This window comes from Balaenoptera borealis, assembly GCF_965194805.1.
Source record: "Balaenoptera borealis genome assembly, chromosome: 4".
NCBI lineage: Eukaryota > Metazoa > Chordata > Mammalia > Artiodactyla > Balaenopteridae > Balaenoptera > Balaenoptera borealis.
Window position 1 is genome coordinate 18,920,375 of NC_138861.1, and position 288,358 is coordinate 19,208,732.

Below are 288,358 nucleotides of genomic sequence, written 5' to 3' on the forward strand. Positions count from 1 at the left end.
GCTGTTTTATTTATAAGACTTTAATCACTCACACAAGTTGCATGTAAGATGGTTTACTTCAAAGAAATACATACTGCAGTGTGACCATTTTTTTAAGTTTTATACATTTTATTTGTTCAGTGCCAAGTTGTTTTTTTAACATCTTTATTGGAGTATAATTGCTTTACAGTGTTGTGTTAGTTTCTGCTGTATAACAAAGTGAATCAGCTATATGCATACGTATATCCCCATAACCCCTTCCTCTTGTGTCTCCCTCCCATCCTCCCTATCCCATCCCTCTAGGTGGTCGCAAAGCACCGAGCTGATCTCCCTGTGCTATGCAGCTGCTTCCCACTAGCTATCTATTTTACATTTGGTAGTGTATATATGTCAGTGCTACTCTCTCACTTCGTCTCAGCTTACCCTTCCCCCTTCCCGTGTCCTCAAGTCCATTCTCTACGTCTGTGTCTTTATTCCTGTCCTGCCCCTAGGTTCATCAGAACCTTTTATTTTTTAGATTCCATATATATGTGTTAGCATACACTATTTGTTTTTCTCTTTCTGACTTCCTTCACTCTGTATGACAGACTCTGGGTCCTCACTACAAATAACTCAGTTTCGTTTCGTTTTATCGCTGAGTGATATTCCATTGTATATACGTGCCATATCTTCTTCATCCATTCATCTGTCGATGGACATTTAGGTTGCTTCCATGTCCTGGCTACTGTAAATAGAGCTGCAATGAACACTGTGGAACATGACTCTTTTTGAATTATGGTTTTCTCAGGGTATATGCCCAGTAGTGGGATTGCTGGGTCATATGGTAGTTCTATTTTTAGTTTTCTAAGGAACCTCCATACTGTTCTCCATAGTGGATGTATCAATTTACAATCACACCAACGGTGCAAGAGGGTTCCCTTTTCTCCACACCGTCTCCAGCATTTATTGTTGATAGATTTTTTGATGATGGCCATTCTGACTGGTGTGAGGTGGTACCTCATTGTAGTTTTGATTTGAATTTCTCTAATGATTAGTGATGTTGAGCATCTTTTCATGTGTTTGTTGGCAATCTGTATATCTTCTTTGGAGAAATGTCTATTTAGGTCTTCTGCCCATTTTTAGATTGGGTTGTTTTTTTGATATTGAGCTACATGAGCTGCTTGTATATTTTGGAGATTAATCCTTTGTCAGTTGCTTCATTTGCAAATATTTTTTCCAATTTGGAGGGTTGTCTTTTCGTCTTGTTTATGGTTTCCTTTGCTGTGCAAAAGCTTTTAAGTTTCATTAGATCCCATTTGTTTATTTTTCTTTTTATTTCCATTTCTCTAGGAGGTGGGTCAAAAACGATCTTGCTGTGATTTATGTCATAGAGTGTTCTGCCTATGTTTTCCTCTAAGAGTTTCATGGTGTCTGGCCTTACATTTAGGTTTTTAATCCATTTTGAGTTTATTTTTGTGTATGGTGTTAGGGGGTGTTCTAATTTCATTCTTTTACATGTAGCTGTCCAGTTTTCCCAGCACCACTTATTGAAGAGACTGTGTTTTCCCCATTGTATACTCTTACCTCCTTTATCAAAGATAAGGTGACCATATGTGTGTGGGTTTATCTCTGGGCTTTCTATCCTGTTCCATTGATCTATATTTCTGTTTTTGTGCCAGTACCATACTGTCTTGATTACTATAGCTTTGTCATATAATCTGAAGTCCAGGAGCCTGATTCCTCCATCTCTGTTTTCCTTTCCCAAGATTGCTTTGGCTATTTGGGGTCTTTTGTGTTTCCATACAAATTGTGAAATTTTTTGCTCTAGTCCTGTGAAAAATGCCATTGGTAGTTTGATAGGGATTGCACTGAATCTGTAGATTGCTTTCTGTAGTATAGTCATTTTCACAATGTTGATTCTTCCAATGCAAGAACATAATATATCTCTCCATCTGTTTGTATCATCTTTAATTTCTTTCATCAGTGTCTTATAGTTTTCTGCATACAGGTCTTTTGTCTCCTTAGGTAGGTTTATTCCTAGGTATTTTATTCTTTTTGTTGCAATCGTAAATGGGAGTGTTTCCTTAATTTCTCTTTCAGATTTTTCATCATTAGTGTATAGGAATGCAAGAGATTTCTGTGCATTAATTTTGTATCCTGCTACTCTACCAAATTCATTGATTAGCTCTAGTAGTTTTCTGGTAGCATGTTTAGGATTCTCTATGTATAGTATCATGTCATCTGCAAAGAGTGACAGTTTTACTTCTTCTTTTCTGATTTGGATTCCTTTAATTCTTTTTCTTCTCTGATTGGCGTGGCTAAAAGTTCCAAAACTATATTGAATAACAGTGGTGAGAGTGGGCAACCTTGTCTTGTTCCTGATCTTCGAGGAAATGCTTTCAGTTTTTCACCATTGAGAATGAAGTTGTCTGTGGGTTTGTCCTATATGGCCTTTATTATGTTCAGGTAGGTTCCCTCTATGCCTACTTTCTGGAGAGTTTTTATCATAAATGGGTGTTGAATTTTGTCAAAAGCTTTTCCTGCATCTACTGAGATGATCATATGGTTTTTATTCTTCAATTTGTTAATATGGTGTATCACATTGATTTGCGTATATTGAAGAATGCTTGCATTCCTGGGATAAACCCCACTTGATCATGGTGTATGATCCTTTTAATGTGCTGTTGGATTCTGTTTGCTAGTATTTTGTTGAGGAGTTTTGCATCTATGTTCATCAGTGATATTGGCCTGTAGTTTTCTTTTTTTGTGACATCTTTGTCTGGTTTTGGTATCAGGGTGATGGGAGCCTTGTAGAATGAGTTTGGGAGTGGTCCTCCCTCTGCTATATTTTGGAAGAGTTTGAGAAGGACAGGTGTTAGCTCTTCTCTAAATGTTTGATAGAATTCACCTGTGAAGCCATCTGGTCCTGGGCTTTTGTTTGTTGGAAGATTTTTAATCACAGTTTCAATTTCAGTGCTTGTGATTGGTCTGTTTATATTTTCTATTTCTTCCTGGTTCAGTCTCAGAAGGTTGTGCTTTTCTAAGAATTTGTCCATTTCCTCCAGGTTGTCCATTTTATTGGCATAGAGTTGTTTGTAGTAATCTCTCATGATCCTTTGTATTTCTGCAGTATCAGTTGTTACTTCTCCTTTTTCATTTCTAATTCTGTTGATTTGAGTCTTCTCTCTTTTTTTGCTTGATGAGTCTGGCTAATGGTTTATCAATATTGTTCATCTTCTCAAAGAACCAGCTTTTAGTATTATTGATCTTTGCTACTGTTTCTCTCATTTCTTTTTCATTTATTTCTGATCTGATCTTTATGATTTCTTTCCTTCTGCTAACTTTGGGTTTTTTTGTTGTTCTTCTTCTTTCTCTAATTGCTTTAGGTGTAAGGTTAAGTTGCTTATTTGAGATGTTTCTTGTTTCTTGAGGTAGGATTGTATTGCTATAAACTTCCGTCTTAGAACTCCTTTTGCTGCATCCCATAGGTTTTGGGTCATCGTGTTTTCATTGTCCTTTGTTTCTAGGTATTTTTTGATTTCCTCTTTGATTTCTTCAGTGGTCTCTTGGTTATTTAATAGCGTATTGTTTAGCCTCCATCTGTTTGTATTTTATAGATTTTTTCCTGTAATTGATATCCAGTCTCATAGCATTGTGGTCAGAAAAGATACTTGATACAATTTCAATTTTCTTAAATCTATGAAGGCTTGATTTGTGACCCAAGATATGATCTATCCTGGAGAGTGTTCCATGAGCACTTGAGAAGAATGTGTATTCTGTTGTTTTTGGATGGAATGTCCTAGAAATATCAATTAAGTCCATCTTGTTTAATGTGTCATTTAAAGCTTCTGTTTCCTTATTTATTTTCATTTTGGATGATCTGTCCATTGGTGAAAGTGGGGTGTTAAAGTCCCCTATGATTGTGTTACTGTCGATTTCCCCTTTTATGGCTGTTAGCATTTGCCTTATGTATTGAGGTCCTCCTGTGTTGGGTGCATAAATATTTACAATTGTTATATCTTCTTCTTGGATTGATCCCTTGATCATTATGTAGTGTCCTTCTTTGTCTCTTGTAGTAGTCTTTATTTTAAAGTCTATTTTGTCTGATATGAGAATTGCTACTCCAGGTTTCTTTTGATTTCCATTTGCATGGAATATCTTTTTCCATCCCCTCACTTTCAGTCTGTATGTGTCCTTAGGTCTGAAGTGGGTCTCTTGTAGACAGCATATATACAGGTCTTAATTTTTTATCCATTCAGCCAGTCCATGCCTTTTGGTTGGAGCATTTAATCTATTTACATTTAAGGTAATTATCGATAGGTATGTTCCTTTTACCATTTTCTTAATTGTTTTGGGTTTGTTTTTGTAGGTCTTTTCCTTTTCTTGTGTTTCCTGCCTAAAGAAGTTCCTTTAGCATTTGTTGTAAAGCTGGTTGGGTGGTGCTGAATTCTCTTAACTTTTGCTTATCTGTAAAGGTTTTAATTTCTCTATCAAATCTGAATGAGATCCTTGCTGGGTAGAGTAATCTTGGTTGTAGTTTTTTCCCTTTCATCAGTTTAAATATGTCCTGCCATTCCCTCCTGGCTTGCAGAGTTTCTGCTGAAAAATCAGCTGTTAATCTTATGGGGATTCCCTTGTATGTTGCTTGTTGTTTTTCCTTTGCAGCTTTTAATATTTTTTCTTTGTATTTAATTTTTGATAGTTTGATTAATATGTGTCTTGGCATGTTTCTCTTTGGGTTTATCCTGTATGGGACTCTCTGTGCTTCCTGGACTTGATTGACTATTTCCTTTCCCATGTTAGGGAAGTTTTCTACTATAATCTTTTCAAATATTTTCTCAGACCCTTTCTTTTTCTCTTCTTCTGGGACCCCTATAATTCGAATGTTGGTGTGTTTAATGTTGTGCCAGAGTTCTCTGAGACTGTCCTCTATATTTTTCCTTCTTTTTTCTTTATTCTGCTCCCTGGCAGTTATTTCCAGCATTTTTTCTTCCAGCTCACTTATTTGTTCTTCTGCCTCAGTTATTGTTATTGATTCCTTCTAGAGTATTTTTATTTTCAGTAATTGTGTTGTTCATCACTGTTTGTTTGCCCTTTTGTTCTTCTAGATCTTTGTTAAATGTTTCTTGTATTTTCTCCATTCTGTTTCTGAGATTTTGATCATCTTTACTATCATTACTCTGAATTCTTTTTCAGGTAGGTTGCCTATTTCCTCTTCATTTATTTGGTCTTGTAGGTTTTTACCTTGCTCCTTCATCTGTAACATATTTTTTTGTTGTTTCAATTTTTTTTTTGATGGGTGGGGCTGTGTTCCTGTCTTACTGGTTGTTTGGTCTGAGACATCCAGCACTGAAGTTTGCAGGCAGTTGGATAGAGCCAGGTGTTGGTTCTGAGATGAGGACGTCCAGGAGGCCTCACTCGACTGATATTCCCTGGGGTCTGAGGTTGTCTGTTAGTCCAGCAGTTTGGACTCGGACCTCTCCCCACAGGAGCTTGGGCCCGACATCCGGCCTGGGAACGAAGATACCGCAAGCTTTGTGGCATGCTAAATTTCAAAAAAAAAAAAAAAAAAAGGAAGAAAGAAAGAAAAAAAGGAGCAGTACAATATCAAAGAATAAAAAACAAAATACAATTAGAAAAATTTAAAATATATTAGGAACAATAAAACTATAATTGAAACAACTGCAACAAGGTAAAATAAAACCACAACAGAAAAGAGAAACTAAAAAGGGTGGGGGGACAAGCCAAAAGGAGAGAACAATAACGAATTATAAAGAATAAAATAAAATTAGAAAAATAAAAGATTTGTTACGAAAAATAAAAATGTACAAGAATCAAAACAATGAATCAACAAGGTAAAACAGAACCCCAATCTAAAAGAGGAAAAAAGAAAAAAAAAAAGCTTTGGCTATGGGGGCGGAGTTTAGGCTGGGGGGTGGAACTTAGGCAGGGGTGGGGTTTGGGTGGGGTGGGGTCTAGGTGGGGTGATGTTCAAGCGTGGGGCAGGGCCTCTGCTTAGGACCTCTGGCAGGGGAGAGGCAGCACATGGAAAGGAGGGCCTCTGGAGCGTGGAGTTCCGGAGTTTGGAGGTGGGGCCCTGAGTGAGGGTGTGTGGGTGGGGCTTAGGCCCAGCGCCTTGGAGGGGGTCTCAGAGGGGGTCTCCGAGTGTAGAGGTGGGGCCCTGGGCGGGGGTGTAGGGGCGGGGCTTGGGGTCTGCGTGCAGGAGGGAGGCTCCGCGGGCAGAGGATTAGGCCCAGGAGCCAAACAGGCTCCCCGGTGCCTAAGTGGACAGGTAAAGCCCTGGCCACGTTCCCTTCTGTTCCTTCGTGTCCCTCCCCCACTGTCTCCCACAGGGTCTCCCCTGTCCCCAGTGCACCCCTAACAGTGGGTGGGTCCCGCTGGGTGTAGGAACCCCTCCCCTCGCCCAGCCGCCCCTCAGAGGTGCCACTCCCATCCCACCTCCACTTCTCCTCCCCCTTCACTCCCCCCACGCCCCACATCCTACCCGGTAGCTGGGGGTTCCTCCTGTCCCCTTAGGTGTCCGTGGTCCCCCACTGGTGCCTGGTAGGTGCCCTCGTTGTGAGGACACGCAAATTCTGCATCCTCCTAGTACGCCGTCTTGACTCCACCCCAGTGTGACCGTTTTTAATCAACATGTAATAAAGCATCCCTTGTTTTAAATGCCCCACAAAACGTATCAAGGCTGTTTTCAAAGAGCTGAAAAGCAGATACAGAGAGCAAGTCCTTAGCCATGTTCGGGGGCATCCATTCAAATAATAAGAGCCACATACACATTCTACCAGCTAAAAGCAGCACATGGTCCTACCATTTCCAGCCTGAAAACCAGCAATAGGTGCTCAAACTCTATTAGGTTCCTAGTGCTATTAAAACAAAATACCACAGTGTAGATGGCTTAAGGCACAGAAATTTATTGTTTCATAATTCTGGAGGCTAAAAGTCCAAAATCAAGGTGTTGGCAGGGTTGGCTCCTTCTGGAGGCTCTGGGGGAGGGTCGATTCCATGCCTCTCTCCTGGCTTCTGGTGACTCGTTCACAGTCTTTGGCATTCCTTGCCTTACAGATGCATCACCTGATCTCTGCCTTCATGTTCACATGGCTTTCTCCCTGTGTGCATGTCTGTGTCCAAGTTTCCCCTTTTTATAAGGACAATAATCTACTGGAGTAGGAACCCACCCAGTATGACCTCATCTTAATTACATCTGCAACAACACTATTTCCAAATAAGGTCACATTCTGAGGTCCTGGAGGTTAGGAGTTCACATGAACTTTTGGAAGATGCAATTCAACCTATGACAAACTCCTAAAACACAAGTTACAGTCAGGAATACTCTACCAGTCTTCACAGCCTTTAAAATCAAGGTTGCAAATTCTCAGTTCAAAGCAAACTCCACAGGGGTGCTTTTAGAGGGAATACAAGGAATGTCTAATCTTTGTTTCAGGAGACTTGCTTGTCTTGAAGAGGAATACAGACGCAGATCAGGACACTGGGGCTTTGGGTCACAGAAGCCTCCAGAGTGCCAGTGGAGAGTAGGGGTGAGCTGGGAGGGAAAGTGTAAAAGCTCAGTGCACCTCCCCTCCTCGTTGGGCATTTTGACGGAGGCAGTGCCTCTTGCCTGGCAGATTAGCAGTTTCAGACTGTCGCCACCCCTTCTAGAAACTTCGTCTGAGCCTAGGCAGGAAGGCAGGGCCCAGCTTCAACCTGTACACATTGCTACAGTGCCCTGGAAAGTCCCAGCCATAAGATTGGGACTTAGATGGTGAAGGGAGCTTAACACCTGCTCCCTAACTTTCCAAAACAAACTCTGTCATTTTTCAGGAGTGTCAAAGGAATAAAACATCTACCTACCCTAAGCAAGCAACATACAGCTGTACACCCTCAAGTTTCTCCAAAGAGCAAGGGCCTCTGAGTAGACTGTAGTGACTCTTCCAACTTAAGTCAGGAGTGGTTCTACAAGGTCGCCACTAGAGGGCAGGCTGTTAAAACGTTCCTTTCAAACCAGTCGTTCTGCAAAAGCAAAAGCTAATACAAGCTGACAAGCTCCAGGTTTAAAAGGCGGCTTTCTAGCTGGCCCTCTGCTACGTGTACTGCAGCTACACATTCAATGAAGAGCAAGAGCATGCGAAGCACTACCTTGTTTGCATGCTACCATTTTCTTTTCAGAGTAAATCTACAGCGTAAAGCCCAGGCACTAACCTGCTCTTCCTTCAGCTTTTCTTCTGTTGGGGGTTCCTGGAAGTGAAGGAATTACTGGCCGGGGCAGGTCCTGAGGAGTTTGGTTTAGGTTAAAGGATACCAGGATGAACTCACTCAGGCACCCATCCTCTCCTTGGTGCCAAGCTTACAAGAGAAATACTCAGCATGAACACCCCCCAAAAGACACTGTATTTAATTCCTCAAATAAGTCTTAAAAACCGTAATTTTATAAACTCTTCTGTCGCAAACTCTTCCAAAAAAAGAAATGCTCAAGTCTACAGATGGCTTCGGTCCCGTGCAGAATTTGGCTTCCCTTCTCTGTCCCCTACCCGCACCTAGATACGTCTGTCTTGTTTGTTGTCACGTATAGACTTTATCATGTCACCATGATAAGGCCAAAACTAAAGTATTTCCAAACACTGCCTTTTCCCTTCTCATTCAAAGACTAGGCCTCCTACTCCTGAAAGGGCATCACTTAGAAACAGCCCCCCGGCCTCCCTGGAGAGAGCTGGCCACCAACCTCATTGGCCAGTGTTTATGGAGAGCTTCCCAGTTCTTCCTTGGAGGTCTCAACAGGATTTCCCTAGAGGAGGAGGGCTTCGTGGAATAAATGACAAAGAGCTGGGGAAGGCCTGCCAGGTCGCTGGGCTCAGGCTCCTCATTGTTCAGCCCACCGGCTTCCCAGGGCTCTGGTCCAAGCCCGCAGAACCAGGAAACTGCAGAATTAGTGCGTCCACCCGCCCCTACACACACACACACACACACACACACACACACACAAGGGGCACGGAGGAGGAAACAGTCTGCATAATAAGAACAAGCCAAGACACACTTTTCAGCATCCCCTTGAGAGAAGGATGACTGGGACCTGGGGCAGGAAGAAAGCTGCAAGAGAAGTAGAGGTTTATTCTTTGGGAGAAGAAAAAGGAGGAAGAACAAGGAAAGGCACTTCTTTTTCAAGTACTTCATGACACGAAATTCTGCTTTTGAATTCCTGCATTCATTTAAAAAAAAAAAACAAACTATCAGCTATTTTTAAATCATAGAAACAAATGATGTTTGTGGGAACTGGTCAAACAATAGAGATAGAGAAATGTAATAATCATCCTCCAAAGTCTACCTTCTAAATATGGAAGAAACTTCCTGTAAGTTCTGAGTTTTGTAGACAAAGCACCTTTTGACTTCTGAGCTGTAACATTTCTCCTTTGTTGGCCCAGAGTTTGCTCTGAACAAGGAGGGCCAATTACCTCACGTGCACAGATAATCTCTATAGCACAGCTAAGAAAACTCAAGAAATCGGGATTAGTTATCTCCAGTTACCCCTGATAAATTTCCTTATAGTCAAAATAACATTTTTGTCTTAAATATCCAGGGAAGTGAGGCACATTGTTTCTCAAACAAGTATCGAGACATAGTGTCAGGGTCTGAGAATACTATGTGAACCATAAAATTTTGTTTTCTTTTGATCTTTGAAAATAGTCTTTAATAGTTTGAAGGAGCCTTCTGCAGTGATAATTCACAATGAAAGGACATTTACATTGGCATTTTCATCTTAAAAACGTAGATTTTTAAGATTCCTGCTCTGAGACTGCTAGAAATTATTTTCTCATAAAAGGCTTGTGAATATTATTAAGATTTACCTAGGTCCATGGGTCCTAAATCTCACTGTGCATTAAATTTTCATGGGAGCTTCTTAAAAATACAGGCTCTGGCTCTCCCACCCCAGAATTGCTCGGGGCAAGACCTGATCTGTATTCTACGTGGTGCCCAGGTGATTGTGACCAGCAGACAATGATTTCAGAGACAGAGATTTTCCTCCATCCCCAGCTCTGCCCCTGTCTCTCATCAGTCCGTGTCCAGCAGCACAAAGGGACCTTCCCCTCCCCAGCCACAAAATGTCCCCTATCCTTTTCCCCTCTGAGAGAACCTGATCAGAACGGTGCCTTTCCAAGTGTCCTTCCCGGACAAGGAACAACAGTATCACCTGGAAACGTGTCAGAAATGCACATTCTTGGGCTTCCCTGGTGGCGCAGTGGTTGAGAATCTGCCTGCCAATGCAGGGGACACGGGTTCGAGCCCTGGTCTGGGAAGATCCCACATGCCGCGGAGCAACTGGGCCCGTGAGCCACAATTACTGAGCCTGCGCGTCTGGAGCCTGTGCTCCGCAACAGGAGAGGCCGCGATAGTGAGAGGCCCGCGCACCACGATGAAGAGTGGCCCCCGCTCGCCGCAACTAGAGAAAAAGCCCTCGCACAGAAACGAGGACCCAACACAGCCAAAAATAAATAAATAAATAAATTAATTAATTAAAAAAAAAAAAAAAGAAATGCACATTCTCAAGCTCCACCCAAGACCTACTAAATTAGAAATTCTGGGGATGGGCAAACCCAGTAACCTGTGTTTTAACAAACTTTCCAGGTGATTCCAATGCACACTTAAGTTTGATCACCATTGGATTGGAGAATTTCACAACTGCAAGAGAGAATGAAGACAGGCATAACTCCACATAAGGTAGAACCAAGTTTATTAATGACAACCTTTATTACAACCACTCTCAAGTGTAAAAAATAAAGGGTGATTAATTAAAATTTAGAACTCACTTGGACTTGCTGTTTGGCCTTTCACTGGATGTGCCAAAGGGTGGGAGGCTCGCCTGATTCTGAATCAACTGGTCAGGTGGAGTTCACTGGAGACTGAGGTAACAAACAAGACAAGAGTGCCAGCTGGAGAGCTCAAGTCTTCTCCATGTTGGAATGACAATATGGAATGACAACAGTGGTGGGGGCAGAGATGAAACAAAATAATCTTACAGCCAGAATATGGAACGAACATCTCTAACTACACAGAGACGCAGAAACACACACATGCAGAGTCATACACACCTTAACTCTGGAGACTAGATTTGCAAAGAATTTTTGTCCTTTCTCTGGGCAGACGGACACATTCATCAGCCACAGCGATGCAACATGGGGCTGAAATGGAAAACCTTGCTAAGTTTCCACCAACTGTGCTAGCTGGCTGCCCAGTTCTGTGTTGGTAAGTGTGTCATCACCAGAAAATACACCTGTGGTCTTCCCAGTGTTCCACAGACTAACATCTACTCCCCAGGCGGGCGACATCCTGGTGGACCTGGATGATTAAAATCTGGGGGCAAAACTCGTCCCTCCCACCTGGAATGGGGGCAGGTGGCAGGATCTGGAAGTGTTTCCCACCTTGTGTCACAGAACACTTGCCCCATCAATGCTCTCCCCTCCAAAGTGTTTGTGCTTTGTCACCATCCTGATGGTGAGTCTGTACAAGAAAAGAAGGAGCTCTGGCCATGCACTCTGGGTTTTTTTGTTTTTGTTTTTGTTTGTTTTTAATAAAAACGAACTAAAACCAGAAGAAAGAAACCATCAGAAGCTTTGATTGTGTCCACATCATTTCAGAATTGGGTTGGATTCCCTTCAAAGAGAAAGACGGGGAGGCTGCAGAAGAGGCCACGATGATCAACCGACACGGTTCAGAGAGTGTTGAGTCCACAGAAGCATTTGCGATGGCCCAGACGGTCCCTTCGCAGACACGGAGGACACATCTCTTAAGGCTGTGAACCCACGAAATGAATGCTGACCGAATAACGTTTTTAAAGGTTTGTAGAAAAGATGGCAGGAAAAGGAGTTGGTGGATTGATTCACAGGTCATGCAGGGAGATCATATAAAAAATTAATATTCGAGCTGAGTAAAAAAAAATCTTTAAAATTTAAGAAACTGTATCATAGCTTTCACTTTTGGAAGAAGAAAAAAACAAAAACAAAAAAACACCCACAACAAAACGAAACCCATAGTATTCCAGAGTTTCCAAAGAATCCAACGACTAATTTGGTAGGTTGCAGTATTTACTACCTCTTCATTAACCTCATTTTCTCCTTGGATTTCATTGATAAATAAAGCTCAGGCCTACTTAGAAAAGAGATCTGTCCTGCTAAAATTCAGCATCATGAAGTATTCCAAAGCCCCTGCTCAGCACACAAGGAATATACAGCTTCTCTTATGAGGAGAAACTCCAGGAGAGACCAGACGTGCCCACCCAAGTTCCTTGTTGAATGCGGTCACAAAATCTGAACCCAAAGGCAAGCTGTTTTCTTCTTGGGACCATGGTTGTAGCAGTTCCTTGAAACGTACAGTGAAGGAATGCCGAGAAACCACAGCCCTCCCAGGTAAGGGGCTGGGTTTTGGAAAAGACGCACTTCCTCAGGCCATGGCACAGAAGGCAGCCCCCAATTACCGAAGCAGAGAACAAGGCTTTTCCACAAATTCAGTACATCTGGGTCCCCCACCCTCCCTTCTTTTCTCATTTGGTAAGTATCCAACCACCCAGAAATTCATGGCTACAATAGAGATTCACGGCGCAACGACTTTCATACTGGTTAATTTTTTTTTTTTTTAATTCTGTCAGTGAGCAGCATTTCCCAGTTCTACCCCCCAGAAACTAAGTTCTGATGGCAGCTCCATCAGGTGGGATCGCAGGATGCCTCTGTGATTAGGGTCCGTGCAGCATGGGTATCAGTTGGGCGCATGGAGGGTCAGGAAGGCGGGGTCTGTCCAGTGTCTGGAGGCAGCTGTTGCAGGCGCTCTACCAGCTAGCCCTGACAGCTTCAATATCACTCACCAGGTTCTGGGCCAGGCAGATCCCAAATATCTGAGCAAGGAAGGAAAAGACAGTCAAACAGTAGAACTTTTCACTTTAGATTAGGCTTTTCTTTGGCTACTGAATTCCATTTTTTAAAAATCTTTGATTTTCTAAAATTGAGATAGAGTTCACATCCCACAAATTTCATCCTTTTAAAGTGTATAATTTATAGTGATTTTCGGTATATTCGCGAGGATGTGCAACTATCACCGCTATCTAAATCCAGAACATTTTTGTTACCCCAAAAAGAAACTCTGTACCCATGAGCAGTCTTCCCCACCCCACCCCCATCCTGACAGGCCTGGCAACCACTATGCCACATTCTATCACTATGGATTGGCCTATTCTGGACATTTAATATAAATAGAATCATATAATATATGGCCTTTTGTGTTGGTCTGCTTTCATGTAGCAAAATGTTTTCAAGGTTCGTCCATGTTGCAACAGTAGTTCAATCTTTTTGATGGCTGAATAATATTCCATTATATGGATACACCACATTTTGTTTATCCATTCATCAGATGATGGACATTAGATGGTTTTCACTTTTTGGCTATTGCAAATAATGCTGCTTTGAACATCTGTGTACAACTTTTTGGGTAAACATGTTTTCAGTACTTTTGGGCACATACCTAGGAGTAGAATTGCTGGGTCATATGGTAACTGTTTAATTTTCTCATGAACTGACAAATTGTTTTCCAAAGAGACTGCATCATTTTCATTCCCTTCAGCAATGTATGAGGGTTCCAATTTCTCCACATCCTAACCAGCTCTTGTTATTGGTTTGTCTTTTTTATCATAGCCATCTTGATATGTTTGAAGTGGTATGTCATTGTGGTTTTGATTTGAATTTCCTTCACAATGAACGATGTCATTACAAATAGCTAATGTGTATTTTCTTTGGAGAAATGTCTATTCAAATCCTTTGCCCACCTTTAAATTGGGTTTGTCTTCTTTTATTGTTGAGTTGTTCTTCATATGTTCTATTTACAGGATCCTTAACAGATGCACGGATATGCAAATATTTCCTCCCATTTTGTGGGTTGTCTTTTCACTTTCTTGATAGTATCATTTTCAGCACAGAAGTTTTTAATTTTGAAGAAGCCCAATTTATCCACTCTTCCTTTGGTTGCTTGTGCTTTTGGTATCATATCTAAGAAAACACTGCCTAATTCAAGGTCACAAAGATTTACACCTATACTTTCTTCTAAAACCTTTATAGCTTTACCTTTTACATTTAGGTCTTTGATCTGTTTTGAGTTAAGTTTTATTTTTATTTTTTTGCCAAACCATGTGGCTAGCAGGATCTTAGCCGCCCCCGACCAGGGACCGAACCCAAGCCCCCTGCAGTGGAAGTGCAGAGTCCTAATCACTGGACCGCCAGGGAATTTTGAGTTAATTTTTATATGTGATGTGAGTTACGGGTCCAAATACGATCTTTTGCATATAGATATCCAGTTGGTCCAGCACTGTTTGTTGAAAAGACTATTCTTTCTCCATTGAATGGTCTTGGTTTCCTGGTCAAAATATCAGCTGACCATAGATATAGAGGCTCTTTTGAACTTTCAATTCCATTCCACTAATCTGTAGGTCCAACCTGACGCCAGTACACTCTATCTTGATTACGGTAGCTTTGTAGTAAGTTTTGAACTGGGAAGTGTGGATTCTCCAACTTTGTGCTTTTTAAAGTTTGTTTTGCTATTCTGGGTCCCTTGAATTTCCATATGAATTGTAGGATCAGCTTGTCCATTTTTGCAAAAAAGGCAGTTGTAATTTTGGTAGGGGTTGCACTGAATCCGTAGATCAATTTCGGGAGTACTGTCACCTTAACAATATTAAGTCTTCCAATCCGTGAATGCGAAATGGCTTTCCATTTATTTAGGTCTTCTTTAATTTCTTTCAACCATGGAGCCTCATTTGTGACCCTCTAAGTTAAAGGTATCACATCACCATAAGACGCAAAGCCTAGCTCTTGGGACTTCCCAGGAGGAAAAGTAGGTGCTCCCTTCCCTCACTAGCACTTTGGCAAGGTGGCCCAGAGAGAGAAAGGAGCAGAGCGTAGCTGTGAAACTCCAAAAAGCCTTAGCCTTGCCACTGGGCAAGGCTCTACATCTGACCATTCCCGTCTGACCAGCTGTCACAATGCCGCATTACTGAGCCCATGGCAATGTTGGAACGCCAGCAGGCAAATACTGACCCAGTCAATTTCTCTTACTTGAAAAGGAAAAAAAAAAAAGGTTTCCTAAAGTCTTTCAGGACAGTAGCATCTAAAATCAGAGCTTTAATAAAATACAAACCAAATATAGTTGAGGTCTGTTCCCCAGCCCTCCAATGTGTCTTAAAAACTGTGAAATGATGGTGAATAAGCAAAGCTCCTGTCCTGGTGAGGGCTCTCCCAGGGCATCATTTCCCTGCGACATCCGTCTTACCTGTAGCAATGCAATGCCTATGAAAATACCAGCCACAATGGTTAAGTTGTCCTGCAACCACTTCTCAAACTGGGGCACACAGCCTTTCGTGTAGATTACAATCTGCTGATCGACTTCCTTCAGAGGGAAGAGGAGAGCACAGCATCACTAGGCAAGTTCAAAAGCTCCTCCAACACCCTTCGTGCTAAGCGACAAGATGAGTTTCCACTTACTGGTTTTTGCCTGGCATCATAGCCACACTGAGTGTTGATGACATCTTCCTGGGGGAGAAAAGAAACAGAAGAGTGAAATTCACTCTTGTCAGAGAGAAAGCCCACCTAGGGGTCAGCAGAAGACCCCTGTTAAGTGCTGGTCAGAAAATGTTTATTTGGGCACACAGACGTCCCAGGCACCATGTTAAACACCTTTACACGTAATTCCATGGAATTATTATAACAATCCTTAGAAGTAGGTATTAAATATCCCTTCCTTTCCAAATGAGGAAAACTGAGACTCAGGAAATATCAGAAAGACTAGTAATTCCATTATGTGGAAGGCTCTAGATTCAAAGTTGATAATCTCAAGAAGCTTATGGGTTTAGGAAACTGGAGACAGGTAAAAACCACAGTTAAAGGTTTCTTATAATTACTTTCATAATGACTATCTTCATTTATGATCTTTTGGGGGGAATTCTACTTTTGAATCTATATACTTACTTGTATGGGATTTAAATGATTTTTCAATGAGAATGAATTATTTTGATAATTAAAAACGATACCCTGACCACACAGCACATGGACAGATGCCCTGAAATCTTATAGGCCTGATCAGAAACGTGGGTTCCGCTGCTTTAGGTTTGTTTATGTTACCCTCTGGAGGGTATGGGGTGGATTTTATTAGCTTAGCGTTTATGGAATGAGATATCTCTACCCAGAGGATCTGTCGTTGAGAGGGGGGCACAGCACCTGAGAATCTTCAGAATTCTTCTGATGGAACGGTTACTCAGGGCAGGGGCTGGAGACGAGAGAGCAGGGCTTGCATCTACTGCCTGGGTGGGCGCCCTGGGCTCTGTGCTGGGCGCTCTCTTGCCTCCCAGCCTCCTCAGAGGAAAGGAGGAGTGAGCTAGTGGGAAAGGCTGGCGCTGCCGCTGAGGGCTCAGAGCGGGGCAGGACAGTCCTCGCCGACTCTGTCTCCTTCAGACCACCTCTGGTGGGCAGCCTACGAGAAGCTGTGCTTTGCTACCTCAGACCACTGTCCCCTCTTCTCTCTCTCTCTTTTTTTTTTTCATTTTTAAAATCGAAGTGTAGTAGATTTGCAATATTATATTAGCTTCAGGGGTACAGCATAATGATTCAGCATCTTTACAGACGAACCACGCCCCCTTTTAAAGAGCCCCCCCCCCCCACCTTGCAGGGGAAAATCGGCCATGAACTCATCAGCGCCCACTCGGCTCTGCTCCTTGTGGGGAAGGGCGGGTCTGGGAGAGGACACCTGGGGACTGACCAGCCAGAGAGAGGCTGAAGAGGGCGGAAGGGCCAGGGGCACCTTCTCCCTCACATTTATTGTTCTAACCCTCAATTCTGGCTTTTAACTTACAGCAGGGGTGCTGCATTTTAAGCTGTTCTATATACCAGGCACATGATTTGACTCAAAATACAATCAAACCTGTGGTGAAGAGGGTGGCTTGTGAACAGGTTTTATGTTTTTGTTTTTGTTTTTTTTAAAAAAAGAATGACTGTGGTCATTCTGGCCAAGAGTCTGGGCAGCTGCAGTCTTCCTGCAAGTGGTCTTGTCCTATCTTGTCTCAAACTCTTCTGCTATTCCTAGTATTCCTTGGGAGCTAAGTCAGCAAGAAAAGGCTTACTAACCCCAAGCAATGCAGAGAGCTTCCACACAAGCCCATCCTTCTCGCAAGGAAGGAATCACAGGCAATACAGGCAGCTTGCCTGAGTCTAAGCTCAGCTCCATCACTTGCCAGCAATGTGAGCTTGGGAAAGTTACTTAAACTCCACGGGCCTTGATTTCACCTGAAAAGGGAAGATAATGGTGGTATCTGCCAGTAGGGATGTTCCAAACTTAAGCCAACACACAAAAAGGCTCAGAATAGGAACCAGCATGTACCGCTAAATTATAGTCAGGGACGATTACGCCTACTGGGAAGATCTGAGCACTAACCCCCCTACAGGGGCTACAGTTAGGAATAAGCGGGTAAGGAGCGGTTTCCAGAAAACACCACTCTGCTCATCCCACACACGCTCTCGGTGTGATGCGCGGAGCGGGCCCACGGCTTGCTGGCAGTCACTTACCGCGGGGTCTTTAGTGCAGCAGGAGAAGGGCACGCCGCATCGCTCTCGACTTGCATTGGAATCTGTGCAATTGAAGTAAATATTTAGGTTCCAATCATCAGCTCCAAAAGCCCCACAGCACTGCCACTAGAGCAAACAGGAGAGAATTAGAACATCTCGACTTGGAGGCGACCAGGTGCCTGCACTCGCACCCGCCAGGACGACCCACACCCAGCTTCCGCCAGCTCTAACCTTCTCTCTATCTCAGAATTTATTTTTAAACCAACTGAACCTAAAGGGCCCCTGTAAAAGCTTCCAAGGTAAGGCTGAAGGTTTGTAAGGATGTGTTGGCGTGAGACTTAAAAAAACAATTGATGAGACCCGTGGTGTTAGGTGGAAGACGGGCAGAGCAGGAGTTGTACAGCAGGGCCCAGTCAGAGCAAGATCTGTTTGGCTCGAGTACGTGTAGGAGCATTCTAGAAGGATAAGCAAGACAGAAAACAGTGGTAGTGTCTGAAGGAGGCAACTGGGGTTGTGGGTAGGAGATCTAGAGGCTTACTTTTTTTAAAATTTCCATCTCTCCACCTGAACGGTTTTTTAAAAAATCCATTTTATTGAGGTGTAATTGACATACAACAAACTGCACATATTTAAAGTATACAATTTTATAAGTTTTGACACACTTATACATTGTAAAACCATCACCACAAGCAAGATAGTGAAAATACTCATTACCTTCCCCCAAGTTTTAGAGGCTTACTTTTCATTCTATATCTGTTTCTACTCTGAATTTTTATAAACAAGAGCATGCATTTACATTTTCAACCTAAAAAAAATTCAATCATCTAATTAAAATATAATCAAACAAGCTGTTAAATTCAGTGGGTCTTAAACGAGGCCTGATTCAAGGGCGGCTCCATCATAAGCCCCTTTGACACTCCCCACGCTGGACTAGCCCTGCTCCTCCAAGTTAAATAAACATCAAGCCTTGACCATTTTAAGAGTTTCAAAACCAATAGCTACTTCAAAGTATTAAAGGCCATGAGAGAAAAGTGAAATCACATGAAATAACAGAATCTCCATATAAAGCAGACACAGCCTCTCAAGAGAACGTGTATCCGCCTGTTCTTCCAACTCATCGGGTCCTCCGGGGGCTTGGGTTGTGCATCTCCACTTTGCCTACAATGCTCCATCAGATTTGTCACGCAAACTAGTCAGCAATAATACTTGGCAAGGTGTGAGCTTGCATCCATTATGACCCAACAAAACAGTGAAGCCTGCCGAGGAGATGAAACAGGGCTTAATTTCACACCTGAGGGACAGCGGGCTCCGGGACAGTCGTTGCTGCCACCGAACAAAAGCGACACGATTCAGCTCACTTCCGAGCACCTAAGGAGGGCCGGGGACCTCCCTCACGGCGAGCGCCGACGCAGCCCTCTCCTCCCTTTATCAAAGGGACCCCAGCTCACTCTGGAAAACTGTCCAACCAGGAGACAGCCACTGGTCCGCTGAGTTTCATGTCTGCCCTCCAGTTCTGCCATATACGTGAACGTCAGGGACACGGCTCTCCAGGTCTGCTCACCTTATCCAGTTTCTCCGTGCATGCAACTAAAGGCCTGTCAGATCGTAGGACAATAACACCTGAAGCCTGATGTAAAACCGTGTACGTCTTATGAGAGTGTCACGTGATCCCCGTGAGTTAGGCAGTTGCTACTATGATTCCCATTTTACTCTTGAGGAAATAGCTCAAGGTCCTACTAGCCCAAGGTCACTTAGCTAATCAGATTCTGGCACGAGCTGTGTCTTCCGAACCCTTGTTTACACCATTCTGCGCTGTGAGTGCAACAGGGCACCCGCTCCTTCGTCTGCATCGCAGAGGCTGTCACGTAGTGATGCTGAGAAACCTGAGTCGGGTGGCTCTCCTCCACAGGTTCTTCACTTGTGAGGAGCTACCAAGGCTTGACTTTCAGTTTTAGCTGCAGGTGCTATAATAATATTTGGATAGGCACAATTCTAGGAACTTTGTGGAAAACATTCTATTGACTGAGTATATTATTATGAGCTATGAAGTGCGGAGAGTGATCAAAAAGGGGGCCAAGAATAGGAAAGAACCCACATCGAACACCAAAGAACAGGGCTAAACCTATAGCAAAACAATAGTCTTCAAATGTCGATAGGAATGGGCACCTTTGACTCTAACCTCTTTGCCTAAGAGTTTTCTTCCTTGTTCTTAGCAGAAATTGAGGTAAGTGAAAATAAGACATTTCCCATTAGGGTACATATCGTGTATGCCCTAGAACAAGTCAGAAAATTATAAATACACAAGCAAACAGACAAAAACCCATGCAGAAAAGTCAGAGGTAGGTTCCAGCTGGCAGATGCAGAAGCCAGGAGGAGTTTTCATTGGGGTCATCCTTCCGAGAAGGCTTTCAACTTGAAAATAAACCAAATTTAAACTTACATATTCCTGGGTGAAGTCTATGAGGTTTTGCAAATCAATGTCATCCCTGTACGCTCTGATGTTGTTGTTTATAAAGAAATACAGCTGGTCTTTGATCCAGTCTTTGAAAACAAATGCCAGAACCCCGGCAGTGAGCTCCAGGAAGAAAATAATTCCCAGGAATACAGAAAACTAAAACAAAAGACACATATACAGAGAACAGTTATAAGGGCTATTTTGATCCTATATAGTCAAATGCTTCCTTCTAAAAAGGTTTATAATACCATTGGGTTGTTACCCATGTCCAAAGCAGATAACCTTCAGTTTCTTAAGATTCATTAATAGAATATTACACTCCAAGAAAGGATTTTTAAAAATCACTTCATAATCACATTTTAGGGGCTCTGGTGTTCCAGTTGGTAATTAACCAACAAAGCAGACATGGATAATAGGAATTCCTCATTAGACCCACATTAAGGCCTAATGAATTTCTCCTGATTAATGCATTTGTCAGACGCTTGAACAACGACCTGCTCCTACCTCTAGTAAGCTTTTGTAACGTTGAAAGATAAATTAGCCCAGTATTTTAAGATCGCCTGTCATTTGTTACTGTGGCCTTGATTCTGTATGCAATATTTTCCTTTTCCGGATTCAGATACTGTGTTACTTCCCCTTTGCACCTGCTACATGGGGTAAACCAGCAGATGGGTTCATTTTAGGTGAAGAGGTCAAAAAGGAACTGGGTGGGGAGGAGGGGGCAGCTGTGACATGAAAGTAATTTCCCATGATGAAAACAAAATGAAACCACTGGGTTGAGGGCTTTCTTGGGACAGCAAGCTGTGCCAGCTTTCCTTTGTGAAGCACCAGGCTCAGAATATTTTAAATAGCATCAACGCGCAGCCAGAGGAAGACTTCCGGTTGACTCAGACAACAAGAATTTAAAAGGAATGCTGGAGACCATGGGTTACAAGGTAATTGCCCATAAATCTGGAGAAATTTCCCTTTCATCTACAAGACCCAGAAGTGTCTCATCTTAGTCATATCAACGTCCCGCTCACACCCATGGTTCTTTCCACTTCCTCCCACCCCCATGTTCTCACCCTTTTCAAACTATTTTGCTCAAGCCATTTACGAGAAATGAGGGTGTGAAGGACCAGAGGGTAAACTGCGGGCAAACTCCTGTGGACAAGGGCAGAAAGGGTGGCACTGGGGCCACCTGCTCAGCCGAGCTCCTGAGGGCTCCTGCCACACAGGGAGAGGCTGAGGAGGTACAGGGGCTACTGTCTGCTGTGCCTACATTCAGCGAGCAGACAGCAAGCAGCCAACCAAGAGGAAAATACATTGGCGACGGGTGCAAAGGAAGTTACAGCTACTTATGAAAATAAAAGACAAAAAAGGTTTATTCACTCAGCAAACACCTACTGAATGGCCCACAAGAGATCAGGCTCGGGCCTAGGTGGCCTTTGCAGAAGCAAGGATAAGTAGGACCACAGCTCTGCCTCCAAAGAGCCCACAGTCTTATGTGAGGGTAGGAAAGGACCGTGGGGTCAGCTCTTTCCACATTAGATATCAGTATATCTGGCAGTGTTTATCCAGGGTGCCAAGTGCCATTCTGGGAGGATGGGCATGAGGGGAGGGGTGGAAGGAAGAAAGAAGTGCCTGCCAAAGTCTAGGACCCCAAGGTCTAGGTCCCAATTCTAGATGCTCCAGCTCAGCCCCTCAGGTTCCATAGAGCTTCTGGTCATCTGTCCTTGATGAGTTCACTTTAGAAATAGAATCTAAACAGTTCTTAACAATCATCAGCAGTACCCATAATTTCAAAGTGAGCTTTCCTCAATCTAGAAAAAAGGAAAGAAAAAAAATCCTATCACTTTCACACAATGCCTACCCCACCACATAAAACGACTCCCTCCTTTATCAGGTACCACTCTACACATGTAAATACGACAGTTATCAGACTATAGAAATGAGAGAATCATAGCTAGTTCAAAGGCGCACACACGCCAAATAGCAAAACAGAGGTCATGCAAAGGTTTTAATTAGATTTTTGTTCTCACCTCTATCAAGGTGAGGCCCAGTCACCCTGGTAAGTTTTCTCATAATGTTACATAATATATGTATCAGAAATTGAGTCTAAATTAAATTCTTATCAAATATTTGGCAGAAATCAGCATCCTTCGGGTCCTATGAGCTAATTTCCGCCATTTCTAAAGGTGCAGAGACTGACTCACAGGCTTCATCCAAGGGCCTCAGTCAGTCAGGAAGCTCCATTTTCTCAGCTCCTGGATTTTCCCCTCAGCAGTTCTCTTAGCCTTATGACATCAGATGTTTGAAGCTGTTTGGAGCCACGTTGACATTTACTTCCTACTTTTTTCATAGCTCCTGCTCAAAGCATATTCTAGGCCAGTTTTGATCGTTTGTACTAAATGGAGAGAGAGGGCATTTAAAATATTCTCCAACACTTAAAAAAGCCAAGAAACAACACAGTTCTCTTCATTTCCAATGCGGGACTTTATAAATTAAGATGCCAATCTAGAGAAATGTATGTATTTCTGCCTGTTCAGTTAACTCTGGTATCTTCAACTACAAAAATCATCAACTATATTAAACAGGCTACCCTTATAAACTGAACTATATGCAAGTAAGTCACATTAAAGGGGAGCAAGGAGACTAACACTGATAAAATAGTGGCCAGTAGTAAGTATGATCTGTGGCCCAATGAGGCTACAGAAAAGCTGAGTGAGGTGAGCTCAAGCATTTAGAAGTATCTCACACCAAGAAGACTGGCAGGTTGGTAGGTCACAATCAGGGACAAAGCTCTCCCGAGGGCTCCAGAGGTCAAGACTAGGTGAGGAATGAAGTAATTGGTGTGTGTGTGTGTGTGTGTGTGTGTGTGTGTGTGTAAGACAAATGGAGTCTTGGAAGACTATTCTCAACACAGACCTATGTATAAAGAACAGAGAACCAACTGCTCATTAAATTGTACACAGGACCAAGCATCCCTTGGTTTTCCCTGTTAGCATGAGTCATATGAACTTTCAGAACAGCCTCCAGAACCTTGTCTGAGGCAGAGCCGCCCAAATGCAAAATGAGCTAGCCCAGGGGGACAGCGAGGGGACAGCAAGTCTGCTCTTCTTAGGGCAATTCAAGAAAAGATGCCGGAGGAGATGTGGCAGAAGTGCGGGGGAAGGGAATCACATAGGGCATGGCTGTTGGGACTAGCTCTGGTCAATGCTCTTGTTTTAAATGAAAATGTCGTTAGATGATGATGTGTCAGCCGAGGTAGAGAATGACCCTAGGAACAGGGGATATAACGCTAAAGCTGTTCTTCCAAAGTCCCACCATCTTCCCTCACCACAGGATGGTGGGGTTTTGAAAAATCATTTTTCTGTTCTTGGAGAGGGGAGCGGAGGCTGTCGTACACTGGCTGTGAGACAGACGCTCACCAGAATGCCAGGCTCGAGATAGACAGGCACACTCAGCTGAAGCTGACCACTGGCTACACCTACCAAACTGATTTCAAACATGCACAGGTAAACACACGCCATTTTGATCTCCTGAGGAAGGAATCTCCAAAGGAAAAGGCTTTTACTTTCCATTCTCGACTTTTAATACTTATCTACCCCCTGGTTAAACTCCTCCTCCAAAAATATTCATGCTAACAATGATCACACTAAATACCCCGCAAGGGATCTAAAAATTATGCTGGTCACACAAAGGAGGCCTTTGCGCTGGCAGAGAACACAGGAGATATGCATTTACTGTTTCTCTTTATTCACCAGAACCTACTGCTTAACAGACTTAATCTGGACGTGTCAGAGACACTGTGCTTAGGTCTGGTTTCTCTAAACCAACTACCTAAACAGCTTTCTATTGACTATGTGCTTAAAAGAGGGGGCAAAAAATCATTCAAAAGAAGAAAACTAGGTACCTAGATAGACCTACCTTAGTCCTAAAGCGATTTTAGGGATTGGAACGCAACCTCATGATATCCATGTACAAAACCTCCATGGATGGCATGGGGAGGGGCCGCTGCTGATATTATTAAGGAGGTAGGGGCAGAGGAGGATGGAGGGTGGGTATCTAGAGAGCTCTCCTAAAAGAAAAGCATTACCCAGGCCACATTCTTGCCAGTGCCTTCGGTACGGCTCACTCTTGCTGGTAGGCAGGGTGTCCTTTCGATGTGAGATGAGAGTTTGGCTCTCAACCTGAGAGCAGAGTGCGGTACTTACAAACTTGAGAAGGAAAGTGTTTTCCCGTAGAGCTCCAATGCACCCAGCAAATCCCAGAATGAACATCACTCCTCCTACCACGAGGAAGAGCCAAACTGGGTCAAAGCCGCCAAGATCGGTGATGGAAGAGATGTTGGACAGAACTCCCTGGAAGCGGAAAAGAACACACAACAGGGTGCCAGGAGGCGGGGTCAGTTTTCCATCATGAACAGATGATTGCCACTGTCTTTCCCCACCCCACCCCAAGAAAAACTTGAGAGGTATCTGACTGTCACGTCACATCAAGAAACACCACAAGACAGAAAGATAGATAGATAGATAGGTAGATAGATAAAACAATAGAAAAGAAAAACTACTTTCCAAGGTCTAGATGGGTTCATATTTTTGGTAAAACTACATAAAGCAAAGACATGACCCCTAGAAACCATGAGCAGACCCTGTATGGAGAAGACGTGGGTGTTACTTTGCTTTCTATGTCTCCAAATATAAGTGGTCTGAGTGAAAATCAGGTGTGTAAGAAAGACACCTCTCAACACCCAAGAGGTGCCATCCTTACATCCCCAGGGCATGCAGATGCCAGACAAGGGCCAGCTTCAAACCACTGGCACTTCTCAGGAAATAGGGTAAAGCTGGAATCTTAAAGCTAACAGGGCAGCCAGTCCCAGCCACAAGCCCCTAAACGTTTTCCAGGGAAAAACTCACCTCAGGTCCACCCCTGAGCTCCCTGGGAGACCCTACCAGGCTCAGATCCCCAAAGCCCGCTTGGGTGGTTTGTGCTGATGGCTGTCCCACATTGAGTTATTAGGGTATTTCCTTAGCCTCATTTAAATGACTTATAAATCAAAGGTTACTCCCTGGCTTGCAACCCGTTTGTTCTCCTGCCAAAAGAACCCAGAGTAATTTCATTTCTCCACAAACAATGCCATTTCTTTACTGAAATTTTTTCTCCCTTAAGTGTGATACCACATCAAATACCACCCAGAACCTAAGTTAGAAATTTTATGAGATTTTTTCCTCTACGATGGAAGGTATATATTTACTATTCATTCTTACAAAGGCCAGCTACTGCTATTTTGAAACTGTGGAGGTATGTGAGTCTTAAATACCCGATATCATCAGTATTTTATTTTCTTATCTTATTAAATTTGTTTTGAGCTCTCAAAATACCCCCAGAGTACCACGGTATAGTTTGCTGTAAAGTCTTAATATTAAACAATTTGTTTTCAAAGCATTCCCAACAACCTGGAAAAACAGGAATACTCATCTCATTTTATCCTTGAGGAAAATGGAGCCCAGAGAAGTTTGGTGATTTGCTGAAGGTCACACAGCTATTGATTTTTTAGAATCAGAACAGAATGTCTACTTCAATAATCTTTCTCTACCAAGTGGAAGCTATGTACTTGCTTCCCAGCACTTTTCAGTCAGCACTAATCAACACCTGAGTTTAGGGTTTCTATGTTTTAACCCATTTTAAGGTTTTAGGGGGCATTTCTCGCGGGGGCGGGCGCAGGGTGGGCAGGAATCACTTTAAAGACAATAATAGGATACTAATAATAGAACACGTATGAGGCGCAAAGGACTCCTAAAATGCACAACTTTAACCTTATGGAAAAGGCCGGAGTTAAATAAAGTCAGAGATGAAGGAAGGGCTGAGAGATTATTAAACACTTAGGAATGTAGGGTGTATTCACTAATGTCTGGGGTGACATCATACGAGGCAAACACACCCTTCGTGAAACTGCACAGATCAATGGTTTGATCTAACCTTGTGTTTCTTAGATTTCCAAGCTCTGAACTATGAATACTCCAGGGGGAAAAAGGAAAACCCAGAAATACTGTAACCAATTCTCCACCTACCCAAATGATGCTGAGACAAAGAAAAATTGCCAGAAGTCAAACAAAATCTACGCGACAGTGGTGAGGGTCCAGAATTGGAAGGAAATCAACTTCTCCCCTCAGAATGCCTTTAAACATAGGTGGTAATATTTAAGGTCTTAATGTTTTGGACCTGCTCGGCCAGCGGGAGGAGAGGACTTTGAGGGTATGTGATAACATTCTTAAACTTAAAAAAGTCAACATAATTATGGAAGAAGAAGTAGACTCAATTTACTTGGCACCAAAAAGAGGCAGCAGAGCTGGAAGGGACAGAAGGAGATGTCAGTTCTAGCATAAAGAGGCCTTTCTAATACCAGCAGGTCTCCAGCAATGGGGCAGAGAAGGCGGCCTGAGAAACATGGGCTTCCCCTGGCGGGAGCCGAAGCACTGAACCTCCCTCAGCAGTGCTCCAGGAGGGATTCTCAAAGTGGAGGGGAATTTGGCACTTACTGTCCTTTAGGTTCCTTCCAGTTTTTTAAGACCATTCTATGATTTCATCCATTTTTAATGGCCTTTTTATTTGTGATTCACACCAAAGTCTGAGCAAAAATCAGATTGTTCCCAAACACTCTTCCATGATCCATGGCTGTACACAAAGAGCTCCATGGATAACAGGACAGTTATCTGAGGAATTCAGCAAAGCAAGCCAACCAACACACACCTGTGCCTGAAATACCGAGACCCTCCCTCCCCAAAAGGCAAAAGAAGTATGGTCCCAACTGTCAGTGGATTCCTGGAGCACTGTCCTCTCTGGGTTTAATTTGGAGGATGAGAATTCGGCTTCTCAAACTCATTTTCATACTTTTAGCCTCCCCAGCCTGCAGGGGCAGTTTTAATTGAGAGGCCTTCAACTGCTTCCATGGAAACGACAATCATCTGGGGGCTGAGCTGGACTGCAGATTCTACTCATTTAATCCCACATTCTGGCAAAAGACAGGGCTGGAGACAGATACTGAGAGCTTGTAGGAAATAATATTCTGCAGAGGACAGAAAAGACAACCAAAAACTTTATTTTTAATGGATTCCAGGTAGTTATCAGTCGGAAACTAACTGGAATCTTAAAACACAAAGGACGGCAGTCAAGGCCCAGTTTCCTTTTCCTGAGGATTAGGATGGCTAACCTGGATGGGGATGGAAAAAAGACCTACTCTTTCACCTGTGCAACGTCTCCAAATACTCACTGAAGAGTAGTCTTACTGTTTCTAACTACACAGAGAAACCAGAGAGGAGCTGAACATAATCCTGGCAACAATGACTGGGGACAAAAATGACAGGCAGTTGACAGTTCAGCCTTCTGTTGTCTCAAAGATGCAGTCTTTCACTGGACGTTTTAACTGTGTTAAGCTCAATTTGACAAATGAGTAAGAAGCGCTAGGACATGCCAACTGAAGAATAATTATAATTAAAGCTTGTAGTTGACAAGAAGCCGGAAGAAAAAAAAAATCCAAGATTACAGTTAAGTCTGCCAAGTGATTTAAAATAGACATTCAGATTCGTGGTAAATCCTCAGGAATGTGCAAGCACACCAGCAGCAGACACCTTGTCTGCTGGGCACCTGTGGGCACCACCCTCTCCTTCGGGGAAGAGCACGTCCCTCTTCTCGTAAGGATTCCTTCTCCCCCAACCCACTCCATGAGCTCCCCAGCGCTGTCAGTTCTCACATGACCCCACCGCCCTGGTAGGAGTCGGAAAGCCAGAAATTCCCTGACTCAGACACCAGGATTTGGAATAAGCATCTGTCTCTAGTGGCTGAAGCTGTAAAAGGCCCAACTCTGGAGCCACGTGCAGTGTGTTTTTCACCTTGTGGAGAAAGTCAGTCTGTAGCGAGAAACAAAGAACAAGGGTAGGGAAAGAAAATCCTGACAGTATTATAATCTCTGGCCTGACCATGAGTTCTGCGAGTCACTCAGGATCCTTAGACCCCTCGATCGCATAAAGTGGTTGTATCTGGATCTGAATTTGCACCTGAGGAGTCCCACACAACACGACAGCTTCGAATAAACTGTGCTTTAGTGTTGCATGTATGTGTGTGCGAGCACACACACGACCAAAACTAAAGCTCACAGTCTACACTGGAGAAAAGTATTGGGTCGGGGGTGGGAAGCAGACGGGGCGGAGTGGGGAGTATAGAGGGAAGTGTTGGATTTAATGATACCTTTACTCAGATGGCTGATATTTCCAGTCAACACAGCAACTGAGCCAGTGTAAATAATCTCCTTCACGTTGACTCACTATCAATTCAGCATCATTAATGAAACAATCAGTTCTGGAAGGAACTTTTAGGTTTTGTCTATGTCACCGACAATACGTACATGATTTCAGCTCCAGGTCTCCACGTTGACTTGAATGGTAAGTCCTTGGGTTTAAATAACAACTTTTTAGAACTCAAACTTATTGAAAAAAATAAACCAATACAAAACGTTATCTGGCTACTCTCCTTTGTACCCAGAGCTGCTGCTGATGTGAGAAGAGCACACACAGAGCCTGAATTTGCACCCCAGTAATAAGTCCTCCTGCCTGGATCCTGCAGCAACGCTCTGGGAGTTAAAGACGTCAAGGGTACTGGCCTTTGTGTGTAAGGTCAGAAAATAGCATCCTATGAAGCTGAATCTAACCGGAACAAGGATAAATGGATGAGGAACGGAACAGCTGTCCACATGGACTTATTCCTTTAGCCATTTGTTATGGTTGACGTGAAGGTGGAATTCTGAACAGGAGCAGCAAAGACAGAAAAGGAATGAGTCAGAATAAGAGAGAGAGAGCCAGAGACCAAGATTGCAGGGCACAAGAAGAATATATTCGAATACTATAGAGTCAAGAATATAAGGAGGATTTCTCATACACATATCCTTTGTTAATACATTAAGATTACATTAAGAAAAACTAGTATAAATGAATACCCATAAGAATTCTTCATGTTCATACTGTATACACCTGTACCTGTACTCTTGTGACCCTCACTCATCTCCTCCAAGTCTACAGCTGTTGCTGCAGCAGAGGCAAAACCAAATTGACCGTAACCAAGTGCTGCTATAAAGACAAAATGAAGAGCAGTCAATTTAAAAAGTTAAAACAAATATTTTCAGCAAATTAGCCATTCCACAAATTGGCTGTTAGACAACTAGCTTTTGGCGTATCAATCTGGAGCCTTTAAGAGATGACTGCCAAGGAAAATAGGAGATTTCCATTAACCCCTAGGTACTAGACAGTATCTCTCAGAACTTAGCAAGCAGACCAAGATGTGTCTAAGAAGAACTAAGACACGTTAATGGAACACGGCTGAGGCAATATCATTATAACAGAAGTTTAGAAAGCCAACAAACAAAAAATGTACTGATGTGTATCTGTCACCATACAAGGGAGACTCTGAAATTCCAGCTACTTAGACAAGTCTGCACTAGGGTGTGGCAGAGAGCAGTCCAGGGTCGGCCTCCTCCTGGCACAAGTCATCCTGTACTCAAGCCACCTGGCTCACCTGCGATTTCCCCTGGAATCCAGAAAAAGGGCAGCCTGGACAAGGGCTAGATGTAGGGCAGACAGACAGACGGGACATCGCAAGACAGACTACCTTGTGTTGAATCTCAGTTCCACTACCTATTACCTGTGTGATCTTGGTTAAGCTACCAAACCTGCCTAAGCCTCAATTTCCACATCTATGAAATGGTAGCCTACATCATAAGGTTACCATGAGGATGTAGGAAATAATGTAAGTTAAATCCAAACACTATGCTAAGTCTTCGGCACATAACGAGAATTCAGTCAAAGTTTATCAGCATTGCCATTATCATCACTACTACACTGGACCAAGAGGAAGACATCAGATGCTATAGAAGCACACTGGAGGGGCTTCTAACCCAACGGCTTTGGAGGGGAATCTATTTTGCTTTGGCACTTGCCCTGCCTGACCCCCTTCTAAGAAACTCCGTGGCCACACTGGATGATCATGTCTAAAGGAGGTGGCAGGAACCGACGTGCCAATCAATCTTCTTTCTTGAGAACTTGGAAGTCACCTAAAAGGCATTCAGAGTAAAGGCAGAAGGGAGAGGCCACGAGTAAGCAAACGCCAGGAGGAGGCAGAGGCCATGAGGGGGTGGAAGCGGAGAGTACGCGGAAGCGGTGCAGTGGAGAAGAGAGCAGTGAGAAGCCAGCCAGCAGCGGGCAGCACATCCAGCAGTCGACAGCCACGTGGCCGGGGTGCTGCACACTGAACCCGGCCAGGGGTCCCACTGCTGCCAAGAAGCCGACTGGGTGCTCTGGTCGCTGAAGATTCATGGCTCCTGAATGACATTCCAGTTACTAAACCATGTCCCATTCCCTTCGAGATCTCGTCCTTCCATGGTCTGATGAACATGGTCAGTCTCCGTAAGGATACGACTCCACCCTCCATCCTCCATCTCCTCATCAGCACCCCTCGTTCATTCAGCAATCTCTGGAATTTAAGCAGCCCCTCCCCAGGGTTCGGCGATAAAGGACTATATTCTGAGTGTCACTATTTCTTCTTGGAAGAGGTTTTTACACACATGCAGAAATGAAAACGCAAGCAAAACTCCAGAAGGGTTTCAAACCAATAAACCTCAGGAGTGTCTGTGGTTTTCCCCACCAGCACAGAGCAGCCTCTGTGTGCCACCTGGCAAGCTTCAGTCTCTTCTCTCTCAACTCAGCAAAGAAATGCAAAAATAGCATTAATAAGCCCCTAAGGTCTGGGACTCTTCTGCTTTGGCATATACAGGCGCATTCCTTCCAACTGCTGGATAAGAAACAGAGAGACAGGCAAATGGAATGTGCACCCAAAGCCAGGCCAGATGGACCCTTTGGAGATTTATGAGCCTGGGCCCTGATTCACCCACCCTCCCTAAACTACCACTGGGTGAAACTGGCAACACTCCTAGAGTAAGAGGGGGAGAAGCATTTCTCTACCTGAGAAAGGATGACAAGATAGGACATTTTCAAGAAAATGAGCTACTCAGAGAGGGTGGCCCTGGAGAGCTGGCGATGGGTTTTGAAACAATGTCCACAGGAAGTCCAAGCTGGGACACAGGGGCACAGGGAAACGTGCCCCTTAACAATTCATCGGAGATCCTCAAGGAATGTTACAGGGCAAAGCCACACTGCAAACTCCAAAACACCCATGTATCTAAGGAATTCCTGCAGGATCCAGAGAGAGGACGCGGAGGAACGGGAGCTCGCTGGGACCTGAGAAGTTCAGGGAGATGTGAGGGCATAGGGGCAGCATAACTCGTGGCCTGGAGAAGAGATGTAAGGTTAAAGAAAGACCGGACGCTTTCAAGATGTGTGGTTTTCCATTTTTTCCTTGTCAGAAAAGGTCATCGGTGAGATTCAAGTAATCCCTTCTTGCAGATAAAAAACAGCCGTGACCTGCTTTTGTGGTGAGGAAGAAGAGGAGGGGTAGTCATATCTCAGGGCTCCATAAACTCCTGCGATCAAGCAGCCACTGGGGAGGACAGCTGCACCAAGCCCCCTTGCTGGTACCACTCTCAGGCCGGGAAACCACCATCACCACCGTGGTGGGAGCGACTGCCTCTCTGAACAAGGAAACAGCCACTTGCAAAAGTGTCGCTTTTCAGAAATCCAGCATGTTCCTAGCCACTCTCCAGATATTTCATTTGCACATTCAGAAGATGAGAGACACACCCAGGAGTATTCCTGAGTAAAAAGTTTAAACGGAAATATGTAATAGAGGCTCTGATCACGGTGGCCCTGCAACTAAAGCAAAAAAACAAAAAAAAATCAAGTCTAGCCTAGTGGCAGGTGATCACTGTATTCTAGGGCTTCAGAGATACACAACTCATTCAGTTCCTGAGCAAACAGGAATCACCTGAGAGGTGCCAGGTGCTGTGCTGGTCATGGGTATTCAGAGTAAACGTATGGTGACACCATCAGGAGTTAGTCAAGAGGGAAGACAAGTTAGCAGGAGTGCGCTGGGCAGAGGTATTAGCAGTGTGTGTTATGGGGGTGTAGACAGGAGGGGCAGAAGGTCATGTCAGCAAGTAGAGGGACAAAGCTGCAGGACCGGGCCCACCGAGAGGTCTACCCGTGAGTATGACAAGTGGTGAGAGGAGACAGAGGTTGGTGGAGCGCGGCAGGGTTTGAATCTGAAGACCTTTTGCGCAGAGGAGGGTGATTTATGCATTTAGAAAGCTTACTCCTTGGGCAGCAGGTAGGTGCTAAGGAAACTTACACCTGCTACAGCTGCTAGCAGCTAAGGAGCCGCTAGGTTCCTTGGTGACGTAGGCGAGAGATGCTGAACGCTGGGACAAAAGCCACGTTAAGAGCTCCCCTACTGAGCACGGACTCTGCCAGGCACGGGGCTACCTGGATTATTTCCCCCTCACAGTAAACCTTCCAGGTACGGCTACTAACCACGGCAGGACACAGACCCAGAGATGGAGTAACTTGCCAGGTGACCCAGGTGAGAAAGTGGCAGAGCAGGGGCTTTGAGCCCTGCCACCCGACCCCAGAGCGGTGTTTTAACCACGATGCTCTACTGTCTGAAGAGAGCGACCAGCAGTGGGCAGGCCGATTCTTGTTTCCAATGTAACATCATACACTTGTTTCTAAAATGTTAGGAAAAATATGAAATGCGATGTCTGAATGTAGTCATACCTCAGACTTTACTGATAACAATCTGAAAACCAACGTGAGTAGGAGACGACCTCCCCCTACACACACACACACACACACACACACACACAGAGGCAAAGACTTCCTTCTCTTGCACATCTCAGTGAAACCAAGTGGATAAAAAGTGGGTGAGGGAATTGAGATTTCTCTGGAGAAAGCAGTTGCTGTGCTGTGCGACTCTCCTTCCTGGGTAGGCGAGCAGGTTTCTTTTTATCCAAAACCTAGTAAGGAAGTTTCAAGGGGACCCCTGAGGAAGCTCTGAGACGCCACAATCAGGGCCTGAGTCTGCCCAGGAAGGAGGCTGTGGCTTGAGGTCTGACCCCTGCCCTGGAAATCTGGGGGTGAGGAGAGCTCCAGGGCAGACAAGGGCTGTCCCGCTGGGACTGGCCTCACCCCCAGACGAGCGTGCCCAGGAGAAAACATGAGGGCAGCACAGGACAGGCAGTTTGGGGTGAGAAGAGACCCGAGAAGGCAGAGTGGAGAGGCGCAGGTGGACGGCGCGTCTGGGCAGGGGTACAAGGCGGCCACAGAGAACAGGGATGTCCAGGAAGCCGAGGGGGACCGCCAGGCAGGGGGACTCGCAGGGACGCTTCCAAAGGACCAAGGCGGCATCCCCTTCCCCAGCTGTCAGGCCCAGAGGGCAAAGTCCCCCCCACCACTTGTGCCCTGACAGGAAGTGGGTAGAGGAACCTCAGGGGGGCCGGGGGAGGGGTGGCAGGAGGAAGCAGGGGGCGGTGAAGGCCTCAGGCCTTCCCCTCTTCAGGGGCGCAGGGCTAACAGCGCTGGGCAAGGGAGGACATTTTAACGCAATGTTAGGTTTGGGGTTCCGATTTATTATCCAGCCCTGTCTAATAACTGGGCCTGGACTTGTGCCTAAAATGAGCGCAGAACTCTGGTATCTGAGGGTAAACAACAAAGACACTCACTTTTTGACCCACCTGAATTTTCATTCCTGAGAAATCCCTCTGCAAAGTTTACCGGGACATACGAAAAGTGAACAATTAAGGTTTTTTTCCAACGTTATTTCATGTGTCTGCTGACCATACTGGTTACAGCACCTCAGATCATAGGCTGACTTTCCAGGTACTGAACGATAGCTGTGGTTTTCAGATTTTTAGCTGCAACAGAGAACTTGAGGGGATTACATGGACAATTGAGAAAGAGATGCAAACTTCCTACATTGCAGGTAATAAACTGAAATCTTCAAAGGTATTTTCAGCATCTCAGAAATGTCTCCTTGAAGTAGTATCTCAGGCGAGGCATGCCTTTTTCTGTTTAAGTGACCTGGTAGCCACTTCCACCTACCACCTCCCTCTGGCTACCTTGACCGCTACTGCTAAGAACTGCCTGAATCACGGAATCTCCTTGTCTAACTTCTCCTTCCTGGGAAAACAGGGAAAGAATTTCCAAGGCGAGTCTACTGTACGATCATGACAGCAAGCAACTGGAGGGTTCTGAAGTGAGACTGACAATTACAGGCAGTGGTCAGGGCGAAAAGCCTCCAGGAAAAAGACTCATCCTTGTCCCCAGGACAGCCAGGGAGAAAAGCGATAGAAGCTAGAGCTCTTCTCATCGCCATTCTGCCTCCTGGGGCAGGACTGTGCACCGACTCTCTCCTTCCAGCTGCTGCCGACAGAGCCCGGCCAGGCGAGGGGGATGGAGGAACAGAGAGGGGACTCAGGGAGGGAGACCCTGTGGGGGGCTTCCACAATGTATACGGCGCTCCGGCATATTCTCATTCACTCAGTCACTAGCATCAGGGCATCCGCAGTACAGGAGGCACGGTGCTAGACCTGAGCATAAAGCGGTGAAGGGGACGGGCTCCTGCCCTCAAGGAGTCTTCAGGTCAGACAAGCCAGGCCGGGCACCCCCTCTGCCCAGGGGGCTGGTGCTGTGGAAGCGGTGGCAGGACGCCCAGCGGGAACCAGGAGCTCACACCGAGGACCAGGGAAGCGCGCTCTTCCCACTCGGAAAAGCCGAGTCTCCCCTTAGCCCTCAACAGCTCTGCTGGCCTCGCTGGTGACCGTCAGTGATCTGTCACTCGGCCTCTGGCCCCGACCCAAGAATTAAGTAAAAAGCGTAAACACGGGAATTCCCTGGTGGTCCAGTGGTTAGGGCTCCAAGCTCTCCTTGCCGAGGGTCCGGGTTCCATCTATGGTCAGGGAACTAAGATCCCACAAGCCACGCGAAGGTGGGTGGGGGAAGGCATAAACATTGGGCAAAACGGAAGAGGAAAGGTACCCCTAATTTTTCCACGAATCAAGATAATCATATATAGAGTCCCACTTTTATGCCAGAAATAAAATTTTTCCCTGATATCCAGAATTAATGGATGTAAGAAATTTGCTATTTCTAACACTGAACCCCTATCATATCAGACATCAGAAACCACATGTAATTTTACTTCCTTTTAGGCTTTAAGAACTGATAATATGCTTACTAGAGATCTGAGGTGACTACTGACTTCTATACTGCGTGATAGAGCCAGGGTTTAAAAGAATGCTTTCATCTTCCCTTTTTTGCTCATTCATTCACATAATGTCTATTATGTGCCAGTTAATGTTCCAAGTACTAGAGTGTAGCAGTAAACAAAAGTCCCTCTTTAGGGAAAAAAAAAAAATCCTTGTTAGCAAAGAAGTGACAAGTCCTATGAAAACACAGATGGGGGAAAACACAGGGAAGAGGGGAAAAGGGCTGGAATTGGGGTGAGAGTGGCTGCTTCAAACAGGCCAGGGAGGCCTACAGACAAAGGTGGCATTTGAGCAGAGACCAGGAAGTAAAGGAAAGCACCCATGTGGACCTCTGGGGGAGAGCATACCAGGCAGGGGAAGAGCAGTGCAAAGGCCCTGGGGTGGTGGGTCCATTTGAGATGTCAGAGGAACAGCAAGATGATGAATGGGGGCTAGAGTGCATCAGGGGAGGGCACAGTGTGGGAAATAAGGTCTCAGAAGTAATGGGGCACCACACATAGCTTTGAGTGAGACAGTAAGTGCATTGGAGGGTTTGGAGTAGAGAAATGTCAGCATCTGTCTTATATTTAAAAGAATCACTCTGGCCTGGGGTGGGAGTAGGGGCACAAGAGCAGAGGCAGGGGAACAACAGAGGCTTCTGCACTAACACAGGCAAAAAGTGGCAGCTTGGACCACGGTATAGCAGTGCAGGTGGTGCAAAGACATCAGATTCTCAATGTAGTTTCAAGGTACAGCAGATGGTGTTTGCTGATAGACTGAACACAGTATGAGAAGAAAAGATAGAAGGGTGTCATGAACACCCAAGTGGGTGAAAGGACAGAGCTGTCATTTCCTATAATTGGGAAGAGGCAGGTTTGAGGGGAGAAATCAGGAGCATTGCTTTGGATTATTAGGCTTCAGAAGCCCGGTGGGCATTTAAGCAGAGATGCTGGGTAGGCTTGTGGATATGACGAGTCTGGGATTCAGATGAGGCCGGGATCAAATACCTAAATTTGGAAGTCATCAGTGACAGATGGTACCTAATGCTCCAAGCCTGGATGAGAGCTCCCAGAGCATGAGTGAAGGGAGAGAGGGCTTTCTCCAAAATTCAGAGGTCTGAGAGGCGAGCTGGACCTTGCAAAGGAGTGTGAGAAGGCAGTGCTTATGAGGTAGGAGACCCAGAAGTGCGTGATCTCTTGGAAGTCAAGTGAGGAAAGTGTTCCTAGAAGGGAGGAATGATAAAACATGCCTTAGTCCTTGCTTTACTGGTAAGACTTTTGGGGTACCTGGGTGAGAAAATGATGTGCTTCAGGACCCATATGGTTTCAATAAGAAAGTGCCAGGTTCAAATAAGTCCTAGGCTGGTTATTCAGAGAAAAAGACAAGATGCGGAAAGACAGTCTGATGTAATGACAAGTAGATGGATTAGAAATTCCTTGACTAATGACACCCAGGGGCACACATAAGTGAATGAGTGTCAACCCCAAAGGAAAGTCCTAGTGACATGTCACTGGCTTCTGCCCTTGGCCTGCTCAACATATCAGTGACTTCTATCAGTGATAACTACACTTGACCGCAATCAGAACAATATAAGAGGCTTGCTAAAATTGAGCCTCCCGGTGTCCACCCCAGACCTACTGAACCTGAATTTGCCAGGTGGCACTGGGACAGAGAGCTAAAGGAAGGCCTGAGTTAAAAGAAGGAATTGAGGGAGGAGGTTGATTGAAAGTACAGCTAAAACCCAGCTAAATGGAATGGGGAATGTGCTGGATGACGGCTTTGGGCTCCAAAGCAATCTTAGCAGGTAGACACGCAGGTAGAATATAGCTGGGTCAGTTTGGAATCTTGCATTTGCCTCTGGAAATCAGCCAGATGTGAGATGGATGGAGGAAACCTAGCTGGATCTGAGACCAATTTGGGACTCTCGGTGATGAACTGTGTGATCTCAAGCTGCACTGACAGGAGAGAAGGGACATGATCCAGCCATGCCCTCTTTGGCCCCTAAAGCACCCTCTCCCTGGTGCAGAGGACACCCCAGAGGGAGGTCAGAGGTGCAAGACCAAGATCATGAAAGGGCTCCACCCAGAGAGAAGCAAATGTTCAGCCTGGAAACTCAGAAGGAACCAAGGACTAATATGGAGAAGGACTTACTGTGGGATCCAACAGGGTAGACCCACATTCAATGAAGGAAAACTAGTAGGCTAGTAGGACATGATCCTAATGGGGTGGGAGGAAGGTCTTTCTAACAGTAAGAGAAACCCAGAGAGAGAGAAGTCGTGAGCACTTTGCCAAAGGAATTGTTAAACTTCTATACACTCCAAATTAGCATTGTTGCAATGTACTGTTTTATTTCTACATGTATATGTTTTATGGATATATGCATGCCTTTCCTAGACCATAAATTCCCTGAGGAGTTACTTGCCCAGAGTCCAGCGCAAGCCCTGCCCCATGCCGTGTGCTCGGCAAATGTTCTTTGAATGAATGAGTTGATTATGGCTGGACGTTGCCAAGCCTGCTGTAGAGGTGATTCATGCTACGTGACTGTTAATGTTCCTTCTAAAAGAGCAGATCCTATGATTTCTGAAAAACTGCACCCAAACCAGTTCCCTCTGGAGACACATTCATTCTTTGCATCTTGACAGTCTATTTGGAAGTTAGATAATATAAATTATTTAATTATTATGTCTAATATTCAACTGTAATATTAGTCCTAGGTTTAAAGCTCAGCCTGGTATTAAGTAAGTATGAGGGGTAATAACTTTTGCCTCCAATGTTTCTGTACTCCACACAGAAAAGTGCAAAACCCCATCTGTTAAGGAAATCTGATCCTTCCAGCTGTGACCCAGTTTGGGGATTTACCCTCCAGGCCTCTTTTCAAGTAGATGTCACCGCATCTCCCCTGGGGGGATTTACTGGCTCGTGGGCTGGTGTGATCTGCCCTGCAGGTGCCTGCGGCCGCCTCCCTTGGCCAGCTGTGGCTCACCTCAGAACGTCATGCCATCAGAGGCCTGGTCTAGCTGAGAAGTTAACCCAAAGGGCTTCGGTAGAGTAGCCTCTACAGTTACCAAGTCAATCAATGCACATCACGTCCTCCTTAAGACACCCCAAAACAAAGCCAATTCTCGGGTCCATGGATCAGAGCCTGGAGCTCTCCTAAAATCTGAGGCAGCTTTCAAAGCCACCGCTCTGCTCTCTTCCCCAGGGAGGAGTGGACATACTGTAGTAATGCATCCAGGGGAGGGAACCACGTGTCCAGAGAGCATTTACCTCCTACCGGACACTGTGCTGGGAGCCATCTCATTTCACCCTCACAGCAATCCTATGAGGTGACATTAGTGGCCCCTGCATAAACAGGGCAAGGGTATCTCAGATAAGTTAGCGCAGCTGCCCGAAGTCACACCGACGGAAGTGGAGGGGTCAGTATCTGAACTCTGGTCCGCTCAGCCTAGAGCTGTGCTTCTTTTTTCCTCACGGCAACCAGAGCGATCTTAAAACAAAAGCCAGATTAGGACACTCCCTTACCAAAATGCCCCAGTGACTGCCTCTCACCCAACTTCTGCAGGACGCTGCCTGCTCCGGGCCCTGCCTGCCTCTCTTTCCACATCCTCTACTTCTTCTCGCTCTGGCTCTCTCCCTTCCAGTCCTACCGGCCTTCTTCCTGTTCCTTGGAATCGCTGAGTCCCTGAGACTCAGGGCCATCATACTTGCTGTTCCCTCTGCCTGGAAAGCTGTTCCCCTAGTGCTATGCAGATCCCTCTGACTTCATCTAGGTCTCTGCTCCAGTGCCCCCTCCTCAGGGAGGCTCTTCCCAACTACTCTACCTGAAAGACACCCCTTTCCCCACCACTCTCTAACTAGCCCTTACGCTACACCTGACGTTTCTCAGCAGCACTCACCATACCTGCGCGCGGATTCCTGGCGAGTAGACTGCCTGCTGCCGGTGCCCCCACTAGAACGCAAGCCCCACGGGGCAGGGACTCTGCATCATTCGCTGCTGCAGCCTCAGCCCCAGGCTCAGGGCCCAGACGCGTAGCCAGCGCACACCAAGTTGGGCTGTTGCGCACCTTTTACCCTCTGCTACCTCCGCTTGGTCCCAGCTCACAGAGCCCTGCTACACATTAGCTGGCTAACCTTGGCCAAGGTACCTCAGCTCTCCAGAGAAACCTTCCATTTGCTGATACCACTGGCCCTGACAAAAGAGGGGACTGCTATTTCACCCCTCCCTGGAGACCGCATCGTTCCCTTGCTCTGATATTTGTATGACACTGCCAGTTTTAGAATTTTGTGATTTTATCAGAGAAGAGACATCTGGGGCAACTGATGAAACAAAAGGATAATTATATTTCACAAAGAGAAAAAAAAAACCTTCAAAACAATGAATTTTCTATGTATTGCTAGAATAGACAATTAGCTCATATAATGCCTTCCAGCATCATTTCAAAGCTGATAGAAATGGAATGATTAAAGGAGAGTTATAAAGAGCTGTATGATCTGTCACTGAACCAAACAGAGGGCTTCTAAAAGTGGAATTTCTGAGATTCCACCCATACAAATCTCCAAGCTTACAAGGGGATTGAGGCAGAAGCTGATCATAATCCAGAAGAAGGCCAGTATTCAACAGAACAGTTTCTAGAGATAAAATTATCTCTGTTTTCGGAACGTAATTTGTCTCCCTTGATGTATAATCCCCGCCCTTCCTCATAAGGTGGCCGGAAGGTGGTTCATTTTCCATAAAACATTTCACACTCTGTAGAAATATTACGTAAATAAACAGAGGGTGGTTCAATTTCAAAACTCTGGATTTATTTTGAATTTATTGGATGCAGTCTATCTAAACATTGTTTTACTTGTGGAAATTCCTTCCTGCGTCTGAAGGGCTTTTGTTTGCTGGACTTTCGTAGTTTTTCTCTTCTTTCTTAGTACATGTAATACTTCAAAGGAACTCCTGACTTTGGGCCTTGGTCAAGCTCAGAGGGTGAAATACCAAAGTGATAAGAGAATGGTCTTCTGGGAAAATTTCAGCCAATGTCTTAGTTTACAACTTTTAAACAATCCATCCACTCACTCACTCTCACAGGTGGGAGATAATAAAGCTTCACTGTGTAGCCAAATACCAGAACAGATAAAATGCTGCCAGTGATCGCACATCCAAAGAAGGAAGAAAAAAGGAGTTTGTGTTTATTTTTGAATTCCACTGCTTGGCTTCAGCAGAAGTTGCAGAGAAAAAATTAAAAGGTATGGATGGGAAGTGAAGTGGAGGAATGGACACAGGGCAGTGGTGTCCTGAGTGTGTTGTTTACAGAATAAACCACCCAGAACATTGTATCTTCATGCAGACTTCTCCTGCCAGATTTAACCCTTTCTGTGCTGTATTTGATAACAAAGTTTGAATATTCCTTAACACTTTCAATCAGCAGACAAGTGTTCACATTCTTTAGCAACAGTGATAAGTTTATCTGATATTCAAACATGAATTATATCTAGCTTCCTTCATACATACCGCATGCTAACACTCAGCACCTAATGCTCACACTAAAATACCCTTTTTATGGCTTGAATAATCTTCCAAAGGGTTTTTTAAAAAGTAAAAGAGAAAAAAGGCTACAGGTGCTTGAAGTATTATTTATAAGCATTACTGAAATTCTTGTAGAGTGACCAGTTTAGGCTCCATTCTTAAAGAGTCTTTGAACTGTGACATTATCTTCCAAGAGTACTTTTTCATTAAAGAGCCATGTTTCCATATACTTGGCAGTTGTCAAAGAGGAAAAAGAGACAGCATATAATGTGCAGCTTCTTACAACCAAAATGTGTGCATTTTAATGTTTAACTTACTTTTTCATTCCACGCCCACAGTCCAATTCCAAGAAATGCTATTCCCAAAAACTGAAAAAAAGGGAGAAAGTGGTGTAAGTATGAAGGTAAATGCCATGTTTTTACGAGTACAAACAAAGTTTTCAATCAATTTTTTGGTTACTTTACCTGCTGAGAAATAGTTTTCTCTAAAACCTGACTAACAGTCTTTAACAGGAAAAGAAATACCATCATCCCCTTGATTAAAGTTATTACAGTATTAAGAAGGGCACCTGCTTACTGTTAATGTTAAGCTTAATGCTTAACAGATCATGAAGAATAATAATTAGGTAGAATCTTGAGTAAAATTAAAGGCATCAATAATGTTTAACGCTGCCTTTTGGATAGGAGAGGAAACAGTGAGTAAATCTGAGCATGATGTTCACTAGAAAATGGATAACTAGGGGCATGGATTTAGAAGAGCTGGAGATTCTCTCCTCGCCATCATGCCACCATGAATGGGCTGGGGCACGGAGGGCATGTCGAAGTCCCCAGTGTCCCTCCACAAGCTCTTTATCACTCCTTCAAAAGGGAACATGAGGGACCTCTCTGGTGGCACAGTGGATAAGACTCTGCGCTCCCCATGCAGGGGGGGCCCGGGTTGGATCCCTGGTCAGGGAACTAGATCCCACACGCATGCCACAACTAAAGAGCCCGCCTGCCACAACTAAGACCCGGTGCAACTAAATAAATAAATAAATAAAAGGGACCGTGAACCTTATCAAGTCCAGGGTGACCCAAAGAAAACACCTGGATTCTTCTGTTTGTCAGAAACTTAAAATACTTATATTGCAGTTGAGAGGGCGTCCATGACTCGGCCTGGTCTCAAGTCAGTGCTGTAACTTCATGCATAACACAGAGTACACAAATGACACCTGAGATTGAGTTGAAAAACACACAGACTCCCTCAGCCTTCCATCAGCTGCACGGAGTATGGGGCTGGGGAGGGGACCAGTCAGTACCCAGGGGGACGGTCCATTTTAATTAGTTCTCACTGTATTCCAACTCAAAGCTTTAAGATACACATTTTCCCACCACATTTTAACATCTCTGAAATTGGGATGTGTCTTAAAATCGATGATGGCTCATAGTTTGCTTTTTTTCCCCTTGATTGTACCTAAAATAATGGTGTGTCATATAATCAGAGTTTCACAGGTTTGGTGACATGTTGCACAGGGCTGTCCACCCACTAAGAGCTCAGCATCAGGACTGGGTGTAACTGGCCACGAAGAAAGACACATCTTAGTTCTCATCTTTATTATCCATAGCAGCTCTGAGTTTCCTGTCCAAACAGTGAAGTGAAAAGACGGTGGGCAGGTTGACAAGCAGTTTCAGTCTCACGGCAGCTGTTTATTTTACTAACATCTTGATCAAGTTAAATGTCAGGGAAGCTGTCCACTGAGAGGGGGGCGTGGAGAAAACAAGAGTGAGGGTGGTTACTCTCTCCAGTTTCAGGGAAATCTGAGAAGGGTCCACCTGGCGAGGTCTTAGCCATTCGCAGCGGGGAGTTACTGACACTTTGTAGGCAACGGCTAATAAATCCGAAAGGGCTGGGAAAACAGCAGGAGCAGGGGGAAAAGAGGGGACTGAAAAAAACACAAAGGAACGACTGCTCTGAAAAGGTGGTGGTGTTTTTAAAAGCAGAACCTTCCAAATCCCCGGACGATTATCTGACACTGTAGTGAGATAGCATTCAATGCCTTCTGAGTCCCTACACAGAAAAGCTCAGCAATGTGTCCTTGATTTAGCAAAAACCGAGGACCCCTTTTTTCCTACCCTTGCTCACAGAGGTTTGAAAAGTGTTCAGAAAAATTTGTCTTCAACATCCCAACAAAAAAACCCACTACACTCGGCCCCTCTACTGCCCAGGCCAGAATGCTATTTTGCTTTACAGTTCTGATATGAAGCCACAAATGCACCAGTCCCCCAAATGACTCAAAAGGTTTTGGGGACTCTGTAGTACACAAATAAAGCAATTCAGCACGTTACTCTCATATTCACAGGTCCTAGGCACAGTAGGGTAACAAGGGGCAAGTGCACACACAGGAGCCCTTCAGACCTTAGAAGACACGGAGCGCTTGACTTCATCCACATTGACATCAAACACAGCCCAGTGAAATGCAAGACTTTCTCATGCTAAAGCTCTTTGTGGACAAAGGTTCGGTCACTTCCCTGATGCAGTATTTAATCACAGTGTCACCTCAAGCAATGGGTGAGATGTTGTGGCAGAGGACATAGTGGTCCATTGTCCCTCTTGCTGTCGAAGAGGGTGGACGTATCATTGCTGAGGGCCCCTGCCTCATCGCTAACATTAAACTTCTCTTTATTACTTTCCAGGCACTCTGCTTAGTGCTTTGTACGCCGTGTCTCTCTTAAGCGTCACAATAATTTTGTTCTGAAATAGGCACTATTATTAACCCCATTTTAAGAATGAGAAACATGAGGCTGAGACAGTTTAACCCTCTCAAAGGCACACAGCTTCCGAGTGGAAAAGCAGAGATTTGAACCAAGATGAGTCTAAACATCAACATGCGTGTTCTTACCAGTTTTGACACATCCCCCTTTTCTCCTATGGGACAGAAAGTGGAGGCATTCAGGTTAGAATTATATGGGATGTGACATGGGCATCATATAGTCCCTCCCCAGGAAACAAAGGGAAGTTGAGGAGGTAAAAAGAGATGAAAACCTTGCCTTCACATTAAGAACTGGTCGTAGAACAGACGTTCCCCGTGCTGGTGTCATCAATGGAGTAAAGCGGAAAACAGAAAACGTCAGTGGTGGGTCAACTTTCTCCTCTTTGTATGGAGTTCTCCTCTCTCTTCCTGGCACTTTGGAAAACCTTTTTCTTTCCCACATCATATATAAACAGATTGGAAACCAAGTTTTCATCAAAGAAGAGAAAAAAATCAGGACCTAAAGAAGACTCACAATTTCCTTTGTAATCTTGCTCCAATATTTCCTGCCTTAAGTGTGACTTTCCAAACAAGGTTTGAGAATTTGGAGAAAGAACACTGAATTTGAAGTCCAGGAAAGCCGTCAATAGCTAAGTGAGTGCCGCAGGGCCAGGGCCTAAACCCGTACATACCTTTGCTGCTCCATCACCAGTAAACGTCCTCCCAATTACTCTCAGCCCATATGTTTTGCTTTAAAATCAAGTTGATCCAGCTCCAAATAATTAAACAGAGAAGAGCCAAAAAAACAGAGACAGGCACGCAGCCCCTTGAAGCACACTGAGTTTCCCCTTTCCCACCTCCCAAAGAAAAGGCAACCATAAACCCCCAGACTGACCTCATTCTGAAACCCAGAGGCCACCTTACAGGGAACAACCAAGAACATTAAAGTCAGCTCTTTATTCCTTTGAAACAGAAATAACCAGATCTGAGGCATCTTCCCATGCAGCAGGATATGCGAACACACAGTCAAATGTTAGTCTACCCAATTTTTGATGATTTAAAATGAATATTAATTTTGCCAACATTTGTTGAACGCTAAGTATGAACTAAGCACCGTGCTAAGTATTGTGTTTTATAAGAGCACTGCCTAGTACAGTAGGCCCCAGCTACTGGGCATCTGAAAGGTGGTTAATTAAAACCGAGATGTGCTAGTAGGTGTAAAATATACACTGGATTTAAAACACTTAATAGGAATAAAAAGAATGTAAAAGATCTCATTAACAACTGTTCATTTATTGATTTTTAATTGAAGTGTAGTTGATTTACAATCTTGTGTTAGTTTCAAGTGGACGGCAAAGTGAATCAGTTATACATATACATATATCCACTCTTTTTCAGATTCTTTTCCCACATAGGTCATTACAGGGTATTGAGTAGAATTCCCTGGGCTATACAGTAGGTCCTCGTTGTTTATTTTATATACAGTAGTGTATATCTGTTAATCCCAAACTCCTAATTTATCCCTCCCCCCGCTTTCCAGTTTGGTAACTATAAGTTTGTTTTCTACTTCTGTGAGTCTATTTCTGTTTTGCAAATAAGTTCATTTGTATCACTTGTTTAGATTCCACATATAAAGTATATGAGTGATATCATGTGATATTTGTCTTTCTCTGACTTATTTCACTTAGGATGAAAATCTCTAGGTCCGTCCATGTTGCTGCAAATGGCATTATTTCATTCTTTTTTATGGCTGAGTAATATTACAGTTGTTTTATTTTTGAGTACATGTTGAAATGATAATACTTTGGATATATTGGGTTAAATATATTAAAATTAATTTCACTTATTTCATTTTACTTTTTTATTGAAGTATAGTTGACTTAAAATATTATATTATTTTCAGGTGTACAACATAGTGATTCAATATTTTTATAGATTATACTCCATTTAAAGTTACAAAATAGTGGCTACATTTCCGTGTGCTGTGTAATATACCCTTGAAGCATATTTATTTTATACATAATTTTTAAACTACAGCCACTGGAACATTTAAATTATATATGTGGCCTGCACTATATTATTATTGGAAAACACTGTTCTAAAGTGTCCCACAATAATCCCATGCAGTAGTAGTAGTATTATCCCCATTCTATAGAAAAGAAAACTCAGACTTAGAAACATTGAGTAAGTCTCCCAAGATTACTTAGGCACCTGAGCTGGTTGCTCAGGAAACCTGACTTCTCAGTCCAAGCTAAAAACCATTATAGTACTTTGCTAATGTGCATAAAATCTTTGTCCAGCCAAATAAGGGATGGAGAATTATACTGCAACTCATGTCCTAAGACTCAAAATCGCTTCTTTAATTTCTAGGTGTTCAAGGCAAAGGTATGTTTTCCTGACTGGGAGCAAGGACGGCACTAGGTAGAAACAGAGAGTGGCGTGCTGATGGAAGCCTGCCGGGCTGGGCAGGACAAGAGCCCGCAGAGCTGATCCTTAGGAAAAGCTGGAGAGGAAAATGGCCCTAGGATGTGACCAGGGTGCCGGGGCTTCTCTGCCAAGGAGGGTCACGTCTGCCCCCTTTTCTCCGAGGCCTACAAATAGAAAATCTCTTCCTCAATCTGTTGTTTTCACCCTTGCTGAGCCTCCAACAGATTAGAAATGGACCAGTGCTCCATTCTAACTGGTACAAAAATGGGTACTTCAAGAAGCCATTTATCCATCTATCTACAACCTTCAACAAATATTCTCGAGTTCCTACTTTGTGCTAGGCACTGCTTTTGTCTTGGGATAAATGGAGGTAAGAAAACAGATTTCTCGGGGGAAGGAAGCGGGGGTGTTACTAGTTGCCTCCAGCAAAGAGAACTGGGGCAGGGGGCGGGGGGTGGGAGAAGAGGAAGGCTCTTCCTAAGAACCCTTTTGGGTCTTCTGAAGTTTGAACCATTTTAATGTATCGCCTATTCAAAATACAAGTTTTTGAATGTTTACAAAAAAAAAAAGATAGATTTTTATCAAATAAAGTGTAAAAGGCAAAACCACCCTTGATGGTGCTCTATAGGAGAAAAAAATAAGGCCAATACAAACTGTAAGAGGGAGATCTGACCTAGAGAGCGGTCCAGGAAGGCTTCCCTAAGTAAGGGATGTAGGAACTGGGGTCTGCAAGATGAGATGATGTTAACTGGCAAAGAAAGGAAGGAAGTTTCAGGCAGAGAGAAGAGAATGTACAAAGGCCCTGTGGTGGGAGAAGCACAGCAAGTAAAGGGGTCTAAAAGGTGACCGGTATGGCTGGTGCACAGAGAATGGGGGAAGGGGGGAAGGTATGGCAGGTTTGCAATGAGAGATGCAAGCAGGACCAGCCCATGCAGGGCCTCCTAAGCCACATTAAGGAATTCAGTCATCTCCCTAAGAGTGACGGGAAGGCATTCAGGGCCGTATGTATGTAGTCGGCTGAGGTGGGGTGAGAAGGCAGGTCTTTATCAGATGTGGGCTTTGGAAAAATGATCTGAGTTGCAGAAAAGGTTGGAAGAGAGTTCAGAGTAGATGCACGGCAGCTAGAAGGAGGGCACTTTGGTCATGCAGACAAGACCCGATTGTGTCCTGGACTGAAATATGCTGGAGAAGCACACGGAATTGAGAGTATTTAGAAGTAAAACTGACGTTTTCAGTGATGCCTGGATATGGCGAAGGGGTGGGGGTAAGGGTGAAGGAGAGGGAGGTATAAGGATAATGCCTGTGTTTCTGGCATCTTCTACATGGAGACTCTGGCTCTTCTAAATCCATCTTATGTCCTCTGACAGAAATAACTCTCGGGTGTCAATTTCATAACTAGCTTGAGATCTAGCAGCATTTCTGAAGGACAGTTTTCTTTCATGGGTATTTTGGCTGCTATCTGAATTCTCTTGGAAACAAGTTTCAGCTTGTATACTTTTAAAAAATAAATGATTTAAAATCCATATACATGTCTATGACCTCCTACGACTTTTATTCATAAAAGGAAGCAGTTACGTATAGATGTACGTTAAAGTTCACAGGCAGTTCTTAAACAGACATCTTCAATCCTTTTTGCTTAAAAAATAGTAATTACGTCAATGGCATCTGCCCAGCACCCTGTGAACAGACTCAAAATAACAATGCAGCAAGGTAAACACAATAGAGGAAGATGAAAATCAGGTCAATCTTCTCACCTAATTGGAATCTCGAAAATATTATCCTAAATAACAATGGAAAGAACTGTTATTCTTTAATCATCCTGATGACATTGTTTTTAAAAGTTTTAAGCTCTGCCTGAATAAACAGGAGAGATGCATTTAAAACATTTGACACAGAAGAGAGGAAAGAGGAAGAATGCCATTAGGAAAGATGTATTTTCCTGAGCCTGCCACACATGGACGTTTCATTAAGATGTTTTTCTGACACTTGAGTGTGACCAACACTCCAGGTCTGGTGGGGTAGGTGAGGTGGAATAGTCCACACAAGTGTGCTAAATTCCTCTGTTAACCAAATCCATGTTCTCTCTATCAAGCGGGGGCTGACTGCAGGAACAAAATGTCTCTGGCATAATTCTTGCCATGTCCGAGGAGTAAATATGGGCTGGTGGAAAATTCAATGCACAGAAAGGCAATCCCAATTCTGCCACTGGGTCTCCACATCCCAGTTTGTACATTCAAACTGTCTGGAATCCTCATGATAAGATGGCGTGGCAGACAAAGTTCGAACTTGTAAACAGGACGTTCCCCATCCGAGCCAGGGTCAACCTCTCACTTCACTTCACCCACACGGCCTCCTCCAAGCGGCCTGAACACACACAGCTTGCAGAAGCCCAGCTCTGGAACTCTGTGGCTCTGTAATCTCAGGAAAGGTTCTTCATTCATTCAACACATATTTATTGAGCATCTACCGTGAGCCAGGCAGCCCTCTAGGGGCCCTGGATAAATTGGGAAGCAAAACAGACAAATGTGCCTCCTCTTGGGGCTGACATTCTAGTTGGGGCGAGGGGGGAAGGAAAGACAATAAAGAGAAACATATATGAGCTAGATAACAGGCAATTTTAGAAGCACTGCAGGAAAAGAGAACAGCATAAGGGGAATGAAATATGGTCCAGGGTGGAGGGAGGTGTGACATTGAAATAGAGCGGACAGAGCAAGTCTCCACTAAGAAAGCTACATGAGCAAACACATGACGGACATGAAGGAGTTGACTGATGGATGTCGGGGAACTGTGTTCCAGGCAAAACAGCAGCCCGGCTGAGGCGCTACGGCTGAGGCGTACAGGCTCGTGGGAGGCACAGCCACCCAAGGGCCGATGCGAAGGACAGAGAGTAACAGGAGCCACGCTGGTTGGGCTTTGAAGCCATGGCAGGTGGTGACTGTGATTTCTCCCAGAGACAGAAGGAACCACTGGAGGGTCTCCTGACTTCCTAGAGCCCCCTGGTCCTCATCTGTCCAATGGAGATACTAAGGGCACCTGAGGAAATGCACAAAACAACTACAGGAGTCAACGTGACAACGAGCGACCGGGTGAGATTCAAAACTCGAATCACATGCCCAGAATAGTTGGTACTTCCTACGCCTTAGCTCCCTCCCCGTCCTCAGGCCTTTCTCAGCCTCCTCCTCCCCGCCTCCCTGGACCTACCACGGGTCAGTGTGGCACCCTGCTTCCACTCCTGCCTACTCCGAGGATGAGAAAGCATCCTCGTTCACAGTGACCAGAGGGCCCTCTCTTCGCAACTTGCGCACCTCTCGCTGCATGTACCCTTAATTTGACATTTACACGCACGGGATTGTATAGGAGTGATGTGGCCTGAGGTCAGACTCCAGGAGCGCTGGGGGCTGTGTTAACCAGAGAGCATGTGCCTGTTTAAGGGACAGCAGCACCTGCCCTCCAATTAATCATCCCCTTCCCCTGACGCAGGCTGGAGGCTCCTTCCAGGAACAGTGTACACAATATCCCTGTGCATTTAGAAGAAACAGACTCTAGCCAGAATACCAAGATCAGGTTTAACCGCAAATCTTTTCTCTTTCTTATCCTAGCAATCTGGTTCATGAATTCTCGGTGTAATTGGCCCCAGAACTTGAAAACCTACTAATTCTGAAATCCCACATTACAATAAGTTTCTCCCCATCAGGGCTTCTTGATGCATCGTCCCTCTCCCTAATCTTATCACTCCTCGTTTTTATTTTATATCCTCTGTGATGTGTTTTGGTTTCATTATATCCAGTTTTAAAAACAGAATCTTTTTGGAAGAATGTGGGATATAAATTATCAGCAATATTGATGGGGACAACTTCTCCATCGACACGCCCCTTTTTCTGAAAACTGTCCCCTACCCTCAAGGGTGAGACCCTGCAGGCACGCCTGCCAAGGAGGGCCCACTCCCTCCCAGCCCTCTCTCTAGACTGAGGAGCAGGCTAGGGTGGGCTGTGCCTCAGGAAAAGTCACTTATTAAATATGAAGCTGAGCCAGAGGCTCTCTTCCCCAGAAATCGGGTGTTGGACGCAGTGATTTTTGTCAGCTTCAGTCTCCCTTATGCTAGAACAGACTGGGGTGCTGTGGATAGAGCATGGACACGTAGAAGCAGAAAAGAGACCAAGGAAAACCTCTGTTCCTGTCAGCTCTCTGCTCCTTATCCCCAGGACCCCTGGCCGCACTTCCTGATCCTGGGGTCCACGTAATGCCCCTGGGTTCCTATTGTACGTCTCCCCCTCCCATCTTGGCTCAAGCTACTTTGGGGGCTTCCTGTTACTTGCAACCAAGAGGGTCCTAAGACGCAAATAAGAAACCAGATTAAGTTCCCTCATATTTAGTCCTGTGACAAGATCACTGTAAACAGTTAAATGTGTGGAACAGGCATGAGCGTGATGGGGCTCGAGAGACTAATGATCTGGTGGAAAGTGCTGTTCCTTTCCAAACAGCTGAGTCGAGACTCCAGTGGTTCTGAACTACCGGGTAAGCTGTTGTGACTTGGTGAACATGAAGTTCAACAAGAAGTTAGACATGATTCAGCCACACTCTACCTGACGGAAAGGGCTGCCCTCTGCTTGCTTGTTGAATTTTGGAAGCAGCCAGAACCCAGGAAATGGTTCCCAAAGCAGAGCAGTTGTTCCCAAGCATGATGGACCCGTGTTTCCTCCTCCTGTTTTCCCAGAGAGGATGGAAAGGCTCTCTCCGCCTTTGAGCTTGCTCTGCACCAGCAGGTCAGAGCACCTCTTGAAGAAATGTCTACAATCCAGGGACAATCTTGTTCAGAAATTCCTGTGTTAGAATTTGGAGCTTAACATTTTGGCAAGAACTAGTCATCTGAGATGGGAGGGGAAAGAAAGCGGGAGGGCTATACAGGCAATAAAACCCATATTCCTCTTGGAAATTACTCAGGCAACGCAGGCACACAGAAAGGAACGTGGGGGATTATGTAATTTTGGATGGAAACATGGAGGCTGCAAATTTACAGCCCACTGATCTTTGTCTCAGTAAAAGCCAGGCTTACACCACCTGCGCTATTCCATCTGTAATTCTCTGATTCGATTAGACCAAGGCTAAGAAGAGACCAGAGAGATGTTCTAAAGGCTGAGGAGGACTGAGGGATAACTCAAGTATTTCAAACCACAGGTACGACAAGTAAGTTGTCTGTAGACAAACATCAGCCTTTGTGGGAATAAGCTCCTGCTGTTTGCATTAAACAACCAAGCAGTGCAGCAGCTTTGAAAGTTTAATACTTTCAGATGTATACTGCTTTTGTGTTGAAACACCTTAAAGTTTTAAAGAAACATCTTAGGCAAGACTTAAAGGTTAATGCAAAGAAAACTTAAAATAGGATTACTCTTTTTTAAAGCACAAGTAGGATTATACCTTTCAACTCATTTAGTAAGTACATACCTTCAATGTACACTGGGCACTATGCTAGGTGCCAGGGACAGAAAGGACATAACAGATGATCTCTTTTCTTAAGGAGCTAACTGTCGAGGGTCAGTGAGGGGAACAGATAAGTAAAACCAAGGCTCAAGCACAGGGGACGGAATGACGCCTTCCCAGAGACACGTTGCCATAGAAACACAGAGGCGAGGCTCTGGGATCGCTGTGCAGAGTCAGAGGAAGCTTCCTAGGAAGTGACACTTGAACTGAGATTTAAAGGGAAGGAGAGAGGAAGACCATCTCCTGCAGAGGAAGCAGCTTGTGCAAAAGGATCAAAGCCTGAAACAGCATGTCCCTCAGGAATCCGTAAATGCTCCCAGGGCTGGAGCAGAGACAACAGGCCAGGCCCCCGCCAAGCAGTGCTTCTCACAGCGTGGGTCCTGTTCCAGGGACTTGTTAGACATGCACATTCTCAGGTGGCCCCAGATCTACCTCCTCAGCAACTCTGGGGATGGGGCCCAGCAAGCCCCTCTTAAGAAGCCCTCCAGCTAATTGTGATACACAGTGAAGTCTGAGAACCACTGGGCTGGAGGTTGCTAAGCAGGGACCTTATCATGGCAGGCTGTCTGTGTCCTGGGGACCAAGGTACCACCAAGTTACCTGAAGCCAACCAAGGATTTTTAGCAAAACAGTGACAGGATCAGACTGCATTTTAGAAAAATCATTCCAGTACAGCATAGAGAATAAATTGAAGGGAGGTGAGACTGCAGGCCATGAGACAAGTTGGGAGACTCCTGCAGTCATCCTGGTGACACTGACACCAGCCCTGAAAGGCAGAGGCAGAGGCACTGGCAGTAGATGAAGACAGAAAAGAAGATTAAGGAGGAGACGCTACAGGACTTGGTGACAGGAAGCACAGGGTATAAGGTCAAAACCATGGTTTTCTAAACCACAATGCCTGGGTTTGAATCCTAAATATGTGACCTTGGGCAAGTCACTTAATCTCCCTATGCCTCAGTTTCCAAATCCATAAAATGGGGATATTAATTTCCATGAAAACAAGCTCCATGGGAGCAGAGATTCTTGTCTGTTTAGTTCATTCTGTACCCACCAAACTTAGAACAATGTGTGCATCACAGTAGGTCTTAAATAAATATCTGTCGAATAAATCAGTGAATTAGTTGTGGGAGATGAGGAAGAGAGAAGAATCTAAGAAAATTCCCAGGATTTTAACTTGATAGGCTACGGTGTCCTTTTCAAAGTTAGGGATACGGGTCAGTGAGAAGATTTTAGGAGAAAGATCAATTTTAGAATTCAGTCTTAGACACATTACAAACTCAGATGAATGTCAGACATGCACGTAAAAGTGTCCTGGCACAATTGTATGAGGGCCAGGAGGCCAGACAGCAGACTCGGGGTTAGAAATCCAGCTCCATCACTTACTAACTGTGTGACCTCAGACAAACAGTTTACTCTCTCAGTTCTCTATTTCTTCCTCTATAAAACGTGGAGATAGCAGTATCCATCTCATAGGGTCACTGGGGTAGATTGAATGAGATGATGCATATAATGTGCTTTGCAAAGGGCCTGGCACACGGGACACGCTCAGTGAATAATTGTTCCTGTGGTTATCGTTAAGGCCACATAAAGACTTTGTAGAGAACAGGACCAAGCCATCATCCCAGAGAACAGTAAGATTCATGGTGAAGTGCACAGAGGGAACTTGAGAGGAAACTGCAAAGAAGCAGACACAGGGGCAGCGGGAAACCAAGACAGACAGGTGCCCCCAAAAGCACAGATGGAGAGTCTGACACCTGTAATTATACATTAAGTCCAGGAGAGCCAGGGGCTGCTCTACTATGCAAAGGAGCTGAAACAGTGGAGACTGCTTGTGTTCAATTAAACTGAAAATAAAGTGTAGAGCAACGAGGAAACATTCAACACAATCGCTTCCCTTATTTCAAACTCCTTCCTGACCCCGGACACCACTGGCATCACCACCAGGCAATCCCCCCAGGACGTCTGGGCAACACCCAAGGTTAATTGAGAGGGATGGCAACTACCAAGAAGGAACTTGGGACTGGCCTTGGGTCACCTCTAGAATGGCTGGTAATGTCCTTTGCCTTGTGTAAGAGACAAAATGGGAACAGAGTTAGGCAACATGTTTCAAAGACTAACAGACTGGGTATCAGGAAACCCCAGGTTTAGTGCCAACCAGGACATTAACTAGCGTGTGAATTTGGTCAAGTCACTCTGGACAACAGCCTCCTCAAGTGTAAATGCAGAATAACAACTCCTGCCCCAGCTACGCAGGACTGTGGTGACCAACACAAGGGGAGGGAAGACATTTTGAAAAGGATGTGTGACACAGATACTGAATGTAATTAAAATATCACATTTTATCTACCTGATAAAATAACAGTGAGATACATGCTGTCGCTACTGGCTACATCATCGGAACATATGCAGCCCTAAAAATCAGTGCACAGTAGCTGTTCACGGAATCTGTGCTTATCTGGGTCTGTTTCCAGAGTATTTTATGTTAGAAGATAATTTTCTCGAGTTTCTGCACTTCCTATGAAGCGCTTGGAATTACAAATGAGTCATTTGTGACAGACTATCTTTTCAAGGAGATGTGTATAGCAGACAGCCTTGGAAGACAGAGATAGTGTTTATGGAGATCCTACAAAGGATCCAGCAGGCTTGCTGCCCATTATAAAAGTTTGGGTTCCCTAAACACAGGGTTCCCCTCCTATAACACAACTCCCTACGTATACAGGTGTTGACTGGCCCTCTCTGCATCACCCTACGGAAACTGGGGCTCAGGAAAAGAGTGAAAAATATTGACACACTGGCTACTAGTATTGCTGTGATTAACAAAGTCCTGTATCTCTGACCCAGGAGTCTGGTATCTCTGCCAGCATCCACGACACTGTGGTAGAGTAACTTGTTAGCTGGCAGGTAGGGCAAAATCTCAGATCCCTCACAGCTCTTGACATTTAGTGTTATTGTTTTACAGAAGAAGGGTGGGTGTTTCCCTCCCACCCAGCAGGTTGTTCTCTGGCACCCACAGCTTGCCCTGGTCTGCCCTGTTGGAAGTCAGCTCAGTCAGAGATGAGGGGGCAGAGGAGCAGTTAAGTCAGAGCTATTTCTAGTACTCTATTTTTTTTTTAACCTAATGCAAATACTCTCTGTGCCTATGTATCTGTGTGTTTTAAAATTTTGTTATGCCTTTTAAAAAAATGTGTTTCTTTATCCAAATATATATATATATATCTCCTTTCTTTTCAAAGAAATATAGAGACATTTACACATTTTCTGGGGGAAAAGGTGAGTCTCTTACTAAACAAATGTCTTTGCTATAGTCAATGTATAATGCTTTCATTTAAAAATGTTCTCATTTAACTGTAAATATTAAAAATTCTTCTAAGAAATAACTGCATGTTTCAGGTGAATTTTAGTAATCACATGCCTTACTTAGAAATAGTTGTTAAAGAACGCCAGGGGGATGTAACTCCAATTTTTCAGGCATTATACAGAGTGAGTGGAATGGTGGTGCCTACCCTCTCCACCCCCATCGCCCACTCATCACCCACTTGCATACCCTCCTCCCACCCCACTTAGGCAAAACCACTACAGGAAACCACATTCAGAGTGCACTGACTTCTTGTTAGAATTCAGAATGTGTAAAACGAAATCTTATTGATAACATTAGTAACAAAGGTATCTAAGAAATCATCTTGGAGAACCACAAGTTCATATTAAAACAGGAACCGAATTTTCTCCCAGTGGGCCTTTTGAAATGCTAAGTTCTAAGAGAAACATGCTACACCCTAGTAATGCCATATAGCCGTCTTAATAGCTATCACAGACGGTGTAATCCAGTTAACCATGCACAAAAAGACTAGCAGTAGGTACCTTCATTTCAAGCTCATTTTTCACATTTCCACACTCATGTTTAAAATCCCCTTAATGTTTTTACTGGATTGACGTCATCTTTCTGATGCTTTATATTCAATCACAACCTAAAACATCTTGAGAGATGAATGCAGGATACATGGAGCATATCTAGGAGGTCCAAATCCGTTGGTTATCACCTGAAAGGAGGCCTAGAGGCAACCAGCCCTTTGCTGTGGACGACAACTAAAGCTCCACATAACACGTTCTATACACCGAGGCGTCTTTGATAGGTCTTACTGGCTCAATGACTCACAAAGGAAGGGGCGGGAGAACGTCTGAAAACAAAAGGGCCCACTGCCGGCACCATTTAGTTATTCATTCTGTATGTTCAGCTCAGTTTTTCCTCTTTCCAACTTTTCATGACCCTATAAAAAGAAATGGAATGGATTCTTTTCAATCAAGAACATCAGCACTGCATACTAAGGAGGAAAGTGTTGGCTTAAGACAGGACCCATATAAACCACTGAATATCAACCTGTTCTCTCTAGTTAGGTATTTTTAACAGGGGAACTGGGTTGTGACAAAACACTCTTTTGTATGTTCTTTCATAGAAGAGTTTATTACACACGCTCTTAGAAATTAATTTACATATAGGACAAGCTGTAGCCGAACCATTCACAGCTTCAGGATGGAAGGCTGCTTTCTCAATAGGCACTGCCTTGGAAACTGTCCGTGTACGTGCACTCTGGAATTTCCCTTTTCTATTGGAATTGTTTGGAAGCGTCTCAAGAAGGACAGCAGCGTGAGTGATATGTGAATAAGCTGTACCTATTTCCTCTGGTTTAAAGATGCCCACAACTTTTTGCTCTCTGAACAAAAGCTGCATGACATTAAAGTGATTTGAAGACATAAAACAATGTGCTAGAGATCAACATGCTTGTAAAATGATTTACTAATCCAGATGAATGTAAAAAATGAATATGGAAACAGGAATATTTTTAAACACTAAGACCATTCATATTTTCCTGAAGTTAAAAGGAATAGTACAAAGGGACCAGATGAGACATGAACAGTAACACAATCAAATGAGCATGGTCTTTGGTGACAAACCATGGTTCAAATCTGGGCCCCAGCATTTACTAGATGTGACCCTGGACAAGTTGACAGACTCACAATTTTCTCACCCATAAATGGTGGCAATAATAGCATCCTCATAGGACTGATGTGAGAATATACGAGTTAAGATATGTGTTTGCATATAGTATGCGCTCAATGAACAGATTATTATTGCAGTTAAAAAATATCATGGAAAAAGTCTCTTCCTTAAGCATTATATAGGCTCACTTTTCAGATAACAAAAGGCAATCATCATGTCATCTGTGCGTTAGATTTTTTACTGGAGCCAAAATAGTATACACACTGTGGGAAAAAAGATTACAAAGAGGATTTTAAATCTTCCTTTTTTTCCCCCCCTTTTGCAAGAAACCTTTCACTCTCAATATAAGATTTCATTTAAAGCTGTTTAACCAGAGAGGGTCACCATGGGAAAGTAAACCGCTGACAGTATATATTAGGTTCACATTAATTTATAGAGGTAGCATAATGCCTATGGAAAATAAGCTGGCTGGATGCTTATGGTTTGCCCTTGAGTCTCAGCCAGGAGGGAAGTTTCATGCAATGTGATTAGTGAATGAGGAGACCCTGGGTAATTAATTAGTGCTCCATGTCAGTCCTATCAGATGGGCTTTCAGCCAGTAATGAAAAATAAGCCACCTGATTTTAACTTCCTCATCTCCATACTGACTTCCGTGTGAACATGACTTTGTCAAGCGCTTTAAATATTGAAGGAAGATTTTCTCCAAATCTCTTTTAAGACAAATCTCGCTTCCTTCGACACACATTTTAACTCTGGTAAATGGCACACTGGATGGGGAAGAATCAAAATAAGGAAGCTTGTGCGCAAATTCTCTGAGTGCCGAATTTAACTAAACTCACTTCATAAGTCCCTACAAGTGTGTGATGCTCAAAAGAGAAAAATGCGCCTATGGATGAACAGATTTACCATAAAAACCTAAGGGTCCACCAGCCTCTTAAAAAAGAAAGTCATTATAAAAACTGTGCATCAGTAACTTCTACTAGATATTATGATGCAGTTATCAGTGGGTTATTTATCTTTTTACTGTTTGCTTCATTAGCTGTTAAGTAATTTGTTTTTAATCCACAATTCCCTAGATATTTCTGCTATGTATTTTGTCCCCGTATGTCACCGTGGAGAGATGTCACCATGCCCAGATCTGCTGGTTTACATTGCTGCACAGGCAGTTCTCTGCTATCTATTACTATTTCAGTCAAGCTTCTTAAATTAGATTTAAAAGAGAAAAATAACTTTCCTAAATTAAATCAGTGCCTTTAAATGAGGTTGACCTTTGGGTAGATAATTTGCGTAAACATAAAATGAGTCCTGCACTCCCCTAAATCTCATCATTAGTCAGGCTCTCAAAACTGGGCTCCCAACATGAGGTAAGTGTGCATAGTTAAGATATAAACATTCTATTCTGGTTTATATAATATTTTTTCATTGTAGATGAAAGGCTCTACATCATTAATACTGTGTATAAATACCCACACATATAGGATCGAGAGAACAGTATATCCACACATGGAAACATATCTAAAAACGTCTTATGTTATAAAATGCGAGTCTCACAGGCTAAAATCATTATCTGTTCCATGCTGCAAAGGCCTGAGGTTTAAAGATACCAGGCTGTGCTTAATCAGAGAGGACGCTGTTACTGATCTTTGCTCACACACTGCTGGGGCTGAAAGGAGCCTCAGGTCTAGCAAAGTCATGTCAGAAAACCGGAAATTGAGAATCTCCATTTAGAAGCTGGAACCCCAATGGCAACCCATATCATTCTTTTCCAGATACACAGGAATCCAACGCAGCCCGACAGATGAAGACCTCTGATCTAGGCAGTAGTCATGGCAAGAAGCTCCTGCGTCCACACGCGAACTTGATTTTATGGCTTTCAAACGTCAGCACAAAGGCAGCGAAGCAGTCAAGACACCACGCAATTTAACAAACACCTCGGAGTCTGGACCTCAGAGCAATGGGCAGGACTCCTGCTACACGCACAGGTTAATAAATGACCACAGGGACCAAGCCCTGACCGCACTTGCCATCTAGTCACAGAGATGGTGTAAGTCAACAATTAACATAAAAGCCAATTTGCAGCAAATTCCATAAATGAGATTGAGAAAAAATGGTAAGTTCAGAGAAGGCCACCAGCTGCCAAGATGAGGGAAGATTTCATGATGGGGGCACGGGTCTCAAGGGAGGGTGAGAATTTCAAGAAATGGAGATGAAGAGTCTTCTAGATCAGGGGGTTTTCAACCAGCAAGTTTGAAAACCTGCTGATATCAGCTTAATGGTCAGACCAGCATTTTCTATGTAGAACAGAATGTATTTCACGTGGCAAGGTGAGGTACTGCTTCGTGAAACTTTTGTTTCATGTGTAAAATGTGTTTCTTATTGAGGGTCTTGGTCAAAAAGTTTGAAAGTTTTCTGGAAAATGAAGAGTGAAGTTGTCTATCTGGCTGGAAAATAACAACTTGGCTATGAGGTCACTGTAGGCCAGACTATGCGGAGGTCTAGAACATGGCATCAAAGAATCTGGATTTTATATTGTAAAGACAGAGAGGTTCTTATAGGTTTTTAGCTTTCCACCTTTTTTACTTTTAAGTTTTATTGACACCTACTGTGTTTAGTATCTCACACACACGATCTCACTTAATTGCCATAACCGTCCTTTGAAGTGGGTATTATTATCTCCATTTTAGAGAAAGAAAGTGAGAATCAGACAGATTATATAACCAGCCCATAAAATGAAGCCAGGTCTTTTGACTTCAAAGCTCATAATGTTTAAAAAGAAACAAAACGAAATTATGAAATGATCAGAGCTAGGCTTTAGGCATGTTAATCTTGCACCTTCAAACAGCTAAACTGAATAGGTTTTAGACAACTGTATTATTAAAGGGGTTTGTTTTGATCATTTAGCTTCAGAATTTAAGATCAATTTAAATACACTCCAAATCCTAGGGGGAAAAAAAAAAATCAAACCAAAATCAACAGTTAAAACTGCGCTTTCTTAATGACCCTAAAAAGATTTGAGTGAAGGTTCGTATTTCTCAATAGCTACATTAGTATCCCTTTTATTTCATTCTGCAGCAATGAAGTTAACGACTGTTATCACTTGAAAAATTCTTTGTAGAAAACATGAAAATAGGTACAAATGCAGAAGTCTGCCTAAAGCTGAAACGCTGACATAAAAGTAACCCACTGCTTTCCTCAGACTCAATTCACTCCGGCCCTCTGTTCACACACCCAGATGCTCTGTCTCATACTACGTACCTCTGGGGACAACCGTGAGGACTAATGGTGTCATCTGTGAAGAGTACAGAGCTACCAGGGAAAGAAAGGCTGGAGAAAGCCTGGATATTATCACTGGGCGGGGCAGCGGGGGGCGGGCACTGAGAACTTGCCAACAGTCAACTTCCTAATATAAAAATGTGAAAAAGAAATAAGTCGATAGAACAATGGTGTGTCTCATTTCATGGTGAAAAAATAAGACTTTGGAAGTGGCTGTATCCGATCAACAGAATATGGAAGGTAGGAATACTGAGTGGTAAAAGAGAGAAAATATGCTTCCCCCTTGCTGCTAAAAGCACACAACAAGAATAGAAGAAGCTCTCCACACAGTCAGAATAACCCGGTCACCCAATGCTCAGAGAAACCAGGATGGTAAAAGTGCTCCCCTGTCCAATGTGTGAGCTGGACAGAGAAATGTCTACCAAGTATCCAGCAAATCAGAAAAATCAGCTGATTACACACTCTGCACACTCTGAATGATCTAGCCAATGTTTCTTGACTGAAGTACGGACCCTCCTTAAAAGAAAAAAAAAATGACTTTCAATGTTGGACTTCATTTACTTTTATTAAAATATTCCTTAAATGTGCAGAAACAGAAAACTGGTATAAAATCCCCAGTATATTTATTTTTTTAAAAAATAAATTTATTTATTTATTTATTTTTGGCTGTGTTGGGTCTTTGTTGCTGTGTTGGGTCTTTGTTACTGCGTGCGGGCTTTCTCTAGTTGGCGGTGAGCGGGGGCTACTCTTCATTGCGGTGCACGGGCTTCTCATTGCAGTGGCTTCTGTTGTTGTGAAGCATGGACTCTAGGCACACGGGCTTCAGTAGTTGTGGCTCAGAGGCTTAGCTGCTCCGCGGCATGTGGGATCTTCCTGGACCAGGGCTTGAACCTGTGTCCGCTGCATTGGCAGGCAGATTCTTAACCACTGCACCACCAGGGAAGCCCTATCCCCAGTATATTTAGAAATCAACTCCAAACTCTACCAAACCAACAGAACTCAAACTAGACACAATAATTAAATGTAACAGATGATGTTTTTTTGCTGCCACTAAAACACTGATGTAGCATCCGGCCTGGTTCTAGCTTTCATCTGTTTTGGTATTTTGACTTTCACAGATGTTTACCTAGAGAACACTTGTTTATGAAAGTATGTTGAATAAAACAGCAAAAAACCTCGAGGCCAGATTGGGATGATCAGACCTCATACTTAACCCAAAGTCAGCCAATTATTATAATGAGGAGTCATGAAAACTCTGCAAAGCTCTCTTATTCACTTCAGAGGTAGCACTGCAGCATTATTGAAATTTGCATTTTTGCAGCTTTACTGAGGTATAACTGTACACTTTAAATAGAATTTTTACTCGTCAACGTGATGTTTTTTTAAAATTATTTATTTACTTTTGGCTGCGTTGGGTCTTCATTGCTGTGTGCAGGCTTTCTCTAGTTGAGGCGAGCGGGGGCTACTCTTCGTTGCAGTGTGCGGTCTTCTCATTGCGGTGGCTTCTCTTGTTACGGAGCACGGGCTCTAGAGCACAGGCTCAGTAGTTGTGGTGCATGGGCTTAGTTGCTCCGCGGTATGTGGGATCTTCCCGGACCAGGGCTTGAACCCGTGTCCCCTGCACTGGCAGGCGGATTCTTAACCACTGTGCCGCCAGGGAAGTCCCCAACGTGATGTTTTGATATACGTTGTGAAACGATTACTGCAATCAAGCTCATTAACACAGCCATTGCTTCAAAGGGTTACGTGTGTGTGTGTGTGTGTGTGTGTGTGTGTGTGTGTGTGTGTGTGTGTGTGTGTGTGTTGAGAATACTTAAAATCTACTCTCTTAGCAAATTTCATCCATACTATAGAGTATCATTAACTACAATCACATTGCTGTACATTAGATCTCCAGGACTTATTCATCCTGCATAACTGAAACACTGTACCCTTTACCAACATCCCCCCATTTCCTCCACTCCCTTAGCCCCTGCCGACCACCATTCTACTCTCTGATTTCGAGTTTGACTTTTTCAGATTCCACGTATAAGTGAGATCATGTATTAAATGGATATCTAATCCAATCACTGCTAAAGTGAGAAACAGACATTTTTTTCATTGCATATCTACCAGCGACGCTACCAATGAACTACAGTGCAAGGTGCACATGCGAGGGCTGGTCCTGCCCATTCTCCTGCAGGGAATGGGAGTATGGTCTGACTGCCCCCAGTTCAGCATGACCTTAGTGCAAACTGCTTCTCATTGATCTTATTCAGTCTTTGCACTTACCCTAGGGGAAAATGTACTTTATCCACATTTAACAGATGAGGAAACAGTTGAATTAAGTGACTCACCCATGGTCACCATGGTCAGATTGACAGTGGTGAAGCCAGGATGTAAAACCAGGAAGGCTTACTCCAGACCCCAAGCTCTAAACCACAAATGCTTCTTGACCACTGCAATTGCCACGTGGTCCACATCCATACACTGAGAACACCCACACAGAGGCTGGCAATGCCCTTACATCCAAGCATTATCTTATAATGTGGTTGAGCACATGATCCAGAAGATGCTAATATCTTTATCCGCCCACTAGATATCTCCATCTGGTTGTTCTGCATTCAACCAAGACAGATGCCCTCAAAGATCAGAGACTTTTCCTGCAAACTGCTAGGGTCTAATTCAGGATTCGAAAATCATTACTTCTAAAGAATAAAAAACTGCCAGATGCAGGCAACAAGTTTAAAAATGATATGCCCATCATAAATAAAAACAAGAGCTAACATTTATTCGAGTCCTTGAAATGGACCTGGTACAGATAAGCACTTTATCTGTATTATCCCACTGACGTTTCGCAACAACCTTCCGAGGTGAACGCCATTACCACCTTCACTCTGCAAGGGTAGAAGATATAAGTGACGTGAACTACAGCAGGCAGCCAGGCATCTGACTCCAGAACCTGAACCCCCTCTACATGACAGCTGGAGAAGAACCTGGGACCTCTGCAACCAGCTTCACCTGTAACCTGCCTGTCCTATTTGGTTGGTCAAGAGACATTACTCTGTCAGAAGAGCACAGATCTGCGATAATTCTGAACATTTTGGCTCTGAGACCAAAAACTAGTGTGACCCTAAGAAGAACTGCAATTAAAGATGAAGAGTTTGAGGGAATTCCCTGGCGGTCCAGTGGTTAGGACTCCGCACTTTCACTGCCAAGGGTCCAGGTTCGATCCCTGGTTGGGGAACTAAGATCCCGCAAAACCGCATGGCGCGATCAAACCAAAACAAAAAAAAAAGATGAAGAGTCTGAGAATGTTCAAGTGAAGAGACCCACAATGGCCTGGAGGCACAAACCTCAGCTTTGGTCAGAAAGCTAGATCACCGTTAGTTCCTCCACCTGGGCATCAGCTCCTGCACGTATTACCTGGCAGGCAAAGGACTGCTGGAGACTCCCGTGAGCCTCGGGCATGGCCCACTCTGCTCTGCTTAACCCAGCCATCTCCTCACTCTTTAGGCGGACATGATGGATGTGTCCTGCCAGAGGCTGACGAGGACGCTGGGACCAGGGCAAAGGAAAGTTCCGAGGCAGACAGGGCTCATGAGCACACCCTGTGAAATGGCCCGAGACGCCCAGGGATGAAAGGTCTCTTGACTGAGACACGGTGATAACAGCTACCTCGAATTGGTCATCAGTGTATGCCAGGCACTACAGGTGCCTTCCATATAGTAAGAATGCTCATCTCCCCACGAAGTAGACAATGCTATTCCCCCCCTCTCCCCACCGCCTCACACAAATGAGGAGACTGAGGCTCAGAAGCAAGGCAGCTCTAGGAAGCAGCTTGAGGCCAGAGCCCCCTAAACTCACAGCCGTTTCCACTTTCCCGGCTGCATGCTCCTCCCCACCCGAGCTCCTGCTACCGCTCCGAGCAAGGCGATTCGGCGGCGGCTGGACTTGGGGAGAAAGAAACGGGAGCTAATCTGAGGAAGAGCTATTTAGACCCAACAAAGAGTCTAGTCTCTCCATTTACAGTAAACTAGAGAGGTTATTAGATTCACACAGGATTACACAGCTTTTTAAATTTTTAACTAGGATTATTAAACCCTTACTATGTACCAGAAACGATCCTTTTGTCTTTAAATACATTATCTAATTCAATCCTCACCACGACCCCATCAGGCAGGTGCCCCATTTTACAGATGAGGAAGCTAAGGTGTAAAGGAGGTTACGTAATTGATTTTAGATCTTTCTGCTGCCAAATCCTGTGCTCCCCACAAAGCCCTCATCCCCCTCCCAGTGTGCTCATCAACGAGCCAACGTTCAGGCCTCCAGTGCCGCCTCTCCCTGCCGGGAGGTGGTAAGGAGCCCACAGGCGGCAAGCCTAGCTGTGGCTTCCGTCCGCAGACACATCCCTCTGCACCCCGTCACCGGGCTCTTGCGCCGTTTTCCCGGTGGCGCTGTTATTTATGCCCAGCACTGCTCCCCGCGGAGAGATGTCAGGGTTTACCTTCTCCCGTGCTCCGGGCTGGGCTGGCTGGATCCCAGCTGACTGCAGGACAAAGGGGGCTGTGCAGTCACCTGTAAGGGGCTCAGCTTGATGCCTGGCAGAGAATTTTCTAAAGTATGAGCAGTAACAGGAGAAAACCCGCTCACGCGAAGGCTCGGGTTCCTCACACTCTCACGGGGGGACCACATCTGGATCCAACATAGGATGCAGACTGTTCCAAGGCCACAGAGCTCAAGGCCTGAAACAGAGGACGTGGAAAGGGCTTCAGAGCCAACCGCTGGTTATGAAGTTGCTCCCTTTTCAAGACGACGACTCCGAGCACCTCAGCTCTCTCAGGGTCCAGCCGAAGAGCAGGAGTAGCTACTTCGTGGCTGTCCTGCCCGCTATGCACCTGCGGCCGCCAGTAGGTCTGGCCCGGGATGGAGAAACCCACAGGTCGCCTCTGGCTGAGGGAGGCCGCGCAGGGAGCCCACACCAATTTGCTGTGTTCGTGCCCTGTCTGCCAGAGGGTCCCCAGATGGGCGGAGCGGGGGCCACGGAGGCTTCCCCCCGCCCTGACATCTAGGATCCACAGCGCTATGATGACTGCAACCTGCAGCTCAAAGCAGCACACACACAGTCATAAACTCTAGACTCAAGCCACCCTGGGAAAACGGATTCAGTTTCCCCTCTGTTGCTTTGTACGCGCACACTGCCATTCAGTGAAATATTAGCTTCTGTTGAATGCATGACATAGGAATCCCTTCAAAATTAATATTTTGTTATACCTGTATCAGTTAATGTTGAAATATTTATCAACATGTCCTGTGACTGCCTATGCAGGTATTTATTCAAATTTATTCCATTGTGTTGTTTGTTTCGTGCCAATTTTTGCAGATAAATTTCCTCTGACTATAAAAGAATTCATTCAAATTTACTTGATATTAACGTTTGCTGCTGCATTACCATTAGTCACCAAAATACTATACAGGTATGTGCTATTTTTTTTTAAAGCTCTGCATGTATGCTTTTAAAATGTCACATATCTGTAAGTGTGTACTACCTACTGTGTACCCATGTGTTTCCTATATTATCTGTATGACTTAATAGTTGGGAGAAGGGATTATAGAACATTATTGTTTATCCAGATGTTATGATTTCGTATTAGATCTTGGTATACTGTTTTTGCATAAACAAAATTCTTTCCGCCACAAAACACTTTTAAGTCACTATCTATACATTTATGATTTAAGTACTTGCACCTTTTTTTTCAAATAATTATTTGTAAAAGTTGGAATATTTCTTACAAACCTCTGCTTCTTATACTGCATCCAAAACAGCAGAGTGAAGGGGTCCAGGAGCCAAGAGCCTCTCCATGTTTCAGCTTGGACAGAATCCTAAATTCCTTATCCCATCCCAGAGGCAGTAGGACCTCTGGTTCCCCAAAACACAAACGACCTCAGGATCAAGGCACATCCAGACCCTTCCATTCACGCTACTCCCATTACACCCCTCCAGCCCAAACCACACACATCTCAATACGGCCGACTTGGAATAAAATCAGCAAGTGTCTCCAGGATGGGAGAGCAATAAACAGTTTATTGGTGCATTCATCCCTCAACATTGTGTTCTCTTCAGATTTTTTTTTCCTGATGATCTTTTGTATTTTGTAATACTCTTGGGGGAATAAAAACAGTGAGTAAAAACGTATGTAATTTATTCTAACAAAATTTTAATTGACAAACAGTGGTAGGCAGCCTCACGATGGCCTCCAATGATCTCCACTTCCTGGTATTCACAGCCTTGGGTAGTCCCTCTGACAATGTTATACCTGGGTTGGTTATGTGGCCAACAGAATTCAACAGAAGTGATGGAATGTCATTTCTAAGATGAGCTTAGAAAAGATTCTGGCTTCTATCTTGGTCACTCTCTAATGCAAATTGACTCTCTCTCAGATCCACATGCTGGGGAGGGAAACCGTACCGTGAGCAGCCCTATGGAGACGCCAGTATGGCAAGAGCAGAAGCCTCCTGCCAGCACACACGTGACTGGGTCTGAAAGCAGACCCGCCAGCCCCAGTCAAACTTCTAGATTTCTGTAGCCTCAACTCACAGCTAGACTGCAACTCCATGAGAGAACTAAGCCATTAAGCCAGCTAAGCCACTCTCAGATTCCTGACTCTCAAATCATATGAAATAATAAAAGTTTGTCGCTTTAAGCTGCTAAGCTTTGGGGTAATTTGTTACACAGCAATAGATAACTAATACGCATAGTTTTTCATATTCTTCCTTGAGCTTTCTTCAGTTATCCAAGTTTCCATGCTAAACATGAACTACTTTTATAAACATAAGAGAAATCTAAAGTAATGTTTTAAAAAGCTTCATCCTGTAAAAGACTATATGTGAGTGTGACTTCCTGGCCAAAGATGGAATTGGCTGTCTAAGGTGGTGAGGTCCCTCTGTCTTATGTCTCTTAATTACTGGGCTGAAAACCACCCAGCACAGGCTTGTTGGAGACGCTACACAGCAGATGTGAGCATGGGTAATGGTGATGTGAAAGAGATTCCTTCAACCTTAAAATTCTACTAGTACCCAAACACCCCTAATCAGTCTTCTTTTCCCCCCTCAAGTAGGCTCAAAAATATCCAAGATGCAATTTCACTCACAAAATGTCATCAAAACTATAATGAGAGATCACCTCACACCCATCAGAACGGCTACTATCAAAAAGACAACAAATAACAAGTATTGACAAGGGTGTGGAGGAAAGGGAACCCTCATGCACTCTTGGTGGGAATGTACATTGGTGCAGCCACTGTGGAGAACAGTATGGAGCTTCCTCAAAAAACTAAAAATGGAACTACCATATGACCCAGCAATTCCACTTCTGGGTATTTTTCTGAACAAAAACACTTATTCAAAAAGATATATGCACCCCTATGTTCACTGCAGCATTATTTTCAACAGCCAAAATATAGAAGCAACCTAAGTGCCCATCAATAGATGTAGTTAAAGAATATGTGGTATATACACATATAATGTATTATTACTCAGCCATAATAAAGAATGAAATCTTGCCATTTGTGACAACATAGATGGATCTCAAGGGTATTATGCTAAGTGAAATAAGTCAAGCAGAAAGACAAATACCATATGATTTCACTTATATGTGGAATCTAAAAACAAAACAAATGAACAAACATAACAAAACAGAAACAGAGTCATAGATACAGAGAAAAAACAGGTGGTTGCCAGAGGGAAGGGGGTGGGGGATGAGTGAAATAGGTGAGGGAGATTAAGAGGTACAAACTTCCAGTTACAAATAAATGAGTCACGGGGATGAAATGTACAGCATGGGGAATAAGTCAGCAATACTGTAATAACTTTGTACGGTGACAGACGATAACTAGACTTATGGTGGTGATCATTGTGTAACGTACAGAAATACGAATCACTATGATGTGCACCAGGAACTAAGTGTTAAAAGTCGATTATATTTCAATTTTTAAAAGTTCAATAACAGAAAAAAAAGCCTTAAAAACACTTCACAACGTATGCATATATTGAATCATCACATTGTACACCCTAAGTGTATACAATTGTTATTTGTCAATTATATCCCAATTAAAATATATATATAAAGATTATTACCCAAAACACTATGACCAATTGCTTTCATTGTTGACTGAGGGCTGCAGAAGGATACAGATTTAAATTAAAGAGATATTTAGGATTAGCTTTTGGAAGAACTTCTTGCCAAGAAAACCCGTTGTCACACAACTGTACCAGATGAACAATTGCCCTGCCCCCTGGGTGGCATCACGAGGCAGCACAAAGACCATGGGCCTCGGCTTCAGCAAGAGGAGATTCACATCCAGCTTCCATTTCCTTCTGGCTATGTGATTCTGGATAATCACTTTACCTCTCTGAGTCTCAGCTTCCTCACCTGTAAAGTAGTGATAGTATCATGTGCCTTGGAGGGGCTCAGCCGGCCTCATTCCTTCCTTTTCTAGACAGGACAGATAAAACCACACTACTAGACCCTTTCCAGCCCTAAGAATCTCTGGTACAAGCTTTACACTGGCTTGAGATAGACAGGTGTGGATTCGATTAACATTAAGGTGTTCATATCTACCAATCCACCAATCTTCCTTCTCTCTTGGCAGACTCTGACTCATTTCCTGAATGTTTCTCTCAGGAAGGCACGCCTCCCTTTCTCCTGGAAGAAAATGTGGATTAAGCCAGGAAGTTTAATCTCACGAAGAACCTGCCACTAACTAGTTGGGTCCCTGTAAAGCAAATCATCTCACCCCTTTGGGCCTTGGTTATCCTGTCAGGATATGTGGGAGATAGGATAAGTGATTATGTAGGTCATTCCTACCTCTAAAAGCCTAGATTCTAATTTTAGGGCACTATAGAGAATGTTTCAGAAGGCTTTCTGTGTTATGAAGGGGGTTTTTGTTTAAGGGATAAATATCTCTACACAGTTTCGCTCTCACTCGCTCTCCCTGATCTTAATTTACCTGCATGTAAAATGCTCTCATTCCCTTTGCAAAACAGAATGACCGAGGCAGGTTGAATGCTGACAGCTAGCAGGCTACTCTTAGGCAAATCTCTCAACCTCTCTGGGCATCACTCTCCTCATCTGGGAAAAGGAAATAACAGTGCCTTACCCGATGGGGGTACTGGGAAGATTAAATGAGTCAACGCATGCGAAGAGCTTAGAAGACACAGCAACTCCCAGTCAGTCACCTATGAGTGTCAGTCACCAGTGGTCAAAGCGCCAACACACTTACTCGCATTTGCTCCCACCAATAGAGCCGCGTGTTCATGCCAGGTGGGCTGGGTTGCCTTTCTGTGCCAATTGTATTTGCTTTGCATTTATACTCTCCAAGCACCATGTAAAAGCAATTAACTATGAATGTCAAAAAGGAGTCATTTCTCTAAAAACTAAGTCAAATACCTTGTAAAGGCTCAGTGAAGGCAAATCATGAAAAAGTCTGCTGGTGAATTAGGTGTGCGAGAGACAACTCTAAAAGACTGGAAAGAGTCTGGAAGGATCCTGAACGTAGATGAACTTTGCAAGGATTGCTAAATTCTAGGTCCGCCTTAAAGAAATATAAATGGAAATTGTAGGCGATAGATTATGGCTGAGTTTATGTAAGAGAGACACCGCAGTCAGAGGAGCCTTCCTCAAGGAAAAGGCTTTGGGCCAACATCAGAACATTTTTTGGTACTCCAAATTTTACAGCAAGTGACAGAGCACTAGGAGGAAAATATCAGGGTCTCTATGTGTACACTACTAGCCGGGAAAAATCAAAATGCTGATCAACATGTGGCTTAGAAATTATGTTTTCATTTAAAATAAAATGTTTAAAGTATGTGTCAATTTTCATGTGTCCTCATCATTTTAATGGACTCTCCAGCTTAACCAGTGACCAGTCCTACTGAGTTTGACAACGGGGCTGCAACTCTGTGTGTGAATGTGTTTTCACACAAGTGGACGTGCTTGGAGTTACAAAGCTCCCAGCAGATAACATATGCAAATCACATCTGTTTCTTGCCTGGTATTTAATATACTTATGTTTTACATACACACACGTATAAATTTACACATAAAAACTTTGTGACTTTAAAAAGAGTTTTTAAATGTCTTTGGGGAATGTCCTAATTTTGTCCCCAAAGTAATACTTTGGGAATAACTGAATTCGTATCTTTGTGTATATGTGGACTTCACAACATTTGGTATCTATTCTACACAGTCATAAAGTATTACAGCACAATACTGGGCTTTAAAAATAAAGGAGTGCAAATAATTGCAAAAGGAGTTGAATACACATTTCTCCAAAGAAGATGTACAGATGGCCAATAAGCACATGGAAAGATGCTCAACATCACTAATCATTAGGGAAATGTAAATCAAAACTACAATGAGGTACCACCTCACACCCAACGGGGTGGCTACTATCCAAAAACCAGAAAACAGCAGGTGTTGACAAGGATGTGGAGAAATTGGAACCCTTTTGCGTAGTCGGTAGGAATGCAAAATGGTCCAGCTGCTGCAGAAAACAGGATGGAGGTTCCTCAAAAAATTAAACATAGGATTACCATATGACCCAGCAATTCCATTTCCGGGTATATACCCCAAAGGACTGAAAGCAGGGTCTCGAAGAGATATTTGTACAGTCATAGTCATCGCAACATTATTCACAACAGCTAAAACATAGGAACAACCCCAGCGTCCATCGGTGGATGAACGGATAAGCAAAACGTTAGTATATGCATACAATGAGCACCATGCAGCCTGAAAAAGGAAGGAAGTTCCGTAATATGCTGCGACACGGATGGACATTTTACTAAGTGAAGCAAGCCAGTCAAAAAAGACAAATACTGCATGATTCCACTTACATGAGGTACTTAGAAAAGTCAAAATGATCAAGACACAAAGTACAATGGTGGTTGTCAGGGGCTGGAGAGAGGGGAGAATGGAAAGTTACTGTTTAACAGGCACATAGCTTCAGTTTCACAAGATGCAAAGCATGAAGGGAATGGATGGTGGTGATGTCTCCACAACAATGTGAATGTATTCAGTACCGCCGAACTGCGCACTTCAACGGTTAAGATGGTAAATTTTATGTGTATTTTAACACAATAAAAAGTAAAGGAGTGCTTATCTTATTTCTAATTTAATTAGTGGGTTACATATATCTTGCCCACAGCAGATGAAAGGCTTTGGGGGTGTGTCCTCAACTTTGCTGGCCCCAGAGGCACAATTCTGTTAAACAACCTGGCTGACACAATTCACCATCTGGAGTCCCCACTGAAACCACAGTGCCCAATGTCTCTGGCCCCATCTGTGCCTGTGTGCGTGAATGAGTGTGTGTGTGTGTGTGTGTGTGTGTGTGTGTGTGTGTGTGTGTGTGTGTGTGTGTGTGTGTGTGTGTGTGTGTGTGTGTGTGGTGTTGTGCATGCAGGCACAGGGAGAGTCAGGGGCGGTCCACCAACTCAGAGACCCAGCCTCACAGATTCTGGCAAACAGGTGATCCTCATTCACAGCCAATGGATGAAAAAGTTGCTGCAAACACAGTCTGACCCTCAGACCGGCCACACCACAAAATGAAAGGGAGTGACCACTGAGGAGGTGAGGTGTCACATTTCTGTATTTGGTTGTTTATAAGGAGAGTAACAAGTGCTAAAAGCTTGGGAAAGCGGATTAGAGAGGGAGGCATAAAACAAGACAGGGGGAAATGATAACTTTTAAGTTGTAACAAAAAGATGGGGTGGCTGGAATGAACTTTTTTTTTTTTTTTTTAGCAGTGATCAGAAAAGAAGGGATGGCACATCTTCCAACACGGCTGTACTATACGAGTGGAAATGAAATGTAGTTTGGAATGAGAAGTACCTAAGTGTCAACACTACTCTCAGTTGGATTATTCAAAGACAATACCTTATGCAGAAAGTCCTACATTCCAAGAAGGAATGGTGGAGGTGCAGCGTGGACACCTGCTGTGATTTCCCCACGCAGCAGCCCTGCCCTGTTATTCCTGTGTGGTTTGAGTGGGGCAGGCAGGTATAGGACCCAGGGTAGGTACCACTGCCCCCCTTGACTCAGTGACTGAGGTGGCAGAGGTCAGGAGGGGTGACCTGAGTCCATCGGAGTCAATGCCCATCAGATGTAGCACTAAATTGAAACCACTAAAAAAAGAGGCTCTCTCTTTCCGCTAGTCGGATATAAAACTAGAGCAGCTGGTGGCTGTTTCTGCCACTGCTTGGGGCAAGCTTGCCTGAAAATGAAGCCAACAGGGAAAGGCAGAGCAAGAAAGGAAGAGAAAGACATTTCTGACACTGTCAGAGCAGCTGGATGTGGCCAATGCCGAGAGCAATACCCCTAGACTTTTCCGTTATGTGAATCGATAATTTCCTGTTCTCACTTAAGCCAGTTTGATTGGGGTTTCTGTTACTTGTAATTGAAATCAGCCCTGACTAATTCAAGGTGTAAATGGCTGCAATATATTGTTTCCATTTAACCACACTGCTTACAATCTATGCTTTGGAACACAGGGTTTATCCCTACACATAAGCCACATACTCTAAATGGGCTCAATATAAATTATTCCAAAGGGCAGAGGGAAAATGCAATCCAGTTGGGGACCCATGTTAAATATTAAGTTATACTGACAACATTCATAGCAAACATTTGTTAAATGTTACTATGTGCTTATGCTAAATGCTTTCTATAACTCAACTCATACAATGTTTTAAAGGAAGTATTCTTATCATCTCTATTCTAAATATGCAGAAACTAACTCAGGTTAAGAAACTTGCCCAGCACCAGAGACAAAGGGTGATATCACAAAGCCAGGCAGGAACGGGGCACGCTAACTAGAACATCCACGCTTAACCACTATGTGCTACAGCCTCCAGATGATCACAAGTGCTACGGACAACACACAACTCGGTTCTGCCACATAAAGAGACTCAGCCGCTCCGTGTGCCCTGAGCCCCCTTCACCACGGTCATACAAAAGTCAATATGCCCTAGCATCTCCCTGGGAGAGGTGGCTTTCCAACTACAGGTAGCAAACCATTAGCGGGTCATGAAACTGATTTAATGAGTAGAGACCAGCAGTATTTCCCCCACGGAATAGAAAATATAGCATCAGAACACAGTGCATAAGAGTAAATATTGTTGGGCTTCCCTGGTGGCACAGTGGTTGAGAATCCGCCTGCCAAAGCAGGGGACACGGGTTCGAGCCCTGGTCTGGGAAGATCCCACATGCCGCGGAGCAACTAGGCCCATGAGCCACAGCTACTGAGCCTCCGCGTCTGGAGCCTGTGCTCCGCAACAAGAGAGGCCGCGATAGTTGAGAGGCCCACACACCGCGATGAAGACAGGCCCCCACTTGCCACAACTAGAGAAAGCCCTTGCACAGAAACGAAGACCCAACACAGCCATAAATAAATAAATAAATAAAATTTAAAGTAATAAGGAGGTACCACTTTAAAAAAAAAAAAGAGTAAATATTGTTTTTAGTTATATCTACATATACATTTATACAGGTATATACTGGGTCATGATGTAAAATATATCTTCTTATACTATAGTTCATTGTCAAAAGAGTTTGAAGCCATTAGTAAGCAAACGGCTCTGTGCAGGCTGGGTGTGAAATAACCTACACCAGGACCCACAGGGTCGGGGTGGGGAGAGAGGGAGACATTAAAGTCACATGGCCTCAAGAGTTGAGGAAAGTTTAAGCTGACTAACACGGCACTACATTTTCATGGGGAAACCCACGAATCCATTGGACGCCCTGGGAGAACTCTTTTTCCTTCACTAAATAGGAGAGACTACATGAATCCTTTCACAGAACCCTCAGTATCTGATGTTTATGTAGTAATTCAAAACTGAAAAGACTGATGCCAGTGATAGTAACACAGAACGCCCTGTGCATAAACCAGGGAGGTTCACACCGCGGGCAGTGATGGGCCCGGCTTCAGGCAGCCCTGCAGGCGTTGAGGCTGAAGCTTAGACTCACTGGGCCAACCTGAGTTTGGGGGGGAAAAAACATCAAAACGGACAAGCATACCAGCAGCCCTGACTGGGCGAAAAGCAACATCAGGCTCACTCCCCCTCCCTCTTTCCCACAAAGAGATGCAGGGGATGGGGGGGGGAAGGGCGGGGGGAAGTTCACATCTGACACTAAACTCCCAGCCAGGCTTCCCAGCGCCCCTCCTCACTCCGGGAAAGGATACTTCTTACGCTTTTATTAAACGATTGTCATAAATTGCTTATGAGAGCAGAGTAATGTGTTTTATCACTTCCCCTATACTGCCAAATGGCGAGAGGTGGGCCTGTGCCTGCTTCAGAGCCTGAGCCAAAATCAGCTGGCAGCACAGCTACAATCATTAACCATCGAACGGGCAGCGCCGAGGAAGCCCATTTTATTACAGGCTCTTCCAGAATATATTTCGTTTGAACCTTGTACAGACTGAACTTGTTAACATAAGTTAACAGTGCATCCTAAAGCCTAAACTCCTTTGTGTCTCCCCAAAGTTGCTTTACTCCTTTAACTCCCCTCACTCACACTAAATTGTTTAACCTCATAAAGTCAGGAACTATTGGTCAGTGTAAGATAGTTTCATTCCGCGGCTCTGAACCTTTTATGGGTTACGGGTCCCCCTTTGAGGATCTAATGAAAGCTATGGACCCTCTCTCAAGAAAACTGCACACAGGTGTAGAGATGTGCACACACATACAAATTTGCTAGGATTTTAGGGGGTTCACCAACACCCAGAAAGCTCTCCATGGTCCCTCAGAAAGCATATGAACCCCAGGGTTAATATTCTCAGTCCTCATCTGTCACCTTTACAGTATTAAATATATTGGTAGCAAAAAATCTTCCCACATCCTTGTAGCAAAAAAAAATCTGCCCACTTATGGAGTTAAGCGATGTCTCTCAAACACATACCAAAAAACGAAACAAACAAAACAATGATCTCAACATTTCCTACTTAACTCTATTATACTTCAGAAATTGATAATCAGTTAAGTATTTAGGGTCAGTTATTCAGGACCATTCTTAGTGCTGAAAGGGTAAAACAATAGAAGTTTCCATCCTTCATCTTAACAAAACCAGTGAGATGAAGCAATGGTGGAAAAAGAAGTCCACACACAGTTATACACTAAATCATATGGCACCAGCAAAAGGTTTAATGGGAATTAGACTTCACTATTGATCATTCTAGCAGACAGCCAGGGGCTTTTCTGCCTGCTTAGCGTCTCCTTCTTCTCTTCTAGTTACATCATCCTGATCTTTGTTAGGGCAACACCCTGGTGCCCTAGGGTGAGATGGGAGGTATGTGACCCAACACTGGTAATCATAGCATTCCACCTACCTTACCACAATGATTGGTTTAAAAATAGCAAGTGATCAAAGCTAGTTTAATGAGACTCAGTATTGGGACTTCTACTTAAGTATTTGGCAAGAGAAACTCTCATTTGCTAGGGTTTTTAAACTGGTAGGAAAGATGCCAGGAGCTGCTGGTAGCCATCTTGAAACCATATGGGGGTACCCTGACCGAGAATGAAGTCAACCCAGGAGAAAGTAGAGCCAAGAAATGGATGGATCCCTTATGACGTGGTTTGATTATTGGATACAGCTGTGGCTGAAGCTCTTTTCAAGTGTATAAGCTAATAAACTCCAACCTCATGGAGTGCATCGATCTCCAAAGTAAGTTCAGGTTCTGTACTTCTCCATCCTTTCCCTATAACTAGTTTACCTCTCAAGGACTACCTGGAATTTACTGTTTGTCATGTAACATGAAAGATTTAAAAAAATGAATGACCCATTTATTGTTACTTTACTTGATGCCACTACAAGGCTAGTCAACAACACAATGGTCTTTAATTACAGGCATGTATTTTCAACAATTTAATATGTATTTATATTTAAAACTTTTTTGTGAGCTAACATCTTAAAATGTAACAGTAAGCAAAATACATTGCTAGATAACATTATTAGTATAAAATTATCTGATTTGTTGTCCAAAAGTAATAGAGTGAATTAAATAAAAGCTGAAACAGTATGATAGTATTTTAGGACCAACCAAAATCTCCAAGAGGAAAAAAAAAATTAAAGTCCAAGGTTAAAACGTTAAAATGCATCTTAAAGGAAGTGAAAACAATACACTAAGTACTAGGCAGTTTGAAAACTGTTATCCCTAGGTGGTGGTACTACAGAAAAGTAGAACAAAAAGAATCTTGTGTCTCTCCCAAACTGTCCATCCAAATCATATTGTCTTGATACGGGGTAAGAAATTGAGCTTTTAAAAATAAAAGACAAGATAATGATACAGAGTGAAAATAATAATACGCTTCTTCTTCAAAATGTCATAAGAATGGATTCACTTCATAAAAATATTATTCATATGCTTTTACTGAAAGAACCTTTAAATGGTGAAATAGGCATTTGTGCATTTTCAAGTGTCTCCAGAAAGCTTCTCAGGATCACCAGATCGGGGCGGGGGGGGGGTCAAAATGACTAACCGACTAACCACCAGTTTGAACAAGACCACACCAAACCAAATTTCAGACTTCAGCTAGCTCTTCTCCAAAAGTCTCCCAAAGAAAATGCCAAAAGCATTTTCAGTGATGTGTTAAATAACAGGGTCTTGCAATCAACAAGTTTTTCTCAAAGTGTAATAACTTCAATTCCATTTTATGCTTGATCCCTTCAAAAGTAAAATTTTCTTTGCATTATAAAAAGAAACATCTTGTCCCAAATCCCCAAAAGGATATAAAATATCTGGTTATGTAACTGCCTTTTTAACTTTTTAGCTGTGTTTTTAAAAATTTGAAACTCATCTCGATTTGAAACATGAGCCTACTGATTCTAAAAACCCTGCTATGATTTAGTGAAGTTCAGTGTCTCATACTTTGTGTGTTCACAGCATGAACCATTACAGAGAAAGCTTATTAAGAGTTCTCATTCCACATTACAAATCCATAATCTAACACACTAATTATATTCATTTGGTGACTGAATATCCACAAATGCCATTGTACACAGTAATCATTAAAATTCACATTGGAATCACCACTTTAAAATCTTCATCTTGAACATAAAACTATTTGAAATTACTATATTATCCTTAATTTACTTCTAGCTTAAATTTGGCCTGATGCCCCTGTGGGCTTTTTATATAAAATTATAAATATAATGAGGCAACAAACCCTAAAATATTCCATTACCACAGAAAATATAAACTCTGTTAACATACAGAAATTCCAAATGAAAAGTTTCAGCTTGGCCCTAAAGGACAAATCTACAAATACTTTGAGAACGAATCCTCTGAAAGAACAATGCTTGCTTTCTAAAGAAAAGACTTCGGGAAAACATATGTGTATCCTAGTTACCAAATAATTCCATGTCCATGTTCATGGTGAAGGCTGGGGGGAAGATGTGGCATTATGATGAAATCCCATAGAAAAATACCCTATGTGCTGCTAGAAGCACTTAGGCATTGGGTAGTTATAAAAGAAACAGCCTGAGAAAACTACAAGTTTCCTCAAACCAAGCCCCTGACACCTGATTGGATCACACACACAAGTAACAACACGGGGTGAGCTATAACCCCAAACAATGCTTCCCAATGGTCCCAATGGAGATGGTTAGTTTTTCCATCTGAGTGCTGGTTACACAGTTATGTTCAATTTGTGAAAACCCATCACTATGAGCACTTTTCTGTAGGCCCATCATACTTCATGACCCATGAAGGTCTCCATGTTCTCCTTCCTACCACCTCTCCAACTTCACTTCTCACCATTCAATCCAGTAATACAGGTCTACTTTCAACTCCTTGACCACACACCACAAAATTTCCCGTCTCAACCCCAGGGCTAATTAAATCTCTTCCTTCTCGTTTTATAAAGATGTGGTATTCCATCCCCCAGAGGCTCATTTCGGATGACACCTCCTCAGAGAAGTCTGTTTTTGCCCACCCTTGCTAGTCTTGACTACATCACCTGTTTATTCCCCCCTTCACCTCCCTTACCACATCCTGAAGTTATCTCTTTTGTTTTTGTAGCTGCTTTTCAGCTGTTTCCCCTACTAGAATGTATGCTTCATGAGGATGGAGACCATACATATCATTTCCACTTGTGTTTCCCCACACAGCGCCTGGCACATTGGTATTCAAAATCGAGTTGGCTGAATGAATAAATGGTACCTCACATCAAAATTTTTCCAGTTATTATGCTAAAAGGTAGATTTAAAAAATAAATAAGTAATTAAAAATTAAGAATTAGTTTGAAATGAGGTAGAATAAAAACTATGTAAAGGCTGCTTTCACGTACCTTGCTTTACTCACCACCACCACCATCAGCATCATCGCAATGCTAATGACAAAACAATAAGCTAACAACTTCTCAGTAGTTTAATCCACCCTTTTAAATTAAAAAGACCTACCACGCTGTTAGGGTGTTATTAGGGGGAAAAAAAGCAATCCTATAAATTCATTATTTTCCTTCCTATAAAAAGACTGGAAAAACACTTCAGGCATTTGCGTGCACACACCTCTGTCGGGAATGGCTCTCCAGCACTGGACTGGTATCTTCACCTACAACCCAATCCACTGGAGACTTCATAATCCTTACACACGGCCTTGGCCTGAGATACAGAAATTTTATGCCAAATCTGTGGGTGGGAAAGCCAATTCTCTCCTTCCTGCAGAAGGATATACAGGCAATTATTACACAACTTTGGGATGACCCGTGCCTTCCTGTCTCAGGAAGCTCCCAGAGGCTCCCTAATTACCTCTTACTCATCAGTGCAGTGGGTCTCAGACTTCTCAGATGATGGAGCACCTAGCAGGAATGCTGCCCATTGAGGAAAAGCATGCAATACTGAAATACTTTGCTCCTTCTTATGAACCAGGAACAATTTTTTTGGCAGAAGAGGCAGCATATGAATGCCATGTAAAACCACAGCCTAAACCCATGGGTTCGCAACAAAATTAATAGAGTTATTGAACTCATTGGCTGTCTGAGTTTTTCTGCTAATATTCTTTCGCAGCTTATTTATTCACGTCCACTAATATTCAATAGGTATGTGGTAGCTGATACCAAAGGCTTAAGTTGACAAGAGAAAAACTTGAAACTGAAAAAATTATTTTTATTAACCCATTTTTCTTCTTCTGTGGATAGGGATAGGTCATTAGTCATTTTTAGCAATAAAATTGCTGGGTTGGAGGAGTATCCATGAATCACTGCCTTAAGATACAGCTTCTCTTAAAGTCCAATTATTGTCATTTTTTGCTAAAGAAAATATATATATTCATCTTTATATATAATACATGTATATTCATATTAATATTTTAAAATCTTATCTTTTTAATCTTTAATATCTATATAAAGAGAATAAATATACATAGAAGAAAATATATATATACACTTTTTTGGGGGGCCACACCACGCGGCATGCAGGATCTTAGTTCCCCGACCAGGAATCGAACCTACGCCCCCTGCAGTGGAAGTGCAGAGTCTTAAACACTGGATCACCAGGGAAGTCCCTATATACACTTCTATGGTGGGAAGAAATTTCCAATCCTCACCAAGTTTATACTTATCAAAAAGTGAAATGGCTATTCTAAAATAAATTTGTTAAAAATGATACCAATATTTTGAAAGAACCAAGAAGCAAAACGATCCCTACAACTACATTGTATTAAAATGTGCACAAATATTAAATATGAACTAATTTGAAAGTTGATTACACAGAAAATCTCAAATTATATACTCTTACTGGGGGTGACTAAAGCCAAGCAATTAATAGACATGAAAAAATGTCTTTGATGGGAATGCCTGCCCTTAAAATATATAAAGATGTTAAAATAGTAAGTTTTGTCATAATAGCTCTTTTCTAAACAAGGTCCACACTGGACAGTAACATACAGCACAAACAGGTCTGTGGGCTCCAAAAATGACACCAACACAACTGAAGCAGAAGAAAATGCACAAACAGGATTAAATCTTGACACAGAAAAAAAGAGAGGGCAGCATCTGGAACTTCTGGCATGCTACTAAGAACAAACACTGGCAGTGACACAAATTCTCCAGTCTCTGATCAAGGCTGGGTGGCTTCAATTTGGGAAGCCTATTTTTCTCTCTTAGTTAGAATAAAGTGTTTATCAGAACAAGTTTGTAGGTAACTATATAACGAATTCAACATTAACTGTTCTACCATCCAAGTAGTTTTTAAAGTCACACACTTCGAAATATATTTAACAATTCCAAGTAATATATGTAGATACTCTCTCCCCAGTGGGAGGGGAACCATAACTCCCTATTCCTTAAGTATGGGTTTTGTATAGTGACTTCCAGTGAGAACAGTGGGGATGTTGGGGGTGAGGAGGAACTTTACAGTGGAGACACACGGCAGACCCTCCATCAGCCAGGTCCCAAGGCCAACATCAACAGTGATAAGTCACGCTGATGCTAGTAGGTACCCATGATACGACAATAGCACTTTACCGCTGTAGTCTCCCCGCAAAACCGTTAACTCCAGTCAAATCATGAGAAAAACATCAGACAAATTCTACAAAACACCTGAACAGTTTTGAGACCTTCCTCAAGACTGTCAAGGTCATCAAAAACAAAGTCTAAGAAACTGTCACAGACAAGAGGAGCCAAAGAAATCATGACGATTACATGTAATGTGGTATCCTCGATGAGATCCTGGCATAGCAAAGGACATTAGGTAAAAACTTAAAAACTAAGGAAATCTGAATAAAGTGTGCACTTCAGTTAATAATAACGTATCAATATTGGTTCATTAATTGTAACCAATATACCATATTTGCACATAAAATGTTAATAATGGGAAACTGGGTGTGGGGTAAAAGGGAACTCTGTACTATCTCTGCAACTTTTTTTATAAATCTAAAACTCTTCCAAAAAATAAAGTTTATTATAAAAACTATGATTGAGTTTGATGTTTCAGTTTCCTTTTACCCACAGACAAGATAGAAATATGATGCTGAAAGTTCTTTAAACCTTTAAAATGTTTCTATGGTTATTCAGAAGGTGGTTGTTCTAGTGAATGAGAACAAAAGAGATTCTAATAAAATCATCCAAAAACGGAAGACTAAGATGAGCTCGTTCTTACTACTCCCCTCTTAGGGAGCAGTGGTGTCTCTTACACTATTAAATTTGACAGGCATCTCCCTAGTTCCTGTCCAAAGTAGATGCAGGACTGCCAGTTCCACAGAGCCATTACGGAGAAGGGTCAAATGTGCGTGTGTGTTGCACAAGTTCTTACCACGATCTCTTGGCAAGCTCAGTAATGTCAAGGTAAAATAAGTTCCTCTGTGGGTGAACATCTTAGGGTTTCTAATTCCAACGTGCAGAGTGAAAAAGATGATATTTCGCATCATTTTCCAAACTTCTTCAACCAGAAAACTTTTACGGGCTGAAGGGGGGGGCATCCCCAGAGACTAGGTGTCATGGTACAATTTTGGAAAACATAATTCTTAATGCAGTGTTACCACAGCTCCTGTAACAACCTGGCAAGCCGCCCTGCCCCGTGGCACCCAGGACTCGAAGGAGCCTTAGCTTCCTGACACTGTGAATCTACCCACCCCACAGTGTTCACCACTAGGTGTTATTTTTAGTTATTGAAGCAGATGGATTTCTATCTTACTTCTCCACCTTTCTATCTAAGCTTACAATTTAAAAGTTGGGGGTGGCAGGGTATAACATGTGCTTTCATCTGGAGAAAAAGAAGCTTACAAAGTATATTTTCTCACTGCTGTGTACCCCACAGATATGATTACTGACTTTAATTTGGAAGGAAGAGCTATAGTACTCTGGGAAAACTTCTTCATAAATTGTGGATCAGTCACTGCAGATAAGAACAGAAACTTTCTCAGCCCGGAATCAGGGCCTGCAGTTCCCTTCTAAGCTGATCCTCTGAGGACTTAAGAACAGCTGAAGAGGTGTGACCTCTTCATGGTGAAAAACTAGCATTTTTCTACTCAAATTTATTCATTCTTCTTTACTTAATTTCTTCACTAAACAGAATGATTTTATTTTTTAAAAAATCAAGTAAGTTTATAGATAGAAGGTTTGCATGGCACTCCAAAATATTAACTAGATTTAATTTAATGAATGTTGAAAGGAATCATCTCCCTTCCTAGCAGTTCTAGCCATAGTTATAACGTAACTTACATAGTTAACTGTAATATGTCTGTCATCATCAAACGTGGCTGATGAAGGGTTTTATTTACCCAAACTTTTCAGCTGGCTAAGTCCCTGAGCAGGACACAGGAACCTGCCTTAGAATCCTCTTTGGGCTTGGGCTTTTGTATTGATCACTCAAATACCAGTTTTAAAACATAGCCATTTGAAAAAAAAAAAAAAAAGACTAACAAAAATAAAAGATGTTTTTCTCAGAGAGCTGAGCACAATAAACTTAAAAGGAAAAATAGTTTTCTCTGAAATTTCAGATACTAGAATACTATAATATTTTAAAAGTCCTTTCAACATTAAAAGCATTTCAAATTTTCCTGGAGTGTCAGATTAGAAAACTAAAAAGCTCAAAAGAAAAAAAAGCTTGAAAAAGTCATTTTTGATAAAACTAACAATTAAACTCTATGTTTTGCATTGCCCTGGGACCTCAATCTCCTAGCTGACGAAGTCAGTCCAGGCAATGCACAACTGAGATGATTAAGCAGAAAGTTTTAAAAGTTGCAGAGAAAGGGCTTGTGCAGCGCTGCCAGCTAACGTGCACAGTCCCCACGGGGGATTTTAATGGGGGTCGACTTGAGAGATCTCTGCCAGATCAGCTTTGAGGCTCCTGATTAGCATATGTAGAGTATTTCAAAGTGCCTTTCAAGCCCCCGCAACAACCCTGCCATCATCTGAACACTCCAGAAGGCAGTGTTTGAATTCTGAAATTTAGTTTCAGCTTTTTCTAGCTTCTACCTTAGCCTTCCATGTTTATGATCACCGGTACACAGGCACTCAGCCATGTGGGCAAGCTGATCTGATTGGAATGGGCCAAAGTCTAACTGAGAGACCGCAAGATTTGTCAGAACGTCATTTAGACAACAAATGGAAAAGTTTCATTCCTTTTCTTTAGCAGCAGGACATAAGCAGGGACAAGAGTTCCTGCCTACCCTGTGCTGGGCCTCGGTATGTTTTCTTGTTCAATCTCCCAGGACCCTATGGAGTAGGTCCTGTAAACATCCCCACCTTAGTGACAATGACACAGAATCAGCAGTGAAAAGAAACTCCCTCTAGGAATGGCAGAGCAGAATTCTAACCCACGCCTCTTTGCCCCAAACCCGTATTCTTGCCGGCTCACATGTTCCCTTCTTTGAATATAATGCAGCAGCACACAGATGGAAACAGCCCTTCAAGAACTGGAACAGCATCAGTAAAGACAGGAAGACAGTGTGTCTCTTATGCTCTCTATAGCAAAAGGGCATCCCTGTTTGGTAAAATGTCTAACAGCCCAGAATCTCCCTTCCAAGTCTCTCAAATTTGGGAATCATCGTGTCTAACAGCCTAGAATCTCCCTTCCAAGTCTCTCAAATTTGGGAACCATCAAGAATAATTTTAAATATAATACAAATGGCTAAACATGACCAGATGTTAAAATGTGTTGCTGGCATTAACAGTCTAATGTGACGCTACAATGAAGAGGGGGAGTGGAATTTACATCTATCCTTATTTATTCCTGTCCTTATCCAGAAAGGAAGGAGAATTTATAAATGTGAATTAAAATAGGATAATATAGAAATTGATGATTAGGAGTTCACAAGAGACTTTAAGGCTTCATATATGCTAAGTTATACACACACTATTTTCTTGAACACTTTTAAAGCAGCTTTTTACTATCATTAGATACTGATTTTGCTTGAATTACTTTCATAACGACTAGTTGGAAATACTTCATAACATGATAAGTAGGCTGCAAAAGCTCTTCTACATTTGCTGAAATCTAACCACACATAAGCCATAGCTATATTCCTTAGCCCCTGTGTCTTAGTACAGAACCGGAACATTCAGCCACTCTTCAAATTAAGGCTGAATTTTCACAATTGGTAGGAAGTAAAAATTTGAGTCGACCAACTGTTACAGCTTACAGAAAACCAACAAGCACTTTCAGTTATTTTTTTCTTCAAAGTAAAATGAACTGACTGACTGTATTGAACTGTTTCTGTGTTTCCCCCTCCTGAGATGTCACTTCCCTGAAGAATTTCCATCAACATACAACCATCCTTTCAAAGACCGGCATTCCCTTAAAAATTAATTTTAATCTTTTTCGAATCCAAAACATTTGAGGTGGAAAAAAAGCAATTTTTCTAAGCAGAAACGTATTTCTGTTTGTCCCCAGGTAGATTCTAAATTCTAATCAGATTCAGTCCAAATGCCACTTAATGACTTACGTGTTCCACCCAGATAACAAGACATGCTGCTAACTTACCATTTGGTGACAAATGCCTCTTTATTCAAGTGTCCCCCCACTGGTGGTATTATTAGCAATGAAGAGAGTGACTTAGAGGCAGATTTTTTCAAAGGCTAGAGCAGAGCACAGTAGATTTTCACCCAAGTTTTTTTCTCATGACCTGCATAGTAGTTCACTTAGATTATCATGATTTCCTAAAACTAAATAAGATATTTACTACAGGGAGATTTTTTTTTCTAAGTATGCTGTGAATGAGTTTTTTCACTCCACAAACATATTTAAACACTTCTAAATGCTTAGCACAAGAGAAAGGTGAAAAAGATATGGAATAAACTATACGCTCTAGGAGGGCAGGGGCTTAAATACCTTGTTCAGCATGTGTCTCCAAGATCTGCCCAGAACAAGGCAGTATCACCAAGTACTGTTCTAGGCTCTGCAGATACAGCAGTGAGCCAAAGAAAACTTGTGCCCTCAAGGCCCTTATATTTTAGTTAGGGGTGGGGTGAAAGGTGAGATATTAAAACTACATATAATAATAATAAATTATATAGAAATGTAAACTATAAATTATAATAGATTATGTATAATAAAAATATACATAATTTATATAATCTAGTGTGAGTGACAGAGGCTCTAAAGAGAAAAAAAGAATCAGTGTAAGAGGCTGGGGAGTTTTCTAGACTGGTGGCCTTATACTTGGAAGATCTTTCAGATGAGATTGAGATTTAAATGAAGTGAGGGAGCAAGTCTTGCAAATTTGGGGGTTAAAGTGTTCTAGACAGAGAGAACTAACTCATATGCAGGCAACTCATGATGACACAATTTGCAACCAGCATCATGAGCGGTGTGACTGTATTTGCTAGTTGTCTACCAAAACCCCATCTCTTCTTCCAGGGCACCCAGTGAGACCACAGGTCTCAGCTGCCCTTGCCGTTTGGGGCAACCTTGTGACTTGTCTTTGCCAGCGGAATGTGAGAGAAGCGGTGTGTGTCACTTCCGAGGCAAGGCTTTCAGAGGCAGGCATGTCTACTCCATGCTCTCTTTTGCATTCCATGAAGTAGAGCACGGTGAGGTCAGCAGAGCCACATGGAAGGGCCATTCTCTAGGAGGCCCATTCTAGAAGGCCCATTCTCTAGGAGGCCTATTCTCAAGTCCATTCTCTAGGAGGTCTGTGTCTTTATTCTTGTCTTGCCACTAGGTTCTTCATGACCTTTTTTTTTTTTTTCCCCCTTAGATTCCATATATATGTTAGCATACGGTATTTGTTTTTCTCTTTCTGACTTACTTCACTCTGTATGACAGACTCTAACTCCATCCACCTCACTAAAGAAGATGTGGCACATCTATACAATGGAGTATTACTCAGCCATAAAAAGAAACGAAATGGAGTTATTTGTAGTCAGTAAACAATTTTTAAGCAACTACTACATGCCAGGCACTATAGAAGACACTAGAGGCACGAAGCCTGGTGAGGCTAGGCCCTGCTCGAGGGGAATCTTGAAGTACAGGATGCAAAGAGGACATAAAAAGGAGTGGGACACTGCAGTGAGGACTGTGATACCGTAGCTGATCCTGAAATTGCAGCGGATACCCTCTGGGCAGATGAGTTGTGGGAGGCACTCCAGAGGAAGGGAGGAAGCAGAGGCTTATGCAGCTAGAGAGAGTTCCTGGAACTGCAGATAGCCCAGCCCCTGAGAAAGGAAGCTCCAGGAGGGCAAGGACTTGGTTTTCTTCACTGCTGAATCCCCAGTGCCTGGAACAGGACCTGCACTTCGCAGATCGGGAATGCCGGAAGATTTGGGGAAAGAGGGTAAGTTTAGAAACAAGGCTGGAGAGGAGGTGGGGACTGGATAAGAGAAGGAATCAGAGAGCCCCGATGGGGACAAGATCAGATTTGCATTTTACAAAAACACTCTGGTTGAAAGGTGGGTGAAGGGGTGTGACACCAGAGGAGTTCCTCAGGAGATGACTGCAATGGCCTGGGCCCCAGGTGAGAGGAAATGAAAATTGAAATAAGGGGGCTGGTGGGGTGGGGGGTGTAGAATGAAAATCACAGGATTCAGGGACTATTTGGGTTGGCCAAAAAGTTCGTTCGGGTGTTACCATATGATGTTCTGGAAAAAACCTGAACGAACTTTTTGGCCAATCCAATACATGGGGGGGGAGCGGGACTCAGAGGGCTTGTGATGGTTTTATATATAAAGGAAGAAGGGGAGTCTAAGATGACTCTTATATTTAAGGAAAAGCAAGCTGGGAGAAAAAACAGTAATCCAATTTTGCATATGTTACATTTGGGGTGCTTGAGGGTTTTCTGAGAGGAAATGTCCAAAAGGCAGCTGGGCATGCAGGTGTGATGCTCCAGGACGAGGTCTGGTCTGGGCTCAGAAGTGGAAGAACAGCATCCAGGTGACCGCTAATGTCATGGGAATGAAAGAAACTGCCCAAACGTGGCGAGCATGTACTGCTGCACAAGTTGCACACTGCACAACTCCTGACGTGCCAGTTACCCCAGGTCACTGCAGTTTTGTACCCTTATCATGGCGCTTCTCTGGTAGATAACTGTCATACATTATCTGGAGAGAAGGGCATCGTTCTCTAATTCATCAGAGTTATTGTGTGGATGAGCAAAAGGTTTGCCAAAAAAGAGCTGCTCCTGAACAAGCAGAGGCGGGAGGAAGGAAAGAGAACAAAAAGAAAGAAGGCAGGTGGGGTGAGAAAAGGGATAAAGTAAATCCATTTTGTTTCGGTTCCATTTCAAAACTGATCTCTAAAAATCTTCTATATGCTCTACATTGAAGATTGCAACAATTTTATTAACCTCTAAACTTTCATGGTCTCACTGGGTTCTGTTACTATAGGGAATACCAGGAGTTTACTAAAAACAATCATGGCCCTGCTTGCTCATGAGATCTCATTTGGGTCTTCCTTCAGCTCACGGGTTCCAGGGCTGCATTTTCCATGTAAAATGATGATGATGATGATAAAGAAAACACGCCTACACATATACACTCGCCTACACACGATTAACAATTCTTCTCTGGCCTAGAATAAAAAATCACTTCAGGGTATTTCCAAATGGCTTTTCCAAAATTAGAAATAAACATAAGTAATTGAAAACCTGTAATGGCATGGAATGTTGCTGAGTTTCTACAGCAAGATGCTCTGAGTCAAACCAGTGGTTCTGCAGTGGGGGTGATTTTGCTTCTCCCCCAAGGGACATTTAACCATATTGAGACATTTTTTGGTTGTCACAACGGGGAAATGGGGTGGGGGGAGTTCTACTGGCCCCTGGTGGGTAGAGGCCAGGGATGCTGTTAAACATCCTACGATGCTCGGCTCAGCCCCCACCACAAAGAATCAGCTGACCCAAGATGTCAGTGGTGTCCAGGTTGAGAAAAATTCTGTTAAACTATAAGCTTCTTGAGGTCTAGGACCACTAAGTACTTCTGATGCCCAAAAGTGTTTGATAAAACAAAATTAAATGGAAGACAGTTATTACACTATATTGCAGAAAGGGGCAACAAATTCATTTATTTTTCTCTCCTGCTATGACTGCCTTCCGTTTAGGCTCCCAATTCAGATTACAGAAAAAGCCAATAAGAAGTGTTAGAAAGCTAAGTGATATACACAGTTTAAGTGCTTTCTGATAAAGCAAAGTCTATAATTTCTGCCAAATTCTTATAGAATATATTAAATTTCTGCCCCAAATAAAATCATTAAGAGCAAATAAATCTTCCTATGTAAAATTCCATTATTATTTTTCAAAGAGTCACATAAGTAATAAGAATAATAATGGTCCACTATAAAATACAAACAAACACTTCTTCATCATTGTTCTACATATTGAGAAATGCAATTCTGGCAGTTAGTTTAGATTGACTAAAAAACCAAAGAGTGAAATAAAAGTGGAAGCTAACTATAGATGATCTAAGTTAATCTATTCGGAGTCCTTTTACCCCATTACGAATTACTGCTTCCCACGCCTAACCTCAACAGCCATTCATTTGTTTCCCCAAAATTTAAATGAAAGTAAACAACATTCACACGTTTTGTAATGAGACAGCTGATTTAACTTCCACCATTTGCTTGGGTCCTGACACTAAAACTGACTGTGTTCCTAATTTTTAAGGTTCTATTTTAATTTCCACTGTAACTAAATGAGAACGAACAAAAGCTTTTTTCTTTTAAAAACCCTAGACAATCATGCTCCTGCCCTTGTGGAAAAGGAGACAGGATATCACTACCCCAAACCAGCACCCTTTGGTAACTGAAGGCTTTTTGTCCCTCCAATGTCAACACAATGGCTCCCTTAAGCATCAGATGCCCTGAGCGTGTTACAACTGCTGAATGGATTTTCATGGAACATAAATCACTTTCCCACTACCTGCCACTTACAAACCTGCTTCTCATGAACCTTGGACCCTGCACAATATGGCTAATCGTGTCCTTTGTGACAGCTAGGAACAAGGGAACTGTTTGCATGAGTAGATAAAGGGTATTTCTTCCTTTTGACACTTAGTTTTTTTTTTCCCCTTGTGCAGTGAAATTTTTTAAATTAAAATCACAGGAACATCTAATTCCCCCATGCCAATTAAATTTTAAAATATCTAAGTACTTGCATGGTTCATATAACTGTTGAGCATTTTAATAGGATTTTAGAAACATATTTATCTGATCATTTCCTAATATATCTCCATGTGGATCAGATCTCCTGCTCTCGTGAGTTTGCGTGAGAACTTTTGAGCAACTTTTCATCCCCTTTTGGGGGTCTTTAAGGATTGAGGAGGATACAGACACACAGCAGACCTCACATTTACTGGCTGAGAAATTTTTCCCCATATGAATTTCCAAAATTCACTTAATCCTCTTGAAACAGAATTGTTGAGAATAACAATTAAAGATACCATCGTTGATGTGACATCATTCGTATACATCTAATTCCATCGCTCTGCATGAAATTCAGCCTGCTTTAAAGTAGGAAAGTTACATACTTCCCAGAGGGACGGAAGTTGCCTGCTTTTTTGTAGCCCTTATCGCAAGCAGCTGAGGACCCCAGGGGCTGTTTGAAAGTCACCTAAGCAACATCTCTGCTGAGTAGGTCACAGCTGCCAGCAGTCAGTTTGGATGCCTGGGGTCTCTCTTTTTCCACTGGCCCGGAGCACACATACCTCACCTGCACGCCCAGCTCAGACATAAGCAGATGCCTCTGCAGTGAAGTGGTCCAAACGCAAAAAAACAGCACTTCTCTGAGCCAGGTTACGCCAAAGGCTCTCCGGGCACGAAATCACGAAGCAATTTAATACAAGCTTGGATACAAAGCTAAGTGAGCAACTTAGAAGCCGAAAGGAAACACAGGGGGAAGTTCTTTGGCTTTAGTGAGAAGAGAAGAAAAAAGAGGCAGAGAGCATCTTGGATGCATTTGGATGGGAAATGAGAGGAGAGGTGGGGCAACAGCTGTCTGCTCGGTCTGTCTGGGGCAAATGGCTTAAAACAGTTTTCCTTACTCTGGCTCCTGAGATTCTGAGTGCTTAGGATCCTAAACCTGTAATTCGAAACTCTTTCTAGGGTCAGAAGCAAGTGACATTTAATGGAACTGAAGAAGAACAAGAGTTATGTACGCTGGTTGTGCTAAAACCAAAGTGAAGCCAAAGCAGTTTTCTGAAGGTGGTTGCAAATCAGTCTTCGACTTGGCGTGGAAAATCCTTGCGGGGCTAGGGCAGGGGTGGGGGACCCTCAGCCTCAGCTAGGGCAGGGGTGGGGGGCCCTCAGCCTCAACAGGTCTCGAAGGGAAAAGCGTCTGTCAATGAAAATACCTTTGCATCAGAGAAAGACGGCCGTAGGGATGTATGCCGACAGCTCTGAGAACAATACCAGCGGCTGGAGCCAGAACATGTGATTCCAAAGTCAGGCCAGAGCCCAGCTGCAGCAGCCAGGGAAAGAAAGATTGCATACAGAGGAGAAGCCGGGGGCCGGCGCCGAGTGAAGTGGGTGACAGATTGGTGCAGGGGCACCACAAGCGGCAGCCTTGTTTTCTCCGGCCCGAGGATGTAAGCTTGTGAGAGGCTTTCACCCTGGAAGCCTGGATGCTGGGAGACCAGCAGGCGGCATGGACACAGCTGAGCCTCGCTGAGGCTGAGGGAGGCTGTCCCCGCCAGCCCAGCAGGGACGACACGATGCAAGCAGAGATGCTAGCCTCGGAGAGGGTGGGTGTGGGACCCTGAGCAGAGGCAGAGCCTGCAGGACGGGAGATCCGAAATCCAGCACAGCACATCCCCCCAGGCCAACGAACGTGCCTGGGCCGGGATAGGAGGAATCAAACACTATAGTCGGCTGTCGCAGAAACAGCTGTGCTGCGGCCTAGGCGGCCAAGTGGGGGGGGCGCCGGCACGATGTCTTCAAGAGGGTGCAGGCTCCTGAGTGGAGCAGAAACAAAGCTGCCCCAGCATCTTGTTGGCCGAGGCTGGCAAAGGGGCACTCGATAAATGATCGCATCATTGGCTCAGGTCTCCTCCTCCCTCCCGCCTCAGATGAAAACCCATCAACCAGACCCGGCTGAGGTTCTCATAGCCTGTTAGGCCTGTGAGAATACAGATTGACGAAATACTCTCTCTGCCCTCAAAGGGCTTATTGTCATCTGGGCCGGATGGTTTTTTCCAAACTGTGGGTGGCCTTCCCTAGTGGGTAGTCCAAGTCAATTAAATGGGTCAAAATCAGCATTGTTTTTCACACACACACATACAAGAATTAAAGAGAAAACTCTTGTGGAACTTTTGATTCAAATGTGTGTATTCACCACCACCAAGTCCTAGTGTTAAAATATACTCCTTCCTGTAGGTCAAAATAAAAATACGTTTGAAAGTAGCTGATCTAGTGAGGAAGACGGGAACAGCTAGCCATTTACAAAGAGCTTTCACACGTAGTCCTATGAAATCATCCAGAAACACCATAAGGAAACTGCCCATTTTTTCAGTGACTCAGAGATGTTAACCAACTTGTTCAAAGTGGCACAGCAGAGCCTGGATGTAATCCCAGATGGTCTGACTCTAGTACATCCTCAAGTACCACAGGAGTTCAGGGGTAATGGTGAGCAAAGAGGGCTGGAGAGGAAAGGAAGGCAGTGAGAGAAGGTACAATCTGAAAGAGACTTGGAAAAGTGACTAGGTCTTGGCTGGGATGGAAAGGCAGAGATGCAGAAATAGGCTGGGTTGGTTCGGGGGTGAGTGGAGAGTCCGGCCTGATGTAGCAGACAATACGGAAAGTTCAGAGTGGATTAAAGGAGTTGGACAGATTTTGGCAGCCCCTATCAGTCCTGAGACTTTGAGCTTTACCTTCCTCGTCTGTAAAATGGGGATTATAATAGTACCTACTAAGTGAAACTGTGTATATAAAGTGCTTGTGCTCAACATATGATAGCTTAAAAAAAGAAGTCGCCTCACCCATGCAGAATCCTGCACCGATAAATCAATGATCAGACATTATTTTATTTGGCCATGACAGCACTTCTGTGAAACAGACAAGACAGTTTTAGAGCTCAAGAAACTTCAGCAGAGACACAGAAGGATGTGCTCTGGGGCTTCTGCTCTGGGCCCTTATTCAACAGGGAGAAGAGCAGATAATGGTGCAACAGAGGCTGAAGGACTTGGAAGGCGAAGCACAGAAATTCAGAGAGAGAGGGAGGGAGGGAGGGAGGGAGGCTCTGGAGGGAGGGGATATGGGGACATACGTATACATGTAGCTGATTCACTTTGTTGTACAGCAGAAACAATCACAACATTGTAAAGCAATTATACTCCAATAAAGATATATTTAAAAAAGAGAAATTCGGACTTCCACCAACAAGAGGCAGGGAGCTTACAAGGTTTCTGAGGAAAAGAGCTATGGGGTGGGGGGGTTAGATAACAGTAAGGCTTTGAAATTAGGGAAATAGTGCTGTTCTCAGAGCTAAACTTTGAAAGTCAAGATCCACAAAGACATCCTAGAGAAACAGCTCCAAAGCCAACAAACTTGAAAGCATTAAATCCAGGGCCAAGAAGGTCAATCAGATGGGGCCTGGTCAGACCTGAAAGGGGAGATTTAAAGAGACTCACAATGGCCTTGCCACTCCAAGCACTAGACAGAGAGAGCCACAGGCAACCTCCTTAGTCCCTGGAGGGTTCAGGACCTACTGGCAAAGTCAGCCTCACTGCGGAGCAGGACGCGGGCAGCTGAAGCCAGCTCCCTCTGGGTATTCCCGCTGGCAAGCCTTCTGACCGTGAAATGGACGCCTCGGACTTAACCTGATGCCATTTGACACTTAACTTCTCTTTGTTTTTATTCCATACTGGCCAGCGAAGCATCTGATTATGATTTGGCTTCCCACACAGGCCTGGCCACAGGAAGAGAATATGTACCAGTTGTTCCCACACTGGAATCCCAGGCCATGAAATGGAAATAGCAACAGTTCTCTTCTCATTTTAAGTCAGTAAAGCTGGCAATCTGGTTTTATATATCCACTTCCTGAACCGGGTTAACAAGATGCAGAGATGAACCCTTGTTACGCTCCTCAAATCCGTTTCGGAGCCTTCAGAGCTGAGGGTCATCAAGGGAACAAGGGTGCCTATTGGGAGAGGCTGCTTTGCACAACTTCCTGGGAAAACCCACTTTGACCATCTCCAGGGGCGACCTCAGAGAGGGATATCAGAGGCAGCCAGTCGGCCTGTGGTGGGGTGAGCAAGGGAGACTTGTGTCAGCAAAGCTAGCCTGCAAGCCACAGAAGTTAGGTGACCAAAAGTGTAAACTAGAGTAGAGGCAATAGGAATGGGATGGAGAGCGGGGAAGGAAAATACAAGAGAAAATTAAGGGGACGAAAGAAATGCAAAGATGACTCTAAGATTTTCAACTCAGAGGAACTCAGAGTAGGGCCCCTGCTTCTAAAACACAGGGCGAAGGTTTATTGAACTGGATTTGGCTTGAGATGTTCCTTTGAGATGACACGATAGTAGCTATGTTCAATCCAATGACTGGCTGGGACCATAAAGGTATTTATTACGTTGCTGGTCACTCTGCATTCCACAAAGGTTTACTGACTGTCTACAATACGCCAGGTATTACTCCATCAGTCACCAGGGATTCCTGCCTTCAAAAAGCTTACAGTCTAGTGGTGTTGACTGGTTAATTTACTATTTTAGTAAATGTTAAGTGCTATGATGGGGGTACGCACAGATTATGATGGGAATGTCTAAAATAATGAACACCGTGGGGGAGGAACACCAAACTTTTTCAGCCAAAAGAGATAAATCATTTTTCAAAGAAAAGAATCAATGTTGTTTTTTCACCTTCTTGTATTTCTGAATCCCCTGAAATGTTGAATTTTAAATCAGACATCAAATCACATCTAATTTTACTTCCTTTCATCTTATAAGTGGTGAAAAAGAAATAGCAAGAGGATTGAAAAATATGACCTTAGCTGAGAGATTGCAGCAACATGTGTAGAAAACTCCCAATAATAAAAGAAAGGTAGATGCCAGATCTATGACAGTGCATGAAAAGGCAAACATCCAGTATTCAGGCCAAAAACCAAACCTGTAAGACACTGCCTACGTAAAGACCACACACCCATCCAGTTTCATCATCTGGTACAAAATTCCCAAATGCAATTCATATTAACAATTTAATCTTCCAGGATATTATTATCTTGCAACCCAATGGACTTTTCCAAAAAAGTAACGATGTCCAGTGTATAAACCAAAGAAAATATTCCAGGGTCACCAAAAACCGGAAATTTTGGAAAGACATAGGATCTTCCTCAATCACCATGATAGAGTTGACAGAGGTACATAGGAAAATACACAGCTAAGAGCACTGAATGACAGACATAAAAAAATGCGGAGACAGATGTCAAAAAGCAGAAATAAAGACAGTCTTGGTTAGAGCTCATATCTCCTGCCTACATTTTTCCCCTATCCCCACACTCCACCAGTCTTAGTATAAAATATAAATATATACTTATATTAGTATAAAGTACTAATTACTGTGTATAACGTACTGTTTGCAGAAGGATGAAACTGGAAGATCTGGGAACAAATATTTCCATTACACAATCTATAGAACACACCTTCCAAACTACTTTGTCCCTGGTGGACTGCTCTTATTGAGATGCATTTTTTTGGTTGTCCCAATGGCCAACACTGAGGGATATTATAGGAGGCTGCTCTAAAAATTCCTTATTGTGTATACTGCAGGGATTTTGCTAAAGCTGTTTTCCACTTTATCACAAAGTATCCATTCTACCAGGCCCTGTGACTTCTCTAAGCAGTATCACATTATTTTGTAACATGAGGCTGACATGTTTCCCTTTTTGCACTGGCTAATAGGAAGCTCAGAAAACATTTGCAGCACACTTGCAGCAAGTTCAGTCACCTGCCAGTGTAAAAGTATTACCTTTATCCCTGATTCTCCCTTCACACATATTCTCCTAATTAAAAACAATAAACAAAAGCAAAAAAAAGTGTAAGAGTTAATAGCAAATATTTATGGAGTGCTTATTATTAGACATTCTAATATCCACACATCCCTTATGTTATGACTTCTTAAACCATGTAAGTATTTTTAATAGATATTAAATTTCATATATTTAAATACATTAAAATTTGTTTCTGGAAAAGTCAAGGTGCGAAGAGATGGCAGGTGGATGAATGAACTGAAAGGTGGAGAAATAGATCAGTATTTCACATCTGTGGTGGCTTTTCAACCAAATCATGGAGAAAGGGCACTAACGCTGGCAAACGGCTAGATACACCAGGTAGGACTTGGTACATCCTGGGCTGCAGAGCGGAGACTCCCACATTAATGGCAGTCTTAGCTTTGGTCTGTGAGGAAGAACAAAGCAAAACAAAAACTACCACTCCCCTGTAGGAGAAAGGCTACAATGCGCGGCAGCGCCTTATTTGTAACCCTAACTTGCCTTGTTTATAGGGCATATATAAATCCTGACTGCAAATTTCAGCCCTCTGCAAGGTGAGAGGAAAAAAGCGTGTATCTGAAAAGCCACAAGACAGCATCTGCACTGCTGAGAGCCAGGGTAGCTTAGGCGGAGGGAGAGGGGTTTGAGGCGGCATTGACATGAAGCCGACTTGCCCAGGGCCGTGCGCTTTCATCTCACCGCTCCTTTCTCCCTCTCTTCTCTTTCTACCCATCTCCCTTAGGTGCAGAGCCCACTTCGCACAGAACCGAGCAGAACTGGCTGGTGTGCGGTGAGTGCCCGCGCGACCCCTGGCAGCAGGGACCCTGAAAGGGCGCAAGATCCGGGCCTCTCAGGGCTGAAGCCAGACTCGACATAACAAATCCCATGTCGCACGGGTCCCTGCAGCTCCCTCAGAGCCCACCTGCCTGTTTTCCTCATTCTCACAAGTTCCAGCAGGCTTGACTACCTGCCTTTCAAACCAGAGGCTTATGACAGAGCAGCAAATCAGGAGTGAGAAAAGGGGCCGGCCACGAGCTATACTGACAAAAGGAAACCCGACAGTCGAGGAGACACCACATCCTGAAAGGCGGTGCACAGACTAAGCTGGCCCGGAAGTCTGTGGCCGCTCATGGAGGGGAGGTCGCACAGGGGGTGCAGAGGTGGCTGCGAGGTGGGCCCCGAGCTGTCAGGCAGACACAGAGTTACTGCAAGAAGCTGGCGGACTTCAGGCAGCACCAAGCATCGTCACATATGAGAAGGCTTCCCACGTAGTAGGCCGTCTACTTTCCAAATTTAGGTTAGTGTAACTCATAAAACTATTATGTAAAAGCACTACTGATCTTATAGCATTGCTATATTTTTTACTTATCTGATCGAAAAACTGTATCTACTATAATGATGGACACATGTCATTATATGTTTGTTCAAACCCATAGAATGTGCAACACCAAGAGTGAACCTGAAGGTAAACCACGGACTCTGGGTGCTATGGTAGGGTAAGTTCATCCTTGGTTAAAAATGTACCACTCTGAAAAAGAAAAAGAAAAAAAAAGACCCGTAATGAAGGGACCTAACACACACACACACACACACACACACACACACACACACACACACGTACCACTCTGGTGAGTGACGCTGATAACAGAGGAGGTTATCAAAAGGCATGTTGGGAAGCAGGAGGTATATGGGGAATCTCTGTCCCATCCTCTCAATTTTATTATAAACCTAAAACTGCCCTAAAAAAATAAAAGTATTTTAAAATAATAATAAATAAATTAAAATTAAGACAAAGTACATCTGCCATCATGTGTGAGGTTTCAGAAATTTGACAACGAAAAGAGAATCCTTGTGCTTGAAAAGGCTGGGAATTACCAACATATTCAAAGATGGGCCCTGAAGTCAGACAAATCTGGATTCAAATCATGGCTGCTTCTCTCAGTTGAGCATCTGTGAAATGGGCATGAAACCACCTACTGCATAGGGTTTTGTGAAGGAAAGAGCCCAGGGTAGTGACTATTTCCCTTGGTGAATTAGTTTATTCATATAGTCAATAAACAAGTACCAGTACCACCGGGCATTGTGAACACAATGGTGAACCTCTACAATTTCCACTGTCAAGGATGAAATAGTCCAACGAGGGAGACAGACCAGAAAAGGCATTAACAATACAGTAAGCCGAACATGAGAACCGTTAAGCACAGAAGCACTGCATGAGAGGGTCATCTGACCAGAGCACAGACAAGAGAGAACAAGGCCTACTGTGCGGCACCGTGGTGAAGATTAACAGGATTTTAATCAATCGATTAATTTTTTCAGCAAATATGTAAAAGCTGCTATGTGCCAGCACCGTTCCAGGGCTCGAGGTCACAGCAGAGAGCAGTCCAAGACCCCCTGTCCTCATGAAGCTTAAATTTGGGGAAAGAGCTGTAAAATTCACACACGTTTAAGTAAAAATATATACATATATATATATAATCTATCAGATGACTGAAAAGTGTGGTGAAGGAAACTGAAGTCAGGGAGAGGGAGAGCCGGAAGTGGGTGCATCTTAGAGCGGCGATGGGCCCAAGGGAACCGTGACCCTCGGGAGCACAGCTCACTCCAGGGGGCGGGGCGCTCATCTCAGAACTGACTTCTGCTCCCAGTGGTATGTTTTCAGAGCTCAGCAAAGCCTTCAAAAAGGGCTCCATTCAAAGCGATGATAAGACAAATGTTGGGCTTCCCTCGTGGCGCAGTGGTTGAGAATCTGCCTGCCAATGCAGGGGACACGGGTTCGAGCCCTGGTCTGGGAGGATCCCACGTGCCGCGGAGCAACTAGGCCCGTGAGCCACAGCTACTGAGCCTGCGCATCTGGAGCCTGTGCTCTGCAACAAGAGAGGCCGCGATAATGAGAGGCCCGCGCACCGCTATGAAGAGTGGCCCCCGCTTGCCACAACTAGAGAAAGCCCTCGCACAGAAACGAAGACCCAACACAGCCATAAATAAATAAATAAATAAAAGAAAAGACAAATGTTGATGTTTAACGAGGAAAACACTAAGCTCTCCAGAGTCAGCTGTGCAAAATAGTGCAATGGTAGCATAAGCTGAGGTTTTGTTTTAACTGCTTCTCTTAACCTCTTCTCTGCTTTTTTCCCTTTAGCCACTAAAATGAATATGAAGATGAAAACAAGTTACAAATATACTCCCCTCTTGTAGCACCTTTTCCCCATTCACCTGGAACATGTTTACCTAGTGTGACAATAAACAGTCCAGATTGTCTAACTCCTGAGAAAGAGCCATGTCACAATCACGGTGATTTGTTTAAAGAATCTTGCCCACTGCATAATTAGCCCATAGGTCACCATCTGTCTCTAAGTCGTCATAAAACTAACCATATGTTGTTTTCATCAACAGGCTGAACCAGGGCAACATACACCCCTCCCCAAGAAAAATGCTACAGACCCATTTTTCCTCTAGTGCAGGGGGTTTTGGGGGGACACTTACTCCACCTTTACCACGTTTTTTTTTTAATTTAAAAAATTGTTATTTTGTTCTGTTTATGCTTTGTCCATGGCTACCAACCCAAACAACCCCAACAATTTCTAGGAATTTCTGTAAAGGCTCTTCTAGGAGACACGGGGTGAACAGGCTTAGAGCCCCAGAATTTTGGTTCTCTTCTGCGGTTTGACCTGGTCATGTGAAGAGAAACACACACAGGCAGATGCATCTTACAAACAATCCTTCATATCTATTGTCTGCTGCATTGTAGAACTCCAAGTCACCAAATATCAACTTTTCCATCAGAGTAACTCCACTCTAAAGTAGGTAACGACTATAAATGATTTTAAATCATCATCTGAAGCAGTACAAAATCTGTCATCCAACAGTCTTGATTTATGAGAGAATTCTCAAACTGTTGAATACTGTTCTCTTCATATCCCCCACCAATGACTAAACAATCTTAATAAGAAGCAGCCGTAAAAAATGTTCTGGATTTTAGTTTGGTTTAGTTTATTTTTTAAGCAAAATATGAATAAGATTTATCCCCAAAATGTGCCTATGATTTAAAATTATATGGCAGGGAACACTAAAGCATTTAGATAACGGAAGAACGTCAGAATCTCATGGTAGAAATGGGTCATTAACGCTGCCGGTAAGACGCAGAGAAGCCAGTTCTCCATCAACCAGCTTCCCCTAGGGCATCACAAAATTCATCTGATCCATGATCTACAGAGTCAAGCATAAATTATATTTACAAAACTGGCCACACTTTCATCATTTAAAAAAAGGCCAAGACCTTCCTACAAGGCTAATGATTCCATTTGGCCTAGGAAAGTATCTGTTGAACTGAAGTGAATGGTGCAAAGATATTTTCACTTTGTAGCTCTCTTGACTCATTAATCCTTAAGTTAACCCTTGTCACCAAAACAATCAACCTATTCAACCTTTAAAGGTTAGTACATCACATTTCATGGACTTACTGAACTGGAGGTGCATTTCTTTATTTTTTTAAATGTACCAACTGTTAACGAGGGGTAGGGTTTCTCCTCAGAGAGCAGAGATTTTGTTAAAGGCTATTTTCCCTTCTGTACCAAGATCATTTACCCTACACACAAGTAGCATAAGACTAATTCTTAGATTTTTAACAGTTATCCCTCAGAGATCTTCAACATTCTCCCAGAGACCTCCTTAACTTAAGGTATTTCAGGACTAGATATTTTAACAAACACCATTTCCACTCCAACAGAGCCTTGTTAATGGTTAGCACAGCTGTGGTGGTTCATCAAGTCCCCTATCAAGATTTCTCCCACTCTGCTGAGGGCCATGTCCTAGTGAGTCATAATTAAAAGAAATAATAGGATCAAATGACAAAGAGACAGAGGTGGCTTCTAGTCCTGGCTCTGCCTTATACCTTACTTTCAGCCTTAGTTTCATCTTTTCTAAAATAAGAAGGCCACCTCCCAGCCAGGGTAACTATGAACATAATGTGAAAGCATGAAGGCTGCTTAGCAAGGGGCCTGACCACCCCCCAAAGGGACACACAATAAATGATAACATTATTGAAGAGGTTAGAGATTGTTCTACCCAAAGAAGCCTACTTTTTGTCATCCAGTGAAAATGATCTTTACACACTTTCCCAACGCATTAAAATCCATCTAAATTAAAAAAAAAATACCATGAAGATTAAAAGCAGAGAATGTGAGGAACCAAGATGGCAGAGTAGAAGGACGTGCTCTCACTCCCTCTTGTGAGAACACCAGAATTACAACTAGCTGCTGGACAACCATTGACAGGAAGACACTGGAACTCACCAAAAAAGATACCCCACATCCAAAGACAAAGGAGAAGCCACAAGGAGATGGTAGGAGGGGCAAAATCACAGTAAAATCAAATCCCATAACTGCTGGGTGGGTGACTCACAGACTGGAGAACACTTATACCACAGAAGTCCACCCACTGGAGTGAAGGTTCTGAGCCCCACGTCAGGCTTCCCAACCTGGGGATCCGGCAACGGGAGGAGGAATTCCTAGAGAATCAGACTTTGAAGCCTAGTGGGATTTGATTGCAGGACTTTGACAGGACTGGGGGAAACAGAGACTCCACTCCTGGAGGGCACACACAAACTAGTGTGCACATCGGAACCCAGGGGAAGGAGCAGTGTCCCCAGGGGAGGTGGAACCAGACCTACCTGCTAGTGTTGGAGGGTCTCCTGCAGAGACAGGGGGTGGCTGTGGCTCACCGTGGGGACAAGGACACTGGCAGCAGAAGTTCTGGGAAGTACTCCTTGGCGTGAGCCCTCCCAGAGTCTGTCATTAGCCCCACCAAAGAGCCCAAGTAGGCTCCAGTGTTGGGTTGCCTCAGGCCAAACAACCAACAGGGAGGGAACCCAGCCCCACCTATCAACAGTCAAGTGGATTAAAGTTTTAATGAGCTCTGCCCACCAGAGCAACAGTCAGCTTTACCCACCACCAGTCCCTCCCAACAGGAAACTTGCACAAGCCTCTTAGATAGTCTCATCCACCAGAGGGCAGAGAGCAGAAGCAAAAGGAAGTACAATCCTGCAGCCTGTGGAACAAAAACCACATTCAGAGAAAGACAAACAAGATGAAAAGGCAGAGGGCTATGTACCAGATGAAGGAAGAAAATAAAAGCCCAGAAAAACAACTAAATGAAGTGGAGATAGGAAACCTTCCAGAAAAAGAATTCAGAAAAATGATATTGAAGATGATCAAGGACCTCAGAAAAAGAATAGAGGCAAATATCGAGAAGATGCAAGAAATGTTTAACAAAGACTTAGAAGAATTAAAGAACAAACAGAGATGAACAATACAATAACTGAAATGAAAACTACACGAGAAGGAATCAATAGCACAATAACTGAGGCAGAAGAATGGATAAGTGACTGGAAGACAGAATGGTGGAATTCACTGCTGCAGAACACAATAAAGAAAAAAGAATGAAAAGAAATGAAGACACCCTAAGAGACCTCTGGGACAACATTAAACACAACAACATTCGCATTATAGGAGTCTCAGAAGGAGAAGAGAGAGAGAAAGGACCAGAGGAAATATTTGAAGAGATTAAAGTCGAAAACTTCCCTAACATGGGAAAGGAAATAACCACCCAAGTCCAGGAAGCACAGCAAGTGCCATACAGGATAAACCCAAGGAGAAACATGCCGAGACACACAGTAATCAAATTGACAAAAATTAAAGACAAAGAAAAATTATTGAAAGCAGCAAGGGAAAAATGACAAATAACATACAAGGGAACTCCCATAAGGATAACAGCTGATTTCTCAGCAAAAACTCTACAAGACAGAAGGGAGTGGCATGATATACTTAAAATGATGAAAGGGAAGAACCTACAACCAAGATTACTCTACCCGGCAAGGATCTCATTCAGATTTGATGGAGAAATCAAAAGCTTTACAGACAAGCCAAAGCTAAGAGAATTCAGCACCACCAAACCAGCTCTACAACAAATGCTAAAGGAACTTCTCTAAGTGGGAAACACAAGAGAAGAAAAGGACCTACAAAAACAAACCCAAAACAATAAAGAAAATGGTCATAGGAACATACATATCAATAATTACCTTAAACGTGAATGGATTAAATGCTCCAACCAAAAGACACAGGCTTGCTGAATGGATACAAAAACAAGACCCATATATATGCTGTCTACAAGAGACCCACTTCAGACCTAGGGGCACATACAGACTGAAAGTGAGGGGATGGAAAAAGATATTCCATGCAAATGGAAATCAAAAGAAAGGTGGAGTAGCAATTCTCCTATCAGATAAAACAGACTTTAAAATAAAGAATGTTACAAGAGACAAGGAAGGACACTACATAATGATCAAGGGATCAATCCAAGAAGAAGATGTAACAATTATAAATATATATGCACCCAACAAAGGACCACCTCAGTGCATAAGGCAACTGCTAACAGCTATAAAAGAGGAAATCGACAGTAACACAATAATAGTGGGGGACTTTAACACCTCACTTACACCAATGGACAGATCATCCAAATAGAAAATGAATAAGGAAGCACAAGTTTTAAATGACACAATAGACCAGATAGATTTAATTGATATTTATAGGACATTCCATCCAAAAACAGCAGATTACACTTTCTTCTCAAGTGCACACGGAACGTTCTCCAGGATAGATCACATCTTGGGTCACAAATCAATCCTCAGTAAATTTAAGAAAATTGAAATCATATCAAGCATCTTTTCTGACCACAATGCTATGAGATTAGAAATGAATTACAGGGAAAAAAACGTAAAAAACACAAACACATGGAGGCTAAACAGTACGTTACTAAATAACCAAGAGATCACTGAAGAAATCAAAGAGGAAATCAAAAAATACCTAGAGACAAATGACAATGAAAACACGACGACCCAAAACCTATGGGATGCAGCAAAAGCAGTACTAAGAGGGAATTTTACAGCTATACAAGTCTACCTCAAGAAACAAGAAAAATCTCAAGTAAACAATCTAACCTTACACCTAAAGGAACTAGAGAAAGAAGAACAAACAAAACCCAAAGTTAGCAGAAGGAAAGAAATCATAAAGATCAGAGCAGAAATAAATGAAATAGAAACAAAGAAAACAATAGCAAAGATCAATAAAACTAAAAGCTGGTTCTTTGAGAAGATAAACAAAATTGATAAACCATTAGCCAGACTCATCAAGAAAAAGAGGGAGAGGACTCAAATCAATAAAATTAGAAATGAAACAGGAGAAGTTACAACAGACACCGCAGAAATACAAAGCATGCTAAGAGACTACTACAAGCAACTCTATGCCAATAAAATGGACAACCTGGAAGAAATGGACAAATTCTTAGAAAGGTATAACCTTCCAACACTGAACAAGGAAGAAATAGAAAATATGAACAGACCAATCACAAGGAATGAAATTGAAACTGTGATTAAAAATCTTCCAAGAAACTAAAGTCCAGGACCAGATGGCTTCACAGGTGAATTCTATCAAACATTTAGAGAAGAGCTAACACCCATCCTTCTCAAACTCTTCCAAAATTTGCAGAGGAAGGAACACTCCCAAACTCATTCTATGAGGCCACGATCGCCCTGATAACAAAACCAGACAAAGATACCTCAAAAAAAGAAAATTACAGACCAATATCAATGATGAATACAGATGCAAAAATTCTCAACAAAATACTAGCAAACAGAATCCAACACCACACTAAAAGGATCATACACCATGATCAAGTGGGATTTATCCCAGGGATGCAAGGATTCTTCAATATACGCAAATCAATCAATGTGACACACCATATTAACAAACTGAAGAATAAAAACCATATGATCATCTCAGTAGATGCAGAAAAAGCTTTTGATAAAATTCAACATGTATTTATTAGAAAAACTCTCCAGAAAGTGGGCATAGAGGGAACCTACCTCAACACAATAAAGGCCATATATGACAAACTCACAGCAAACATCATTCAAAATGGTGAAAAACTGAAAGCATTTCCTCTAAGATAAGGAACAAGACAAGGATGTCCACTCTCACCACCATTATTCAACATAGTTTTGGAAGTCCTAGCCATGGCAATCAGAGAAGAAAAAGAAATAGAAGGAATACAAATTGGAAAAGAAGAAGTAAAACTGTCACTGTTTGCAGATGACATGATACTATACATAGAGAATCCTAAAAATGCCACCAGAAAACTACTAGAGCTAATCAATGAATTTGGTAAAGTTGCAGGATACAAAATTAATGCACAGAAATCTCTTGCATTCCTACACACTAATGATGAAAAATCTTAAGGAGAAATTAAGGAAACACTCCCATTTACCACTGCAACAAAAAGAATAAAATACCTAGGAATAAACCTACCTAGGGAGACCAAAGACCTGTATGCAGAAAACTATAAGACATTGCTGAAAGAAATTAATGATACCAACAGACAGAGAGAAATACAATGTTCTTGGATTGGAAGAATCAATATTGTGAAAATGACTATATTACCCAAAGCAATCTACAGATTCAATGCAATCCCTATCAAATTACCAGTGGCATCTTTTATGGAACTAGAACAAATCACCTTAAAATTTGTATGGAGACACAAAAGACCCTGAAGAGCCAAAGCAGTCTTGAGGGAAAAAAACGGAGCTGGAGGAATCAGACTCCCTGACTTCAGACTATACTACAAAGCTACAGTAATCAAGACAATATGGTACCAGCACAAAAACAGAAACACAGATCAATGGAACAAGATAGAAAGCCCAGAGATAAACCCACGCACCTATGGTCAACTAATATATGACAAAGGAGGCAAAGGTATACAATGGAGAAAAGACAGTCTCTTCAATAAGTGGTGCTGGGAAAACTGGACAGCTACATGTAAAAGAATGAAATTAGAACACTTCCTAACACCATACACAAAATTAACTCAAAATGGATTCGAGACCTAAATGTAAGACTGAACACTATAAAACTCTTAGAGGAAAACATAGGAAGAACACTCTTTGACATAAATCACAGCAAGATCTTTTTTGATCCACCTCCTAGAGTAATGGAAATAAAAACAAAAATAAACAAATGGGACCTAATGAAACTTCAAAGCTTTTGCACAGCAAAGGAAACCATAAACAAGATGAAAAGACAACCCTCAGAATGGGAGAAAATATTTGCAAACGAATCAATGGACAAAGGATTAATCTCCAAAATATATAAACAGCTCATGCAGCTCAATATTAAAGAAACAAACAACCCAATCCAAAAATGGGCAGAAGACCTAAATAGACATTTCTCCAAAGAAGATATACAAATTGCCAACAAACACATGAATGGATGCTCAACATCAGTAATCATTAGAGAAATGCAAATGAAAACTACAATGAGGTATCACCTCACACCAGTCAGAATGGCCATCATCAAAAAATCTACAAACAATAAATGCTAGAGAGGGTGTGGAGAAAAGGGAACCCTCTTGCACTGTTGGTGGGATGTAAATTGATACAGCTACTTTGGAGAACTGTATGGAGGTTCCTTAAGAAACTAAAAATAGAATTACCATATGATCCAGCAATCCCACTACTGGGCATATACCCAGAGAAAACCATAATTCAAAAAGACACATGCACCCCAATGTTGACTGCAACACTATTTTACAATAGCCAGTTCATGGAAGCAACCTAAATGCCCATTGACAGACGAATGGATAAAGAAATTGTGGTACATATATACAATGGAATATTACTCAGCCATAAAAAGGAACGAAATTGAGTCATTTGTTGAGACATGGATGGATCTAGAGACTGTCATACATAGTGAAGTAAGTCAGAAAGAGAAGAACAAATATCATATATTAACGCATGTATGTGGAACCTAGAAAATGGTACAGATGAACCGGTTTGCAGGGCAGAAGTTGAGACACAGATGTAGAGAAGAAACGTATGGACACCAAGGGGGAAAACCGTGGTGGGGTGGGGATGGTGGTGCGATGAATTGGATGATTGGTATTGACATGTATACACTGATGTGTATAAAATTGATGACTAATAAGAACCTGCAGTATAAAAAAACAAACAAACAAAAAAAGCAACTAATACTAAACTTTCTTTGGGTTATTTGTATGGAAATATGTTAATATAAATGTTTCAGACATTAAAAAAAAAAAAGCAGAGAATGCAGGAGCTGAGAGCAGAGGAGACGCTGGAACACTGAGTACCGAGTGGAGATGGACAAATCAGGGCTCACCAAACTCACACAACTGCAAAGCTTACAAATCGCTTCTTCAAAGAATATCTAGTGACACAGGGGAAAAGCTCACTTCATCCTGGTACAGTGAAAAAAATAAAGCACAAACTAAATATAAAAAGGTGTGGATGGATACATGTATACAAATATTTGAAAAACAAACAATATGGAAAAGTGTTTAAAAATATAGATCAGCAGGGACAACCACTACACACACACACACACACACACACACACACACACACACACTCTCTCTCTCTCTCTCTCTCTCTCTCTCTCTGTCATATTTATATACAAGTTTGAAGTTTTCCGGAATGATTTGAACACAGAGTATTATCTATAATGGCGGTGGGGGGTGAGTTTGTTTTGAAAGAAGAAAGAGCCCACGCTGTCATTCCCCTTCCCAATGAGACAAGAGAAATGCTAATCTTTGAGATCTAAACTCTTCAATACACGTATGACCTGAGTCTGCGAGCCCTCAGGGCATGCTGTTCCCTTGCTCCTTCTACTTATTTCTTCTCTTCCTACTTACAAAGGTGTCTGTCATTACTTACTGAGTGATTTGGCCAGTCAGAGCCATCGGGGTTTATCCCTGGGTTTCTTCAGATTGCAAAGGAGGGTCAGGAATAATACCTAAACTCTTTTACATACCCTAACTAATGAAAAAAAAATCTCCTTAGCATTTAAATTTTTTTCTAAATAATCAGCACTTAAAACAATATTTACACAATATTCTGGGAACTTCTTCTCTTTCATCCAAAACTACAATACCCTGAATATTGTATCCAATGCCATCCCCTTGAAAGAAAAAAAAATGTCATTTTGTTTCTGAAGGTGATCAGGTGATCTTCTCACCTTCTGGATATTCACATTATTTACAAGAGGATTGTTTTAAAAACCAAACAGTATTATTTTTTTCTTTTCCCCTGAATTTAAGTGCACATATCCACTTTCCCAATGTTATTAAAACTTCAAACTGTTCAATTAACTCAAAATCAACCTGTAATGCTAGAAAAGTTATCTAAAGTTGTACTGCCAGGACTTCCCTGATAGCGCAGTGGTTAAGAATCCACCTGCCAATGTAGGGGAGACGGGTTCGAGCCCTGGTCCAGGAAGATCCCACATGCTCCGGAGCAACTAAGCCTGTGCACCACAACTACTGAGCCTGAGCTCTAGAGGCCCCGAGCCACAACTACTGAAGCCAGCGTGCCTAGAGCCCGTGCTCCGCAACAAGAGAAGCCACCGCAATGAGAAGCCTGCGCACCACAACGAAGAGTAGCCCCCGCTCGCCGCAACTAGAGAAAGCCCGCACGCAGCAACGAAGACCCAACGCAGACAAAAATAAAAAATAAATAAATAAAATAAAAAAATAAAGTACTGCCAAGTCCAAAACATGCACAAAATTTGCCTTTTATAAAAAAAGGAAAATAGGTCGTACATCAAATTAGATTATCTGAATACACTGATTATCTTTGATTATCTAGACACTTTGATCCAAAAAATGTCATGACTAATGATTTTTTGTTCTAGCATAAACTTAGTTACTGCTTTTTATTAAGTCTTTTATCCTGGTATTCAACTGTTTTATATTCTGCTTTACCAAAATCTAAAACTCAATTTTAAAAAAATTCAACTTCTGTCATTTTCATATTTCTGTTAACACAGAAGAGAGAATTGGTGTCATCCCCCCTTACCAACCACAATGCTCACACATTAAACTTAAGTGTTGTGAAGTACCTGGAACACCTCATTCAAAAGTTACTGATGTACTGAATGTAAAATGTTTACTACTCTTAAATTTTCCAAGAGACTTGCCAACCAGAATCCTTAATCTTTTCCCCCTTGAAACCCCAAGTCCCCTCATCATGTGGCTTCTCCCAGCCGAAATGTCTCTGCAGGTGTAAATCACACACCTTTTCCTCACAGTATTGCCCCAAAACTGGCCTCCAGCGCACTACGTGCTCATGACCTACCTTTATACAATTGATGTGATTTGCCAAAATCTTTCTTAAACTGTGTTATGGCCTCGGGGGTCTGTTAATGTAGGACCTGTGCCATACCCACTTAAATGCTATTTATCACATCTGACAGGAGTATCAGAATGACAGAAGCTATGAGGAAGCTCTAAGCAAAACAGAAATGCCCAGGAGAAAGAAGCTATGTCGCCTGGCCTTTAGGAGCCCGACGGTTTCAACTCAAATCCAGTTCTACTATTTACTGGCCGTGTCAACTTGGAGTGACTTCGTCACTTTGAGAGTCTGTTCTCACAGCTAGAAATGGAGATACTCATGGTGCTAATTCTTAGAGTGTCTGAGATGATTTTAAAAAAGATAATCAAAGGAGGTAATTAGGTGAAGCCCTCAGGACAATGCCTGGCCCATGGTAAACAATAAATACTAGCTTTTTCAGAGACCTGTTTACCAACTCAGGAACTAAGAATGCCCCGAGATTCAAGATCATTAATTACACCTTTTCGAGGAGCTGGGGTGTATCACATCAGATCACAAGATTCAACACACATCCTGGTTTTTGGCACTTATTAATTCCAGATAGTCCATTAGAAAATGAAATTTATTTTAGGAAAGAAACGCAAACAGCTCTGCAGTGTTAATCAATTATGCAAAGCTGTGTGGTCAGAGGAGGAAGCCCTCAGTCTCACTGAACCTCTCCCTGAGACATGAACTTGGAACATGAACTGAAAACCCCACCCCCTTTATCCCTGCGGAGCCAACCCACCTGCAAAGGAAGTTCATCCCAGTCCCCCAAACGCTTAAAGAGAAAATAACCCTGAAATTATATTCAGTTTATCTACTCAAAACTGAATTCCTCTCTTAGCTCTTTCCCAAATTATAACCCCTAGACTTTTTTCCTTCTTTCCACCAGTATTTATTAGCACTCATTATATGTCAAACCCTGTGCTGGGCTTTGGGGATAGGATGCAAACAAAACAGCCACAGTCCCTTCCCTTTTTTGAAAGCTGAGAAGAATTTTCCCCTTTAGAAAACCCATACCCACTAGATTTAAGTTTTTAAAAATTCACTTCAGAGTAATGTGAAGTTATGTGGAATAGATAGGACTGCTGGGCTATTGGGTGAAACAAGCATTGACAAAAGGGTCCTCATGGCATACAAAACTATACATCCCAAACTATACGTCCACACATACCTGAACATTCGTCCCCAATCTTCCCTTTGAGGAAGGGAATGTTCCCTTTGTTAGGGACCCACCCGACCATGGAAGATATCTGTTTCTGCTACCATTTTCTCAGGTGGACAGTGCCACCTCTTTCCTTCCAGATCTGTTGCAAGCTCTCACCTCCTCCCCCAGTCCTCCTCAGGAATCCTTTCCTCTCATCCAAATATAGCACTTCCTTAAGGCACACCTCCCCCGACACACACCAGCTGAAAGCTTCGAAGGGGTAAGGATGTCTATTTTTTCACCTTTGTATGCCGCATAACACGGACCCCACTGTCCTGTATTCTTTCATACATAAATATATATCCCCGATATGGTATGAATGTCAAGACAATGAGGGGATGTGCTGAGGTGGGGGGCAGCTCTCCTTCTCATAAAGTGGCTGAAGCAGAACAGCTGCCTCCCCAGGTCCCCAGAAAGGGCACCATCAACTGCCACAGGACATCTACAATGGTACTGCTTTCCCAGGGAGCCGAAGCTGGCTCTGGTCCCTCCATGCTCCTGGCTTCATCTTGACATTCTCCAGCATCCTCTTCCCATGTCAGAACCTCCATAAACCCAACTGGAAGGTGGGTAGGGGGAGTGATAAATTGGGAGATTGGGATTGACATATACACACTACTATATACAAACTAGATAACTAATAAGAACCTACTGTATAGCCCAGGGGACTCTTCTCAATACTCTGTAATGACCTATATGGGAAAAGAATCTAAAAAAGAGTGGATATATGTATATGTATAACTGATTCACTTTGCTGTACAGCAGAAACTAACTCAACATTTTAAATCAACTATACTCCAATAAAAATTTTTAAAAAAACAAAAAACAATTGGAGGAAGAAAATAAATTCTCAACCCGACAAACCTATACCAAGTGCAGCATTTCACACATGAACCAGGAGCAAGTTAAATCTCTGGAGTCCCAAACCAAAGCGCAACCTGAGAAAGAGTTAACACCAATCTATGCAACTGTGCACAAAAACGATCCATGGTTCCGTCTTTTAAAGAGAGGGAGAGAGAGAGAGAGAGAAGTAAATGAATGTTTAACCAAAGGCTAGAGCTCCATTTTCTGTTAAATTTGATTATTTTTTAACCACATCTTTGAAATAACATTGTTGGTAGTTTTCCCACTAAAATTGTAGGATAACAAGGAGGACAAGAAAAATGCATTACAAGAACATACTTCAACATTAAGGCTTTCACACACAGCTATCGCTCCCCATTACCAATCTTGCTTTTCAAGAGTTCTTCTAATCCTAGCTATTTCATGCAGCAGCAAAAGCTCCCAAGATTGTGTTTGTTCAAGTCAGATCTTCATAAACAATGTGAAAGGCAAGACGTTTAAAAAAAAAAAAAAAAAAGCAAATAATTTAGTTGCAATTATTATGTGAAATTTTATGTGAGAATGTATGTAAAATTGTTCATACGTTTGTATTTAGGTGCCAGGTTAAGATATTTTTTAAAACACTATAAATCCAAAGGGATGATTAAATCATCCTTTAAAAGAATTTATATGTATATATGATAACTGGCTAGGATATCTGCTTTGTGACATTTTAACAGTACACAACAGCATTTTTTTCCATTAGTGATTCCCTCCAGGTTTTTGTCTAGGAAAAAAAAAATTCATACCTATTTTCCCAGAGGAAAATAGGAAACAATTGGAAAAAAAAATTGGAAACAAATTTTCATTTTCCTTTTTAAGAAAAATAAGCTCTTGTCCATCACAATTGTAAACATACATGTCTAGATGTAGGTTTTACATGCAGAAGTCTCTGAAAAATATTATAGGTAGTGACCACCCACTATGACCAGGCTAGTGCAGATGGGGGCTGAGGAGGCTGGCTAGACAGACAAGCCCATCTGACCCAACAAAACAGTCCACGGAAGTATCACCTGGCTGAACTGCTTGGGTCCAGTGAGGGTGAGCTGTCCAGCGGACCTCCTTGACTCTGATGCCAACTGTGGAAAGATTTTTGAGGGTAAAATTACTCTGGGCTCAGACTTCCAGGGTAGGCGGGAAGGCCCTGAACCTGTACCTGCTCCAACCTTCCTGCACGGAGCAGTGGGGGACAGCAAAACAACAACCAACGTGGAGAAGGCTGCTTGCAGCAGTGCCAAGGAGAGGAGGAGTGCAGACACCTGAACATCAAGACGATCGCCAAAAAGGCCGAGATGAACAACACGGCGGGGAGGAAGGGTAAAAAATTAACAGAAAGCTAAAACTAATGTCTAATTCATCTGCGAACAAGTTATTTGATTTTAAAGCCAAACCACAGAATTTTTAATAATTTAATACGAAAGCCTATTTTTCAATTCAAAAATGAGAATCCTGCCACTAAAGAATATTTACCATGCTTTGCTGTATACCTGAAACTAACACAACATGGTAAACCAATTATACTTCAATTAAAAAAATAATAATCTATTTAAAAAACCCACTCTTTTACTCAACATTGCTAATTATTAGAGAAATGCAAATCAAAACTACAATGCAGTATCACCTCACATTAATCAGAACAGCCATCTTCAAAAAGTCTACAAATAATATGGGACGTCCCTGGCGGTCCAGTGGTTAAGACTCCAAGCTTCCACTGTAGGGGGCATGGGTTCGATCCCTGGTTGGGGAACTAAGATCCCTCATGCCGTGCAGCGTGGCCAAAAAAAAAAAAAGTCCACAAATAATAAATTCTGGAGAGGGTGTGGAGAAAAAGAAACTCTCCTACACTGTTGGTGAGAATGCAAACTGGTACAGCCATCACAGAGAACAGTATGAAGGTTCCTTAGAAAACTAAAAACAGAGTTACCACATGATCCTGCAATCCCACTCCTGGGCATAGATCTGGAGAAAACTATAATTTGAAAAAATACATACACTTCAATGTTCATTGCAGCACTATTTACAATAGCCAAGACATGGAAGCAACCCAAGTGTCCACGGACAGATGAATGGATAAAGAAGACATGAGATATATAAAGAGATAGATAGATAGATACACACATACATATATACATACAGATACAATGGAATATTACTCAGCCATAAAAAAATGAAATAATGCCATTTTCAGCAACATGGATGGACCTAGAGATTATCATACTAAGTGAAGTAAGTCAGACAAAGACAGATACATGATATCGCTTATCTGCGGAATCTAAAAAAAAAAATGATACAAACGAACTTATGTACAAAACGGAAATAGACCCACAGACATAGAAAACAAACTTACGGTTACCAAAGGGGAAAGGAGGGGGCAGGGAGGGATAAATTAGGAGTTTGGGATTAACATATACACACTACTATATAAAACAGATAACCAACAAGGACCTACTGTATAACACAGGGAACTATACTCAATATTTTGTAATAACCTATAAGGAAAAAGAATCTGAAAAAGAATATACACTCATTTTTTATACACACACATACATCTATGTGTGTATAACTGAATAACTTTGCTGTATACCTGAAACTAACACAACATTGTAAATCAACTATACTTCAATTTCTAAAAATATTTTAAAAAGATATTTACCATGTCAGCCAGGTGGAGACAGGTATAGAAAGAACTTTCCCTCTGCTGCCTGCACAGGGGCTGGGAGGGAAGGGCAAGGCTCACCTAAACTGGTTCCTAGAGTTTTTTCCAACTGCACTTATTTCTGTGGAAAACAAGAAATTCCAGCTAGATCTCCACCTTCTCCTCTCTACTGCTGCTGCTTCTTCTCAAATACCTTTCGTTTGGGTCCAAGTTAATGATTTCAGTGTGACGCACAGGCTGACCACGAGAAACTCCAGAGCCAATAAAAGGGGCAAGAAAAATTAACTGGAACAATTTGTTGGCCCTGAGAGGCCCACCACGCCCTGATAGAAAACCGAGGGACCGAGTACTCGTTTAGGGGAACTCCTCCTGATTTTCTAAGATTTGTGTAGAGGAGATAATGACCCCAAAGATATTTTAATAATAAAATAACAAAAACATGTAATGAGAAAACCTTTGAGACAATAGCAGAGGCCCAGCTGAGGGCCGGTGGCCTGGCTGGAACATCATTCTTGCTGATGCATCCCAGGACGCCATCATTTCTAATACGTTTTACCTGTCTAGCCCAGCTGATTATCACTAGCAGACAGGAAAATGTATACGGTAATTAGAGTCAGGAAAGCCTAAAATCACCCTCAGGAAATTCCATGTCTCAGCACTTTCTAAACTCCCCCGTCTTCTAGACAGCTCAGTCCTTCTTGTCTCCTTGTTCTTTTATCTCAATCTTTACCGCTAATCCCTCTGTAGGGTATTAATTACTCTGTCACAATTACATTACTCCACAAACAAGGACAACACAAGAAAGTCCAAAATGGATTAACACTGTATTTATTGTATTAACTTAATATACTGTAATTGTATCATTAGTGCATATTTTGTTGGACATTGAAAAGAAAAATATAATTCTTTCCCTTTGCCTTCAGCTCCACTGGCTTTCTGATTTTTTTAAAGCACTAAAAATGTTTCAAAGTAACCTGCACAGCCAGTAAATTTGCCTATACATGTGATTTTTGCCTAAGAGACCTGCTGTGTGAAACCAAATTATACTATTTTTCACAAGACTGGTTAGCAGTTGAGGTCACTTAGGGGCCCAGTAGGGAAAAACTCAAATGCTGATCAGGATGACTCAGATGCCTTGAATGATTACCACTAAAATCTGGTTCAAATTGTGGCGCCATCTAGGACCAAGTTCGTGCAAACCAGCAAGGAGAATAAATGCACACTACATATGCACTAACACAGGAAATGAGATGGAAAAGGGTGCAGAAGAGACGGGTTTGCAGTTCTGATAGTAAGTGTAGGAAGGCATCCACCACACAGACCTGAAGAGAAGCCTCACTGACAAAGAAATCTCACCATGATCAACCCTAAATCACAACTGAAAATCACAAGGCTTAGGGCAAACGAGTCTGCAGAACAATTTTTTTTTTAGGAGTTCCTCAAGCTCCTTGTAAAATGAAGTCCAAAATACCTTTCCACTAGCTTGTTTTCCACATCACTAAAGTTTAAATATGAATTCACACTATGTTTATCGGTGCCTCAACACTAATCCCACTACATTGTAATCACACATCCCCTACAAACTCTCTAAAGACAGGGATTATGTTGGCTTTACTGTATCAAAGCATGAGTCCCTAGAATGAAGAAAAGTGTGCATGGTAGCAGGGTACCCACTGAAGAGGTAAAAATAACTACCGTTAATTATGAACTCCCTACGTGAGAAGAAAGCAAAACACAGTCCTTGGGACCATACAAAAAGAGGGGGCGGACCTACTTCCATCTAGAACACAGAAAGTTGTATTTATCCAGAACTCACCAGCTCCCTGTTGACTGAAATAACTTCAGGCAAAGTGGGTTGGAAGTCAAAGCTATGGATGTGATTCCTTTCACGTCTACTTCATTTTACCAGTTTGGTCTTAGATTTTCACTTCTATTCTTGACACTGCAGTGTCATTTTCCTTCAGTCTGTTTCCCCTTGAGGGTCCACAGAGATCCCATTTCAATGATTAAAAGGAGGGAAAAAATTAGCCCCACCCATGGTCCTGACCAACTTCCAACTTATTAAGAGAGTTGGGAGTGTTGTATGAAGGCAAGAGCTAGTGGGCTCGGACAGCAGAGAGCCCCGGGTTAAACACCTGCTCCGCCACGTAGCCACAGGACCCCGTCCATGTTGTTGGTCCTCACAGCACCGGCGTCCTCACCAGCAATACAGGAATGCGCAACCAGCTCACCCGCACAGGGTTGTTAAGAGAAAGAAGTGGGAGAATATATATATAAAGCGCCTAAGCATGGAGCCTGGATCATGGCAGGTGTCACAGTAAATGGCACTGGACGTTGCCTCTATGCATTGCTTCCCCGCCCCTGTTCCCACCTCTGTGGCATTTACACTCGTACATCCTCGGGAACTCTGCCATACTTGGCCCTTGCTCCTCATACCCCTACCTTCCAACCTCAAATAACCTCCTCAGCCAAAGGCCATGGGACCCCGTATACCCTGTGGCACCAGATCTTGTTTTGAGGAAAATGAGCGGTGAGACCTTACAAAGAAAGACCTTCTGAATAATTCTCGGTATCATAAAGATGCGTGAACCACTCCCATCTTTTAAAAAGTTACTCAGTCCCTCCCATTAAATGTGAGCAGTCAAAACGCTCATCTCTTTTTAAACTTGTCCAGTTACTGAACAAGCATATGCCTCCGTATTATTGAAGCCAGAGACTGTGTATAATACTCAACTCTGCTTCCCAAGCACCTTCATGGTATGTAGCACTTCACATCAATACAAACTGAATACCTGTTGAATGAATAAATAACCAGCAGGTAAGAAAACATTTACAAATGAGGAACGAATATACGAAAGGTATTATACACGGTTCCTACTCTTACCTGCAGACTTCCCGGTTCACAGTCAAAGACCAGAATCCTGTGTCCTACTGAAAAAAACCATTTCCTAGCTAAAAGTCTCTTTTTAAAGATTCTGTGATTGCCTCGGGCTAACTTGTCCATATTCAACTTTTCAAGAGAAAAAGCCTAAGGGACATCTTGTCTCCTCAAACTACGGCCATGGCAAAGCGTGGTCAACGGGACTTCAGGGAAGGCAGAGTTACCAAGAGAACCAAATGTGCCTTGAATGGCAAGGCACACTTTTGACAATTCATCCTCACAGCACCCATGGTTCCAGACTCAATCTAATTCTGTCTATTAACAACAAATACCAACAGGAAGAGATTTAAAATTTGAGGACACAGTGCCTCCTCCTTCCCAAGTTTCCCAAGTTGACTGGTGGCCGGCTTCCTTCTCACACTTCCTTCACACAACTTTACCTCGGACAGAACTCAGAGCAAGTGATTTAATAGGTCAGGACTGACGCTGAAAGAGCCCTACACGTGGAGTCAAGAAGTCTGATGTATAATCCAGACTCTGCCCAGAGGTGTGCCATAGGTGATCTCCTCACCTGGGTGCTGAGACCGCAGAAGATTGTGAAGCCTCCCTGCTGCACCGTGACATGCGGCCTACATATTCAGCTGGGAAAATGGGCCAGTTTTGCTCTCTGGCGCTGACTGAATCCTATTTTTAAATCTTGCTTCTCAGTCTCCTGAAAAAGTTGGCCCGAGAAAATAAGACGCCATGAAACAATATGGAAGAACAGCGCTATTAAACAAAGCAGTGAGAGGCGAGACTCCCTCATGGTAGGTTTGGAATCCAGTGTCAACTGGTAGCTGATCTTCCTATGCCAGTGCTGCCAAAGGCACTGGAAGGTTCTTCTTTAAAAGCAGTCTCTCGTGATCAGAGGCCATAATCTGACTTTCTTTTGAAATCTAGGTAAACTGCCTACAATTAATTTAAAAGTAGTATTCTGGAAATATTACCAGAAGAATAAACCTCTCTCACTTCTTCTCCTTCCTCTCTCTTCTCTATTAACCACTGAAGACACTCTGGAAAAATCCAACCTTTCCCCATTAACTGCCTTCTCAGCACGCAGAAGCCATACGGAAGGTCTGCAGCATGCCTCACACAATTCCTGAGCCAGGGCACTGTCTCCAAGGTAACAAGTAAGGGAAAAAAAAAACAGAGATAGGTCTAGCACATTTAATATGCAGATGAACTAGGTCCCTCAGTAGTATTTCACTAACAGGCAAGACGATAGATTAAAGCCTTCTATTCTGTCTTCTCCATTTATAGGAGGAAGAATTTATTTGAGGCATTTACCACAGACACAGTGATTCTTCTCTGGCAACGTTGTTTCCAAAACACAAAACTCCAAAGAGAGTTTGTTACAGTTAATCAAGTGAAAAGGAGCTTCTGTTGAGAAAGTCTAAATGGTAAAAGGAACGGGGGTCCCGGAGCAATGGATCTAATCCCAGACACTTGTTTCTGCAGTTTGTTTACAGATAACAAACAACGGCACAGCACATGCATCCTCACCGACTCTCCACACAGCAGGCGGCCAGAATCCTGTTCTTCCCACCAAGCCAGCGGCATTCACAAGAGACTCACAGTTCCCGAGCCGGAGGAGTGACTCTGGCTTCCACATGGGAAAGGGGAGCCAAGGAGGTGGCGCTGTGTCCTGCGCCTGCACAAAGGCAGGGAGCTGAATGCGCTGGCAGTTGGGAGGCAGAGGGGGGCCCCCAAAGCCAAGGGTGAGGGGCCGAGGGGGCGCAGCTTTTCCTCTGATGGATATCCTCCGATGGCCAGCCTGCAGCGCTGCCGTCACACACACCAACGGCTGCTTCCCAGCCCTCCTTCCAGAAGAATGAAAGGAGCCACAGAAAGTAAGGGGGGCGTTGGGCGCGATGGGTCAATTCGCAATACTGCAGCAACAAAAACAAATAGCTGCTCTGGAGAGACGCGGGCAGAGATGATGAAGAATCGTGTGTGTGTACCAATTAGAGGGCCCTGCTTCGCACAGGCAGGGCCGGGCCCCCCCGCCGCGACAGGACCCCCGAAGCACTGGGACACCATGATTTCTCGTGTTCTCAGTTGAAAACAAAGACCCGTTGTGTTTTCCCGGGCAACCATGATGCCAATTTGTCTCACACCTTCCAAAGAGGCCTAATTATTAGTCTCTTCCTCCGCTGTCTGCCTTTTTTCTCAGCTTCGTGAAGAGTAAGCATATTTCACTACTCTAAAGGCGGCGGGCAGGGGTCGGGGAGACACGGTCAAGTCCGGAAGAGGAACGCCTTCCGTCCAGACCTCAGGGAAGCAAGGCGCTCACGCCATCTCCACAGAGACCAGGGCGCTTGGACCCTGGTCCCCGCGGCCCAGCCATTTCCAACTTTTCTAACAATAATCAGCCCCGTTGGCATTTCCCTGAAGGCATTCCCTACACTTTCCGCCCTGTCCTTTTACTTGGAGTTCTTAAGTGAAACCCATGGCCGGCCGGCCGTCCTCTGGCCGAGCGCAGGCCTGTACTGTCTATTCTGCAAACTGGATATTCTGTGTCTCACTTTTGAAAGTCCTTTCAATTTCCTGTTTTGTAAAAAAGTGGTCGAACGTTGGAAAGGAATTAGCTTCACCATATCCTGCAGGACGAAAAAATAAAATAGAGAGTCATTAGGCTTCCAAGACATCACTGAGTCTTTTAAATGAGCCAACTGTGCCAGTAGTCACATGAATGCGGTGACCGGTAACGGAGCCCGCAGAGGATCACAAAATTTGTTTCTACCATATGTCTCACTAAGTAAAGAAAGGGCAGTGCTGGGTGTTGACTTAAAAAAAAAATTTTTTTTTTTAATCAACTCTGTTCCTGAGTCTGTCACTTCTGAAAAAATAAATTTTTTAATTACCATTGCCCATTTTAAAAAAATCTCTTTTCTCTTCCCAGAGGTCTTTCAACTTATTCTTCACTATTTGTAAAAATCTTCCAGTTTTCCCATTATTCCCAATGCTTGGAAATAAAGGACACAGATAATAGGATTAAACAACAGAAAAAGAAAGCCAAAGAAAATTCAGTTATGATATTCACAGAGATGAGTTTGCCCTACAGCATATCGATCTGTCCTAAAAGAGCCTCACCAAAGGGAAATTTAAACTTCACAATTATTTGTGTGCTCTCAGAAGTCTTCAAATATTGTTTCTCCAATGTGAGCATTGAAATAAGGTCATTGAATTTACATTTAATAACATCTTACATTTGTAGAGTGCTTTGATTTTTAAGGTGTCTTCATTTATAATGTATCATTATAAATGTCACATTTATTTTTTGATAAAAAGCCTAGAAGGTTGGCAGGAAAGTAAGCTACTACTATCACCTTCTACAGATGAGAAAAGTGAGGCCCAGAACAGGTAAGAGGCCTGGAAAATGATACACAGCTAGAAGGTGACTCAACTTCACACCCTTGACCCCTAATCCAGAGCTCGTTCTGCAACAACTCCTCCACCACCACCAGCAATGCTCTCTAGGTGGGGAGAAATCACCCTGGACTGGTCCATGCTGGAAACAAGACGCACCTCACTTTTAACACCGGCCAATTGTAGGCCACCACACTGTGAATTCCTGCACACTGATCGGAAAATTAGGGTGGGCATATATTTGCATTATAATATTTCTTAAGGGTCAACTAATCCCCTAGAACTAAAACCAATCCTGGCCTGGAAGCACCACTGAAGCCCCCGGCCCCATCCCCATCCAAGTGTGTGTTTCACAGCCTGATCGCTGGCCTGACTTAGAGAAGAGACCGGAAATACTCCCAGGGCTTTCGCTTGAGGCCTCTGATGATGGCGCTAACAGACAAAGGAAGAGAGCAGGCGATTATCAAAGAATTTAATTCTCTAGAAACACGAATTACGAGTAATTGATGAGAGGGTGAGGGGCGCCTTTCTTTCCTCCGTAGCAGGATTTCTTTATGGATAATCTGGATAATTGCTTCCGTTCTCCAATTGCCTAGACCCACAACTAGGGACTGGCACGCCATCCACATGCGGACTACCAGAATTAGAATGGAAACACCCATGATGGATTTAATAATTAACTTTTTTACAAATACTTTGCCCTGGCACAAAAATATTCATTACCTTGTGTTAAGTGTGTTTTCTCTGACCAAATTGTAAAATGTTGGAGCAAAATACACTGAATCTCTATCTGGTGTTGCAGTGTCAGTAGAAGCACATCAAGAAAATGTTGCCATGGAAGGTGAGGTTCTCCTCCCTCTTTTTCTTTTAAGAATCTGAGTTATTTCATTAGCACATCAAGCTCCATTTACACAGTCGCACCTCCTCTCTCCCGCACTGCAGTCACAAGTAACGAGCCTCCAATGATCGGATTTATTCTCCGCATCCCAGCCTGCTGTCCGCAATTCCAGTCACATCGCTGCATATCGTGAGGGTGAAGTACACAACACAGGCCAGGAAATGAAGGTGCACCACCTCCATTTCCAAAGGTACTACGTATTAACAAACATTTAGCACGTGGTCTAAAACTCTTCTCACTTCATTCTTATCATTCAAGCATTTTATAAAATGAATATGGTGCTACTGGACATAGTTGTATAGTTGTACGTATGTTACAGGGACCAGAGTCAGAAAGAGCTACTCAACAAAGAAAGGAAACAGACTCAGGTTTACCAACTGCCTATTGTGTGCCAGGCACACCACCAAGCACTGTCTCTTCTTGCATCTCATTTTCCAGAAAACTCTGTGAAGTTGATATCCCCGTTTTACAGATGAGGAAACTGAGGCTCAAAAGATGAATTAATTTGTCCAAAGTTACAGTGCTGGCCAGTGTCATGATTTGAACATGGGTCAAACTCCAGGTCTAGTGCAATTTCTACTCATTTCCTAAACCAGGGTGAAGTGGTTTAACCTAGCGACCAGCATGAAGAAAGACTGGAGTTGATCTTGAAGAAGCTGAGAACTGCCTGTGATCTAATCTGCTTCTATGAGGGTAGGATAACTCTGGGCCATAAACAGTCTGGCAATACAGTTGGACTTGGTCTTGGACGCCAAATATTATCTAAATCAACAGACCTCATCCCCTTGAAAATTCAACAACCCGTCCCAATCCACCTCAACTCATGTTTTCCATGCCAAACATACAACATACTGATTTCTTCCGACATTTCCCTTTAATTTGGGGTTCATCAAATTTAGGTTTACCTTGACAAGATAACAGCTATGAAATTTTGAGGTCTTCAAATAACTGACTCTCCAAATAACCAGCCATCGATGCAGGAAACGGAGAAGGCAAGAAGGGACACACATTTTGGGAAATTCAGTAAACCTCAAATATCTGTGTGTGGATCAGGTAGGAAATCAACTTCCCTTGTTTTTTGCCGTCAGTGATAGCTCATTAGAAACCGGCATCTCTGCCCTGCCAAGCTTCTCCTGTATTTTGTGTTTTCTCTTAATTTCAGGGGTATGAGAGATGGCCTGTTTTTCTGAGTTCAAAGGCAGGAGCAACAGGAACTGAAGAGTTACTTAACAGAAAAGAATCAGGACAAGAGGAAGATGTGCCAGCAAATGATTCTGTCCTGTTGTTATTTATACTCCTTAAACAATAGAAGTGTAACATTTGCCAAAGACCTACAGGAAAATCCTGTTAAAACATACACTTTAAAAAGTCTCCAAAAGCTTTCTGAAAATAGCACATAATCCAGAAGGCTATTTAAAAAGAATCAAAATGGACCAATAATATAAAGTGCAGACAATCCCCAATTTCATACAGATTATAATCTAAAAAGTCATTTTTAAATTGACTTTTTGACTTGGAAAGTAATATGTCTATAGAGCAAGGTAATAAGGAGTAGTAATATTTACAAAAAAAAAAAAAAACCCATGAATGTCTTCACTTTTTAACAGAAACTTTTAAAAAAGCAACTCTGAGGTATATTTATTTAGAATACACTCATTCAGGATGCACAGTAAAGGGTGTTTTGACAATTATATACACCATGTAGTCATTCCACATCAAGATATAGAACATTTCCACCACCCAAAAAAATTCCTTTGTTAATTCTGCCATGCCAAGCCCCAGGCAACAATTGATGTGCTTTCTATAAATACAGGCTGCTTTTGCCTATTCCAGAACTTCATATAAATGGATTCATGTAGTATGTATTCATTTATGCCTCACCGCTTTGACTAGGCACACAACATTTCTGAGACTCAGGCATGTCACTGTCTATACCCATAGTTCAGTCCTTTTTTTTTTTTTTTTTTTGCTGAGCAGGATTCTGTTGTATGGATATATCACAATTAGTTTCACTGGGTGATGATACTTGGGTTGTTTCCAGTTTTGAGCCATTATGAATAATGCTGCTGTGAATATTCACACACAAGTCTTTTTGTGGACATATGTTTTAATTACTTTGGAAACTCTAAATGGTTTTCCAACATGACTGTACCATTTTACATTGCAATTAATGGTAAAGTTTAAAAGCTGACCCGCAAATGTCTTTTCAATCTGCTCTGTGCCTGATATTATCCTAGTTTAAAAAAAAAAAAAAAAGGTCTGCAGTATAAGAGAGTTGTTGAGAAGAAATTCCTCCCTATTTTTCTATTGGCAAAACTCTTTTGGCAAAACTAGAAGCACTTCGCCCATTTCAAAAAAAATTTTTTTTTGACAAAGCGCCATTTATGCACTTCTCCCTCACTCCTTCTCCATAGATGCCTTAGTGCTCACAGCCCTTATACTAACCTTACTCTAAATCCCTGATGAAGCTACAGAACTGGCCCAGCTCACTTCCAAAGTGTTCCATTTTCCAAAGCTACATTCTTCCCCTTGCCTTCCTCTCCCATTACAAATCAAAACTTCTGCTCCTCTGTTTAACTGCTCGCGTTTAGGAATTAGGAAGGCAATCTCATTCAACAGACCTTTGCATGAAGGACTGCTTAAATGAAGATGTTCAAAAAAAGATCAGAGGGCTTCCCTGGTGGCGCAGTGGTTGAGAATCTGCCTGCTAATGCAGGGGACACGGGTTCGAGCCCTGGTCTGGGAAGATCCCACATGCCGCGGAGCAACTGGGCCCGTGAGCCACAACTACTGAGCCTGCGCGTCTGGAGCCTGTGCTCCGCAACAAGAGAGGCCGCGATAGTGAGACGCCCGCGCACTGCGAAGAAGAGTGGCCCCCGCTTGCCACAACTAGAGAAAGCCCTTGCACAGAAACGAAGACCCAACACAGCCATAAAAATAAATAAATAGGCAAAAAAAAAAAAAAAAGATTAGAGATGGCTGTCTATAATTCTACAATATTGTTCTTATTCCAAATGAGTCCCTAACAGCAATAAAGTAGAGTAAAATAACAAAAGGTGGGTGTACAAGTTAAGGCAGGAGAAGATATTTTATCATTTTAGGATAGAAAGTTCACTGTGTTTATAAACTAGACCTGCCTAGTGATATTCTGTCCCCCAAAATTATTTCTGGTTTTCACCATTTCTTCCCTTCCTCTGTACCTCTGAACTCACAAATTCTCAAGAAGTCTCAGATTCTTTTTACGCTAAACCTGTAGTAACAGCAAGCATGATGGTGGCAAGGGGATGTCATTTGTAAGCTGGATGCTGCCATCTATACTAGAATAAGATCTTGAACAATCACTTTACCTACTAGTTCCTTTAGCCTTCATCCTACCAGGTACTTTGCTATATGGCATTCTTGCAACAAATACACACATACCTTGTTGAAGAATCCCCCAGCCACGTCATTAACATCACATGTTTTCATGATGTTCTGAAAGGACATTTGCCATGGGCCTATTGTAAAGGATCAGATTTCAGAAACTCAAGCCTGAAAGCAGTTTTACTATCAAAACAAGTCTGTTATCAATAGATGGCAAGCCTGAAACCATTCCTAGGTAGCCAGCTCGGCACTAGGGCACGGAAGAAAAACCCAATGCCTTTCATACACCCATGCCACTGTGGTTTTTGTCTTCTCCTACCTCAACTCTCATGAACAGAGTTACCCACAGAGCTTAGATGGACAGCCAGGAAATGGATAAACCACTTCTGGCTTACGCAACCGTCTTAGAGTTCTAGTGGAGCAAACACTTTCAAGTGGATGAGAACTCTTTCAATTAAATAGTGTGAAGTGAGCGTACCACACAAGAGTCCAGTTTAATGTGGCAGGCTGATTCTGTGGCAGGTTACTGACACAGCTCTCCTTCACGATGGCAAAGACAATCGGGGCCACACTGTCTCCTCAGCATTTCTTATCTCCCTCCCCTACTACTTACTCTGGAGTCTGAAGCCAGCTCCAGCCAGCAGAGAACAGAAAAGCCACAAAACCCCTCCAATCACTTCCAAGTTGTGCAGACTCTAAGGCAGCCCAATCCTTACAGGCACTTGAGAAACAATTACTTTCTTGAATTTGGGGAATTATTTTGGCCGTTCTGAACTACCACTCAGTTCGCCTACCATTTCCTTTTCCCTGTCTGACGCTTACTTAGCCTTTGGAGCTGTATGAAAATAGCGTGAGCCAGGATGAAAAGAGAGAGGATATTAGCACCCTCAATCATCCAGCATCGCGCAAGCTCCGGATGGCTCCGTGATTCGGGGGTGCTGCAGCACCAGGTCAGCTCATTACCATCGCTCCAGGAAACGAGGCCAGAACAGTTCACATAATCACTCTCCCCATCGCCAACCACCCGAACTTCAAATATGTTCTCTTCTTAAGTCTAAACCAAAACAGTTACTTTAGTCAATTCCTGGGCTTCGTGAAGATTTCTGTCCACAAAAATGAGTGTTTTGTAATGCTACGCAGATTCTCACACTGAAAAATCATTCTAACGTCTCCTCATCAAAATGACAGAGTTACTGCATCCTTGACACTATGCCGTCCTGGAACTGAAGAGCTGAGATGAATCAGCAATGAATCAACTTATAAAACAGCTAGCATGACATCAGACGTATCAGTAGGAAGAAGGCATGCAAGGACTAGGAAGCAATCGCCCTGCCACACCACATGCCGTCTGAGGTTCCAACTTTCAAGATACTGGGACAAGCCCGGGAGGCTTATTACATTTAGAGAAAGATGTGTTCCCAAATGTGTAAAAAAGTTTACAACGATCCTCAAAACCCAAAGAGAAGGGAAATGGAAAAGAGCGTATTTCTTGAGCACATACTATGTGCTTAGTACTCTTCACATGACTCTGTTTAATCTCTAATACAATCCTAAAAAGCAGTCGTCATGCTTTTTGTACAAACTGTGGAAACCAGGACTCAAAGATATGAAGCAGCTTGCTCAGAGACACCCAACTAGGACTCCTCATCCCTCTCTCCCACTCAGACTCACTCTTACAACGTCCAGCTGCTCCCAGGCAGTGCAAATTCAGCAGGTCCAAAACGGAATTCACATCCCATTTGCTCCACATTTTAATTAGGATGTATACTAAATATTTTAAATAAATATTTCCATGAAAGAAGACAGTTCACGATGGTTTAACAATCAATAATAGTAGGTTACTGCTTAATGTGTCTTCACGTATGGGTTTTTAAAAAAATTTTTTGGTGATTTTTTTTTTTGGGGGGGTTTAAAACAACTATTTCACAAAGTCTAGTGATCTACTGACATCATCATAAACCCTAAGGCTTGAAAGAGCCAAACAAACATTTTAACAGAACCTCGAAGCAATAACTGGATTATCAGCATGTCAGGGAAAAAAATATGCCAATTATCAAGCAACGACTTGGCTAAAGTTCAACTGTGGGGACGCTAATTAATTCTCCCCAAAAAAGTTGCATCACTCTTCCAAAGCTGGTACCAGGACCGACTTGTGGACAATGCCCCTGACATACAGCTACAGCAGCTGAGAAAAGCAAAGGCCCCTTTGTCCTCCTACCTCTTCCCACGGCAGCTGCTCTCACCGTGCTCTCCTGTAGGACACTTGGAGCCTTTAACACGAAGAACACCCAGAAGACAACAAGCACACAATTTTTAAGCAAAGTATTCTACAGGACACCGCACTTCATTTATAAATGAACTAATTTAAAATGCCTCCTGTTTGGGGACTTCCCTGGCGGTCCAGTGGTTTAGACGCCGCGCTTCCAATGCAGGGGGCATGGGTTCCATCCCTGGTTGGGGAACTAAGATCCCACATGCTGTGTGGGGTGGCAAAACAAACAAACAAACAGGACAAACACAAAATACTCGCACAACAAAACCTTCCAAAGCAATATTAGGTTCTCCTCATGAGCTACTCCAGGAAGATAAGGAAACATCTGTCTGCACCACATACTATTTCTGGATAAAATCATAATGGAGACAGATAATACTTAAAAACTATGTAAGTATTTAAATATTTTCCACTCCCCACCTCATTCTCTACCTCTCACTCCAGATCAAACACTATTATCAAGGAAATACATTTTGAAGTATTTATGTATTAGGAAATTTTTTTTCTTAGTTTTCCAAAAAAACATAAAAGCTATTATTAGTAATGGCTTAAGTGCCAAAGTTTACCCAACTATTGAACACATACGGAAGGAAATGAGGAATTGAATAAAACATCTTTTGTATTCCTGAATTTTTATGACTTTTGTAAGGAGGAAAAGGAGCAGAAAAAGAAAGCCTTGAAGTTCGGTAATTTGATTCTAAAGAGGCTTTATTGTGATTCACACTCCAAATTTTAAAATCTATTTTCAACTTCCTGAGGCGTTTATGAACAGTCATGAAGTGAATGTCCTTTGCAAGAAGGTGAGAGAAACAGTTCTTCGTAAGGGGCAAGGGGCAGACTGGCCATAACAAAGGGCCTTCACGCAGCTCAGCTCCCTGATATTCTGGTCAAGATCCTGAATTCCCATAGCAGAAAATCATCACTGATGCTGGTAGGTCCTGAAGGAAAGCACACTATCACGCCCTGGGCAGTTCCAGAGTATAATCTTGCACTGTCAGCTATTACAATTGCTGGCAGCTAAGACAACTAAGTTCTCAGGACGATGAGAGAGAAAACTCAGAGAGTCACATGCTGGGATCTCATTAGCTAGGTATCCCACACGAAGACTTTCCCTATAAAACAACTGTTGAAGTGGAAACAGAAGCATTTCCAAATGTTTGGTAAAAGTGCAGAGGATGACACATGCATGGAGACAAGCTGTAAAATTTTAGACATTAACCACAGGCAGTGTCTCACCTACTGAAATAATTTGCTTTCTTTAAATAAGAAAATCCTAATACCCACCATGTTTCTCTTTTCACCTTGGTTTCCAGGAAGCTCAGATTTAAACGTAATGCTCATTTGCAATAACTTCACTAGCCTAAGTTACTTGGTACAATTATTTCCCCCTTCCTCTATGTGGTTTTTATCATTTATTTGTATTTTATCAGTCCTTTTGTCTACAGTTACATTGTTATAATCTTCCTTAAATATTTTTTGCCTACAATAAGAGTACAGTTCGAAAAATTTTTGTAACACCTGAAATAAAATTTATATACACTGTAACTATTAATAAAATGGCATTTTATTTTCTGAGAAAGCATCAGAAAGAGTTTAACTTGGGAACCTTATCCATTATAGAGTAACACGCTAGACATAAGCTGCCGGTGTGTGACTGAGAAAAAAAACAACCCTGTTTGAATTCACGGGATTCTCTACTACATTATACAGACATCCCCTTCTCCCCACACAGACAAACACACCTATGATAGGAATCCTTCTCTTAAAAGTCAGTTGAACCCCTTTAGGATTCCGATTTTTAAAGGCCATGTGACTTCCTCCCCAGAAAAACATGAGCCCTCGAATCCACACACACAATGTTTAACACATAATTTAAGGTGTTCACAGACCCCTCACCCCATCTGGGTTCCTTCTTGCCAGAGGAATGACAGGGAAGATGGTCGGTTTCTACTGCAGGAAGCCACATGGAGTCCTTCCTGCACCCAACATGCCCAGCAGTGCAGCTGCACGTGGAGCTAACCCCCCGTCCCTGTCCCGGTGAATCACCACCAAGAGGACCAGTCTTCTCTGAGAGACCAGAGTCCCAACACTGGTGGGTGACAGTGGCAGAATGAAGCCCCGGTCTCCTGACCCCACCAGGAGCGCTAATGATTTTCACCATCTTTACCATTAAGTGATACAGATTTTCTTTTCCTGAAGAGACGCATTCTAACACTTTACCGCTGTTGTGGAAGAAACAGATTAGATATATGCAGCATCTTATTTTTAACCACAAAAAAATTCACACAGTGCTTCCCTCAGTCTCTCCCCTGAGTATTTCTCCCTGATTTGAACCATTTATTTTCCAGTTTTGAGAAATAATGGACCTACATCACTGTATAAGTTTAAGACCTACAGTATAATGGTTTGATTTACATATGTCAATGATTACCACAATAGGTTCAACTAGCATGCAACTTCTCATACATAGATACAATAAAAAGGAAAAAAAAAAAAGGAAAAAAATTTCTCCTTGTGATGAGAACTCATAGCATTTACCCTCTCAACAACTTTCCTATATATATATAGCAGCGTTAGCTCTGGTCATCATGTTGTACGTTCCATCCCTAGTACCTCATTGTCTTAAAACGGGAAATTTGTGCCTTTTGACCACCCTCCTCCAGTTTCCCTCCCAGCCACTGGTAACCACAAGTCTGATCCTTTTTCTCTAAGTTTGGGTTGTTTTTTTTTTAAGATTCCACATATAATGAGATCACACAGTATTTGTCTTTCTCTGTATGACTTATTTCACTCTGCTTAATGCCTTCACGGTCCATCCATGTTGTTGCAAATGGAAGGGTTTCCTCATTTATTTATAGCCGAATAATATTCCATTGTATATTCATAAAAATATATTGGCCTATAGTTCTCTTTTCTGGGAGTGTCCTTTCGTGGTTTTGGTATCAGGATAACAGCGGCCTCATAAAATGAGTTTGGAATTTTTTGGAAGAGTATAAGAAGGATTGGGGTTAATTCTTCTTTAAATGTTTGATAAAATTCACCAATGATTTGAATTTTTTGAGGACTTTTTCCACTAAGTCCGAAACCTTAGTACTCGCCCTCAAAGACAGCTGTTCGTTTCTTCTTTACCCCATCACTGCCTTAAAATCTTTCCTATTGTTCCCTCAGATACAATTGCAGTTATCAATAAGTGGTACTTATTTCTTTTTATTGAGCAAGGTATCTCTTACCATAAATCAAAGCTTACATCACTCCCTCGTGTAAGACATAAATTTAGAGGGTTTTATATAGCATGTTAGGGTAGACTAGTAAATCACAATGGTCTTGAGGGTAGTAAAACAAATGGATGCAAAAAGAAAGGGAGGGAGGGAGGGAGACAAAGAAAGGAAAAAAACCACCAACACTAAACAGTCCACCTAGACCAGAATTTTCAATCCCAATCATAATATTAAATTCAACTAAAAAGAACTTTTTTTTTTTTAAAGAAATACTGTTGCCCAAGTCTCATCTGTAACTAATTTACTCAGAATTGCCGGAGGTGGGAGCTGGACATTGGATATTTTAAAGCTCCTGTGTTACTCCACTGTGGAGGCCAGAGCAGAGAAACACCCAACCCAGCCCTTTTGCTAAGGGAAGTGGGGGGCAGGAAAGAGCATCAGGGCAAAAGCAGAGGTGGTGCCTGGAAGGCTAAAGGGAAAAATCAGACTGTCCCTGTGTGTCCCTTTTTGCTGGTCCTCCCAGTAACAATCACTAAGTTGACACAACGCCAGGTGTTTGCAGGGCATCTGTTCTCTGAGCAATCGTGGGGACAGACAGCAGCCCATGTAGCACAGGGGACAAGAACATGGCCCCCAACCTAGTCTCCACCCTCTGGGGTTCTGGGTGCAGATGTCCCTTTCACTCATGGGTGTGATAAAGGACAACACTTCCAGCAGCTGTTCACCATCACTACCACCTCTCACTTCAGAGCATTCCTGATGCCCCAAACTCCCCCTCCCTGAGGTCAAGGTGGAACTTGTCCCCTACCTTAACGAGGCAGGAAGCCCCCCCGCCCCCCAAAACACAGGCCTGGGACAGACCAGGGGAGACAGAGCCAAGAATGAGGGAAAGTGAGCATGACAGCCGGCTCCAGCTTAAGGGTTCTGAGCAGAAAAGGCACGTGCAGTAAGTCAGAGGCTAACTCCCTGATCTCTGTGGCTTTGTGAGCACCCTGCCTTCATGGAACAAGCAGGAGGGCCCCGCATTCAACACAAACAAGCTAAAAGAATTTGCAGTCATTAGCCCAGCTGCAGTACAGGAAACGCCCCAGGCCGACACAGCCCTCCCTCCTTCTCAAGCTCCACTCAGCTGCTATCAGTTGCAAAAATCTTTCTTTTAAAACTTGATGACAGGTAAGCCAACCTCCTTCCTTCCTAAGGTTCAAAATTAGCTGCCAAAGCAGGACCTTTGTCAGGAGTCGCTGTTCCAGGCTATCTTACAGGTACCGTCAAATCACTGGACCTTTCAGGAAGAGTCAATACTTAACATGTATTTGTTGAGTGAATGAACTGGACCCCAAGAAACACATTCAAGTATATGTATAAAAAGCAGTCTGCTAAATTTACAGCTACAGTACAACCATCATAAAATGTTCTGTTGAAGCCCTTCATTATATATCTTTATTAGCGAACCACTCACCTAGTGTCTCTCACTCACCCTCATGTTACATCAAGAAGGGATGAGGACTTGAATAGACATTTTTCCAAAGAAGACATACAGATGACTAACGTGCACAGGAAAAGATGCTCAAAACTATAAGACACTGATGAAAGAAATTAAAGATGATACAAATAGATGGAGAGATATATACCATGTTCCTGGGTTGGAAAAATCAGCATTGTGAAAATGACTATACTACCCGAAGCAATCTACAGATTCAATGCAATCCCTATCAAACTACCACTGGCGTTTTTCACAGAACTAGAACAAAAAATTTCACAATTTGTACGAAACACAAAAGACCCCGAATAGCCAAAGCAATCTTGAGAAAGAAAAACGGAGCTGGAGGAATCAGGCTCCCTGGCTTCAGACTATACAACAAAGCTACAGTAATCAAGACAGTATGGTACTGGCACAAAAACAGAAATATAGATCACTGGAACAGGATAGAAAGCCCAGAGATAAACCCACGCACATATGGTCAACTTATTTTTGATAAAGGAGGCAAGAATATACAATGGAGAAAAGACAGCCTCTTCAATCAGTGGTGCTGGGAAAACTGAACAGCTACATGTAAAAGAATGAAATTAGAACACTCCCTAACACCATACACAAAAATAAACTCAAAATGGATTAAAGACCTAAATGTAAGGCCACACACTATCAAACTGTTAGAGGAAAACATAGGCAGAACACTCTATGACATAAATCACAGCAAGATCCTTTTTGACCCAGCTCCTAGAGAAATGGAAATAAAAACAAAAATAAACAAATGGAACCTAATGAAACTTGAAAACTTTTGCACAGCAAAGGAAACCATAAACAAGACAAAAAGACAACCCTCAGAATGGGAGAAAATATTTGCAAGTGAAGCAACTGACAAAGGATTAATCTCCAAAAGTTACAAGCAGCTCATGCAGCTCAAAATCAAAAACACAAACAACCCAATCCAAACATGGGCAGAAGACCTAAATAGACATTTCTCCAAAGAAGATATACAGACTGCCAACAAACACATGAAAGGATGCTCAACATCACTAATCGTTAGAGAAATGCAAATCAAAACTACAATGAGATATCATCTCACTGCAGTCAGAATGGCCATCATCAAAAAATCTACCAACAATAAATACTGGAGAGGGTGTGGAGAATAGGGAACCCTCTCGCACTGTTGGTGGGAATGTAAATTGATACAGCCACTATGGAGAACAGTATGGAGGTTCCTTAAAAAACTAAAAATAGAACTACCATACGACCCAGCAATCCCACTACTGGGCATATACCCTGAGAAAACCATAATTCAAAAAAATTCATGTACCACAATGTTCATTGCAGCACTATTTACAACAGCCAGGATATGGAAGCAACCTAAGTGTCCATCGACAGATGAATGGATAAAGAAGATGTGGCACATATATACAATGGAATATTACTCAGCCATAAAAAGAAACGAAACTGAGTTATTTGTAGTGACGTGGATGGACCTAGAGTCTGTCATACAGTGAAGTAAGTCAGAAAGAGAAAAACAAATACTGTATGCTAACACATATATATGGAATCTAAAAAAAAAAGGTCATGAAGAACCTAGGGGCAGGACGGGAATAAAGATGCAGATGTAGAGAATGGACTTGAGGATATGGGGAGGGGGAAGGGTAAGCTGGGACAAAGTGAGAGAGTGGCATTGACATATATACACTACCAAATGTAAAACAGATAGCTAGTGGGAAGCAGCCGCATAGCACAGGGAGATCAGCTCAGTGCTTTGTGACCACCTAGAGGGGTGGGATAGAGAGGGTGAGAGGGAGGCTCAAGAGGGAGGGATATGGGGATATATGTATATGTATAGCTGGTTCACTTTGTTATAAAGCAGAAACTAACACACCATTGTAAAGCAATTATACTCCAATAAAGATGTTAAAAAAAAAAAAAGATGCTCAACATCACTAATTATTAGAGAAATGCAAATCAGAATCACAATCAGGTATCACCTCACATCTGTCAGAATGGCTATCATCCGTAAGTCTACAAGTGGGGGACTTCCCTGGTGGTCCAGTGGTTAAAACTTCATCTTCCAATGCAGGGGGTGTGGGTTTGATCGCTGCTCGGGAAGCTAAGATCCATATGCCTCGCGGCCAAAAAACCAAAACATAAAAAAACAGAAGCAATATTGTAACAAATTCAATAGGACTTTAAAAATGGTCCACATCCAAAAAAAGCTTTAAAAAAAAAAAAAAGTCTACAAGTAACAAATGCTGGAGAGGGTGTGGAGAAAAAGGAACCCTCCTACACTGTTGGTGGGAATGTAAATAGATACAGCCACTATGAGAACAGTATGGAGGGGTTCCCTAAAAAACTAAAAATAGAGCTACCATATGACCTAGCAATTCCACTCCTGGGCATATATCCAGAAGAAAAAGAAAACACGTACATACATATATGTTTGTGTGTGTTTGTGTGTGTATACATATATGTACATACATATATACATACACATATGCACACAATGGAATATTACTCAGCCATAAGAACGACTGAAATAATGCCATTTGCAGCAATGTGGATGGACCCAGAGAGAATATTATGCTTAGTGAAATAAGTCAGACACAGAGAGAGAAATACTATATATCATATGTGGAATACAAAAAATAATACAAACGAATGTATATGCAAAAAAGAAACAGGCTCACAGACACAGAAAACAAACTTGTGGTTACCAAAGAGGAGAGGGGAAGGGGGAGGGACAAATTAGGGGTATGGGATTAACAGATACAAACTACTGTATATAAAATAGATAAGTAACAAGGATACACTGTATAGCACAGGGAACTATACCCATTATCTTGTAATAACCTCTAATGGAATATAATCTACAAAAATAGTGAATCACTATGCTGTACACCTGAAACTAGCACAATATTATAAATCAACTATACTTCAATTTTAAAAAAGGGATGAGGGATTGACACATACACACTACTATATGTAAAATAGATAAGTAATAACGACCTACTGTATAGCACAGGGAACTCTACTCAATACTCTGTAATGACCTATATGGGAATATAATCTAAAAAAGAGTGGATATATGTATGTGTATAACCAATTCACTTTGCTGTACAGAAACTAACACAACACTGTAAATCAACTGTACTCCAACAAAAATTAATTTTAAAAAATAAAATAAAAAAAGGAGATGAGGACTAATGTGGGAGATGGTCTCCCAGCATCCTCCTCTTTCTCCTTTTGGTAATAGCCCCCCTACTGTTAATCAGGCTCGTGGCGCCCCCCGGTAAAGACTACATTTCCCCGGCTCCCTTGAAGCTGGGTAGCTCCTATGACTAAGTGATATGATATGACTTAGAGTGATGTCATCTTCGGGGTCACTTTCTTAAAGACACAGCCACTTGCACCACTGGCTGAGACATGGTAGCAAGTGGAGCTATCTGCGCCAGGAGTGGAAGAAGGCAGAGCCACCCCTCCAGCCCTTACTACTCACCTCTGCACCATGATCTGAGGACCACTGTACTTGGAGGTACCCTTGTCACAAAAAGGTATTAAACCACATCATGACTAATTCCAGAAGGAAGCAGAGAACCCATCTTCTAGCCTGAACTCCAACCTTTAATTTGTTCGGCGCAAGCCTCTTAAACCGCCCCCCTTCCACAGTTTCCTCCTTTATAAAGAAGGGGACAAAACTACCTGCTCAATCTTATTAATAAGAAGAATCAAATGCAATATTAAAGTATAAATGCTTTGGAAAGTTATATGAGGCGGCCTCTGAATGAAGATGATATAACTGGAATCCAGGCACGACACACTTGTGGAAAGTACTGCCCCAAAGGAAATGAGGTTTGAGTCATACCACACTACTACAATTTTGGACAAGCTAAAATGGGAGTTCAGCATAGTGATGAAAATATTTTAAAATATACTGAATACTTACAAATACGATTCGTATGCACTGAGTGCACAATTATGTCCATTAAAACGAGTGACACACCAGGAGAGATAAGTGAGGCGGCCCTGTGTGGTGTAATGAGAACTAAACATGGTTCTAGCCCCCTCTCACCAGGTCAGGGCAGGGCATTCCTGGGAAGGAAGGCAGGGTCCTGAGGTTTCTCCCAGTCAGGGCCACTGCCAGCCCTTATGGCACCTCTGGGGCATTTTAGAAATAGGCTTGGCTTGCTTGGTTGCTTTCATGACAAATAGAAAAAGGCAACCCCTTCCTCCAGGCTGACCCATCTCCACGGCCTTGGAGGTTGGAGAGTGGGCTACGTTTCAGTGGATTCAGCCAGGGGGCCCTTTTGCCAAGAAACACCCTACAACTGTACACAGGGCCTTGTCGCAAATTTAAAGTGCATATGGCATCATTATCAATAAATGTAGTTGTACCTAATGTTTCCTGGGGAATCCCAATTCTGGAGGGAATCCACTACCTGTCACTAAATCTGCCAGAATTCCTTCACTGGAAACTGAGGTATATTCCATTTCAAAGAAGAATAGCTTCTCTGAAATGGAATAGAGTGAACGCTTTTTCCCATCTCCCTTCCATGTGCTAGGGGAAAAAAAAGGAAAGCTGCAAGCATTACAAAAAGACAGGTTGGAGGTGAAGGCCTACAGCCCAGTACTCCAAGCAGAGTGAACACTGAATGAAAAGGCTAGAAGACAGTGGCCAAGCATCAAAGTATTTGCAAGAACAATGATGCGTCCTTCAATTCAATTCTTTTGCTTAAACTAATCTTTCAGGTCTTGTAATGTTCTCAAGTGAAATCCATTTACAACTCCCAAAACAAAGCCAACAGACACCTAGAATTTTGCTTAATGGACCTAAATGGTGAGTGTAGAATAAGCACAGCGCAGCCATCTCTCCCAGAAAGACACTCCTCTCTCACTTCCCCCTCTCCCTCCACAAGGCCCCCATCTCAGCCCTTCTAACTCCCTGAGCCTCCTCCCACTTCAGGGCCTTCCAGAAGGGTACCCCTCCCCTCGAAGGGCTAAACCTCTGGATCCCCGGATCAGCTGCCGGTATCACTTCCTCAGAGAGGTCTTCCCTCCCGCCTAAACTGCTCTTCCTGTCATTCTCTTTCATTGCCCCCGTGCTTTGTTTCTCTCTCCATCGCAATGTATAAATTTGTTTCCTGCAGTATTTATGTATTTATTCCCTGCTCCCTTGGAGACATAAACACCAATAAGCCAAGAATCATTTTGGTTTTGTTTATCATTTTATACCCAGCTCAGTGACAGTCACCAAGTATGTATTCACTGAAGGAACGGAGGCCGGAAGAGACCTGAGAATGAAAAGGACAGTGATGGGCCCAGCCCTAGAGATTTAAGTCAGACAGCTCAGGGCTGAGCCCCTTTTTAAGTTCCACAGGTGTCTGAGATGCATAATGCCCTACTGAGAGGAGCACTAACCTGACATTTTCCTGGCAAAATAGTATACTGAAATACCAAGTCAATTGCTCTATTTGAAAGAAGTCTGAAGAAAAATTTACAGTAATGCAACAATTTCTGATAAGCACAATGTGTCCAGAAAGCAGCAGGCTTACAAGTGGTGCCTATGCTCTACTCTCTTATACTATTTCCAGACATGTTGACTACACCACAAATGACTGTAATAAAACCTACCCACGATATTATAGTTTCCACAAGCACACTGAAAACCTATTTTGTGAATGAACAAGAATCCACATATACTGGCTAATTTAGTTCTTAAAACCGTTTTGCCCATAAATAATCCTGTGCTCCCTAATCATGCAAATGTGTCTCTGCAAAACACCAAGGTCCAAAATCCCTTCCTTCGTAATGCAACAAGGTCCCAGACTGCTTACCTCAACGTCTGTTAACATGCCAATTTTTCCCCATAAAATTTTCTACTTCTAGTCCCTACTATAGACATCAAAGCTTTGGTGTAACAACAACAGAAATGGTGACTGATGCAATCCAGCCCTGCCTACGGCATCTCGTGGTGATCGCTACAACATAAATCATTACAGGTTGATAAAGACAAATGGGGGTGGGGAGGCAGACTTATGAATTTAAAATGCACGGTCACTACTACTATTAAATACCAGGTTGTCATTTCAGAGTTCCCTCCAACAATGACTCAAGCTGCATTTTTACATTGCTTTCCAATTTTTTTTTTTAATATAAATTTATTTATTTATTTTTGGCTGCACTGGGTCTTTGTTGCTGCGTGCAGGCTTTCTCTAGTTGCGTTGAGTGGGGGCTCTTCACTGCGGTGCGCGGGTCTCTCTTCGTCGCAAAGCACAGGCTCTAGGTGCATGGGCCTCAGCAGTTGTGGCTCACGGGCTCACTAGTTGTGGCTCGCGGGCTCTACAGCACAGGCTCAGTAGTTGTGGCGCATGGGCTTAGCTGCTCTGCAGCATGTGGGATCTTCCCGGACCAGGGATTGAACCCGTGTCCCCTGCATTGGCAGGCAGATTCTTAACCACTGCGCCACTAGGGAAGTCCCTGCTTTCCAATTTTATCCCTCCCTAAGCACAACAAATTATCACTTCCAGCCTTCATCTAGCTGACTAAATGGCCCCTTGCATCTCTTTATCCCCTTTTTATTTCTGGAACTGTTTTTCTCATAGAGCCATTCACTCTGAAATTTTACCAAAACAACTGCCAACTGCCTGAACAATTACTTCATTTTCAAGAAAGTATTTTAGCAGTGGCTTGATATCTCAAAGCACAAATGAGTTTTACAGTCTTCAGTTTCCAGAAGTCATTTGGTGTCTTTCATCTGTAGTTTACAAGAGGAGAAGCAGAGAAACGAGCTGAGCTGCCTGAAACTTTAGGAATCTCCTGCCTAAATCAGAGTTCTGCTGAGGGCCTTATTCTTCAGTCTTGTAAGTCAGACTCCCAGGTTCCTCATCTTCAGTTCAGTCATGAGCCTGCCATACCCACAGCACTTTCGGAGGGAAAAAGGTCCCAGGCTGGTCCATGTACCCAGGAGGCAAAGTTTTCTGTATCAGGTGATGGCCCTGCTCCCAGCTGACTGGACCAGAAGTGAGTGTGTGACCAGGACAGCCAATGTGAAGACAGTTCAGCAGGGCCTTTCAGAGTCAAGAGGATGGAACGACGCTCAACTGCTAACGCTCCCAGTTACTTTAAAAATAAAGAGATGACAAGACATTTTAATGCCTACATTGAATAAATTAACATTTCTAACACCCAAACACTTCTGACTAATTATGCTCTTCATAAGACAGTTATGAGATTTATAAAACACATTAATTCATAGGGCACTACAGGCAGAATGACTATTAATGAGAAACAAATTTAAATTTGGATGATGAATGCCATCTTCTTTCAATCTTGCCAGTTTGTCTCTGTGACTGAATGTATAAGTTCCTGCGGAGGTGACACTAAAGGGATAAATTTGAGGCCCTTCACGAATGTGAAGCCCCAGCTGAATGGTCTTGCAGCCAACCACCTCCACCATCCTCCTTGACCACACGCACACACACACACACACACACACACACGCTGAGGCCCCCATGGCCAGCAACGGAGGACAACGCATTTAAGTCAAAGTTCACACACACACACATACACACACGCTGAGGCCCCCATGGCCAGCAACGGAGGACAACGCATTTAAGTCAAAGTTCTCCTTACACGGAGATGCTGGTAATTAGCGAGACGCACCATAAGTCATCCCAGCAGGTTTCAAGGAGGAAACGTTAGTCACAAACCCCTGCTGATGACATCCCCAATGCTGCCTTGGGTCTAAAACAACCTGTCAGCCCAGTACTGTAACACTGTTTATACCCTTAGACAGTCCTGAGAGTCCCACCTCCCTTGCCACATGTAACCTGTATGATAACCCAGGTGCCTTGGGACCAAGAGAGCCTAATGCCACAGCTTTTCTGAAAACCCTTGAGAGGCTGCCCCTTTGCAAAATTTACACAAGCTGGAAAACCTCAGGGGGCAAACAGAACACGGTGCTTTTCCATTTCACTTAGCAGATCATCCCCACCTTTATGGTTTTCTTGCCCTTTCCTTCTAATCATTTTGCTCTCAATCCCCCAGCTTCTCTCTTCACTAAGAAAGTCCAGTGCGTAACTCTTGCTATTTCCGGATTCTCAGATGCAGAGATTTCCTAACAGTGTTTCTAGGGACAAGAAAAACACTACGTTAAATATACACATTGATTCTTAGACTCACCGGAATTTCAGACATGTTTTTTTACAGTTAATGTCTTAGAATGAAGAAAATAAGGTAAGTGTGTCTACTTCAGTTAGGGAGAAGGGGTGGAATTAAAGCAGGAATGACCAAATCTGGCTGGCAGCAGAGTCCTAGGAAATGTCACGCAGGGCATTTGACGGCTGCAGCAAGGTAAGAAGTAAAACAATGAGAATCAAAAGGAAGCAAGACAAAGACCTTGGAACTCTAGACAATGCACGTGCAATCTCTAGGGAATGTTTCCAATTTCCCAGAGCCCTGCACAAGAACTTGATCCAAACACTAGGTAGATTTGCAAGGCCTTTCTGGTTGCACTTTTCCCTCACAATGGTTTCTTAGTTCCATATTAACCCAACCCACTTAGCTCTTGCTTCTCTTGCATTCCATAGAATCTGCATCACTCCTCAGAATTGTACCTCTGCTTTCCTCTTACAAATTAAAACCTCAGAGAAAAAAAGGAATTGTGGAGGAGGAGGAGGTAAGAAGTGACCTCTCATGAAGAGCACTTCCAGGGCCTGAGCCCAGCTCCCGAGAAGCAGCCCATGTTTACACAGACCATACGGAAGAGGAAACCCAAGGCTCCTGGAATTGGCTCTACCTTGAGATAGTTCTTTGGAACATGGGTGATTTGACATTTCAGAACCTAATGGGTCAGGGAAGAATTTATTGTGAAGCATCTTTACCTAAGGTCACTCTGACAAGCACTGATAAAGAAGTTAGCTGGATGTGGTGCCCAAGAGACACTGGGGATGTCAAGATGAACCAAGTACTGCCTCGGTCCTCATGGGGTCCAGATGCACAGTCTCACACAGGTGGTGAAACCTTTCTGGGCCTCAGTCCTCTCTCAACATGATAGGGTTGATCAGATGGCCCCTACTGCCATTGCCATAAGACACCTCTATAATTCTATACCATGCTTTCTATCCTTTACCTCCCCAATGGCAATTTTGATCAGTACTGTCCCAACAACAAATGGGAAGAGATCATTTCCAGGCTGCAGAAAGAGATAAAATCTGGGTCCCTCTTTCCACGAGATAATGATACAGACTCTAATTTCCAAACTCTTGAATACTAGATATGGGGAAGGACCACCTGAATCTTCAAGGAAGAATTAAAGAGCAAAAGAAAAGGTGTATGTTTCACTTTGTACCAAAGTAAATTTGTGGAGCCCACTATTCAAAGAAGCAAATACCACAATATATGAATAGATACATAAAATGATTTAATCAGAGTTGGACATTAAAGGTCATCTCATACCTATGACTTCATCTAGTCTGGCCTCTTCATTTTATGGATAAAGTTAGGCACAGAAAGATTAAGTAATTTTCCCAAGGCCACCCAGCCAGTGAAAGGCAGGCCAAATACTAGAACCCAGCCAAGAATGATCTAATCATTCCAAAAAGGTATCAGAGGATGCTAGCAGAGTCTGGGGTAAGCTCCTAGTCTCTGGAGGCTAATGTCAAAGAGGACACACAAGCCCTCCCACAAAGCACCGCTTACCGTTCCGCACAAGCCAGAACACTGGGCTGATTGGTGCAGGACACATATATCTTTGGCTCCCATATTCACACATTTCCATCTGTGCCAAAGGTGGCCCAAGTCCCATAAGGCCCAGTAGCTGACACTCCTTCCAAAACAGGCCAACAGCTCCCAAGTGGTTATGACCTTCTCAGGTTCCAGGCTGGGTTTCCCACCTCATCGCTGTTATCACACCGCATACAATGACCTCACCAAACCTCAGGAAGCCAGTGCTGCCGTGCCAGCCCACCAGCTTAGCGGCAGCAGCTGCCCGAACACATCACCCTAGGCCCTCACTTGCTGTTCTGGCAATCGGGACTGTATCTGTGCCTGTTCGGGGTCTAGCCCATCGTTTTCAAAGCTTAGAGCTGGATAGGCCCCAGATATCCAAGAAACCGTCTGTTACAAAACCCTCCCTCCTCCAACTTCACGTCAAAACACACCACAAAAAAAAAAAAAAACACACACACACACACCACGGCATCTCCCACCGTCCCTGGTTACGCAAGTGGGAATTAGCGAGAGCCTTGTGAACGGAGGATGTGGAGCTCTCACGGGCGACCTTGGAGAGGACACCACCCACGCTGACCTTGTCCAGAAACAAGGGAGCCACCAGTTTTACATCAGACATCCTGAAACAAACACCTTCATGTACTCTGTCTGGCGGCATTAACCACAGCAGATGCTAGAAAAATACATTCAATTTGCTAAGTCCTAGAATTTGACCCATGTCTCCATTTCAATTTACATTTATTTTTCTTTAATAGTCACTTGTCAAAGCAAAAGTCACAAGTATTAAAGACAAGGTAGGAACGATCACACTAATTATACACTAATATCCCAGACCTAAAACAGCAAAAACTTAACTTTCCAATTAAGAGCAAAACCAGAATGAGATTGAGCATTCTTTGAAAGCCACTCCAATCGTATTACATTTAAATTCCAAGTAAACCCCAAGCAGTTACATTTGTATAATAATAGTCATAATAACTAACATTGAGCATTCACTATGTGCCAGACTGCACCAGCATCTTTATATGTATGATCTCACTGAATTTTTCTAACAGCTCTATTATCATCTCCCTCATTTTTTAAGTGAAGGAGGCATATGTAGGGTAACTAACTTGCCAAAGGTCACATCAATAAAAAGCAGCAGGGTCAAGGTTCAAACCTAGGTCCCCGTGACTCCAAAGCTGGTGTACTTAACTTTACTCCACTCGGGCTTGGGGTCTTTGGTGTGTAGGAGCAAAAACTAAAACTGCATTTTAATTTATTGAACCGCATCCCTCTGCATTTTAAGAGGTTCTGTGTAAATGACTGCCCTGAAAATTTTTATAGGCAAGGAAGGGAAATTGGCACTCTTCTACCAAGTCTGTAGCACAGATGTCAAGCAGCTGTGCAGGAGCTGGGGGGACGAGTGAACTGTGTGCCTGGTAAAGTTATATGCGCCTCTGTCTCAGGCTTGAAATTTTTAAAAGAAATGAGAAGCCAAGGAGATGGGAGGGAGACTCTCATTCTAAATTCTGCAGAGAATGTTAAATAAACATGATCGGCCCCATACGGCTCTGACAGGCAGTCGGTTAAAAATAAGAAACCATATCCCTTACTAACCTTCCCTTCTTCCCCTAATGAGCACAGAAGTCCATGAACACACACACAAACCCTATTAATATTAGCCTATTTAAACCTTAAATTTTTAATTCTGTTTATTCTCTTTGGGGGGATTCCTTCGACAAACATTTGGCTTCACTTTTACTTCTGTCGCTATGTTTTACTGCAGGCGTCAATATGACTTTCTCCTGGGTAGCAGCTCTCAGACAATATCGATAGTCACAAGGCAGCCACAGATTTACTGCTGAACAACGCAGATCAGAAGGACGGAACAATAAAGCTACAGGCCACTGGGCCTACTTACTGGTGAGCATGCTCAGGTCACGTGCTTGTGATGTTTACGATCTAAGCCAATGTCTTTCCTTGCTCTCTACCTTTTCTAATTCTTCACAGTTGACTTTCATTTCATAGAGCCTTACCAAGCACCTATTCTGTGCTGTCTGCAGTGTTAGAGGCTGGGAATAGTATGGTGAGTGAAATAAGCTTATTGCTTAGTTGGAAAGGCAGAAATGAACCCAATAAGAACACAAAGGAGTGAGTGATTTACAAAGGAGCACTGCGAAGGAACACAGATCGGTGAGTACCGTGGCGGCCTTTACACACGGCTGCAGATTCTGATACTCCTCCCACTGAAAGGGGAGGTCTGTGTCCCCTCCTCGTGAATCTGGGTAGGCTCTGACAGCGTCAATCATTAGAGTAGGGTGCAAACGATGCTATGTAACTTCCAAAGCAAGGTCACAAAAGTCATGTTGCTTCTCACTCCTTTTTATTTAATGCTCAGTCTTGGAGCCCTGAACTGCCGTGTAAGCAGTCTGACTATCCCGAGGACACCCTGCTGTGAGGAGGTCTAAGCCACATGAAGGAACCCTGGGTAGGAGCTCTGGTTCACAGTCCCAGCCGAGCCTGGTCTTTGAGTCGCCCCAGTCCAGGCCCCAGACACACAAGTGGAGATGTGCCCAGATTATTGCAGCCCCCAGCTGTTCAGATCTTCCCAGCTGAGGCTTGTCTTCCCAGAGGAGAAACAAGCCCTCTTCAGTGTGTCCGAGTTCCTGGCCCACAGAATCCAAGAGCATAACAGAATGGTTGTTTAATACCAGGAAGCTTTGGAGTGCTTTGCTACCCAGCGGTAGACAACCCAATCAAAGGTAGTGTCTATAATAAAAGAGCCTGCCTTATCCTGGCAAGTCATACAAGCACTCTCGATGAAAGTAACACTGGAGCTGAGAGCTGAAGGGTGAAAAGGCTTCCAACAAACAGAAGGGGAGGGGATGGTCCAAAAGGAATAAAAGTAGGTTGTAGCACAGGCCCTGCGGTCAGAGGGAGCACGGCTGGCACAGGAAAGAAGCCAGCTGGCCAGAGCACAGAGGGAGAAGAGAGCAAAAGGCTGGCGAGCTAGGCAGGGGCCAGACGGGGTTCAGGGCTCTGGTCTCTTACTCGTCAGCAGTTACAAGTTCCTGAAGGGTTGGTTTTTGGTTTTTTATAATTGAGGCAAAATTCACATAACATAAAAGTCACTTTTATGGTTGAATTATGTCTCCCCAAAATGCATACAAAGTCAAAACCAGAACTTCAAAATGTGACCTTATTTGGAAATAGGGTCACTGTAGATATAAGTAGTTAACATGAGGTACTTAAGGTAAGTCCTATTCCAATAGGACTGTGTCCTTATAAAAAGGGAACATTTGGACCCAGACAAGCACACAGGGAGAATGTCACGTGAAGATGAAGGCAGAGATTGGCGTGAGGGGTCTGCGAGCCAAGGAATGCCAAGGACTGCCAGCAAACACCAGAAGACAGGGGAGAGGCATGGCACAGATTAACCCTCACAGCCCTCAGAGGAAACTGCCAACCTTGATCTCAGACGTGTGGCCTCCAGAACTGTGAGACAATAGATGCCTGCTTTTTACATCACCCAGGTTGTGGTACTTTGTTACAGCAGCCCTGGGGAACTAATATAATCACCATTTTAAACCACTTTAAAGTGTGTGATTCAGTGATTTTTTAGTATCTTCAAAATATAGTGCAACAATTACTGCTATCCAATTCCAGAACATTTTCATATTGGAAAAGGAAATCCTGTTCCCTTCTCTCCCCAGCCGTGGCAACCATTAATCTCCTTTCTGTCGCTGTGGATTTGCCTCTTCTGGACATTTCATATAAATGGCATCATACAATATGTGCTCTTTTGTGTCTTGCTTCTTTCACAAGAAAGATGTTTTCAAGGTTCATCCATGTTGTAGCATACATCAGTACTTCATTTCTCTATATAGCGGAATAATATTCCATTGTGTGTATTTTATTTATCCATTCATTAGTTGATGGACATTTGAATTGTTTCCATTTTTTGGCTATTATGTATAACAGTACTATTGAACATTCCTAGACACATTTTGTATGAACATCAGTTTTCAGTTCTCTGGGGCATATACCTGGGAGTGGAATTGCCGAGTCAAATGGCAACTCTATGTTTAACTTTTTGAGGAACCACCAAAGTGTCCTCCACAGTGGCTACACCATTTTCATTGCCACCAGCAATGTCTTAGGGTTCCCTGGAAAGTTTTAAGCAAAAGGGGTAAACATCAGAACTGTGCTTTGAAAAAATAGGAATCAGCTTTTCCGAAAGAATGTGAGTTGATTTGGTACTGCTGGCCTTTTAAAACATGCAAGTGGAAACGTCAAGTAGGAGAGGCTTAGACAAGAGGTCAGTCAGCTCTGAGTTAAAATTCGAGACTCAGCAGCCTAGAGCATGGACAAGATTCCTTAAGAGAAAATACAGAACGTAGAAAAAGAGAAGCTTGGTCTGATCTTTTAGGAGCTCCAAATGAATGGTGGGAGAGAGGAAAATTGAGTCTGAAAAAGGAGCAGGATAAGTCAATGGAACAAAACTGTAAAACTGGTAGATTAAGAAAGAGGAAAGAGACAAAAGACAAAACAAACAAACCACCAAAAAAAAAGAAAGAAAGAAAGAAAAAAAAAAAGAGACAAAATTGTAATAAGAAACAGAAGATCTGAAAAGAGACTAAATCCTGATACTTTAAGAATCAGATAAATACCATTTTACATTTTACTTCTTCCTACATTTTTCCTTTTTTTTTCCTTTTTTTTGGAAAGGGGAGCATGGTGGAGAGGAAGCAGTTTAGTTCCCTCAGTCTTAATGTTGTGAGAGGTTAAACTACTTGACCTTTTATCAGAACTGGTGAATAAGTGCTTTTCAGTCTGGACATCAAACCTAATTTAAAATAGACCTCCTGTAAGGGAGCTGCGTGGAAAGAATCTGGTTAGGTACCTAACAAGTTCCTATTTCATCAAAGCATCTGCAAGCCACGGAAGACAGTCGCACACCACTTCAAAGTAAGAAATCCACAGAGATTAAAGTGGGAGAAAAATCGTTCCCCCACACACTCTCCCTGCCGACAAGTACGTATTTAATGACAGAGGCAAATCAAAAGATGAGAATCCTAAGAATAAACCTATAATAACATCTCCTGTCCCATTTCAAAATTATAGTTTAGATTATTTTGTTCCTCAAAAGCCATATCCAGAGATTATAAAACTCTCTTGCAGCTAATCCTTTCAGGCCTACATTGCAAGGAACTGAATTTTAGCTTTGTAACTAGGTGAACAAAGGACTTTCCCGGTTAAATAAACATTGCCTTTAGAGGAGCAAAGGAATGAGTCTCTGCTGAGGCCATGGCCCTCTTTGGATACATCTGAATACAGGCCTGTGCCCCAGGTTAGCTACACCTTTGGTGACCTGCAACACTAATACAAAATAGGGGAATGTAAAATTGCATTACACTGAATTACTTTATTTGAATAAAACACACAATTCCCATGTTCACTCTATATTCACATCCTTTGAAAGATTTAATGTTATCGATTGATAGAAGATGTATCCTCCCAGGGTAAGTTTGGAAACTAGCTATTTAAGATAAGTCCATGTCAGGCAGAAATCCAACTGACATTAGGACCTAGAAGATATCTTCTTTTGCTTTGTATAAAAACTATGAAATTGGTTCCAGTTACATTAGAAAAATGAATCACATTGGAAAAAGTAATAAAATCACTGCAAGTATTAACCACAATCAGCTACGTACGCTGGTATTTGTGCCTGGTACTTGACATGTGTTATTCCAAAGGTATCATTATCCCTGTTTTACAGACAAAGGTCCGGAAGTGCAGAAACTCCAAATCTTGCCTCTGGTAACACAGAATTGAAATACAAACTTTTTTTTTTTTTTTAAACCAGAATACAACTGCCCCTACCACACTAGGCCTTCAAAGACCTGTTGTGGGAATTTTCAGAATGTTATTGCTAAGTACAAATAGAACTGCTGCATGACGATGAGAAAATAAAGTCAAAAATGAAAGACGGTGATCTTCCAGAGGAAAAAATAATGACTTAATACTTATTTAATAAAGTAATATTTTATTACTAAGAGTTCTACAAGAAGTTGTTACATGATTTAAGTTTTGTTGTTGCTGTTAGGAGGTATAAACATTTTAGATATGGGGAGTCATTTTCATGTTGTTTTAGATGTGGGAAGTAATGAAACAGCCAACCTGTTGTAAAACACCATTTCCCACAGTACATAAGGAGAAGGCCTCTCGATGCCCCTAGTTCAGAGAATCAGTTTGATGTTGGTACTTAGACTATAAGAGAGCAGTAACTAAGGCTAATTAGTACTGAATGGGGTAGAGCCACAAATATTAACTCATTCATTAATTCTCACCACATGTCCCTGAAGCAAGTATGAGCATCCCTCTTTCACAGAGGGAAAAAAAAACAACGTTACAAAAACGATGGCAACCTACACCCAGAAAACTGTTGTCCCCAATACAAAGGACAAACACTCCACTGAACTTTAAATTCTTCATATATACAGAGGCATGGGTGACCATCTTTTTAGACACAAAAACTACACTCATCCCCAAACAACAGTGACTGAAAATCTGTGGTATTCCAGAAGGCAAAGTATGATTTGAAAGCACTGAAATATAATAATAATAGTAATAATAGAGGGTGGAGGAAAAATGTTAATAATTGTTGAATGTGTACAATCTGCCTGACACCATTTCATTCTACGTACCTTGTGAGGACTAACACATTAATGCCCATTATGAGCTTGTGAGGCAGGTACTATTACTTCCCTCCTGGATCTGGGAGTTGCCCAGAGTCACACTGAGAGTTCAGAGCAGGATTCAGAGCTAGTCCGGCTCCAAAGTCCACGCTCTTGACCACGCCATTCTACAGTTAAACAAGGCACAACTTGTTTTCACGTTCAACCTGGGATTAACCACACAAGACTGAACTTATTTCACCGAGGAGAGGAAACAAAAATCCCTTAATGCTTTGCACTCAACCCTGTTTCCAGGGCTCCTTCTGACACACGTCCCGTGGATCTCTGGTACGATAAAATGCCAAGCCAGATCTGGTCCACTCCAGCTCTAAAATACTCATTTGTATCAAAAATACTCATTCACACTTTAATGGCTTCATCCAACCTACTACTCCCTGAATGCAATTTCCTCTTGAATACATTTAATAGCTTCTTTGTGAATGAATCCTATTAGCACAATTTATTCATTCCTTCTGAAACCCTGTGTTTGGAGGCAGAAAAATAGCTTGTTGGAATATTATGTTTATTTCATACAATACACATCTTCTCTTAAAAGAAAAAAATAGCCTTGCCTAGTTAGATCTTTACATACCAGATAAGTCATAAGAGGAGACTTATACTACCACATATAATTTTTTGGAGTAGTATGTTTATAAGAAATAAATCAGTAAGAGTGGAAACACTTCATATCTAAGTGTCTCTAAAGGATATTCCATAAACCAATTATTCACTCAATCCAAAATCACTTGTTACTCTATTTATCAACCTGTGGTTCAAGGACCATCCACATGACAATCACCTGGAGGCTGCTGTTAACACAGGTGAGGCCTAATGAGTTCTATTCCCGGTGAAGAATTCTGTGCCGCTCACAAACAGCGCACACAAGTCTTAGGTATCCTGAAGTTCGAGAACCACGGTCCTCTATGGCACATCGACAGGATTCAAATAACTCTGCACAGCGCTTATCTCAGCCCCTTAACTGCTCTCCCTGGTTCTACCCGTCTCCCTATCCCCACACACCTGCTATTCTCTATAAACAGAGGGCTCCTTTTTAAAGGTCAGGTCGTGTCGCTTCTCTGCTCAAAACTCCCCAAGTGCTTCTCATCCCCTTCACAGCCACAGCTCTGAATGACCTCCCGCTTTGTCTTTCTGACCCCTTTCCTACCACGCTCCCCTCCCCTCGGCCAGTCACCGACCTGCTTCCTCTCACACCTGGCCACCTGAGGCGGAGCCTTTGTGCCCTGCAGGTTCCCTCTGCCCAGACTGCTCTCCTGCAGGTACCTGCACGGCCTGTCACCTCACTTCCTGGGGAGTCTTGTTCCAGCATCACCTGGCCACCCTATCAAGGACCACTCCCCCCATGCCCACACGTACACTCTTTCCTGATTGTATCCTCTTTAGCACTTACCAGTAACTGAAATACTTACCAATTTACAATACTTCTGTATCTTTATTAGTTGTCTGTTACCCTCACTAAAATGTAAGCTTCAAAAGAAGCAGAGATTTTTTTTTTCAATCTCTTTTGTTCTTAAATGTAACCCATTTGGCAGAAGTCAAAAAGTACTCATTGAAAGAATGAATGAATATCATAAATGCTCGAATAAAGGTATCAATGGAGTGCTGTAGGAATCTAGAAGAGAGACAACCAATTCCTCATGGCAACAGCCCACCTCCTCTCACAGAAGGTAACACAAGCAGGGTTTTGAAGGAAGAACGGAGAACACCCTCTAAGAAAAGGAAGGATATTCTACATGGTAACTGGCCTGCAATCTTCAAAAACGTCAACGTCGGACTTCCCTAGTGGCGTAGTGGTTAAGAATCCGCCTGTCAATGCAGGGGACATGGGTTCGAGCCCTGGTCCAGGAAGATCCCACGTGCCATGGAGCAACTAAGCCCGTGGGCCACAACTACTGAGCCCGCGTGCCACAACTACTGAAGCCCACGTGCCTAGAGAGCCCATGCTCCGCAACAAGGGAAGCCACCGCAATGAGAAGCCCGCACACCGCAACGAAGAGTAGCCCCAGCTCACTGCAACTAGAGCAAAGTCCGCGCACAGCAACAAAGACCCAACACAGCCAAAAATAAATACAATAAGTAAATTAAAAATTTAAAAAGAAAAAAAAGTCAATGTCATGAAAGACAAGGAAAGAACGAGGAACTCTTCGAGACTGAAGGAGACTAGAAAGACGTGACAGCTGGGTGTGGTGCTCGATTCTGAACTGGATCCTTTCGCTCTAAGGACATTATTGGGAAAACTAGAGAAACCTGGAGTCCATCGTTAAAGGTATATATAGCAGTTCTTTTTTAGTATTCTTGCAACTTTCCTATAAGTTTGAAATTGTTTCAAAAGAAGAAAAATGGTGGGAGAGGGAGGCTAGGAAAACACAAAAGGAACCAGAATTATATGAGTAAGTGTAATGCACTAAATAATCTGTGAATTAAATGCCCAATGAATAAAATACGAGCAAAAAGGACTACTTCTTCCAAATGTTTCTATTCCCCTTGCTCCCCCATTCCTCCAAGAAAAACTTTGGGCCTATATCATCTTGGCTTAGAGTCAGGCCAAATATGGTCATTTTTCTTTAATGTAACACAGATAAACCCCTTGGATTACAGTGGAAACACAGCATGGAGCAGGACATCTGTCTGTATAAACTCTGTAGTAAATGACATCTCTCTTCTCCCTACAGAGCAGAGGCTTGATCCCCATGAATTGCTGTAACTCAAAACATACTTTTTACATAAAAATAATGATGGGGTTGGAAATAGAAAAAGTAAATCTTTGGACTGGATCGCTGTTGTGAGCCAAAGAGAATGATTAAATATAAAACGGGGAAGGGGGGGGCGAGCGGGAATAGCACTGGGATATAAAGAAACAGATTGACATAGACTTTTTTTTTTTTGAAACTGGAAGTTACAGGCAACATGCCTAGAATTCAGATACCAGTATTAAGGACCGAACGCTCTTCCAAGCGGCTACAGCTCCCGTGACAGGTCAAATATCATTACAGCAAACACCACAGCCACAAGAATTTCTGAGTAACCCAAAGCATACCTAACTAATGACTTCCTTAACTCAAGCAGTGTATGATAGCTAACAGCGTTCCCCATTTTAAACACATTAGTACAAACATACAAAAGAAATACACTGACTATACAAAGGACTCACCAGAAGTTCCCTGATCTTCCATAATAAGGTACAAGTCTATTTTAAAATACAGAAAAGAAATGAAATTAGTTTACATACAACTTCTCAGGGATGCAGCTACGCACTGTACAACCAAAACATCAACAGGCAAGTGAAAGCAGAAGTTCAGTGCCACAGCAGGGGTCTACGGAGACATGCAGAGCCCCTTCCAAGTTCCCTACTCTCCTCTGTATGTGGAGTCCACCATGCTCTCTGGGATTGGTTGGTTTTGATTTAAATTTTCTTCCAAAGCAGTAACGTTGAGAAATTGCTTATTTAAAAAACATGAAGTTTCAACTGGTCCTGGGAAATGGTTAGATCTGGCAACACCGGCTCATATTCTCTGGTCAACCAACAAACAGCTGGAGGAAAGCAGCTCCACCCACACAGGGCAGAAGCATGGTTGACCCTTTACCACACTCCCACCTCTGACCCTCAATGGCTTGTCTTTTGCCTGGTCCCTCAAAGCAGAGGAATCTGCAACCCCAGCTTTGAAATAATCCAGAACAACGACAGTGACGACAAAACACCCCACTTCAGAGGATACCAAAACTGAACCGTATCTTACACATTCTGCTCTAATAAGACTTCAGAGAGAAAGCATACGTTAATAACATTATGTATAATAAATTACACTCACATTCTTCCAAAGGCATTCTCACAAGCATCACTGGCAGAGGCAAAGTTTATCATTTGAAACCACTTTGCTGTGGAAACAGGAATGCTTTGAAAGTCTCTTAGCTTATCAAAACGTGAAGTTGTTTGTTTTAGAAGCCCTCTACGTGAGTTCAAAACTAACCATCATAGTTATGTATATCTTACCACAATTTAGAAAAGAAAAAATAATAACCATCATAAACACATACATACTGTAATGGAAACAATTTAACAAACATAATTGTCCTAAACTGTCAAAAGAATGATTATTTATTTACTATAAATTTATTTATTTATTTTTGGCTGCGTTGGGTCTTTGTTGCTGTGCGCGGGCTTTTCTCTAGTTGCGGCGAGCGGGGGCTACTCTTCATTGCAGTGCATGGGCTTCTCACTACGGTGGCTTCTCTTGTTGCGGAGCGGAGGCTCTAGGCACTCGGGCTTCAGTAGTTGTGGCTCGCGGGCTCTAGAGCACAGGCTCAGTAGTTGTGGCACACGGGCTTAGTTGCTCCGTGGCATGTGGGATCTTCCCGGACCAGGGCTCGAACCCGTGTCCCCAGCATTGGCAGGCGGATTCTTAACCACTGCGCCACCAGGGACGTCCTAAGAATGACTATTTTAATTTCTTTCTGAATATTTCCCAACTTTCCAGTTGCATACTATATGAAATCAGAATGTCTTTAGTCCCAGAGGGATTGCCTGTGGGCACACAACCATGCCCACGGACAAGTCACACACTTTCTGTGCCCCAGTGCCCTCATCAGTACAATGTGAAGAACAGCACAGACACCGCATGGGGTCACTGGGAAGATTAAATGAGTTAATACACAAGCAGCACTTCAGAACAGTGCCTACCACGTCGTAAGCGCCATGTAAGAATTAAAAAGAAACAATCACTATTGCCTGGCCTTGTATTACTTGACACAATGACCTAAATTACTGATAAGTTATGTTCTCTTGCCGGAAGCATCCTCATCTCTGCCCTGGTTTGCAGAGTGAAACACTGTCTGATACCGTTTTCTACCCAAAGCACATTCCATTTTTATCAATTTAAGTTGCTGCCAAATCTCAAAAGTCATTAATAAAAGTACTGATATCTCAAATGGTTTATGGTAAACCACTCTCAAAAGTACTTAATAGAAAAGAATTAGGTCTAAGCCAGTATCCAAGAGATAGAGATTTACTGAAACAATTATGAAGTTTGAAGAATAAAATCCCCAATGCAGTAAAAACGTAACATTCAAAAAAAAAAAAAAAGCCTCAATGCAGGAAAAGACAAGTATTATTCAAAGGTAGAGCCTGTAAGTGAATGAATAAATTAAAAAGTAAATGAATGACCATGAATGAACATCAAACTGGTGATATGCTGCTGATCACAAACTTGTGCTATCCTTAACAACAACAACCACAAAAAAAAAAACAAAAACACTGCTTATACTTAAGAGTCAATGCCGAACTGTTCTGTCATACTTACACAGCCAGGTAATAATGATGTATGAAAAATACTCAACTAGCATTCCCTCAATGCTTCCCGTATGCACTGATGCATTTGTGCTTAATGTTGATGGCGTGGTCCCCGCTCTGAATCTAAAATCTAGTTGGGGAACAAAACTAACAGAGACCAAGTTGTAACCTCTGAGTATCCGCTGTAAGAGTTCTCAGAGAGGTGCACCCAGCGGATGCTGCAAGCGCCCTCAGAGTGAATGGGAACCAGATCCGCACAAAGCAGGAGGCTCCCAGAGTAACAGCACTGCAGCCGTCCCCGTCCACCAGGCTACACACAGCAAAGTGTAACACGCGTTCCTCAAGCTGCATCCTAGCAAGCTGGGGCGGCTCAGTGGGGGTCTGGGGGTGTTTGCTATTTTTGGAAAAAAATACAGCAAGCGTTCCCTAACCCTTCTCAAAACACACAGCAACACCACCTCCTGGGAGCACTCCCTGACCACTCCTTCCTCGGGCTTACACACCGCTTCCCTTGATGTGTATTGATTTACACGTCTTTCCTCCACTGGACCGAGAGCTCCAAGAATGACGTGAAACCACCTGGTACTGCAGCCCCAGGTGTGCAGGCTCAGCGAACATCCCTGGAGTGAGAGAGTGACGGGGAGGACGGCTCAGCCAGGGGAGGGTCCTACACACACGGGGAGGCACTGGGGTGGGGCCCACGGGTTCCAGCGCCAAGCTCCCCTGCACGTTGGCGCTGCGCAGGGAAGGGAGAGCCTCTGTCCTCAAGGACCTTAGAGTCCCCTTAGCCTCCACAAAGCTGTCCGAGAAAGCGCCGTAAGCGCTCTCTCGAGACAGCCATTCATCACCAGTAACGTGAAGAATGTGAACCCTCCCCTTAAAATGAGGGGTAGTGGTTTTCAAAGACCCTGCAGGGCTGAGGACTTCAGGACACCATACAAAGAGCGAGTGAGAGTTCACTGGGTCACACCGAGGAAGGGAATCAACTTACTCATAAATCTCCAATGCTCCACTCCCTCATTTGCTTACTGGCTGAGCAACTGCCATCTGGAAGGCTTAGCACATGAAAGGCATTATCACGGTTCTGCTGGAATATTTCTGGTAGGCAGAGAACACAGGATGCCAGAACTTTAAAAAAAGAAAAATAAATCCTATAATTCCGATTACCTCATTTCACCTTTCTTTCCAGCCAATCCAAATTCCGCCTGTTGTAGATAGGTAACTAGTAGAGAAACCTTGCAAGTGCTTTGCTGAAATCATTCAACCGGCAAAATCTCCACAAGGCCTCACGTCTCCCACATTCTGATGGTCAGGCCTAAGCTGACTGGGCAAGCAAAGAGAGACCCCTTGCACACAACCTTCCAACTGAAAGACAGCAGAAAAGCAAGGCAGGCTGTGTTCAATTTCACGGAGCCCATGGCGGACTCTGGTTAGGTCCCACCTGAATATCCCAGAAGCCTGGGACCTTAACACGCATTTCCCACCCCTGGCTCTGGCTGGCTGTGCCTGCATCCCTTAAGGACCCCACCTGCGCTCTCCTCTGTGGTTCCGTTGTCTGTCTCGTTCTCAGGCACCGCTGCCTGCCTGGGCCTCTGAGGGTCTTCAGGCCCTGCGGGGCCAGCATGAAGGAAGCCACCGCTGCAAGGTTCAGCCTGTCTACTACTGTGCAGAAGCCAGGCCTGAGAGGGGCTCCTAGCTGTTTTGTTTTGAGACCTCGGGCTATGGAATCTGATAAAAATGTTCTTCAGTCTAGTGTCACATAAAGCCCTTTTCCCCTAAAGGGACCCAGCAATCTGAAAGTGTCTTGCAAAGCATGTTCTTGCTCTAGTCTTCAGAGCCTTCCCTGAGGCAGGCATGTGGCAGCTCCAAGTCAGACAGAAGGATACTGAGTCTCCGGGGGCCGGGCCCATAACAGACCGTACAACAAACCGGGGCCTCCCTCATGTTGCCTTTTAGGTTTTTGTTTTTTTAATTTAACAAGATCGCTTGGCACTGTCCGCGTCACCTGCTGAGTCTACAGATGGGGAGGGAAGCTGGAGCACAGACAATCTCTGTGCTTCCCACCAGGTCCCCCCAGACACACTGCCCACTAGAGACCAGCTCACCCTAACCTGAGGGCAGCAAGGACTTCGCTTGATGGCCAAACAAAAGGCAAAAGCATTCTCAACCCCTTCCGATCAAAAGTTTGTCAGCCTCTGACCGGAGGAAGCACCTACCTGTCGCTACCCTGTGTTTATTTTCCATTTCTTTAACAGCCTTGATGCCTCTGCTATCATATTCTAAAATCCCAGGTGCACAGGGAATGTTCTCACTTCTTCAAAATGTTAAAAAAAAAAAAAAAAAAAAAAAAAAACCACAACAAACCTGCATATCTGTATATGCTGCCCAGGTTTCAAAAACATAAATTATCTTCAGCCAGAATCAGAACTCAGCAACAGCTCCCTCCTGCCCACACCCTGCGCGAGTGTCTCCTGCTCTAGGAGCCTGACAGTGGAACCCTTTCCTGGAGTGACTTAACATCCTTGGGCTTCCAGTAGGATCACTATGTATGCTGTCATCCAAAATGAATAATTTTCAAAGTCAAAGGGGACACTATTAATCATTACTTGGGGACTACAGGTATAAACCAAAACTGTTGCAGAAAACCAAGACCCAGTAAGCACTTTAAAGATGCAACCCTGGGTGCTGAGGTTACCATCAAAGTCGCATTAAATGGGTAGCCCTCACCCTCTCAAAGCTGACTGACTAGTGCAGTATACAAACAAATAATCACCCAAATAAGTAATGATGATCTAACCTAATTATGACGGGTGCTGGGAAGGAAAAGTCCTGGGTGTTATGAGAGAATATTTCAAGGCTTAACCCGATTTGGGGGGGCAGGGCGGAATCCCATGTGCTCTGGGAAGAGCATATGCAAAGGCTCTGAAGTAGGAAGGAATACCAGGGAGACAAGAAAGGCCAGAGGGCTGGAGTGGGAGAGGAGGAAGGAGGGGATAAGGCCGCAAGGAGAGCACTGGAGAAGGAAAAGATGACAGGGAGGATTTCAGGTGAGACCAAGGGCAGTGGGAAGCTGGGGAGATCACTCAAAGTCTGGAGTGTCATGATCAGACCTGGGACTGGACCACTCTGGCTCAGGGCAAAGTGGACCACAGGCAGGTAAGAGACAGCAGGAGGCCAGGGCAGTCGGGAGGATGAAGGCTCAGACCAGCACAATGGTTGTACAGATGGATTAATGAGGGCAGATGTGAAAAAAATTGAGATGTAACGTCCAACGATGCTGGTGATGGGGGAGAAGGTTGCCAAGATTCTGGCTCAGCCAGAAAAAAAATGCGCCTGAACGTACGACAGCAAAGCCAGTTCCTTACACAACGCTAAACTGCCTAGGCTTGCCTTGTAACCTTGTTCACACAGCCTCAAAAACCCTGAGCAACATAATGTTAAAATGAAATGCAAATGCTAAAGCTACCCTACCACAGTTTTCTCTCTCCCACAAATCAATGAATCTTTCAACAAATCTAAACAAGACAGATCTCAACAACTCAATATTCTCAGTTTGCCGTGACCTCTTCAGTTATGTCACCCAATAATACAATTGAAAATGAAGTTATTAAGAGTTCTGAGTGACACGGGAAGTTTGCCTTTCATCTTTAGAGATGGTGTTCAAATTGCAGATCCTTTCTAGGATTGAAAATCTGTGAAATCACATCTGGTCCCCATTTATTTCGATGTTCATCACTTCGATGAACAGAATTAAAAATGACTGGTAGTCACCCTTTGAGAGGATATGATAAATAAATGGAAAGGAATCATTTTGGTTACAGCAGTTATACCGCCCTGTACCACTACCCCTAAAGATTAGCTTTTCATGAAATATATCACAAATAGAAAATAGAACAGTCCCTAGCCACTCCTGTATGTCAAGAATTCCCATGCACATAACTAAAAATGATCACAGTAAAAATTACTTACAACTTATATTCATGTCATACCCTCTAGTTTGCAAAGCTCTAACTTTTTTCAGTTACCTTGAAAGCACAAGCAGGCAAATATGCACTTGACTGTCAAGATTTTTCACAAGGGCCCTACATGAGCCAACAAAGGAAAACTGTCTGGGACCAAAGTCTGGATTACAGTACATAAAGTTTCCCTATCTGAGAGTGCTGTGACCCAGATTTCAAATAGTCAAATACTGTCAACTGACACATACATATGTGCACTTTTTTTTTTCCTTTTTTGAGTAACTGTATTCTTTGCAATAATACCAATTCATTAAATGCGGTTTAATCTGTATGTGATTATAACGTGTTTGTTATAAAAGCAGTCCACAGACAGGAGGGGAAAAAATCTGTGTGGATGCTTTGTCCCAATTTGAATTTTTAAAAATATATAGTCACCACTCTCTTATCTTACTAGACATACCCTAACTCACTGCGAAACAGAAAGGCCCTAGAACACAAAGGAGGGCTCTGTGGTTCTGGAAGGGACACGCAAAACGGCATCAGAGCCTCTGCAGGTGGAGGTCAGAACAGAGATGGAGAGAAGTAAGGGACTAAAGGGGTTATAAACCCAACTGGGAGGAGTGGGAGAAGAGACAAAAGATGCCCAATCTTTGGAAAGTCCTGTAGGCCTGAGCTAGAACGGATCACAGAAGTCAGGACGACAGCACTGAGGCCTTCCTCCACAGCCAGGCTTGCTGAGCTTTCAGGGAGAGGGGTAAAAGGAGTCCACAGCAGAGAGAAAGCCAAGTAAAACAGGCATTTCCCATCACCCCAAATCTCCGCTGTCAGGCCCCACTCCCGAACCAGCACATCTTTCCACATCAGAGAAGTGGGAACAAATTAGTTCACGTTGGGCTAATGGTTTACAGCTAACTAAGCACTCTCACATTTTCTTATTGAGTCATTCATGCATTCAAAACAATTTCTGGAATGCCTTCTAAGAGCCAGGCCCTGTCAAGACCTGGAACGAAACCCCATTCAGGTGCTGTCCCACAAGGACCTCAAAGACCAGTGGAAACGGGCCCCCTAACCGAATTGGCACCAAAGACAACCACTGTGGCAAGCACCCCATGGAGGTGCAATTCCACCAGCCTAATCCCTACACAAGGGAGGGATTTACTGCCTGCTGTCTTCATCTTCTCACCATTGTTTAAAATGGTTCCAAGGGTGGACCTAGCTAGACAGAACACAATCCACATGATTTGATAGCTTGTAAAACTCACAATAGCCAGCTTGTATTTTAACCATTTAAACCCACCTTTGATGTATCCTTTTAAAAACAAACAATTTGCTGTGAATCAAAGACAATGAGGTAAAAAACAGCATGTTAAAAGGGAAAAAAAGAGACTACAAAACAAAACAGATTGCCCAGAACCACTCAAACTGAGAAAGGCAGAGTGCCAGGCTGGAACTCTGTGGCTAAGAGCATCCCACAGCCCTCCTCTACGTACGCCATCCAACTGGCCAGAAGCAAGATATATAAGCTCTTTCTTTTCAGTATTATAGTAGATTTTGGTGTATTTTTAATGGTTTTGAAAATGTTTCTGGAAAAGAGCTTTAAGGAATTTACGCTGAAGACAAAACAGCTAAATGGAATATAGCTAAATGATGGGGCGGGGTGGGGGTAGAGGAAGATTACCAAAGAGATCTCAAAGGTTGTAATTCTAGAACCAGCTCTTGTAAGAACAATTACAGCAACACTAGCAGCAGCTACCCAGGCCCCGAGATAAGTGCTTTGCACTCACGGCCTCTGCTTTTTACAACTTTTAATGGTAGATACCACACCTTTGGTAGAAGGTAGACAGAAATGGTGGACACATCACTGAAAGCAGAGGTAAGTGCAAAGTTACAGTCAGAAAACATAAATAAGCTCACAACCTGGGGCCAGCTCCCAAGCCCCTATTCCCAGTGAACCCAGTGACACCTGCATACACCACAGACTGCATCACAGCAGAGGACCCCTGAACTTAGGGAACCCGAATTTTATAACGGACATCATATATGCCTATCCCTTTGCTCCATACAAGTACGGCTGGGGAACAGACTGTGGATGAGAGGTGAGAAATAGGCAAGGTCCCTATAATGGAGTTTAGCTTTAATCCTGACCAAATTAAGAGCCATTTAAGAATTTAAAGCAGGCAATGTGACACAATCAGATTTACCACTGGAGAACTCTCCCCGCAGGAGAATGGAGTGTTGGGGAAGGAAAGGAGTACTGCAGTCCCGCAAGTAAAAAATGCTGATGGCCTGAACCAAGGCAGGGAAAGGCGGTGGAGAGGAGGATAAGAGAAAACACTGACTGAGTTAAGACTAAGCAGGTATTACTGCTGACAGTAATATTCAGGGTCCGAGATTTCAACCTACTAGTAAGCTAACAAGTCAGCCTACCACCGTTTCACAGATGCTGGCAGGACTTGTGCAATTCCTGGGTCAAAGGCAAAGACTGGTTTATTACTCACAGCAATACAGTAGCCATAGTATCAGCATCTGCACCAGTTCCCCGAGCAACGATTCCCACAGGACCAGGCAGAGGGATCACACCGTGAACTGCACTGCAAGAGAGGACCCTTGAACTTAGGGAGCCCAAATATTTTTCTTCACGTGTGTCTATCTTCCAAGGCTTTTCACTCTACAAATATCCTTGAAAAGGTGGTCCAGAACAAAGGCAGTCAGTACCTCAGCTTGCAAGATATACAGAAACATGAGAGATTTATGGAGAACTGTTTTCCAACATACTCACTTTGCCTGTGAGGATTAACTGAGACTCAAAAAGCTTAAGATGAGTCAGGGTAACATAGCTAGAAGGTAACAGAAGTGAGATTCAAACCCAGACCTTATGACGCCAAGTCCCACTACCCTTCATTATTCAAAATCCTATTACGGAAAACATACGGGCTTCTGCTAGGGGAAGGGGGTATGGGGGTGATAAATAGGTCCTCCAGGTTTTCCTGGAGGTTGTCAGCTCACATGGGAAGGGAAAAGGGACATACTAGTGGCTGGTAATTCTGCCTAGCTATAAGGATATAGGTTCTCCTTGGGTCATAGGGCTCAAAACTCGAATGACAGAACAGAACTAGGCTGCTAAAGGAGACAGCAGTGGTGCATCTCTATGTGGCGGTACAGTTCTACTCCAAGTCTTTCGTTAGCCCCTTCCTAAATCCACCCGGCAAAATTTTAAATTTTAAGTGAGAATGCATTCAGAATGGTGAAGAAACGTTTATATGTGAATACTTGGCCTTTATTTCCTAAAACTACTTACAGAGGTATGCCATAAAATAACATTCCATATAAAAATGATCTCTCTTCATCTGTGCATTTAAACTAGCTAACACTTCACATACATAATTAAAAGAAAGTAAAGTAACTGTATTAAGAAACTGAAAAGAATTTGGTTAGCAGCCTCTTCATTTTGATAACAAACATACCGGATTCAAGAATCAAAGGTAGGGGACTTCCCTGGCGGTGCAACGGTTAAGAATCCACGTGCCAATGCAGGGGACACGGGTTCGAGCCCTGGTCCCGGAAGATCCCACATGCCGCGGAGCAACTAAGCCCGTGCGCCACAACTACTGAGCCTGTGCTCTAGAGCCCGCGAGCCACAGCTACTGAAGTCCGTGAGCCTAGAGCCCCTGCTCCGCGACAAGAGAAGCCACCGCAATGAAAAGCCCGCGCACCACAACAAAGAGTAACCCCCGCTCGCCGCAACTAGAGAAAGCCCGCACGCAGCAACGAAGACCCAACGCAGCCAAAAATAAACAAATAAATAAACTTTTTTAAAAAAGAATCAAAGGTAACTGCAGACAATTACTTTTTAAATGGGGTTCATTTATTTTGAACATGAGTGATCGAGTTCATTTATTAACATAAAAGTGAACAAATGACTTGCTTGGCTTCAAGGGGACAGTAACAGAGGTTCAGCACTTGCAGGTCTTTTGGTCTCCCTGGGCTCAATGGAGACCAGCTGGACTGCGGACACTATTCTGACGTTTCTTAGCTCAGTCTGCAAGGTCCCAAGGCCTCTGAGCAGTCCTTGTCAGGCGGGGGGACCCTCTCGCTTGGCAGGGAGCTCCCAGCTCCACATGAAAAGCCTCCACCCTCACCACCATCACCACCAGGTTTCTCCACCAGGATTGAAAGGCACAGGTGATACTTATCACACTAACAGAAAGTCTGAATCCACTCAGCTTAAGGATAAAATGTATAGGTCACTTTATAGGCCACTTATTTTTTTTTTAACATCTTTATTGGAGTATAATTGCTTTACAATGGTGTGTTAGTTTCTGCTGTATAACAAAGTGAATCAGCTATACACATACATATATTCCCATAACCCCTCCCTCTTGTGTCTCCCTCCCACCCTCCCTATCCCACCCCTCTAGGTGGTCGCAAAGCACCGAGCTGATCTCCCTGTGCTATGCGGCTGCTTCCCACTAGCTATCTATTTTACATTTGGTAGTGTGTATATGTCCATGCCACTCTCTCACTTTGTCCCAGCTTACCCTTCCCCCTCCCCGTGTCCTCAAGTCCATTCTCTACGTCTGCATCTTTATTCCTGTCCTGCCCCTAGGTTCTTCAGAACCATTTTTTTTTTTAGATTCCATATATGTGTGTTAGCATACAGTATGTGTTCTCTTTCTGACTTACTTCACTCTGTATGACAGACTCTAGGTCCATCCACCTCACTACAAATAACTCAATTTTGTTTCTTTTTATGGCTGAGTAATATTCCATTGTATATATGTGCCACATCTTCTTTATCCATTCATCTGTTGATGGACACTTAGGTTGCTTCCGTGCCCTGGCTATTGTAAATAGAGCTGCAATGAACATTGTGGTACATGACTCTTTTTGAATTATGGTTTTCTCAGGGTATATGCCCAGTAGTGGGATTGCTGGGTCATATGGTAGTTCAATTTCTAGTTTTTTAAGGAACCTCCATACTGTTCACCATACTGGCTGTATCAATTTACATTCCCACCAACAGTGCAAGAGGGTTCCCTTTTCTCCACACCCTCTCCAGCATTTATTGTTGGTAGATTTTTTGATGACGGCCATTCTGACTGGTGTGAGGTGATACCTCACTGTAGTTTTGATTTGCATTTCTCTAATGATTAGTGATGTTGAGCATCCTTTCATGTGTTTGTTGGCAATCTGTATATCTTCTTTGGAGAAATGTCTATTTAGGTCTTCTGCCCATTTTGGGATTGGGTTGTTTGTTTTTTTGATATTGAGCTGCATGAGCTGCTTGTATATTTTGGAGATTAATCCTTTGTCACTTGCTTTGTTTGCAAATATTTTCTCCCATTCTGAGGGTTGTCTTTTCGTCTTGTTTATGGTTTCCTTTGCTGTGCAAAAGCTTTCAAGTTTCATTAGGTCCCATTTGTTTATTTTTGTTTTTTTTCCACTTCTCTAGGAGGTGGGTCAAAGAGGATCTTGCTGTGATTTATGTCATAGAGTGTTCTGCCTATGTTTTCCTCTAAGAGTTTGATGGTGTCTGGCCTTACATTTAGGTCTTTAATCCATTTTGAGTTTATTTTTGTGTATGGTGTCAGGGAGTGTTCTAATTTCATTCTTTTACATGTAGCTGTCCAGTTTTCCCAGCACCACTTATTGAAGAGACTGTCTTTTCTCCATTGTGTATTCTTGCGGCTTTTATCAAAAATACGGTGGCCATATGTGCATGGGTTTATCTCGGGGCTTTCTATCCTGTAGGCCACTTATTTAATCCTTTGGATGGCTGCCCAGTGCCCACAAGCTGCCACATTGCACAACCCAGGGAGCAAGCGCTATGCACGCCCCGGGGAGTTATACAGTTCACAACCTGTGTAGCTATGTGTGGCGGCAACCCTCAGGGATAGGGGAGCACTCCCACAGAAATTCCCCCTCAAAATCCACTTCCTGACCCATGAATTTTTTTACCTAATCCGTGAATCCCCAGATTTCAGCAGTCATCATGGATCTCAATTGATGGCTGCAGGAAGTTAATCATTTTCACATATCATTAAGTGAATGAAAAATATTATTTAGAATTTGGTTCTCACTGCCAGTAAGATTCACACTGGAAACACCAGGAGTGGGGCTCCAACATCTCATGTATTTGAGCCCTGAGAGCCCTCTCTCCATCAAGAATCTTAATGTCAGGCCTAATCACCACACAGACATATTAGTCTTTTGATGGGGGAAGAACTAAATACCTACTGCAGATAACCAGTAAATACACTTTTACAGATACATTTTAAAAAACACATACACACAAAAATTATTATTCTGAACAAATGTCCTTACTTGGCTCTCATCAGCTGCACGACTGTTCATTATAAACGCTTCTCTACATTGCCTACACCAGCTTGGAGGTGATCTCAGTGTCATTCTCCAAGAGGCTGGTTAACTGACCGCTTGAAACCAATTCATTGCACAAGTATCAAAAAGCACCCAGAAAGTCTCTTCCCCATTCCAGTTCAACAGGGCCAGGCTTCTCCTCCTCAGCTCCAGCCCACTGCCTTGGCCTGGACTTTGCCGCCTCTCTTCTTTCAGGGCCAGACATCTGACGATCTCTGCATCTTGCCCTGTCTGCGCCCTCTGGGGCTGCCCCGGCTCCCAGTATTCTGTGCTCTCCCCCACTGCCACCAAAAATTCTGGACCCTGTTGCTCGGCACTCTCAAAATCAGCCCCTCACGTGCGTCAGCTCTGCCTCTTACCTCAATCAGGATGCAACAATTCTTGGTAAGGATGTGTTGGCCTCCCTGGTTCCCGGGAGTCGCACTGACCAGTGGCACAGCTGTGAAGTGCCTGAGAAGCCCTCGTCAGGTCTTAGACATCTGAGAAGGAAGCTCTGCGGAGCCACCCACTGTCGCCTTCCTAAACACATTCTCTGTAGGTGAGGCCCAGGTGATTATGTTCTAAACAGGACACATCGGAACACATTTAACAGGCTATGTATTCAACTTATATACAGTACACCTGTGTCCGGTCTCGATTTGCTTTTACCCTCCTTCCAGGGTAATGCATCGGCCTCAGTACTGTTTCACGGAAGCTGGCAGAAGACACAAGACTCCTGGATCACAGACAAAGGACAGTCTTAGCAGCAGCACAGCGGACAGCATGGGCGCCATGCTTGTCAGTTCTCCTCACCCCAAAGTCCAACGGCGGTGGCAGTGAGGGGCCCAGATGCAAGCTGCACGCGCTGCTTTATGTTTGCGGCACAGCTGTGGAACCTGTGCTTTGGGGACCTGCTGCTTTACAACAAGTGTAGGTGAGGTTTTGCTCTTTGCCCCAGGGAGAGACATTACCTCATCCTTCAAGGCTGCTCGCCACAAACACAACCCTAAGAAATGGCCCAAGTGAAGAGCGTTTTCCGCCCACCCAGCAAGACATGGCGAAGCACAAGAGACCCACTGAGGAGTGTCTCTGAGCGACCTGTGTACATTCCTCAATTTACACGACTGTCCTTATGGGGTTCCTGGTCCCAGAAACTCCTCCACATGAGCCCCCCTACACTCTTCATGTCATGGGTTACAAAAGCAGCAGCATTACGCCCCTCATTGGAAAGGTACTTTGAAACACTCCAGAGTTTAATTGTTCAACAGCACAGTCTGGGATCCCCCCAAGCATATCCTTCCCTCAATACAGTGGCCCAATACCACCTCTGCTTCTCCTCTCCCTTTCTGTTTCACCTCCCCACCTTTTGAAACTTTTCTATATTTAGAAAGGCACAAGAGGGGCTTCCCTGGTGGCGCAGGTCTGGCGTTGAGGGTCTGCCTGCCAGTGCAGGGGACACGGGTTCGAGCCCTGGTCTGGGAAGATCCCACATGCCGCGGAGCAACTGGGCCCGTGAGCCACAACTGCTGAGCCTGCGCGTCTGGAGCCTGTGCTCCGCCACAGGGGAGCCGCGATAGCGAGAGGCCCGCGCACCGCGATGAGGAGTGGCCCCCGCTTGCCACAACTGGAGAAAGCCCTTGCACAGAAACGAAGACCCGACACAGCCATAAATAAATAAATAAATTTAAGAAATGCACAAGAAATCAAAACATAAACTATACATATATATACATATACATAAATATACACACATTTACATACACACACACACACACACACATATATATAGTGAACAAGATAGAAGCTAGTCTCAATCTGGGCAAAACTTTAGTTCCAGAAATCTTCATCTATATAGCTGAAGGAAGAGAAACCACTTACGATAGTTCAGAAAATGAAAACCGAGACAAAAATCCACTTGAAAAATACCCTCTGAAAAGAACTAACTTCGGGGAGGGAAGCTGCTTTCTTTTACTATAATGTCAATGATTTTTCAGACTTATATTTTTTTATTTCCCAAACAGTGAAAAGCAATTTAAAATGCCAGATTCCTTAAAGTTCAGCAGCCAATAAAACACCATTTGTAACAAAAACTTGTAAGCATCTAAACATAAATTCAGTTAGAAAATGTGTAATTACAATCAGAATAAATTATATATTAATAAATTAAACTTTATAAACATACCTACTTGTGTACAACAAATTTTTGCAGAGGGGCCCAGATGAATGCTAACCTTGTTACTAAACGGAGAAAATTAATATAGATGGCCAACAGGCACATGAAAACATGTTCAATATCGCTAATTAGAGAAATGCAAATCAAAACTACAATGAGGTATCACCTCACACCAGTCAGAATGGCCATCATCAAAAAGTCTACAAATAATAAATGCTGGAGAGGGCGTGGAGAAAAGGGAACCCTCCTATACTGTTGGTGGAAATGTAAATTGGTACAGCTACTATGGAGAATAGTGCGGAGGTTCCTTAGAAAACTAAAAATAGAATTACCATATGATCCTGCAATCCTACTCCTGGGCATATATCCAGAGAAAACTCTTAATTCAAAAAGATACACGCACGCCAATGTTCACTGCAGCATCATTTACAATAGCCAACACTTGGAAGAAACCTACGTGTCCATCAACAGATGAATGGATAAAGAAGACGTGGTATTTATATATGATGGAATATTACTCAGCAACAAAAGAGAATGCCATTTGCAGCAACATGGATGGACCTCGAGATTATCACACTAAGTGAAGTAAGTCAAAGACAAATATCATATGCTATCACTTATATGTGGAATCTAAAAAAATGATGTAAATGAACTTATTTACAAAACAGAAATAGACTCACAGACATAGAAAACAAACTCATGGTTACCAAAGGGAATGGCAAGGAGGGGGGAGGATAAATTAGGATTCTGGGGTTAACAGATACTGACTACTATATATCAAACAGATAACAAGGACCTACTGTACAGCACAAGGAATTGTATTCAATATCTTGTAATAACCTATAATGGAAAAAAAATCTGAAAAAGGATAGATATATATCAAGATATGTATAACTGAATCACCTTGTTGTACACCTGAAACTAACATTGTAAATTAATTATACTTCAATTAAAAAATGGTTATTAAAAAAAGAAAATTACTTTAGATTCAACTAACTTATTTCAATTAATAATTACTGGGTACCTGCTATATTTTAGGTATTTTTCCAGGCATATTTCTATTACTAGAATTATTATTTATAATAATAATTATTATTATTATTATCATTGTAACTGTAATATTCTGCATATACTACCATTAAAAAAAAAAAAACAGGTAGGTTCGTGGCCTCAAAATGACCCTCTAGGCAAGACACGAGAACTGCTGGCATTTGTGATAAAGAAACAGAGGGCTGATCAGGTCATGCCAGCAATGGACATGGTGAACAGCTGCAGCTAAACGTGAGAAGAAATCAGGGTCCAGGAGGCAGGGGAATGGAGCAGCTGCCCCAGCTAGAAAACTAAACTCTCAGATAGACCTAGTTGCCGAAGGAAAGTGTGGAGACGCAATCTCCTCCAGTAGGTGAAGCACCAAAGGAAACAAAGTTTGACGTAAGAGAAAAGTGCTATTATACAGACAGCGCTTCCCTAATAAGGAAAGTTGAGGCTCCTGGACTCCGATAACACCTTTCCCGGCTGATACTGACTCAAAAGCCTGCACCTGTCCCAAGCACTCAGCTATTCCACACCTGATTCCAAGGTCAGCAGTCACGGAGCACTCACCCCGCTCAGGCTTGGCACATGCGTCATTGCACTGAATCTTTACAGTTATCCTAGAGATAGGCTTACTGTTACCCACTTTTTGCCCAAAAGAAACAGTCCAGAATGATGACATAACTGTCCATGGTCACGCAGCCTGGAAGTGCCAAGGCCAAAATTTGAACCCACGTAGTCTCACTCTTAACCACTATCTTAAACACTGCAATATTCTCTACCTAACTTGGCTGGGGTGGAGGTGTGGGGATAAAGAGCAAATGTACCGGGTTTTTTTTCTTTTTAAATGTCACCTCATACTATCTGGAGTACATCAGTGCAAACCAAATAACAAATACCATGGGTATCTGCTTTCAGTAATAAAAAACCCAAATAGGACACGTGAATTCGTAGGTTAAGTTCATCACCACAGAATCTTCCAACACCTAATAGTTTGTTTAAATGAAATATGAACAATATTAGAGATGACAAAGAATTTCAGATAATACCTATGCCATCAAGATTAACCTATTCAATATGCAACTTCACGTGCAATATAATTGGAAGCCTTTGCATCTCTGCTAACTTAAAAGCCACATATGGAATCCATATGAAGCAGGAGTTTTCAAGTCTGCTCATTCCAAAGGCAAGAGTAATGCATAATAAATAACCTGAATACTTACTTAACATAAGCAAGTTGATGTTAATCAAAATGACTGCGCCAAAGCTGTTTAGTAGAACCAAATGCGGTCAAAGCACTGGGACTTGGAAACTTGGGCAATTCAGCCAGCACACAGCCTACTAGGCCAAATGCCGACTTCATCGTCGTTCAACGCGTAAATGGTACACAGATACCTTTTCCACCGTCCTCAGCACGACATCAAATCCTCCAGGACACCCGCCGTCCCCTCTGCACGCTCTTCCCACGCAGCGAGGCTGGGAACCGCGGAGGCCACGGAGACGCGCGGAGCCCAAAGAGACGCTCTGCGCCCAGAACACCAGCTGTGGCTGCTTTATAAATTGGGGGCTTTGCGGAAAAGTGGATGAAAAAAAAAAAAAAAAAGGATTCCACTATTAAGAGGGGAAAAAAGGTGAGGAAGTGGGGTAAAAACTAGAAGCCTAACTGATTTTTGAGGTCCGTTTCAACATATGTTTTGAGATTATATAATCAAGAATGCAAAAGACCAATTAAAGGATAGTTCCAATAATTAAGCACGAAAAGACTTGCCAAAGAACACTCAGTTAAATATTTGCACAGCCATTCCTGGTCAAAATAATTCCAACCTTCTGTGCTTTCATCAGCAGGTTAACGTTGTTAAAGAGTAAGAAAGAGATTTAGTTACCCCCAAAGCAAAAAGCCCTATCTTCACTGTTCTGGAATTAAATTCACAGGAAAAGGGGGGCGGGGGGAAGGATGGGATTCAATACCAAGGATATTTGAAATTTAAAAACTGCATTCTGAAAGGTTCTTAGCAATAATTAATGATCTGTTGGTGCCTCCAGCTAGGCTGTAGTAATTTCATAATTCAAAAGAGTTTATTTTCTAGTCTTCATCTAAGAACCAAAAAAGCAAGAATAGTGTTTTTTCCTGCTTATGTCTTAGGTACTAAGACTGATCTCTGGTTTTTATTTTTAACTTACAAAAAGTTTCATTTAGTTTGCATATTTATAGGATAATGTAATAAGGAAATTTTAATCTTTTATCACAAATAAAATTGTTTGGAGGGCATATGGTCATTTAGGTAGTTTTTCTTTCTTTATCCAAAGAAAAGCATATATCTACTCATAAAAACAAAAATCCAAGGATATAAATCAATATTTAATATGCATGAGGGATATACACTGATAATATATATTTTAAATATCCAAGGATATATGTTAATTTTAAATGGAATGTATGTATTTCACAAAATATAAAAGATATTTCAGTCCTCTTTTTAGTGAAACCAATCCTTTTATTTCTAAAATATTGACTCTTTATCTTAAAGAAAGATGAATGAGTAAAACATTATTTTCAAACTTTCATGCAATTGTTTCAGACCCTCACTGGAGAGCAACTTTAAAACTCGCAAAGCATACAGTAAGAATATTAGGGATTATTAAGTCTTTGCAGACTTGCAAAAACCTTAAATGCCACATATCATCCAGCCACCTCTTCATTCAATTTATTCTTTCAAAAACCCCAACAGACAAAGCTAAAAAGAACTGGTACCAAAAAAACACTACTTTCCATAGGATTCCAGTTATGAGATTAGAAAAAAAATACTAAGTAGAACTTCTCACATGAGTTCCCATGTGGGCAGTTGCTATCCATCCTTGAATAAGCAGGCACCAACAACGAAACAGGTGTTCAGAAAGTTCCAACTACATTTTTCTAAGTAAAGGTCATGCTGAAGAACATTTAAAGCTAAGAGCCTGGGTTTTGGGGGGTTTTGTTTTTCAGTTACTTAACAGTATAACTCCTTCCTTTAAAAGTACAGGGTTTTTCAAATGCCTAAAGCAGATTTATTGATTTTTTTTTTCGTTGTGTGAAATTGATGTTTATTCACAAGGTATTTGTTCTGTATGTTGAAACACTTATTCTAATTGTTGTCCTGAGGGGGGAAATACTGGTACAAGTCAGAAGAAATGCTTAAAAGCTAGTGATGGAAAAGCACATTTTTCCTTTACAAAGTTAAGTAACTGCGGTTTGCTAAATTTGAATCCTTGTAAGTGACTACCACTGAAACTCTAAAATGGGCTGTTTGTTTGTTTGTTTTGGGGTGTTTGTTCACTGCTCTCAGAGCACTTGACTGAGTCTCTACTTTTAATATAATTGAACTGAAAGTTATTGGAATATGGTGAATTTCTTTTCCTTAAAAAAAAAAAGGTATATTAATGTTGCTGTATTGTTTTTACAATAAAAAAGTATAAAGAAAGTACCCTATTCTAAAAAATGCATCAAATAAATGGATTCATTCCAAATTGAACATAATAGTAACTTGAAGGAAGAGGAGATGGGGGGAGTAGAGGAAGAAACCCACTGAGAGAGATTTCCTAAGTATTTCAGGTTGACTTTCTGTTCGCCTGAAATCCAATTTTTCAAAGCATTTTCCCTTTTATACCTAAGATGTAATTACTCACTGGGCCTGGGGGTAGCAATTTTTCAGAAATTGGGGGTACCCCTCTTTTTTCCCAATAGGAAACAGAACCTGGAGTAGGCAAGAATTTGAACACATCCCCCCAATCATTTTACCTCTAGAGATTCGCCCATCTTGCTAATAGGTTTCAGCTTATAAATGCATGTCTTCCTGCAAATTACTTAAAAGCAGTGTTCCCCAAAGTGAGATTCCCTGGTGACCTGGGGTGCCAGAGGAGACAATTTTAGAATACAGCATTAAATAACCTTAAATAAGAAAGTCATTTCCTTTTCAATTCTCTTTTAATCCTCTGGTCTAGTCAAGGAGAAAGTCTCCATTTGATCCCAGGATGTTGAATGCTTTGTACACTTGTTAACTTCCACTGCAACAAAGGAAAATAAGCCTCCGAGTCAGGCCTGCCAGCAGGCACCAAGAGCTACCTAGAAGTTAACAAGCCATATTATTGTCATTGTATGTATTTGAATAGTGATATTTTTCAAGTTTCCTTTTTAAATAAATGCATTTAAGGTTTAAAAACGGAGTCGATTTAAAGGGAAAGAATACGTTTGATATGGTCTAGATCCTTGAAACTGAAAATGAGATCAGTGGACCAGGAATACCAGCCTCACCTGGGAGCGTGTTAAGGTACCGGATCTTCGGCCCCTCTCACACCTACCGAATCAGAATCTGCATTTTAAACGAGATTCCCACGTGACTTAAATTTTACAAAACTCTGGGGTGGCATAAAAGTTTGTCCAGAACCATGCAGGCAGTTTGCAAATGACTGAGCTTTGAGATTCGCTGCTTTGGCTAATCAGGTGGCCATCCTTCAGACACTCAGCGAAACCAGCTAGCAGAGGGCTGGGGACGAGGAGGAAACTCCCCACAGGGAGTCACAAACCATCAGTGGATCGTGAGGTCAGTGAGTGGACCTAAAGTGGCAGCGTTGGGGATGCTACAGTAAGCCAACATGACTTTAAATACGCTCCTATAATGTCCTATCATGCCACACAAATCATCTTTTTTACTAATGAATACTACAGTAAAAATTCTACCTAACCCTCCCCTTTATCCCTCCTCTCCCCCTTCAAGGGCTGGGGCTTTCTGCACATCTTCAGCATGGGAATGAGTGCCAAGCCTCCTTGGACCTACTGAATTAGCATGTCCTGGCCTTTTCTCCCAGAGCTGAGCCCCGTTAGAGAGAGAATCATGCTTTGGAAATAGGGCAGCCCAGGTCTTCCGCGTCAGGTGACAGTACTGGAGCACAGCTCAGGGCATCCCAATAACGCTTCGAAGGAGAAGCCAGGCGGTCACTCATTCCCAAGATGGGTGGCCCAATTAGTCAATGATCCAGGTAGTTCAGGCCAAAATCCTACTCCTTCATCAGTTGGAAAGACATCCAAGGGGAAAGCCTGAATTATCTGTGTTGCTGACTCACTGTTCACCTTCACAGACTAAAGAATGTGTCGGAAATACAGAGGAAAACAATGACCAAAATATACAGGACTTATGACGCCATAAAAGCTAAATATATATACTTACAGCCATCTAGGTATTTCCAAAATATCCAGATTTAACAGATTTTAATAAACTGTTTCTATTTCTCCCAGGTGTTAGGCCTAATACCAGAGTCCAACATCAGAAACTCAACTTCCCAGTACAAAACACCAATATGAGACAGTTTCATTTTGCAAAGAAAATGAAGAAGAGTGAAGCTAACGGGTAAAGAAAAATGGTAAAATTAACAACAAACAATAGACATGAATTCATGGTCTGGTATCCATGATAAGAATTACATGCTATTCATTACAATGAAAAGAACATTGTGAACATTTGTTAGATCTTTTTTTTTCCTTTAGTTATTTTGGGAATGTACTTATGTAGGCAGAACATTACAGAGAACAAAAAATATATGTTACAGTGTAAGATTACTGTAATGGTTCTGAAAGAAGTCAAGAAAAAAACCACCAAATGAAATTATGGGTGTTGAGGAGAATAGAGTAATAATTGCTAATACCTATTGATTATTCCAAGCATTTTATACATATTAACTCCTCTAATCCTCATGACTCTGAGGTAGATGTTGGGTCTTAATATTACTGATAACAACATTAATACTACTGCTAAGAATGCCATTTTGCAGCTGGGGAGACATAACCTTAAGGTGAGTAAGGAGCCTGTCTGAGATCACAAGCCTGCGAATGGAGCTGGGTAAAAATCCAGACATACTCAAAATCCAAACTCCTTAACACCAGACTTCTGCCTGCCTACCACCGGAGCACCAGAATGCCCAACTCAGCATAAACCTTTTATCACTCTCTAATACTAGACCCTATAAAGAATTTTCCTTAAACGTCAGTGGCTGTGGAATCTTCACAAGTTAAGGGACTGAGCTATATTGATAGGACTGTACCTTAAAACAGGAAAACTGAGTTTGGGCATTAAATGCTTCAGGAGTAATTAGAACTACTTACTTGGCAGAATTAAGTTTTAAGACTGCTTTGGGGGAAATATTAACAGTTGGGGGAAATTTTTGTTGGAAGCAAAACATTATACTTTGAGAAATGCTTAAGTCAAGTATTCCTCTTTTATTAGGATGACTTAAGTACAAAGCATTAAAATAGCTGGCCTGAATATTTATTAGAGCAACAGCTGTTCCCTCCAGATTTTTAGAAATTCGGGACTAAGTGCCAACTATAATTTAGAAAGAAATTTTTCAACAAGTAAAAAGAGCCCTATGTCTTGCAATACTTATCCAAATAGTAAATAGTAGCTGGAAGAGGTATAGAACATCACTATGCCTTTTCAATGAGAAGAGCCAAAATGTTTGGCCAAACACTCCCAAATACTATTGATATTTTGTTATTGAGGTTGGTGATTACATTACTTAAAAATTATACCTTACATTTCATAATTAACAATCCTTTATGTACAGACAGATAATACCGTAGTGCTAACCACAGGGTATGTATGCCATTCTGGGTATGTTTGTTTAGGAGTGCTTATAACTATGCCCCAGTAAAACATCTCAGAGAAATCGTTTAGATTTTTATTCAAAATTTTATTTCTTTCAAAAGATTTCCACTTTAGGTGCCTAGCCATAATTGAATACCTAATTTTTTTGTTTCTAAAGGAGGTAGATGAAAAGGAAGACATCAGGGGAAAAAATGAAAAACTTTATTGTGCACACTCTGAATGTTCTACATTGAAACTTTTCTTTGTAAGGAAAACTGACAAATATCAGGTTTGAGTCTCCTGTGTTTGCTTTACTGTCAGCTCTCTGTGACAGTGCTGCAAACTTGGATACGAGAGAAGAAATGTCCCTGCTTGGCATGACAGCAGAGGGAAGTCAACGGAACTGCCACAGAGGTGCAGAAAGCAACTCCCCTTCTCCCCACCCCCAGATCAAGATACTCAGGGCTGGGGGCACGGAAGGAAGCCTCTGGAAACAGCCTGCAAGGAAGGGCACCTTGGACAGGGAGGCTGGTTTGTGGAGGGGAGGACCGTTCACTGTCTTGCATCTGTGGTTAGACCCAGCCCACTGTGCTGAAGTGTGCAGGACAGCAAGGGCAAAGGAACAAATGTCTATTTCTTCAATGTTCCTGTCGAATAAATAACTAGCTCCTATCCCTATACGATGCTAATTTTTAGCCTACTAATTGCAGCACAAGAGGTTCTCTTTAGCAGAGATTTTCTCATTTTGTTTTTAGGGCTTTCAGGTTTAAAAATAAACTGGCATTTTTGGATTAATAAAAAAAATTCCATGAGGGATAAAATAGGCCACATTATTTTTTTCTCATAAGCAAAGAACACTAGCTTCATGTGCTGGTGAAATCAGTCACCATTTGGTCATAGCCCTGTACCACCCACTCCCAGCTCCCCCTCCAGAGAGTAATGGCAAGAGATACCACATCTTGCCAAGAAAAACAAGCTAGAGCTTCTCCACCTCAGCTGGGCATCAAAATCACCTGCAGGGATTAAAAACAAAAAAAGCCAAAAAAATCCCCACTAAGTCCAGGGCCCCATCCCGGACCTACAGAATCAGATTCCCTGGACCTACAGAATCAGACTCCCTGGTGGACCTACAGAATGAGTCCAGGGCCCCATCCCGGACCTACAGAAACAGAATCAGAATCAGACTGAAATTTCCTAACAATTCACTGATTATGCTGCTGTGTCTATAAAGGCACCTGAAATACCAACTAATCCTACAGAAGTCACCCCTGATCAGGGAGAGGGACATCCTACGCATGAAGAAAAACCCATAGGAGAAAAACCCATATGAGGAATAATTTTTTCTAAACATGCCTTGACCTTCAAGATTTAAAATTATCTGAAGGCTAGAATGGTGGTTTTCAATTGTTTGTTTAAGCAGTAGACCCCTTTTTGCAAGCAAAACCCTTCAGGATATCTCAAAATATCAAACCTACTGGCTGAGCTTCTCCAGGGGAAAGAGGGCAGAAACCCACTCAGGCCCTGGTACACCTCAAGGAAGCCTAGTGCAGCTGGTAGCATGGTTTGAAAACCACCGGGTCAGAATAAGACATTTAAATGGAATAAATATGTAGTATTAAACCTAAATTCAAATAATTAACTGGAGGGTTCGGGCTTCTGATTAGCACTTAGTCTAGGGAGATGGGTTTAACAGAAGTTCACGTGAAAAAGAGGTGAAGGTTTCATTTCACTAGAAATGCAACTTGAGCCAACTATGTTCTCTGGCTGCCAGGAAAAGCATGTGCAGTTTAGCCTGGGTTAATAACTACTATTTGTACCGAGAGATTTACCTTGTAGAAAGCACCTTCATATGCATGATCTCATTTAATACTGGATAACAGCTCTGCAAGCTATTGGAATTATTTTCGCCATATTTTAGATGAGCAACTGAGAAAATAATGTGTGAGAGTAACTTACTCAAAGATGAATCCAGGCTTCTGCCTCCTGGGCTAGAGACTTAAGGGGGAGTTTGAGAATAACAACCCACCGCTCTCTGGATGGTAGGAATGGTGTGTGAAAAACGTGTTTCATTCTGGTCGCTACATTAATGGAGGTGTGTCCAAATGGGACCATAGGCAGAGTACCTTAATCAGGGCAAAGAACAATCTGGAAATAGTGTATGAAGAAGACGTGGGAAAACCACGAGCCTTTAAAGATGGAAAGCAGAGGGTTTAGGAATGACATCATGGCTATTTTTAAAGAACGAAGGTCTGTGCACAGGGAGATAAGTCTTATATTGTATCGTATAAGAGTAACCTAGGCCCTTCCCCTTCTCCTTCCTGAAAAATTCAGTCCTAAAGTGGGGACAAGGGAAGGTAAGCCTTTGTCCAGGAACAGGTATGGGGAGGGATGTGGAAGCCCAGAGCAGGGTATCAGAGAAAGGTGTTCACGGTGGGAAGTAGGTTGTGGCACGGCATGCTGGAGCAAAAGCCGTTAAGGAGGGCAACCATGGGAGGGCAGGGGCAGCAGTGGAAGACTGCCTACGTAAGGGGAGACTTAATCAAATAAGTAAATCGTTAAGAACAATGGGAGCTAGGATTCTCACTGTCAAAGAAGGTAGTTATAAATATGGAAAAGGAAAAACCTAAAATAAACCCTGTCGTGTCAGAGAGGGATTTGAGATACCAGTGTGAACTCGTGGTTTTCCAAATATGTAGCTGGATATAGAAATGCAGATGTAAACGTGTGTATGTGTACATATGTGTATATACATACACATATCCCATAGTCCTGTCCACTCAGAGGCCCCAGGGGTGGTGATAGCCTCAAAGCAATGAGCACACTTAGCAACCAGATCTTGGCTTCTAAATATCATTCTCTGTGCAAAGGAACCAGGGCTCATTGGGGACAATGGCTGATACAAAAGATGAGCTTGGAACATGTTGTTCTGCCAGAAAGCGAAGAAGGGCTCAAAGAGTGATGGGAGTTAAAGGGCATGAAAAGACTGCCAAACCTGGAACTAATGGGAACATCAAAGTAAGTAATGAGAGTAACAGTTTAATTAAAACATACTGGAAAAAAAGAGACCAAAAGTTCTTACTGATATTAATTAATTAATTACTTAATCAAAATTCTGATGAGGAATGGGCTTTTTAACACATAATTTCACAATAACTTGCCACAAAATATGTATAAATTACAAAAGGGAAAAGAGTCATACTTTACGGTGGAGAAATTCGGCAGACAACACTTTAATCAAGTAACCATCATCAGCAACGGAACAAACACAAACAGAAATCAGTGCCACTTGATGGATGCAATGAGAGGACCGCAGCACCCTTTCTGTAATTCTCCTGCCAAAGATGCACAGCCTGAATCTAAGAATGAAAAAATGGCAGACCAACACAAATTGAGGGACATTCTACAAAATAACTAGTTTAAAATCTTCCAAAGTGTCAAGACACTGACAGTGAAAGACTGAAAGAGACTAAAAAGATCCAACTAAATACAATGTCTTCTGAACGGAATTTCTTTGCTTTAGAAGACATGATTGGAACAACCGGAAACTTGAATGAGATCTAAGATTTAGATGGTGGTAATTTATCAGTGGTAATTTCCTGGCTTTGATGGCTATACTGTGGTTATCTAGGAGAACATCCTAGAACATATACACTTAAGTATCGGTGTTACAGCCATCATGCTGGCAACTTTTTCTCAGATGATTCAGGATAAAAACAAATTGTACTACTTGCAATTTCTCTGCAGGTATGAGACAGTTTCAAAATAAAATTAAAAATCAACAACAGTGTATTAGGAAGATGGAAGTTCCAAGGGAAAACTACACCTAGTTTGCAGGAAAGATGAAACTCTCAAATGATTAAAGTGGTCCCCAAACAGATCCATCCTAAGGAGGGTTGGAAGGATGTTAGAGAGAAAACGCCTCACTGAATAGTAAGTTAGAGGAGATGATGCCTATGTACTCTCCAATGATTTCATAATTCATTCATTCAACAAACATTTATTAAACACCTACTGTTTCAGACAATATGCTAGACACTGAGCTTATGAAAATAACTGAGAGACAGTCCCTGCAGTTGGAGACCTTATATTCTAGTGAAGGATGGTGATTCAGAAGCCTGCAGTTAGAATTTTAAGACAGGCATCAGTGTTACATATAGAAAGAAGCATGTGACTCAAGAACACTTTAATAACACTTTAATAACAATCTTTAATACTCCATTTTTCATTTATGAATTTTCAGTAGACTACACAATAGTTTATTATTCTATCATACTCTTAACATTTTCATCCTAACTTTTGTGTGCTTGCGGGTGGTGTTAGACATATGCAAAAACTTTATCACTTTTCAATTATGAACAGATGTAAATGACTTACTTGATGTTTTATTTTAGAATAACAAGCATCTTCTAAAATAAGATTCAAATGAGAAGCTAGGGCTATAGTTATTGAAAGAGACTTAACACTCCAAAAGTGAACCCTGTTATGTTCTTCAAAAGTCACTCCATGTCTCTGTTCTCCAATTTCTACATCTGTCACAAAGATGTCATAATATGCTTGTAAGATGCTTTGAGATGCTTAGAAGAAAGACGTCGTAATTATAAAGCTCTGTTAAAATACAGGTTACTGTCACCTTTTGCCAGGGACTAACGATTACTGTGGACATACTAAGTAAGACAGAGTGATCCATCTAAATGAGCTCACCTCGGCAATTTTATGGTGGGTGAAACATTATTTGGTTTTCCAACTTTTCCCCTTGGCTTTATTTCAATCTTCCAGGCATATCATCAAGTGAGAATGCTTCAGTGCCTTCTCACTGACCCAGGAGTGAGAGGCCAGAGCAAGCAAGTCAGTATTCAATTACTTTCCCCACTTAGGTCTATACACCCTTCTTACACTCTTCCCATTTGACACTTTCATAACCATATTTAGCTTTCTTCCTACCATCTCCTTGTAATTCAAAAGGCAGTTTAGACTCCCATATGGTTGCCATCGAAGCTAACAGATGTCTAGCAAATTAAAACAAAAATTATGACTTATAAACTGCTGATGTATCATCATTCCAGAACATCTTACAATTTATAGTGAATCATAAGATAAGACTTCCTACTTATGGCCCCGGCAAGGTTCCCTAAATCTCTCTCCTCTCTGAATTTAAACCCTGTGGAAACAAATGAGATGCAACATTCTGCCATCAAACCTGGGTAAACCTCCACTTAAAGATACAATGTAATATTTGCAAGCACATCAAAGAGAAATTTGGCCTCAAGGATCCAAGGCTTTCTAATCTTTGTATAGCAAAGAGAAGAGAAAAATGACTTGGTTCTCCCAAGTTATTCAAGGCTTCCACTGATACATAGTGCTTTTTTCAAATACATGACGATCCAATCTATGGAATCCATTCGCCTCATCTCCTTGGCAGATATTAAGAGGAGCATCATTACCTGGTAGTAATGATGCCAAAGTACCAGGCTAAGGTATTCTAGAAGTTTTATAGCCAGGATGGACCTAGTATAAAATCTGGAGACAATGACACAGACCATATTCACCATTTGTTAAATACTGAGACACTGTGCTGGGTAATATCTTATCTGATTGCATCCTTGAATCTACAACTCTATTGGATAATGTTATCTTTCCTTTATAAATGAAATTAAGGCTCAGTGCAGAAGACTGTATTTTCCAAAGATGGCCACAACCCACACGACCCTGACACTTGTCTGACAAAAGAGAGAATTTCCTTCTTCAGCACTTTGAAATTGAGCAGGCTCCACTCTAGCTTAAACCAGTGGAATAGATGAAACTGACACTGGGCCAGTTCTGGGAGTAGCCTTCACTGGCTGGAAGTTTCTTCTGCCAGTCTCAGAGACAGGAAGAAGCCACGTTTAGGTGCTCTAGCCAACAAATCTGGCTGAGCTCTCAGCAAGCATCAACTGCCAGTCATGTGAGGGTACCATCTTGGGTATCCCCCTGCAGTGAGCCTTCAGTTAACTCCAGCCCAGCCAGCCACATCTCACTGCAAATGCATGGGCGATTCCAAGTGCAAATCACCCAGGTGAGCCTGGTCAAATCACAGAACTGTCAGATATAATAAAGTTTTATTTTAAACCACTAAGCTTTGGGGTTTTTTGTTACGTAGCAAAAACAAATTTACAGAATTTGTAATAGCAATAAAAAATTTACAGAAGCAGGCTGCCCATTCCTGACCCCAGTTCTTCAGTCAATAACATCTTAGTCTGAGTTACTGTGATCAAGTGTCATGACTACCTTCCTGCTGATCAACACTCTAGAGACCAGGGTACTAAAAACTCAGAGATTCCAATATGGGGTAATTTTGAAGCAGACAACAGGATAGGAAAGGTATGAGGGCGTATATGAGTGGAAGGCTTTAGGCACAGAAAGGAGGGACAAGGTGTGTACAAAGCAGAGTAAGAGAAGGGCCGTTGTAACAGAGGCCCTTCTACATAACAATTCTGCCTAGGGCAGCTGGTTTAGTTCCACAGCCTACATCTCTTTTCAGGCTTCCCATAAAACTTCCCCCAAGAGAGGAAGACCTTCAGAATGAGACAAGACATGACTCTCTTCTGGAACTCTCTATGCAAGCACTCTGCAATTCTTTGAAGCTCTCCACAATTCCAGAGGTTTTGCTACAAGCTAATCCACAGAAAATACTCAATGTGCCTCTGTACACTACAAAATTACACCAAACTGTCAGGGAAACGAGCCCAAATCCCTTCATTTCTTTTCCACCTCCTGCTATGAAACTGCAGAGAAAGCCCCTGGGTACTTTTTGTTGCCTAGTAGCTGAAATGTGCAACTTTTGGAAGTGTCCAAGTAGAATCAAGAGGTTTGGACTCACTACGCCAACAAGATCCAGTCTCAATTCGGTAGTCCTTGACTCTCAAAGTCATGAAAGTTTCAAATTCAGATAAAATCAAAACGCCTCACCCAGAAATGTGACTTTTAAACATTTCCAACAAGGGTTGAAAAAAAGGAAGCAAGGAAAGAAAATAATTTCTCCTTCCTATATTTGTAGCAGTGTTTGACTGCAGGGAGGGGGGTGACTGCTGACAGGAATCATGTCCAATCCCTGGCAAAAATGGCCTGTGAAAGACTAGATCTGATATTTATTCATGTGTCCCCCCTCATCATCAGTCCTGAGGCCAGATGACATGCTGACACAGAAAGTGGTCTCCAATCCCTTCCATTTCCTTTTGCAAAACATGCATGAGCAGTGCAAGGTACTCCTATAGAAAACAGAAAATAAAAATAAAATAGCCTAGTAAATGTGTGGCAGAAAAAAGAAGAATATAAAGAGCTATATTGACAACTATTCTCATCGATGTATATGTTTACATCGTATGGCCAAAATTAAAGGAGAATCAAAATAAATATACCCTGTGTTCAGACTGTCGTGGATTATTATTGATCCCACCACTGGATTATTGTTTATCTCACACTGAACCTACACTGAACAGCAACTTGGAGAACCACCCCCACCCCAGACAACCACCATCTTTACTTTCCATGGGGGGAAGAATGGGGGGCAGGAGGAGTGCCCAGTAAGGAAAAGGATGGGATGGGACGGGATGGGACGGGATGGGATGGAAAGGAAAAATAACACGGTCTTTGAACCAACGTTTTCCTCTTGTCCTAGTGAACTCTTTGTCTGGTTGCTGAACATGTTTGTGAGATCAAGGAAAAGAATTCAAACAAAACAAAAGAGTAGGCAACCCAGCCTAATTACAATAGGTGCCCAGCACATTGTAGTGCCAGCAGAGCATGGTTTGAATCTTTCCTTCAAGCATTTGCTCTCCCGGTAGTCCCATAAAATATGTCTCGTACACCTTCTCCTCTGCATTTCTCCAAGGTTTCCCCAAAACGGCCCGCTCTATGTCACTCCTCAAAAAGGAGGACGTGAGGCACGAACACACTGAAACATATGTTGATGGTGACTTCTTATTATCCTGACAATAATACAGAGAGAGAAATAAATCCCTCCACCCCACACGCCCACTGGTCAGTCCATTACGCAAAAGGAGCGCTTTCCAGATGAAGGCGAAGAGCGTGCAGGAAGCGTTATTTACGTGCACATTACAGAACGATATACCACGGCATCTGCATCCTACACAAAGCCCGAGATGGTGCAAGAAGATACACGCTGAACATGGCACAGACCAGCCGCGGCAACACGGAGCCAAGCCCTCGTCCAATCAGATCCTTGTTAGAAGGTGGACCTCAGGGTCGGGTCTGCCCGATTAGCCTTCCCTGTTATGACACCACGCTCAGCCCAACATCCATATCCCACCGGGAGCAAATCTCATTCGAGTGGTTGTTCATCTCTCAAACTGCCGAGCCCTTTCTTTCATCTGCATCCACGCTATTCCTCCCTTAAAAAGCCACCCCAAGGCCTGGGTGCCCCCTTTCCGGCTCGGTTTTTCTTTTTACCTCTTCGCGTTCCTAGAAAGGATTAAATGTTTATCTCTCCAACGCGCAGGCTGAAAAGGCGGAAGGCAGATGCCTCTCCGTGCTCCGACAAGCGCCCGAGGGGCTGCGAAAAGTAAAGGCAGAGAGCAACGTGGGGGAAATCGTCGCGAATCGATCGGCCACGATAGCCGAAATCCCAGAAGCGCTCCAACTTACCCAAAATATGACATTGAAGCCAAATATGAAATATTTGATGCAACAACTGACTTCAGGACCCTTGTAATGCTTCCCGGACATCCTCTGGGTTCATGAAGACACTTGCCCCGGCAGCCCGAGTTTGGAGCCCCGGAGCACCGTTGCTCGGAGCAGCACGTTGGGGAGCTGGGGCTGAGGGACGCCGCTTGGGGGCCGCGGCGCAGCGCAGCGGCCGGGGCTGAGCAGCGCAGGGACCGACCTGCGGAGAGCGGCTCCCGCACCTCCAGCCCCTCGCGCGCCGAGGCCGCCGGAGCCGGGGTGGCCGCGAGCGGGCGGGGAAGCGCGTGCTGCAAGCCCCGAGCTTCGCTGGAGCTGGCCCCGAGCACAAGGCGAGCTCCCAAGCCCGTCCGCCAGACGATCTGTCCGTCGGTCAGTCTCCGGGCAAACGCGGCCGCGGCAGATGCTGGAGGAGACGCTCCTCGCCCGCCTGCCGGCTCGCGAGCTCCCTCCCACCCCTCGCTCCGCCCGCCGATCGCTCCGCCCGCGCCGCCCGCAGCTCCGCCCGCCTCCCGCCGCCGGAGCCTCGGCGAGGTGCGCGCGCGCACGGGCCCGGGCTCTCCCGGATGGCGGTGGGACGAAGTGTGCGCGCCGCTCCCTGCTTCCAGCGCTCTCCGCTCCTGCTGGTCCCTCCATCCTCGCCCCGCCTCAGGCCAGCCCGGAGCGCCGCCGACCCGCGAGCCCTGCAGCGGGGTAGGTGGGGAGGATGGCGGGGCGGAGGGAGAAGTACGGGTGCCCGGGGAGCACGCCCATTGGGAGCAGCCTGGAGGAGTGACGGGGGTTGATGAGCAGCGGGTCCCCCTCTGCCACCGGCAGCAGCAGGCAGCTTCTGGAGGGACGCGGGGGAAAGGGTCGCTTTGGGGCGACAGTAGGGATCCTGAGTGAGAATCCTCCCCGCGACCCCCGGACGAGCCTCCGTCCTGGGTGTAGCCACACTCACGCCCCCTGCTCCACCACCCGGTTTTGTGGCAAGAGAAGACGCCGGGCCACTGAGCCGGAGAGGAAAGGGGTCGTAGACTTTGCTGGGAGCAAAGGGGAAGGATAAGGTGTTAGGGAAGGGGGAGAAAAGAGAGATGGGAAATGGGGGGGAGCGAATCGGGAGGGTTGCATAGGAAAGGCCCCCGAATCCCAATGCGGCTCCAACCCAACCTCCCCACCTGCGGGAGAAATAGGCTTATCCTAGAAATGGGGACGAGGAAGGAGAGATGGCCCAAAGGAATCCTGACCCGGGATACAATCCTTGCCCTAGGGCCAGTTGCCAACAACAGAAACCCGGAATAGTGCCGAAGGAACTTGACTGGTCTTAACTCTAAGAAGGAATCCAGCAAGGCGTTCCAGGACGGTCTTCCAGGGAATCCGAATTGAGTTTATAGATCATGAACGGTTAAGCTTTTGACCTCTGAGGAAGGACGGAACGTGCCTGGAAATTAGATTGGAGCCCTACCTGAGAAGGTGTGCCCGTTAGTTGTGTATCTGCCTCCCGCCTGGAGCACTTTCACAGGTGCTGACAAGCGGGTACCAGTATTGCATGGAAAAAGAATGAAGAACCGCTCAGAACTGTGTGTAAACATCTGTGGGAATTTTTTAAAGGCTTCAGAAAGCTACAAAGAGATGAGATCAGGAAATTTTTCCAGTACCACCCCGTGTAACCTGGTACTGGGCACAGAAATCTGCATGTTTCCTAAGCTCTCACGTGATACTTAAGTATGCTTGAGAACCTTTGTCGTAGGGCTTCCCTGGTTAACTACTTCTCACTTTTCTCAAAAACTAGCTAGCTAAGTGACAACCTGTTACGTGGAGGAGCAAGAAGTTACTTTTTCTTGCAATAAATCGCACTTAAGTAGGCTTGGCCTTGAGAGGGGTTGGGGCTATACTGAGGGCACAGGTAAGAGCCAGGGTCCCCACAAAGGTGGAAGAACCAGGAGGTTCTAGAATTATGACACTGGTTAACAGTGACTTGAGCCCTTTGGATGAAATAACCCTCTTTACCTCAAAGGTGTCGTCCACCCACCCAAAACACGCAGCATAGTACTACCACCAATCTGGTGGGCTTCAAAGGTAAAGTCTGCCCTTAGCCGAAGATTCCCTACTAACAGGAAGGCACTGACAAGCTTTACCTAAGCCTACTGGTGCTATATTGTAATTCTTTCTGTACATAAATAAAACAGTTCCTGCAGACTCCTGGATAAATCAAAGGAAAGGTCTATCTTAAGCTGATATGACACAACTCAGAAAAGGACTAGAAATTAGATCCAACTGATGACTGAGTTGATCCCTAAGCAGGATTTACCTTTGAAATAAAACTCAACAGAGAAGGGGAAGTTCAGATAACTCACTGGTAATTTGGGGCAGGGGGGCTAGTTGAATTCTCATTTCATATGTCAAAAGCAAGTTCAAGGAGGATTTATGAGTTAAATGTATTTTTTAAAGCAAACCAGAAAATACTATTTGTTAAACCTCTGGCTAGAAGTATTCCTCAACTTAGAAGCAATAGAAGGAAATGATCAATGGATATGACTGGGTAATACCTAAAACTTCTATGTGTCAAACATTGTTTTAGACAGAAACCTAAACCAAAAAAAGAAAAAAAGTGACAGCAAATATTAAAAAAAAAAGTATGAATATCTATAAGTAGGGGTCATACAGCTAAAGTAAAATATAGAATCTCAGTTATTGAGTATAAACAGAAAACAAATAAATCACATACAAAGACATCAAATAGTAATAAATATATGGTGAAAATTAACCTTATAGTAATTAAAGAAATACATGTTAAAACAAACCAGTGATAAAGATATAGAGATAATAAGCAATGGTTTGCTCATACATTGAGGGTGTCATTATAAAATGATACTGTCCATTTGGAAAGCATTTTGACTCTATGTTGTAGGTCAGGGTGCTCCTACATTTTGATTCAGAGGTCCCACTTCTGGGAATCTAGCCAGAGACATACTCCAAAAAATGGGGAAAGTTATATGCTGCAAGTTGTATATCACAGCATTATTTATATTGAAGACTAGGCCACAACTTAAAGATGCTAGAGGTAGGGGCTATACCCAACTCCCTATAGCCACCTGGACCACGATGCTACTTCATGTTTCTCTGCTTTACACATATCATTCCTGGTCTCTACCTGAAAGACTGTCCTTGCCCTGTGTCTGTGAGCTGAGCTCTCTTCTCTCACTTATCCTCAACACTTTTGATCAGCATTTTCCAGGCTCCCTCTTTCATCCCCACAAGGCCTCCTACACTCTCCCATTTTGGCCCTTGGAGACTACCTGTAATTACTCGTTTCCCTCCCTGTCTCTTCCACTCTGCTACGTCTCCTTCAAGGGTGTGCTCCATTTCCTTTTCATCTTAGAATTACTAGCATCCTGCCAATGTTTCAGGTGCTGGATAAATATTTATTTAAAAATGGATGAATCAGGGACTTCCCTGGTGGTCCAGTGGTTAAGACTGTGGGCTCCCAATGCAGGAGGCATGGGTTCGACCCCCGGTCGGGGAACTAGGATCCAGCATGCCGCATGGCACAGCCAAAAAAAAAGAAAAGGATAAATCATTTACTCAAAACTTTTACAGACATTAAGGATGATGATTCTAATCGCTTATATGTGGAATCTAGAAAAATGGTACAGATGAACTTATTTGCAAAGCAGAAATAGAGACACAGATGTAGAGACCAAAGTTAAGGATACCAAGGGGGGAAGGGGGAGTGGGATGAATTGGGAGATTGGGATTGACATATATACACTAATATGTGTAAAATAGATAACTAATGAGAGCTACTATATAGCACAGGAAACTCTACTCAGTGCTCTGTGGTGACCTAAATCAGAAGGAAATCCAAAAACTGAGGGGATATATATATACATATAACTGATTCACTTTGCTGTGCAGTAGAAACTAACACATCGTAAAGCAACTATATGCCAATAAAAATTAATTTTAAAAAAGGAGGATGATTTAAAGAGTATGTGGCAATGTGTGAATACATTATAATGTTCAATTTTAATTTTGTGGAAATATCTCAAAGTAATATAAAAGTTAGATGAAAAAAGCAAGGTGCAAAATAGTATACAGAGTAGGCTACCATTTTGTAAAAAATAATAATAATAAAGCATGTTGGCAAAGGAGAGTGGAAAATTTATATATGCACATATTTCCTTGTTAATGGGTAGGCTATGTATAGAAGAAAATAAACTGGTAGTAGTGGTTTGGGGGGCAGGGGGCAGACTAGAGACCTAAAGATATGATGGGAGGGAGGCCTGCTTTATTTTTCAATATATAAAAAATATATATGTATTTTGTTTGTTTTCAAAATTTGTACCATGTATATGATATACCTGTTTTGAAAACAAATCAATCTACAAAATTGTATGCAATTATCTGAAAAAAGTTAAGCGTGAATTCTTGACAAATAATGGTTGTTCAACTGTGGGATTGTGGGTGATTTTGTTTTCACGTTTCTGGTTTCTTTTTTATTTAATGTGGTTATACTACTTTTACAATGACAAAGATAAAATTATAAATAAAGACATAAGCAAATAACTAAGTAATCATAATATTTATTTCAGCACCACCTTTCATGACTCAATAAATTCTGGCCTATTTTAAGGAGGAAAAAAAAGGAAAGTAATTTTCTCCCTGGAGACAGCTACAGCCATCTCCTTCATAATTCTGAGGTTGAAAAAATGGTTAATAAGTTTAATTACTGAAAAGTTAATCAGCCTTTCAAATGGCAGTAAGAACAGGTAAAGCACGTTCTTCTAATAGTTGCCTGAACAGCAAGATATGACAAGAGCGTTTTAACCTAAGACACCAAATTGAGTGAGCTTGACTCCCTCTCTCTATTTCACTCTCCCCACCGACTTTCTGCCTCCCTCCTCTCTCTCTTTCACTGTCTGTCTCTCTGCTCCTCTAGTCCTGTATTTTTCTTTTCCTTCTCTGTGGCCAGCACTGGTGGTTGTCTACCCACCTAATGTTCCAATGTCCCCCCTCTTTTCACAGCCATAGGCCCGGGAAGGTCAGCTCCAATGGGTGAGCCAAACCTGGCCCTTGCCAGTGTTCAGTTCAGAAATGGGCATGAGATACAATTCTGACCAATAAGGAGAATCTTCTGGGTGTTTCCTCACATCTAAGAGATGTTTTCTTTTCGGCCTTGGATGTAATTGTGTTTGGATGTGACACCTGGGTCCTCTACAGCCTGACAATAATAAAGACCATACCAAGCATGGCAGAGTGAGAAAGTGAAAAGAACCTAGGCTTCATGCCATCATTGCCTGGCTGACTTCAGCCTATTCAGGACTTCCTGTCACAGGAGAGAACTTGTTAGTTAAGGCACTGTGAGAGAGGTTTTCAGTTTCATGCAGCTCAAAGTATTCTGTTTTAAACACTCTCCTTTTGGCGTTCTCTCCTGACCCTTTGATTTTCTCTTCTTGAATCATCACCAGTGTTTCCACGTTTCTCTCAGTACCACCCTTCTTCTCCTTTTCCCTCCCCTCTCCTCTCTTCCCCAACTGTTCCTGTCCGTCTTCAACAATACAGGGGGAACCTTTAGCACAGTCTGACCAGCTTACACCCACCCCTTTCTCTCACTTTCTCAACCACAAAATGCTTCCCCACCTCCGACCACACTCATACTTCACGGCTGACAGGCCTGGGTGGATCCACGCCAGGCCAGCACCAGAGTCTCTCTCCATGTTGGGATTCCTTAACAAAGGAATCCCTGCATGTGGCTGAAATGGAGGCGATGTTTTTTAGGAGAGCTGAGGGGCCTGTGTTTCCAGGAGGAAGGCTCTCACACTCTCTCTGCAGAAAGAGGAAGGAAGCACGAACACCAAGAGAAACAGGGTCAGAGCCTCTGACAACGTGGGCCACGCAAACTGTTGTGCATTTTGTGCTCTGAAAAGCTTCCGGCCCTGCTAAAGGCTTTCTATTTCTGGATTTCTTCAAGAGGACCCTATCCTTGAGATTTAAGAAGTTTTTAGATAGAATTCTTCCATTGCACCCCATTTTGGCTTTAGCTACTTTGGAGTGGGCATCTCATATTTGCGAATCAAAGAACCTTGATTAAAACAAGTCATCCCACCTCAAATCCATTATCTAATGAGGTCAACTGAAAACATTTTTAATTGGCCATAATATAAATATTTGTTGTAGTTAATGAATCAAATATTGTGCCTACTGTTCTTTCATCAAAAAGTGAGTAAATTAAAATATTATATTTTGGGCTTCCCTGGTGGCGCAGTGGTTGAGAATCTGCCTGCTAATGCAGGGGACACGGGTTCGAGCCCTGGTCTGGGAAGATCCCACATGCCGCGGAGCGACTAGGCCCGTGAGCCACAACTGCTGAGCCTGCGCGTCTGGAGCCTGTGCTCCGCAACAAGAGAGGCCGCGATAGTGAGAGGCCCGCGCACCCCGATGAAGAGTGGTCCCCGCTTGCCGCAACTAGAGAAAGCCCTCGCACAGAAACGAAGACCCAACACAGCCAAAAATAATTAATTAATTAATTTAAAATATATATATATTTCTCTAAAAAACAAAGGATCCCCCAGAATCAGTATCACCCCGTGCCCCTCTCGCCCCATGCCCACACATAGCCATTAAAGAAGTCTAGTTTTCAGGGCCCCAGGAAGAACATAAAAAGAAAGCATATCTGTCTCATAAATATGATTAAAGAAGCATATGTAGAACACAGTTGTTTCACTTTTAAAAATCAATTATAATTGCTTGTGTAATAAAATGAATTCTATCTTTCACAAAACATGACAGCGCAGGCATTGATTTTGTTGATGTTGCTGTTCCACCTTTTGGAAATATCACCTCAATTTCCTACTGCTTTGGAAATAGTCAGCGAGGCCTCCCTCTGAATCAAGGTGCCAGGCCCTACCCTCACCTTACCAGGGGCAGGTGCATGACACACATTTGGCCAGTCGGAAGCTCCCTCCATGCTACTGCACAGAGGGAGGAAAAGACCAAGAACTACCTGGAGCTCATGCATTGCAGCCCCTGGACAAGTCTGAGGCTGCCCTTGGGACCTTCAGGGTCCTCCTGGTTCTTCTGCCCTCCCTCTAGTTCCGGAAGCTAGCTTATTTCCTCCGAGTAAATTTCCCTCTTGATTAAATCAGCCTGTTTCAATGGCTTAGACCAAAAAATTCCTAATCAACACTTGGTGAACATTTTTTATATAACTTATTTATTTTATTTTTGACTGCGTTGGGTCTTCGTTGCTGCGCGCGGGCTTTCTCTAGTTGCGGCGAGCGGGGGCTACTCTTCGTTGTGGTGCACGGGCTTCTCATTACAGTGGCTTCTCCTGTTGCAGAGCACGGGCTCTAGGCACATGGGCTCAGTAGTTGTGGCGCACGGGCTTAGTTGCTCCGCGGTATGTGGGATCTTCCCAGACCAGGGCTCGAACCTGTGTCCCCTGCATTGGCAGGCGGATTCTCAACCACTGCGCCACCAGGGAAGTCCTAGGTGAACTTCTGAAACTGCACTTTCAGAGAAAAATGTTAACTTTTTTTCTGATTTCCAAAGTAGGATATCCTTATTATACAATATTTAGAAAATTCAGAAAAAAATTTTAAAGACTCCCGCATGACAACATTTCCAAAGAAAACTACTGTCAATATTTTGATATATTTTCTTCATTAACAAATATTTTTGTATGATTGATCTCATTCTGTAGAGAAAAAAACTTAAACCTAGTACATTTTCCATTTGCCAGTGCCCCCAAATAGTGCGGAGAAATCCTCCATCAGAATAGAAACAAGTCCATCTCATTTTCCAGGCTGTGGTTATCCGTTAAGATTCTAACCTTGTTGCCCTGTATCTCTAACCCTTGAGTGTTTTCCTTTTCCACCACGTATCGGTCTTTGTTTCCTTTCTCATAAGGCAAACATTCTTGCATGCCTCCTTACATTCCTAACTCGCTCCTACCTCTAAACAATCTCAAAATTCCATTCCCACCTCACAAACTCCACCCTTCTTTTCATCCATCACCAAATCAAATTATATTGCAGTTAAGCATTTCAGCTCCTTATAAAAATCTGCCCCCATTTAACACTAGGCATGCTAATCATATCTAGTAATTTCCTCTTTCACCATTTGGTTTCTTTTGCCGTCTAAAAACTTTGCTTCTGTGATATATCTCTTTCCAATAGAACTATAATTGGTGGAACATTGAACTTAATGTCCAGAAGCAGGGACTAGATATTAGCAGATTCATCAGATATCCATTTAGGTTTTATTAGGCAGAAATCAATCGATTCAACAACAAATATTTATTGAGCACATCTCCCATTAAGGCACCTATAGTCATAATTTCTGCCCTAAGAGTGAAATGGAAGAAATGGACAAACAGAGGTAAGGACACAGGTCAGAATGGACTAAGTGCTACAATTCCAATGAAGTACAGTGTGATACAGAGTCATAAAAAAACTTCTTCTAGTTCTATTTTTCCTTTCTTTTCTTTCTTTTCTGTAGTAGTAGCATTAAGGTGCAACTACTAGGGACAAAAACTAGTTCCATTTATGAAGACTGAATGTCTTATATCTGAATCATTTATTTGGATGAGTTCAGGACTCTGAAAGAATAAGTTTTAAACTTTATAATTAACCACAATGCTATAACCATTGTGGAAAACAGTTTGGCAGTTCCTCAAAAAGTTAAACAGAATTAACATATGATTCAGCAATTCCATTCCCAGGTATATACCCAAAAGAAATGAAAGCAGGGAACCAAAGAGATACTTGTTTACCAATGCTCATAGCAGCAGGAGAGCCAAAATGTGGAAACAGCCCAGTGTCCCTCAATAGATGAATGGATAAACAAAATACAGTATATATACAATGGAATATTACTCAGCCTTAAAAAGGAAGGACATTTTGATACATGCTACAGCATGGCTGAATCTTGAAAACATTCTGCTAAGTGAAATAAGACGGACACATACGGACACATATTGTATGGTTCTACTTATATGAAGTACCTAAAAAAGGCAAATTCATAGAGACACAAAGTAGAATAGAGATTACTAGGGATTGAGGGAAAAGAGAATGAAGAGTTATTGTTTAATAGATACAGAGTTTCTGTTTGAGATGATGAAAAATTCTGGAAATGAATAGTGGTGATGGTTGCAGAACACTGTGACTACTTAATGCCACTGAACTATATGCTTAGAAATGGTTAAAATGGTAACTTTTATGTTCTATATATTTTAGCACAATAAAAAAAGTCTACATTTATAAGAAATAACAAACTGAAGAATAGTTCAAAATATAGAAATAAGTTACTCACTCAAGTCTAAATATGATCAAAATTAAATGTCCAATATATGCATTCTAAGGCTATGAGTTGTGTGTGTCCTCACTTTAGGAAATCTAATAGAAGTGTAAAAATAAATGTAGAGATGACTGCATATAAAAGGATCTGTTTTACAGAGGGATTTATCCAAGCATACCTTTAAACAAGGAGCTTCCCCTTAGACTTAATTGTTTGCTAATTGTTCAGGAGAAACACAACAAAGGCTGTTGAGAGCAGAAACACTCTCTGGAAAGACGTATCAGGAAGCTGGGGCCCCTCTCTAGTGCACAGTCTCACACAGGAGACCAGCCACCTGTGTTTCTCTCTTCCCAGAGGAGCTCTGGGCCCTCTCAAGCCTTCTAGGAGAATCCAACATGGCTGAGGTGAGCTGGGGATACAGTGGTGAGAGGATTAGCTACCTTCTAAGCTGATGACCTGAGGTTTTATATCAATCACTCAGCAACCTTTTCTATTAGACCACAAACTCCTTGAGGGCAGGGATCAAATTTCTGTGTAGTGTATTGCCTTGCAAGTATGCCACATGTGCTGGGTGTATCATATTATTTACTGAATAAATGAGTGAATGAATGAATAACTTTAGTACAAAATGGCAATGGAAGGTCAAACAAAAATAGTTATAAAGCAGCTCTGAAATTCTAATATACAAGAAATCCACTTGAGTCATAAAAGTTCAAACGACACATACAATCTTAGAGAAACACTCCTCAAAGCATAAAGTGAGCAAAATCTGTGTCCACGCTTATCATATCTTCTCCTACAAAAGGGACTTAATTTCTACTGTGTTTGTAACTCTGTCTTGTACCCAAATGCACCACATTCACTGGGTTCACCATAAATACTGTCAACAGAATGAGTGACAAGGCAAAAAATAGCTCGCAGTACTTTTCATTTTTTACAAGTGTGGAAAGCATATTAAACCATCTGCTGATTAAAAATATGCATGTTTTGACTTGCATATGAATCAAATTAACATACATAAATCCAGCACCTCCACATCACTAGATTCACAGCCACAGCCAATAAATTTCCATGTTTCTTCAAATTCGTCAATCCCAGAGTGACAAGATTGTGATTAGAAATAAAATACACAGTAATGGTTTATAACTAAAAGCTAACTTTTGTTTTATTTCAATTCAATGGTCATTTATCCTCTAAAAATAAAACAGGCATAAGATCATTGGGAATCTAAAATTTTATGCTCAAATTTGCTCTATAAATACCTAATATCACCATGGGAAACTAAAATTTGAGGTTTAGAATAGGAACCATCCTCCTTCAGTATGATGAATTAGGGTTAACCAAAGTACAACAGGTTGAACCCTAGCAACTTGCTGCCTTATATAACCCCAGAAATGTGAAAGGTCTCAAGTTGCAGCTTCTAGAACTTCAGCTTCTACCTGCCCCTCTGCTCCCACGGGTCCGTCGCCACCACATTCTCTCCAAGACTATCTGGAACAGGGAAGATTCTCTGGGAAGTAGAGGAAGAGCTCTGTATACTGTTATACTAATGGACCTGTCAACCCTCCCGGGAGGAAGAACACCTCCAAACTACAAACCTAGGTTGGGCCCAAGACAATCAAGAGGGGGTCAAGGGAATTCCCTGGTGCTCCAGTGGTTGGGATTCTGGGCTTCCACTGCCCGGGGCCAGGTTTGATTAGTTGGTGAGGGAACTAAGATCCTGCAAGCCACGTGGCATAGCCAAAAAAAAGGGGGGTCAATCGCTGTTACTGAGAGACACCCTGCCCCTTCCTCTTAACTCCTCAGTCCCTCAGGATTCACCACCATCTGGAGTACTGCTCTAGGACCAAGGATGTAGCCTGGGTAGAATCTCTGGCACCCAGCCTCTCTTTGCACCCGGCTGTTGGCATACCTCTGGCAACATATAAATGCCCAGCACTTTGGTCATTGGGTCCTCCCAGGACTGCCAGCACTGAGCCACTGAGGACAATGGAAATCTTTCCAGAGCAGTGTTTTCTAGCCTTGTCTGGTGATGAGAACCATCTAGGGCTATTGTCATAAACACAGATTCCCAGGCCCTTGCCCTAGATGTTCATTTTTAGTAGGTCTATACGGGGTGCAGGAATCTGATTATTTAACAAGGGCTCAGGTAATGCTCATCACCAGGGAATTTGGGGAAATTCTAAGTTCAGCACATTCTTCAAAGTGTTCCTTGAGTCTCCTGGTAGGAGGGAGTTGCCCTGTGTGGATTCAAGCCTTGTCATCTCTGGGGATAATGAAGGTGAGTGTACTTTGTACGCTGGGAAGTCTCTGTAAATCCAAGATGTGCTATCATTATCATAATTATATACCTCTAGCCACAGCCCCCGGACAACATGTATAGCTGGGGTAAACGTCTCCTCAGTGTGCAGGGCTCAGGCACCAACCCCAGTCTCCGCGGATAAGGAGTGGCCAAAAGCAGAGGAGAAAGGGAGGAGGAGGAGCAAAGGCTGGAATCTGGAAATTAATACATATGTATTTCAATCCACAGCTGCTCTGGCTGCTGATATAAATTAAAGGAAGAAGGAGGGAGAGTCAGGGAGAAAATGTTAACAGCATGGATTTTCCAGATATTAAAGACTGAATGTGTTAGCTGAATTATTCATTTATTAAACTTTTAATTTTATTTTTTAGTACTACTACGTGAATAAACGTTAGTTGGACTCAGAGACACAACTCAGTACTAAGATAAGCACCTGCATGATGGGTCGCCACGCCAAGTAGCCTGTGAGGTTTAGTCATCTACATGAGGTTGCCACAGCTGGGGAAAAGCCTCTAAGCTGGCAGTTTTGCTGCTGACTTACCATAAATTAAAGATGGATCTGTAGTTAGAGCACTGCCTCCCCCATGGACACAAAGACCAGGCCCTTCCTTACAATATTGATGAAGAAAATTTGCAATGATGCCAGAAATGAAAGAAGTGCATATTCTTACAGGATGCTGGGAGATGATTTAGAAATAACAACCACTCTTTTCTGAGACTTGAACAAGAAGTTGTGAGTTAAATAGCAGCCTATAGAATCACCTGGCACTAAGAAAAGGAACATCATGCTCCAAGCCTCCTTAAAAAGATGAATGCAGTCTTCTGTGATTGAATATTTTCCTGCATAGTAACAGAGAAATGGACTAGCTTTTCATGATCTCATCTAAAGCCATGATTATATGACTAAATATTAGCAACTCAACTCAACAAAGGCGCATAGTACAAATAAATAGCATAACAGTTAAATCTCCTGGATGCAATTGTTTGGGAACAATCCTTCAAGTTTCTGAATAAATTTTAGAAGATACAGGACTTCAAAGTTAACACTCCTCAAAGTCAGAAAGGTACTTCAGCCTCTTTAGAATTTTTGGTTCCTCCTGTTGTGACAAACATTCCCAAGGAGTTGAGTTGCAGCCAGGAGATGGCTTTGGGATAATTAGGAATACATTAGATGCCAAAAGTATATTAAATGCCCAATACACCTCAGAGTAGCCTCTTTTGAGAGTCACATAAAATACGCAAGAGACACTTAACCATTCTCATCTTCAATTATAATTCCTTAGGTCTCATCACTTTTTTCCTCAGATATGTGTAAAAAAAGGTTTTTCATGCCCATCCTGCTGACAAAATTTCAACCACTGAAACTTTCCCTTTAAAATAAACAAGGCTTTTTATCTCCCTGAGTTGGCCAGATAACGAGTCTACAGGCCACTCAGAATCACCAGAGAGAGCAGAAACTGGAGCAGTTCAGACAGACGAGATCCTCGCAGATAAAGCACATCATTCAGGGCAGGCAGCAGCTGCAGCCTCTTCCCTCACTTAACCTTGTACCAAAGCTGCTGTGGGTAATTTGATTCCCTGCGCACCTTTCTCTGTTGAAATGGAACATGGATTTTTAGGGTGATGTTAGAGGGGGAGACCCTGTGAAGGAAGGAAAACTGTATAAGGACTTAGGAAATCTACCCTAACTCATTTGCCACGTGAGATCAGTTACTTCACTACTCAAACACCTGTCTCCTTACCTGAAACGGGGGAGGTTAGATCAAACTGGTGGAATAAAGATATTGATCTGGAAGAATTCTCTAAAGTCCCCACTTGGGGCGAGCGGGAAAAATAAGCGGGTTCAAGGCTGTGGTTCTCTCAGAACACTTCTACTTTTCTCTGTTTCCACGTTGGTGTTTCATATAAGATTTCATTTTCTGAAAGGTATCCCGTGCTAAAGAAACTTTGCAAACCCCTGGACTAAAACAACTGTTTCCTTCCAGCTCTCACACCCTCTGATTCTTTAACATTCAATGATAAGAGGGATGCATGCCTGCTAAAGCAACCAGAATGTTCTCAGTTAGAGTATTACCTAGATATTGATCGAATTTGCAAATTGAAGAGATGCTTGAAGGATGTGAAAGAGGAAATTTAGAGAAACCCAGATGGCGCATCTCTTCTCCAGGTTAGGAAGGAGACCTGTATCACTCTTTCTTCCTTCCCTACTTACAGCCAATATCTACCCCTTACTCAGTGGTTCTCAATTCTAACTGTCTAACAGATTAGCCTATTAAATTATTCAGGGATCTGGGCTCCTGAGATTCTGAGTCAAAAGATGTAGAGACAGAGTTTTTTCAGCTACTTCATTTTAGTTTGGTTTTGTTTTAAGATCCATAGGTCATTTTGGTGTGCAACTAGGACTGAGAATCTCTGCTTGGCTTCAGCTCTCCAACCTTCATAAGACCATTCCCTTAAAAGACATTAATGACCTCCCACAATGTCAGTTATCATTTTTAGGCAGATGACCCCAAATTGAACTCTCAAGAGATATCCATCTTCCATCTTGGTGTTTCAGAAGCTCTTCACCCACCAACTAGCCTTGTCTCCAATATCTCTCATTCTGTTAGTGGCCCAGCCCTTCTTCCAGTGTCTAAATCTTCCAGTGACCTGAAGGCATCTTTGATTCTGCCACTCCTGTGCTCCCAGCATCCTATCTGCACAAACTTAACAAACCTACCCTGTATCTGACCCTAAATCAGATCCCTGCCTCCTATTCCTACTGCCACTCTTCAACCACATTCCCTTTATGTCTTGTCTATATTGTTTATAGCCACTTACAGTACTCTCATTTTCCCATCTTTACCCTCTTCGATCCATATTAATCTGACTTTGTTAACCCCTTGTTTAAATAATTACAATGGTTCCCTATGGCCTACCCTTAAAAAAATAAACTCCTTCATTTTTTAGGTTCCACAGTAGGAACCCAATCTAAGTTTCCAGCCTCTTCTTCAATTACATAGAAGCATGAACACAATACACCAATCAAAGAGCATGGCTCTCTCTTCTGTACACATGTCCTAGGCTTTCCTGATTACGTGCCTTCACCCTTAACCACTCTCTCAGCCCAGAAGACCCTCCTCCCCATTCTATGCCACTGCCTTCCTAAAGGCTCTCCAGACTCCAAGTGAATCTGAAGCACAATGGAAAACATTGTGCTTGGCCCTCTTTCATGGCAGTCATTATATCCTGTCTTGTAGTGTAGTTATTTATGGCCATATCTTATCCCGTTTACTGAGCCATTGCTTCTTCAGAGAATGTCCTGTGAGCCTTGTAGCTATATAGAAAGAGAGTGGACTTTGGAGCCAGAGAGCCCTGTGTTGCAATTCCAGCTCTGCCACCCAACAGCTGTTTGAACTGGTTCGTATTATTTAACCCTTCCCTCCTTTAGTTTCCCCATCTGTAAAATGGGAATATTAATATGCAGTTCCTACGATTGGTGTGAAGTTTTAATAATATAGTACATGTAAGGTGCCCGACACAAGAAAGGCCCTCAACAAATTGTGGTTCCCATTAGCAAATGTCAAATGGAGGCTGGACAGGCCTTCATCTATAATGGAAGGCGATGTCCTGCTAACCCGGCTTGATGGGAAACTTCCTCTACAGATATTCACCACCTGGTACTTTTTACTCATTAAGATAATAACAAGGCTATTTTAAATTTTGAGACAAGGTTCTGAAGCAGAGTATTGGTTTCTTCCCCTTTATCTATTGGCCAATAATAATAAGGGTTGGTAGAAATAGTGAAATGGCTGGTACACAGGAAAGGGAAGAAAGAGCAGCAAGAAAACCCTGGATTAAGGTAACCAGCAATACATATCGAGAGATATAAAATGGCCACAATTTTGCCAAGCAAATATTATCAAGTTTCATTATGCAGCAGGTAAAGGAATAAGCCACCATAGTCAGGGGGGTAGAAATCATTTAAAAAAGGAGAGTTATTAATACAATACATCAAATCGTTACATCAAACACACAAAAAATTCCTTCTATAGATGCTTAAAGTGTATTTGATAAGATTCAAAACCAATCCATAGTAACATTATTTTAAGAGTAAAAATAGAAAAAATATTACTTTAATAGAAGAAAAAGTAAGGGCAGACAGCAGAAGCAAGAAGAGCTACAATCCTGCAGCCTGTGGAACAAAACCCACATTCACAGAAAGACAGACAAGATGAAAAGCCAGAGGGCTATGTACCAGATGAAGAAACAAGATAAAACCCCAGAAAAACAACTAAATGAAGCGGAGTTAGGCAACCTTCCAGAAAAAGAATTCAGAATAGTGATAGTGAAGATGATCCAGGACCGCAGAAAAAGAATGGAGGCAAAGATCGAGAAGATGCAAGAAATGTTTAACAAAGACCTAGAAGAATTAAAGAACAAACAAACAGAGATGAACAATACAATAACTGAGATGAAAAATACACTAGAAGGAATCAATAGCAGAATAACTGAGGCAGAAGAACTGATAAGTAACCTGGAAGACAGAATGGTAGAAATCACTGCTCTGGAACAGAATAAAGAAAAAAGAATGAAAAGAAATGAAGACAGCCTAAGAGACCTCTGGGACAACATTAAACACAACAACATTCACATTATAGGGGTCCCAGAAGGAGAAGAGAGAGAGAAAGGACCAGAGAAAATATTTGAAAAGATTATAGTTGAAAACTTCCCTAACATGGGAAAGGAAATAGCCACCCAAGTCCAGGAAGCGCAGAGAGTCCAATACAGGATAAACCCAAGGAGAAACACGTCGAGACACATAGTAATCAAATTGGCAAAAATTAAAGACAAAGAAAAATTATTGAAAGCAGCAAGGAAAAAATGACAAATAACATACAAGGGCACTCCCATAAGGTTAACAGCTGATTTCTCAGCAGAAACTTTACAAGCCAGAAAGGAGTGGCATGACATATTTAAAGTGATGAAAGGGAAGAACCTAAAACCAAGATTACTCTAGCCGGCAAGGATCTCATTCAGATTCGATGGAGAAATCAAAAGCTTTACAGACAAGCAAAAGCAAAAAGAATTCAGCACCACCAAACCAGCTCTACAACAAATGCTGAAAGAACTTCTTTAAGTGGGAAACACAAGAGAAGAAAAGGACCTACAAAAACAAACCCAAAACAATTAATAAAATGGTCATAGGAACATACATATTGATAATTACCTTGAACGTGAATGGATTAAATGCTCCAACCAGAAGACGCAGGCTCACTGAATGGATACAAAAACAAGATCCATATATATCCTGTCTACAAGAGACCCACTTCAGACCTAGGGACACATACAGACTGAAAGTGAGGGGGTGGAAAAAGATATTCCATGCAAATGGAATTCAAAAGAAAGCTGGAGTATAAAATAGACTTTAAAATAAAGAATGTTACAAGAGACAAGGAAGGACACTACATAATGATCAAGGGATCAATCCAAGAAGAAGATATAACAATTATAAATATATATGCACCCAACATAGGAGCACATCAATACATAAGGCAACTGCTAAAAGCTATAAAAGAGGAAATCGACAGTAACACAATAATAGTGGGGGGGTTTAACACCTCACTTAAATCAATGGACAGATCATCCACATAGAAAATGAATATGGAAGGATAAGCTTTAAATGACACAATAGACCAGATATATTTAATTGATATTTATAGGACATTCCATCCAAAAACAGAAGATTACAATTTCTTCTCAAGCGCACATGGAATGTTCTCCAGGATAGATCACATCTTGGGTCACAAATCAAGCCTCAGTAAATTTAAGAAAATTGAAATCATATCAGGCATCTTTTCTGACCACAACACTATGAGATTAGAAATCAATTACAGGGGGCTTCCCTGGTGGCGCAGTGGTTGAGAATCTGCCTGCCAATGCAGGGGACACGGGTTCGAGCCCTGGTCTGGGAAGATCCCACGTGCCGCGGAGCAACTGGGCCCGTGAGCCACAATTACTGAGCCTGCGCGTCTGGAGTCTGTGCTCCGCAAAAAGAGAGGCCGCGATAGTGAGAGGCCCACACACCGCGATGAAGAGTGGCCCCCACTTGCCACAACTAGAGAAAGCCCTCGCACAGAAACAAAGACCCAACACAGCCATAAATAAATAAATAAATAAATAATTTTTAAAAAAAAGAAATCAATTACAGGGAAAAAAACGTAAAAAACACAAACACATGGAGGCTAAACAGTACGTTACTAAATTCCAAGAGATCACTGAAGAAATCAAAGAGGAAATCAAAAAATACCTAGAGACAAATGACAATGAAAACACGATGATCCAAAACCTATGGATGCAGCAAAAGCATTTCTAAGAGGGAAGTTTATAGCAATACAAGCCTACCTCAAGAAACAAGAAAAATCTCAAATAAACAATCTAACCTTACATCTAAAGGAACTAGAGAAAGAAGAACAATCAAAACTCAAAGTTAGCAGAAGGAAAGAAATCATAAAGATCAGAGCAGAAATAAATGAAATAGAAACAAAGAAAACAATAGTAAAGATCAATAAAACTAAAAGCTGGTTCTTTAAGAAGATAAACAAAATTGAAAAACCATTTGCCAGACTCATCAAGAGGGAGAGGACTCAAATCAAAAATTAGAAATGAAAAAGGAGAAGTTACAACTGACACCACAGAAATAAAAAGCATCTTAAGAGACTACTACAAGCAATTCTATGCCAATAAAATGGACAACCTGGAAGAAATGGACAAATTCTTAGAAAGGTATAAGCTTCCAAGACTGAACAAGGAAGAAATAGAAAATATGAACAGACCAATCACAAGGAATGAAATTGAAACTGTGATTAAAAATCTTCCAAGAAACATGAGGGCTTCCCTCATCGCGCAGTGGTTGAGAGTCTGCCTGCCGATGCAGGGGACATGGGTTCGAGCCCTGGTCTGGGAAGATCCCACATGCCACGGAGCAACTGGGCCCGTGAGCCACAATTACTGAGCCTGCGCATCTGGAGCCTGTGCTCCGCAACAAGAGAGGCTGCAATAATGAGAGGCCCGTGCACTGCGATGAAGAGTGGCCCCCGCTCGCTGCAACTAGAGAAAGCCCTCTCACAGAAACGAAGACCCAACACAGCCATAAATAAATAAATAAATAAAAATTTTAAAAAAAAATCTTCCAAGAAACAAAAGTCCAGGACCAGATGGCTTCACAGGTGAATTCTATCAAACATTTAGAGAAGAGCTAACACCTATCCTTCTCAAACTCTTCCAAAAATTTGCAGAGGAAAGAACACTCCCAAACTCATTCCATGAGGCCACCATCACCCTGACACCAAAATGAGACAAAGATACTATAAAAAAAGAACGTTACAGACCAATATCACTGATGAATATAGATGCAAAAATCCTCAACAAAATACTAGCAAACAGAATCCAACACCACACTAAAAGGATCATACACCATGATCAAGTGGAATTTATCCCAGGGATGCAAGGATTCTTCAATATACGCAAAACAATGTGATACACCATATTAACAAATTGAAGAAGAAAAACCATACGATCTTCTCAGTAGATGCAGAAAAAGCTTTTGACACAATTCAACACCGATTTATGATAAAAACTCTCCAGAAAGTGGGCATAGAGGGAACCTACCTCAACATAATAAAGGCCATATACAACAAACCCACAGCAAACATCATTCTCAGTGATGAAAACTGAAACCATTTCCTCTAAGATCAGTAACAAGACAAGAATGTCCACTCTCACCACTATTATTCAACATACTTTTGGAAGTCCTATCCACGGCAATCAGAGAAGGAAAAGAAATAAAAGGGATACAAATTGGAAAAGAAGAAGTAAAACTGTCAATGTTTGCAGATGACATGATACTATACATAGAGAATCCTAAAGATGCCACCAGAAAACTACTAGAGCTAATTAATGAATTTGGTAAACTTGCAGGATACAAAATGAATGCACAGAAATCTCTTGCATTCCTATACACCAATGATGAAAAATCTGAAAGAGAATTTAAGGAAACACTCCCATTTACCATTGCAACAAAAAGAATAAAATACCTAGGAATAAACCTACCTAGGGAGACAAAAGACTTATAGAAAACTATAAGACACAGATGAATGAAATTAAAGATGATACAAACAGATGGAGACATATACCATGTTCTTGGATTGGAGGAATCAATATTGTGAAAACGAGTATACTGTCCAAAGCAATCTACAGATTCAGTGCATTCCGTATCAAATTACCAATGGCATTTTTTACAGAACTAGAAATTTGTATGGAGACAAAAAAGACCCCAAATAGCCAAAGCTGTCTTGAGGGAAAAAAACGGAGCTGGAGGAATCAGACTCCCTGACTTCAGACTATGCTACAAAGCTACAGTAATCAAGATAATATGGTACTGGCACAAAAACAGAAATATAGATCAATGCAACAGGATAGAAAGCCCAGAGATAAACCCACGCACGTAAGGTCAACTAATCTATGACAAAGGAGGCAAGGATATACAATGGAGAAAAGACAGTCTCTTCAATAAATGGTGCTGGGAACACTGGACAGCTACATGTAAAAGAATGAAATTAGAACCCTCCATAGCACCATACACAAAAATAAACTCAAAATGGATTAGAGACCTAAATGGAAGACCGGGCACTATAAAACTCTTAGAGGAAAACATAGGGAGAAAACTCTTTGACATAAATCACAGCAATACCTTTTTTGATCCACCTCCTAGAGTAATGGAAATAAAAACACAAAGAAACAAATGGGACCTAATGAAACTTAAAAGCTTTTGCAAAGCAAAGGAAACTACAAACAAGATTAAAAGACAGCTCTCAGAATGGGAAAAAATTTTTGCAAACGAATCAACAGACAAAGGATTAATCTCCAAAATATATAAACAGCTCATGCAGCTCAATATTAAAGAAACAAACAACCCAATCAAAAAATGGGCAGAAGACCTAAATAGACATTTCTCCAAAGAAGACATACAGATGGCCAAGAAGCACATGAAAAGCTGCTCAACATCACTAATTATTAGAGAAATGCAAATCAAAACTACAATGAGGTATCACCTCACACCAGTTAGAATGGGCATCATCAGAAAATGTACAAACAACAAATGCTGGAGACGGTGTGGAGAAAAGGGAACCCTCTTGCACTGTTGGTGGGAATGTAAATTGATACAGCCACTATGGAGAACAGTATGGAGGTTCCTTGAAAACCTAAAAATAGAATTACCATTTGACCCAGCAATCCCACTACTGGGCATATACCCAGAGAAAACCACAACTCAAAAAGACACATGTACCCCAATGTTCATTGCAACACTATTTACAATAGCCACGACATGGAAGCAACCTAAATGCCCATCGACAGACAAATGGGTAAAGAAGATGTGCAATGGAATATTACTCAGCCTTAAAAGGGAACGAAATTGGGTCATTTGTAGAGACGTGGGTGGATCTAGAGACTGTCATACAGAGTGAAGTAAGTCAGAAAGAGAAAAACAAATATCGTATATTAACGCATATATGTGGAACCTAGAAAAATGATACAGATGAACCAGTTTGCAGGACAGAAATTGAGACACAGATGTAGAGAACAAACTTATGGACACCAAGGGGGGGAAAGTGGTGGGCAGGGGGAGGGGGGTGGTGGGATGAACTGGGAGATTGGGATTGACATCTATACACTAATATGTATAAAATGGATAATAAGAACTTGCTGTATTAAAAAATAAATAAAATAAAATTCAAAAATTCAAAAAAATAAAAATAAGAAAATAAATAAATAAGTCTGATATTCCTTTTACACATGTAACAGAAGAAAATCTGACTCTTAATATTCAGCTTTTTGTAGAAAAACTACATTAAAAAAGAAATGTGTACAAATGATAAATGTATAGCTCAATAAATTTTTCAAAAATTAAACGTGAATCCAGAATAAAAGACAGATAATGCTCTATACTTAAGGTGCTGCCTTCATGTTTCCATTCCATTCTCTAGCTGCATCCATGCAAAGACGTGACTTCTGTCAACATTGAATAAATGTATCTCTTTTTGAGGTTTATACAGATGTAATCATGTTATCTGAATTACTTTCTTCAACATTATGTTTTTGACATTTTTTCATATTTTGTGTCTAATTATGACTAGTAAATTCTATTGATGGATAGTGTTCTAAAAAAAAAAAAGAAAGAAAAAGTATAAGATTAAGACGAACAGCCAGCATTATATGTAATAATAACACATTAGTGATATCACCATTAAAAATATGTACAAATGGGCTTCCTGGTGGTTCAGTGGTTAAGAATCTGCCTGCCAATGCAGGGGACACAGGTTCAAGTCCTGGTCTGGGAAGATCCCACATGCCGCAGAGCAACTAAGCCCATGCGCCACAACTACTGAGCCCATGTGCCACAACAATTGAAGCCCACGCACCTAGAGACCGTACTCTGCAACAAGAGAAGCCACCGCATGAGAAGCCCGCGCACGGCAACAAAGAGTAGCCCCCGCCCACCGCAACTAAAAGAAAGCCCGCGTGCAGCCACGAGGACCCAACACAGCCAAAAATAAATAAATAAATAAATATATTTTTAAAAAAATATGTACAAAAGAAGGAATATTACTTAATATTGTTCTGAAAGTTATAGCCAATGCAATATGACAATACAAAATTAAAAGTATATTATTAATAATGAAGAGATAAAAAGACATTTATTTGGGGATGAAGTCATTATATAGGTCCAAAGAAATAATTTAAAAATTGATTAAACGCAAGGGGATGAATGTAAGATAAACACACAGAAATCAAAAGCATTCCAATATAATTGAAATTATAAGCTAGAAACTTTTAAAATATATATTTATATGTAATTCTAAAAAAAGATTTGAGACGGTTGTGAGAAAAAATGAATATAGAGAGCCCATGCACAGTAACAACAAAAATATAAAACATCTTAGAAATAGCCTTAATGCATAATTTCTTTCATCTATGCAAAGAAAAGAGCAAAATTTTATTGAGATATATTTAGTGAAGCTTGAGAAAATGGAAAAATAGACTATGTTTCTGAGCAGGAGGACATTGCTATAAATATTTAACGTATTTTCAAAATAATATAGGTTTAATCACGACTGTCATCAGTCAACCTACTATATGCCTAACAAAATTCTAGGTACCGAGGATAACCATGCAAGGAGTAAGTGACACAAAGACTCTGCCCACATGGTGTTTAGATATTTATGGAGTTGACACACCAAACAAATAAAGTCTTACTTTAATACAACGTCAGGAAATGATACATGCATTGAATAAAAATAAAACAGGGTCAAGTGAGAATGAAGGGCAGGGATGCTGTTTAGAATAGAGGGGTCGTTAAAAGCCTCTGAAGAAGTAACATTTAAACAGATATTTGAATAAAGTGCAGTGGAGAGCCATGTGGCTGTCCCGAGGAATAGTGTTTCTTGCAGAGGGAACAGCAAATGCAAAGACCCAGACATGGAACCATGTTTGACGTCTTCCAGGAATAAAAAGTAATCCAGTGTTGCTGAAGCAGAGCGAGTGAGGTGGCCATTGGTAGGGGATGAGGACAGAGGTAATGAGGGACAGATCATATGTGGGCCTTGTAGACTACATAGGGACTTTGGGTTTTGTCCTAAGTCTGATGGTAGCCATTGGTAGATTTTGATCAGGTGAGAATGTGATCTAATTACATTTTTTAAAAAGATTTGTTTGGCCTTAGTGCTGAGAATGGTTAAGTTAGAGGTGAGGGGGGAATACTGAGATCAATGAGGAGGGTATTTCAATGATTCAGGCTGGAAAAAATAGGCCTGTATTGGGTAGTGGGGTAGAGTAATCAAAAGTGGAATCCAGATATAGGTCGGAGGTAGACATAAAAGATTTGCTGATGGGTTGAGTAAGAGGGGTAAGAGAAAGAGAAGAATCAAGGTTGGCCACTAGGTTTTTGTCTTGAAGCAACTGGCTGGATCATAGTGTTACTTAATGAGGTGAGGTGAAGACTGGAAAAGGAGCAGGCGTTGGGGGATTGAAATCAAGAGCTGTGTTTTGAAGATGTCAAATTTGAAACCTCCATCAGACTCCAAGTGGAGATGTTGAGCAGGCAGTTTCCATGAATCTGAAACTCAGGGGAACTTCTCAGGCCATCAGCCTGTAGCTGGAATGTAAAGGCAGAAGACTGGATGAGGTCATCCATGGAGAGAATGCACAGAGAGACACCCAGGGCCCACCAGTGTTTAGAGTTTGAGACAAGGAAGAAGATCCTGCAGAGAAGACTGAAAGGAAGCAGCTAATAAAATAGTGGAGAACCTGGGAGAGTTTGGAGTCTCAGAAGCCAAATAAGTAGTTTAATATAACTCCCATCAAAAATATCAATGATTTATTTTTATTAACTGACAGCATCATTCTAAAACATATCAGCAAAGCTTAATGCACACCTGGGATAATGGACCATCTTGCAACATATTTCTTTTTTAACAACTGATATGGACATGATGTTTTTATGACCTTGTAAAATGAAAAGGAAATCTTTCTCACTTAAAAATAATCTATTTGCTTATGTAAGCATTCTGTCTTCCACTATACAACCCCTCCATTTTATACTGGCACACTTGTTTCAGTCACCTTGCTGGTGTCCTTGCAGCAAGTTAATAAAATGTAGCAGGAGTTTGAGAAAAATTTGTCTAAAAAATTTTGCTTTTGATACTTGGAAATTGATCCTATTTTATATAAGAATCTATTATGCCATTAGAAAGCATATTAAACCATTGGGCAGGCATAAATTATTCAATAAATAGTGTTGGGACAAGTGTCAAGAAATATGAAAACTAAATTGTTTTCTCACTTCATTCTACACCCCAAAGTAAATTCTAGACTGATTAAAAGTTAAATCTTTAGGGAGTTGCCTGGTGGCCTAATGGTTAGGATTCTGAGTTTTCACTGCCATGGCCCAGGTTCAATACATATAAATGAATCACTGTGCTGTACACCTGAAACTAACATGATACTGTAAATCAACTATACTTCAATTTAAAAATAAGTTAAAAAAAAAGAGAGAAAATTAAAAAAAAAAGAAAATATAACATCTATTTATAAAACTTCGACAAGGGGGAAGATTTCCTAAGCTTAGAAATAACAGAAGACATTATAAAGCAAAAGACCAGCAGATTTGAATATATAAAAATAAAAAATGCTGTGCACGAAAAACCATACAGTAAATGTTAAAATGGGAAAATGTTTTCAATAAAATGTCAAAGTTGATATATTTTCTACATAAAGAGTTTATGCAAACTGATAAGAAAAGCAATAGGATATAAAAATAGATAACTAATAGGGACCTACTGTATAGCACAGGGAACTCTACTTAGTACTCTGCAATGACCTGTATGGGAAAAGAATCTAAAAAAGAGTGGATATATGTGTATGCACAACTGATTCACTTTGCTGTACACCTGAAACTAACACAACATTGTAAATCAACTCTACTCCAATACCTCTGTTTTGCCCCTCCTCCCAACTGGTAACCACTAGTTTGTTCTCTATTATCTGTCTGTTTCTTTTTTGTATATTTACTAGTTTGTTTTATTTTTTAGATTCCACATATAAGTGATATCATACAATATGTCTTTAAGAGAGCCCTCTTTTGTTCTGATGGTATACATTTAGACAAGCAACTTGAATTTGTATCAAGATCCTTAAAAAAGGTCCATACTCAATGGATGGCCCAGCATTTCTACTTGTAGAGTATCTTAAAGAAATAATTCTTATATGGAGAAACCGTTTTACCCAAATAAATAAATAAATAAATAAATAGGATTATTTATAATAGCTTCAAAATGGAAATAATAGAAAAGTTTTGCAGATACAGTGGACATGAAATGGTTAAATTAGAAAAACAGCTTTCCCTGTTACAGCCAGAAGCAATTCTTAATGCTACAAAGGAAGTTTCACTGTGTGCATATTTCTGCCCAGTGGGTATCTCTTTGTAGCTCTGACCCTAGTCAGTAAGTCAGTCCACCAAAAGAAGAATTTAACTTCCATCCACACAATGTGGGCGGACCAGGGAACACACAGAACCCAGATTAAAGGACTAGAAAGCTCCAGGGTGTTACAATTGAAAGGGAGGTTCCTCTGATAACAAATAAGCAGCAGGAGACATTTTGCAGAGTTTACTGAAGGAAAACAAAGTTTCCTTCAAGTTTTTGTGATAAAATTGATAAAGACCATTATTTTGAGCAAACTCAAAGCAAAGACAGACTTTCTGCAGAGAAATAAGGGCTACAATAAAAGAAAATGACATTCTTGCAAAACTAGCATAGGAAAGAAGGTGAAGATCAGTAGCAGAACTCAGGTGAAGTTCAAAGTAGAGGAATCTGGACCAGACCGGAGACTGCTTCCTCAGTCACACTTCCATGCATATTCCTTTATTCACTCATTCACTCTTTCATTAATTTATGAGTTGATTCATCAACTAGTTATTGAGCAGCAAATATATGCCAGGCACTAAGCAAGTATTGGAGGTTACCTTAGTGAAAAAGACAAAGAAGATCTTTCATAGGACACATAATAGTTGCAAAGCTAAGACTGAAATAATAATAACACAAATTATCATTTAAGTTCAAATGTGATAAGTATTAACAAAGAAGAAGTTTTGAAATCTGTGAGAGTAAGTAGCAGGAGAACCTAATCTAACTCAGAAGATCAGAGAATCCTTCTTTGGGTTTCTATGAGATTTGAAATTTTAAGTAAAGTTTGAAAAATGAAAAAAGATTTAGCTAGGGTAAAGATTTTTACCAATTCCTTAGTGGGGAAGGAATTGGAAATCTTATTTGTGGTTTACTGAATATATGGTGCACATATGTTTTCTATACAGTGAAATTAAGTGTAATTATAGCTTTTGTTCCATTGTATGAATTCCATCATATTCAACAAATTCTATTATTTTTATAAAGACCTAAATTATTCATCTGGATAGATTTTTAGGCTGTGTGACCCTTTCCATCTATTTAGTCAAGATTCTGGTATTTAGCAGCACTTCTGTCTGGGTTTCTAACCATTACCAAACCTTAACCATTTAGTATAGGCTTATTAAGATCATACTTTCATTTAAAACAAATATGTGTTGAGCACCTGTTGTGTGCTAAGCTCTATTTTTGCAGCTGAAGTTACAGTGGAAAGGAAGACAGAAAAGGCCCCTGACTTTATGGAGTTCACATTCTAGTATGAACTTAAATTCTATGCTTCTAATGTTCTAATTAACATTCCAATACATAGCAATACATAGGATGACCACTTCATTGTATTGCATTGGGCATTATTGTTCTTGCTTTTTTTTTTTTTTTTTTCCCCTTTTATTTATTTTATTATTTATTTTTGGCTGTGTTGGGTCTTCGTTTCTGTGCGAGGGCTTTCTTCAGTTGCGGCAAGCGGGGGTCACTCTTCATCGCGGTGCGCGGGCCTCTCACTATCGCGGCCTCTCTTGTTGTGGAGCACAGGCTCCAGACGCGCAGGCTCAGTAGTTGTGGCTCACGGGCCTAGTTGCTCCGTGGCATGTGGGATCTTCTCAGACCAGGGCTCGAACCTGCGTCCCCTGCATTAGCAGGCAGATTCTCAACCACTGTGCCACCAGGGAAGCCCTGTTCTTGCTTTTATAATGAAGAAAAGTAAAAAAAAATTAGGGCATTGTTACAGGTTGAACTATGTCCCTGCAAAAAGATATGTTAAAGTCCTAACCCCCATTACCTCAGAATGTGACCTTACTTGGAAGTAGGGTTTTTGTAGATGTAATTAGTTACCATGAAGTCATCAGGGTGGGCCCTTATCCAGTATGACTGGTGTCCTTATAAAAAGGGGAAATTTGGACACAGAGACCTATACACAGGGAGAATGCCATGGGAAGATGAAGATAGAGATCAGGTCTATGCAATTACAAGCCAGGGGATGACAGTGACCAGAGCAAACCACCAGAAGATAGGAGAGGGGTGTAGAGCAGATTCTCCCTCACAACACTCAGAAGAAACCAGCTCTGCCAACCCATCAATCTCAGACTTCCAGCCTCCAGACAATACCTTTCTGTTGTTTAAGCCACCCAGTCTGTGGTTCTTTGTTATGGCAGCCCTAGCAAACAAATACAGGCATATTTCTTACTTTGGGCTCCCCTAAAAGCAAAGATTGAGAAAAGGACTTGGGTGTATCAATGTTGTTTGACAACTGTGCACGGGATATAAACCTTGCTCTCAGAGGTATCGCAATGTTTTGTTAGTTTGTTTTCTCTTGTTTTCCCAAGGGGTTTAGACCTAAAAGATAACCAAGCAAACCAAAGGCCTTCAATCAACAATAAAGGTCCCCACCACAGACTGCCAAATCTGGGTACTCAATGATTAGAATGGGATGCAGGAGTGGATCTAGGTTTTGTGGGGATTGAAGTTAATCTTCTCTAAAAGCATCAAATGATAAACTAAAAATTAGGTACAAAGGTCAATATTTATTTATAATAAAAGGGAATTAAAACAAATTACAAATATTAGAAAGATGATAAACACTACAAATACCCCTAAATCTTGAAATATATAACATTCTTGTTTCTTAATTATCTCACACCCTTTCACAATGCTTTTTTTCTACATATTTTGACTGCATGTTTTTTGATCACCTCTTCATATGGCACCAAGTTTGTAACATGATTTTCAATAGAGAGAAAAGAAAATTCTCTTCCTTTAGCATTTGTGTTTCATTATTGACAATGCGATGCATAAAACATGCAACTTCACACACAGATGTACTCACTGCTACAGGATTTTGAGCCAGAAAGAAAGACAGGAATTCTAATAAATCTATTTTAGATTATTTCCAGAAAAAAATGTATTTGGAGTTTATATATAATGTATTATCAAGCATATATATTCCTGACAGGAGAGAATTTCTGCCTTGATGAGGCATTGATGATAACTGAATCCTCTGCTTATAATTTTACACATCTGATGCTTGCAGGAATTTTCCACAGAATTACTTCTGGCTCTGATCATTGCAAGCCTTGCTCTCTCTGTTCCCCACATACTTCCAGTGTTAGGTGCTGCAGGACACATCCTTACCCTGACATGATTTCTGACCCTGGCCCTTCAAGTCACAATGCCTGGTAAGTTGGCTCAAGGGCATGAAGAGTATCCAGAAGCCATTTCTATACCAGGTCAGCCAGGAATAGCTTAACTATATAAAGGAGTGACTGGGACCTCATAAATATATCCCACTGAGCCAAAACTTACTGTGCTCCCAACTCAACTTGCCCCGTAACCAGATCCCCAAAATGCTTGTGTCCTTGACTGCAGTGTGATACCTAAAAGTATTTAACTTTTTTACAAAGTTCACAAAAATCTATAATTGTGTCAATGTATCAGGATCTTTCCCAGGACCTTACAAGGAGCCCATACATGAAAGGACCCCTTCACGAGATGGACCGGGAAGCTTAAATTTCATTTGCTTCATGGTAAACCTACCTTTCACGATGCTAAAATGAATGATCAAAAGCTTCATCACAGGTACGTTTTTTACATAGTTAATTTTTAATCATTTGTCCTTTGGCAGCAGGGAATAAAGTTTAGACAACCCCTCTGGGGCAATGGTTGGCTGTGATGAAGTAGAAAAAGAGTGGGTAAATGAGAGAGGAGTCGTTAGAAGAATTGCGAAGTGTTACTGATAGTGATAGAATAATTAAATAGTTTAGAAATCCCACTAGGGGATTAAAGACAGAAAGGGAATTTTAACAGAGTTTGGGAGACTGTTGTAAGCTAATGACCAATCCAGAAAAGATCCAGTAACCCAGCAATAATCTACTCTACCTTGAATGAAGACCAGGCGCATTCAAGTACCAGGCTTACTCAAGCCACAAATCCTGATAGTTAAAACACAAGACAGTACATATGGGGTCTATGTCTTGTTACACGAAGTCAGGGAGTTAATGGTCCTTGAAGAATAGCATTTCTGCATGTAGCCAAGACAGAAATATAGGTGAAAGGGGAAAGAAACTAGGTGAAAGGGGACATTATACCTAAACCTGAGATGAATGACCACATTTTAGTTTATGTTACCACCCTTCTGCTAATATACATATGATTTAAATAGTGCCATGACAGTCCAGTTAGATCATATAGGGGCAAAGGAGAAACTAATAATCTAAGCCTTGACATCTACCCAAAATGAGGAAAATGGTCTTCTCTTCTCCCCACTTTTTCTTTGATTATAAAAACGTAGCCCCCTTTGTTCTCGGGGCTGTGCTCCCTTGTCTGCCCACTTGTATCTCTCACAAGCATCCTATGCTAATAAACTGACTCTTTGCCTATCACTTTGCCTCACGTTGAATTCTTTCTCTGCGGAGACAAAAGAAGCTGAGCTTCAGTAAATCCTGACACCAGGTGAGCAGTTTCAATTAAAAGACAGTGGGTTGGGGCTTCCCTGGTGGTGCAGTGGTTGAGAATCCGCCTGCCAATGCAGGGTACTTGGGTTCGAGCCCTGGTCCAGGAGGATTCCAGGAGCAACTGGGCCCGTGCGCCACAGCTACTGAGCCTGTGCTCTGGAGCCCGCGAGCCACAACTGCTGAAGTCCGTGCACCTAGAGCCCGTGCTCCACAGCAAGAGAAGCTACTACAATGAGAAGCCCGTGCACCGCAACGAAGAGTAGCCCCTGCTAGCCGCAACTAAAGAAAGCCCGTGCGCAGCAATGAAGACCCAACACTGCCAAAAATAAAAAAATAATAATAAATAATTTTTTAAAAAGGACAGTGGGTCTGAGTCCCCTCCTAAGTCAGGGATCATGGGTTCAAGTCCCAATCTGAGGTGTGGCTGGGTGCGAGTCCCATCCGAGAAGGAGTGCAGTTTCAGTAGTGCGGATGGAAATAATAAGCTACGAGTCCAAAATATAAGCATTTTCTCTGTCCTTTACGTCTAACATAAAGGCTAGAAGATGATCCTCAAAGACAAGATGTCTACCTGATTTTTTTAACCGAGGGAGTCAGAGAACTTCATTTTGTTCAATCCAGAAAGGTCTGTGATATAAGAACCTATCCACTGAAATTAATATGAGTTATTACTTTGTATCTTATTTTCATGTGGGTTTCAGACCAAATGATTTTCCTAACATGTTTATAAATGGAAAGTACACAAGGTTTGTTTTTAGCATTGGTGATAATAAATTGGAAAATGCCTAAGTCTGTATTTGTCACAGTGACAATAACGATAATGTTTGTAGGCCCACTAAATTCTGTTTGGTTTTCTATTCTTTGGTTCAACTGAAGGCATCGGCATTAAGGTAAGAAGAGACCTTAGCTATTGGGTAGATTTCTTTATAATAACAGGAGTACTCTTCTGGTTAATAATTAAATTACACTATTAAATCTTCAGATAGAGGAAAGGCAAATAAATAAATCTCAAAGGCATTAACATGTGATCTGTTTTTAGTGAGTATAAAAACAAAGAGTCTAGTAGATCAATAAAAGTAACAACGACTTTAATAGGTTTTGACTTTGGTCTAAGCAGCTGGAGATTATGGGGTGTTCTTCCCCACCAAGAAGTATCCCGCTGCTGGAGCTGTAAGGCTGAGGAATATGCTGATAAAGGGGTCCAATTCTCTAACTGCCTTGATTTGTTCTCTCCTGTATTTATTTTCGCATGCTTTTGGGACAAATTACCTCTGTACTATCTTACAGTTCTGCAGATTAGAAGTCCAACATGGGCTCATGAGTTAAAATCAAGGTGTCAGCAGGCCTATGTTCCTTTCAGGAGGCTCTAGGAAATAATTCACTTTCTTGGCTTTTCCAGATTCTAGGGGCTGCTCATACTCCTTGGCTTGTGGCCACTTTTCTCTATCTTCAAGGCCAGCAATGTAGCATTTCTTCCATCAGCACATCTCTTTCTGACCACAGCTGGGAAAGTTTCTTCACTTTTCAGGGCTTATGTGATTAAATCTGGCCCACCTGAATAACCCAGGATAATCTCCAATTTTGAGGTCCTTAAATTAGTCACATCTGCAAAGTCCCTTATGCCACAAAAGGTAACCTATTCACAAGTTCTGGGGATTAAAATCGGGATGTCTTTACAAGGGAGTCTTTATTCGGTCTACCACTGTTCCCTAGCCTAGAACATGGAGTGGGGTGAGAGGTCAGCAGCCTTCCCACTTTTCTGCAAGGAACATTTCATGGAATATCTCCATTCTTAATCCGTCAAAGGGAAAGGTTTTCCAAAGTGGCAGTGCAAGAGTGAGATAGATAGGTATGGCTTTTCTCTTTTAAAATTAATAATAATAATAATAATAATGATACAGGAATACCTCAGAAATATTGAGGGTTCAGTTGCAGACCACCACAATAAACCAAATACTAATAAAGCAAATCACACAAGTTTTCTGGTTTCCCAGTGCACATAAAATTATGTTTATGCCATACTGTAGTTTATTAAGTGTGCAACAGCATTATGTCTAAAAAATGTACATAACTTAATTTAAAAATACTTTGTTGCAAGATTGGTTCAAGATGGCGGAGTAGAAGGACGTGCTCTCACTCCCTCCTGAAATAACACCAGAGTCACAACTAACTGCTGAACAATCATCGACAGGAAGACACTGGAACTCACCAAAAAAATACCCCACATCCAAAGACAAAGGAGAAGCCACACTGAGATGGTAGGAGGGGCGCAATCACAATAAAATCAAATCCCATAACCACTGGGTGGGTGACACACAAACTGGAGAACTTATACCACAGAAGTCCACCCACTGGAGTGAAGGTTCCGAGCCCCATGACAGGTTTCCCAGTCTGGGGGTCCGGCAACGGGAGGAGGAATTCCTAGAGAATCAGACTTTGAAGGCTAGCGGGATTTGATTGCAGGACTTCGACAGGACAGGGGGAAACAGAGACTCCACTCTTGGAGGGCACACAAAAAGTAGTGTGCTCAATGGGACCCAGGGGAAAGAGCAGTGACCCCATAGGAGACTGAACCAGACCTACCTGCTAGTGTTCGAGGGTCTCCTGCAGAGGCGGGGGGTGGCTGTGTGTCACCGTGAGGACAAGGACACTGGCAGCAGAAGCCCTAGGAAGTACCCCTAGGTGTGAGCCCTCCCAGAGTCTGCCATTGGCCCCACCAAAGAGCCCGGGTAGGCTCCAGTGCTGGGTCACCTCAGGCCAAACAACCAACAGGGAGGGAACCCAACCCCACCCATCAGCAGACAAGTGGATTAAAGTTTTACTGAGCTGCCCACCAAAGCAACAGCCAGCTCTACCCATCACCAGTCCCTCCCATTAGGAAACATGCACAAGCCTCTTAGATAGCCTCATCCACCAGAGGGCAGACAGCAGAAGCAAGAAGAACTACAATCCTGCAGCCTATGGAACAAAAACCACATTCACAGAAAGACAGACAAGATGAAAAGGCAGAGGGCTATGTACCAGATGAAGGAAGAAGATAAAACCCCAGAAAAACAACTAAATGAAGTGGAGATAGGCAACCTTCCAGAAATAGAATTCAGAATAATGATAGGGAAGATGATACAGAACCTCGGAAAAAGAATGGAGGCAAAGATCGAGAAGATGCAAGAAATGTTTAACAAAGATCTAGAACAATTAAAGAACAAACAAACAGAGATGAGCAACACAATAACTGAAATGAAAACTATACTAGAAGGAATCAATAGCAGAATAACTGAGGCAGAAGAATGGAGAAGTGACCTGGAAGACAGAATGGTGGAATTCACTGCTGTGGAACAGAATAAAGGAAAAAGAATGAAAAGAAATGAAGACAGACTAAGACACCTCTGGGACAAGATTAAATGCAACAACATTCGCATTATAGGGGTCCCAGAAGGAGAGGAGAGAGAGAAAGGACCAGAGAAAATATCTGAAGAGATTATAGTCGAAAACTTCCCAAACATGGGAAAGGAAATAGCCACCCAAGTCCAGGAAGTGCAGAGAGTCCCATACTGGATAAACCCAAGGAAAAACATGCCGAGACACATAATAATCAAATTGGAAAAATTAAAGACAAAAAAAAATTACTGAAAGCAACAGGGGAAAAATGACAACATACAAGGGAACTCCCATAAGGCTAACAGCTGATTTCTCAGCAGAAACTCTACAACCCAGAAGGGAGTGGCATGATATACTTAAAGTGATGAAAGGGAAAAACTCACAACCAAGATTACTCTACCTGGCAAGGATCTCATTCAGATTCCACAGAAAATCAAAAGGTTTACAGACAAGCAAAAGCTAAGAGAATTCAGCACCACCAAACCAGCTCTACAACAAATGCTAAAGGAACTTCTCTAAGCGGGAAACACAAGAGAAGAAGAGAACCCACAAAAACAAACCCAAAACAATTAAGAAAATGGTCATAGGAACATATATATCGATAATTACCTTAAATGTGAATGGATTAAATGCTCCAACCAAAAGACACAGGCTTCCTGAATGGATACAAAAACAAGACCCATATAAATGTTGTCTACAAGAGACCCACTTCAGACTTAGGGACACATTCAGACTGAAAGTGAGGGGACGGAAAAAGATAGTCCATGCAAATGGAAATCAAAAGAAAGCTGGAGTAGCAATACTCATACCAGATAAAATAGACTTTAAAATAAAGAATGTTACAAGAGACAAGGAAGGACACTACATAATGATCAAGGGATCAATGCAAGAAGAAGATATAACAATTATAAATATATATGCACCCAACATAGGACCACCTCAATACATAAGGCAACTGCTAACAGCTATAAAAGAGGAAATCGACAGTAACACAATAATAGTGGGGGACCTTAACACCTCACTTACACCAATGGACAGATCATCCAAACAGAAAATTAACAAAGAAACACAAGCTTTAAATGACACAATAGACCAGATAGATTTAATTGATATTTATAGGACATTCCATCCATAAACAGCAGATTACACTTTCTTCTCAAGTGTGCATGGAACATTCTCCAGGATAGATCACATCTTGGGTCACAAATCAAGCCTCAGTAAATTTAAGAAAACTGAAATCATATCAAGCATCTTTTCTGACCTCAATGCTATGAGATTAGAAATCAATTACAGGGGGAAAAAACGTAAAAAACACAAACACATGGAGGTTAAACAATACGTTACTAAATAACCAAGAGATCACTGAAGAAATCAAAGAGGAGATCAAAAAATACCTAGAGACAAATGACATTGAAAACACGACGATCCAAAACCTATGGGATGCAGCAAAAGCAGTTCTAAGAGGGAAGTTTATAGCTATAAAAGCCTACCTTAAGAAACAAGAAACATCTCAAATAAACAATCTAATATTACACCTAAAGGAGCTAGAGAAAGAAGAACAAACAAAACCCAAAGTTAGCAGAAGGAAAGAAATCATAAAGATCAGAGCAGAAATAAATGAAATAGAAACAAGAAAACAATAGCAAAGATCAATAAAACTAAAAGCTGGTTCTTTGAGAAGATAAACAAAATCGATGAACCATTAGCCAGACTCATTAAGAAAAAGAGGAAGAGGACTCAAATCAATAAAATTAGAAATGAAAAAGGAGAAGTTACAACAGACACCGCAGAAATACAAAGCATGCTAAAAGACTACTACAAGCAACTCTATGCCAATAAAGTCGACAACCTGGAAGAAATGGACAAATTCTTAGAAAGGTATAACCTTCTAAGTCTGAACCAGGAAGAAAGAGAAAATATGAACAGACCAATCACAAGGAATGAAATTGAAACTGTGATTAAAAATCTTCCAACAAACAAAAGTCCAGGACCAGATGGCTTCACAGGTGAATTCTATCAAACATTTAGAGAACAGCTAACACCCATCCTTCTCAAACTCTTCCAAAATTTGCAGAGGAAGGAACACTCTCAAACTCATTCCATGAGGCCACCATCACTCTGATACCAAAACCAGACAAAGATAAAAAGAAAAAAGAAAGACAAAGAAAATTACAGACCAATATCACTGATGAATATAGATGCAAAAATCCTCAACAAAATACTACCAAACAGAATCCAACACCACTTTAAAAGGATCATACACCATGATCAAGTGAGATTTATCCCAGGATGCAAGGATTCTTCAATATTCGCAAATCAATCCATGTGATACACCATATTAACAAATTGAAAAAGAAAAATCATATGATCATCTCAGTAGATGCAGAAAAAGCTTCTGACAAAATTCAACACCCATTTATGATAAAAACTCTCCAGAAAGTGGGCATAGAGGGAACCTACCTCAGCATAATAAAGGCCATATACAACAAACCCACAGCAAACATCATTCTCAATGGTGAAAAACTGAAAGCATTTCCTCTAAGATCAGGAATAAGACAAGGACGTCCACTCTCGCCACTATTATTCAACAAAATTTTAGAAGTACTAGCCATGGCAATCAGAGAAGAAAAAGAAATGAAAGGAATACAAATTGGAAAAGAAGAAGTAAAACGGTCACTGTTTGCAGATGACATGTTACTATACATAGAGTATCCTAAAGATGCCACCAGAAAACTACTAGAGCTAATCAATGAATTTGGTAAAGTTGCAGGATACAAAATTAATGCACAGAAATCTCTTGCATTCCTATACACTAATGATGAAAAATCTGAAAGAGAAATTATGGAAACACTCCCATTTACCATTGCAACAAAAAGAACAAAATACCTAGGAATAAACCTACCTAGGGAAACAAATGACCTGTGTGCAGAAAACTATAAGACACTGATGAAAGAAATTAAAGATGATACCAACAGATGGAGAGATATACCATGTTCTTGGATTGGAAGAATCAATATTGTGAAAATGGCTATACTGCCCAAAGCAATCTACAGATTCAATGCAATCCCTATCAAATTACCAATGGCAGTTTTTACAGACCTGGAACAAAAAATCTTAAAATTTGTATGGAGACAAAAAAGACCCCGAATAGCCAAAACAATCTTGAGGGAAGAAAATGGAGCTGGAGGAATCAGACTCCCTGACTTCAGACAATACTACAAAGCTACAGTAATCAAGACAATATGGTACAGGCACGAAAACAGAAATTTAGATCAATGGAACAGGATAGATAGCCCAGAGATAAAGCCACGCATCTATGGTCAACTAATCTATGACAAAGGAGGCAGGGATATACCATGGAGAAAAGACAGTCTCTTCAATAAATGGTGCTGGGAAAACTGGACAGCTACATGTAAAAGAATGAAATTAGAACACTCCCTAACACCATACACAAAAATAAACTCAAAATGGATTAGAGACCTAAATGGAAGATTGGACACTATAAAACTCTTAGAGGAAAACATAGGAAGAACACTCTTTGACATAAATCACAGCAAGAACTTTTTTGATCCACCTCCTAGAGTAATGGAAATAAAAACAAAAAGAAACAAATGGACCTAATGAAACTTAAAAGCTTTTGCAAAGCAAAGGAAACTACAAACAAGATGAAAAGACAACCCTCAGAATGGGAAAAAATTTTTGCAAACCAATCAACGGACAAAGGATTAGTCTCCAAAATATATAAACAGTTCATGCAGCTCAATATTAAAGAAACAAACAACCCAATGCAAAAATGGGCAGAAGACCTAAATAGACATTTCTCCAAAGAGGACATACAGATGGCCAAGAAGTACATGAAAAGCTGCTCAACATCACTAATTATTAGAGAAATGCAAATCAAAACTACAATGAGGTATCACCTCATACCAGTTAGAATGGGCAGCATCAGAAAATCTACAAACAACAAATGCTGGAGAGGGTGTGGAGAAAAGAGAACTCTCTTGTACTGTTGGTGGGAATATAAATTGATACAGTCACTTTGGAGAACAGTATGGAGGTTCCTAAAAAAACTAAAAATAGAATTATCATATGACTCAGCAATCCCACTACTGGGCATATATCCAGAGAAAACCATAATTCAAAAAGACACATGCACCCCAATGTTCATTGCTGTGCTATTTACAATAGCCAGGTCATGGAAGCAACCTAAATGCCCATCAACAGATGAATGGATAAAGAAGATATGGTACATATATACAGTGGAATATTACCCAGCCATAAAAAGGAACGAAATTGGGTCATTTGTTGAGACGTGGATGAATCTAGAGACTGCCATACAGAGTGAAGTAAGTCAAAAAGAGAAAAACAAACATCGTATATTAACACATGTATGTGGAACCTAGAAAAATGGTACAGATGAACTGGTTTGCAGGGCAGAAGTTGAGACACAGATGTAGAGAACAAATGTATGGACACCAAGGGAGGAAAGCCGGGGTGGGGGGTGGTGGTGGTGTGATGAATTGGGCGATTGGGATTGACATGTATACACTGATGTGCATAAAATGGATGACTAATAAGCACCTGCTGTACAAAGAAATAAATAAAATTCAAAAAAAAAAAACTTTGTTGCTAAAATGCCATCAGCTGAGCCTTCAGTGAATCATAGTAGTAACATCAAAGATCACTGGTCACAGATCATCATAACAAATAATAATAATAATGATATTAACAATAACAATAAAGTTTGAAATATTTTAAGAGTTACCAAAATGTGACAGAGTCACGAAGTGAGCAAATGCTATTGGAAAAATGGTGCCAATAGACTTGTTTGACACAGGGTTGCCACAAACCTTCAATCCGTAAAAAACACGGTAACTGCGAGGCTCAATAAAGCAAATTGCAATACAACGAAGTACGCCTGTCGTGATAATAATAATAACAATAATAAAAAGTTCATTGGTGAGATCTGTCCTCTTAAGAAGAACTCTGAGAGCTGTAGTTTGTATGAGTTGAGTGGCTATCTAGCCTGCACAGGAGACTGAGAGATAAAATAATACTACTTTGGTTATTATTTGTCTTGGCTGATTATACAATAAAACCAAAGGGCATCAAAGTCCATACCCAGACTCCTGGGCGGTCCATTTCCCTTCACTGCTACTTCGTCATTTTGCACTTTCCTGATTTTGCCCAAATATTTGCAGTTTGGGTGGAGCCACAGCTTACCAGTCAACCCAGAGTTCTTTTCACCTGTACGCTATTATTCAACTTGTAAGTAAACTCCAGTCTAGCAAAGTTCGTTTGAACTTTACATATCAAAGAAAAATCACCTTTTTAGACTAACATCTAAAGCAGCTCAGCACACATGGAGAGAGAGATGTCACAGCTGTGACTTAGAGACCCAAATGGGATGTTCTGGCAGGCTGTCACCTATTGACTAGAAATCTTTGATTTTAGAAAATGATTGCTTCTTATTGAGACGTTGGCCTCTGCGAAGTAATCCTTTCCTTTTATGCCTTGCCTTTAAACTGTTTACAATCAAGATGCTAACCTCTTACTTGTTCTTCCTTTGAATTGTTTTGTTAATTGTTACCCACAGATACTATCCCACAATCGAGGCAGTTCTTTGTACACTACAATCAGGACTGAACAGATAAATGAATGGACAAAGGGGATGATGTTGTGCTGTAGATAAACCCAGGTGTATCCAGTCTTGGCTCCACTGATAACATCTCTATGGCCTTGGGCAGGTTAGCTTCTGTGGGCCTCAGTTTCTCCATCTAGAAAATGTGTGTAATCATACCCACCTTGTACGTTTACTGTAAGAACTTGAGATAATATATGTAAAATCTCTGAAATAACAGAAACTGGCAGAAAATCTCTCTCAATAGGAATCATTACCCAGTGTTTTGCTCTTTGGGGATTACACAGCTAACACTTAATAATCCACATGCGGGTTATTCTCTTTGCAAATTAGCTCCAGCAAAATTTTGAAAGTAAGTAGATTTTCCCATGAACTCCTCATTTACTCTTGGCTGACTTCCCACCACCAATCTCGTGCGTGTTTATAAAATGCACTCAATTTAAGAATAAGATACTTATACATGAGTAGAAAGGTAAATCTGTGGCCACAAATGGGATACATTATAAAACCAAACATTTGTGACATTTGGATTCTCTAGCTTGCAGTTACTTGCCAAGATTGCTGAACAAGCCAGGTGTAAAATTTTGAATTTCGTTGTATTAAATGGGGGGATAGGATGGCCAAATAATTGTGTGGTTTTGTAAATTTTTAATTTTTTTTTTTTTACTTAACACTCTTAGATCATGTCTATTGTATAAACACCAACATTAATTTTCAGCAAATATCTTTTGTGACATCTAAAATGTTTGCTGTCACTGGCTCCATTGAGATCATCAGATCAGTCACATCTGACCTCAATCCCCTCTCTGGGCCCCCAGAGAAGAGGACTAATCATTGTGGCTGGCTGATGAGTTAGCAGCCATGCCATGGAGCTGAATCCCATAGATAAATAGAGAAGGAGCAAGGTTCAAGCCACTGGAAAAAGGCTGAAATATAAATACGTGGGGATGGTTAATAAAAGCAGTGAAAGTTGAAATTGAGGGTCTTAGGTTATAGCCCAGAAGGGAAGGCATCACAATTCCAAACCAAATTAAAGATACCGCACTTCAAATACATTACCAGAGGCTGATGGATAAAGATTTCAAAATAAGGAAAAAAACGACACTTAAGTGTTATTTCTGGTGTTTATGGACGAAGAAGGAAAAAAATGAACAGAAGGAAAAGAAGGCAAAGGCCAAGGACCTTCACAGGGAAGAGCAGGGCTGGGGTTGGCTGGCTCCAACACCAGGCGAGGAAGAACGGGGTGCCTGTCGTGTGCTCTGCTTTTGGTTTCTTTTTCAACAGCTTTATTGAGATAAAGTTCACATACCATAAAAGACACCCACCTAAACTATACAATTCAAAGGTTTTTAGTATATTCACAGATATGTGCAACCATCACCACAGTCAATTTTAGAATATTTTCATCACTCCAAAAAGAAATTTTGTGACTTTTAGCTATGACCTCCCATCCTCCCTCCCCTAACGCTAAGCAACCACTAATCCATTTTCTGTCTCTATAGATTTGCCTATTCTAGACATTTCATATAAATAGAATTATATAATATGTTGTTTTGTGTCTGGCTTATTTCACTTAGTGTAGTGTTTTCAAGGTTCATCCATGCTGTAGCATGTATCCGTACTTCATTCCTTTTTATGGCCAAGTAATATTCCACTGTAAGGATATACCACAGGAGTTAACCCATTTGTCAACTGATGGACATTTTCGTTGTTTCTACCTTTTGGCTATTATGATTATTATGAATAAACATTCATGCATAAGTTTTTGTGTGGACTTATGTTTTCATTTTTCTGGTTATACACCTAGGAGTGGAATTGCCGGGTCATATGTTAACTCGATGTGTAGCCATTTGAGGAACTGTCAGGTTGTTTTCCAAAGTGGCTACACAATTTACATATTTACCAGCAGTCATAGTACGTTGTTACACAACCTCACCTGCCATTTACTCTCATCGTTTGGCTTTAAATAGCCTCTTCTAGTAAGTCAGATAGAGAAAGACAAATATCATATGATATTGCTATTATATGCAGAATCTAAAAAAAAAATGATACAAATGAACTTATTTGCAAAACAGATACAGACTCACAGACTTAGAGGACAAGCTTATGGTTACTGGGGGGAAGGGTGGGAGGGAGGGATAGATTGGGAGTTTGGGATTGACATGTACATCCAACTATATTTAAAATAAATAACCAACAAGGACCTACTGTATAGCACAGGGAACTCTGCTCAATACTCTGTAATAACCTAAATGGGAAAAGAACTTGACAAAGAATAGATTCATGTATATGTGTAACTAAATCACTTTGCTGTACACCTGAAATTAACACACCATTGTTCATCAACTACACTCCAATAAAAAATAAATTTTTAAAAAATAAATAGCTTCTTCTGTGTGATAAAAGAAGTGAGATGAAAACACTCTTTGGGCAAAAGAGCCCACTATTATTAGTGTTCAAAGAAATGTCGATGTCCTACTTTTTTTAAAAATTTATTTTATTGAAGTATAGTTGATTTACAATGTTGTGTTAATTTCTACTGTACAGCAAAGTGATTCAGTTATACATATATATACTTCTTTTTCATATTCTTTTCCATTAGGGTTTATCACAGGATATTGAATATAGTTCCCTGTGCTATACAGTAGGATCTTGTTGTTTGATTTTCTACTTTACAGCCGTGAGCTGTTTTTCAGCGTGCTATAATAATTTGGATAGCGAAAGAAAAACCCAAAGCTGGATTGAACTATGTAAAAATGAATTCCTATATTACCACTTACATAATAAACAACCCAAAGTCTGCTCTCACCCCACCACCTTGAACTGGTGACCTGTTACTCCTTTTTGGTCCTGTGGGTGCCTTCCCCAAGTCACCGGCTTGAATTAGGTCACCTGGGGCAAAGCTCCCATTGGGCCTCTACTTCCTCCGATGCAACGTGCAACAGAGTATACATATTAAAATATTTCTAATTGTATAATATTTTCATTATCAGAGTAATATCTGTTTTTTCCTCTAGTCTGTAGAGCATTGGGGCAAAGTGGCCTTGGCTATCTTTTCCCTGACACCCCCAGCGTCCAGCACTTGTGTGCGCTCTGTAGGTATCTGTTGAATGAAGGAGCAGGAGGGTTTTACACTAAAGTATTCCTGCTTAACGAAAATTTTCAGCAAGTGTGTGCAAATTAAGCTTTACCAAGGTGTTTGCTTTGTTTAAATACAAAAAGCCCAAGCTGCATCTTAGCTTTTTGACATGCTCCAAGAGCAGGCTTATTTTACCAGCAAATTGCTCCCTGAGTCAGCTAATGCCAAGGTATGTTCAATACTTGTCTAAAAACTACCCTAATCTTCCCTAACAGAGGCCAGAGTAAAGCTGAAATAGCTCTTCTGACATTTGGGAAGCTCTGATTCTGTCAGTCATTTTCTGTTCTTTATTGTGTGGTTTTTTTTTTCTTTCAAAGGAAAAAGCTGTTTTCCTGCGTGTGAGAACATTCTCTCCTATCTAATAATGCTCAGTTGTCTTTCTGTCCCATCATTGTGCAGGAAATCACCTGTCCAATTGAGATCAGAGCTGGGCGTGTCAAAGTGTCTCATTTTATATAGATGTGCAGCTGTCAGATCAGGGATCAAAGCCTTGCTTTTAATGAAAACAAGTCATTTTTTACCAATATGACTGTAGAATATCTATGGATACAGCTATCTGGATCAAATGATTGGCATTTGTACTTCTCAGGCTCCAATCATTTTAACAATGACTTGGTTTTCCAAATAAATGGACAAGGGAAACCTCTGCTCCCTCCCTTACAATCCTGCTCCTTCTGCTGTGGTCTCTGAATGGTGGGTTGTCTCATGGGTCTTGCTTGAGAGATCTGTTTTATTTAACCAACAGCATTAAAAAAATTTCTTTTTGGATTAAAGGCCAGTATTTAAAAATGGGAAGATTTCACATAAAATTTTGACTTTTCAACTTTTCTTGAAAAATCAAGCACTAGCAATACTGGGTAATGTTCCCACAAGGCAAATAATGTAGCCTCTAAGACGGTCCCCAGTGATCCCACTTCCTGGTATGCATGCCCCTGTGAAATCTCTTCCCCTTGAGTGTGGGCTGAACCTGGTTTTTGTCTCTCCTGAGGTTAGCTTACAAAAGACTAATTTCCATCTTGTTTTCTCTCTTCCTTCTTTGCTTGCCCTGGAGGGAAGCTGGCTGGCATGTTGGGAGCTGCCCTAAGGAGAGACCCACGTGGCAAGGAACTGATGCCTCCAGCCAACAGCCAACAAGGACCCGAGGCCTGCCAACAGCCACACCATCAGTCTGGATGTGTGTCCTCTCCCAGCTGAGCTTTAAGATGAAATCACGGACACAGCTGACACATTAATTATTGCCTGATGAGCGAACCTGGACCAGCGGACCCAGCTAAATGATGTTTGGATTCCTGGCCCACAATATATGTGTATAAATCAAGAAAATATATATTTGTTTTAAGAGAGTAAGTTTTGGGGTAATTTGTTACATAGTAATAATAGGTAACTAATTCAGTGAGCACAGCTATGCCCTTCGGAAGGCGTACATTCTCTCTGGTTTGTGCCTGTCCGGCCCTCCCCAGGGTGACTGAGACCCAGGCCCGCACTGTGCAGTAGGCCACCATTCACTGAGTCACCCCATCAGGACCTAGAGTCACCCTTCAGTCACCCAGTCACCAAACCCTCTAGGATCGACCTCTGGTTTTCATTCCCCTTTCTTCACTCTGCCCTCTCTTCCCAGCGTTCAGCCGCTCACAATGTCTTGCTTGGGCTATGGCGACAGTCTCCTAATTCTCCTCTCTGCTCCCTGTCTCCCCACCATCAATTCATCTCGCCACACTGCTGACAGAGTGCTCTTTCTAAACTCTCTCCAGGATAAAATCCAAGCATCTGGGCTTGGCTTCCAAGGCCCTTTCTAACCAAGCCTGCCCCACACTCCAGCTGCACCTCTCCCGCACCCCTCCTCGCTCCAGTCACCTGAAAGTCCTCGCTAATCCTTAAACGTGCCACGGTAAGCAAACGTCCCTTTGCCCACACTGATCCCTTGGCTCGCAAGGAAACATCTCTCCCCTACTCGGTGACCACACCTCCTCCATCGCATCACCTCCTCTGTGAAGCCATTATTAACTCATACCCCAAGTGATAAACTGCTTCTCCCTTGCTGTCCCTACAGCCTTCAGTTCATGCACCTGCCTCCTTACCTGTCATTCTTCTCTTCCGGTTAGTAAGCTCCTTGAGGAAGGGATGCTGAGATAGCCATCCTGCGTCTCCAACAGTGTCCGGCACAAGGGAGGTACTCAATTCACAACATTGTTTCTACAAGACAACAACAACCAAAATGATTCTATTGTGTCCCCTTAATGTCACCCCTTTGACAGTCCTGCTCTCTGGAAGAGAAGCCACCCAACTTTCCCTCTTCTACTCATCCTTCAGGTCGCAGCTTGAATGGCACTCCCTCAAAGAACACTCCCTAATCCTTAGACCACACTGACATCCCTCTCAGTAATACTCAACACCATTGTAATCACTTACACAGCGTTTGTGCATTCCAGACACCGTTCGAAGTGATTTATATATATATTAGTTCATTTAATCCTCACAACAATCAATCTGGGTCACCCTGATTGAAATGGAGGCATTTCAACCCAAGCAGTCTGACTTGGGGGTCTGTGTACCTAACAGCTTCTTTAATGCCTGTTTATCAGCACCTCCCTTGCCCCGCCACTCACAGAAACAAACCATTAGATAGTCGGCCCTAAGAGGACCGCGTCAGGCCTACCTTGTCGGTGCTTCCCCAACCCCAAGCCGACTCTGGGCTCCTGAGAACAGACGGACAAAGGAACTTTTGGAAGCCAGTAATTTGTACCTGGTCCCCCAGGCTGGGCTTTGCACCTGATCCCCTGGGTCAAGGGATGCACCTCTGAGTGGCCCACCTCAGACAGCCAACAGGAGTCTGCCACGTTTCATGACAAGGCCAGGTTTCTAAAGCTTGATAACGCAGAGATTTGCAGCAGGTTGCAACCTTCTCAGAAAGCAGGAGACCTCCAAGCTCCATATCTGGGCATGAACGCCTGGGGCCTGCTCTGCCACTGGCCACTGAGTGAGATCCAGGAACGACCCTCGTATCAACTGCTCACAATGAAAGAGCTGATGTCTAGTAAGCCCACCTACAGTGTTCCAGAAACTCCCCGCTCCGATCTCAAATCCCCACACTGCTTCAAGGAAACCATCCTGTCAGAGTCTGAGATCACAAGGGCACACTTTCTGACGGCAGTGTTGCATCCCCAGCACCTAGAACAGCCCAGAGTGGCCCAGAGTGGGTGCTAGATAAATACTGTCTGGTGAACTTTATAGACGAGGCTCAGCAAGCGCCGGTGACAAACCCATCGCCACGTACAGCTGGCAAGTTGTACGGTCGGGATTTCAAAGTAAGTCTCTCTGAAGCTAAATCATGCTTTTCCCACTATTTCACACTGAATTTCCCATCCCCAGTCATTTCCCATTCCCAAGAAACTTCTCAGTACTGTTAGGGTCTTGATGGTTGAGAGGTGAGGGCCATGACACCCAGGGACCAAAATATGGCTCTTAAAAGTTGTACTTATTTATTTATTTATTTATTTATTATTATTTTTTTGGCCGCGCCACACAGCATGCGGGATCTTGGTTCCCGGACCAGGGATACAACCAACCCATGCCCCCTGCAGTGGAAGTGCGGAGTCCTAGCCACTGGACTGCCAGGGAAGTCCCCTTAAAAGTTATACTTATGTGGGGGCTTCCCTGGTGGCGCAGTGGTTGAGAATCTGCCTGCCAATGCAGGGGACACGGGTTCGAGCCCTGGTCTGGGAGGATCCCACAGGCCGCGGACCAACTAGGCCCGTGAGCCACAACTACTGAGCCTGCGCGTCTGGAGCCTGTGCTCCGCAACAAGAGAGGCCGCGATAGTGAGAGGCCCGCGCACCGCAATGAAGAGTGGCCCCCGCTTGCCACAACTAGAGAAAGCCCTCGCACAGAAACGAAGACCCAACACAGCCAAAAATAAATTAATTTAAAAAATAAATAAATAAAAATGTGCAGTGAAAAAACAAAAAACAAAAAAACTGCTGATCCCAACCCCACTTCACACCAATTAAAACAGAATTTCTAGGCATGAGGCCCAGGCACTGGATTTAAAAAAAAAAAAAAAAAAAAGTTATACTTATGTGGCTTAGCCTGGCTGTGGATGTCACAGCACCTCAGAAGTTCTGTCTTATAGCCGATTGAGGCCATAGAAGTGTGGAAACCACACTCCCCTTCCTCATTATCCCCCAGGCCTGTCTTTTCCCTTTATTGTCATTGTTCGCAAAAAAAAAAAAAAAAAAAAAAAGTCAGAAAGCCTCTTTTTGCATTCTCTTTTTCCTGATCATTCATGTCAGCAGGTTTCTGCTTTTCCTGAACGTTCGTGAGTCACTGATGTCCCCTGTTAAATGCACTGCTTTCAGGGCTGACTTTCAGGCTGGATTAAAAGATAGGCAGTCCTGTACAAGCGTTAACTCACCGTCGTGCGCTGCATTTTTAATGGCCCAGGAGCTGCTGAAGTATGAAATGACATATCTTTTAAAAACGACTGACCTCATTTCACTCCATAAAAATGCTGGGCTCGTTATTTATGCAGAGAACCTATCTCCTCACTATAAATACTGGAAAGAAATTTCCATCTTCACCCTTTAAAGTTACATATTTTTGAGATTCTATTTCTGTTACTTTCAAAAAAAATTAACAACAGGAGAAAGTGTTATGGATACCTTGGAAAAAGATGAGCTATTCTATTTATTTATTTATTTATTTATTTTTGGCTGTGTTGGGTCTTCGTTTCTGTGCGAGGGCTTTCTCTAGTTGCGGCGAGCGGGGGCCACTCTTCATCGCGGTGCGCGGGCCTCTCACTATCGTGGCCTCTCCTGTTGCGGAGCACAGGCTCCAGACGCGCAGGCTCAGTAGTTGTGGCTCACGGGCCTAGTCGCTCCGCGGCATGTGGGATCTTCCCAGACCAGGGCTCGAACCCGTGTCCCCTGCATTGGCAGGCAGATTCTCAACCACTGCGCCACCAGGGAAGCCCGAGCTATTCTAACTAGCTATGGAACCGGTGCTATCAGATAGGAATTGATCATCCTCCTCGCCTACTATGCCCTTTCTTGTTTGGTGTGTGTGTGTGCGTGTGTCTGCCTGTCTGTGAGGCTAGGAATGGGTAGAAAAGCCCTGCAAACATCTGAGCTGGTTGACCATAGCTCTCAATTTACAAATTTAAAAATTGCCACCAAGTTCAGAAAATATGTGCCTCTGTAAGAAACTGATCATGCTGGCCTTGTATGCTGGTGGATGAAGCAGTTGCTTACTATATGGCACAGTTTGAGGTTCATCCTGAAAACCCACTACCTGAGTTTTAATACTGGTAGGGTCAGATTTGCTACCCTGGCTCCCATGTTATTAACCTGGGAGTTAAGAGGTAGCGTATAATCAAATGTGAGCAGACTAGACTGAAGAGACAGTATCCTGGATTGGAAACCGCATAGGATTTAGAATCTCAACTCTGCCACTGCTCACTGTGTGTCCTTTGCCAAATCACTCACCCTCTCGGAACCTCATTTGCCCCATCTCCCAAATAAGTTTAATGATATTTACTTCACAGGGTTGTAACAAGGGTGAAATGAGGGAATATGCGTGAAAGCCCTGGGGCCTCCCACCTACTCCCTTAAACTGGGGCTGGAAGCTCAGCTTAGCCCTCCTGAGGCTTAACTGATGATGACATAGTGCCCACAACAGCTCTGTCCCATGCTTAGTTAGCTTGCCTTGCCTTTCTCTCAGCCTAGGGCCTCTTGTGGTTTGTAGTTTCCTCTCATTCTCAATATTCTTGAGTGATCGTGTGTTTGCAGGTCAGATGATGGGTAGAAAATGAATAAGCACTACTGAAAAGTGGAAGCGCGGGGACGGAAAGCAAAATGCCATTTGTGAGGTTTTTGCCAGTCCTCACACTATGCACATGCTGGTATCTTAAGGCGACCTCCAACCTGCTGTGCGGTTTTGGGAACCTTGAATCTTTACCTCCTCGGCACCCTGTAATGAGCTCTCAACAAAGAGCCACGGCCTCAGCCCCCCAAGCTAGAGTGTGTGGAATCACAGGAACGTGGGATGGAATGGCATAGAGGTTAAGTGCTCTGGAGCCAGACTTCCCACTCACGAATCCTGCCCTACTCTTGTCAGCCAGCGGACCACTGGCCTTGCCAAACGTCCTTATGTCTCAGCTGTCTCATGTAAGAGACAGGAATATGACTAATACTTCCTTGTTAAGTAATTCACATTAATATTTGTTATGGACTAGATGTTTGTGTTCCCCCCAAATTCAAATGCTGAAATCCTAACCCTGAATGTGATGGTGTTAGGAGGTGGGGCATTTGAGAAGTGATTAGGTCATGGGGGTGCAACCCTCAGGAATGGGATTAGTGCCCTAATAAAAGAGACTCCAGAGAGCTCTCTCACCCCTTCCACCATGTGAGGACACAGGGAGAAGACAGCTCTCTGTGAACCAGGAAAGAGGTCCTCACCAGACACCAAATTTGCTAGCACCCTAGTCTTGGACTTCCCAGCCTCCAGAACTGTAAGAAACATATGTTTGCTGTTTAAGTCACCCAGTCTATGGTATTTTTGTTACAGCAGCCCTAAGGGACTAAGACAATATTAATATCAGCATTGGTGTTATTTTAGCTTTTTGGTCTTGGGAAATGAACTTGTTTAGTTCCACTGGTTACGAAGAACAGAAGCTCCTTAAACAAAGGCAAGTAAAAAGGATCATGAAGAGATATGATAGAATCTCAGGGAAATGTAATGCAGGAAGTGTAGCCAAACCTCATGGGAACTGGAAACCCATCTGTCTTTCTACCTCTCTCCCTACACATACACATACATACATAGAAAGAGAGTTTTTCATCATTCTCTCTCTTTGCACTTGCCCTTCACCACGTGGCAGCTCAGCATCCCCTCTTTCTCATGGCTTCTGCCCTCCACACAACTTCAACTTGTATGTGGCATTAGCTCACCATAGGCCAGCTCCCATCCTGACACCACTGGGCCTCAAATGTCTAATTTCCATGGCCCTGTCACTGTATACATGACACTGTATTTCCCAGCCAAATTCTAGAGAGAAGATGACTGGATTTTGGCTAGATCATGGATTGGTTCTTTGAGGGTCAGATATGGTAACCCATGGTTTAATCGGCTGTGATTGGCAAATGTTGGTCACATAATACAAGAATCACTCTGTCCAAGGGATGTAGGTTGGGCTCATTAAGCTAGAGGGAGGAGTTCTACCATAAGTAAAAATTTCAGAACACAAATTTTACTTTAACCATGAAAACTGTTCAATTTTAATTTTTGTAGAAAAATGTTTTCATAATACATTACTCATGTTCCCATGTTTATAAAACAGGTTTTTTGTTTAAAATTGATATATGACTCTTAGAAACTCTTATAACTCTTAGAGAATATACAAAAAGAATATTAAAGATAAAAATCAACTTCAATCTTCCTATTTAGAAATTAATCTGGTTAACATGTTTATATATTTCTTCCTTTTTTCCCTTGTTATTTTGTTTTTTCACGGTTATGATATATTATTATTTTGTAACACAGTTTTTTTAGGGGTTTTTTTGGTTCATTGGTTGGGTTTGGTTTTGGTTTTGGTTTGAGTTCCCCAGAAACAAATTCTGAAATAAAGATTCAAGAGCACATAGTGGGGACTTCTCTGGTGGCACACTGGTTAAGAATCCACCTGCCAATGCAGGGGATATGGGTTCGAGCCCTGGTCTGGGAAGATCCCACATGCCGCAGAGCAACTAAGTCCGTGAGCCACAACTACTGAGCCTGCGCGTCTGGAGCCTGTGCCCTGCAACAAGAGAGGCCGCGACAGTGAGACGCCCGCGCACCGCGATGAAGAGTGGCCCCCGCTCGCCACAACTAGAGAAAGCCCGCGCACAGCAACGAAGACCCAACGCAGACAAAAATAAACAAAGAAACAAATAAAAAAATTTTTAAAAAAGAAAAGATAAAAAGAGCATATACTGTATTTTGAAGGCAACCCCAGGAAACACCAGAAGGAAAATGGGGAAGAGATACAGGGAAGGGGAATGTCCAGTCACTATTGCTATGTAATAAGTTATTCCCTAATGGTATAAAACAATGGAACCATTTATTTTGCATTTAACTTTGTGCATCAGGAATTCAGGAAGGGCTCAGTGGAGAGATATCCACTGGGGCTGCAGGCATCTGAAGGCTCTGCTGGGCTGGGTGATCCAGATGGTCTGCTCACATAGCCATACACTTGATGGGAGTAATGCCAAAGAAGTTGGGACCTTTAAAAAAAAATCACCGCAGGAGGGAAGCCAATAAGTTGTGTGTAATTAATCCAGTTGGCACTGTGTTGCAACTGGAGTTGAGTTCTTCTGGAGGACACTTAGAAACAGAGTACAAAACATCTCAAAATTGTCCCCAAAGAAGGCAGAGGAAGCTAAAGTATTTAACCTCCAACTTCCTATTAGTAATTGTTTAGGGCTGGGAAGTTTGGGGAGGGAACAATAATTCCCCTAGGAATCGATGGGCATTCCCCTAGTATTGACTTCTAAGCATGCTCCTTGGCCAGAGGAAAGCTTCAGGCAGAGAGCTTCATGTGATCACAGCAAGCAGTCTTTCAGGAGCAGAGATCTGAACAGAGATGAATGCCAGGGGGTTCTCAGGAAGCTACCAACACTATCCCCTACAGCGTATCTTAAGCATTTTTCCTTGCCATTAAATATTCTTTGTGATGACTTTTAATGGTTACATAGATATCTTGTTGTTTAATTAACACCTCTGTGCATAAAGCTGAGGGCTGGGGGGAAAAATCACACCACACACCACTGTATCCATTAATGCCTGCCCATGTTCTCTAATTTTAGACAACTGTGAAAAGTAATAGAGGAAACCACAACTAAAATTGGAGTTGGGAAAGACTGTAGAGGAGATCTCATGCCCTACCACTTGTCATCAATTCCCCCAGATGGGAAAGAAGTACCTTGCATCTTCAACAGGAAGGTGTCTCTACTTTACCACCTTAGGAGGAAGGAAGATTTTCTTCTTGCCCAGCAACAAGCCCAGTCAATGGAAAACACCACAGCTCAGCCAATAAGAAGCCATCATCACCCTGAACTATTAGTTTCCTCCAATAAACTTTAATTTTTCTTTTGCTAATGACTTCCTTGTCCCACCCTTCTTTCTATAAAAGCCTTCCATTCTGTATAACTCCTTGGAGTATCTCTGTTTGCTAGATGGATACATGAATTGTTTAATAAGGCCAATTAGATCTTCAAATTCACTCAGTTGAATTTTGGGTTTTTTAACACCACCAATTACCCATCTTTCTAATTCTCCTTGGTTACTCCCTCTCTTTACACCAAACTATCACCTCTCCCCAAGATCCATTTTCAGCCTGTATCCCCTTTACTTTCAGTAGATGGTTCAATCTGTTTCAATGAGAAATGGAAGTCATCAGAGATGACCAACCATGTTATCCCTTTCTACATACCCATTTTTCTTTATCTAATCCCTTTCTCATTCCTTTTCTTCCCATCTCAGAATGTGAGTAGTCCCTCCTTCAGTTCTAGACCAACCCTCATGCTCCCTTCCTCCACATGAATCCCGGCCCCAACCCCACCTGAGTTCTCCCTCCCTCCTCCTACATCTTGTCCCTTTGGTTCTCCTCTCTCTCCTTTACCTTCCACCTCTCACTCACTCTTTGCTCCTCTCCACCTCCCTATAAACATGCCCAAGGCTTTCTTCAGGCTAAAATAACATGCCCTTAGCCATCTAGCAACTGTATGCTCTCTCTCGTCACTTTCCATTCATTCCACAATCTACTGCATTTGAGCCTCTGCCCGCACCACTCTTCTGAAGCTGCACTCACTATCAATCAACCACCAGTTGCCAACTCTGGAGGATAAGTCTTAACTTCCTGGCTCTTAGACCCCTGCTGCATGTGAATTCACTGACAGCTCTCCTCTTTCTTAAAGCTCTCTGTTCTCTTGGCCTCTGGGACTCCTCACTCTCCTGACTAACCATACCTTAGGAACATTTCTTCTCTCTCTCTTTTGTTGACCACGCTTCCTTTGGCTAATTCAAAACGCTGCTGTTTCCTGTCCAGTGCTTGCTTTTTTATTTATACTTTCTCCCTAGGTGATCTTATCCTCTTTCATGTTCCCAATTATAAGTCTACAGTGCTTCATCTGAAACTCTCAGGACCAGGTGGCTTAAGAATCCAGAATTTTTCAGATTTTAGAAAGGTTATAAGGAAAATATGCTGAAAATTATATACTGGGCCCAGTAGAGCCTGGGATAGCACCTTCTAATCAAACACAAGAATATTTCTGTAGCAAAACACAGAAATAGTCACACTAAGTAGGATTTTTAAAGGGGCTACAAATAGTTTTTGATTTTTTAAAAAATATTTATTTGGCTGCGCTGGGTCTTAGCTGCGGCACACAGGATCTTCGTTGCCGCATGCAGGATCTTTTAGTTGTAGCATGCGGGCTCTTAGTTGCAGCATGCAGGATCTAGTTCCCTGACAAGGGATCAAACCCAGGCCCCCTGCATTGGGAGCGTGGAGTCTTAACTGCTGGATCACCAGAGAACTCCCAGGGCTAGAAGTAGTTTTCATGTACATTTAGGTTATGTTTTAGTGTCAAGAGTGCTCAGATCATATCAGCTTTTGACAGCAAATGAATTTTTTTAAAGACTTTTGGTTTTCAGACTTTTTTTTTGGATTTGGAAACTGCAAGTAAGGGATTGCAGACCAGTACCACCAGTGTGCTGATATAACTCTCAGATCTTTATTTCCAGGCTGCAGCATTATATGGAGGTTTAGGCTTAGCTGTCTGAAACCTGTTAGATATCTCTACCTGGAGGTCTTATAGACATATCAAGCTCATCTCATTCAAAACTGAGTATCATCCCCTCTGCCTCAGGTCAAGTCCCCTGAGAAACAGAATCTGAGACAGGTATCTGTGAGCAGATTTACTGAGGAGTGCTTTAGGGTGTAGCACCTGGAGGCCAGTGAGGGAATCAGGATTAGGCACAGGGAGAAGCTGAAGTGTGCTGCAGACACAACATGAGCCTCAGCTGATCTTCAAGGGAGCTCTGGGGCTGGAATGGCCCTTCAGAGTTTTCCTGAAATGAGAAAAGGAGACCCAGTCTTTGTGTCCCTACATCAACCAGTCATTGAATATGGGCTTCAACTGGCAACAGGGCATATCCTTGAGCAAAGTGGCTCCCTTAGGCCAGAGAGGACTTCTCCATGAGCCATCAGCAGACATTATTACTGAAGGCTGAGGAAATGATGGTTTCCATCTTGAACACGGTGCACCATCTTGCAGAATCCATTGCAAGTTCTCCCCCTGGTTTCTGTGTCTGCCATCCACTCAGACACCCAACTTTATAGCTTCTAGTTGTTCTGGACTCCTCTCCACCCCATACAACTTCCACATCTTGTAACTCATCACATCCCACCAATTTAGTCTCCTAGATAAGCTTTTAAAATCTGCCTCATCAGAGGAACCAAGATGGTGGAGTAGAAGGACGTGCTCTCACTCCCTCTTGTGAGAACACCAGAATCACAACTAGCTGCTGGACAATCATTGACACGAAGACACTGGAACTCACCAAAAAAGATACCCCACATCCAAAGACAAAGGAGAAGCCACAATGAAACGGTAAGAGGGGCTCAATCACAGTAAAATCAAATCCCATACCTGCTGGGTGGGTGACTCACAGACTGGAGAACACTTATACCACAGAAGTCCACCCACTGGAGTCAAGGTTCTGAGCCCCACGTCAGGCTTCCCAACCTGGGGATCCGGCAATGGGAGGAGGAATGCCTAGAGAATCAGACTTTGAAGCCTAGTGGGAATTGATTGCAGGACTTCAACAAGACTGGGAGGAAAAGAGACTCCTCTCTTGGAGGGCACACACAAAGTAGTGTGTGCATCAGGACCCAGGGGAAGGAGCAGTGACCCCAGGGGAGACGGAACCAGACCTACCTGCTAGTGTTGGAGGGTCTCCTGCAGAAGCCAGGGATGGCTGTGGCTCACTGTGGGGACAAGGACACTGGCAGCAGACGCTCTGGGAAGTACTCCTTGGTGTAACCCCATTAGCCCCACCAAAGCATTTGTGGGCTCCAGTGCTAGGTCACCTCAGGCCAAACAACCAACAGGGAAGGAACTCAGCCCCACCCATCAGCAGACAAGCGGATTAGAGTTTTACTGAGCTCTGCCTACCAGAACAACACCCAGCTCTACCCACCACCAGTCCCTCCTATCAGTAGGCCTGCACAAACCTCTTAGATAGCCTCATCCACAAGAGGGCAGAGAGCAGAAGCAAGAAGAACTACAATCCTGCAGCCTGTGGAACAAAAACCACATTCACAGAAAGACAGACAAGATGAAAAGGCAGAGGACTATGTACCAGATGAAGGAACAAGATAAAACCCCAGAAAAACAACTAAATGAAGCAAAGACAGGCAACCTTCCAGTAAAAGAATTCAGAATAATGATAGGGAAGATGATCTAGGAACTCGGAAAAAGAATGGAGTCAAAGAGCGAGAAGATGCAAGAAATGTTTAACAAAGACCTAGAAGAATTAAAGAACAAACAAACAGAGATGAAGAACACAATAACTGAAATGAAAACTACACGAGAAGGAATCAATAGCAGAATAACTGAGGCAGAAGAATGGATAAGTGACCTGGAAGACAGAATGGTGGAATACACTGCTGCAGAACAGAATAAAGAAAAAAGAATGAAAAGAAATGAAGACAGCCTAAGACACCTCTGGGACAAGATTAAATGCAACAACATTCGCATTATAGGGGTCCCAGAAGGAGAAGAGAGAGAGAAAGGACCAGAGAAAATATCTGAAGAGATTATAGTCAAAAACTTCCCTAACATGGGAAAGGAAATAGCCACCCAAGTCCAGGAAGCACAGCAAGTCCCATAAAGGATAAACCCAAAGAGAAACATGCCGAGACACATAGTAATATAAATGGCAAAAATTAAAGACAGAAAAATTATTGAAAGCAGCAAGGGAAAAACAAATAACATACAAGGGAACTCCCAGAAGGTTACCAGCTGATTTCTCAGCAGAAACTTTACAAGCCAGAAGGGAGTGGCATGATATACTTAAAGTGATGAAAGGGAGGAACCTACAACCAAGATTACTCTACCCAGCAAGGATCTCATTTAGATACGATGGAGAAATCAAAAGCTTTACAGACAAGCAAAGGCTAAGAGATTCAGCACCACCAAACCAGCTCTACAACAAATTTAAAGGAACTTCTCTAAGTGGGAAACACAAGAGAAGAAAAGGATCTACAAAAACAAACCCAAAACAATTAAGAAAATGGTCATAGGAACATATATATCAATAATTACCTTAAACATGAATGGATTAAATGCTCCAATCAAAAGACACAGGCTTGCTGAATGGATACAAAAACAAGACCCATATATATGCTGTCTACAAGAGACCCACTTCAGACCTAGGGACACATACAGACTGAAAGTGAGGGGATGGAAAAAGATATTCCATGCAAATGGAAATCAAAAGAAAGCCAGAGTAGCAATACTCATATCAGATAAAAATAGACTTTAAGATAAAGAATGTTATAAGAGACAAGGAAGGACACTACATAATGATCAAGGGATCAATCCAAGAAGAAGATATAACAATTATAAATATATATGCACCCAACATAGGACCACCTCAATACATAAGGCAACTGCTAACAGCTATAAAAGAGGAAGTCGACAGTAAAACAATCATAGTGGGGGACTTGAACACCTCACTTACAGCAAAGGAAAGATCTCCAAAATGAAAATAAATAAGGAAACAGAAGCTTTAAATGACACAATAGACCAGATAGATTTAATTGATATTTATAGGACATTCCATCTTAAAACAGCAGATTACACTTTCTTCTCAAGTGTGCATGGAACATTCTCCAGGATAGATCACATCTTGGGTCACAAATCAAGCCTCAGTAAATTTAAGAAAATTGAAATCATATCAAGCATCTTTTCTGACCACAACGCTTTGAGATTAGAAATCAATTACAGAGAACACAACGTAAAAAACACAAACACAAGGAAGCTAAACAATACGTTACTAAATGACCAAGAGATCACTGAAGACATCAAAGAGGAAATCAAAAAATATCTAGAGAAAAATGACAATGAAAACACGATGATCCAAAACCTATCAGATGCAGCAAAAGCAGTTCTAAGAGGGAAGTTTATAGCTATACCAGCCTACCTCAAGAAACAAGAAAAATCTCAAGTAAACAATCTAATCTTACACCTAAAAGAACTAGAGAAGGAAGAACAAACAAAACCCAAAGTTAGCAGAAGGAAAGAAATCATAAAGATGAGAGCAGAAATAAATGAAATAGAAACAAAGAAAACAATAGCAAAGATCAATAAAACTAAAAGCTGGTTCTTTGAGAAGATAAACAAAATTGATAAACCATTAGCCAGACTCATCAAGAAAAAGAGGGAGAGGACTCAAATCAATAAAATTAGAAATGAAAAAGGAGAAGTTACAACAGACACCGCAGAAATACAAAGCATCCTAAGAGACTACTACAAGCAACTGTATGCCAATAAAATGGACAACCTGGAAGAAATGGACAAATTCTTAGAAAGGTATAACCTTCCAAGACTGAACCAGGAAGAAACAGAAAATATGAACAGACCAATCACAAGGAATGAAATTGAAACTGTGATTAAAAATCTTCCAACAAACAAAAGTCCAGGACCAGATGGCTTCACAGGTGAATTCTATCAAACATTTAGAGAAGAGCTAACACCCCTCCTTCTCAAACTCTTCCAAAAAACTGCAGAGGAAGGAACACTACCAAACTCATTCCATGAGGCCACCATCACCCTGATACCAAAACCAGACAAAGATGCTACAAAAAAAGAAAGTTACAGACCAATATCAATGATGAATATAGATACAAAAATCCTCAACAAAATACTAGCAAACAGAATCCAACACCACACTAAAAGGATCATACACCATGATCAAGTGGGATTTATCCCAGGGATGCAAGGATTCTTCAATATACACAAATCAAACAACGTGATACACCATATTAACAAACTGAAGAATAAAAACCATATGATCATCTCAATTGATGCAGAAAAAGCTTCTGACAAAATTCAACACCCATTTATGATAAAAACTCTCCAGAAAGTGGGCATAGAGGGAAACTACCTCAACATAATAAAGGCCATATATGACAAACCCACAGCAAACATCATTCTCAATGGTGAAAAACTGAAAGCATTTCCTCTAAGATCAGGAACAAGACAAGGATGTCCACTCTCACCACTATTATTCAACATAGTTTTGGAAGTCCTAGCCATGGCAATCAGAGAAGAAAAAGAAACAAAAGGAATACAAATTGGAAAAGAAGAAGTAAAACTGTCACTGTTTGCAGATGACGTGATACTATACATAGAGAATCCTAAAAATGCCACCAGAAAACTACTAGACCTAATCAATGAATTTGGTAAAGTTGCAGGATACAAAATTAATGCACAGAAATCTCTTGCATTCCTATACACTAATGATGAAAAATCTGAAAGAGAAATTAAGGAAATACCCCCATTTACCATTGCAACAGAAAGAATAAAATACCTAGGAATAAACCTACCTGGGGAGACAAAAGACCTGTACGCAGAAAACTATAAGACACTGTTGAAAGAAATTAAAGATGATAACAACAGATGGAGAGATATACCATGTTCTTGGATTGGCAGAATCAATATTTTGATAATGGCTATACTGCCCAAAGCAATCTACAGATTCAGTGCAATCCCTATCAAATTACTGTGGTGGCCCCCAAGCTGTAAGCTTATTCAGCTTTCTGCTTTGCGGAGAACTGCTTGTCTCTTTCTTGGTATGCACTCCTGACGCTGCGGTATTGAGCGTAAAAAAGGAAAATGGCTTGCGGCCAGTTTCGTTCCAGGTGCCTGCTCTGGATCTAAGAGCCCCTGGTTGTTCCCCAGAAGAAGGACGTGCTGCCCTGAGGGGGAAGTCTGTATCTCCAAAGAACGGCCCATAAGGCATGCTGACGCATAGATAGTGATGCATAGATAGTGATGCATAGATAGTGGCGACAGAATTATGTGGAAATACAAGGTTTACTGATTTGTTGCCTAGTGTTCGTTCCATGCTGAACCTATATATACATTCATGCTCTTTGAATAAACTTGCCTTGCAACCATCAGTTGTCTTGGCCCTTCTGACCCCATACTGGTGCTTTTCAGTTCCTTACCCCTCACCACCAGGAACTTCTAGCTTTCTGCAGCCCGTCTGCGGCAAAATTACCAATGGCAGTTTTTACAGAACTAGAACAAAAAATCTTAAAATTTGTATGGAGACACAAAAGACCCCGAATAGCCAAAACAGTCTTGAGGGAAGAAAATGGAGCTGGAGGAATCAGACTCCCTGACTTCAGACAATACTACAAAGCTACAGTAATCAAGACAATATGGTACAGGCACAAAAACAGAAATTTAGATCAATGGAAGAGGATAGATAGCCCAGAGATAAAGCCATGCAACTATGGTCAACTAATCTATGACAAAGGAGGCAGGGATATACCATGGAGAAAAGACAGTCTCTTCAATAAGTGGTGCTGGGAACGCTGGACAGCTACATGTAAAAGAATGAAATTAGAACACTCCCTAACACCATACACAAAAATAAACTCAAAATGGATTAGAGACCTAAATGGAAGACTGGACACTATGAAACTCTTAGAGGAAAACATAGGAAGAACACTCTTTGACATAAATCACAGCAGGATCCTTTTTGATCCACCTCCTAGAGTAATGGAAATAAAAACAAAAATAAACAAATGGGACCTAATGAAACTTCAAAGCTTTTGCACAGCAAAGGAAACCATAAACAAGACGAAAAGACAACCCGCACAATGGGAGAAAATATTCGCAAATGAATCAACGGACAAAGGATTAATCTCCAAAATATATAAACAACTCATGCAGCTCAATATTAAAGAAACAAACAACCCAATGCAAAAATGGGCAGAAGACCTAAATAGACATTTCTCCAAAGAAGACATCCAGATGGCCAAGAAGCACATGAAAAGCTGCTCAACATCACTAATTATTAGAGAAATGCAAATCAAAACTACAATGAGGTATCACCTCACACCAGTTAGCATGGGCATCATCAGAAAATCTACAAACAACAAATGCTGGAGAGGGTGTGGAGAAAAGGGAACCCTCTTGCACTGTTGGTGGGAATGTAAATTGATACAGCCACTATGGAGAACAGTATGGAGGTTCCTTAAAAATTTTAAAATAGAATTATCATATGACCCAGCAATGCCACTACTAGGCATATACCCAGAGAAAACCATAATTCAAAAAGACACATGCACCCCAGTGTTCATTGCTGTGCTATTTACAATAGCCATGTCATGGAAGCAACCTAAATGCCCATCGACAGACGAATAAAGAAGATGTGGTACATATATACAATGGAATATTACTCAGCCATAAAAAGGAATGAAATTGGGTCATTTGTTGAGACGTGGATGGATCTAGAGACTGTCATACAGAGTGAAGTAAGTCAGAAAGAGAAGAACAAATATCATATATTAACGCATGTATGTGGAACCTAGAAAAATGGTACAGATAAACCAGTTTGCAGGGCACAAGTTGAGACACATGTAGAGAACAAACGTATGGACACCAAGGGAGGAAAACCGCGGTGGGGTGGGGATGGTGGTGTGATGAATTAGGCGATTGGGATTGACATGTATACACTGGTGTGCATAAAATGGATGACTAATAAGAACCTGCAGTATAAACAAACAAAGAATAAAACAACTAATACTAAACTTTCTTTGGGTTATTTGTATGGAACTATGTTAATATAAATGTTTCAGACATTACATGAAATTTCTAAAAATCTTATATGTTCTGGTATAATGTTATGTCATAATTCTAGTTATTACTTTAAACTGTGTATCTCAGAAATAACTAAATTCCTTGTCAATTGCATTATTATGACCTTTCATCAAATCTTTAACCGTGGTCATTTTTAAGTCTTTTGTCATTTACAGGCAGTTCTGGGTGTACTCTGATGCTTTTGCAAAAATGTTCCTATAAAAGGGTTTCATCTTCAAGGAATTCATTGAAAAGACTCTGACAAGTACAGGTTTCTGGTAACTGACTATACTGTTGAACTGAATGAATAAGCATTTTCAGAACTCTGATGGAAAACTGATGAATTCATAAAAGTGTTAACAAAAGATCAAGATAAAAAAAAATTAATTCCATGGGACGACTGAGTGAACTGATGAGGATGATTATAATTTTTGTGACTTTCTGTTTGAATAAAAAAAAAATCCCACAAGGACTCAGAGGCAAAAAATATATAAACCAATTTTCACTGCAAAGTAAAGGAGCTGTTACAGTGGAGGATTACTGGACTGAATGTCAATATTATGACATAGTATGAGCGTGTTTTGTGTTTGGTAATTGCAATCATTGTTGCTTTTGTTGTGGTCATCCATTTACAATGCTTGGTGTCAGTTTATTTATCTCTTGTAAAAATAAAATACAGTGTGTGTGAAAAAATAAACAACAACAACAAAAAATCTGCCTCATCTTCTCCATCCGTATGTCCAATGATCTTATTCAGACTCACACTGTCTCTTTCTTGCCTGGTTTACTGCAATTGTCTCCTACTTGTACTCCCTTCTTTCATTCTTTTCCCAATTACACCCATTTTCTGCACATGCCAAGAATGAACTATCTAAAACTCAAATCTGTACAGGGCTAGAAATCCTTCAATAGTTCACCATTGCCTACAGGGTAAACTCCAAGTTCCTCAGCCTATTATACAGGGATCTCTATGACCTCGCCTCTGTCTGGCTCTCCTGGGCCACCTATCCCAATGCTTAATATCCTGGCAGCCCCCGAACTGCAGCGTGTTCCCCTCTTGCACTCTATGCTGCTTCTTGTCTCCCTCCGTTCACTCATGTGGTCCTCTCTGTCTAGATGTCCTTCACCCCCCCTCAACTCATTCTCTAAGACATGGCTCAGTTATCACTTGCTGTAGGGGGACTCTTCTACGTCCCCATCCCCAGTCTAGGTTGAGTGCACTTTCTCTGTGCATTTATAATGTCCTATCCTTACGTCTCCCATTGCACTTAGCATTCTGTGTTATAATTAGATGTGTTGCTGCTTCTTGAAAACCAGGACAATGGTCTCATCTTTTTAACCCTCTCACCTAGCTCAGAACCAGGGACACAATATGCTCTCAATAAAAGCTTGTTGAATGAGTGAATGAAAGATTATAATAATTATAATAGCTAATGTTTATTAGAGTTTAATGTGTGCCAGGCACTGTGTTAAGGGATTCACATATATTTTTTCATCTTATCCTTAAACAATTTTATGAAGAAAGTACCATTTTTTTCCCATTTTCCTGATGAAGAAACTGAGGCTCTGAGGGCTTAAATCAGGGGTCCCCAACCCCCTGGTTCCCCTAGGAACCAGGCTGAACAGCAGGAGGTGAGCGGCGGGCAAGTGAGTGAAGCTTCACCTGCCGCTCCCCATCAATCCCAATACCGCCTGCGCCCCCACCACCCCTGCCCCCGCCCCATCCGTGGAAAAAGCGTCTTCCACGAAACTGGTCCCTGGTGCCAGAAAGGTTGGGGACCGCTAACTTAAGCAACCTGTTTAAAGTCACACTGCAAGTAGGTGGTAGAAGGGGGATTTGAATCGAAGTATACCTGAACCCAGAGCATGAGTCCTTAACCCTGCACAACGCGGCTTCCAGGAGCCAGTGACCCACAGCCCCGAAGCTGCAAGGGCTCCTGGGAAGACACCTAGTGAGCGGAAGCTTAGGTCAGTGTTTAGTCCAAAGCTCAGAGCATGCAATTCTCCCATGGAATACTTCAATGGCCTCCTACTGAACACTGAATAAAATCCCAGATCTGAAAAGTGGCTTTATAAGGACCTGAACAACAAGGTGCCTACCTTGTCCTCTCCACGTCTGTGCCTCCCCGCTCCACCATCCAGTAACACTGCTGCCCCCTCCACAACCTGAACACCCCAAGCTCTTCCCGCACTCCAGCCCTTTGCACATTTGCCACCCCTGCCTGGCTTGCTCTTTTCTATATGCTTTCTTTCCTCTTAGCTAGCTCTTTCATATCTCTATTTAAATGTCACTTCTTCATAAAAGGTTTTTTTTCCCCACAAGTAGGTCTCCATCATTATCTGCCTCATCTCTGTTTCCTTCATAGCATTTCTCAAGATTTGTAATTATTTTATTTCATTTGTTTGTTTTTGTCTGTTCTTCCCTCTAGAATTATAAACTCCATTAGAGCAGAGTCTGTTTGTCGTATTTCCAGTACCTAACACAGTGAATGGATGAACAGGTGCTAAATAAATATTGATTCAAAGCTGTATACCTGTAGGATGGTTACTATTTAAAAAACAAAAAACAAGAAACAGAAAATCACAAGTGTTTGTGAGGATGTGGAGACATCAGAACCCTTGTACACTGCAGAGAGGTGAAGCCACTATGGAAAACAGGATGGTGGTTCCTTAAAAAATTAAAAGTAGAATTACCATATGATCCAGCAATTGCACTTCTGGTTATATATCCAAAAGTATTGGAAGCAGGGACTTGAATATGATTATTTGGATACCTATGTTCATAGCATTATTATTTGTGGTAGCCAAAAAGTGGAAGTAATCCAAGTGTGCATAGACAGATGAATGGATACAAAAAATGTGGTGCATACAAAAAATGGAATATTATTCAGCCTTTAAAAGGAAAGAAATTCTGAAACATGCTCAACATGGATGAACTCTGAGGACATTATGCTAAGTGAAATAAATCAGTCACAAAAAGACAAATATGTATGATTCCACTTATATGAGGTACCTAGAGTCAAAAAATTCAAAGAGACAAAAAGTAGAACAATTGTTCCCAGGAGCTCAGGGGAGGGAAAACAGTGATTGTTTAATGGCCACAGAGTTTCAGTTTTGCAACATGAAAAGAGTTCTGTGGACAGATGGTAGTGGTGGTAGCACAGCAATGTGAATGTACTTAATGCCACTGAACTGTTCACTTAAGTTAAGATGGTAATTTTTATGTTATGTGTTATTTTACTACAAGTTTTTGCAAAGAGAAAGAAAATTGTATCCTATTTAGTAGCACTGCTGATCTCCTGACTCCCAGTCCAATATCCTCTCAGTTACATATGCTGGCTCCTATCAGAATACATTCTATCAACTAGGCATGAAAACCATCTCCCTTCTCAAAAGAAAAGATCTTTCTAGGACATATCAAAAAGGGATTCTGCTTAGTTTAGGATTAGAAGAAACGTTAGAATTTACCTAAACCCATATCTTCTGTATCAGAGTGCCCGGTGAGGATAGGGTTAACATAGGCAGGAAGCCATTGCTGACCTGGCTGAGGAAGGGTGAAGGGAGGGAGTGGTTCCTGGAACTTAAGAGCTGAGGCTGTAGGAGAGGCGACGACCTTTGGGAGAGGAATGTGGCTGTTGCCATGCACTGTGAACAAGGGAGCTGGTCAAATAAATATGCCTTCCTCTCCTCTGACCTTCTGCTGGTACCTCCCATTGGTTGAGCCCAACAGGAAGTCAGCAGGCAAGAGAACCACCGATGTGGTCCATAAAGACCCCAGGACACAGAGTAGAGGGGGAAAGGTGGAGAACGGATCTAGAGGTGCCTTCATTATACCACACTTCATTCTAAAAGTAAAAACACTCAGACTCAAAGAATTAAATGACTGACTTAAGGTCTCCCAGTGATAGATATGGGACGGTCATGGTTTGTATGACTTAAGAAAGCTTCCACCCACACATCAGCAAGGAATGAGAACATTAGTCTAAATTTGGAAAATCTGCCACAAATAGAACAAACATCTAGAGGAAGTTTTGTTTTCAAAAAGGGGGTGGTATGCACCCCTTCCACAGAATTAGCGTTATCAGGAGCTTTTGTGCTGTGGACTTTGCAAGTCTGATTCATCACGTTACAAAGAAAACAATTTTAAGATCCTGAGTTTTCTTCCTGTTTCTGTCCTAACAATCATCACAGTTTATGGAACGTTTAGAAGAAGCTGAAGCAGAGTATTAAATTATAGATTTTGAGTTGAATAAAGTAAGATCGCTAAGTCAAAAGAAAATGGTTGAAAAGATTCACAGAAGTGCATCCTCAAACAAGGATTTTTTTCATAATTAAAGAACTTTGAGACAACTTTTCAGACTCGAAGTTCACATTACTTTAAAAAAAAATTGATGTGACAAGACCTTTGAACGCAAAAAACTGAAACTTCAAGGGAATAAAACAAGAATGGTGCCCCTAATTTCCCCTCAAGGAAGTAATGCAGCATAGCATAGTAATTAAGAGTCTAAGTTGCAGAATCAAAATTCTTGGGTTCAAACCTGCTCCATCACTTATTAGCTGCACAACCTTGGGCAAGTGACTTTGCGTTTCTTTCTAAGCCATAGTTCTCCCATTTGTGACATAGGAATAATTGTAGCTAATTGATCAGGTGATGTGAGGCCTGGATAAAACAATAAATATAGATACTTAGCACATTGCCTCTCTGGCACCTACTAGGGTCTCAAAAAATCCTAACTATTATGCCACAATTTATTCCTTTTGCCACCAGAGGTGTTTATACAACAGCATTTAATGACTAATTTCTCACAGTTACTTTGACTGCCATTGATCTGTTGATCTGTTAAGACCACCCTAAAGTCCAATTGAATTATGACAGTCTACAATTATGAAGATGCATCTTAAGTGAAAAACAGTGAATGGTAATGCTGAATTTGATGAGTGTGCAAGAAGAGGAGGGAAAGGAGGAAGAAAAAGAAGAGTAGGGGTGGAAGGAGAAGAAAGAGCCCCAAAGATGGATCTTCTGAAGGATGAAGAAGAGAGGATGTCAGTCTGCCACCATGGTGGTCCCAGGATCCACAGCTAGCTACATGTTGGACCAAGGCAGAAAAGTCAATGGAAATCAGTCTAAATGTTTAATGTATATAGGATATTATACCTAGGATGCCAACATTCGGGAAAGGATTTCCTTGAAGGGTTAATTACCACCTTCTCTCTGCAATTTGCTTGTGAAGTGCACAGGTGAGGGAAGGGCCTTCCTCTGACTCCACATCTTAATTTGCCTCCTTCGGTTGGTAGAAAAAACTCTCTGTGATCCTTGGGGTGAGGATGGCCCCAGGCCTCTAGGAACCCCTCTCTAATTCTCTTTTGAATGCCAGGTTCTATGGACTCTTCCCCCACATCCACAAGCTAGAGACTGAAGGATGTGAAAAGAGCACCACATCGGTCCTTATCCTCAAGGAACTTGCAGCCTCAAGCTGCATGTTGAATTCCTTACACATTACATATTTGGCAGATTTCTCCCTGGTCAAGGGTATCAACACAAACAGAAGAGTTGAAAAACAAACCACCGTCACTCCTGTTACTCTTCCCAAAGAAGAGAATGTACTATTTACAACATTTATGGCAGTAACAGAAAAGCAGGATAAGGAAAACTAAGCATTTGAGGTGTCTGTTCTGGAATTAGAATTAAGTTGTCTCAGCTCAATGTACCCATCATTAGCTACATTTGGAAAGAGCTCACATTTTGATGGCAGTAAAACTGGCTGTGTTGCAGTTTCTTATTTATAAATCCAGATGACAGCCTTCCTAGGCCCCTTCTATCTCCCTTTGGGGAGGTGGAAGGAATTTTCCCACTGTTCATGATTTCCTTTACTTTTATTTGAGAAGTAAACAAAGGCAAATCTTGCTTTGACCATCAAGTTTCCAGTTTCCTAATTCCTTTGGCTGAGGTTTGAACCAATTCTCTAAGTTCTGTTTCCTTCTTTGCTCCCCTTCCTATGCCACCAACATTGCTCGTTCCATTGGTTTGTTATAATTATGGAGGTTTTGCGATCGTTTCTGGTAGGCCTCTTGCAGTTCTTGTATGGAAAACATTCTGCATGTGGGCATAACTTATTTACGTACTATGTTCCTAATGTGAAGCAACTTAATAATCTCCCTTTGAAGGATATCACATTTAGAAACGGAAACTTAAAAATATGAGTTCTAACATGTTTCAGGATAGGGGATCTAAGCAGGAATCTGTAAACTGTCAGGACAATGTTATTACTTGATGGGTTTTTAATAATCTAGAAATTTCTTCAAATTGGAGAAGTTGTTCTTTAATTCATTTAAAAGAATACTACATGAAATGAGCATCTAGTATTAGATTCTATACTGCTTTAAGTTATATTCTATGGGCTGTGTAGCCACTAGTAAAATAAAAGGCAATAGCTTTGATTAAGTTCACAATTATTCTGTAAAATAAGTTAAAAAATATCCTGAAAAATCAGAAGGTCGAGTATAGTCATGTTAGTAATTGACAGCAATGGTGAGATAAGAGAGAAGTGCTATCATAATACAGAGAGATGACCGGAACCACGTGTTTTACAAGGAGAGGAGACAAGGACGTGTACTCATTAAGTGCTTGCTGTGTGACTAGACACTGCTAAGTGCTTTATATATGTTGTTTTATACAATACTCTCAAAATGCTATGAGACTTCCATTACCATGGCCTGTTTATAAAAGAGGAAATGGAGAAGTTAAATAATTTGCCCAAGGCCATATAGCTAGGAAGTGATGGAGCAGGAATCCTTACCAGTCAGATTCCTAAGTTTATCTTTTTGCCACTAAATCTTTGGAGATATATAGATAGATGGAAATAGAGATAAGATAAAATCTTGTTTTCCTTACATTAAAACTTGCTTTGTACACCTTTTAGAATGATCAAACCCTGACAACAACAAATGCTGGTGGCTATGTGGAGCAACAGGAACTCTCATTCATTTCTGGTGGGAATGTAAAACAGTACAGTCACTTTGGAAGAAACTTTGCTGGTTTCTTACAAAACTAAACATATTTTACCACCCGATATAGCAGTTGTGCTCCTTAGCATTTACCCAAAGGAGTTGAAAACTTATATCCACACAGAAACCTGCACACAGATGTTTATAGCAACTTGATTCATAGTTGCCAGAACTTGGAAGCAACCAAGATGTCCTTCAGTAGGTGAATGGATAAATATACTGTGGTACATCCAGACAATGGACTATTACTCAAAGCTAAAAAGAAATGAACTATCAAGCCATGAAAAGACATGGAAGAATCTTAAATGCATATTGCTAAGGGAAAGAAACCAATCTGAAAAGACTACTCCAGGTTCTGGTACCAGTTTGAAAGTGGGCGGGGGTATGTTCCACACACCAACAAGCAATTCTCCAGACACCAGCTGGATGCCCTACAATTCAACTCAGTTCTGACGCTATCTACCCAGAAAGAGCATCAGATCCCACAGCTTAAGGACTCAGTCCTACAAGACCATCCCCTACACTGTTTCAGACACCTGTTGCAAGTCCATGTTGTCACCTGTGCTTCTGACCAACCAGCTAGAGATTGAAGCTTCCAGCCACCCCTCCTTGGGGTCCATCAATTTGCTAGAGTGGCTGGCTCACAGAACTCAGAGGAGCAGTTTCCTTACTAGACTACTGTTTTATTATGAAAGGATGTAACTCAGGAACAGCCAGATGGAAGTGATTCATAGGGCAAGCAATGGAGGAAGAGGTGAAGAGCTTCTATTCCCTCTCCAGCCGCCTTCCCAGCACCTCCACATAATCACCAACCCAGAAGCTCTCAGTGCTTTAGAGATTTTTTATGGAGGCGTCACTATTTAGGCATGAATGATTAAATCATTGACCATCGAACCACTGATTAAACCATTGGTGACTGAACTCAATCTCCAGCCCCTCTCCCCTCCCTGGAGGTCAGGGGTGGCACTAAAAGCTCCAACCCTCTAATCCCATGGCTGGTTCTCCTGGTAACCAGCCTTAGGTGCAGTCCGAGGGTCTTTTCATTAACATAACAAAAGATCCATTTGTTGCTCTTATCACTTAGCAAATTCCAAGGGTTTTAGGAGCCCTGTGACAGAAACTGGATGAAGACCAAACATATATTTCTTATTATAAATCACAATATCACAGCTACATACTATATCATTTCAACCATATGACATTCTGGAAAAGGCAAAACTATCGAAACAGTAACAAGACTTTTGATTGCCAAGAGTTGGGAATGGGGAGAGATGAATAGGTGAAGCACAAAGGATTTTTAGGGCAGTGAAAATACTCTGTATGATATCATATTGATAGATATGTGTCATTATGCATTTGTCCAAACCCATAGAGTGCACAACACCAAGAGTGAACCCTAATGTAAACCATGGACTTTGAGTGATAATGTAAGCAGATAAGGTAGGGGGTCCCAGAGAAAGACAACCACTTCTCTTATGGCTTGACATAAGAGAAGCCATTTTTGGTCTAAGCCATTTTGTGAGCTAAATCTGGCCTCAATGCTTGCCTTTGAACAAATCTCAGTAATTAATGGTCTTAGGGAACAAAAGAATGCAATCAGGCAAGAGAAGTAACAATAGCAAAGATAAAATATCAGTTGTAAAGACTCCCAGTTCTATTTCAATGGTAAAGATTAGCCTGAAGTGCTCAACCACCAGAACAACAGAAGCTAAGGGATAATGATATTGGCCTTCTCTGATCCTCGTGACGTCAATCAACTAAAGCTTGGACTCTGTGGACCATCCAAGTCCCCTCATGAATATGCATGTACCCCTAGCTTAAAACTTCCCCGATTTTGCTGTTCGGGAGACACTGCTTTGGGAAAGATCCCCAGTGTTCTCCTTACTGGCTGCAAGTAATAAATCCTCCTCCTGATCTTTGGCTTGGTCGTGTCTTTTGGCTCAACAAGCACCAAGAGGCGAACCCATTTTTCAGGTAGGAATGATGTGTCAATGTAGGTTCATCAATTATAACAAATGTACCATTCTGGTGGGGGAAGTTTATAACCAAAGAAACTATGTGTATTTAGGGGCAGGGTATAATCTCTGTATGAAACCGTGTAACTCAGATTGGGACTTGAACCCACGGTCTTTTAATTGAGATCACACACCTGGTCTTAGGACTTAATGAAGCTCAGGTTCTTGATGTCTCATCGCAGAAAGAATTCAGTGAGAGACAAAGTGATAAATAAGAAGTGGATTTATTTAGAGAGAAACACACTCCACAGGGAGTATGGGCCATCTCAGAAGGTGAGAGCCGCACCAGGGTATGTGGTTGTCAGTTTTTATAGGTGTTGGTAATTTCATAGGCTAATGAGTGGGAGGAATATTTCAGCTATTTTGGGGAAGGGGTGGGGATTTCCAGAAATTGGGCCACCACCCACTTTTTGACCTTTATGGTCAGCCTTGAAACTGTCATGGCACCTGTGGATGTGCCAGTTAGCTTGCTGATATGTTACAATGAGGGTATACTGAGGCTCAAGGTCTAGTGGAAGTCAACTCTTCGACCATCTTGGACCTATTTGGTTCTAATCAGTTTATGTCATGTCCTTGGGCTGTGTCATTCTTCTAAAGGTTGTGCCCTGCCCCCTTCCCTCCTGTTTCATGTGCATTACCCTTAATTTTGCTGTGAACCTAAAACCACTTTTTAAAAATTGTCTTAAAAAAGAAATTGCTTTGTATTGGATAATGGGCAGCTCAATGTCAAAATGGATAGGTTTTATTACCTTGATGGAATACAGAACTCAATTTAGGATTGCATTAGTATGCATACAAGTAGAAGAGAAAGCATGTACTGTTTATTCTTCACTGAAGAATCCTAGCCCTGTGCTTTCTATGTAATGGGTGTTTATGAATGAATGAAATCTAAACAGTGTCTCTGTTGAGATTTTTATCCCTTGAGCTGAGTGAAAATATATTAAAGAAATACAGAAATATTTGTAGTTGTCATTATCTATGAAATTTTTTGGTCAATTAGGTTATAAAAATCCCACTGTAACTCATATCTACCCTTTCTTTTAGAACAAAGCCGAATCAAACAGGTGGCTTTGGGGGACTTCCCTGGTGGTCCAGTGGTTAAGACTCTGCACTCCCAATGCAGGGGGCCCATGTTCGATCCCTGGTCAGAGAACTAGATCCTGCATGCTGCAACTAAGAGCCCACATGCCACAACTAAAGATCCCGCATGCCGCAACTGAGACCCAGCACAGCAGAATAAATAAATATATTTTTTTAATCAAAAAAAAAAAAAAAGATATGGCTTTGGGAGCTGCTTCATTCTCCCAAAGAAGGCGCATGGAAGCTGTGTGACCTCGGGAAAGTCACTTAACATCTCTGAACCTCATTGCCTGTGTTAGTCAAATGGAGACAATTCCTTATTAGCCTAAAGACAGGGAGGCTGGGTAGATGGGTTTTTTATTTGGTTTTTCATTGTCAAAAATATTTGTTTTGATACAATCCATCATAAAGAAGTCAGTGGAGTTCCACTCTGCCACAGATGTATCTGTGAAGTAAGATCCCTGTGCCATCCAAGTGGTGAACATCTGAACAATGTGCCATTTCTTATCCTAATCAGAGCACACACCTTCCATGTTGTTCCTATTTATTGACTGCTTCCACATCCAGAAGACCAAATTGTCCCTTATCACCAAAGCAGGCTCAAAATGGTTGGTTTAGACATCTCAGGATCTGCATGCCTCTTAAATCCCAAGCAAATCACAAGAGGAATAAAGCCCCAGCACATGGCAAACTGACTGCCCTTGAAGAGCTGCCACAGCTTCGGCTTGTCCTCTGCTCAGCTTCATCATGGCAATGACCAGGGCGGTGCAGCGGGCAGTAGATGTTTTCTGATAGCCCTGGGGGAGTATCCTCGCTGTGAAAGTCCCAACTCCTGACACGTGATAGGGTCCCACCCTACTGTCTGCCCTGTTCTCTTATACTCCCTTTCCCGCAGTCCGTGGGCTCCAGCCGAAACAGAGCCATGTTCGCTGACCCCCATACGTGCCCAGCATTCTCACTCCAGGCCTTCCTCGCATGAGGATCCCCTTCTGTCTACATCCGCCTGTCAGCTCTCTCTCTGAGAACTCCAGGTTTCTTCAGGGCAGAGGCTGTGCCTTGTGTTTCTGCGTTGCCCCACATCTAGCGCACAGCCTGGTACATAATACGGGCTCGACAAATACTTTTTTGAATAAGACGAAATAGACAAAAAGAGAAACCTAGTGAATGGAGAAGATGACAATATCACCAGTTGGTGCCAAAATGTCAGTGCTGCTTTTCTGCCTGGTGACACGAGCCCCTTCCACACACAGTCCGCACACAAGTCACATGTTGTCCTTAAATGCCATCTTATCACTTTGCCCCCTTTCAAAGCCACCCTTTCGTGATTTCAGAAGTCAGAGCACGAGTGCAGTTACCCCTCACCCTGGGGCCCTTTAGAAACAGCCTCTTAGCTTAATTTGATAAAAAAGAAAATGAAGTACATTATATGAGAGAAATGACAGGGAAGGATAATTATTGACATGGGATAGAATTTAGGTTAAGAAAAACTAGAGTGAAATAACATCTTTTTGATAGTTATTAAACCAAAGAAGTGGCTTGAAACCTTGACTGTTCAGAACTCATGTCCAAGGAAATTCTTAAGAATGAGTTTGCAAAAATATCTGTTGAAGCAGAGCTGCCCCAAGAGTTCAGGCGTGGGTCACCAAACCTGAGGGTCTAGAATGTGTGTCTAATTCCAAGTATGGATTTACTGAATAGTCACTGTGTAGAGGACACCATCCTAGGCTCATAGCTTCAAGCTACTGTATATTGAACCTGCCACGGTGCTAGGGAAATAATAAATATCATCTCATTTCATCCTTCCAGCAACCCAGTGAAGTAGGTATCACTATCCCTACTTTACAAATAAGCAAAGTGAGTCTCATGGAAGGTAATCAGCTGCACAAGATCCCACAAGTTTAAGTGGCAGAGCAGGATTTGAACCCAGGTTTTTCAGATAACAAATTCATTTCTTAGCTACCTTACTTCATAAGGAAGACTTTGCAATACAACCGAAGAAATGTTCTCATAAAACAGCCACAGGGCAGGATAATGCATAACAAAGTACTAATTTTAAGCATTGATAAAATTTGTTGATTTCCGACAGCTCTCTGAAGCAGAAATTAGGATCAATACACCCACACCTGAAAACAAATTAACAATGAGTCAATATTTATTTTGTGCTCTTCTGGCCAAATCCTATGCAAGTGGCCTTTAGATACAGTAAGCAAACTTTCCTTACAGTGATCTGTGAAATAGGTATTATTATTAATGCCCTCAATCTACAGAAAAGGAAATTGACATTCAGGTTAATAATTTATTTGGGGCTGTGTTTTTAAAATTTGGCTTGAGTGTGGCTAGAAAGTTGTGGTAGGTTCTCTTCCTACCAGGTTGCTAGGACAGTAAATGTTAGTTGGAGCCATGGTGTCCATCATTGCCCCTGTTTGGTAAGAGTGTATCTGAGAATGAAGCCAATGCAGGGAAAAGCATGAAGGAAAGGTGGAGAGAAACAGGCTCCTGAAGATATTTGAACCTCTAAATCCTGCTGGGCCTGGAGCTGGACCCGCTTTACGTTTCTACTGATTTGCTTAATTAGGTATGAATTAGGTTCCTGTCACTTTTAAATGAAAAGGTAACTAATGTAGCTCTCATATATCAGAAACCTACTCTGTACCAGGTCCTTCAAGTATATTAGAATATAAACCGTGTGATGTGAGGGACCTGTCTATTTTTATCCATAACACTTATCATCATCTACGCCACTACATATATTACTTATTTAATTGGCTTGTGTGTATCCCTACCCCTCGAAAGAAGGTAATCCCCATGTCTGTTTCATTCACTCCTCCGTGTCCAGCTCTTGGTACAAAGCCTCAAGGCCATGCTTAGTGAGCTGAGGAGCAATGAGAGCTCTAAGCAGGGAAGTCACGTGACCCAACTTACTGTTTCAAGAAGGTTACTCTGTGTTGAGAAGAGACCAAAGGGGTGAAGAGAGGAAGAAAGGAAACCAATTTGGAGGCTATGGCGATATCCAGGCAGGAGATGATAGTGACTTGGATCAGGGTGAAAGCACAGGAGACGGCGGGCAATGTTCTGACACCGGACCTATTTAGAGGAGGAATCACCTGGATTTGGTATCAAATTAGATGTGGAGGTGAGAAAAAGGGAGAAATTGAAGATAACTTCAGGGATTTTGACTTAATTGTGCAGGTGTCTCTTTCGCCTCCATAAATTGATTTGGTTAACGGTCATCACATCCTCCTTGACAGTTATTAATTTAGGAAAAGACATGTGACCTTCACGATAGCCAGTGGGGTACGGCAGGACATCTGTGGGGAGCATCTCCATTAATGAACCACAGGAAGAGAGTCACCTTCTTTTTCCTCTGGATGAGTTGTGTCTGGATGTGTTACCTGGAACATCTGTAACATCTTGATACCAGCCTGAGAATGAAACCAACCTGGAGACTGGCAGAGCTGAGAGGTGGAAAGAACCAGCATCCTGGGTGACATCAGAAGGCCCCTGAGTCAACCAAGCCTAGCTCTGAACTTCCTCATTATGAGATGCTATATTTGTATACTATTTAAGACAGTTTAAGGCAGGATTTCTGTTACTTACAACTTAAAGCATCCTGATGCAGGACCCTCATTTGTAAGTTTTATGGTTTTACAGGTTTCATTTTAGAATGAAGCACCAAAGGATTTAGAAATGTTTCCAGTGTGTCCAAAACAATATATCCTACATTATTACACTCTTGGCTGGAGGAAAAAGATTTGATAGGAGGGAAAAGGCTGGATAGGAAACCAATTCCACAGTTACAGCAGGCAACAAATTATACATACATTGATTTATGACATGAAAGGAAACAAATCAGTTGAGGAATTGTGAGTGCAAAGCTACAGTGCCCTAGAGCAGTGTTTTTCCAACTGCAGTATGTGACCTGCTCACCATAGGTCATATGAACAATTTAGTGAGTCTAGACTAGCATTTAAAAAATGAAATAGAACAAATAGAACAGGACAGAATAGAAAAGAATAGAATAGAAATTACCAGAGCACATAGTAAGGATTATTACCTTGTGGACCTTTTGTTTCCATTTTATACTTATGTATGTGTCTGCTGAGTCACCATGTAAAATGTGTGCCTTGTCGTGGGTCATGGCCAAAAAGGTTTGAGAAATACTATCCAAGAATACAGAGAGACGCTGACCATCTCTCTTTACACACAGCTCTCTAAACCACCAGCACTGACTGGTTGATTTGCTTTAATTATACAAATAAATTTAACATCTTTTCTAATGAAAAAATATTCTATTCATGTGACTGTAATAAAATCTTCCTTCTCAGATAAAAATGGTGCTCCAGATGCATGGAACAACAGGGGACCAGGACTACAGGTGAGCCCTTGCAAGGTCCTTGGGTGTCAGGCTGAGTTGCTCCATGGAGCTCGCTCTTGCGTTCTCTCCCAGGAGTCTCTCTGAACATCTTTGGTTTCTATGTGATTCTTGCTTCTTATGCTGACATGAGGGGAGGAGGCAAAAGAGGTTTATTTTCATCGCATTGTTGGTAAAAGTGCCCTCGTATTGGTGTAGATTCATATTAAAGCTGATTATTTTTAATTCCAAGGAGATCAGAAGCCACTCCCCAAATGTCAACTCCCAGCGCAATTAGTTGTTCATTAGGCAGCCCATCATGGGCACACGTTCCCATCAAGTGGCCCCACTTGTTCTGGGCTCTTATAAATCATACCTATTCATGATACGGAAGGCTTGTTAAGGTAAGGGGCCTGGGCTTTGGGTCGCATTTCCTCATCCCACTTCTAATTTTAGTGCAAGGCCGATGGACAGTTCCATGCAGGCTTGGACCTCCTCAGGTACCCACCTGTGGTACCCTCAGGGCCCAATATCTGCCAAAGAACACCTGCCTGTGCATCTGTCAGCCCAGAACACCTGCCTGTGCACTTAACCCTCCTGGGAGCAATCCTCAAAGAAGAAGGGATGGATGCTGACGGACATATACTCCAGCCTCCTGTCCTTCAAGGGACAATCCCAGGAGGAACTTCACATGCTCCTCAAAGGCCCTTGAATCTCAGAAACTGAATCTCCATTGCCTGCAGCTGGACCTTGATAATACACCCTTACGCTGACTTTCCCTTCTCCTTGTCCCACTCTCCCTTTTCCCTCCCTTCTGCTCCTTGGGATAACCTACCAAACAAAATACCTGCACCCAAGTCCTTGGGTGGGACTCTGATTTTAGGGGAACTAAAAGAGAATCTAAATGAAGCAGAATCTAACTGACTTAAGGAAAAACACATCTAAAGAAATTATTTCATGAACTCAAACAAAGCCTTCATAATATGAATATACAATGACTTTAAAAGAACAGGAAGGGATCTGGTAACAGAAATACTTGGGGGGAGTCATCCTCAGAAGAACAAAAGAAATTGATGTGGAAATTTAGAAATCAGTAGCAAAATTTAGGAATCTTATAGAAAAGAGGTTAGTTGTCTCTGAATCCATTTTTTATCCACCTGGGAACTGAAAAAGTCAAAAAGTGGGTGGGCGGCACTGGAGAACAGTGCAAAGTTACACCAGGGAGACCCTTAAAACCCAACCACTCGTTGGTTCTCTCCATCTCTCTCTTCATCTCATCTCTTCAGAGAGATGCCAACAAAGGCTAGTTACTTTTCATACTAGATCATATCTCCAGGTAAATCAGGGAACTAGAATGTGAAAATCTATTCTGAGGAGCAATCTTCCACAAATAAACATTCAAAATAAGAAAAGAGGGAAAAATTTATAAGATAAGTGATATAAAATTTTTTATAAATAAGACGTAATAAATATTTTTGATTCAGAAAAATCACTAATTTTAAGAAATTTGGAAGGCAATTTTAATCAATAAAAGCTCTAAGGTACAGATATATATTTGAGTGTCAAAATACAATATTACCTTCAAATACTCACAGAAATACAATCTAGTTTACTAAACCAATGCTTAAAAGAGTTCCTTACACAACTTGGTCTAGTAAAAAGTTAAAAACAGCTTATAATGTGTGATATCGGTTATTTTTCAGTTAATGAATGCTTAAAATAGTATTTTGTTGTAAGCATTTTAAATATCTTTCTGTGCATCTCTTTACATTTTCTGTGAAGAAAAAGATATTTTTAAAGTGGTAAATCCTTGTTCAACCGTGTTTTAAAATATCTCAAATGATGTTTTAGTGATGTCTGGATTAATGAATGTCTCTTGCCCTGACACGTACTGACAGAGTATGACACACAAAGTCTGAGAACCTATCAATTTTTCTATATTTAATATTGGTCAGGCCCCTATTAATGTTGAGTCAAGTTCTGGTTTCTGAATTTCTAGAGAGCTGTAGAGGACTTGGAAAAGGTCCAAAGAGAAACAACAAAAACCATTAAAAGGATGGAGGAGAAGACCTCTGAGGAAATGTTAAAGACACTGAACTGGCTTCGCCTTGAAAATTGCAGGCCAAGGACTGATTTAATAACTTTCTTCGAGAACAGGATGGTTTATTTGGAGGAGGAGGCTAGCTGGCTTTTCTCCATCTCTACAAAGATGAAAACCAGACAAAATTGGATTAGAATGCAACAAGAGAGTCCTCTTTGACCTAAGGCAGAACTCAGCTGCAAAGGTGATTAAACTCTGTCATTACCAGCACTGGAGAGCTTTGAAAATATGTTCAACAACCCTTAGCTATGGGTAGTTTAGGCAACTCACTGGAGAAGGAAATCCCTTTCCTATGCTTCCATGTATTTGAATTCTCAAAAGCCAGGTTAAAAGATTTACCCAGTGCAGAGGGGAGACCAGATTTCCCTCATCTGGGAACAAGGTCACCAGAATATATCATCTTTCATTCTGAAGCTAGAAAGATTTCACATGAAATGAATGATATTAGCCATATGCTGAAGTAATGCAACTCTGAGTTGGTTTGCAAATATTACTAATAAATGTAGTATTTCCCAAATTTCATAAAGAAATGAATGGAAACCATGTTGCAACATATCTAAGAGAAACTGTGATTTAATCATATTCCTTACACATCTATTGAACACCTGCTATGTTTCAAGCAGTGTGCCAGGCACTGGAGATTCCAAGTCAAATCTGACTTGGTCACTGACCCCCGGAGGGGTTACAATCTGGTGAGGAGAGAGATATGTTACTGGCTAATCCTATGATAGTGAGAAGGGCAGCCAGCTGTAGAGGCACCTGAGTAAAACTCCTAGTCCAGAAGGGATATTCTGGGAAGGTTTCCTGAGAAGGGGCCCTGAGGATGAGCTTTGGAAATAGATGTAAAATTGGCACAGGAAGGATTTCTTCTAGAGAAGAAGGTGGATTAAAGGAAGGATATAATACCCAAAGCGAGTCTGTGCTCGGTGCTATGTGCCAGGCACCGTATCAAGTGCTTAATCAGCATGATTTCTTTGAATCATCATGACCTCCCTCATTTACTCATGCATCAGACTTCTGAGGGGCTGCTGTGTTCCAGGGAATGAACACAGATTCTGTTCTCCGAGAGCTTAGCCCAGTGGGGCATGCTATACAATAATCAAATAATCATAAAAGTGTGATGAATGGAAAAGGAAAATAAGTTGTTAATTGCAATATAGCAATTTCCTTCATTCTTTCAACAATCAAAGAGAATTCTGCTTTTGCCTTCCAAGCTTCTCCCATCTCACTCCCTCCCCTGCCCCACTCCAAGAAAAATTCTTTCTCTGTCAGCTGGGTTCCTGAGCTGTTGTGATGCCAAATATAATTAACGGGGGAAAAGAGACTAGACTTTAGAAGTAAGGGTGAGCTATTTGTTCAAGAAAAGAACAGAGGCAGATGGAAATAATTTATTAAAAAATGAAATGTTATTTTATTTTATAACAAAGTCATCTCAAAAGACGACTTTTGAGATGGACATTTACGTACATGTAAGATTCTATGGTAGGGGAGGTATGAAAGCGGTGGAAGCAGTATTCAAAAAGGATGGATATGGGAAAGTGGATGGTGCTCAGAAAACTACAGGTTTTCCAGTTTGGCTGAGGCAGAGGGTACATGTTAGGAACATAAGACACAGAAGCTAGAATATTTGGTGACTATCATATAAGATGCCAAGCTGAGGAATGTCTACTTAATTGAAGGTTTTTGAGCAGGTATATAATAAAACTGGGGTTGTATTTTGGGAAAAGTCATCTGGAAGTCACATAGTATAAATTATCCTGGGAAAGACTGACTTTGCACTCACTGAGAAATCTTCTTGCTGGAAATTTTTTTCTTAAGTAGATTCTCATACTGGCAAACAAGTACACTGACCAGCTGACAAAATATGCCTATTTGGCAGTCATATTTCTCAGGGTAAATTAATATAATCTATGGTTTATAAATCAGTCCATTCATGCATTCCTCAATCGACTTGCTTATTACTTTAAAATGCATTTCCTTCTAGATGGATCTAAGAACACTTATAAACATGTACAAAACATGTACATTTATTTACTGCAAATACAGCAGCAAATAAATCAGAAATGAAAATCAAAAACCATATAGGGGAAATGGAAAGGCAATTATCTAGGATCAGGATCTAGAATAAGATGGTAAATTCAAATATTACATTAGCTTTAGCTTCCTAAAAGCCCAGGCATAAAGGGAATCTGAATAGTGTAGTTCTTAATGCCTAATGAAAGAAATTTTATTAGTTTTTTAGGTAAGACACGATTTTTCTTCCTGGAGTCTAATAGAAAATTAGCATATATTTTTAGTGAAGCCCAGTTTTTAGACAATGAAAAATTAAACTTCACATAGTCATGTCTTTTCTTTTTTTAAAAATTTGTTTATTTTATTTACTTATTTTTGGCTGCATTGGGTCTTTGTTGCTGCACGCGGACTTTCTCTAGTTGCGGCGAGTGGGGGCTACTCTTTGTTGAGGTGCACAGGCTTCTCATTGTAGTGGCTTCTCTTGTTGCGGAGCACGGGCTCTAGGCACACGGGCTTCTGTAGTTGTGGCACGTGGGCTCAGTAGTTGTGGCTCACAGGCTCTACAACACAGGCTCAGTAGTTGTGGCGCTTGGGCTTAGTTGCTCTGCAGCATGTGGGATCTTCCCAGACCAGGGATCGAACCTGTGTCCCCTGCATTGGCAGGTGAATTCTTAACCACTGTGCCACCAAAGAAGTCCCATAGCTCACTGTTCTGATTTCCAGGATTATGAGTAAAGAATTTTATCTTTTCAAATGCTTTTTGGCCATTCAGGTATGCTCCTCTGTGAACTGCCTTAACAAATCCTTCACCCATTTTCATAACTGGTAATTTTTTTCCCTACTGATTTGCATGAGTACCATTTTGTGGTCTTTTTATAATCTATATTTGGATTACATAAATTTTAAATATGTTCTCTCGTCTGTGACTTGTTTTCAAAAATACTGGTGGTATCTTTGGTCTACAGAAGTTTCAAATGACACAACCCTGAAATCTAAAATAAGACAAAACTCACCCAACTGATACATATTTCCTACTTTTTGTTAGATAAACACAATCTTCCTTTTGCTAATTTCATTACTCTTGAGAGAGTAAAGTTTGGGATGAGACATTAGATGGGGCAAAGGAAATAAACCTGCCTTCAGGACTATCTACATAGAGCAGCCTGGGGTAGGGGCCTAGTGGGCTACAGCACCTGGGGATCTAAAGTTCCTTCTCATCAGCCTGAAAAGAAATTGCTGAAAAACACACCCTCAGGCATCAAAGAAGACCTGAAACTTTTTTCAAATTATATTATGCTCTAGAGAACATTGAAAAAAGTTGTTTTTCAGAAGCTGATGGCTCAGATTAGAAGGGCATAAATTTCAGTTTCCAGTAAGCTTGCACTTACCTTTCCTCAATAACAGGATGTGCCATATGGCAAGGTATGTTTACACTCACTTGTGACAGTGCCCTGGCTCTGTTTCACTTCCTTTGACTAATATCCCCAAATTCACTCTTCTAAAACACTTTCCATTTCTTTCCAACAATTATCAGTTAGATATCTTGGTAGGAAAAAAAAAAAAAGACCTAAATAATAAAAATTACAAAATTCCCAGGGATAGATTTAGCAAAAAACATCCAGGTGCACTTTACTGAGGAACATACAAGATTTAATTTACTAGAGAGAAATGCTGTGTTCCTGAATGGGGACAGTCATTAATGAAAAGACATCAATTATCCCCATATTAATATATGTATGCTTAACATAATTACCAATAAAAATTCATCTGAAAAATGAACTAGTAAGAATAGCCATAATACTTCCAAAAACAAGAGTAATAAATTATAACTGCCCTGCCAGATCTTTAAATTGCTAAACTGGTGCCAAAACATAAAGTCCAAAAGCATGTAAAAAAAATAAATTAAATGATGAATGTGACTTTTGAAATCAGTTCAGAAGGGACTGACAATTCAATATATGATGTGAATACCCATTTAACCAATAGAGAGTTAGATGACTACATCACACCATATGCCAGAATAAATTCCAGAAGAATTAAAGGGTTAATTTTTTTTTTTTAATGAAGCCATTTTCTAAAGAATATAGAGTTCGTTATTTATACATCCTTGGGAGTATAAGTGGCCTTTCTAAGAAAAGCCAGCAATTATAATAGAAAAACTCCACAGAAATGATTCTAAAGTTTCTTCATGTTCATAATGATGATGACAATGATAAAGTTGAAAGAAAAATTATAAGCTTATCTTTATCTTTAAAATACAAATAAGTATTCTGTCTAAAGGATGAATTCTGAAGGTTGACAGAGCTGTAAGAAGAGGAAAGGGAGAACATTCACTTTTTACTTTGTACATTTTAAAAAAGAAGAAAATGTGGTGGGACAATGGGCCATTTTTACTTTACTTTCTCTGTATTTTCGAGGTTTTAATTTTTCTATAATAAACACACACTACTAATCTGTTTATCAAAAGAAAAAACCCCCATCTTTTTAAAGTAACTCTAAAGCTTTAAAGCAGGTTAAAGGCTAAAGTAACTCTAAAAAAGGAACACTCTTGGTCTTCCCTGGTGGCGCAGTGGTTAGGAATCTGCCTGCTAATGCAAGGGACACGGGTTTGAGCCCTGGTCCGGGAAGATCCCACATGCTACGGAGCAACTAAACCCGTGCACCACAACTACTGAGCCTGTGCTCTAGAGCCCACAAGCCACAACTACTGAGCCCACATGCCACAACTACTGAAGCCCATGCAGCTAGAGCCTGTGCTCTGCAATAAGAGAAGCCACCACAATGAGAAGCTCGCGCACCACAACGAAGAGTAGCCCCCACTTGCCTCAACTAGAGAAAGCCCACACAGAGCAACGAAGACCCAACGCAGCCAAAAATAAATAAATAAAATTAAAAAGAAACACTCTTAAAAATCAATTTTAAAAAGCCAGAGCAGAAGCAAGAAGAACTACAATTCTGCAGCCTGTGGAACAAAAACCACATTCACAGAAAGACAGACAAGATGAAAAGGCAGAGGGCTATGTATCAGATGAAGGAAGAAGATAAAACACCAGAAACACAACTAAATGAAGTGGAGATAGGCAACCTTCTAGAAAAACAATTCAGAATAATGATAGCGAAGATGATCCAGGACCTCGGAAAAAGAATGGAGGCAAAGACCGAGAAGATGCAAGAAATGTTAAACAAAGACCTAGAAGAATTAAAGAACAAAAAAAAGAGATGAACAATACAATAACTGAAATGAAAACTACACTAGAAGGAATCAATAGCAGAATAACTGAGGCAGAAGAAGAGATAAGTGTGGAAGACTGAAGGGTGTAATTCACTGCTGTGGAACAGAATAAAGAAAAAAGAATGAAAAGAAAAGAAGACAGTATAAGACACCTCTGGGACAATATTAAAAACAACCACATTTGCATTAAAGGGGTCCCAGAAGGAGAAGAGAGAGAGAAAGGACCCAAGAAAATATTTGAAGAGATTATAGCTGAAAACTTCCCTAACATGGGAAGGAAATAGCCACCCAAGTCCAGGAAGCAAAGAGAGTCCCATACAGGATAAACCCAAGGAGAAACACACAAAGACACATAGTAATCAAATTGACAAAAATTAAAGACAAAGAAAAATTATTGAAAGCAGCAAGGGAAAAACAACAAATAACATACAAGGGAACTCCCAGGAGGTTAACAGCTGATTTCTCAGCAGAAACTCTACAAGACAGAAGGGAGCTGCATGATATACTTAAAATGATGAAAGGGAAGAACCTACAACCAAGATTACTCTACCCAGCAAGGATCTCATTCAGATTCGATGGAGAAATCAAAAGCTTTACAGACAAGCAAAAGCTAAAAGAATTCAGCACCACCAAACCAGCTCTACAACAAATGCTAAAGGAACTTCTCTAAGTGGGAAACACAAGAGAAGAAAAAGACCTACAAAAACAAACCCAAAACAATTAAGAAAATGGTCATAGGAACATACATATTGATAATTACCTTAAACATGAATGGATTAAATGCTCCAACCAAAAGGCACAGGCTCGCTGAATGGATACAGAAACAAGACCCATATATATGTTGTCTACAAGAGACCCACTTCAGACCTAGGGACACATACAGACTGAAAGTGAGGGGATGGAAAAAGATATTCCATGCAAATGGAAATCAAAAGAAAGCAGGAGTAGCAATACTCATATCAGATAAAATAGAGTTAAAAATAAAGAACGTTACAAGAGACAAGGAAGGACACTACATAATGATCAAGGGATCAATCCAAGAAGAAGATATAATAATTATAAATATATATGCACCCAACATAGGAGCACCTCAATACATAAGGCAACTGCTAACAGCTATAAAAGAGGAAACTGATAGTAACACAATCATAGTGGGGGACTTTAACACCTCACTTACACCAATGGACAGATTATCCAAGTAGAAAATGAATAAGGAAGGACAAGCTTTAAATAACACAATAGACCAGATAGATTTAATTGATATTTATAGGACATTCCATCCAAAAACAGCAGATTACACTTTCTTCTCAAGTGCACATGGAACGTTCTCCAGGATAGATCACATCTGGGGTCACAAATCAAGCCTCAGTAAATTTAAGAAAATTGATATCATAAAAAGCATCTTTTCTGACCACAATGTTATGAGATTAGAAATGAATTACAGGGAAAAAAACGTAAAAAACACAAACACATGGACGCTAAACAGTACGTTACTAAATGTCAAGAGATCACTGAAGAAATCAAAGAGGAAATCAAAAAATACCTAGAGACAAATGACAATGAAAACACGATGATCCAAAACTTATGGGATGCTGCAAAAGCAGTTCTAAGAGGGAAGTTTATAGCAATACAAGCCTACCTCAAGAAACAAGAAAAATCTCAAATAAACAATCTAACCTTACACCTAAAGGAACTAGGAAAGAAGAACAATCAAAACCCAAAGTTAGCAGAAGGAAAGAAATCATAAAGATCAGAGTGGAAATAAATGAAATAGAAACAAAGAAAACAACAGCAAAGATCAATAAAACTAAAAGCTGGTTCTTTGGGAAGATAAACAAAATTGATAAACCATTTGTCAGACTCATCAAGAAAAAGAGGAAGGGGCTTTCCTGGTGGCGCAGTCGTTGAGAGTCTGCCTGCCAATGTAGGGGACACGGGTTTGAGTCCTGGTCTGGGAAGATCCCACATACCGCAGAGCAACTGGGCCTGTGAGCCACAATTATTGAGCCTGCGCGTCTGGAGTCTGTGCTCCACAACAAGAGAGGCCGCAATAGTGAGAGGCCCACGCACTGCAATGAAGAGTGGCCCCCGCTTGCCACAACTAGAGAAAGCCCTTGCACAGAAACGAAGACCCAACACAGCCATAAATAAATAAATAAATAAATGAAAAGAAAGTCTTAAAAAAAAAAAAGAAAAAAAGGAAGAAGACTCAAATCAATAAAATTAGAAATGAAAAGGAGAAGTTACAACAGACACCGCAGAAATATAAAGCATCCTAAGAGACTACTACAAGCAACTCTATACCAATAAAATGGACAACCTGGAAGAAATGGACAAATTCTTAGAAAGGTATAACCTTCCAAGACTGAACCAGGAAGAAATAGAAAATATAAACAGACCAATCACAAGGAATGAAATTGAAACTGTGATTAAAAATCTTCCAACAAACAAAAGTCCAGGACCAGATGGCTTCACAGGTGAATTCTATCAAACATTTAGAGAAAAGCTAACACCTCTCCTTCTCAAACTCTTCCAAAAAATTGCAGAGGAAGGAACACTCCCAAACTCATTCTATGAGGCCACTATCACCCTGATACCAAAACCAGACAAAGATACTACAAAAAAAGAAAATTACTGACCAATATCACTGATGAGTATAGATGCAAAAATCCTCAAGAAAATACTAGCAAACAGAATCCAACAACACATTAAAAGGATCATACAGCATGATCAAGTGGGATTTATCCCAGGGATGCAATGATCCTTCAATATACGCAAATCAATCAATATGATACACCATATTAACAAATTGAAGAATAAAAACCATATGATCATCTCAATAGATGCAGAAAATCTTCTGACAAAATTTAACACCCATTTATGATAAAACTCTCCAGAAAGTGGGCATAGAGGGAAACTACCTCAACATAATAAAGGCCATATACAACAAACCCACAGCAAACATCATTCTCAATGATGAAAAACTGAAAGCATTTCCTCTAAGATCAGGAACGAGACAAGGATGTCCACTCTCACCACTATTATTCAACATAGTTTTGGAAGTCCTAACCTTGGCAACCAGAGAAGAAAAAGAAATAAAAGGAATCCAAATTGGAAAAGAAGAAGTAAAGCTGTCACTGTTTGCAGATGACATGATACTTATACATAGAGAATCCTAAAGATGCCACCAGGAAACTACTAGAGCTAATCAATGAATTTGGTAAACTTACAGGATACAAAATGAATGCACAGAAATCTCTTGCATTCCTATACACTAGTGATGAAAAATCTGAAAGAGAAATTAAGGAAACACTCCCATTTACCACTGCAACAAAAAGAATAAAATACCTAGGAATAAATCTACCTAGGGAGACAAAAGACCTGTATGCAGAAAACTATAAGACACTGACAAAAGTAATTGAACATGATGCCAACAAATGGATTGTTCTTGGATTGGAAGAATCAACATTGTGAAAATGACTATACTACCCAAAGAAATCTACATATTCAATGCAATCCGTATCAAATTACCAATGGCATTTTTTACAGAACTAGAAGAAAAAAATATTAAAATTTTTATGGAGACACAAAAGACCCCGAATAACCAAAGCAGTCTTGAGGGAAAAAAACGGAGCTGGAGGAATCAGACTCCCTGACTTCAGACTATACTACAAAGCTATAGTAATCAAGACAGTATGGTACTGGCACAACAACAGAAATATAGGTCAATGGCACAGGATAGAAAGCCCAGAGATAAACCCACACACCTATGGTCAACTAATCTATGACAAAGGAGGCAAGGATATACAATGGAGAAAAGACAGTCTCTTCAATAAGTGATGCTGGGAAAACTGGACAGCTACATGTAAAAGAATGAAATTAGAACACTCCCTAATACCATAGACAAAAATAAACTCAAAATGGATTAGAGACCTAAATGTAAGACCGGACACTATAAAACTCTTAGAGGAAAACATAGGAAGAACACTCTTTGACATAAATCACAGCAAGATCTTTTTTGACCCACCTCCTAGAGTAATGGGAAAAAAACCAAAAATAAACAAATTGGACCTAGTGGAACTTAAAAGCTTTTGCACAGCAAAGGAAACTACAAACAAGATGAAAAGACAACCCTCAGAATGGGAGAAAATATTTGCAAATGAATCAACGGACAAAGGATTAATCTCCAAAACATATAAACAGCTCATGCAGCTCAATATTAAAAAAACAAACAACCCAATCAAAAAATGGGCCAGAAGACCTAAACAGACATTTCTCCAAAGAAGACATCCAGATGGCCAAGAAGCACAAGAAAAGCTGCTCAACATCACTAATTATTAGAGAAATGCAAATCAAAACTACAATGAGGTATCACCTCACAGCAGTTAGAATGGGCAGCATCAGAAAATCTACAAACAACAAATGCTGGAGAGGGTGTGGAGAAAAGGGAACCGTCTTGCATTGTTGGTGGGAATGTAAATTGATACAGCCACTATGGAGAACAGTATGGAGGTTCCTTAAAAAACTAAAAATAGAATTACCATATGACCCAGCAATCCCACTACTGGGCATATACCCTGAGAAAAACCATAATTCAAAAAGACACATGAACCCCAATGTTCATCGCAGCACTATTTACAATAGCCAGGTCATGGAAGCAACCTAAATGCCCATCAACAGATGAATAGATACAGAAGATGTGGTACATACATACAATGGAATATTACTCATCCATGAAAAGCAACAAAACTGGGTCATTTGTAGAGACGTGGGTGGATCTAGAGACTGTCACGCAGAGTGAAGTAAGTCAGAAAGAGAAAAACAAACATCGTATATTAACGCATATATGTGGAACCTAGAATAATGATACAGATGAGCCAGTTTGCAGGGCAGAAATAGAGACACAGATGTAGAGAAGAAACGTATGGACACCAAGGGGGGAAACTGACAGGGGGTGGGGGTGGTGGTGAGATGAATTGGGAGACTGGAGTTGACATGTATACACTGATGTGTATAAAATTGATGACTAATAAGAACCTGCTGTATAAAAAAATAAATAAAATTAAATTTAAAAAAAAAGCCAGTTATCCCAACTGAAAAATAGGCAAAGGACAGGAGTATTAAAAAATAGTTCATAAAGGAATTAAAAATGGCCCATAAGCATCATAAACTATGTTTAATTTCACTAGTAATCAAAGAAATATAAATTAAAATAATCCTGAGATCTCACAGTGGTCTGTGAAACTGGCAAAGATTAAAGAGAAAATGAATGCTCAGAGCTGGTAAGGGTTTGCGGAAACATGCTCGGAAGCAGTGCTGGTGAGAACACGAATTTGTACAACGGTTTCAAAGGGCAATTTGGCGAATATATCAAAAGTCTTAAGATGTGCTACCCAATTTCTGTCTTCAGAAATTTTTCCAAAGAAAAGAATTAAACAAGTGCACAAAGACTCAAAGTATTGTTTGTAATAGTGAAAATTGGAAACTGTTTAAATATCCATCAATATGGGAGAGGTTAAGTAAATGTTGGCAAATCTACAAAAGTGGAATATTGTTCAATCCTTAAATAGTTATGTAAATCTATAATTATTCAAATGGAAAGATGGTCACAAAATAGTAGAAGAGGTCGGGTTATAAAACAGAATTTACAACACAATCACATTTTAAAAAGTGTGTGTGTGTGAGTGTGTGTGTGTGTGTGTGTGTGCATGTGTGTACAAAAGCAGAGGAAAAAACCTCTGGAAGAAATGCCCACCACCCCACAATTTTTAAAGTAGTTCAGTTTAGAGGGTGGGATTACAGGTGGTTGTGCAGTTTTTCTTTCTATAATTTCCTTAATTTGATTTTTTAATTTTTTCAGTGAGCTATACATTACACTCAGAAAAAACTAATGCTTAAACAAACAAACCAAACAAAACAAAAACCCCACCACCTGTGATGTACATCTTACCCTCTGGGGTGTCCCAGATTCTACTTCTGTTTGCCATACAAATGTCTAACTGTTAAACATTATAGGTTCTTATTCAGACAGACCCGTGATAGAATTCAAGCCCCAACACTGAAGAGATGGATGCCTTTGGTTGAGTCTTAATCTCTCTAATGTTCAGTTGGCTTATCTGTAGTGGAGGGACAGGAAATCTATGTTAGAGGGTTATTAGAGGAATGAGTGAGGTGCTGAAAATACACAGGCTGCCCTAACTTCCGTGAGGCCCAGGGAAGAGTATAGATGTCCTCATCTCATGTGTTAAACAGAATATGCTACTGCTCTTCACAGGTATACATTCATGTAGCAAGTGTACCTTCATAATGACAAAACCAAAATTTGGGTATAAAGTTATGTTTTATAAGTATCTGAATGTTGCTAAAATATCAACAACTACTGAATTTAGTTATTATTGCATATGTACAGGTGTCCTGATGATGAGTTGGCCATGTCTGTATGACTAATAAATTTAAAATACATGTAATTAATAATTAATTAGTTTTACATTATTCCATAAAATGTATTCTTCTTGCCTTTATTTCATGCTTATTTCTACAATGGTGACCACCTCATCTGTTGTTATAAAGAAGGTTCTTACTTAACTTGTGTTCTATTGACAGCAAATACCTGACGGATTAAAATTAAAATGTAATTTTATTCAAAGTGTGCACAATTTGCATACATTTTCATTTTAAAAGTACTTTAGTGGAAATACAAAAAATGTGTTAGGTACTTTTATTTATATTTTTAAAAATTTATTTTTCTTCTAAGATATTTAAAGCAGATATTACATTGAAAGGGAAATATAAATTATAACAAACAACTAACAATTTTTAAAATGTATTTAAATATAGCTGAATTTTGAAAATATTTTGTAAATTTAATTCAATTATGTTAAATATTTTTATAAAAATAAAACCATTTGCAGTTCTAGCACTAAATGTCCATCAAGTTGCCAATGTAAGAATTAGTATCTTACTTTCATTCATGTGATACCTAGACCACAGGTTCTTAAATTTTTTGGTCTCAAGGCTCCTTTAAACTACTAAAAGTTGTTGAGGATTCCAAAACACCTTTGTTAATGTGGGTTATCAATATTTACATGTTAGAATTAATACTGGGAAGTTTTTAAAACACAGAATATATAAGCACACATTCCATTAGCTCCCAGAGCAATGATGACATGACATTGTCTTGCAATCTCTAGAAAACTCCACTGTATACTTGAGAAAGCATGAGAATGAAAAAGGCAAATAAAGTCTTAGTAGTATTAAGAAAAAAACACCTTGACCTGTAGACCCCGAAAGGGTCTCTGGGACTTCAGGGTTCCCCAGAACCACTGACCTGTAACAACGTATTATAAATTTAAAAGTAATGTGAATCGTCTAATACTGCAACATGATCCTTGCTCCCCCAGGGCCACTGTTGCAAATACTCCGTGAATACCTTTGCATCCATGAATTGGAATCTGAAGAGAAGCAAGAAAATGGGCACTTGCCATTACTACTAAATGATTCTTCATTATGCAAGGATTTATTGCATTAGAGCTATCTAATAGGAAGGCTGACAAGTTCATTTGTATTTTCTCTTACTGAAGTACTTCCTCCACTTGCCCTGGGGCCCTGAAGAGTGTTGGTTCCTAGAGCTGAGCCAACTCTCTTTGCCACATCCCGAGGGCTACTTTCTGGGCCTTCTCAGGCCTGGCCAGTGACTTTGCAGTATTTTCTAACTTGGAATTTCGTTCTATTCGGGAACTCCCCCTTCCTCTTTCTGATGGCTATCCTAAACTCCCGGGGGGCTTATACAAAATACTGAGTGGGATCCTTAGGGGAGGAAAGTGGGTCCACTCTGGGCTCCTTCTATAGCAGTCCAAACACCCACCCCAGGTCACCTGAGTCAGTCTAGTTCTTGGCATACCACCCATGGGTCTCGCTCCTGGAAATGGGGAAAGTTCATCGGCATATGGGTACCCATCCTGCTGCCACTCAGCACCCTGGGCTGGTGATGCCCCCAAGACCGCAGCAGTGACCTTCACCTTCCCTGGCAGCGCCCTCCCCCCTTCTGCTGCTTGGTCCTTCACTTGGACTGCGGCAGACCTGCTCCCTCTCTTTCTTTCTGAGTTAACTTCCTTACACTCAAAATCTTCTGGAGCCCCTTCCATCCCCACTTCAGATGGGGCCAGTCTACAGCCTTCTCCTGCTCAGCTCTTCCATGCCGTTGTCCTGCTGGCCTTCTCCATACAGACCTCAAAGCTGGGCGTGAGTTTTCTCTACTTTTGGATCCCCCAAGCATCAGGAAACATTTGGTCATGTCACCCTTTGCACAGGGTTTATTTCAGCATATAGGGGCACAGTACAAGGACTTCATGCTACATTTTCGTTTTCCTCAACTGCAAACTCTTCTCCCTCTTTTAGGCTCAAAGCTCTTTATCGGGGTTAGTGGCAGGGCCGATGAGGTACCTGCTTTGTCTATTCATACCCCCTTTGTAAACCTCTCTAGTGTTACATCAGAGCCCAGGGTTTGCCCTAGAAAGCAAAGTTGCTTTTCTCTTTGCCTCTCTGCTCTGTTTCTTGCAAGTCCCCAGTGGAGTAAGTATAAGCTCCATGTTTCTGAGTCCGATGGGAGAGCAGTGCAGGAACTAATATTGAATTCCTTATTATTATTCTGCCACCTATACCTTACTCACTAGATTTTGCTAGTGTTAAAAGTTCAAATAATTACTTTTTATTCACGAACATAGACCAACAAAGGATCTTGTTTCTAAAGGATCCTTAGTAGTTTGGGGTACAGTCATTGAGGTCATTTTAACTCTTCTTCCACCCTGGCAGGCACAGGAATGAGGTCCCTAGGGCCACGCTGCAGTAGGACGCCTGGGCCGGGCTGTAGGGCTTGGTGCTTTAAGAAGCCCCGACATGGCTAAGTTTTCAGCCACCTGTTCTCTCTTCCAACCCAGTACGGTCTCCCTACAAGCCTTCCCGACTTCCTTGTCCTACTCACCTTGCAACTGCTCCCTGCCGAGCTTAGCCACTTCCCCAAGGCTTTTTCAAAGGCCGTCTCACGTGTGCATCCCCCTAACGTTTAACACTGAGTATTACTTCAAATAGGCTGGCAGCCCTGGAAAGGGAAGCCTGACAATAAAAGAAATCCCAAGTGGAGAAAGGTTTGCTTTGGCAGCTGCTTGGTTGCTCTGTAAGCGGGGAGGCGCCTGCTCCAACCTCCGCAGCTCACTTGCCCTCACAGCTCTTTACAGATGTTTTCTTTTGGTCCGGTTCCCTCCTGTCCCTTCCGGAGGCTCGCTCCATGTCTCACAGGCTTTTGTAAATTTCCGCGAGGCCTCAGCTGCTCCTGCCTCCATTGATCCCTTTATCTGCTGCCAACATGAGATTCTCTTAATCTTGCTCTGAGCCACGCTCAGGAGGGGAGAGGCTCAAATACTCAGAAGGTGGAGCCCACTGCTATTTTGTTCTGCAACTTATTTTAAGGCCACAGGGCTTAGGAGTGTGTTGAACAACCATTCTAGCAGAAAACCTGCCCCATCATGTGTTTCCTCAAGGAACGCCTTGTGGGTCTCCATCGAAATCCTGAACTTCAGCAAGACTATTATTATGTCTTTGTGCAGGGCTCGCAATTTTTTGTTTTTTAAGCACACTGCAAACCAAGCCAATCACAGACTGAATTCACCCCGCTGATCACCAGTTTTAGGACCCCTAACTGACTTGCCTGAACTAGGAATTCTTGACCCTATTGAAATAATTTTGACCTTCTCTTGCAGTGTTAGTTTATTTACAATGCTTTTGAAAAGGCCTGAACCCTAAAGCCCAGAAAACCATCCACACAGCCCCCAGGATAAGGGCTTGGACATCCACGACATCCTGGGGGCGTCTGTCCTTCAGGTAAACTTGGAGATCTGGCCACGTTAAGTATTGAGTCCTTCTCTTGATGAAATGGGGCCCACACAATCTCCTTATTTCCCTGAAGACCATGCAACAAACTTCCTACTGGGTGGCTCTTTTGCTGTCACTACCTTGAAGTGGGTTCATCAGTTAGGGATGGGAAAACACAGACACGCTTTGTTGTTTCTGGTTCTGTCCGGAGGCTGCTTCCCCCTCCAGATGGCTCCCTAGGCCTGCCTTCAAGGGCTGCTGCCTTTCCCTTTCCCCACTGCCTTCCTCACACCATGAAAGGTCAGAGCAGCTGGACAAACACCACGTGCCCAAGTTAAAGTAACAAAGACCTTTTCTGGGGCCTCGAGCTTACTGATGATAAGAGATTGCTTCCTAAAAGAAAACAATCCCTCAGAGTCTAAGCCACCTGCTAAAAAACACTTCCTGCCTGTCTGATATAATTTGAGAACAAAACCTGGAATTGAGCGTTCTGTAAATTGCTTTGAATTGGCTAGGAAGTAAGTTGTTCTAGTATTCTTTTCTGTTTGCACTGAGCTAGCTCAAAAAGTAATAGAGCGATAGGTGACCCATGTGAAGTTCTACTCATGTAGATTACACCAAGACATGGGCCAGTAGGGTAATTTCCAAGAGACCCAATGTATGTGTTTAAAGAAGAAGAAGAAAAAAAAAAAACTGGAAATATAATAAGATGGTGAAAATTGTATTCACCAAACTCCTCTCAGAGAAAAAAGTGCTGTATATGGTTCAAAGGCATAAAGTTCTTGTATAGCCACCCGGGCTGGGAATTAGAACCTCTATGAGGCGTCTTTATAAATAGAATAAAAATAGTTGGCCAACTAACCACCTTCTAAGGAAGACAAGGGCAATTAATTATTAAGCTTTTGTTTTCCTTAGTGAAGTGCAGCCAGGGCAGATTTGCTGGGTCAACAGAGGAGATGCTGTGTCCTGCCACCCGTGTCCTCCTTCTCTGCCAGAGCTTTTGGCATCTCCCTCAACCAGGGAACTGAAAAGTCTAGAGCATTTTTTAAATATTAGTTGAAGGAGTGCCAAAATGTTAGCTTGCCAAGAAACCCACACATTTGGCTTGCCATCTTGGAGCTTGCCACCTTGGAGCTCTCACGGTTCATACTGTGGAGATATGTTCATCTGGACAGTTTTTAAACTAGGTGATTCAAGTGTGTGCTGGTTCCAGACTTACCTCTTGGGAAGTGGGTGTAAGTGGAGAGCTCTCAAGGAACATCTATACTTTAGGGATAAAACGGGAAGCAGAACACCTGTGCAGTCGCTCAGGCAATTTTCACTGGGCAATGAGTGTAAAGTTACTGAACTCCCTAGTTCTCTTACCCCAGGCATCGTCCCATTTCAGCCAAGACCCACCTGAGATGAGTTGGCTCCACTTAGAGAGTCTCTGGGCCCCAAACCTAAAGCTCCCCCGCACCCTCGTAGGAATTAAGAAGGCAGGCAGCTACGGATGAAGAGCTGAGGTGAAGGAAAATTGGCCCAGGGAATGAAATCATTTCTCAGCGAGGCTGGCGAGGCGTCTGGGCCCTGGGTAAGGCACGCTGTTGACAGCCTAAATGTGACTAACCTCCCTTGTGCCCAGTTCTTGGCTTGAGGCCCCTTGACCTACAATACAGCCTCTAAACCTACTGAATCTGTCTTTACAACAAATTCAAGTTGGAATTCATGAATTCTGCCCCATGTCATTTGCCACTCCTATGCCCAAGCACCTAGCTCTACAGCTGTGACTCTTTATTTATGTATCCATCCTCTCTGTTAACATGGATGTGTCATTTGTTTGCTCTCTCTCCCCGGGAAAGGATAAACTCCTTCCTGAAAGCTTGGGCTCAGAGCAGAGCTCCGTGCACAATGACAGCAAGTGCTAGGAGCTTATATTCACCACAAACATGGCCTGGCAAGCCTCTGCCTCCCCACAGCCAACCCCAGGCCCCCTCTACAGTAAGGGATCCTCTTGGGCTTTGCTCAGATTTTTCACTAAGATGAAAAGCCAATTCAGTGTATTACAGTTGGTCTTTGGTTAGGCAAAAAAAAGACATTTCGCCAAAATTAAAATGGAAAATTTGGAGTCAATCTTAAATAGTTTTTAAATGAGAGAGTGTTGCATGTACACATGCTTGTGTGTGTGTGTGTGCTGGGTCTCAATTAGTGTCACTAGTTCCTCAGATGTTCTTGAACACCAGATAAATATAAGAGAAAGTATCTTGATTTGGTCTGCATATGGGGTTGGGATTCTTCAATCTAAAGAAGTGAAGTCTGAGGGACAATAGCCTGAAGAAAGTCACTATTAAGTATTAAGTTTACAAAAAAGCTTAAATGGCTTCAAAATGGCTTAAAGACTTAAATATAAGACATGACACCATAAAACTCCTAGAAGATAACATAGGCAAACATTCTCTGACATAAATTGTAACAATATTTTATTAGATCAGTCTCCCAAGGCAAAAGAAATACAAGCAAAAATAAACAAATGGGACCTACGCAAATTTATAAGCTTTTGCACAGCAAAGGAAACCATAAACAAAATGAAAAGACAACTTACAGACTGGGAGAAAATATTTGCAAATGATGTGACCAACAAGGGCTCTTTTTCTAAAATATACAAACAGCCCATACAACTTAATATCAAAAACCATACAACCCAATCAAAAAATGGGCAGAAGACCAAAACAGACATTTCTCCAAAGAAGACATACAGATGGCCAACAGGCCCATGAAAAGATGCTCAACATCACTAATTATTAGAGAAATGGAAATCAAAACTACAGTTAGGTATCACCTCACACTGGTCAAAATGGCTATCATCAAAAAAATCTTCAAATTATAAATGCTGGAGAGGGAATGGAGAAAAGGGAGTCCTCCTACACTGTTGGTGAGAATGTAAATTTGTGCAGCCACTATGGAAAACGGTATGGAGGTTCCTTAAAAAACTAAAATTAGAGAGCTACTGTATGATCCAGCAACCCCACTCCTGAGCATATACCCATAAAAGGCAAAAATTCTAATTTGAAAATTAGACTGCATCCCAGCGTTCATTGCAGCACTATAGCACTATAGCCAAGACATGGAAGCAACCTAAATAAGTGTCCATCAACAGGTGAATGGATAAAGAAGATGTGGTATATATACACAATGGAATATTACTCAGCCATAAAAAAGAATGAAATAATGCCATGTGCAGCAACATGGATGGACCTAGAGATTGTCATACTGAGTGAAGTAAGTCAGACAGAGAAAGACAAATATAATATGATATCACTTATATGTGTAATATAAAAAATAATACAAATGGACTTATTTACAAAACAGAAACAGACTCACAGACATAGAAAACAAACTTATGGTTACCAGAGGGGAAAGGGGGGGCATGGATAAATTAGGATTGTGGGGTTAACAGATACACACTACTATATATAAAATAGATAAACAACAAGGATTTACTGTTTAGCACAGGGAACTATATTCAATATCTTGTTTTTAAAAAAGGAGAAACAGTTTAAATTGCTGCATGAGAGATTTTTTATCAATGAAAATCATTCAGTATTGAAATGGATTAAACCAAGAGATGATATGGAATCTTCTCTAAGGGTCACTAAAATAAAACTTGTCAGTTACTAGGTAGTTTAGCACTGGTCCTAATGGAAGGAAGAAGGGACATATTCTCCCCTATTTTCAGTTGAGTTTAAAAATCCCAACAATGATTCTCTAGCTTTAACCTAGTTATCTGTTATGCATTTGTAACCAAGTGCAAACTTATTATACTACAAGAGCTTCCTTAATAATACATTATTTGGGGCTTCCCTGGTGGCGCAGTGGTTGAGAGTCTGCCTGCCAATGCAGGGGACGCGGGCTCGAGCCCTGGTCTGGGAAGATCCCACATGACACGGAGCAAGTGGGCCCGTGAGCCACAACTGCTGAGCCTGCGCGTCTGGAGCCTGTGCTCCGCAACAAGAGAGGCCGCGATAGTGAGAGGCCCGCGCACCGCGATGAAGAGTGGCCCCCGCTTGCCACAACTAGAGAAAGCCCTTGCACAGAAACGAAGACCCAACACAACTAAAATAAATAAATAAATAAATAATTAAAAAAAAATAATAATAATACATTATTTATGAGGAGAGCTAGTGTGGACTAGTAAGAAAAAGAATTTTAAAATGTATATGTAATTTATGTGTAATCATTAAATTGGGATCACATTTTTAAAACCAACCACACATCAAAGAAAATTTGGGAGAAAACTATATCTCAGCATCTTTTAGACACTTGAAAATAACCATCTACATTTTTTTTAATCTACATTTTAAAGTTGTACCTCTTTCATCCCTTCATTTCTAGTCTGTAGTCATACTCTATAGGAAGAGACATAGCTGTGACAACAGCCCTTGCCATGTCCTGAAGGGCTTATCTGCCCTGCTTTGCCTCTGCATTAAAAATAAACCTGAGGGGAGTTCCCTGGTGGCCTAGTGGTTAGGATTCTGTGCTTTCATTGCCCGGGGCCTGGGTTCATTCGCTGGTTGGGGAACTGAGATCCTGCAAGACGTGCAGAGCAGCAAAAAAATTAAAAACAAACAAACAAAACAAAACAAAAAACCCAACAACCTGAGGATTCATCAGTATTTAATATATGATAAAAGTAGATTGTTCACTACATGATCTTGAGAAAATTGGTTAGCTCTTTGAAAAAAGAATGAAGTTAGATCCTTACTCAATTCTAAGTATAATCCAAAATAAATTCCAAATAAATTAAGTGTCCAAAATAAAAACAAAAGAACTGGCTAATCACTCTTTGGATGGAGAAATCTATTATAACCAAAACAACCAAGGTGAAAAATATTATTAAAAAGATTAATAAAATTCACAATCTAAATGTTAAAAACTTTTGTTGATTAAATATGCACACAGATACATGATATTCTAGGGGGAAATCTTTGTAGCATTTGTGAAAAATGCTTATTATTAAAATATAAAACTGGTCTTTCAGATTAATAAGGAAAGGAGGAAATCATCAATAGAAAACTGGGCATAGAACGTAAAGGAGAAATTCTAAGAGAAAAAGGCAAATACTAGGGGCTTCCCTTCCCTGGTGGCGCAGTGGTTAAGAATCCGCCTGCCAATGAAAGGGGACATGGGTTTGAGCCCTGGTCCGGGAAGATCTCACATGCCGCGGAGCAACTAAGCCCATGCGCCACAACTACTGAGCCTGCGCTCTAGGCACCGTGAGCCACAACTACTGAAGCCCGCGCACCTAGAGCCTGTGCTCCGCAACAAGAGAAGCCACCGCAATGAGAAGCCCACACACCGCGATGAAGACTAGCCCCCGCTCACCGCAACTAGAGGAAGCCGCGCACAGCAACAAAAACCCAATGCAGCCAAAAATAAAATAAATAAAAATAAATAAATTATTTTTAAAAAGGCAAATACTAAATAAATATATTAAAAAATGTTCAACCTCACTATTCGCTTAAAACAGAGGAAATTTTATAAGTAATTCAATGAGATACCATTTTCAAACCCAAGACAGTGACTAGTATTAAAAAGAATAATATGACAGTGGCAAGGGTAAGGGAAGACTGGCACTCATTCATCCAGCTGGCAGAAGTAAAATGGGTACTTTTTTTTTTTTTTTTAACATCTTCATTAGAGTATAATTGCTTTACAATGGTGTGTCAATTTCTGCTTTATAACAAAGTGAACCAGCTATACATATACATATATCCCCATATCTTCTCCCTCTTGCGTCTCCCTGCCACCCTCCCTATCCCACCCCTCTAGGTGGTCACAAAGCACCGAGCTGATCTCCCTGTGCTATGTGGCTGCTTCCCACTAGCTATCTATTTTACGTTTGGTAAAAAATATGGAACGCTTCACGAATTTGCGTGTCAGTCCTTGTGCTGGCCACATGGCCCTGCTCTGGCCTCTGAGCTTCTGTTACCAGTGGCCCCTTTCGAGGAGGTTTGGGTGACTCTCCCGTGCACCAGGCACCAGGTGCTGGCCCAGAAGGAGAGCTCAGGTCGTCGCCGGTGAGGGAAAGGACCTGCCTGAAGACACTCGCACAGCAGTAGTAGATTGCATTACCTTCCGTTTTTACATTTTAGAAGCTGCATGTGTAAACTGTATGCCTGCCTGCCCTGCCCACCCTGCTATTTATAGCTGTTCTAATCAGAACCTTCCATATTGCAACAATTGAGGAATGACTAAGGAGTCAGTTAATTAATAGAATTTGTACAGCCAGATGCAAGAAAAATACCCAATGAGAAACCAGATCAACAAAGAAGCATTTATTCCTCGTAAAGAAACTGTGAGTCCCCAAATTTAAGATATACATCAACTCTTGGAGGAGATTTGTCAGGCAAGAAAGCAGGTAAATATCTCATTCTTTTCCTCCCCTTTTGAAGTATTTTTTCAGGTTTTCCTAATAGATATTATTTTTCATAAGTAACTTCATCTGACAGACAACAAGCATATTCTTCTTTGTTTGTTAGGGTCAGGAGGCTGCAGCATCCAATTGTATCATCTTGGTAAAAGGACTCTCTAAAGCTACTTGCAACCACTTATTGTTATAAGATCTTGATTTGTAGGGGCACAGGAGTACAATGGGCAAAGAATAAACACAGGATGTGTTCTTCACTCTGAATTGTTTAGTGTTAAAATAGCACACTGAGTAATAGCCACTGGTGCCACTGTAACAGGCATTTACACATGTATGTCATGCCCCATTTTCAGGTCTATGAGAAATCGGCAACCAATGGAGGTCTAGACCTGGGTACCTTCTCTTTGCTGGGTTTTAGGGAGAGCTGAGGCCGAGTTCTGTGGAGTGTTGTATGGGACTCCTGAAGTCAGGGTTAAACATTTCTAGCATACATGGTTAAAAAAATTATAGTCACAATAACAACTTGAATTTGTTTAAGGAGGCAGCATGCTAAAAAATGATCAAAAAAAAAAAAAAAGATCAGAGTTTCGGGAATTAGACTTAGTTCAGATCCTTGCTTTGTTTCTTATTAGAGGTGTAGCCTTAACCTCAATGAATTTCAAGCTCCTAGTTGTAAAACTGGAATAAAATTATGCATGAAAAAAATTCATATAGTGCATAGAGCTTTATGCTGTATTTTCAATCACACTCTCATTTGATCTTTGCAATTATCCCACAAAGAAGATATTATTATCCCTAATTTACAGTTGAGGAACCTGATGCTCAGAAATTGAAATGTCTTAATCAGCTCATACAACTCAATAACAAAAACAAACAAACAACCCAATCAAAAAATGGGCAGAAGACCTAAATACATATTTCTCCAAAGAAAACATACAGATGGCCAACAGGCTCTTGAAAAGATGCTCAACATTGCTATTAGAGAAATGCAAATCAAAACTACAGTGAGGTATCACCTCACACCAGTCAGAAGGGCCATCATCAAAAAGTCTGTAGAGGGTGTGGAGAAAAGGGAACCCTTCTACACTGTTGGTGGGAATGTAAATTGGTGCAGCCACTATGGAGAACAGTATGGAGGTTCCTTAAAAAACTAAAAATAGAACTACCATATGATCCAGCAATCTTACTCCTGGGCATATATCTGGAGAAAACCATAATTCAAAAAATACAGGCACCCCTATGTTCATAGCAGCACTGTTTACAATAGCCAAGACATGGGAACAACCTAAATGTCCATCTATAGAGGAATGGATAAAGAAGATGTGGTACATATATACAATAAAATACTACTCAGCTGTAAAAAAGAATGAAATAATGCCATTTGCAGCAACATGGATGGACATAGAGATTATCATTCTAAGTAAAGTAAGTCAGAAAGAGAAAGACAAATATCATATGATATCACTTATATGTGGAATCTAAAATATGACACAAATGAACTTACCTACAAAACAGAAACAGACTCATAAACATAGAGAACAGACTTGTGGTTGCCAAGGGGGAGGGAGAGGGGGGAGGGATGGAGTGGGAGTTTGGGATTAGCAGATGCAAACTAGTGTATATAGAATGGATAAACAACAAGTCCTTATTGTATAGCACAGGGAACTATATTCAATACCCTGTAATAAATCATAATGGAAAATAATATGAAAAGGAATATATATATGTATATATATATATATATATATATATATATATATATATATATATAACTGAATCACCTTTCTGTACAGAAGAAATTAACACAACATTGTAAATCAACTATACTTCAATAAAATAAAATTTTTTAAAAAGGGGAAATTGAAATGTCCTAAATCACACAGGATAAGGACATGTATCTTCTGATTCGTAGCCCTGTGTTCTTTCCACAAAACACACAAAATACACTCTAACCAACTAGCAATAAAGAAAATGAGTTGAAAAGAAGATGGGCAAAATGCAGCTGTTTGTCAGTAGCCCAAGCAGTGCTCCTATTTTTGAGTTAGTTTGTAGGTCCAGTCTGTGTGGCCAATCACTTTTTCCCCCTGGGCTGCAAAGCAGTGCAAATGGAGCCATCCTTGGAAGTATCCCAGGAAACAGGAGTTAGCTGGCTCTGAATAAGGCCTCTCTTTGCTTGATCCCAGCATCAAGTCAGCCAGGGCTGAGCTGAGAAAGTGGCAGGTGACCATGAAGGTGGCCCTCTGCTTACAGAAGTGAACTCAATCTAAATTGGCCAAGTCAATTAGGAATTTGATTCTACCTATAGGAAGAGGATTTTACACATCAGCACTCATCAGTGGAAGATGATCTCAGTGAACTTGTATTGCAAAAATTGATTATAACGTAAGACCAAGGTTTCAGTCTGCGCCACCATGAAAGCTCAACAAAGTAAGAGCTAATTCCACAAAACTCACTTTGCCTTTTTACACTCGTGGGTAGTTTCATGATGCTAGTCTGGATCATTAGCTCATTTTATTACCTGTAGGGTCTTTTCAGCCTCCATTGGGTCCTTTCCCTGCCAAATTCAGCCTGGCATTATAATTCAGGAGTTTTGAGAAACATGAAATTTATGGTCTGGGATTTTTCTAGCTGTATAATGCAATGCTCTCAATTTCATTAAAAAAAAACTGCTTCAAAATAACTTTGGGGGATGAACTTTTTGATGTGAGACCATATTAATGCTGATTTCTTCACAGGATCAAATGTCTATGCCTCAAGTCTAAAAGTTCTCTTCTAGATACAATTCTCTTGATAACATCATAATTAAAAGCTTAAACTCCAAAGTAAGACAGAACTGGGTTTTAATCTCAGTTCCAACTGTGGGATCTCAGGTGAAATATTTATGCTCAGTTTCCTCATCTGTAAAGTGGTGACAGTGATTGCACTTACCTCATAGAATTATTATGAGGAATTTGAATGAAATAATATTTGTAACATACTTAGTAACTCCTGAAAAATAGTCATCATTCGAGAACCTTACTGCTATCCTTATTCATCAGGTATTTATTCCCTGCGATATGGCAGGTACTGTGCTCACCCCCAAGGTTGCAGCAGCAGAAGATGGTCTTCTCAGGAGGCCAAGGTGACCAGTGCCTGATGCATAGCAACTGCTGGAGAGCAGTCAGCTTTTGAGAGTAGTAAAACAAGTCCACGAGGGGAACTACAGGAGACCCCAACTCTAAGCAGAGGTCCTAGTAACAAAGCAAGCTCCCACCTAGAAAGGTCAACTGATCTGGAGCAATAGCCTTAATCTATAAAAAGTTCCAACCACTGAATTTTAAAAAGACAGCAAAGCAACAGAAAAATTGTCAAGGACAGAAAATTCACAGAAAGAAATACAAATAATGAAAAAAATAATGCATAAAGATGATTTGAAAACAAGATTCCTATGCTTTCTACTTTCTGTGGACATGTATTACTTTAATAATTATTTTTTAATTATTATTTTTATGTTACAAAAGGCTCCATAGAACTAGGACTTAAAATATCTATAAATGAAGCATTCGTTCTCCTCCTCTACAACCCCCCAGTTACAAGCATGTGCTGGAATTTTGTCATGATTTTGCTGCAAAAGAAAAGGCCCATTGTGATCATTTCAAAGAGTAAGTCTTGGCAGGGCATTTTGTAGGTAAAGAGAATGTTAAATCATCATTGTTAAACAAGGAAGAGAAAGAAAAGAAGTTTTGATTATTGGTCACAAGACACTTGACTGATAGTCAGCTAAGTGGGGGACAACTGGTTCTCAGAATAAGTGTTAATTCCATTAAAGTTGATCAGAAAATTGCTTATGCATTTTTTTCATTTCCTCCCAGAATGAGGTTGTAAATTAAATCAGACCCAGAAGGTGTTTGGGATCATTTTTCTTTCACATCTTTCAGCCCTCCTTGTCTTCCAATAGTTCTTACTTCTACGATGGGCTCCCTTTCTGGGGAGTTACCTGATCCAGAATCCTGGACATTAACCTCTCCCTTGCATTTTCAGGTCAAATCACCAAGTCCTTGGTCCTATCTCTTAGATATATCTCTCAACTCAGTGCCCTCCTTTCCAAAGCCACCATCACTACCTTCATTGAGGCCCATGTATTCCTGGGATAACTTCCTATTCCATCTCTAAGCACCTGAGTCAAAACTCACTGGTTTTTTATTACCAGAAGATACTGCTGACACTTATGTATTTCCTGAGTCCCCAAGGACAGTGACTTTTACTTTATACTTTGATCACATTTATATGATTTAATATTATTTTTTCATGAGTTCTTTTTAAAGATGACTACTCTAATCAGGAGAAAATTACGTTTTAAATCTGATAAATCAAGGTTAACCTATAAAAGGGTACCAAAGTCATCAAACCATCAATGAGTTTGATGTTATTAAATATAGTGTGTATATATTATGAGTACTGAAAGAACTGTTAGAAATTTAATTGAGGATATTCTGTTTAGAGTAAAAAATAAAGGATCCTGTTGTGCCCAAATAGCCTCTCCCTCACAGTTAGGGGGACATATTTCCTAAGTGGTCAATTCTAGTTCCAGTTCATGCCTGTTGTCCTGGAATAATCATTATTTATCCAGCTTGGGCAATAAATTTTATGGTTACTATATCTAGAATGGATATCTCATACAATTTCCCCCTTTTTTTCTTGTAAAAGGATTCTTTTATTTGGAAAGTACCCATCATAGGGGATTCCAGTAGGGATGAACCCACATGGTTACTCTCCCAGCCCTCATCCTGCTAGACAGACACATACCTCCAGCGTGGCCAGTTAGAATAGCCCATCTCTTGGACCCCAGTTTAGGGATAAGCATATGGCCCACGCCAGTCAATCAGAGTCCTTCCTGAAAAGTTTTACAGGTGCTTTCTGAAAAAATTCTCCTTTATCCGGGTTTGCTCAGGTGGTTGGATATGAGCATTGGGGTTCCAGGGACTACCTAGCCTGCCATGTGGAAAAAGCCTGTCTCAAAGTGAGAGCGCCACAATGACATCACGGACTACGTTTCAAGTCAGCTGCATTCCAGACTCCCCAGCTCAATAAGACATGACTTTTTAAAAATCAGTTAAAATAGTTTTAATTAATATGCCCTCTCTCCAGCTCCCCTTACGGTGTATAACATGGACCCCAAATGAAATTGAACATTATATGGAATCCCGTAAAGGCAGAGGTTTCCATTCTTGAGATTTCTTTAATGGAAAATAGAACACATATTAGTTAAAGCACTTAATAATACTTATTAACTAAAAGTAAATTATTGTTACAGTTATAACCTCAAGGGAATAAACAGAGAATTTGAGGTGCGGCTCTTGCAAAACACAAGGGAAGTCTCAGAGGAAGAGCAGTCTGCTCATTGTATGTTAATGGCTCTTTCTGAGATAAGACTCTGCTGTAAGCACATGATCCCTGGTTATATGTGGCTTATCTGCCAGATGTTGTCTAATTCTCACCCTCTTTCTGACCCCATCCCTAGCCGCCACAGATTCAGGAGTTGGTGTGCAAAGAGGTTCTGCAAGAAGGTGAGACGGCTGTTTTGCACATCACTTGGTAATTTTTAAGAGCTGAAAATGTAATTACTTTTATGCCCCCTCAAAATATCCCCAAGTGAAAACACTTGCATCAAAGCAGCAGCTTCAGTGCCAGGTATCTGCTGCCTCTTTCGTCTGGCCTTGCCCCCTTAATTTAGTTTCCATCCAGACTCCCGAGGGATTTTTATGAGATGATAATCTGATCTAATCATGACCTTAGTTAAAGTTCCTCTAGCTCCTGTTTTCCTTTCTCCCACCCCATCCTCACATGGCTTCCCAGCTCCACTTATATCAAACTATACACAAGTCCACGAATGCCCACGTGACTCATGACTCCATGCCTCTGTAAACCCTTCCCCTGCTTGAAGGTTTTTCTCTCCCATCCTGCCTGATGGGATGACCTCATCTTGGGTCATCTCCTCCGAGAAATACTACCATGTCTCCCCAGACAGGGTTAGTTAGGCATTTCCTGCTCTGGACTCTGTGCTGATCCTGTAATATCACACTTACTCCTTCAGTGGGATTACTTGCTCTCCTATTTGTCTCTCTTGCTAGGCTGTGGATCTCTCAAGGGCAGAGGATATGTCTTCTTTATCTTTGTAGCCTTCGAACTTGGCATAGTACATTGCATGGCAATTGTTCAATAAACGTTGAATGAGTGAACAAATAAATGAATGTATGGGTGAATAAACGAGTAATAAACTGAGCATAAGAAGCCAACCATAATAGGATGATTACACTGGGTCTCTCTCATGGCTACACACTTTCTAATTTGTTCATGTGAAATTTGAAGTTGTTAGTTTCCTGCCTTCCCCACAGGAAGAAGGGACATTTGTACTGATCTTTAGGGTTTGGGAATAAAGTTCTGTTCATCCTAGCTGTACTTCAGTGGCATGACAGTTCATTTGCCAGAAGTTTAAGGACTCCAGTCTGATTCAGATGAGATGTTTCCTGGATATTAAATTAGATAATACATGTAAAGCACAGTGTATGGCACAAGCAGGCATTAAAAATATTACCTATTGTTATCGTCATCACCGTCATCATCATCATCAACAGCAGCCTTAAAGAGGCATGTTGTTGGATAAATAGCAGCAGAGCATAGAGGTTAGAGAGCACAGGGTTTGGAGTCAGGGAGAGGGGGTGTGGGGGAAGGATGGATTGAGAGTTTGGGGATAGCAGATGCAAACTGGTGTATATAGAATAGATAAACAACAAGGTCCTACTGTATAGCACAGGGAACTATATACAATATCCTGTGATAAACCATAATGGAAAAGAATATGAAAAAAAGAATATGAAATGGAAATATATATATATAACTGAATCACTTTGCTGTACAGCAGAAATTAACATAAAATTGTAAATCAACTATACTTCAATAAAATAAAATTTTAAAAATACAATAAATAAATAAATAAAAAGTATCTTAATGAGTTCTGAGTCTAAATTGCCTAATCTGTAAAATGAAGATGTATTCATTTAAGGAGTATTTATAGATCGATTTCTCTGTGCCAAGAATTGTTCTAGGTGCCTGGGATCCACGGTGAATAAAACAAAGATCCATACCCACATGGGGTTTACACTATCAAAATAAAATCTATCAGAATAAATAAAATGTATCTTAAATAAAATTTCTGTGGTGATAAGTGTCATGACTGAAAGAAAAGCCAGGACGTGGAGGGGGAGTGGGAGAGGACTGCATTTTAAATAGAGTGGCCAGTCAGTGTTCATTGCAGCTGTTTACAATAGCCAGGACATGGAAGCAACCTAAATGTCCATCGACAGATGAATGGATAAAGAAGATGTGGTACATATATACAATGGAATATTACTCAGCCATTAAAAAGAATGAAATAAAGCCACATGCAGCAACATGCATGGACCTAGAGATTGTCATACTGAGTGAAGTAAGTCAGACAGAGAAAGACAAATATCATATGATATCACTTATATGCGGAATCTAAAAAAAAACTGATGCAAATGAAACTTATTTACAGAACAGAAACAGACTCACAGACTTAGAGAACGAACTTATGGTTACCAGAGGGGAAGGGGGAGGAGGGATAGTTAAGGAGTTTGGAATTGACATATACAGACTACTATATTTAAAATAGATAGGGCATTTTCTTTACTCACTAGAAACTACAGCTCAGCAAGCAAGCTGCTGCCGACAAAATAACTCGAGCCCTGAACCAAGATGGCAGAGTAGAAGGACGGGCTCTCACTCCCTCTTGTGAGAACACCAGAATCACAACTAGCTGCTGGACAATCATCGACAGGAAGACACTGGACCTCACCAAAAAAGATACCCCACATCCAAAGACAAAGGAGAAGCCACAATGAGATGGTAGGAGGGGCGCAATCACAGTAAAATCAAATCCCATAACTGCTGGGTGGGTGACACACAGACTGGAGAGCACTTATACCACAGAAGTCCACCCACTGGAGTGAAGGTTCTGAGCCCCACGTCAGGTTTCCCAACCTGAGGGTTTGGCAACGGGAGGAGGAATTCCTAGAGAATCAGACTTTGAAGGCTAGTGGAATTTGATTGCAGGATGTCGACAGGACTGGGGGAAACAGAGACTCCACTCTTGGAGGGCACACACAAAGTAGTGTGCATGTGGGGACCCAGGGGAAGCAGCAGTGACCCCATAGGAGACTGAAACAGACCTACCTGCTAGTGTTGGAGGGTCGCCTGCACAGGCGGGGGGTGGCTGTGGCTCACCGTGGGGACAAGAACACTGGCAGCAGAAGTTCTGGGAAGTACTCCTTGGCATCATCCCTCCCAGAGTCTGTCACTGGCCCCACCAAAGAGCCCAGGTAGGCTCTAGTGTTGGGTTGCCTCAGGCCAAACAACCAACAGGGAGGGAACCCAGCCCCACCCATCAGCAGTCAAACGGATTAAAGTTTTACTGAGCTCTGCCCACTAAAGAAACAGTCAGCTCTACCCACCAACAGTCCCTCCCATCAGGAAACTAGCACAAGCCTCTTAGATAGCCTCATCCACCAGAAGGCAAACAGCAGAAGCAAGAAGAACTACAATCCTGCAGCCTGTGGAACGAAAACCACATTCACAGAAAGACAGACAAGATGAAAAGGCAGAGGGCTATGTACCAGATGAAGGAACAAGATAAAACTCCAGAAAAACAACTAAATGAAGCGGAGATAGGCAACCTTCCAGAAAAAGAATTCAGAATAATGGTAGTGAAGATGATCCACGACCTTGGAAAAAGAATAGAGGCAAAGATCGAGAAGATGCAAGAAATGTTTAATAAAGATCTAGAAGAATTAAAGAACAAACAAACAGAGATGAACAATACAATAACTGAAATGAAAACTACACGAGAAGGAATCAATAGCAGAATAACTGAGGCAGAAGAACGGATAAGTGACCTGGAAGAAAGAATGGTGGAATTCACTGCTGCAGAACAGAATAAAGAAAAAAGAATGAAAAGAAATGAAGACAGACTAAGAGACCTCTGGGACAACATTAAACACAACAACATTTGCATTATAGGGGTCCCAGAAGGAGAAGAGAGAGAAAGGACCAGAGAAACTACCTGAAGAGATTATAGTCGAAAACTTCCCTAACATGGGAAAGGAAATAGCCACCAAAGTCCAGGAAGCGCAGAGAGTCCCATACAGGATAAACCCAAGGAAAAACACACCAAGACACATAGTAATCAAATTGGCAAAAATTAAAGACAAAGAAAAATTATTATTATTTTTTTAAATAAATAAATTTATTTATTTGGCTGCTTTGGGTCTTCGTCGTGGTATGCAGGCTTCTCAGTGCCGTGGCTTCTCTTGCTTCAGAGCCCAGGCTCTAGGCATGTGGGCTTCAGTAGTGGCAGCATGCAAGCTCAGTAGTTGTGGCTCACGGATTCTAGAGTGCATGCTCAGTAGTTGTGGCACATGGACTTAGTTGCTCCACGGCATGTGGGATCTTCCCAGAACAGGGCTTGAACCCGTGTCCCCTGCATTGGCAGGAGGATTCTTAACCACTGTGACACCACGGAAGTCCAAGAAAAATTATTGAAAGCAGCAAGGGAAAAATGACAAATAACATACAAGGGAACTCCCAGGAGGTTAACAGCTGATTTCTCAGCAGAACCTCTACAAGCCAGA

At 41.8% G+C, this 288,358-nt stretch overlaps 1 protein-coding gene and 1 pseudogene across 9 annotated transcripts; both read right to left on the reverse strand.

Annotated features, from left to right (window-relative positions):
• Positions 1–10,679: 10,679 nt before the first annotated feature.
• On the reverse strand, positions 10,680–180,611 carry TSPAN5 (tetraspanin 5). Of its 8 annotated transcripts, none has more exons than XM_082391775.1 (9): positions 166,443–166,594; positions 41,006–41,056; positions 33,662–33,841; positions 24,207–24,353; positions 19,996–20,166; positions 17,556–17,681; positions 15,483–15,530; positions 15,271–15,387; positions 10,680–12,850 (listed from the first exon to the last, which is right to left on the reverse strand). In XM_082391775.1, the coding sequence occupies exons 3-9, from the start codon at positions 33,671–33,673 to the stop codon at positions 12,785–12,787; spliced, it is 687 nt and encodes a 228-aa protein (XP_082247901.1). In that variant the 5' UTR covers positions 33,674–33,841; positions 41,006–41,056; positions 166,443–166,594; the 3' UTR covers positions 10,680–12,784. The 8 variants fall into 8 exon arrangements, with proteins under 8 accessions (XP_082247901.1, XP_082247899.1, XP_082247900.1 ...); XM_082391773.1 differs by lacking the exon at positions 166,443–166,594 and adding an exon at positions 152,690–152,885; XM_082391774.1 differs by lacking the exon at positions 166,443–166,594 and adding an exon at positions 112,510–112,838.
• Positions 180,612–248,489: 67,878 nt separating this feature from the next.
• Positions 248,490–251,451, reverse strand: LOC309628606 (mitochondrial import receptor subunit TOM7 homolog pseudogene; annotated as a pseudogene). The gene has a single exon. The product of its transcript is annotated as a mitochondrial import receptor subunit TOM7 homolog pseudogene (transcript).
• Between the last annotated feature and the right edge of the window lie 36,907 nt (positions 251,452–288,358).

Bases quoted from the DNA above. Each gene is read 5' to 3' on its own strand.
- TSPAN5 (XM_082391768.1), bottom strand. From the start codon at position 180,554: ATGTCCGGGAAGCATTACAAGGGTCCTGAAGTCAGTTGTTGCATCAAA. The intron at 41,057-180,473 runs GTAAGTTGGAGC...CCTTTTTTTCAG, and splicing joins GCTTCAATGTCATATTTTGG to TTTTTGGGAATAGCATTTCT. The intron at 20,167-24,206 runs GTAAGTACCGCA...CTTTTGTTTTAG, and splicing joins ACACTTTCCTTCTCAAGTTT to TTTTCTGTATTCCTGGGAAT.